At 41.4% G+C, this 288,358-nt stretch overlaps 4 protein-coding genes and 2 long non-coding RNA genes across 9 annotated transcripts; 3 read left to right on the top strand and 3 right to left on the bottom strand.

The window, feature by feature from the left end:
- Positions 1–22,970: 22,970 nt before the first annotated feature.
- LOC119144979 lies at positions 22,971–25,665 on the top strand. Its single transcript, XR_005103265.1, has 2 exons — positions 22,971–24,255; positions 25,204–25,665. It is a non-coding gene; the product is annotated as an uncharacterized LOC119144979 (long non-coding RNA).
- A 1,330-nt stretch (positions 25,666–26,995) lies between these two features.
- TRIB1 (tribbles pseudokinase 1) lies at positions 26,996–32,692 on the bottom strand. Its single transcript, XM_037380964.1, has 3 exons — positions 32,256–32,692; positions 31,278–31,570; positions 26,996–29,247 (listed from the first exon to the last, which is right to left on the bottom strand). The coding sequence occupies exons 1-3, from the start codon at positions 32,556–32,558 to the stop codon at positions 28,779–28,781; spliced, it is 1,065 nt and encodes a 354-aa protein (XP_037236861.1). The 5' UTR covers positions 32,559–32,692; the 3' UTR covers positions 26,996–28,778.
- A 69-nt stretch (positions 32,693–32,761) lies between these two features.
- Positions 32,762–45,990, top strand: LOC119144011. Its single transcript, XR_005102926.1, has 8 exons — positions 32,762–33,690; positions 34,347–34,490; positions 36,721–37,846; positions 39,542–39,642; positions 39,809–39,881; positions 40,018–40,419; positions 43,209–43,424; positions 44,046–45,990. It is a non-coding gene; the product is annotated as an uncharacterized LOC119144011 (long non-coding RNA).
- Positions 42,683–178,793, bottom strand: NSMCE2 (NSE2 (MMS21) homolog, SMC5-SMC6 complex SUMO ligase). Of its 4 annotated transcripts, none has more exons than XM_037378741.1 (9): positions 178,682–178,763; positions 177,900–178,149; positions 175,530–175,677; positions 165,131–165,181; positions 148,343–148,449; positions 114,903–115,056; positions 46,724–46,824; positions 46,296–46,402; positions 42,683–43,066 (listed from the first exon to the last, which is right to left on the bottom strand). In XM_037378741.1, exons 3-9 carry the CDS (start codon positions 175,660–175,662, stop codon positions 42,907–42,909), a joined length of 813 nt encoding a protein of 270 aa, XP_037234638.1. In that variant the 5' UTR covers positions 175,663–175,677; positions 177,900–178,149; positions 178,682–178,763; the 3' UTR covers positions 42,683–42,906. The 4 variants fall into 4 exon arrangements, with proteins under 4 accessions (XP_037234638.1, XP_037234639.1, XP_037234637.1 ...); XM_037378742.1 differs by lacking the exon at positions 177,900–178,149 and adding an exon at positions 177,642–177,700 and having other exon boundaries at positions 178,682–178,754; XM_037378740.1 differs by lacking the exon at positions 177,900–178,149 and having other exon boundaries at positions 178,682–178,793.
- Positions 178,794–178,846: 53 nt separating this feature from the next.
- On the top strand, positions 178,847–207,513 carry WASHC5 (WASH complex subunit 5). Its single transcript, XM_037378739.1, has 29 exons — positions 178,847–178,961; positions 179,871–180,168; positions 182,380–182,525; positions 183,612–183,696; positions 183,961–184,061; positions 184,999–185,191; positions 187,142–187,294; positions 189,828–189,941; positions 191,065–191,236; positions 192,439–192,566; positions 193,436–193,565; positions 194,571–194,683; positions 195,334–195,500; positions 196,132–196,207; positions 196,877–196,987; positions 197,101–197,241; positions 198,600–198,680; positions 199,335–199,436; positions 200,296–200,475; positions 201,176–201,300; positions 201,766–201,928; positions 202,674–202,776; positions 202,888–202,967; positions 203,914–204,017; positions 204,489–204,618; positions 204,740–204,836; positions 205,261–205,414; positions 205,700–205,787; positions 207,086–207,513. Exons 2-29 carry the CDS (start codon positions 179,983–179,985, stop codon positions 207,140–207,142), a joined length of 3,480 nt encoding a protein of 1,159 aa, XP_037234636.1. The 5' UTR covers positions 178,847–178,961; positions 179,871–179,982; the 3' UTR covers positions 207,143–207,513.
- A 9,955-nt stretch (positions 207,514–217,468) lies between these two features.
- Positions 217,469–237,071, bottom strand: SQLE (squalene epoxidase). The gene is made up of 12 exons (XM_037381805.1): positions 236,863–237,071; positions 235,988–236,403; positions 233,629–233,881; positions 233,171–233,351; positions 230,573–230,669; positions 227,235–227,348; positions 225,489–225,660; positions 225,110–225,205; positions 224,389–224,531; positions 223,220–223,316; positions 222,601–222,688; positions 217,469–221,311 (listed from the first exon to the last, which is right to left on the bottom strand). Exons 2-12 carry the CDS (start codon positions 236,279–236,281, stop codon positions 221,119–221,121), a joined length of 1,728 nt encoding a protein of 575 aa, XP_037237702.1. The 5' UTR covers positions 236,282–236,403; positions 236,863–237,071; the 3' UTR covers positions 217,469–221,118.
- Positions 237,072–288,358: the final 51,287 nt, after the last annotated feature.

The raw sequence follows: 288,358 nt of genomic DNA on the forward strand, positions 1-288,358 counted from the left end.
AAGCTTACACATCTGGTTGAGGCAGACAGGGAAGAGAGCTACACAGCTGCATAACTGCAAACCTTACGTGATGGGAGACGCGTGACTACTGTGCACAGGCTTAGTGGCATGGAGGCACAGACAGATCTTCCTCGTCCAGACCCTTCCTCTTTCCTCTCCTGCCTTCAACCTTCTGCAGCTGGAGACAGGGGGTAGAACAACCCAAAGAAATTACAGGACTTAACTGAAGGTATATTCTAGGTCAGTGCTGGAGGGATGACTTGAATCAGCCTTCGGGATCCCAGGGTAATGTTCTACACACAGGAAAATTTTCTTGTCCAGCTTTTTTTTTTTTTTCTTTTTACCTTCTTTTTGCCTTTTCTCCCTTACTCATGCCTTTTCCAATCCCCATCCTCACCACTTCACCAGACACCTTATCTCCCTTCATAGCCCCAAAAGAAGTTTCTAATAATTCTCTTTGCCTGGTCCAGATGGATAGAGGATTTTGGGAAAGGTGAGTCAAATTGACTGTAGTGGACTGGACTCAAAAGCCTAACACAGACGCCTGCCCAACCCTTAGCTGCTTTTCTGCCAGACAGAAAAATGAATCCAGAGGTAACTCCTGTTCTGATGCAGTGGCAGATGTGTGTGATAGACAGATGGGCTGAAAATAAAGAGATCCATACCCTAATTCTCTATTTTTTTTCAGACCACAGTCAGGAAATTAATCTGATTACTGAACTTCCCACCTGGCAATTTTTTTCTTCCCCACACACTGACACACCTTTATTCAGTGACAGACTTCATGCTTACAAACTAGGAAAGACTGATCTGGGATATGAAGGTCAGGGGCAGTCTTGACTGCAGGGACCATAAGGTGGTAGAGGAAAGGATCCTGAAAGGAGGGAGCAGGGCGAAAAGGACCACAACCTGGACTTCAGGGTTTCTATAGGTATATCAGCAGCAAAAGGAAGACTAAGGAAAATGTAGGTGTGGTGCTGAATGGGGTGGGAGACCTGGTGAAAAGAGCATGGAAAGAGCCAAGATACTTCATGTCCTCCTCACCTCACTCTTTACTGGTAAGACCTGCCTTCAGGAATCCCAGGGACCTGAGATCAGCAGGAAAGTCTGGAGCATGGAATACTTACCTCATTGGTAGGTGAGGACCAAGTTAGGGAATTTAAAGTGAACATACAGAAGTCCATGAGACCTGATGGTATGCACCCACAAGTGCTGAGGTAAGTGGCCAATGTCACTGTGAAGCCTCTTTTAGCTGTCTTTGAAAGGTCATAGTGATCAGGGAGGCTCCTGTGGACTGGAATAAAGCAAATGTTACTGCTGTCTTCAACAAGGACAAGATAGAGGAACTGGGGAGCTACAACCTAGTGAGCCTCACTTCAGTCCCTGGGAAGGTGATGGTGCAAATAATTCTGGAAACCGTTGCCAAACATATGAAGGCAAGAAGGTGGCTAGCAGTATTCAGCGTGGATTTGTGAAGGGGAAATTGTGCTTAACCAACCCAACAGACCTCTACAATGAGATACCTGGCTTGGTGGATGAGAGTAATGGATGTTGTTTATCTCGACTTTAGCAAGGCTCTTGACAGTGTCTCCCATAAAATCCTCATAGATGAACCTATGAAGTACAGGCTAGATAACAGATAGTGAAGTGGGCTGACAACTGGCTAAATTGCCGAGTTTAAAAGGTTGTGGTCACTGACACAAATCCAGCTGGAGGCCAGTCATTTAGTGGTCTACCCCAGGGCTTGATAATGGGGCCAATACTCCAAGATCTTCACTGATGACCTGGATGATGGACTGTCATCAAGAGTTGATCCTACCCCACTGTTCAACCCTAGTGAGACATATCTGGAACATTATGCCCAGTGTTGGGTGCACTAGCCATACTGAAGTGAATCCAGAGACAGGTCATGAGGTTGACTAAGGGATTGGAGCATCTGTCATATGAGGAGAGGCTGAGAGAACTGGGATTGTTCAGCCTGGAGAAGAGAAGGCTCAGGGGCACCTCATCCATGTGAATAACCACCTGATGGGGGAGTTAAGAAGATGGAGCCAAACTTTTCTCAGTGGCACTCAGTGACATAACAGGAGGCAGTGGGCACAAATTAAAATGCAGCAAATTCCATTAAATTAAAAAAATATGAATATGAGGGTGGTCAAACACTGGAGCAGGTTGCACAGAGACATTGTGAAGTCTAAATCCCTGGAGATATTTAAAACATGACTGGACATGGCACTGAGCCACCACCTCTAGTTGCTCCCACTTTGAGCAGTGGGCTGAGCTAGGCCATCTCTAGAGGCGCCCTCCAACCTCAGCTACGATGTGATGCTGTGATACAGCGTTACCTAAAATATGCTGTCCAACTTCTCAAGTAAACTGAAGGGGAAGAATCTCTAATCGTCCTTCTTTTTTCCAAACAAGATCCTTTAATAACAATGAACTATACCTATGTAATTCCTGTTATGTTTGCCTAGCTTGTCCTTCAAGCTCTGCTATTGATTCTAGTTTTTCATTATCTTTGATTATTAAGGTGGTTGGTTTTGGGTTTGTTTTTTTTCCAGTGGCTAATCTGAATCTTCTCTAATGCAATTTAAGCCACTCTTACAGTGCACTATACATTTAAAAAAGATTAAGTACTCTTTTGTACTTGGAGAATGCTGTTGTGTTCTCCTACAGTTTTCTCTAAGCTGACCGCAATTTCTTCTGTCTCACCATGACAAAGTAACTCTTTCCAGAACTCTGATCATTCCTGTTTCCCCCCTCTGGGCTCTCCCCAGTTGACCCACATCTTTACTGAAGTGCCCCAGACTCAACATAATAACCCAGCCAAGGCCTTCCCAATGATAAGTAGAGCAGAAGGATGACTTCATCTGTCTCACAAGCTGCATTCCTCTTACCAGAACCCAATACAATGTCTGTCTTTTTTGCAATCCCATGACACAGCTGATTCATGTTCAGCATGTGATCTACTATAACCCTAGAGTCTTCTCGAAAGAGAACTGCCAGCTAAACAATTGCTCCCTGTCCCAAACTGGTCTAGTTACTCTATTCCTGCTCTCATGTAGCATTTTGCACCTGCACCACTGAACTTTTCCTTTTTCAGCCCATTTCTGCAACTTGACCCTAAATTTTTTAATTCTGACCATGGTTTCTAGCATACATACAGCTTTGTCATCACCCAGGTTGTTACAGAAGAGGGTGACCCAGGGAAGACCCTTACAGAACTCCACCAGCTACAGTTTTCCATACTGATGGTGATTAACTCGTAGTTAAACTAACTGTGCTTTCCAAACACAAGCCATTTTTCTAGCCATTACATAGTGATTTATTCTACAGTGTGTTTGCCTGTCATGTGGGACTACATCAAGATAAACATCAAGATGGAAGACTCTTACCTTGTCCCCATCTGCTAAACCTTTTACCCTACTATAAAAGGAAAGATCTGTTTTATATTACTTGCTTTTAAGAAATCCATGTTGACTGCTGCCCATCTCTTGGGCTTGCAAGCAGTTTGTTTGATACTTTTTCCAGAGTTTTCCAGGATTTGGAGAGTTGCCATCCTTCCACCTCTTCCTTCTCCTCTCCTCTGTTCCCCATTTTATAGCCAATCTTAATATTGGCCTAGGGATGCCTACTTCATGGAAGAGTCTAGAGGGAAATGATGCAGGGGGATGTGTCAGAGCTTCGAACTGGAACCTCAGGACTGGCCAGGCCTGTGAGACTTTCGTCGCAGCTCCAAGTCTCTGATGCACGGGTTGGTTTTCCTGTCTGGCAGAAGACAGGGGACATAGACCTACTAATGCACAGGCAAATTTGACTAACATTTTCAAAATGTTCTACTTAAAGTGTCAGCAATTGGAAAATTATGTCTGACTAGCAGAAATTGACGGCTCCTGTTCCAAAACCTGGCAAGACCAAGAAGTTTAATATGCAGGTATCTTAGACTTCCATTACTGGAGAGTAATTGGTTTCAGTATAATATATCTACATCCTGGCATTTTGTTATGAATCTTTTCCTGATTACCGCTCTGCTTTATGGCTTTCTTGAGATAAACTGGTATATTATATCATGACTTTCATTTATCAGATGTAGTTTTAAAAGTAAATTGTGCATGCTCTTGCAGAACGTGTACTTCCAGGCCAGACTGCCTTGAGCAGTCAAATCAAATCAAACTGCTCCAGGCTTTGTGCTGTAAAGGATCTAATCAGTCACAGAAAAGGGCAAAATGTCCCACTAAACCTTTTCCCTCTCTCACCTTTCCCCTGACTGGCAGGTTTTCCCTCCAGTATTACACTAGCTGGCTCCCTGTCAGGCTTTATTTTCCAGCAGTCCGTCTGTCACCAGTCCTGTTTTCCCAGAGATAACATTTCTGTACATCAATGTTCACTATCTATCCATGGCATATTTAGCTTTAATCCTTTCTTAGACTTTTGTGCGAGGCCTTTGCAGTCAGTACCTGTTGCAATGGAGGTCTTGTAACATTTGCTTGCAAACTTAGTTAGGCAACCTGATTGTGTTTGATGGAAGTATCTTGAGTAAACAGCTTGTTATGTACATGGCCACTTGCTCAAGAGGTTGAACGTTGCATTACTCATTTACACATGGGATGTTTTGAAAATAAAACCCAAAACACTGCCTTCTTATCTGATAGTGTTTGCAAAGGATGATTCTGAAATCCCCTTTCTATAGTTCCTTTCCTCTTATGACTGTTTATAAAAGGTGACCAAGCTTATGACTACCTCAGGGAGGTAGCTGTAATTAATCAAAGCACAAATAAGGTACTTACATCACGCCTATCTGAAATCTCCCTCTAGTTTCAATTGAACAAGGCTTTCCTTTCCACTTCCTAGCCTAAATTGTTGTTCTGGAATGTTAAATATTTGCCACAGATCGTTCCAAAGCTGGCTGTACTTCAGCAGGAGATAAAGTGACCTCTGCGAACTATTTGTGACATTTTCAAGAGGTTCTGAAATCCTACAAGGAGGGAATAAAAGGATCTATGTACAGAATAAAATTCTTTTCCAGGATTAATTAACTAGCATTATATTCACTTTGCAAACAAATAAACTGGATCAGAAAACCCTCAACCTCATCTGCACACCTAAACTAGAGCCAACTGGAACTAAAAATTGTATTCTAACGCTGTGATTCCCAATAGGAGGGCTCAAAGGCCCAACTGGAATGTCTGCATCTACAAGCAGGGTCACGAGTCTGACAGAAACTCACTGTAATCCAGGATTTATCCTAGTCCTGGGATTGTGCTGAATGACCAGCACAGCAGGAAAGAGTTTGAGGAATGCAGTCCCCAAGTAACCAGGCTGATCAAGAGACAACATGTTAAAACACATCAAGTTGCATTTGAAATATTCCTTGCTATTAAACTAATATGAATTAAAGGGCAGTAAGTAATGTAAAAAGCTGTAGAAATATGAAAAATATGTATTTTCATAATAGAAAAACATTCTATTTTGATCCTCAGTGGAAAAGAACTAAGTTTCTAATTAACACTATTTAAATAATCAGTTTAAATCACTTGCTGCCATGATTCTAGTGCTGTGGACCAGCTCTCCAGCAGCCAGAGCTCATGATGCTCCCATAGCCCCAGGCTTCCATTTTTAACTATTCCTGTTCTTTTTCCCTCCTGGACTCTCAAGGATTCCACTTTCTAGCTTGGCAATTTTTTCTCTGAAAAATGTTGAGTAGCCAGTTTTCTTTACTCTCACATCCATCTGGCCAGCCACAATAAGCCACAAATTTCAGAAACTACAATAAAGATAAACCAACCAAACAAAAAGCCCCAACCCAAACTGCCATGGAAATGGCAAACTCAACTCCTTACTCCTATTGAATTCTGCCAGCCTTACACAGACCCCTGGAGCCAGGTTTTCAAGTGTTTATTACACACAATTACTGCTTCTTGGTTTTGTTTTTTTTTTTTTAAAAAAAGGTGCACATTGGGTGCTGAGCACCCATCCTCTTTTAAAGATCTGGCATACAAAATCCAAGCAACAATTGTGCAATCCTAATTACCTGTTTACACACACTTAAATAAGTGGTCACAACCAAAGGCTATGTCTGTACTGGTAAAATAAATGTGCTTGGGACTATTTCTGGCCCTGAGGCCAACTGGCATGGAACAGCATGACCGTACAGTTAAATTCCCTCACCCATCAAAACAGGGTAGCCATATCCAACCTGCTCATTGGCAGCTGAATACCCTGTATTGACTCCCAAACAACAGTGCCTGGGAATTGTTTGGAAGCCTGCTAGTTAACACCAGCCAGCACTGCATAATGGAACGTTTTAACTATTCAATAGCACAGATGATTGTGTATCAGGGCCCAGGAATGCGTGCTGCTTAATATACTAATATGGACATAGCCTGAGAGTCAACTATGACCTGAAAACTTTTTGTTAGAGGGTAACTATTTTTTTTGTTCAGAACAAAAATAAATGTCCCACTGTAAAACCAGTGAAGGCTGTCTATGCCTCTCTATGGACTTCATTCAGTTTTGGCTCAGCTGCTAGAAAATATATATTTATAGTGCATATTGTTAGTATTTACGTTGTAGTATTGCCAAGGAATGCCTGTCAAGGACAGGGACTCTTGCACAAGCTGCAAACACAAAACAAGATGTGTCTACTTCAAAGGTTTTGGGAGATAAGGGTTCTGGCAAATCCAGGATATATTATCAACATCTACAGGACTGACTGCATTGGCTGTTGCAGATAGATAGGAGTTTTCTCTGCCCATGCTAATCCCAGGGTTGGACGAGTGGGAAGCACGGTGCTGAGAGATTCATTCGAGCTGGCCAGGAGCCAGCTCGAGTCCAGATGTAGTCTAGACAAATGAGGCTATAGCTGCCAAGAGCCAGGGCTTGGGAGCTCGTAGGCAGCACTGTGTAAATACAGCCTGGCTTCTCCAACCTGGAGCTAGCCAGACCCTTGCTGTGCTCCAGGGGTGCTCCAGCTGGGTCTCAGCTACTTCAGGCAGCCCCATGCCAAACCTGGTTCATGGTGTAGATGTGCTTTTGTCCCACACCGATCTCCTGGTGCAGCTCCAGGCCACTGCGGTCTGAATATGTCCATGTTAGAGTGACTGGGTCAGTGTGAGACCACCTGCCTTCAGCCTGATCTCGGTGCAGGCTGCAAAACTTGCCTGTGGAGCTCTCCCAGCTATTTCTGTGCTATGGGCAGCACCACCAGACTGACCACAGCGTGGAGGCATGTGTCACTATTGGGGAGAGCCCATAGTTAATGCATGTGTCTGAGGCAGTGAGTGACAAGTTTGCAGCTGCACAAACCTAAATTAATGTTGCCGCTTGGCCATAAGTGAGGTTGAATTGTGCCTGACCCATGAATGAATGAGAATGATATTTTGCCATAAGCATTAGATTTCTTTTAATATTGCAAAATATATATTTTATACAAAAATAGGGAGGGTCTTTGCCCTTTTTCATGCCCTATGAAAATAATTGTTGGGGTCTTTTTCTCTCAGTGATAAACAAAAAAAGCAGCACCAAAAATTACACATCCTGGTCGCAGCAGAAACGGAGCCTCCTGCATTCAGCATCACAGCCTTAAGCTGTTTCTGGCCTACTCACAGCTTCACAGGGCACTGATTACATCCTCAGTATCAATTAATGGATTTCATGGGTGTACTGCTCCTCACAAATGCCTGATCTCATATATCAGCTGTGGAGCCCACATCCACACAAGCCCTATGGCTGCAGCCGGTGGGGCTGCTGTTGGCCCCAGGGCAGCATATCCCACAGCCTCCCCAGCAGCCTCTGCTTCATGGGAAAAAGCCTTTACATCTTAACTCCTCAGCTGAGCTCAGAACTGAGCCTTTTGATGTCCTCCCCTACTGCTGAGGAGTTTTAGGGAGGTCTGAGCCCTGGTGAGGGCTGCCAGTTCTGCCCCACCAGCGCGGCTGCATTTCATCTTTGGGGCTTTGCAGCACCACTGCAGCTGCTGAGTTTTCTGTGCTCAGTAACACCGTCTGATTAACCCAGACTTGCAACACCTCAGAACAAGAGCTTTGGAGTTTTCTCATTATTCCTTCTAATTCCAGTGCTTCTGAAGGAGCTCAGAGTAATTAGTATTATTTACAAATATGTCAGGAGATGTCTTAGCATGCAGCGTACTGGGGTGTCTGTGCACCAGATGGAGACAGGGAAATGCCGCCGCTCCAGGACTCTCCCATGAGTCTTGAAATTTGTGTTGAGCTCTGCCTAGAGGAAAAATATTGGAGTCAGGACCCCCTACCCACTCCCCCAGTGAATTATCTCAATAAGCAGCCAGCCCTCAGACACACATTGATTTTGTTTAAATTTCATTTCAGCTACAGTAACGTGCCAGGGGCTATAGCGCAGTGCTTCCAGGAAAAGGCGATTCCCACTGAAACTCGTACCTGAGAGGAGGGAGGAGGAGTGGCTGTCAGTTTGTGAAGGGCAGTATGTGAGCGCTCATCTGACAGTGACAAAGCCGAGCCCCGAGGAGGTGAAGAGGGGCTTAATTCAACCAAGAGCTATCAGCCCATCCCCTGGAAAAGGAAGAAATCAAGTAGTTTCTGGGAAAACAGGTGAATGCTGCCACGCCTTCTTAGTAGATATCCAGGGGCAGGCAGGCTCTGAAACTACCCCAATCCACCCGGGAGGCAGATGTTCTTTCCAGGGTGCCCCAGGGGTGTAAGAGCCATGGAAGGATGGCAGCCTCTGCACGTCCCCATCAGGAGAGGCAGCGCACATTGGTGATGTCCAGGGCAACTTCTGCAGCTTCATCCTGATGTAAGCAGATAAGGACTGGGGGTCTCCACCTCCACCCTTTAGAAATGAGTCCCAGTAATTTTTTTTCCACTGTGCATCGCTGCTTTTGTCTGCGTCTCATGTCAGACTGGCTGGCATTGCAGGTGATTTTGAGATACTGGGAACAATAAGGCTTTCCTCACCCAAGGGTATGGTGAGTGAACAAACAGGGGTATTAGGACACCTCAGCCAGCACCCTGGTCCCCAACAGACTACCAGCAAGGCCTCCTTGCCCAGCCATCCCACCTCCACAGAAGTGTCTCCGATGACCAGGGGAAGAGTCTCACCATGCTGCAGCTGTGCCCGAGCCCTGAGGCTCCCCCCAGGAGGCTCTCCCAGCCTTGCCACGGCTCTTGTGGTTATTACCAAGACTGTGCTCTCAGCCTTCACTGACAGGATCTGGTCAGGTGCATGTCAGGGTCTCCAGAAAAAGATAGTCATTGCTACGCTGATGAGATGGAGGGGGGTTCAGTCCTGTGTGGGGACTTCAGGAGGTGGCAGCAGGGTGTGCCAGCTGCATACCTGGGTTTTGTTGCACTTGTACCGCTGGAGGGGTTAGAGTTCCTGCTGATTTTCCTGTGTGATTGGCTGTAATTACAGCATGGAGAGTGCCGTTACTGATAAAAACAACTGCCAGGACATATTGTTACAGGGCTGCAGCCAGGCAGGGCTTGCTGGTTGCCCTCTGAGCTCAGCACCCCAGCTGCCACGCAGGCAAATGCTGAGTTTCAGCTCCCCTGCCCTTGGGGACCCCTGCACCCAGAGGGGATTTCTAGCCACGTCTTAACTGCCACTGCTCCTGCCACTGTCCCCAATGCCATCGGTAACTGCCCTGGCCTCAAAGGGACCTGCCTTCCTCAGGGGTGGGAAACGACTTATTCAGGGGGCAGGGGCAGGAGCACCCCTCAGAGCACCCCCAGTATGATGCTTTCTACCCTGTGTTTTGCTTATTAATCATAGAGGGGAGTTGTTGTTTGGGTGGTTTTTTTTCATGAAAGGCCCAAACGGGTCCAGCTGTCGGTTATTCCTGCTCTCTGGGTTGTCAATCCTAGGGGTAGATGTCATAGCTGGCAGCTCTCCTATGTCAAGCAGAGGCACTGCAGAGGAAGTAAAATGAATCTTGCTGGTTTCCAACAGATAATAAAATATTTGCAAGCCAGTTATTTTACCTCATTTCCAACTTCTGGGTTTTTACAGACTATTTCGCCCTTACCTTCAGAGCAGCTATTGCTTCTCTCCCTGCCACGCACAAGCCTGGCAGGGAGCAGCACTTGGAGGGAGGGTGCAGGGCAGCTCTGCTGTAAGCGCCGCATCCCCAGGGGGTTTCCCATTCTCCAGCCTTCCCAGGACAGAACACGGCTCCACTTGCAGCCTCGCTGCCAGCCTCCAGCATTAAACCAGGTACCAGCTGCTGCTGACGGGATACTGGCAAACTTTGAGACACAAGCTCTTCTCTCTTCCAGCTGTGGAAACAAAAAATGAATGCACATACTAAAGTGTACCTTACCTGGCTTCTTCCTACAACCGTGTTTAAGAGTCACGTCAGCCTATGGGGTACCCTGCAAGCTGACATTTCCTGTGAATAGTCAAGTTGTCAGGGGAGACAACAAAGCAAGTGAAGTGATAAATTAGGAACTAATACTTGATGAGCACATCAGCGTACAAGAACTTGTTTCTTTAATCTTCTATCAAACATTTAGTAATGGAGAAGGGCCAGGGTGGGGGTGGGGTGGAGTGGTGGGGTGGTGATGTTTTAAATGAAGTGCTGCTCCAGTTATTTGATGGTGGAAGTTGATGCGTGTGCTGGGAAGAGAGCAAACAGTCAGTGTTGGCCAGCGGGAGAAGATCTTTTGGGCTCTGCTGATGTCAATGCCTGCTCCTTGCATGGAAAAGATGCAACATGTGTAAGATAAGTGAGTCATCTTGGGCCAGGCCCAGAGCCAGCAACTGCTGAGCTCTCTTCCCAACTCTGCTACTGATTTGCTTGATGGCCTTGGTGGGTTGGTCAGGCCAGAAATTTGATGCTGCCTGCCCAAACCGCCCCTTAAGAAAGTAGGTGGTTTCTCGGCATCCACTGTTTCTTACAGCTTCCTAAAATAGCAGCCCATCTCTGTTACCTCCTTGCTTTTCTACCTGGACAATGGAGGTAATTCCTCAGATGTATCATAGTGCTGTGCAAACAGACAAGATCTTGCCAAGACAAATGTGCAACTTTAGTCTCCCTAACCCTTTACTGGAGGATGGAGATGTTTGGTTACCCAGACTGAAGCTACAGAAACACTGAGGTCCTTGCGGTTGACTTTACCCCCTCAACCATCCCTAGCCCATTGCTTCCCCATTAGTTACCCATTAATAATTACTTTTTTAAATCTGTCACTCAGCCAACTTTTAATCCAGGTAGTGTGTGCCCTATTCATCCCATATAATTCGAGCTCGTTAATCAACCTGTCAGGTGGTGGAGCAAGCCAAGAATACTGTGTCAACCAGATCCCTAATCTTGTCTGAAGGAAAAGACAACAGGTTTCTTTGACAAGACTTACCTTCCACAAGACCCTGCTGATTAGCATGGGTTTTATTTTTAGCCTCTAATGCCTTGTTGTCAGAGGCCTGAATTAACTTTTGGTGGTTGTGTCGAGGGATGCTGTCCCACTACCTAGCCTATTGCTTCCCAGAGTGTCCCTTTTATGCCTATTAAGTCCAAGAGCTACCCTGGAAGTCTCCCATGTCTTTGGAATTTCCCCAGATTTGTAAATATATAACTTCACTGAGCGTTTTAGCTGGCTGCTCTAAGACACAAAGATATCCAGGCCAGATGATGTGAAAAATGTTTAATTTTAGCAGCTGCTGCCTCACATCCTCCGTTGTTCCAGATGGTAAATGCTGTACTCCATCCACAACATCATATGGGATGAATATCCCGCTCCTTCCCAAACTCAGAGCAGAAATAGCTATTGAACATTTCTGCCTTTTTTTTCTTTTTTTTTTTCACCACTGTTATGATTTTACCATCTGCATTTAGCAATTGATCTATACTGCCATGGGAATGGGTTTGAGAGAGGGTAACAATGTTCCCGACGATTTTTTAAATGTTTTCTGCAGTTTTTTCACTTTGCTGGCTGTGGTAGCCTATTAATCCTCTGGTTTCCTTTTATCAATCACTTACATTGTTTTAACTTGCAACTTATAATCACCGTCATTCTATTTCCTGCGGGGGTTTGCCTGCTTTATACATCATTTCTTCATGGTACATTGCTCTTTCTACATCCCTTTTTAAACAGGCTGTTTCTTACCCCACATATCTGTTTTCCATCCCCATGATATCATGGATTTTTGAACATCCAGTAGAATAGTCTTGGATAATTTCCAGTTTTCATTAACACTTCACATTTTACATTTACGTTCCCAGTCAACTGTGCCAGCAACTGCTTTTAATATGCGCAGACACACACACACACACACATATAAACACAGCACAACCTTGAAAACTGAGACACAAGGGGACCACAAAAAAAATGGTCCCGTTAGCAATAATTTGTATGAAGTGGGAACACCAAAGAACAGACTTGGCAATGTGTTATAATGACACCGAAGTGAGAGAGTGTGTTTAACCCACCTTGGATATGGTGAACAGGCCTTCAGTCATGTCATTACTAAAAAAAAGTCAGTGATCTTTGTCTCCAGGATGGTGCTCTCTGCTGCTCTGCAGAGATCTCAGTTCCATCAGTCACAGTGAAGTAATGTGATGTACCAGCCTGTGTCTCCAAGAAGTGACGAAGTTTGTCAGTGTGTGCTTGGGCTTCTGACAATGATACATGTTCTTCAGGTCTGCTGACTTCAGCAAGGGCACCAGCAACACTTGGATTTTCTCCTGAAGAGGCTACAGCTAGAAATTTGACCATAAGGTCACAAGGGCTTAACTTGCCCCATGGCTACTAGTGCTTCATTGGCAGAAACCCAATCTTTGTTACAATCTCCTCCAGTCGTACCAGGACATACACCCATTTATGGCTTAACTGTTGTTCCACCACCACCACAAGCTTTGCCAAATCCTCCACCTCCAAGATACCATCTTTATGAACAAGCCCAGATGTCTGAAGCATCAAAAGCCATTGATGAAGTGGAGATTGTCCAGCACTACAGATGTGGAGATCCTCCTCCCCACACAAGGCAGCAATAACCTTCACTTGAGTTTTGGGTTCAACCTTGTGTGTATTTCTGAATATAGAATCATATGGGTGTTTACATTCATAGATGTGCGTGCACACTGCATACGCAGGCTGATAATTAATGCTCTAATCCACTTGCATGAGATAAATCTAATTTGATTGTGATCTGTGGTACGAAAACAGCTTCTAATTTTTAGATTGAGTGATTAGTCCTTCCATTTCCATCAGAAGGAGGCTCTCTTTTGCATTAGCCAGAGCTGTCTGAAGTTTAAGAAATAAACCCCTAATTTTTTAAACTCTGGGGAAGTGCTGTTGGCTGGATGAAGTAACGCAACTAACAGTGCATTAAAATCCTGGTGGGGTTTCTTCCTCTGAGCTGTGAAGAGGTGACTGGAGGACTGAATGCCCTGTTCTCTTGTGCAGTGAGGTGGTCTTTTCACAGCCACCCATCAGTATCTCATTTCCAGTTTTATTAAGTAGAACTTCACTCCATAAATCACATTCACTACTTGCAGTACCAGAAGGCAGACATTTCCTGCTGGTACTGGGCACAAATGCCATGCAGGCTTTTAAAACTTGGCAGCTGTGCAGAGCCCAGTCCTCGTGCAGAAGCACAGAGGTCCTGGGTTTCCCAGGGCATCAGAAGGAGTCTGACCCTGCACGTCTGCATCCGATCTGAATAGAAAGCATGAGTCAGTCCGGATGCTGTTCAATTGACTCAAATCAAGAAGGTAGGGCAAGCTAATACCAGTACGAGAGGAGGACAAGCTTTTCTGACATGCCTCAGCTGTGCACTTGCCCCAGTGCCCAGAACACCTATGTACGGTTTGGGGTTGAGCTGCTGTACACTTTTCAGGTTGAACATTTACCTGTGCTTAGCAACCATGTAACAGTAGCTGCTGCATTCCCCAGTACAGTGTCCCAGGCAGCCCCCTCAACAGTACAGTAAACAGTTGCTTTGTCTTTTGTCTTTATTAGTCCCACAGGAGACAATATTGCCTTTGCTTATGACCCTGTGCTCTCGCTGGTACAGCTGTCTTCCTGCCAGAGCACGTATTAGTTCCTGAGCTCAGGGTGCGTACAATGTGTTTTGTTATGTGTTGACACAGACACACACACACACTGGTTTACCCTAATGACGCGGGTGTCTCTGAAAACTGAGAACTAAGTTCCAGGTGGCCATGGGGGTTATGCAGGATCCAAAATATTACAGGATGTCACCCTACATGTCAGAGCTGAATTTGGAGGGACAGGGAGGCCAGAGCAGGGACAATAAAGGAAAGGGGGGTGTGGGGGTTGGGGGGGGGGGAGGGAGGGGGGAGATATACAGGCCTAAACAGTCTTCTGGCATTGGTGGTCATGATCGAGCTTTCCCTTCCCAAAGGATGGACTTTGCCTAACGGAGCTGCCCATCCTGAGAGCACGAGGGTATGTGAGCTGCTCTCGGATCCTGCTCCAAATCCCTGGGTCGCGGCAACACGACCCCTGCACTCCGCTAGCTTCAGTTTCGTCATTCCACACATCTCCTGGCGCAGGCAGGCATGGGCAAGCAATTCTTGGCAGCTGCCTCTGGAACCGCATTAGTACTGTAGTATAGGAGCTACTGCCATCGAGATGTCCTCGTCTTCATCTGGCCCTGCCAAAGGGCACTGCTGCCCTTCCTCCAGGGGGAACTGCGGCGCTGGGCGGGCAGCGCAGCAGGTATAGAAAGCGAAGCCTAGTATCCAAAGGGGTGATAGACATCTGCTTCAGCCGGGAAGCCTGGCTGCCTACAAAGCAGCTTAAAAGGTTATCCTAGGTAAAAGAAGGCAAACAAAGCAAACTTGTGGGCTTGTTTCCGTGGATACTTGCCTGGAAGTGGAGGCATCCTTCAGAAGTCTTCATAGCCTCAGTGCCACGGATTGTTATGAATCACTTGGGACAAATACATCCTCAAAGCAACAATGACTTTTTAGTCCATTGTAAGTAGCTCATGTGTTGATGTTTTAGAGAATAACATTGCTTAATGTGTTTATACTTTCTGAAGGGTGACGCAACAACATCTCTTTATAAGGTAACCAGCTCTTGTAGAAAGACCCATATGGCAGGTACAGCACCACCAGTACTATCATCCAGACCATACTGTTGTCATTTGCACAGTTTTTCTTTCGGGTCTTTGGACATACATTTTTCTGCCTGTTACTTTTTTTACTCCAGGAGATACGTGCATGGCACCCGTTTATAGCCCATCGCAATTTGCTTGCCGTAGGGGCAAAACTTTTTTCAGAACCTCCAAAAAAATTTAGTAAACTCCCTTATGTGTATTTATGTAGCCTTTCATCAAAGACTATAGAAAAGAGGCCATGTGGTCTTGTGGCTAGATCAAAGCTAGAAAGCTCCTGAGATCTAATCTGGGCTGAGCCAATGACTCACTGGGTGGTTTTGGCAGGTCACATGATCTCAGTTTGCTTAAGTCTATCCAGCTGAAAAAAGCAGGCGAGAAATACATGCTGAATCCAATCTGAGCTTTCCAGCACAGATGTATTTACAGGAAAGAATCTAAATTGATATACCACACATGCAGGCTTGAGTTAATACTCCGTAACAAAGATGCCAGGCTCTCGGTAATATGTATTGACTTTGAACCTGTGGCTCGCTCTTTGCATTTGCAGCTCTCCAGCAACCTCAACATATGCAGGATTACATGAACAAAAGGCTGTATATATGCATGAATCCCTGGGCTCTTCCTCTGTAGTCATGTTTTTCACTCCACTCTTTAACTCACCTCCAATGGTGGGTATGATATGTTGTTCGTTTTGCTGGCAAAGGAGTGTGTTCAGTTCTTTTTTCCATTATTTTATTGCCATTTTACCAGTCTCTGAGGATGCAGAGTGTGAGTGCACATGCAATTACCATCACGCATGCATGCAACGGCATTTTTGCTTTGCACGGGCCTGCAGCCCGTAACACTGCTCTCAGACTACCTCCGAGTGGGAAAAGCCCAACTCAGCAGCTGCCTGATCCCAATCTCCAGTTAGTATTTATCCAACAATTCCTCCTGGAGACATCCTCCACTGGTAAATAATTTCCCTCACGTGTTTTCCCCTTACACCTGTTTTGAGGCTGAGAATATTAGGAAGGCAATCCTGATCCTAATCTATATTGTAATCCTTTCAGCCAAGCATGGGATGGAGTGAGCAATCCATTTGCCTGACAGTCATAATATCTGGAGGATGATGGTGTGTCTGGAGTTACACAGCCGTGCGGCAACAACATTGAGTCACAGGCAGGGCAGCGGAGGGAAAGTAAAAGGCTAAAAGTAAAAAGTTCCTACACAAATCTGAGATTTTCACTATTACTAAAACCCTCCCATCCTCTGCTCACACTTGCAAGCCCAGCGAGTGAGTCGAAGGGCACTTCTTGGCTTTCAGTAGGCTGGGTGCAACCTTGGAGTCATCTGAACACGTGCCCCACCACTCCCTTTTCTCCCCTCCCCAGCCTGGAGGCTGAGCTGCAGCCTCTTACCGAGGCCAGGGACAGCGGGAACAAAGCAGCCAGTGGCCTGGCATTACCCACACAATTATAAAACACGACCAGCATCCCGTGCAATCCAGCATCACCTGCAAAATTCCTACCCTCAGTTGTTCCAGTCCCCAACCTCTCCTCCACATCCACACTCTTCCTCCCCCTGCCAAAGCACGGGTGGGCTCCTGCAGCATCGCTCCTGCTAACACACACACACACAAACACACACACGGTACGTTTCCAGAGCCAAAATTTCTCACAGTGCTGAGACTGCGTGTCCTCATGCCTCTTAAACTTCTGTGGGCTGGTTTTACTTCCAAAAAACATATTTTTTCTCTTATTTTCACAGTCCTTTGCAAGCGAAGCTGCAGCTGAAAAGCCCAGAGGGATGTCCCATAGCTGGAAGTGTTAAAAATCTGGAGCCAAGCTTTGAAGAGGTTTTTGGGGGCAAAAAGAGCCTCAGACCCTATGTCTAAATCTCAGAAACTGTTCTGAAGCAGTACAGAAATACGCAGATTTATCTGCAGTGAAGGGAAGGGAGTTTTGAACCAAAACTAAGCAAAGCACTTAAACATGGATTAAAACCCGCTCCAATTTAACACCCTGTGACTGGTCATCACACCAATTTTATTCTAAACCTGAAATAAATGATGCATGTATTTGCCCCAGGGGAAATAGAACCAGTTTTCCCTGAAAAGACATTTGGTTTTGCCTAACGGGCACAACAGGGCTGCGAGTGACTTCTAAGTGCTGGGCTTGTCCTTCCCATGGCAGCAGCTGCCACTGCAGCCGGTCACCCATCCCTGGCAGCTGCCTGCCCAGTGCAGGGTTGCAAGTCAGGATCTGAGGTGAAAAAAAATGTCAGCAGGCTCCAATGGTGTTGGCATCCCCTGCGCTCTATTAAGTATATTAACAAGTAGTGGCATAGTAAATTCCAAGATGCAGTGGAGTAATTAAAACAATAAAATCTTTAAGGCTGAAATGATGCCTTTTGTTGTGGGTGGAAGGTGAGCAAAAAATAAACAAAAAAAAAGGAGCTTTATATCTGCATCAGCTCTTTGAAAGAGATTCCTGAAAACAGCCTGGGAAGCAGTACCTTTTCCCTGCCCAGAAACAAGAAGGGACAGAGAGGTTGTGAGTCCCCAAAGTAAAGCGCACCCCTCTGCAAGGGCGTAAACATGTCCTGCTTCTTCCCTTCTTATTATCCCACCCCTCAGTCCCCGCCAAAGCCTCCCCAATAAACCTTCAACACTGGGGCTCAACAAATCTGAGCAATGAGCAGTCCTCGCATTTTGCACGTGGCTGAATATCACTCCAGTGAGTAACAGAAAAAAAAAAAAAAAAAAAAGCCCCAACAGCTGAATTTGGTAAAAGGAACTACCGCGATTTTGTGTCAAATATGGGACGAGTCACAACTTCTGCCCCAGGCTTATGCAGCTCTGCCCTGGATGGAGAGCCCAGAGCAGCGCTTTACTTTGCACAAAGTGCTGACACCAACAAATACCATAATAGTGGAAGTAACTTTAACAAAACACTGCTGGCTAGCACAGCACTTCTGAACCCCAGCCGCTTTTTTTTTTTTTTTTTTAAATGCTGTTTTGAAAGTTAATTGTTGAGCCTCACAAAAAAAAAAAAAAAAAAAAAAAAAAAAAAAAGTTGGAGTTGGGCAACTATTTATGCCAAGGTTAAATTGGGTCAAATCCTGAAATCTTGACTTCAGGCCAGACTCTACAGTTCCCATTGATTTACACAGGAATGTTGCATGCACTGGAGAATTTCTCCCTGGGTTGCTCCTCAGGCTTCGCTGGGTGAGCACTGAGTTAGGATCTCTAGGTTTGACCCAGCATGCAGCAAGCAGGATGGCAATACAGTGGACTGCTGGGCAGGCCAAGCCTGACTTTGCTCCAGATTACAGTGGTTGCACTATAATTTATGCCAGAGCAAAACTTCTGAGTATATTCTGAATATACTTGCATTAGAGTTCATGTCAGAGCAAAACTTCTGGACATACCCTTATGATCCAGCTGGGGATTTTCTGCATGTGGGATCTGTGGGACCAGATACCCCATGCATGGAAACTGGCTCATCCCTGCAGAAGACACGGTGGTGCTGCCAGGGTTTAATTGCAGCTCTCTGCTTGCTCAGAGGCATCTGGTTTGAGTGAAGCCTTTCTAAGTTGCAGCAATGGGGTAAGACCCACAAGGGCTCACAGCAGACAACTCAGCGACGTGCTGGTCATTCTCATCCTTGGTTGTCTTTGCCTCTGTAACTCTGTAACTGTGGGTTTTGACACTTTGCTAGCAGAAGAAGCACAACTGGGACATGAGATGGCTCCATTGATATCATGCTGTGTGTCCTTGTCACTGGGAGCATCTTCAGCTGGCCCATAAAGGAAGGCTCCAGCTCCCTTAGGCTGCCCAGCATAGCAAGCAGGTATGAGATGAGAAGCTTTTTCTTGCATGTTTTCACAGCATGCATCTTCTATACACACATAGAGTGATTTATTTCCCCTTACTTTGAACTGCAGCAGCAGCCTGCATCATGGCTGCATCCTTATCCACATACTTCTTTTGTTTTGGTTGATTGCTTCCTAAGTCAACTCCTAGTTATTAGGTCTTTAACTGAAGAACTTCTCCCTTTGCTTTTGAGGGCTGCACGCATCCTTTGGCAGTTGCAAACATACCTAAGGCAAGTGCATTATCCAGCACTCTGGTGCTTTACCCTGTTGGATGTTTATGTGATGGTCACTGGAAGAACCTCAGTGCTGAACTGTACTTTGTCTATGTTTGGCATGTGCTGAGAGACTAAATGATCCTGTTTGTTACAAAGTCACTCCTGCTAGTTGTTTCCAAATGAATCAATAACCCTTTTAAAGCCACAGCTGTGAGACCATGATCCATCTACCGCTGGCTTTTGAACTGCCTACAGTCATACCCGGCATTTGTTACTCTATGCAAGTCATCCCATTGACTCCGAGAAGGGCTGTGGATCTTCAGGGATTTAAGTGCCAAACCATGAACACACTTCTACTCACCCGGTGCTGGGAGTCCATCGCAGCTGGAGTGATTTCCAAAATGATTCATCCTGACCTTTCGTTCAGACACGCAACAGCTTCCTAGCAAAGACGAACCCAATTTCTGGAAGAATCACTCTAAGACCATAGTGGAAAATTTCCAGAAATATTAAATGCAATCATTTGCAGGGGTCAAAAGATCTGGACACCTGTTTCCTGGCAAGGCGTCGAGGGGCGGGGGGCAGCTATACTATCGCTCAGCTGTCCCAATGCCTAAGTGAGATTAGCACCTGGGTAAAGAGCAGCTGACAGGAGCTGAAGATAGCAAGACCAAGGTCAAGCCAATGGGAAGGAAGAAAAGAGGCAAAGAATGCATTGCTTTTCCAGAGGCCTCTGCCCAGCATAGAATCATAGAACGATTTCGGTTGGAAGGGACTTTAAAAATCATCTCATTCCAACCCCCCTGCCATGGGCAGGGACACCTTCCACCAGACCAGGTTGCTCAGAGCCCCATCCAGCCTGGCCTTGAACACTGCCAGGGATGGGGCATCCACAGCTTCTCTGGGCAACCTCTACCAGTGTCTCACCACCCTCACAGTAAAGGCTTTCTTCCTAATATCTACTCTAAGTCTTCCCTCTTTCAGTTTAAAATCGATACCCCTTATCTTATCACTACACTCCCTGATAAAGAGTCCCTCCCCATCTTTCCTGTAAGGCCCCCTTTAGGTCCTGGAAGGCTGCTATGAGGTCTCCCTGGTGCCTTCTATCCTCCAGGCTGAACAACCCCAACTCTCCCAGCCTGTCCTCAGGAAAGGGGCTCCAGCCCCCTGAAGATCTTTGCAGCCCTCCTCTGGACTTGCTCCAACAGGTCCCTGTCCTTCTCATGTTGGGGGCCCCAGAGCTGGTCAAGGTACTCCAGATGTCATGAGAGCAAGTAGAAGGGGATGGATGTGGATCTGCTCAGCCTTGCTGTGCCTTCTCACTGCAGAAGACAGGCAGCAGCCTGGGCTGCAAGTGCTGGGATGTCCCAGCCAACTCCTTCATCTCTAAGGTATGCAGATGCCAAAAGGTAGGCTCTGAGCTGCCTCCACAAATCCATCCCGTAGCATTTGCCTTGAATCTCTGACAAAGTGGTGGGAGACCTCATTAGCTCCAAACCCCCTTCCCCACGCCGCAGGTGCAGGGACCTTGCCAAGGGAGGCTGTCAGCAGTAATAAGCAATGTCCTCCATCAGCACACAGCCTGAGCTCCCTGCGCCGCTCTGCCTGCCGCTGGGTGAGGCCTCTTCCTCTCGGGCTCTGACTCATGCCCACATGCGTGAGCAGGATGTGTATCACGGGCCAGCCCCGGGTCACCAGCTCAGCTCCCCAGCGCTCAGCGGGAGCAGCCCTGCCTGCATCCAGCAGCCAAAGCCCTGCCAGCAACACCGAGCCATACCCAGCACTGGGGACTGAAGCTAGATGTGACCCCAGCATCTTCCCTCCAGCACAGCAAGACGTCCCAGGATGGACCTTCTCCTGGCCATAGCTATTAATGGTGGTGCTTTCTCCAGCAAGCATGACTTGCCCAACAAGCCTGCAGGCAGGGGGATTCCTCATGGCTGGAGTCCAGGTCCCATCCTGATGTGCCAGAAACACTCTCCCTGCAAAACCGCTCTTGCCCCATGGTGGAGAGAGATTTCTCGGGGCTTTCGCTGCAGTTGGGACACACACAAGTGCCTGGGCCACAGCATGGCACAAAAAGGTGCTCCCCCTCCGGCCGAACCACAAATCCTGCTTTTTACCACAAGCAAGAGAAAAAGAAGAGGAGATTGAGAAAAATGTTACCAAGTCAGGAAATAATTCTGGAGGAGGGGGAGTAGTTCCTCTAACCTTGCACATGGGGAAAGAAAACTATTTGCTGACTTTGCCTTACTTTTTAATTTATTGTTTTGCCAGCTGCTTAGATAAAAGGACAAAGCTCTGCCTGCTGTAATGAGGCCGCCAGTCAAGCATGTCTTTGCAGCATGGAGCATCTGGTCGGGACACCAGTGACGAGTGGGGAACAGTCCAAAGAGTTCACAGGACACAACCTTTAAAATCCCTTTTTGCAACAGTGAGGACTGGACACTTGCTTGTTCTTCCTCACATGAAAGCTTGGAATTGCCTGGAGATCATTAACTTCAGCAGACAGGGCACTGACATATTAAGCATCACAAGACCCGTGATAAAAAAAATCTCATGAGTTCGCTGATTAAGCCTTTCTGCCCGCTGGGCTTGAGTCGCCATTGCCCTGGGTGCCACGGCTACCTCCGACGGCTACTGCCCTGCACAGAGCCTGGCTGCTCTACATCTCCTCTGGTCCCCACGAGGAGCAAGGGCAGCACAAAGTCACTCCAAAACTGGGCTAATCAGTCCTCTTCAGCGGTTCCAGTCACATTGTGTTTTGGAGCATATCCCCTTTTCAAGCAAGGTAATTTAATGGAGCAGCACCAAGCTATGCTTTGGAATTCACTGCCATGGGACTTTGAGACCCTCAAACTACACATAGGGTCAAAGGCAGCCAAGCACCTGATTGATGAGAAGATCCTTGGAGAATGGTTAACACGATGGTTAAAGGTGGGCATCAGTGGGCCACAGTGTCATAAAATCATAGAACAGTTTGTGTTGGAAGGGACCTTATAAATCATCTCATTCCAACCCCCCTCAGGGACACCTTCCACCAGACCAGGTTGCTCAGAGCCCCATCCAGCCTGGCCTTGAGCACTGCCAGGGATGGGGCATCCACAGCCTCTCTGGGCAACCTGGTCCTGTGCCTCACCACTCTGAGAGTAAAAACTTTCTTCCTGATATCTACTCCAGAACTACCCTCTTTCAGTTTAAAGCTGAAACCTGTCACCTTACCATGACACTCCCTGGTAAAGAGTCCTTCCCCATCTTTCCTGTGGGCCCCTTTAAGTACTGTGTCCCTGTGCTGCAGTGTTGGGACATCACAGGAGTAGCCCGACTGGCATCTGCCCTGCTCCCATGCACATCTGTAGGCATCTGCTGGTGCTTCTGCTGCGGCTGAGTGGACCTGTTGGCCTGACAGCATCCTGCTTTCTCCCAGATCCAGGCAGCTTGGGCACAGGTATGAGGGTGGGGAGGAGCAAGGTTCACCACCGTGCTTGTCAGCTGACAATTTCACACAAGCGCCGGGGTGGGTTTTACCCTTTCACCTGGGGTTTGAGGGCTGTTGCCCCCCTGCTTTGCAGTAAAGGCTGCTGGCTGAGATTTCTGAGCCTTATTCTGCCACCTTTACTCACCAGGGGAAACACTTACTCACACCAGGCGTCCCACTGCCCATCTGCAAAGCCATTGTCATCGGGCATGAGAGTCTTGCGCAGCCTCCTGCCGCAAATTATGTTGATACTTTGCCCCCGGTTGCTAGCATGGCAAAGAAAACTCGCAGTATTTGAACCTCAGCGAGACTATGAATCTGACAAGTCGGGACTTGACGGGGATGTTATCACAAGGCCCAACAATGGCTTTACACTCAATTACATTTATGGTTTCTCTGATTCATCTGAATGTTTATGGCTTTGTCACTACCTGGAAGCTAAGAAAAGAAAAAATAAAAATTTAAAAGGAAAAAAACCCCACCAAAACGCCCTGTAATGAACAATTTGCTGGTGCAAGATGCTGGGTGACACAGGAGACACTGAGCAACTACTTTAGGTGGTGGGGAAGAGTCATTTTCTGTGGTGACCAGAGCTATATTTGATTTCTTAGGCAATGTCAGCTTTTGCATGCTACATTCTTTGGCTAATCGCCAGCGTGATGTGTAATACTTTAGCCACACTGTTGTTACTTAATCCTTTCCTAATCTGCAATTTGCGCAAGAGGAGTAAAATCTAAGCAAAGCCACTGAGAACATCTCCACTAATAATTTATCAAACTCAACTTTTGTTGTTGGCAGGAGACGGTAGTCAGTGGAGGTGAATGTTTTCCCACAACAGCACTGTGTGATAAACACAGGGCAGCTGATTCATGCCGCACTTATTTTCTGTCATCCACCCTTCGTGTCACCCTGATATTTCTTCGAACGATAAGCCCATGTGTGCGCTCACAACACACCGCCGAGGTCCCAGTTTCATCTCTTTCTGCAAATTACACATTAATTAACCATTAATAACAGTGGGAGTTGCATGCAGAAATCCACGCCCGCCGTGATGAGACCGTGCCCTTGGTGAGCAAGTGCCTTATTAATCACCTGCATTTCAGCGCTGGAGCTGCCTCCGCAGCCCTGCGAGACAAACGTTTGTCCCTGGAGAGGGAAGTGCACGGGCACTCGCCAGCCCTAATCCTGCTGTAAAGAAAAGCGTTACCTCTTGCTCTATGAATTTTATTTATTTTGGTCCTCTGGGCAGTGCTTGCTGTTGTTAGAAACATGATTGCTTCATACAGTTATGTTAATGTTTGCATTTGACAGAATGTAATTGATACTTCGGCTGCTCCGGCTTCAAAGCCAAATTAGGAAATAAAGTGCTGCACATTAGCTTGTTTAGCTGGTTAAATACTGTAAATAAATACATACAGGGCAATGAAAACTAATGAGTTTTCTTTAAGGCATTTTCTAAATAGCTGGCTTCATAAAAAAAAAACAACAACCAAAAACCTATTCCTACTGTGAACTCATATCCTGAAGGATTTGTCATTTTGCTGCAACAAAATTTGATCCTGGCTGAAATCTGAACTCTGGATTTCACTTGGAGAACAGGATTTTGCAAGTTATGGAGGAATCACGGTAAGAACTGTTGCAAATTTCACAGTACTTTTACCAACAATAGTTCAGAGAGATGTTGCATTTAACAAAGCCACTTCTTGCAAGGGTTTAATTCAGACCGTGGTTACACGGCAAGCTATTCTTCTCAGCGCTCGCTAGGAAAACATTACATTTGTAAGAAGCATTTGCATAGGATATTTCTTCCTTTGTGCTGCTAAATCTGTGCAGTGCCATAATGCTAAACATTGGGGTTTTTTTTCCCCTGACAGAATGCAATAGCATGAAAAAAAGGAGAGGGGGGGGGAGGGGAAATCTGCTGTTGTATAAAGAGATAATCTGAAGAGATTTGCTTGACAGAATGCACTCAGCCCTAATAGAAAAAAATGTGTTTTTCAAGTTCTCTCTCAGGCCTACCCCCCGTGCATTAAAGCAGAGATAGAGAAGAGCATTGCACCAGCTTTGCCACCCAGCCAAGTGCAATAAATCTTCATCTTTTACATCTGTATAAAAAATTGTTCTTCCCACACCCCACCCCACCCCCCGTTCTTTCATAAATAATACATTGATGCAGAAGTGCCTTTGACTGACTGGAAGGTGTTCTAAAATCGGGGCACTTTTTAGCATAGGTAGAACTGAACCTCTACCAGTCCTTCTTAATTAACTGCAAATAACCTCAGCAGTATCACCTGCTTGGCAAAGAGATGCTGACCTTAAACTTGAGCTTGCTGAGCTGGCTGTTTTACCTGGCATTTTAAGTGGAAGCTGTTTTATAAATTCTGCTGTGCTACTTTAAAAGAGAATTACTGAACTGATGCCTAAAATGTAGCCAAAGTATCAAGAGGTAATAAAAAAAAATAATATATATATATATAGGATGTAAGATCTATCCTGACTAGGAGGCGGTTTGATGCCATTTTAGGATGGAGCTCAGGATGATGTGAAAAACCTCAAATTTTCTGGTGTTTTCAGCAGCAAACGGACGAGGACTGAAGGCTCCCAGCACTTTTCAGAGAGGCCAGCTATATCTTGCGACTTCAAGATGAAAATGGTGACCAGGTCTGAGAAATACATAAAAGATTCGTACAGTCCTATTCTAAAAGGACCATTTAAAAATAGACAAATTATGACTCTCTCGAAAAGAATTTATGTAAAAGAAATTATGCATTGCATAAATCAAAGTTCTCACACCCACCATCAAAGTTTAATCACTTAATATGCTGGTTCTTTCAACATGCTCTGAAACTTTGTATACAATAATACAAACGATGGGGTAACGAAGCAATAGCAATTTATTCTGCTGTACAAACGGATGTTGCATTATAATCCCTAAAGCAACACAGAGGCTGTTTGCAGATGTTACTACAATTTGACGTTTATTTTAATTGCTCTGCAGAGTAGCTCATGTGAAATAAAGTCATGGGATGACCTACACATTCACCTACTAAGGGTGACTTAACTGCAAGGGTAAAAAAAAAAAAAAAAAAAAGGTGTTTTGAAAGTTTTCAAGGTTCCATCAAAACACGTACCTCCTGCAGTTGTTTTAAAAGGATGCATCAGGGCTTCTGTCCAAGCCTGAAAGCACGGTAGGGCAGGGGGTAATTTAATCAGGCAGGCTATGTGGCGCATGTATTTTTACAGGTCTTGCAAGAATAACATCAGTAAAGTAACTTGAGATATTTCGGTGTCTGACATTCACTCAGCAAGTGCTAAGAAAATATGCTTACTGCACAGATTGCTGGTTTCTCAGAGTGGGAGTCAAGGTGCCTAATTAAAGTCAGTGCACTTTGCTTCATCACTGACCAGGTCCCTACTCCCTCCTTTTCTCTTTCCACTCGCCTTCTAAAAGCAAAATCCTGTTTTAAAGTTGCTCCTGCTCGAATAGCTGCCTGGCAGCAGTTGCTCCAGTGAACAGATTTCAAGCAAAAGGACAAAGTTAAACATGAGGCAAAGTATAAATAAAAATCAAGACTCTCTTCCTCCTCCTCTCTACTTGTGAGCGATGATCTCACCGCTCCGGGTGGATTGCAAGGGTGGCTTGATCTCTTTCAGGAAAGCACATTCTCTAACCTTGATACTGCTGCTATTTATACTCCTCTCTCCTCACCACAAAGAAAAGCAGCCCTAATAATCTTTCCCTTCGTTTTCAATGGGAGCACTGGGCGGCCTCTGCGCTGCCTCCGGGCAGCGGGGTCAACCCCTGCCCACTGGCTTCAGCTCCCCGTTTAAGCCAATGCTCTTGACTCCTGCCTCTGCTTCGGGCTTTTCTGGCTGCTCACTTTTAAACGCCTGAGATCTGACTTTCCACTGGCTTGAGCATCACATTGCCACGCACACAGGTGCAGGATGACAGCCTTGCGGTGCCATAGCATGCTCTGCTCACGGGGCGCAGATGGAAATGAATGCACGTGCTGAAAGGCAATAGGGCTTCTAAAGTTCAGAGCCAGAGCTGTAACTCCTCTCCCCCCTTGTTTATGAGATGAATAGGATACCCCATTTCACATGGCTCTGGGGACATCTCAGGCCCTTTCCAGCCTGCAAGAAGCAGGAGCCAGCCCGTCCCCCCTCATCTCCATGGGGACTCAACCCCAGGCAGAGCTGGGGGAGTCAGGGCTCAGACCCCCACGCCTTGGGCATGATGGAGCACGCACAGGGACCATCAACGAGCTGATTCTCTTTGAGGCCAAACCCCATTTTTTCGGATTAAACCAAATATACTCCAGCCGCATTCTCCTTGAGCCGCTTCAAGAAATGGGGACAAACATTATGAAACGAAGTTTATTAAAACTTTCTACAAGTCAGACTTTATCATCCAGGTTTCCACATACATATACATATTTACAAGTTGGACATAGTGTTTTTAGCTTTTCTGGCAGAGTTTTCTACCAATATATACAAAGGTACTGTTTTTCATAGAAGGGTTAAACTGTATCACAGATACAAATGTCAAGCAATCATGAGAGGTTTAGTGCAACGGAGAGCTGTAGCGCCCTGCTCTTAATGCTCATGATTCTGTCAAGTTAGTATTGCCAACAATAATTCACATTAAATTGCTCTTCGACACCTCTTATTAGGACAAAGTACAACAAAAAAAAAAAAAACCAACAAACAACCCCGAACAGTAAGGTATGTACAAAGTACACAGTCCATGAGGTATACATGGTATTCTCGCAAAGCGTGGTGGGACTGCAGCTTGCTGGGGGTTAACCCTTAAATTGACTTCACTCGAACTGTGTCATGTCGGGGACACATGTTGCCCACCTCACGGCTGTTTCAGAAGCCGTGTTCTCGCCTGAAGCGAATGGACATCTCTTTGTATAAGCCACTGGACACAAATGTGAAACGAAGCAGAAATTTTAGGCAGGACTAAGCTTTACTTACCCCCCAACCCAGGAAGCTAATGATTTCGATATATCCATTATCCACGCACATTGGAAAGTCTATGAATAATCATGCAAAAGGAAAAAAAAAATAAGGGGAAAAAAATGTAGCTGGAGGCAAACAACATACCTGAATGATCAACTAAGGGCGTATGGAGATTTTACTCTTAAGACTAATTTTTTAGGGAATGGAGGGGGGAAGAGGAGAAAGGATATGATGTTTTTAAGAGTTGAGCCTGTAGGAAAACACAACTGTGTTTACATGTACTGTACAAGATACCCCTTATCATTTTCCAAGGGAAGGCGCTCCAGCTGATAGTGTTACGGTTTGGTAAACGGATATGTTTTGGCACTCGGAGCTAACGAGACCTGCTACTTGACAAGCTCGCTGAGGGCATAAAGTTATATAGGCTACACCATGGTAACGCGAGGCTTGAGTCTATTTAAAATGCTTTCCTGGTCAGCGAATGGAATCGGAGGGGATCCAGCTGGGAGATCCACCGATTTCTGCTTCAGAAAGAGCCACAGCAGTGATTTGTCTTATGGGTGGATCTAAGAGCTTCGTGCCTCTGAAAGTAAGACCAGCTGGAGGAGCAGCAGCGAGCAGGCAGCTGGCCGTGGCAGGTGAAGACCTCCTTCCCTCATTAAAGTGTGCTTACAGTCAGAAAGCTACTTTGCAAGCCGGCCGGTGCGGCGCGCTGAGTTGATTCCCCTTTTTGCCATTTCTGTCAGATTTGCTCAGTTAGAAGCGTGCGTGGTGCTCCCCACCCACTCCGCATGGCGGCCGGGGCTCCGCACCCCTGTAGCCACCATGGGAAAGCAGAAGGGGCTGCCTCTTCACACCTCGCCAGCCGTAAGACTCTGCAGCCAAGACGCAACCGGTTACACCAGTGGAGGATGCGCAAGGTGGGAGAAAAGCCAGGCGGCTCTCGCAAAGCTGCACAGGTCCTCCAGGGCTGGCGGGATGGACCTGCCAGCAGAGCAAGAGGATGAAACTCTGAGTACGCTCAGGGAGAATAGATCTATGAGTTGGTGTTTACTTTAAAGAAGGTCACTTTTCTGACCATACTGGCACTTTAAGATGCTGTTGAGTTTGCAAACGTGGAAAAATGAAACCCTACGAAGATGCCGGAGGTGAGAACCGCCGAGGTTTTTGAGATTTCGGGGTTAACAGAAGAAGGAACTAATATCATCACTGTCTCCGTGGTATTCTGGAACAATCTGATCCGAAGTTCCCGTCTCCTGGTCTGTATATCCAGGCTCCAAGACCGCCTCGAACCAAGGGTGGAGCAAGATCTCCGGAGCAGTGAGTCTTTCAGAGGGCTCCCGCCGCAGGAGGCTGCGGATGAGGCATCGGGCTTTGGGGGAGACGTGGTCAGGAATGCAGAACTGTCCACGCCGGATTTTGGAAAACAGGGTGCTAGGATCCGAGTCATGGAAGGGATAGCGTCCCACCAGCAAGGTATAAAGCATCACTCCCAAACTCCACACGTCAGCCGATTTTCCAGAGTAAGTTCCAGTCGTGTTTAGGATCTCAGGGCTGACATACGCCGGGCAGCCGTGCTTGTCTGAGAGCGCATCGTCTTCGCCTTTGATGATGTGTGTATCTTCCAGGCTCTCCAGCCGCAGCTGAGTCCTAGGGAGGGCAGGAAAGGAAGCCAGGGTTAGAAATACCAACCCAGGCACAAGCGAGCCCAGCGAGCCCCCGACCATGGCAAACCCCCCTCCCCTTCTCACATCGGCATAAAGAAAAGGAGAGGAAATGCTTTTTAGTTTGCAGCAGACTTTGCCTGGACTCCTGGATCCGTGTAATAGCGGCTCAGCTACGTGCGTTGGGTAGGTGCTCGGCTATGCCTACTGATTTTATTTGCTGGGGATTTTAACACCAGAGAGGGCTCTCGAGGAACACCAGCAAGTCACCTTCGATCTACGCAGGTTGCACTGCTACTGCAGGGGCTTCATCAGCTACAACACATCACACGCACCGCTATTTGCGTCTCAAGGCTTTGAGCAAACAGCCTCCAGCTGCGTGATTTTGCCAAGTCCAGCTCCCTTCCACGCTTGCGGTTATCACCTGCTCTCCTGAGTTTTGTATTTTATTTTGTAATTTTTTTTTTTCCTTTTTTGGCCTTTCCAGAGGGCACCACCACACCTGCCACCTTCCCAGTGGAGGTGGTCCACCCCGACATCCCATTTTGGGGGGAAAGGGGAGCATTGCATCAGCAAGGAAGGCACCGGCTGGCCCTGGAAGGGCTCTGCACTGCCTGGCAGCCTGCTGGGGTGTAGATGCGTTGGCTGCAGCCTGTCCTCAGCGTGACCTCGCCAAATACCCAATGGTTCTGCAAACGGAAAATATGACTCAACGCCAACCGTGGGCCCAGGATTGGCTGCAGGAGCCCTGAAACTGCACCTGTGCTGGAGAGCCCGAGTCCGCCTGCCATTGCTTAACCCTCTTCTTGCCAAATGTGATGCACATGACACTCGCCTGTGCAACGCATTATTTCCAAATGAGCGAGACTGTGTGCAATGTAACATTTCAACAAATGTTTCATCTTCTTATGGGCGGGAAAAGCTGCAATAGTTTCCTTCAAAGGAATTACTTTATTTGTATGTCAACATATGGTTGTTTCTGTTTAAGAGGGGCAGTGCTGGTTAATTTTCTTATCACATTTATAAACAATATCCTGAAGAAACGTTAGCCCAGTTAAAAAAAAAATTAAAAAATCATGTTTTCTTCTGCTTCAGTAATATCTCCAGTTTCATCAGATTAAGCACAACTCCATTATGGATTTTACTTATTTTATTTTTTTTAGCTTTCTACAGGATAAGCAGCTAGTCGGAGTCAGTTATGCTGATTTAAAATGTATTTCTGGCTCTGCCATGTGCGGTGCAGCACTACAAGGGCAACAAACAATCCAGGGAAATAGTGAATTATTTCCCTAATCTAAATTTAACTACTGGATTCTGGATCTCCTCTCTATAAACCTAGGCTTTAGGCTAAGTTTTACTGAAGCGCTTTTCTTTGATGTAGGCTTCCCAAAGCAATATTTAACCACGTCCCACCTTCCCTGTACATCCACGGGCACAGGGGGCAACAGAAAGCACCGCCACCGGTCGCAGAGGAGGGATCAAAGCCTCGAAGGACACAGCCGGTGTTTGGTTGGCAGCACAGCCCTGATCAGCAGGGGATTTCAGCAAGGAGACCCCTCCTGGGGATCGCTGCCCCTGCTCGCACGTCCCGGTCCCCCAACCCGGCCACTTCCCCTCCCCAGCACAACGCCTCAGCCTCCCTCCTCTCCTTCTCTCTGCTTTTATTCATTTTCCGCTGAATGAGTGGCACACATGACATCTTCTGGCACTAGCGAGGAGCTGAACTATCATCCCTTTGTCTAACAGCGGGTTTCACTGAACTTCTGCTGAATGAGAGGAAGCTCCCAGCGAGTTTCCTCCCTTTCATCAGTCGAGATCTAACTAAGAGTACGTGTGTACCAGTAAGAGCCGTGACCTACTACACACATGTGACAGGGAGCTACTCGGATCGGTCACAGGTGCTGCCCAGCTGGCACGCCGTGCCAGCTCCCGCTCCCTGGGACGCTGTTTGCATCTCTAGATGTGGCACTCCTCCCTCACCACTCACCCTAGGGCTGGCCGGTGACAACCACTTACCTCTCTTCATTCGAGAAGACAAATTTCCTGAGCTTGAGGTCACCAAGTACGATGGCCGACTGGTGGCAGTGAGCTACAGCAGAGACGATCTGCTTGAACAGCCGGGCAGCCTCCTCTTCCCTCAGCCTCTTGCAGCTCCTCACGTAGGAGTGCATGTCCCCAAAGTCCTTTTCAAAGAACACATAGGCCTTGGTGTCCCCGAGGATGACTTCAACGACCCCAGTGATGTTTCTGTGTGACGGCAGCTGAATGTAAGGCCGAATCTTGTCCTGGTAGTGTTTGAGGGGGAACACCTGTAAAGAGGACATCAAAGCAAAATTCATTTTCGAGGGTGTTGAAAGCAGCCGCTCGCGTAGCAACTCTCCCCAAACAATGACGAGGGAGCTGGAGGGGAGCCAGGGCTCGGCAAGAGCGCAGTGCACAGCGCTTACCGAGACCCTTCCTGTCCGTTTGATAGTGAAAGCGGGGAGAAAGGGGGGAGAGGAATAGAACAAACCACCATCCGAGACCCTTCCTGTTCACTTGATATTGAAAGAGGGGAGAAAGGGGGGAGAGGAATAGAACAAATCACCATCCGAGACCCTTCCTCTTCACTTGATATTGAAAGAGGGGAGAAGGGGGGGAGAGGAATAAAACAAATCACCATCCGAGACCCTTCCTGTTCACTTGATATTGAAGCAGGGGAGAAGGGGGGAGGGGGAGAGGAATAAAACAAATCACCATCCAAGACCCTTCCTGTTCACTTGATATTGAAAGAGGGGAGAAAGGGGGGAGAGGCATCCCCAAAGCCTTTTGGGGAAGGTACTCCGAGGCTAAGCCGGAGTTGCGGCTTACTCCCAGCGCGTGTAAAACCCCACCGGCGGCTGAGCGGGGAGCAGCCCGTTTGCCCAGGCTTCCCCCCCGGGTGGTGCGGGTCCACAAGCAGGGAGGGATCCCCCGCCCCGCTCCCCATCCGCGCCCGCGGAGCTCCGCGCTCACCTTGCAGCGCAGCTCCCGTCCGGAGCTGACGCTCAGCGCCCGGGACACCTGCTCCCGCTCGGCCAGCGGCAGCAGCAGGTAGGAGGCGATCAGGCTGGGACCCGCCGCCCCTCCGCCGGCGGGAGAAGCGGGGGAACAAGGAGACCCGGGTGCGCTGAGGCAGTCCGGGGGTCCGCAGTCAGCCAGGCGAGGGCACTTGGCGGCCGGAGCTTCTTCGGAGGGGCCGTCGTGGAGAGGCTGGAGCCGCTTGGCCGGAGCGCTGCGGCAGCGGGCGGCCGGCAGGAGGGACGCGGGGCGGCTCATGGAGGGGAGCGGGAGCGGGCGCGGAGCTAGAGGCGGGCGCTGCGCGCTTGGCGCATCCCTTCGTTCTCCCCGCCGAAACCTCGGGTCGTGTCCACCATCTGCTGCCGACTCCGCGCTAAAGTAGTTGGAGGCTTTTAAAAAAAAAAAAAAAAAAAAAAAAACTCCGGGCAAAAAAAAAAAAAAAAAAAAAAAAAAAGGGCAATTCTCCTCCTCCCAGCCCTGACGCACGGGGAAATAGGAGGAGGAAGGTTTGGACACGCCTGCTCCGCTCCTCCCGCGGCTTTCCGCGTCCCCGGCTCCAGCGGGACACGCAGCCAGGCGGGGCGGCGGGGTCCCCCGCCGCCCCGCCTGGCTGCGTGTCCCGCTGGAGCCGGGGACGCGCCGTGGACCCCCTCCCGTGGTCCCCCAGCCGGTGTGGAGCAAAGCCATCTCATGCCCAACCCAGCCTCCTGAGGATGGCAGCGCTCGGGGGTCACCCCTCGCTTTGAGGAGTCCCCCCCCCCCCCCCCCCCCCCCCCCCGCCTTGGCTTTTAGGGTTCCCCCTGCCCGCAAAACCCTCACGCCTCTAGTGTCCCCTGGGTAAGCACAAAGGCTGGCAGCGTTTTCTAGCAAAAACTCGGGAATAAGAAGGTCACCGGCACCAAAGGATGAGCGGTTTCTTCTGCACAGGGCAGCCCTGGAAATGGCAGCAGCGGGTGGATTCACAACCGGCGTGTGCGGCTGGGAAACGGTGCCAGGAATTGCAAACGCTGCTGGCGAGACGGCATCGCCTCCTGCGATGTCTGAAAAGTTAAGCCAGGCTTATTCTAGGGGGAAAGCGAGACTGTCTCCATCCTCGGGAGCTTCTCCTTTGGCTTCTCCCCAGCCCCACCTCTTGCTTTTCCCTACAGAACCATCCTTCCCAAGGTTTGCACCAGGTTCGTGTCAGGCAGCTGCTGGGCGTTGACCACCGTTTGCTCACCACCACAGGCTTAACGTGCACCAGCAGAAATACTTGGCGCTGGGTGTTTCCCATGTCAACAAGTACCTGCTCCCCGAAAGCATCGGGGATAGCATCGGGCGCAAGCCGCAGCCAGCAGCAGCAGCAACCTGCGAGGAGCTGAGCCAGCTGAGTTCCGGAGGGCTCCAAAGTGTGGGTTTAGAGGAATAGTAAATAGATTTCCAGCCGGGGCTGTTAGTAAATGGAAGAAAAATGAGAGAAAACCAGGCAGCAAATGATCCCTGGAAAAAATGCAGATAGCTGTAGTTTTGACGAGTGCTTCAGAAGGAAACTCTCCAGCTTTTCATTTACATATATGCAAATTTCCTGCAATTCAGTGCTGAGGCTTCCCTAATAACACAGGGAGCCTGCATTTTTTTATTCTGTAGGATCAGTTCCTATTCCATTTTGGTTTCCCCAACCCTGGTCTGTTTAAGCAGCAGAGAGGGCCCAGGTTGCCCCCCCCCCCCCCCCCAGCTCTGAAGCCTGTGATGCCACATGTGCAGGTATTTGCTCAGATTCCTGGTAGATAACTGCACGGCAAACCCATGCATGCCTTCAGCTACTTCTAGTGTATTTTAAGAAACACATGAAACTGTTGTGCAGGATGACTCATAGCATAGCAGTCCCATTAATGCATTTAAACATAAAATGCATATGCCATAAAGGGATATCCCAGGGCCTGCATTTTCCTTTTCTTCTTTTTTTTTTCTTCCCAGAAATACAGTTCCGTTAATGTCTGCAGATTGTTTCTGAGTGATTCACCACAAGTCTCAAAGCAACACTATTTTATTTCATTCCTCTCATAGGTAAAAGACATGCGGGTATCCATCAGACCTTTGTTTTACTTTTCCTTTCCTGGAAGTTTTATGATTGGGATGCCGCTGCCGGGTGAATTTAGCTGGTAGGATGCTGCATGTGTGGGCTGCTTCCTACATCCAAGATAGCACGAGGTGGGTGTGCGTCAGTGATTTTGGGGACAGGGGAAGGGTGTAGACACATCAAAACAACAATGAACCTCCATAAATGTACTGTATTATTAGTGTATAACAGCATCCCCCATAGCGCTCTCGCTACACTGAGTAGTGAGATGCAGAGTGAAGATGTTGGTGTGAAAACCAAGTGGAGCACCTGGGGTGAGTATGTGCCTTTAGTCCTCACCCTCTCAAAGATCTCCCTCCCTCAGCTTCTGTGCCAGCTCACTGTCCCTGTTGAGGAGAAGTGCCATATCGAGGATCCGTTTGCACTCTTTGTTGGAAGCCGCATCCTTCACCTTCCCAGCCTCCTGCCCATTTAAAGCCTCTTGGAGTCCACAGCTGGTCACCTCATGCTGGCTGTATGCCACCAGGACCAGCACAGGTGCTTGGCTCAGGCTACCAAATGGTAGATGGCACCCACTGGTCCTTCAGAAGGGCAAAAAAAGCCCCTCTTCATCATCCTATCCCCCCAAAAATCTATCTGGGGTGTGAGAAGAGAGCAGAGCATGGAAGTACACACAGCATTGCACCCCATGGTCCTGCCACAGGTTCCTGGTGCCTGGGCAGCCTCTCCTCACAGGGCTTCCCCAGATTTCACGCTCTGTGTGGGCATCCCTGCTAACTGGAGCACAGAAACTGGACGTGCAGTCCCCAGCGGCCAGGAAAAGATAACCCCTGGGCAATTCATCCCAGAATACAGGTGAGTGCCCTCTCCCAGCTGACTGTATAGACCAAACTTCAGTTGTCTGCATGTGGCTGGGATGAACGCAAGCTTAAATCTCCCAGGTGTCGGGTCTTTGCAAAATGGGAGCAGGAAATGACAGCAGGAAACCATCACTGCTTCTTTAAAATGCCTGGCATGCTTTTAGGTACTCAAAGCATTAATGTCATGAATGAATATGTAGTAGCAATTATTAACCAAATTAATAATGCTTACTGCCCTAGTCTCAGTCTTATGTTTTGGGTACAGGTCATAAGAAAAGGTCCACATCTAAACTCTCCATCCCCACTGAATTCATTTCAACATGCAGAGCAGAGAAGCAATTCCCACCTTGGCTTTTCTGTTTTTTCTAATTTTGGCTGATCCCCAAAATGCAAAAAAATCCATGAGGGATGCCAAGGATGGTGTCTGATGACCTGTATGGCACTCAGAGGGTTGAAACTTGTCTTCCTTACCCATCTCCAGCAGTGCTTGCATGCAAGCCTGGTTTGGTTATGAACCTGTGCAGAGAACAGGGGAAACTCCAGGGAGAGGTTTGTGAAGAACAGAACTGCTGCAGCATTTCAGTATTAGAAGATTTTTGCAGAATATGGGGCTACCACTTTTGCCATAGCAGTCTTTTGTTCAGTGTAAGTCACACTAGAGGTTTTTAAGCATCCAGGCAGATCTCCTGCATTAGTCTCCTTCTGAAATCTAAAGCCATTGGGGGTCTTGCTTCTATTTCCTGCACAAGCTTCCATCATTTCATCTCCCCCTCCCCCCCCAAGTTTTTTGGGGGGCTACCTGCTTAGCATACATGAGATGAACACTACAACGGCAATCCTCAGCTGTGCCTGTGCTGAATTTGAGTGAATGGCTTTACAGCCCTTCCAAACGGACAAGGCAGTGTTGCGCATCTCTGGTGGACGGCACTGTAAATCGTGGAGCACAGACCAGTGCAGAATTACTCTTACAGACCTAACTTCAGGATAACACACTGACTCTGTGGGTGAGTCTTGCAACCCCAGCGGCAGAAAAATGAACCGCTGTCAGCCAGCAAGACTCCAAGGAACCAAACACCCAGCCCTGGATGCTCTGACAGGGGCCCGGTACCAGTGAGGTGGGGCAGGGATGGCCTTTGGGAGTACAGATCAGGAGTCTTTGTGCCTGGCAAAGAACCACAGTGTGCAACAGGCACCTTCCAAATGCTAAGCAAGTCTGAGATGCTCCCAGTCAAAGGACATGACAAAATCATTGCAAAGAGTAGATCCTGCCTTGGAAAAGGATGGTCATAGCAAGCAGGACTGCTTGGTGTTCCCTCTCTTCCAGAGGTCCCAGCTGCTAGGTGAGGACTGAAGCAGAAACAAGACGCTGTGGGATGTGTATCACACATCTGGCGCATCCCACCAGAGGGAAGGGTCTTGCCCAGCACAGATCTGCCTGAGCTGTGACAAGCTGAATGTCGCTCTTCATATATATTTTTTTCTTTTTTTTTTTTTTAAACAGACAAGCAGCACTATTGCATCTGCTAGATGAAGATTTAAGAATCCAGAATGTGTGGTGGTCAGTCATCGACATTCCCTTTTCCTGGCACGTTATTTTATTTAAGGGGATTTTTGCTACGTGGTATTCATGCATCTACCTGTCTCGCCCTCAGCCAGTGCCTACACTCACCTGATCAGCTGCTTTTCCTTAGATGCTCACAAAATTATCTCCGCTGCTCCAGTTCTCTGACCCTTTATCTTTTTAACTGGAACAGCCAGAGGCAATGAGAATTGTGTAACCATCTCCCCACTTCCCAAGTGCTTTGGACACATCTGGTAACTTTGATAATATGTCTCATGGGATACAGAGAGTAAATCTCTATTAGATTAGGCCACTTATAAATAAAGTGGCTGCTTGCTATAGGAAGAAATTAAAAAGTCATTATTTTAGTTATCGGACGAGAGAGGCATAACACAAATACTTCAGCTAACATTAAATTATCAGGCAAATGATGAAAAATCAATATCTTTATTTTGCAAGTTCTCTCAAGCCACGTGGTCAAACTTAAACTACTGCTAGATTGAAAGCCAGCAATTTTAAACCAGCAGGTTGGCCATAATCTACTAGTATACAGAATCACCCTGCACAGACAAGGGCTCAAAGAGTAGTTGTGTGGCGCTTAAAAGTTATGGGTTTTTATAGCAGGAATGGCATCTGTGATAAACCCACAACTGTCCTTAGACAGTGTGAACTCAGCAGCAGATCCACTGTTACTAAACACATGACAAGCATGTAGTGACATCAAAAGAAGTGCAATGTAATGGCCCCTCACATCCGCACAGAAGCTGCTCTGAGGGATGCTATTGCTAGGAACTCTAAATAATTCCCTTTTGATAAGCCAGTTGTTATCAAATCCAAGGAGTCTTATGAGCAGCACCTCCTGACTTTGTTCCTTTGCAGACTAAAGAGCATGAAGGCTTTTTCTGTTGCTTGAAAGACGTGTAGGGGTTCAGGTTTTAAACCTCAAATCCTGTTTCTACTTCAGAAGTGGATTGCACAAGCGGACAGTGAATGAGCGTCTCTCCATTTCCCTTGCGGTCAGAGAAGATCCTATTCATACTGAGCTTACAAGCAAACACTTCCTTTGGTAAGCTTCCCATGCAATTCAATTCATCTGCATGCTTTCAAGCTCTGTCTTCAGGTTTGACTAGCATCGGAATAAGCAAGTGAGGCAGGCTCTCCTCTCAGTCCACCACAGCATTTTCTGCAGCATTTTGAAATGATGAAACGCACTGTGTTTTCTGTACCTTGCTGCAGTCCTGTTAAGTCACTGAGATTACTCATGCATCAACAGGCTAAGCACACACATGGGTATCTACTGTACGATGTACACCCATCCCAGAATTTGACTTGCTTAACAATCAGTCTGATGATTTTACTTCTTATAGTTACTGGCTGGCAGCCTAGAATCTGCTGGCACCTACACGTAGGATTCTCCTCCGAGCATTGCTGTGACCACCTTGTGTGTCTGAAATAACATGTATTAACAGTAAGTACTTTAGGACCACATAATAAATCATTATTTATGAAAGACCCGGAATTTGCAGTCAGTACTAGTCTGTATTTGTAGTGAGGAGCCATCAGCCTAAGGCTTTGGCTGTAGCAAGAGAAAGGAAGACCTGTCGTTGGGATATTTTAACATTTTCCACTCCAGGAACCCCCTTTCCTAGGTGCAACTTCTTCACTGTATAACACAGCACTATCCACTATGAAAATGTTCAGTTAATGGACCACACAGTACCTCAGGGTCCATACGTGGAGATTTTTAGGGAAGGTAGAGATTAACATTCATTTGAAACAGCACTGGGAATTAATCAAGTGGCACAGTGAATTCTAAGCTAGTTTTGGCCAAAATACTAGAGCTATTCTTGAGAAAAACGTCATGAGGTACTTGTAACCACAGGTAGGTAAGACCTTTGTCATCAGCCACTCATGAGGAAACATGAGTATGGCAAAAAGGACATGGTCTAAAATAAGGCAGTGTGTTGGCCTTGGCTGTTGAGTCACTGGTATCACTTCCTGCAGCCCCTGCTCTTGCTTCGGGTATTTCTCAAGGGAGCACTGACTTAGCCTTGTCTTTTTGATTCTTCTAGAATGAATAAGATCACAGCTCCAGAGCAGTAATGATGAATATGTCCTTGATTCAGAGGAATGTGCACTCCTTTTAGCACAAGTGTTCTAAATCTTCCATGAGATGCCTGCCTGATTAGTTTTTATCTTTACAAGTCATGGCTCCACTGATTTGAAAATTTCAGAGTCTCTAGTTGTAAAATCGAGAATTCTGCATTATGGGGAGAATCTGTTCAAGTGAGAGCTGTGTTAATGGCTTGTGCCTCAGGGTACCACTGAAAGCTGCCGCATATGGATCTCTCTTGCCTTTTCTTTATTTTAATGTTTGATTAGACATTTCTTAATCCCTCAAAATACTATGTGGAACTTCAGTTCTCTGGCAGAGACAGATTCCCAGCAGGTTTCAGGGACAGACCCTGATCAGCTACGCCGAGGTTTGCTGCATTTGTGAAGCACACCTTAAGGAAAAGAAAAGAAAAAAAACCTCTTCGGCTCTTTCTTTCCTTAAATCTTGTTGCAAAATTTCTGACGTCAAACAATGAGACACAAATTACCCTGTGAACTGTTAACATATGCCTGTTTACATATGATATCTTATAGCCAAAACAGATTAAGTTTGAAGGTTTAACTGCTGTTGAGTTTCCACTTTGTGAATCATACAGATCAGCTTATGCATCACGGACACTTACTGTTATTCTTTAACTCTTTCCAGCTACCTCTGTCCAGAGCCAAGTTCACGGGGGACATGGGAACAGAGAGCTCACAACTGCATAACAAACCCCAGACTGCAAATGAAAGACCAAGGAGCTGCCGGTAACTACAGCCACCCCAATGAATCAGTAGCAGTTTATAACTCCCATCAGGTCAGCTGACAGGCACAGAACCTTCCCCAGCTGCCAAGGCTAGTCTGTCCTTCCACCTAGTAAAGTGCCAGCTGCAATTCATGCTGATGACCAAGCCTGTGACCTCTCCTTTTCAGAAGGAAAATTACTTGTAAGAACCAACAAGAGAGAACCAGCCATGAAAAATGAACATGATGGCTCAAATTCCAGGTTAGAAAAAAACCAAAAACCCACCACTTTTCATACTAGGATTCCTGCAATGTTATCATATAGTTTAAATTCAGAAATGCCAAACATTTTGGAGACACTGTCATTGATTTCAGTTAATACAGGTAGTTTTCTCTAGCAGGTGAATCTGTGCAGTGCATCACTGATTTTGATGGGACTCAAGTACTCTCATCAGCAATCCTGACATAAGTGCATGAGTATTTGTCTTTTTCTGGATAATATGGCTGTGGCCATAGTTGAAAAGAGGTAACGCTGACGATAAAAGAAAGAAGCCTACCTCTATTTAAATATACATGCCTCTTCACCTCATATGTGATTGTTATTAAAGCTAAGCAGGTAAGTGATGCCAAAAATCAGTCCATTTCTTTCAGCTGGAGACTGGGAAGGATTTCAGAATTTCGGGCTCTCTGAGTCACCGATGCTGCCTGGCTGAGGGTAGCAAAGGAGAGAAGGAAGATCATGTATTCTGAGGCAGGAATATGAAGGTTCAAAAATACCTTTCCACTTACAGTGGCAACAAGTGAGTGCTTGACTATGGGTTCTCTTCATTTAAAGCAGGGGTCCTCAAACTTTTTAACCAGGGGGCCGGCGAGCCGATGCAGTGGCAGGCAGCCATCTGCGGCTGCTTGGTTTCCCCCCCAAACCCCCGGCGCGGGGGGGGTCTGTAAATACCGGGGGCCGGATTGAGGACCCTGGGGGCCGTATCCAGCCCGCAGGCCGTAGTTTGAGGACCCCTGATTTAAAGTGTTGCTTCAGGTTTGTTTTTTCTCCCAGCTGGATCGGCTTAAGCAGGCAGCTCACATTATGACCAGGGGATTAGCTAACCCAGAGGACAGGCTGAGTGCAGCTTCTACTAGGGCCACCAGCACTGCTATGGGTCACTTTAACAAACAAAACCAAGGTGTAACCAAGACAACAATCTCCCTTACAGCACTACTCATCGGAACATGAGGGTTCCTTATCAGCTATCTTAGGCTATACTGGTACAAACACCACAGGTAGCAAACCAAACCTACTGCCACTGGTTTGTCGGTACGAATTAATCAGAGTGTAATTTAGCATTTACAATGTTATGTGCTATTGGAAGGCACACTCAAGCATCCGGACACCTACACGAACTAAGTTTGAGGTGCAACCCTACAGCCATGGAAAATGTATGTAGATCTTTGCATCGGAAAACTTGGGAGACTTTTTACCACCAGGGACTAATTTAGGACAACGTTAATGCACCCCTGTCAGAAACTGCAGAGACTGTTCAACCAACTGAAGTTTCTGTTTCTGAGTGTTCTGCTTGTAAATGGTGCTGGAGTAAATTTAACTACAAACTTAAAGATGAAACAAAAACTATGAACAATTTAGGTCATTCCCCCCAACCCCCCCTTTTTTTTTTTCTTTTTTTTTTTGAGAAATGCTGTAGTTAACATCCTCCCTTGTGGTATTCAACTGAAAATCGGTGACCCATCTTAAAGAATGTAGGTTTGAGACCTGAGATGTCTTAAAAGGGATCTGATTTTTACACATAAAAATACAAACAAGTGTATACTGTTCAACCGCCCCCAGTCTCTCGGCTGTTTCAGCTGGGCTTCCACAGACAGAAGCACTCACGGTCACTGCTGAGTTTTAAAAAGATAGACCTTTGGGGTTTGACCACATTATGAAAATTACCCAGGTAATTCCCATGAAGTGTTTTGAACACAAAAGCACAGTGCCAATAATAACGATGCAGTTCCCTTTTTTAGCTATGAAATCAGCTTGCAGACTGATATCCTTCAACTACAAAATAACAATTTCAGTTTGAAGTGGTTTGCATTCCGAAGTGCAACTGGGGTTAATAACGTTCTACGAAAAAGGAAAGCTGTTAGCAAACACTAACCCAGAGTGAAAAGCTTAGCATTTAGGTATTCTAGCTACATTTTATACTAAATGTCAAATTGTAAATTCAGAAAAATTACTTAGGAAAATTCCGTCTAGCTCGCTAAGGATCCCAAAGTTCAAAGAAACCTCTATTTTCTGCTTCATATATGCCAAGAGATAATTGCCATCTGACCACCAAGGCAGCTCCTTTTACGAACGGCTATTTCTAATTCATATATGTATTGCCTTATCTTCTAGATGTGTGCAGATTAATTTAGGTAAGAAATATGGAGTGTCACAAAATTAAGTCCTTTTTTTGGCTCTGTGCCCAAATGCATAGGTATCTGAAGCTTACATAAAATGAGATTAACTGCTTTTCAATATGGTATATGGTTACAATATATTTGTATTATCTAGAAACTAGTTATTAGAAATTTTTCAAATATATTTTTAAATGTTTGTAAATTATTTTAGTCTCCTAACTTACAGTGTTAAGGTAAAGCCTACTGGGACCTTCAAACGCAAAAAGCGTGAAATAAAAGCTTCTGAATCTCAAAAGAAAAGCCTAAGTTAGGGCAGAGTGTTGAAAAATTATAAGAACAAGGCCACGATCCTCAAAGCTGCATGGTAATTTTGTGTGTCCACGCGCAAAGTCTAGATGTGCAGCACTTCCTGCAAATTAATCTGTTAAGGTTTCCTGAGGCTTGTATTAAAACACGGGGTTTTTTAAACCGTGTATTATTGTATTATTGTATTAAAACCCCAAGCAGGGTAAATCCCTGGTCAGAGTGCCCTACTCCAGGTGTTCCCAGTAGTTACAGAGGCAGTAACAGAAATATCGGCAATACTGACCAAAGCAGTCACTACTACATGCCTGCAGAATCTGCATCTCTAATATGCTGAAAAAATTAGCACACTGACAAGGAAGGTTAAATGCTGCAAAACATGTTTTATTTATCAAATGCAAGCTTTTAGAACTTCAGGAAGGTTAAAAAAAGACCAACCAAGTTAAAATGGAATTTCTCATATTTGGCAGTTTAAAAAACGCTTTCAGTTACAGCTGAGACCTTCAACTTTGCCTATAAATGAAACACTTTAAATAACAATCAGTTACACAACCTACTTACAATCAGCAGCTTATCTCACAAGCCCACTAACAACAAATTTCCTTTGTGGCAGCATCATATCCAGCTGACTTCTCCAGTGTTGACCAGCTTTGTTTATTCTGACTGTCAATCGCTCTTTTAAGTGCTTCATCTGGCACAAGATCTGATCCTTTTACATCAGCATGGCTACAGCCAATTTTAGGGCATCTGTTAAAAAGAAAAGAGAGACTCCATTAAATCGGAAGAATTGTATTTGTCAGATATTGGCTTTTACATAACATCTGCTAGTTTATTGTATTTATCTGGGATTCACTCTCCCTGTCAGTTCCTCATTACCTCTCTTCACCAGCTCTCTGTGGGGGGAAAATAAATCCATTTATCTAAACTGGGGGAAATCAACAGCTGAAGGAAAGAAGGAAGGAACACAGCAAGATATGGAACCTCTCACCTGAATATCACTAACTTGCTTCACATACACAAGCTGCCTGCATCAGTAATGACACTGGAATTGCATGGACACCTTTCTGTGCTGATTTCTCTCTTTACAATCCTCGACAAACTGCAGGTAACTACCTCTTACCTTATTAATCTGCAGTGGAGAAGTATAATCGTAACTGACAGATAAATAGGGAAATTGATTTCTAGGGAAACAGATAGAATAAGACTTGCAAAGGCTGACTGGTGAATCAGTGGTCTATCTAGTCGGTGCAAAAATTTACCTGTCCTTTTACGAACTGAGAAAGCACAGAGAGATGGGGTCAAATTATACAGCCTCTAAATTATAATCAAATACAAAATGTCTTATAACTACTTGAAACAGCCAGATAGTGTCAGCAGGGTGAAAGATATTCAGGGACCAAAGGTCATTTTCCTTTGGCAGCGGCCCAAACCTGCACAGATGCTACCTGTAGTCAGAAATAATACTTTTCCTGATTTTTTTCACTCTATTAGGAATAACTTTTGTCTGAGGCACTGAACTTATTTACACTCAGTACTCATAGCTTTTGCTCCAGATTTGTCCACAGCTTACTTTGTTTGTCATGGATAAATCACTTAATTGCTCTGTGCCTAAGTTTTCCCATTTATCACCTTATTAGAGCAATAGCTTACCAGATTAATGAATAACAAGTGCTCAGAAAGCTTCCCATATTTCCTGTAAGCATAACGCATTAGTATGTCCTTCCAGGCAGTGGAAAACCGTAAGCAAGCTGAGACACGTAGGAGTTGCCTAAAGGAGCCCATGACAAGTCTATCAGCACAAAACCGGTGGCTGCGCGTACATCAGCGGCGGAGCTCACATCCAGCTACTGCGCTGCCAAGCGCACCAAAGGGATCCTGTGGATTCAAACTGGGAAGTACTCGGGATGAAACAGCCACTTCCGTAGCTCCAGAGCAAGCAACAGCTTTGATTTCAGAGTCAGGATGGAGGAGATACCCCTAACAGCAACTCTGCTCTATCAAGACACCTGCTTCCAGTTGAATATTGCTGCCAGGAGCACAGTGGAGCAGCACCACCATGAGAACGGGGTGCTCAAATGGGGAACTTGCTGCATCAGTTGGCCTGCCTTCCCACCACAGCAGACTACGGTTTTTCAAAACTGACTGCATTTTCATGAGAAAGGTTAAAATTACACCAAGTCAGTGAGACAGGAGAGAAAAAAACAAGTAGTCTTTCTTAATTTAATTACAGTACAACTGAGTTATTGCTCTGTGTGTTCTTCTCTAGCATACTGGAATAAATGCTGCAGAAATGGTAAGGTTGCAAGCTAAAAGCTCAAAATTAAGAACTGCCGGTATTCAGACTGCACAAAGAGCTTCAGTCTGGGTATGAGGTAGCTTTTAAAGCTGGGTGTTGTACAGCTCACATGATTTTTTTTCACTCCAGAATTTCTCCAAGTCTTTAATTTCTTAAAAGGTAAAATAAAATTCAATTATGTGATTCTATTAGCTTTTCAGCAGTGCTTAAGCTTTTGATCCACCACAGCAATCTCTATTACCATGACATTTTCCTGATGGATTTAACAGCACAGAGAAATATTTAGATATCAACATCCTAAATTCAGTTCTGTATCACAGAAGGTATTCTTGTTGTGGTTTTGGGCTGTTGAGCACATGCTGCCTAGCCTGTCCCTATCCTCCAGAACACTCACTTTCTTGTCTCCAACTGCGAGCTATTTCCCAACTCCCATTCATTTTTCCAGCCAAGTTTCTGTCCATCAGTGTTGCTGGTTTTGTTGTTATTCCTAGGATATTGCAACCACTCCACTTGCTCTCCCTAGACCTCATAACACAGGCAAGGTACTTCCAGCTTGTTCTTCAAGCTGTCTTGACACTAAGGTAGCGGCTGGACATCCCAACTGATACTTGATTTTATAGCAGTGCTTTCCTGTAGCCAAGAAGGAGCATGGAATAAAATGTTCTGCTCCACCTTTGTATCCCCTGTGGCAGAGTATGTAGAGTCTAACAGAAATGCAAGAGCAACGGACGGAGGAAGTAAGCCGCCTGTGGCATTATCTTTGGGGAAATCAGGTTGCTAGTCTCTGACACACCTTCCTGAGCATGTGCAAACTGCACATTTATTAAAAAGTCCACAACTGGTAAGTTTCCATGAGGTCACCAACCCCAAAGCATACATGGGGTAAAAACAAATGTGAAATTAACGATGAAATGGTATGTCCCCTAAACTTGCTCTAAAAAGTGTTTGAGCCCCTTTTCTTACATGTATATATATTAATCAAAACCATCCTAAATTTGAAACTTACTAGGGAGAATTTAATGTTTAAAAATTCAACTGTTACATCTTTTCATTCAGAAAAACATGTTCTGTGTGGAAAGTGGCGGGCTGCTTTGATGATCTAAAGTAAGAAATATTTAACTGCATTGTAGTAGGAACTGCACAATCTTGTCTGAACATTCTTAAAGCTCTGTCTGATCATTCTTAAACTCTGTAGTACCTAAAAAGTTGTGGTTTAATATTTCTCACTTTAACACTCATTTAGGTGTTTTAATATTTCTCAGTTGTCCTGGAATATAACTGCAAAAGAGGGTGCACAGAGGAGATGTTTATTTTTTTCATTAACTTCAAGACTTGCTAAATAGGCAGAGGGAATAAAATGAGCAACTAAATTTTAGGAAGCTGAAGTTTCTCTTTGTTGTTCATGGCTACATGAAATCTCTTTACTTCTGTTGTGCAGGTAGCACAAGTAGCTGTAACTTCCCCACACGCTTCCTGAATATTTCCTTACACATTGTTTTCATTAAGAAGAAAAGCTCCTTCATGTGCACGGTACTAATGAGGAGACTGTGACTTGGGCAGACACTGAGGTATTACTTCCTGCGTCCTTGCCAATCCAAATACATTTCCTAGAACAAGTGGAGTAAAATTCCACTTAGACAGCAAAGCAAATAGCTTTTCCACACATTCTTGTTAGCTTACCGGACTTTTTTCTTTTGCTGCTTTCGAGTCTGGATAATTTTCAGAATGGCGTCTTCTTCATAAGTATGTCCACAGACTTTGTTTCGAACTGGCCTCTTCATTTCCATCTGTAATCAATAAGGCTTGATTTAAAGGAACTGATAATGCTCATGGAAATGCTTCTTGCAAGATTTTATGTAAAACAGCGGGAAGTGTGTTTGCCATTCATACGAGGCATTCTACCCAAATTACAGGGTCAGGTCCTGCATGTTTACCATGCATTCCTACTTGCATGGGGTATCTTCCCAAGCACTGTTGCTCTTCTCTGATAACGTTTGTAATTTACACTGCCTGATTTTTAACAAGTATTGCAGATTTGTAAGAGACAACCCAATGAAGAATACGAAATAACTATTTCCCAATCGATTACAGTAGCTGTGATAGCATACCTGTGTAATGGGACAAATAAAGTTCATCTGACTCTGAGTCACAACTATATCTTCATCAATTTGTTCAATGGCCTCATTATCATCACCTGATTGATGACGAACTATAATGGGAAACAAGATAATTTTAATTTAATATTTAATATAGATCGCCATACTTAAAATAAGCAAATAGAACCCAGCATTAGCCAAGCATTATCTCACAGTGATATCTAAGATGCCACAACATATTTCTGTACAACTCCCTGAGCAAGATACTGCAAAAAATACTGTGCTACAGTCTCTGTTAAAAAATACGAATATTTAAATGGGAAATACTTCGTGTGTGTGTGTGTCTATTTATAGCCAATGCTAGAAAGGAGGGCTGGGAAGGAAAGCAAGCTGGCCTGAATATATGCAAAGCCTTTGGTATTCTCTGTTCAAGTTCACCAAAAAACAGTAACATGCAGAGGAGTCCCCAGATTCTAACAAAGGATGAGGTGGAGCTTTTGCAGATTTGGCAGTTCTACCCTCAGGATCAGTTTGTGTTTGAATGTCATAAATGGGCTTGCTCTATAGCCTGTATACACAGTATATACTTTAAAAGGAAATTGTACTATTTATCATAACACATGATTTGTGAAGTGATGCTGCTGTATATATAAATAGTGAAAAACAAAAGCCAAGAAAGTGTTGTTTGAGATGGGCAATAGAAACGTTACTGAAGTAACCTTAAGAAGGAGGGGTAGAATGAAATACTGAAATCTCCCAGAAAACACCTGATGGCCCAGTGTCAGGGAATGAGAGCCAGACAAACAAGAAATCCACCTGGAGCTAGAGAAGATGGAGGTCCCCGCCTTTACCAGAAGAAGAGGTAAGTTATAAGCAACTCTGCATACTCATGGCCACACCAGCCCAGGGTTCCATGCAGAAACTAATTGGCAAGAGTCAAAAGCAGAGACACAGGAGCAGCTAAGGCAGATATATATTGCTAAGTATAACCTCAATAAATGTTTATGTTTTATCTTTCCCTAACTTTGTTACTGTGAGTCTAGGCTTTCAGTTGAATAGATTTATCTTTAAATCTTATCCGGCAATAATAGTAAATTTAACACCTGCCATAATTTTCCATTCCTTTGGGGTAGTTCTGCAATGTCTTTGCAGCAGTGCCCTACGGTGTGCTCCTCAAGGTGTCCCAAGCTGAACAGAATATTTTTCTCTCCAGCTACACAACCTAGTTTGCAATGTAGCAACACAGGGTTCAGAGAGGACAAAAGCCTTCAGTGGCCTGCATTGGCTTTGACTGCCATGGGGGCAGTGAGAAACACAAGTGAACACAGAGGGTTTAAAGTTACTTCATGATTTGCCTTCTACAAAGTCTCAGCCTCGGTTCTCTTTGGTGCTATTGCACAGTATCAACCCATCTTTGCATCCCTGGTATTCAGTCTTCCACGTCTGTTAAGGACCAGTGTTTCCTAACTTACGGTCAGTCCTGCATGCCTGTATAACACCATCACCTTCTGGATGATAACAGCAATCACTCTTGGAGCAACCACAATCTCTCACACCCGGTCTAGACCGAGCACACTGCTATGTAAGCCAGCACATCTCTGGTTGAGGTACTCTTGGCATCGGTATTGCAGCCATCACTCCAGCACAGCACCTCTCATTATGCCAGTTTTATTTGCATATTTTTCCTTCCTCCTTAACAAAGCTTGCCCTTCTCTCCATTCCAATATACCAAGAGTTTTCCAAGTATTCAGGAATGTTTCTGACCCAGGTACTCCTGCAAATATTTAGGCAAGCATCAATGGTATTTCTGTTTCTGTTACTAAGGCCTCATTCAATCAGCAGGGTGTGGATGCAGGGGGAAAAGGAGCTCAAATGTCCACTGTCAATAATCTTAAGGCTTTTATCTCCAAGAATATTAACATACCTTTACCAGATACTGACCCCCTAACAAAAGTAAACACTTGCAAATCAGAAGAAAAAAGTGGGTGCAATTTAACTGTAAATATCAAAACTGCAATGGTATAGACATCAGAAAAAGACTTGCATCAGTTACCAGTTTTCAGAAAAGAAAACATGTCACATGTTATTCTTAGACTGCTTATATAGAGGGTTTATTCTGTCATAAACCCATAGTATTTTGAAGAAATCACAACTTTTTTTGTGAAAAAAGTGGTGGTGGTGGGGGGGGTTAATGAAGCTTTTGAAATACAAAGCAATGGGCAAAATCCCACTGAGACAGAAAAAACAATATTGCAGTTTTGGTAGGTGCCAGCTTTGGCATGGGCTGCTTTATTTAAATACCGTACTGATGTTTTTCCTATGAGTAATGCCAACAAAGAACAAGAGATTCATGCTTAAATTCATATATATGCAATTTTTGACAAACTGCAGCTCTAATCTTTCCTGCTGAAAACATCTGGAAACTCACATTTTCCTGTTTTACTTCATTTCAACACATGAACTTGGCATGTAGTTCCAGTGTACCAGCACATGACACCAGTCAATGGGAGTAAAACGCAGCAGTACTAGCAAGATCTAGGGCAGGTGATTGTTTACAAAGGAGGATTATTTTTGTAGTGATATGTAGAGGCCTAGGAAGGTCGGTAAAGTTCTAAAATTTGGGGCTTGTGCCTGTGATTTTACTTTGAATGCTCAGCACTCCAAGTTAGGCACGGAAGTGGCCTCTTCTGGAAAAGTGTTCACCTCACGCAGCACCTTCTGACTTTGTTAGGAGTCACCACTTCACTCATGACTTCTGTGTGTGCTTACTTTGGTACTGACAGAATAATTCAGGAGACTATGTTGAAGCATCCAAGTTTGAAAATAGGCGCTCAAGTTTGGGTACTGGTGCTTGAGTCTCCCCTGAAGGCCTCAGGTCTCTAAATTATGTGATCTAAATCACAGGCTGGGCTTACTTCTTTCTCATACTGGCTCTGGAGGTGTTTTAGATGCCTCATGTTTAATGGCTGAAATTCCACAAGCTGAGACCCACTCCTTGTAGGTGGTATATATCGGTCTTTCTGGATTCAAATCACCTTCTTGTTGCAAGCTTATCTTGAACGCTTCAGGTTGCACTTCATTTGCAATGATTTTGTATACGAGCTGCCAGAGTGGGGCCCTGGTTTCAAGAGGTTATCACTAACAAATGAATAATTATTTAAAATATTTCCTTTTAATAAGCAGCTAATATTTTTAATAATAAATATGCAAGACTGGGATGATGCAAGTGATACCTCAAACATGTCAAGTGCAAATTAGCATAAATCAAATAAACCACCCACAGATTTGTTGTTATAGCTCGATGTTGTAGATTACAAGAGGAGAGAAGAAAATAACCTTTTTCACATACAGTAAATTTTTCAGAGATTACACAAGACATACATACATCCCACACCGGTCAGTAAGATGCTCTAAACCGTAGAACTATACCTGTAAACTCACACTGGAATACTTTTTATTAAGGTCAAAGAGATCTTTTACCAAATGAAATGTATAAATGTTTGGAGGATCTAAATTGCAAGTCTGACTGTTCTATAGAAAGAAGAAATAAAAACTCCGGATCATGCATATTTCAGCTAAGTTGGGTTAGGTTTTTAGAAAATAGAGTTTTCCTTGCAAATGAAAACCAGGTGCAGAAAACACTAAGTTATTGTTCCTGAAATTTGGATGTTGCCTTAAGTAATAGAAGTACGTACACCTATTTTGGTAGTCTAAGAGATTACATTTTAAGAGCTTTAACAGTTTCTCGTTTTCCATTCCAGCCAACTGAAACCTGTTATGAGTATTAGTAACACATTTTCTATCTGGCTATCTCAGCAATGATGTTTACAGCTGATTAGTGCCCACTGTTGTAATAAAACTGTATTCTCATAATGGTATCTATTTTTGGTAACACATCATAATGAAATTTGCAACTGCCAACTGTTTTTTACTTATTTAATTTTAATTAAAAGCTGGTAGTACTTTATATCTCTATCACTTTCATCTCTTGATAAAAATGTGACTAATATGCCTTAGCTCAGTTTTCACCTACTCTGCTGAGACTGAGAACTTTTAAGCCAACTTTTAAAAATAAGAAAACCATAGTGCAGAGACAGTAACTGCTATATTAAGCACTGATAGTATACATACTAAAAAAAACATTAGAGGAAAGATTCTCTCCGTTGTCATTGTCACTCCTGTCTGCTTGCTGCTTCCAGCGCCAACAACGTCCTCTACCCAACGGTTTCTCTAACGTGGCCCTGAGTGAGTACATGTTGCCATGTAAACTTAATTGATTTCTTTCCTTTTATGCTGGGCTGTTCTGCCTTCTCACCTGCCATCAGTCAGACGCTAATCCCAGAAATCAAAGGGTAATGTTAAGCATGCAGGACTGAGTCTTTGTAAGCCTGAGCCACTAGACAGACAAGGTCTTGGCTCCCAAGAGGGTCTATTGTACTGCTGACTCTATAGAAATAACAGCAACTCATCCAGGCTGGGAAAAATCCTATCTGTGAGAGCTCCAAGAAAAACATGAATGTTATGAGGGCAAGTCAAATGCCAAGTGTTCCTGCCAGCAGGACAGAAAATAACGAAAGGTGGGGGTGGTGAAGGACACCGTCACATCCAAGAGTTGTATTCTAAGAGTCAGAAGGAGTCTGGGGCACTGCTAGCATGGCGTGCAGAAGCCCCAAGGACAAGTCTAAAGAACGGAATAAGCCCAGACGCTGTTTTCCATGAAACACACTGCTAAGACCACCATGGGCAATGCTTAAGAGTGGGTCAGCATGCCCATCAGTGCTCTGAATTTGGGTTAGACTTCAGATCCGGAGAAACAGACCAGAACAACTGTCCAGCATCCTGCCCCCAGGACGGATCCAGAGTAAATGCTGTAGGAGGAGTGAAAGAAGAGGGGAAGCAAAGAGTAATACCTTCCTGGAAAACTTGCCCAGTCTCTAGCAATTTGTGGCCAAGGACTTCCTGAGTCAGAGGTAATATCTTTGTACTTAATGAGCCCTGGAGTTTTCCTCCAATGAATTTGTCTAAACTTGGAGAGGGGAATTTGGGCCTCGACTCTTCGGCTTGATTAGAGACAGTTATCTTTGCTAGAAAGGTTAGCAACAGTTTAATTTTCCTTGAAACTTACCGCAGAGGCTGCAGGTTACAGTTTAATTTGATTTTTAAGAGGGAAAATAAGGTGTGCAAGCTACAGCTGCAGTCAAACAGTTCAAAGGCTTTTTGCTTTTGCCAGAGGCATGCGATAGTTTAATTTGCCAACCAAGCCAAACTAGGCTTTGCATTAAAGTACATTACAATTTGATTACTTGCTGGTGTTGCAATACACAAGTTGATCTAAGGAAGGTGGCCTCTAACATGCTGCTCCAGATTGCAATTGCAAATTTACTTGCTCCTGCCCAGGCCAAGCAATTTGCTGGTAATTTACTGGCAAGCCCCTTGCATGTGCTTTACACATACTTTTTATGTGTATTACACATAAATGTGTAATTATATGTTTTACACATACTTTTGTAAGAAGTATATAGACTTGCATTTGGTCAATCCAAAATAAAATTACAAACCTGTCAATATAAGCCATTCTGATTTTCCTGGAGTGTGAAAGAAATTCAATGAACAAATAGCAAATTGTTAGGTCCTTTACATAGTAAGCATAGGGAAGGAAAGGACAGTATTCTGTACAAAGCAGCAACCCTCTAAAAACTCCTTTAATGCCGTTAAATTCCCAGCACTTGCATATTTTACAATATTTTCTCCCACTAGGCTACAGGCCTTTTAAAATACACTATTCCAAATGGAAATACTGTTCCCATTTTATCCTTTCATTACAGCGTAGAGCTGTTCGATGCCAGTTTTCCAGAATGACCTTAAAATGAAGAGAGATTAAGATTTGATGGAAATTTTATGGGACACTCATTACAGAAACGTAAGTGAAGGAGACAGAAAGACACTTGAAGCTAGGTACAATTTGTTGTTTAATGTATTAATAAATAAAATGTGACTACAAATCCCACTTAGAAAAAAACCACACTCCAGAGGTGCCCTGTGAAACCCTCAACTCATATACTACTTGAAGTGAGAAGACATAATCTTTACTTCTAGATTTTGGGAAAGTCAGACTGTTGTGTAGTGGGAGCTGTATTCCTAGAAATGTGAACAGAAAGGGTATCTTTGATTATAAACTGCTCAACTCAAACAGCGTGGTAGGCAAACACACAGAGGCAACTTTCTTGCTCCCTCTGTGATTGCAAACAAACATGAGAAATCCACACTTCAAAGTCCGTGGATGATATTTCAAACAGCAGTTTCCTCATCACTGCAGTCTGGACTCAGCCTGAAGAAGCTCCTGGGGGAGATGAAGATTACCTAAAAAGATGTCATGAAGGCTCATCAGTCAGCTCAGAGGAGCCACTATTTCTAGAAAATCTAAGATCATATTCTTCCATCTTAACTACCATCACAATGGCAAGTAAACTTAATAAGCAAGTTAAACACCAAAGGCTGGCTGAAAATAAACCTAACTCATAAACAGGCTACTTAAATGATCAGGAAACTCCAGGTCTACATGAAAGTGTGCCAGGCATGTGACAATAGAGAAAAAGTGTTAGAGTTGCCACAGTACGAGCAGAGCAAGACAAAAAAAGTATCTTATAAGGAAAAAAACATATCAGGCACAAGCCATTAAATTGCAAATGTATGCAAATAACGTTTTTATTACTTGGGTTTTCTCCTGCTCTTCAGAAGAAAAAAGGCTGAACAATCACTGCTTCATACAGTATACTGTATGAAGGCAACTTCCATGGTTAGAGAGCATCAGTTCATATCAGAAATTAGAAAAGTATCACACACATTTACAAAACGAAGAAATTCACTCCAGACACATGAAAGAAAAAGTTGCAAAAGATGCAACCAGAAAAAAAAAAAAAAAAAAAAAAAAGCCTACCAGCCTACCATTTCATTACAAGATGAACCACTTTCCATTACTAACATTGTGGTCAGAGTCTGGAATGTCACTGATGCAATGCTAACCATCAAATGACATGAACATGTAGGCCTTGCCTACACAGGGAAGCTGTTGCAAAATAAGTGAGGGTGTGAATGTAGAATGTATTAGCTACTTGGCATTAAACTCACTGTGTGGATGCTCTTATTCTGCTCTGGAGTGTCTTTTGACTGTTTAGCCTAATCCACTTCCACAGTGGACTTGAGAAAGGCACTGTTAATGCAGGACAGAAGTAGTGAGAGGAAAGATGTGGGTATTGAGAGCAGTTTGGCACTACATCCATTTATGAGTAAGTCTTTAGCGTCTTTGGATGGTCTGTTCTGTAAATTTAATTCAAGTTTTCTCATAACAATCCATGACAAGTATCTTCTACATACTCTCTCACAAGCAGAAACTACGTCTATGTCATCTCTGAACAAAAATTAATGTCATGTATCTTGTAACCTACATGGTTGGAGGTCACTTTGCCCATTTCAGTATGTCATTTGTGCACTCTTGTAGTCATTCACTTCTGAAAAGCTCAACTGGTGACATATCTTCAGGTGGAAACAAGCTTCTGCTAAAAACCACTCCTGGACAGAACTGCTCCAGGGTAACAGAGGGACAGAAAAGAAAAAGAGCAGGATCAGGCAAGCAGACCAGGTACCATAGCATCCTAGCAGTCCATCCAGCAGGCTGCTATGGAACCAGCGAGCAGAAAAGCCCCCAGCTAGCTCAAATGATCACACCCTTAGAAGATTATCGTTCCAATTATTGTTCCAATCTGCTTCTTCATTCTCTCCTCACAAAACTTTTTGACAAAGACCTCACTGTATTTCTATCATAAATAGCTCTGTTGAAAAACACATTTTAAAAGCCACCAAACTAACGCCCCCAGCCCTGGTGTCAGGACAGTGGTGAATACAGACAGACACACGTACTCTGTCATGTGTTGGGGCACAGGCAGGAATATTTCAGAGGTATACGGTGAGAGGGCAGGAAGCTATAATACCTGAACATTAACCTGTTGATTTTGTGATTGGCGAGGATGGCAGCAACTCAGCAGCTGTCTGAAACTGTGGGGAGAGCCCAGGAAAGGGCCATCTGTCACCTTTGGGAATCGGCAAGTTTGTAGTACAGGAACCCGGCTCTGCTGCCTCCTTCACCCGAAGGAAGCTGGAGAGACAGATCTGTCTCTATTTATCAGGAAAAGACAGATGTACTATACCACTTTTGAATAAAGACATGAGTACACAAAAGAAAAAGTGAAACTGAAATGGTGGGGACAAAATAGCCTTTTCTCCACTCCCTAAAGCCCACTGTTGAAATGCTTGAACAAAACTTTTAGGCAAGATACTTTATTCCAAAATTAAAATTAATGAAGAGAGCAACATTTGCAATTCTGTTCTTAGTGATGCATTTCAATCCTTCAGAGCGCTTTCTAAAACTCTTAATTACTTAAAAAATGAATTTACTTAATTTAGAAATATATAACATCAAGTGATTACAATTCAGTGTGCAGTGAAGCACTATATACATCCACATATTATTATGTGTTACATTATTAAGATGTCTAAAGACAGAATTTTGTTCATTTCCCAAGCTTTTGCAACAGAAAATAATTTCTTCTGTATTTTACATATAAATTTTACCACTCCAGTTATTCAGAATTCTGCAGTTTTGCACTGCCTGAAGTGCCTCTGCTGAAATGGCCTCTGGGATGGGCAAGAAGACTCAGCTGTCTGCATGTCATGTTCATTACTCCAGCACCATCTCGGACCTTGTCCCTTCCGCAGTCACTGCTCTGGGCACCTGCTCAGGGCTGCATCTCCTGCTCTGCTCCTGCCTTTGGTCACCAGCCCACGGCCCCAAAAATCTCCTCAGAACAGGAATTTTCCTAAAGCAATGAATCATTTGTGGAAGTAATAATACCCAATTCCTTCTTCTCTTGAATACAAAGCACTATCAAAAAGGTCAGTTTTACTACCATGACCATTTTGCTGGTGGAAAACTGAGGCAGAGGGCAGGAACACATCCAGAGCCACCAGCACATTTTCCGTGCTAGACTGCTGTCTTTCCCATTAGACCACACTGCTTTCCCCCGAGTAACTAAGGCTATGAACAGTTTCCAAATACATTCTTAGTGAATGCATCAGTTCTATGCTAAAAGCAAAAAAATACAATACACAAATCAGTATCTTCTAGTTATTGCACAATATCTGGTTGTTTATTTTGAGAAAACTAACACTTGTACTGAAGATCATTTTCTGGTAAGTCATATTTATAAAATAATGCTTCTTTGCTAAACTACATAAGGAAAAAAAATCAACATTTAATATCACATAAAAAAATTTATAAAGAAATAAAATTCACAGTTGTGTGGGTTTTTTTTAAGAGGAACTTACAGATTTGCCATTGCTCTATTGTAAAGCTGCAAGGTTTTCATTTAGGTTAAGGCAGAGCGACATACTGCATGTACGTATACTAAGACAATCTGCATAAACTACGCTGTGCCCACTGAACAGATCTTCACCGTAATAATCCTTGGTAAACTGCTCCCTACATGAAATAAAAAATGTTGCTAATCCCAATTTATACAGCATCCTCCAAAACAATGTCACAGTGGGCTTATGCAGCTAAACATAACACTATCATCAGTTAGGAACAGCTGAAGAGTTATTTTTCTCAACCTGTCCTGTGATGTAAGATTAGGCTTCTTGAATAGCAGTCAATAGAAAAAATCTATCGCTAAAGCCCTGAGCTATAAATACTCATAGATTATAACTGCAGCAGCCTAGTACTTCTGATGGTAATTAGTAGTTAATTTTAAATATGTTCGGTATTTATTTTAAATCTCTTTCTGCAGATTCTCATTCACCAGGAGTGTAGCTGGCAGAGTGCATCTTCATTAATGCTGCATGCATCAGAAAACCATTACCATTCTATAGGTGTCATTTATATGGCAATACACACATTTCAGACTTCACCTTGAAATTTTTACACGGTGCAGATAATAGACAATCTGGAAATGACTGTGCTTTATGGCAAATGTGCTGGCAAGACTGTGAGGAGCTTAACGAAGGCCAAGCATGAGGCAAAGTCTTTTAAACCCTCAAGGTCTCTCTATGTCTACACTTTCCTCTCCAGATCAGGTTTAATCGGGTAGTGAAGTGGGCCAGAGAAAGGACTTGAACACCCTCAGCACAGGTGCACACAGCAGCAGGAACAAGAACAGCTAAGCAGGACAAGCAGAACAAGGGAAGGTAATGTTGCATTGATGGGACAGCAGTTGCAGTGTCACTTGCGCTTCATAATAAGGGTAACGAGCACATAGCTAAATCACATGACATTGTACACAGTCTTCACCTTTCTAGCAAAGCAGTTAACGTTATGCTCGCTATTTCAATCATATAATCATTACCAGAATGGAGTAACATAGTTGTCCTCTTAAAGCACTATTAACTTCCTTTGCACTCTTTGGCTGGCACATCAGCGCTTGCAGAAACACATACAATTCCTACATGTATGCTGAGAAAGATCAAGATTTTATATCTCAAAATAAATAGCTTAATAAAAGTGAAGCAATCGAACTGCACTAATTAAGGAAGGAAAAGAAAACTAACTATAACAGAGCTACACCAAGGAATCACCATTTCAAAACAATGAAGGTAAGGTACAGCTTGTTTTTGTTGAAATCAAGCACAGCCCTGCAATCCAGAATTTAGGTCAGTGTCACTGAGACTCTCCAGTTTGTACAGGTAATTAAGAGTCCTTCTTTTCTACACATTTGGCTATAGTTAGTAAAAAGATGTGAAAATTGGGTTCAGTGACTGGAAGGAGTAGAAAACCTTTAGGGACAGAATCAATATATAAAGTGGGATCATAAGAAAGACAGAGAGAGACTTTTTACCAGCGTCTGCAGTGATAGGACAAGGGGGGGATGGTTTTAAACTGAAAGAAGGTAGATTTAGATTGGGTGTGAGGAAGACATTCCTTACTATGAGGGTGGTGAGACACTGCAACAGTGAAGTTGAGGATGCTCCACCCCTGACAGTGTTCAAGGCCAGGCTGGTCGGGGCTTTGAGCAACCTGGTCTAGTGCAGATGTCCCTGCCCATGGCAGGGGGGTTGGATGAGATGATTTCTAAGGCTCCCTTGAACTCAAACCATTCTATAATATTTCCCTGATTCCAAGCTTTTATTTGCAGATACCAGCACTGGCAGTTGCAGCTCTTAGGGACCAACTACTACCTTGATATGGCATGCACACTAACACTAGAAGATGTAACACAGTTTAGGAAATTTTTAGATCAAGAAGGTGAAAAGCACTTTTAGTGAAGACCATAAAGGGACTCTATCCTTAAAAAAATGGAATAGAAAATGCTAATCACAGCAAATGACACAGTTAAGCTCTCCCCATGACAAAACACGCTCAGCCTTAGCTGAAAAACTACTGCAACCATACACTTCCTACAGGTGTCCTGTTAGTTTTTTTCATTGCAAAGCTGATCATGGTACAGCATTCCATTTCATATAAAGGAAAATGTATAAAATATCAAAAGGACCTTTCAGAGGGCATAATAATAATAAATAACAACAGATAATTCTGTCCAAGTGAATACAGGGGAATCTGGAAAACAGCAGCAAGTTGTTTGTCTATTTTGTAAACATAGGAAATGATCGCTTCAAAACTTTCAGCTGCTTGAGGTGCTGTCCACCCATATATGACAAACCTAACAGGGAAGAGTCACCGTGTTAGTGACACCCACAGGTATGTGGAAAGGGCAGTCATTTAGCAGTAAGCAGAGTTCCTTGGGAAGTGACAGTCTTTGCAATCATGCATTCCTGGGTTACTACATTTAGCCTCTGGCTTGTACAGCCCAGAGCTTGAAACCAGGAGCTCGATTATCACTGACAATGCTGATCTGGAATTTCAGGAATGGGTTGTAGTGGGTCCCGGGAAGCAAACAGCATTTATGAAGCAAAGAAGCACTCTATACCTTTGCCAACAGAGAATGTTATGTTGCTCCGAGATGTTGCAAGAGCATGCAAGCAGTGTGGGAAAAGTGCAAACAGAGCTGGTGCTGTAGGAACTACAAATGGCACCACATTATTTACCACGGGGGGCAGGAAGGTGTATGGAACTCCAGACCACTCAGCATCTGAAAATATCATCCAGTGAATTATTAAACAATTTGACTGTAAGCAGCTAAAGGATAACAAGGTAGTAAGAGGCAGTCAATATGTTTCTTGCCAGACCAAATCATGCCAAACCGATCTAACCTGCTTCTCTGATAGATTAACTGTCCATACTGGATGGCAGAATATAGTTAACACATATATGTTGATTTTAAATACAGCTTTTGATGTTCTGCAGATGACATTCTCCCAAGAAAACTAAAGAAATTAGTATAGATCTTCACCCAAATCTGAGAAACAACACACTAATTCAGCTTTCTTCTGATTACAGTTTCTTTTTTTCTAAAACACATCACTGGTGTAACAACCATTACAGTAATGCCTAAAAACTGTAATAGAGATCAAACAAGATTGTACAAGACACTATACACATTCATGAAAAGACAATTTCTGGCACTGCAGAGCTACAGTCTAACAATCAGGACAGACAAGGAACATATCTTACCAGCACTGTCAGAGTTGGGAAACTGAGGCAGAAAAAGATTAAGAGCCTGATTTTCAAATGAGCTCAGCATATGTATTGCTAAGCTCGCTTGAAATTCTGGCCATAATCAACATCATGGGAATCACTAGATATTGAGCTCCTTTGAAAATCAAACTTCAATATGAAAATTTGGCCCAGAGGTCTTTTGAAAATCTACATCAAGAGGCTTACCCAAGGTCACCCAGGAAGTTGGTGGCAGGGCTGGGAACTGAACTTACATCTTCTGACTCCCACTCTGGTGCATAACTAATGTCATTCTGTGTTCTGTTTTAATTAGCTATGGGGAGATCTCAAACCAGAGAATGCTTTTGAAATGAAAGAAAACCCTCGCAAGTGCTTTCAGTTCCTTTCAGAAGCATCAGCACAATGGGCTACCAGCGACTCACAAGCAGTAGAGATCTCTAGCTTCCTTAACAAGCTTCTGTTTTCCTTGGAGAACACAAATTGTTTGCTGTTTACTTCTCATATATAAAGGGATTCATTGGAGAACTGTTCATTTTTTCTCAAATAGTTTTGTTTTTTGACTTGCACTATGCCTCTGACCCATACAAATATTTTTCCAGTGACAAATGAGGATAGAAAAAGGAAGCCTGCAGAGCGCAAAGGCTCCTGAGGATTAGTAGACAACCTCTGGGGCAAGGAGTGGAGACTTATGCTATTGCTTATTATTACTACATTTTTCCCTAGGTAGAGAGAGTTGTTTGAAGTGGTTTCCTTGCTAATGCAGTAGCAGAGCAAACTATTTACTTTGCATGTATATGTGTTTGCTTCAGTACCTCTCTTGCTGTTCCTGTGGAACACCTAAGATGCACTGTTTTCAGTAGTCCACAAGTTCTTTCTGTAACATCTAGTTTCTCATATCTTCCCTGGCTTTGGCAGCATCCATAGGTCTCTAAGAATCTTCCCTGACAAGTCTTTGTTGGAGAACTACTGCAGCCGTCTCAAGAACAGCATAGAGAAAATTATAACGAAGGTGCAAAACAAGCCAAAGCTAGAGTAGGTGTCTGTAGCAGCTTCTTTTAGTCCAACACACTTTGCTAAATCCTAAATGTGGCATTATTTTGTCAAAGACAGAACAATGGGTTAGTATTTCTATTCATATTTTTGCCATCAAAAGCTTTAGCCTACCTTCTTGTAAAAGACTATGCAGGTTGATATATCGGAAGAGCTCTTCAAAAGGAGGAGCAGGTCATTTCCTCAGCTCTCTGACCCTGACACACTGTCTGTGATCACAGGTGACTTCTGAATTCACTTTGTTGTACACTGGGAATCTCACTGATAAAAGCCGATGAGAATTTTGCCCAGTGTTTCTCAGACAGAAAGCCACTTGGTGGATAGAAATGGAAATTCTGGCTCATGCCGATGGCTGGAGATTTCATAAAAGAGAAGCTGCTGGCTTCGTTATTCCCAGATTTCTGTCAAAAGTAGAAAAATTGCTTTCTTTACTCTTTCCAACTTTCAGTCTTCTTGTATGTCTTTAGTGTTATTTCCAAATCTGCTGCCTACTTTGGGGTATGTTTCTCTCGGGCTCAGAACAGTATCTCACTTTTCTGCCAAAAGCACCTTCCACTTTTCTCCTTCATCATTTTCACTGCTACGAGTCTATGTGTCCAGCTGCAAAGCTGCATAAGTTTAAATACAACTTTCTCTAAAAAAGCCAAGAACTGCTTCACTAAAGACAAAACAACAGGTATGTGAAGCAAACAGATGGTGGAGCGAGAGAGATGGAGTACAACAGCGCATTTGTTTCTGCAGATTAGCTGGGCATACAGTTTCTGCTTACAGAGCGTTTTCAGTTTCTTTTAATAAGTAAAAAGATATCATTAGCTTTAGTTTAGCACTTGTTCAGAGTTTACTAGTGTTTCTACAATGGAAGTCATTAAAAGGGGTGGGGGGTGTTTGAGGGAAGGCGAATTTATTTTAAAGGGCTCCTTTCCTTCTGGAGAGTGTTTCTTGTGTAAGGGCTGGCACAAGAGAAAGCAAAGGGATGCTGAGGGGAAAATAATCGAAGGTGACAATCAAGGTCAGCAGCACTGCTGAAGCAGAGGGGCAGCGGGTGCCTCCAAGTCACACAGTTCACATCCAGGTGTGGCAGGAGTCTGAAGGTCTGCATGGGTAAAGCATTCTCGGAGCCTGCTCCTGCAAGAGACCTATCTGTCTGGTTCTTTTTTTCCATCTTATCTGTCTCTTGTTTCACTCCACACCCTCCTTTTCTTGTATGGCTTTCTCACTGTCTTGTCTCACAGATCCTGGATCACAAGGGAATGCTTCTTTATATAGTAAAGGGGGAGTGCTTTTATGGCACTATACACATAATTAAAAATAATTTGTTCAGTATACAAAGTGAAACTTCTCAGGCAAGCATTAAAAATCAGTTGTCTTCTTAGAAGAGGGGATCTCTTCAGTTAATGAAATACATTACTGAAAAACTTGGGGTTAATTTTAAAGTGTATGCTTAAAACAAACCTCGACCACTGCTAAACACGCAGGTTGCACATGTTCTGGAATGCTGATTGAGCAGGCTTATGCAGGATCATCCAAAACCTTTGCAAGCTGATGAATCTGAATAATTAAGCTCTCCCTCATTACAGGTCTCCAAAGCACATTAATCAGGTCTCCACAAGACTAAAGTTCACTCCAGAGACAAGAATACGTCTTTGACTAACTGGGTGTTTTGATCAGCTGGATTTGGTAAACTGAGGCTGCATTTGAGATATCAGGATTGACAATATACAGAATTATATGCTGCCATGGAAGTTATGCATTCTGCTGTCTGCAGACTGACCCAGCAACAGATCTTACAATGTACATTATACTCCATCTCTTTTCATTTTTGACAAGAGTGAATATCTAAGGACTTTACAAAATACCTTCTTCTCTTCCAATAAAAAAACCCCCACAAATACAGTGGGTTTGTTTTGGTTTGTTTTTTTAACTAGAGAATTTGACTCTATATTATGATCCTGACCATGAAATACGCTCCACAAAGGCAGTACCAGCAGTCTTGTTAATTGTGTATAACAGTCATCTTGTCGTTCTTAAACTCCCTGATGGATGGAAATCCCCCTTTACATATGCTGCTGTGATGGCTAACATCCTGAGAAGAATTTTGTCTAGTCTGTTGATCACAGAAAATTTAGAATTTAAGTAACAATTTGACAAAGCATATCCATGCATGAAAAATCAAATACAATTACAAATATCAAATAATACAAAAATGCTTTTGAAGATGCAGGGCAAATTTTCTTTGGCAGAACGTAATTAGAATCCTGCTCACAATGATCTAACACCCTGAAAAAGGTACAGAAAACAGGCAGTGCTAACATACTAAAACTGGTATAAACCAGAAGTGTTAACACCACCCCACTACACTCTTGCTTTAATTCTGCAAACTTGTCTGGCACAGGTAGCCTCAGGCATCTTTTCTAATATACAACATCGTAAAGATCTAGTTATTGGGTGCTTGAACATTTGAAGTGGGTTGAGCATTATAATACTGTAAAAACAAGTTTCTAACTGAAATCTTGGTTAGCAGTACAACATCACACATTTCTTTCCAAAAGAAATTGAGATAATGCACAGCTCTAATGCTATATGTAAATTTTTTTTGAGATTAAGAACTTAGTATTAGCAGCTTACACTCAAATACGATATGAAATGATGAAAACTTCCTTATCAGAGGCCAACATCACATTTAATCTGTTGAGCAATACTTGTGATCAGTACACAAATAGATGGGTGGAAATGTGGAGAGTTATTAACATTTGTGAAATTAGGAAGCCTTATAAGCAAAAGATTACTTTACAAATTTATTTAAATACACAAGAGGAATATGTTTAGGCAGCTCTTCTATTGCAGACATTTTATTTCCCTTTGAAACTTAAAAAAAGAAGAACCAAAAGAAGACGACAGACATGTCAATGGCTGAATGGGTGGGTGGGTCTTTCCGTGAAATGAATCATACTTTTCATTCAGTTTTATGAAAGTCTTGCTTCAAGCATGCCTATAATTACTATTTGTTGCGATGGCACACCAGTCTGCCATGCAGCACAGTTTACAAGGTTTTGCTAGTTTTCTGAGGGTGTCAATTTATCTGGGGGACATAGATGACAATGTGGGTCCCTTCTTCAGCAGGCACACATGGGCTGGGGGAGCTGGTAAAGACATTTTGGTATAGGACGTTCAGGAAGGTTCCATGTTACAATAGGCCAAATCGCTAACTGAAGATGTATAGTAATCATCAGTATAGACTGAGATAACTACTTAAATCCTGTGGCCAAAGTTAGCTCTGCCTCAGATGCTGTTACTACCGGGACACACAAACCAACCCAGATTATGGCTCATCTTTGTCAGTCTTGATGTTTTATATAACTTTCTAATAATGCCTTGCTTGGGTACCTACTATGTAAAATTACAAGTGATTCTTTTACGAGTGATTCCTCCACTGTGTTGGCACCAAGTTAAGTGCTGAAGAGTCTTACATAGCACTTCAGGGAAGTCAGATAACTAGCAAAGGGATCTGCAACTACCACTGACCTTGAAACTGCTAAAGATGTCACACAGCATGTGCTGATGACAGCACTTCAGACCTCTCATATGTGGGAGTCTGGTGCTTTATTCTGCAAAAGCCGTCTACCACCAGAGACTTAAGTGTTCTAAGGATTTTCTGGATTTCCAAGTTCTTTCTTTCAAAACAACAGGAGACAATATTGTTTCTTTCAAAATGTCAAGGAGAGAAAGAAATAGCACCATTCTTTACCTTTCTTTCAATAACTAAGACAATAGGAAAAAGTTCAGTTATTCTTGGGTAGCTTGCAGCCCTACTAAGGAAAAAGTAGGGGCCCACTCTGACATCTTCTGCTGAAGCTGGACCCCTATGCAGGTGGAGCAACAGGTTGAAAACAAGAGCCAAGAATCCAGAGCGTGATTTTGCAGCTCCAGGAGCCTTAGGGCATTCAGCTGGGAGGGAGAAAGTTTTGAGCTTCTCCCTTAGTTCCATGGGTTATTTCTAGTATCTGCGCACATGCTGCCTGATGTAAAATGCAGTCCTCAGTATTTTGAGAGCAGTACCAGTGCCAACACCTAGATGTATGCCCCAACCACTAAAAAGGAAAACCTCTACTTTTTGTTTGGTCTCCTCCTGCCACCCCTGCTCTCCTTGAAGAGAAGAGGAAGACAGGGGTCTACACCCAAATAAAGATATGCAGCGTCTCAGTTCAGGCTTTTGGATTGCTCACTGGAGACGTGGAAGTGTCTCTCATGGGAAGAGTACACAGCACAACATCCTAGCTGCATCCCTGAACAAGGTACCTGTGTCTAAAGGACAGACACTGCTTCATCGCCATGTCCAGATCACCTAGGTGTTCTAAGTAAGTATTCTGCTGCTGAAACTTATTAAGTGTTGTAAATCATGTCCTTAAAGATCTGTTTCCTCGTACAGAACATGTAGGCACCTAACTCAGCATTAGGCATTCTGCTACATGACTTGGTCTTCTGATGCTGTTAAGAAACATGTATTTAAATATACAAGTGTCTCCCCAACTACTTTTTCTTTTTAGTCTGACTCTTTCAGGATCTAAATCCTTAATTGACTTCATGGAGTCTACCTCATATCTCTCTTTTAGCAGAGAATTGTGTATTCTATAGCAATCTCATTTGAAGTGCAGATTTCCAGTGCTCATTACAATGAAAAAACAGAATGAGGGGGAAAATAATAACAAAAACCCCCTTCCCATTCAAAACTATACTTGCTTAGAAAGTAGTTGTGGGAAATGCCCAACAGCTGAGCTATAGTGAACATTTTTTACTGTGTTGACCAATTCATTCAATTAGTTTTTTTCCCTTCTGCAACAACAAATACTGGAACATACTTATTAAAGAAGATGTTACCCTTTTCCAGGTTATCTGTTTTCCATATATTCAAAATATATAAGCCATTTAATGTAAAACTTTAATCACTGTCTCCTTTTAGGCTGCTTCACTAGTATGCACAAATGATAGACCCTTTAGAGGTAGCCTGAAAAAAAAAACCCTAAACCTTTCATACACTGTATTTACAGAATTCTGCTAATTTAACATTTCTGTGTCATAGACACAATTCACATCCTTTATTTTGTCACTACACTTTTATTAGTGAATGACCTCAACCACTCACATAGCTTCAGCTACTATCTGCAGTTCATACATCTGTCTTTTCTAACCTCCCTTTTTTCTTTTGGTCCTGTATTTGGTATTTCAACCCATAGGAGCTGGGCAGACAACGGATTGACAGTAAACCTGAAGAGAAAGACTTGTGGGTGTTGGTGAATGAGAAGCTCAGCATGGCCAAGCAATGCGCACTTGCAGCCCAGAAAGCCAACCATAGCCTGGGCTGCAGCAAAACCAGCGTGGCCAGCAGGTCAAGGGACGTGATTCTGCCCCTCTGCTCCGGTCTGGTGAGACCCCACCTGGAGCACTGCGACCAGCTATGGGGTCCCCAACATAAGAAGGCCATGGATCTATTGGAACAAGTCCAGAGGAGGGCTGCAAAGATCTTCAGGGGGCTGGAGCACCTCTCCTATGAGGACATGCTGAGAGAGCTGGGGTTATTCAGCCTGGAGGACAGAAGGCTCCAGGGACACCTTATAGCAGCCTCCTAGGACCTAAAGAAGGCTTACAAGCAAGCTGGAGAGGGACTTTTTACAAGGGCATGTAATGACAGGACAAGAGGGAATGGCTTTAAGCTGAAAGGATAGATTTAGATTAAATGTTAGGAAGAAAGCCTTTACTGTGAGGGTGGGGAGACACTGGTAGAGGTTGCCCAGAGAAGTTGTGGATGCCCCAACCCTGGCAGTGTTCAAGGCCAGGCTGGATGGGGCTCTGAGCAACCTGGTCTGGTGGAAGGTGTCCCTGCCCATGGCAGGGGGGTTGGAATGGGATGATTTTTAAGGTTCATTCCAACCTAAACCATTCCACGATTCTTTCCCTTTCACATACCTCTGTCTGATCAGAGATCACTGAACTGTGAGGTCAACATAGAAAGGGCTGAAATACAATTTTTAGGCCAGAATCTACTGTTCAGACAGATGTGCACAATAGCCTATGAAATAAGGAATAAGAAAGTAAAAAATATCTAGGTTCTTGGGAGTTCAACAGCAAACGCAAATTACAGAAACCACCTTGTCTGTCTCATCTTGAAGAGGGCCACAGTGACAGTGATACCAAGGGGTTATTCTGGAGCCTGGTGATGACAAGAAGACAGGGGTGCCTTTCCAGTGATGGCCCCTTACTTCTAAGAAAGTCACAGATGCAAATGTTACACTCCTTAGAACTGGGAGTCTAGTGTGTGAATACTGGTTTTACACCACTAGAGAGAGAGATCATCCCTCGCATTTTCCTCTCAGATCCCTGTACTTCTTCCACTACTTGCCCCTAGTCACATCTACATTAGTGTTGACTTTGACAGCTGTTTTTCCATGGGCATATTAGCCTGAGCTGGGCTAAAAATTCTGTTACCAGTATTTGCACTACCCAGTTTAACAACCTGCTTCTGCCCCTTTTGTGATCACAGCATACACATACTTGCTCCCAAAAAGCCAGCATCTGCCTTTTTCAACTTTTTCTCTCAGCTGATGACAAAACTAATAGGAAAAGGGAAATCAAAGATGAGAGATACTATTCAACAAGCAATTATAGAACATAAACTCATTAAAGTCAGAAGATAAAGAAAAGCATATAAATAGAAAATCTGTAAGAAAAAGAAAAGCATCTGTATAAATAGAAAACCTATGGAAGAAAGACCAACACCTTGAAATTTGTCTAACACTTTATTTGCAAACTGATTTTTAGGCACCTGAACAAAAATTTCCTGATTCTTGAGGTGCTCATTATGTATAATTTCTTTCACTTGGACCTCAGTGTTTCCAAGAAATCAGGACACCTATTCACTTGTCTAAACACTGGGTCAGTTTATGCCAGTAAATGCCACAACAGTGAATCGACATCTATTCTAAGAAATGGTTTTGCTAGTTACTTTTGCACTGAATTAAACCTTATGTTAAAACTGGCCTTCAGATTAGAACACTAGTTATGTACAAGCTCAGAACTATCTACCCATACATTACTTTCCTGTCTTTACAGAAAATGTTCCAACAAAAGTAATTCTTTATCCACATATGAATGCAATTATTTGCACAGCTCCCTTCTGCAGGCTTCTGTTACTGAGAATAAAACAAAATCTTTAAAAGCAAACAGTTACAGTTACCTAAGTATTTTTGCAGGGCAAGAGCACATTAACAGAAACTACTGATCTCAGAGGGCTTAAAGTCATTCCTAAAGTTAAAGGGAAAACGGCAAAGTTAAGTATTCCTGGCATATTTCCAAAAGCACAGTTAAAAATGTTTGAACTTCTTCCTAGCTTTTAAATATTTTTGTTCACAACACAAAAATGAACTTTTCTCAGAGGATCTGCTCTCTGCATCCTGCCAATCGTTGCCAGTGGAGCTCTGCAAGGCCATAGAACAATCTTTCTTTGCCATGTGTGGAGGCCAGAAAAAGCCAAACAGGAGTTAAAGACAGTCTCAGTTTCCATACAGCATCCTGATCGGCTCCTTTGCCCAGTTACCACCATAAATTATATGAGAGAATTATGCTCTGGGGTGGACAATGTGAGAGAATGGGAGGAGGGAAGATTCACTATGTATTTTACCTGGTAGATACATAACGAAAGATTTTAAGTGCAGGAATAAAAGTGAATTAATTTGTCCTGCTTAGATTGTGAAAGGCCACTTTTCTATCATTCCAGCAAATACAAAGACCCTCTAAAACTCTCTGCCCGTCTAAACTCTCTGCCCTTCTAAAACTATTCAAGTAATATATGAATTTTTAAGGATTCCTGGACCTCCCTTAGACCACAATAACTTTCATGAATGATGCTTCATCTGAATTAATTAAACCTCACGTGATCACTGTAAATCAGCTACCTTTCTTCCTAATTTATGTTTTCAAAATTTCATACCTTTAATCCTTCACATCACTTCCCAGCAGACTCATAATGTGAATTTACTAACAGAAATTATGGGCAGAATTATGGCAATTTTCAGCAGATATAATCCTGTTACACTGTAAGGGTTCAAACAGAAATTTTCCAAGCCAGCTGCCCGACTCTGGCTGAGAAGTATGTTTTGATACCAAATCCAGCAAACAAGTGTGTTCTGAGATTAAATTAGACCAAGACACACAGGAAGAATTGCGAAGATTAGCAAAACTGTGTTGTAAATGATGACTTCCAAGAATCTCCAGTATCAGATATTTATCAATGAAAGACACACCATCATGCCATGGATTGGACGCTTGGCATCCCCACAAAAGTGGGATGTTAAAAGCTTGAGGAAAAAAAAATAATGAGCATATCTTACTATATTATTACTTTGGAAGTTGAAGTTTTCAAGGATTTCCTCACATGCTGGAGCTAAGGTGTAGAAGGTTCCACTTCAGAGATCATTAAAGAAATTCTGTTTCTGCAGGACTAAAGGAAGATGCTTTTACATACTGAAAGTTGGAGAAGAGTCAGCAGTAGGATCAGTGATCCCTTCTAGGGATCCCTGCTGGAATGAATTTTATTCAACGTTTTTGCTAATGACCCAGATAAATGAGAAGGTGGTAAAATCTCCAAGTGTGAGGATGCTATTAAACTCTTTCAGGTTGTCAAGTGCTGCTTTGATAATGAGGAACTACACTAAGACTCTACAGAAGTGGTCAAAAAGGTGACAGAAAATCTTAAATGTCGTCAAACGTAAGGTGATTGATTAATCTAGGGAAAATAAACTAAACCATATCTGCACAGTGTTGAACCCAAACCTTGTAGTTACAAATCATGGAAGAGATCTTGGAGTTGCCGCTGCCAATCCCAAAGCAGCTCAATGTGCAGGACAAGTCAAGGACACCAAGAAGCTGCTGGGCATCACCAGGAATGGCATTAAGAACATGACATGGAGTGCCCTCCTGCCGGTACACGAAACACTGGTGCACACATGTTTAGAGTACTATGTGCAGTTCTGGCTTTTTGCAACTCAAGGGCAGAGTGGAGTTACAAAAGGTATGGACAGGGGTAACCAGAATGATTAAGGAGAGCGACAAACTGCTTTACATGGAGAGACTAAAAATGCTGAAACTCTTCTGTAGCTGAATCTGAGTCTGCAGACTACTAATGAAAACAGATAACTAGGAACAGAAGAAGGAAGGGGAAGGGAGGCAGATTTGGGTAACAAGTAAGGTAAGTGGCAGGAATGCACAATGCGGATGAATTGGGCAAGAATTAGGATGGTAAGATGAAAAATATAGTAGCAGCTGCATTGCAGAAGAAGAGGAGGGAGTGACAGGCACAAGCAGGGGATGGGCTGAAGAATATCAGGAAAATCTGGAAAGGGCAGCAGGGAGACATTATCCAAGGCTGCAGTAAGGGTTTCTACAAATACAACGTTTTTCCCTTGAGTCTGAAAGTAAACTTGAAATTCCATAACCTCAGCACTGGGAAAATCTCTTACTAGTGGCTGGTCAGAAAACAGAACTATAAGCTGCTGCTCCTGCTGGTATTCCTTTGCCTTAGTGGCAGGGGATACCACATACCCACCCCAATGTTCCAAATCAGCTGATAACATGCAGCTCAATACAATTTTATCTTTTCATCTTTTCTGTATGGTTCCATGTGAACTAAATGGCCTGTAGTAACACAGTGAAAGGGCATTTCTTTGACAGTTCTTGATCCCCTCCCCAGCAGGTTTGGGTGCCATCTGCACCATTCTACATTATTGCTTATAATGGAATACAATTATTCAAACATTTCTGGCATTTCAGTTCATCCCCCCACCCCCGTGAAAATAAATCAAATTTGCTCGTTTTCATTCTGAGTCAGAATAAAATTTGGAGTTTTTTGCTCAATCAATTCTAATGTTAATATATCTGACATGAGATTAAAACCAACACACACACACAAAACCCCAACCAAAACCCCCAAACAATAAAAGCAAAAAAAGACCCAATTGAAAAACAAGGCTAGCTCTTGTATTTCCTAAGTTTAAGTGCTAAAATTTTCATCTTGCAAGTCTTGTAAGAGTTTTGTCATTTTCTGGCATGACAATACATATGAAGTGGGGTAGTGGGCTAGCAGAAGGTTGGTAGGTGGAAAAGAAGGGAAGAGTAAGGCATAACAATGAGACATATTTCTGAAGTTTTATAAGGCTATTTCTGTGACATTTCAATGAATCATTTTCCAGCATCAATAAAACTTACAAAATACTCAAGCCTGTTTATAAGCTGTTGCAATAATGGATAATAAACTAACAAGGGATTCCTTACATCCCTAAGAGGGAGTTGTCTAACTCCACATATGCTACTCAGTATAGTGTCTTCATGGAAACACAATAGCTTTTGTTTCATTTAAAAAAATTCAAATATTAAGATTAAAAAAAAAAAAAAGAACCAAACCAAAAACCAAACCAAAATTCAAACAACTCTTTTTGGAAGTATCTCCTTTTTCCAGTTGAAATACTAGTACCATTTGTGGTAAGCACTCCTTAACCCCCGTAAAAAGTGGGAAGCTCTGTATAATTCTGATAAGATCAGTTTTACAGAAAAGTATGTCTAAACACTGCTTACATGAAAGATTTCAGTTTACAGGAAAGAAAGGGAAATCCCCGCTGAAGGAATTGCACAAGATATACCCATTACAAGGTATAACGTTATGACATAAGGATATGTTTTTGTTTTGGTTTCTGATGACCATATGAACCACAAAGACAAGACCTCAACAGGTTGCACTCTGCACATGCAACTGGTGTCAGGAGGCAATAAACTCACTACAGCCACCTTATACAGACAGGTATATTTAGCATTGGTATGAAAAATAATGGGTATTGAAAAAGAGGAGGAACACTAGTAAATATAAAATACAAACTACCAGACATATAATTACAGAATTGATCGCTTCTTTTCTCATCAGAAAAAAAGATGAAAACTGTGACAAATCTAGTTCTATGAGCTGCTCATGTACTCTTTAATAAAAAATATTCCTAAACAGAAAATAACACTTTTTCTATAACATATAGCTGAGAATTTCACTGAAAGCAAAATCAAAAAGGCATAGAAATTAAAAATGTTGAGCTATGTAAATATATTTGTGGTTTCTCTATGTATTTAGAATTTACCCTTTTGACTTGATGTCTAAGTAAATAAATGTCTTTATTCAACATATTATCAAACTAAAAATCTCCTAAGATGATTAGCCACATCCAAATATAATTCCATTCATATTTCTTCATATCTATAGTTTTGACTTGAACAATAAAATATTTCATAACAGCAAGTGTGATTAAATACTTCCATACTGAAGTGCTGGCATTGTGCAATATTCTTCTGAAACATCTTGCTAGAATACTCCTTGACGCCACTTGTGTCTTGTCCTTCACTTTAAATTGCAATTAAAGAATTATTCATATACAACTTCTTCGAGTCCTAAGTGCCTCTTATGTTCACGTAGAAAGACATTATCCACCCCAAGCAGCCAACATAAACTCCTTTCTGTATATATGTCTTGCAACATTATGATTCATTATACTGCCTATCTTTACATTGTGTTACATTTTTGTAAGTCTTGGAATCCAAGGAAGAAAGTAGGAGATATCATAGCAAGAACATCTGTCAACAGGATAACTGTCTAAAGTACCTCATTTCTTTGTTAACAGGGTTTCTACATATCATAAAACTCTCAGGCAGCAAGAGAAATCTATTCTGATGCTACAAAGAGAACTATAAACTCAATTAACTTTTTCTTCCTGTACTTTTAATGACTACTCATCTAAAATTCAGTGATGTAACTCATCAAATACATCTTAATAATAGCTGCACTGTATTCACTACATGAGAGTCCTCCAGTCCTCTGTTCCCATTACCGTCCAAATATTTCACAATCATTTTGAATACATGAATGGGAAGAGCTATCTAACTTTGACAAAGCTATCATCTCCTACCAGAATAGCTTAAGATCTCTTTAATAGTTTTGATGTCCTAAATGCCTTAGACATAACTTCATGCATCAGTTGTTTCACAACTATCCTCCCAGGTTTTGTTTTGGTTTGGCTTTTTCATATTAAAAGCTTCTATGTAAGCTTGTATTTTTTCTTAGTAAGTCAGTAATTTAACTTTTAGCCTCATTTTCTGCCTTATTTTAGCTTATTCCACTTATTTTAACCTTATTTTACATTTCTTATTTATATTTTCAGAAAAAAACTATTTGGGTTGTTCTTCCTGTAGTGCATATTTTTTCTCTTTCCTGCAGTGAGTTTTTTTGTAAAAATAAAGCACAACATTAGACTATTTCAACATGATAAAAAAAAGAAACTCATTTATTTATTTGCCGAATCTAAATTTGGGAGACTAGTACTCCTCCACAAATTCTCCAAGAAGTTATAAAAAGAAAGCTAAAGAATCTCTAATAGACATAATTTATGGTTTTGCTTTTAAAAATTAAGTGCATTTGACCTTTGAACTTGAAGCTAAATGATTTTTTAATATTTGTTCTACAAATTTTGAATTGGTTTACTTGCATCTTCTGAAGGATCACAGTGGAGCACATCAAGAGTTACACATCCATTTTTCTAAAGTATTTCAAAAACACCACTCTTCCCTGAAGATAAGCTGTCACATGCATTACAAAACAGTCCTTTAATTATATAGTTTCATACTTAAAAAAACCCAAATACATGAGGTCTGTGTTATTGACAGCACAAGATAGCTGCAGAGCAATAAATAGATCAGTCTTTAACATTTCATTCTATCATCGTGACTCAGTGTGTGGTTCAATGTCTCATTCACTAGAGGCATCAAAACCAGAAATATAGAAAGATCCATTTCTTCCTAGGCTTTTCCACACCATTCCCCTGTATTCCTGACGCTGCACTGATTTCTGAAGGGTGACCTTCAGAAAACCACTTTCCCTTTCAGTGTCTGAATTTCCTCATTTGAGATGCTTTTGTTGGTAAAACACATCAAGACTAGTGATTAAAAACAAGGTATATGTGCAGTAGTAATTAAGTAAAAGGCCATTATCTTGGACTTGCAGTGCACGGGCCTGTAAAGTCATCAGCACACCCACCAGTCTTGACAAAATGGTAGCCATGATAATGACTATTGTTATTGTTAATACATGAATATCAAAGAAACTATTTGCAGTATAGATGCTGACGAAGACTAGATTAGAGTGAGGAAATTCAACATCAGGTAAAGGAGGATACTAAAAGCAATGGACTTCTGCAGGGTCACTCATCATCTGTTATGTGCTCTCAGTGCATCTGCTGCCAAGGAAATAATTTTGCTCATTTTCGTCCAGTTTCCCGCCTTTTAAAGTAACTCCCAAATGTAATCAAATATACTTAATGAAGTTGTATGTACAATGAAAAGAAAAAAACCCACTAACAGTAGCAGTGAAAGAAAATAACCAAGTAATGGGGTTTATTGCTAGTTCTCCTGAAAAGCCCATCAGTGCATGGAATCTCATAGAGGCAATAGTGATGGATAAAGGTGCAAGACAGAATAGAAGAGCAGTAACTTGCCCTGTTGCCACCCAGGAAAGATTTTACAGATGCCATCCATTACACACCTATAAAAAATGATCTTTTTGCATTAAAATATGTTCTGTAATGCTAATACTTTCTGTACTGTAAATGACAAAATTGCTGCTAGAAAAAGGGACCGCTGGATACTTATGCATATCAAAGAGAGTTTATATTACAAAAGACTCAGGCTGTGAAACCTTACTTCCAAGTACTTACGAAATAAAGTACGCTTAATGAAACTTCTGCTGAAAATGAGTAAATAGCATGATTATGCTTTGCTTCTCTATTTTAATATAAACTGTGACCCGTAGTGTTCTGCCTTACAGTTTCTTACAGGGTACTTTTGCTTAGTTAATTTAGATTTGGACCTTCCATTCACCTTTGTCTACCTTGTTTTCAGAATATTACTTCCAAATAGGACTCAAAGTGTGTAATACTAACTACTTACAAAACCAAACAAATCCCCTTTTCATTGCCCTCTTCTCCACCAATCATTACAAAGTAATAATAATGAAGGAAAAAAAAAAACCCCAATACCAAAACAAACAAAAAAAATATTAGTAGAGGCCGTCAATAATTCTCTCAAGAAACATCCCAAAGCAGGAGTCAGTCTTATTGCAAAGCAATAGCTCAGAACTCTGATCTACACATTATCACATTTAATCTCTGGGATTTTGCTTTTCAGAAATGAGGAATAGTACTGAATTTCTCACTGTCTCTCGTGCATCTAGACTATAATCTCTTCAGAGGAGGGATTATTTCTTATTATGCGTATGTGCAGCACCCAGTCTGATGGGATCCACATCTTAATTGAGATGAATAGAATTTATTCCTGTGAAAATTGTGTGTGCATACATAAATATGAACAGTACAGCTCTGGGAACAGATTGGTGGGTGGGGAGGAACTTGAAAATAGACGCAATAGGAACAACAAAGCAATCACTTGAGAAAATCCTCTAAACAATACTCAAGATTTGCCTAATAGCTATGCAGACTGCAAAACACAGGTAGGTGGCCTTAGCTTCCACAAAGTGGAAATACAAATACGCACGTGAAGTGCAGTACACAGTGCTACTGACATTGCTCGCAGTACTTCTACAGCACAAATGTATGCACTATTTGCAGATTTCACAGTAGAAATCAAGATATTGAATTATTTTCCCTTGGGTTTAATTTGTTACATCCAGTTTTTCAAAAGTACAGTGTTGGTTTTTTCTCTTTGTAACCCTCCAACGGCTCTTATTGCAGCAAACACCTACAAATGTCAGTTAAAAGGTTCACTTATTTCCTTGCTGATTTCCTGTAAAACTTGTGACTCAGCATGACATCGGAGCCTGTTACTCTGTGTACTGAGAGGACATCGAACACTTTTGCAACCACGCTCCAGCCACACACTTGCTACCTCCCTTTCTGTGAGCAATGCAGAAGTCATCACTGAACTTGGGGTGATCATTACCCTGATACTAACTTCAGCCCTGCATACACGAATGCGTGCACACACACCTTGCTAACTGTGCCGGGACTATTGGTCATCTTTATTGATGTGCAGATGAAAATACTCTTTTCTCTATCCATTACAGAAGAATACTTTTATTTATCTCAGTAGTTCTGATGTTAACTAGTTTTGAGTAATTCCCTTGCATCGCTGTCCTCCGGTAATTCTTTCTGAATGAGATCTACTGATAAAAATGTAGCTATTTTTCAAACTCAACCCAGAATCATTTATGTGTTCATTTTTAAGTATTTACTAGAAATATTTGTAAGACGCTCCTTTTCACATATTTATGATTAAGTCTTTCAGTCTGAATAGCTGGCTATTTAGCATCATAGACTTAGGACTAAAATCATTACGCCCTTAAAAAAAAACCCTTCTCACATGACTTCTCTCTAACTGGTCTTTGAATTTCTGTAAAGGTTTGGCTTCTGGATTTTCAGAATATCATTTGCTTCCTAATGTAACTACACCAGCTTCTGGAAGCTGCTTACAAAGGGTTTTTTTGGTTTTATTTGAGGAGGTATTCAAAATACATACTTTAATTATTTTTAAAAAAAGATTTAATTACTCTAAGCTTCTGCATTTAAAATGAAGAGTGCTTCGCTCTGCAGGTTTAAACAGAACCTACTTGAATAGCGTAAAGCGTATCTCTATCTGAAATAAGGAGTAAATTGTACTCTCTAATTTGTTTTCTTGGCATGAATCATCACTTTTTGGGCCTCTCTTCTGTCATTTCATTTCCAGTCTAGATTTCTTCATACAAGAAAGTTTTTTTTTGTGCCTCTAATAGTTTTTCCTGCCTCTCTCTGAACTTTACCTTAACTGCCTTCTCTTTGAAGATAAGATCCCTGCAGATGAATACAGCATTCACGGTGAGGATACATAATTTGTATACAATCTCTCAGCTTTCTCTGTTCATTTTTAATATGATCCTTTTCCTCTTGCTGTACTGTGATGGGCTGGTTTTGGGCACTCAGCAAAGAAAGCACACATTGTTTTGGGCCCTTCTTGTTGATTTGTTAGTAACAAAACAAGACAGCATCTAGCTGGAGAGGTTTAAGATGAAATTACTTCTGCTTTTAAAGAGCTTGGGAGGAAAAGCCTGTGATCAAGAAGGCTTTATACAAGGAAAATAGTGTGTGCTGGCATTAGTTCTTGGGAAAGTCAAAGCTCTCCTCCACAAAATTATTTTAGAATACACAAGTACAGAACAACAAAGTCATCTGACTGTAACATCTACTTGACCTCATGAGCTGAGTTTGTGTTTTGAAGTGTATTTTATACTGACTTAAATAAGAAAATCTCTTACAGAAAAGTACTTAATTTCTCCTTCTGAAATGCCTTGCTTTTCTGTATCAGGTCCTTTGGAAGAGAAGATTGCTGGCTGTCAAGCAGAAACACCTCATTCCACTCCTTGTGCTTGTGCCAAGCCGTGGGACCCGGGCTGACACTTCCCAGCTGTCCTTCGGGCAGACAGAAGGTTGTGAATCTAATCACACACATGCAGACTTGAAGTTCTCTTTTTCTTAGGCACTGTCCCTAAACTTATCTGTGCTAGCTTGAATTAATCCAAGGTAATGCTTACTACAGTTCACACAGTTTTTCTGGTCTGGTCTAAGTTAATTTTTTATTTTAAATTTACTCAATAACGTAAGTTATTGTATTACAATATTTTTTTTTCTGAATGGACCCCTAATGCACCTCAGATTGACTCTCCTTCATGACAAAATGTGCTACTTATTCCTGTTCTTTTATTTTATCCTCTGCTGGTCCATATTTAATTGCTTTTTGAAATAAAAGGCTTCTCGTATGCCATAGAAAGGGACTTAATTTTTCCAAATCTGATAAAGACTTTATTATCCACAACAATTTCAGATTTTGTGCCATGGGTCAGGAGACCAGACTAATACCATAGTTCAATAGTACTCTATTGAAATTATCCTCATGCTTAGAAAATTCAACAATGTTAACTTGTTCACCACCTGAACAGAAATACTTTAAAGGCTTTCTGAAAGCTTTATGGGTACTGGCATTCTAATTCTGAAAATTATGTCTTAGGGATAAGTTTAATTTGCACAGCTTTACTTTTCACAAGCAGGCATTTTGCTAGGGCTCCCTGTGGCTCAAGATACCATGCAGCAAGTACTCTCCAGGTATATGTTCTGCTTTAAGGTGTGTAACAGAGAGAGACTGACAGGGAAAATAGGAAAGATATGGTTGAGAAAGGAAGATCTGGAAGAAAAAGTATCAGTCTGTGACAGAAGTGGATTCAATACTCTGTTCTGATATACTTTCTGAAAGCTGCTGTACAAATCACTTCAACCCAGACCCACAAAGAGAACGACACACCTAACTTCCACTGAAACCTCAGAGAGTTAAAACCCCAAAAATATTTTTGTGGAAGTCAGTCTTGTTTTTCTGGGTCTCCAGTATCCATTCACAAAATAGGTATTACTGCAAAACAGCAGTAATTCCGAAAACAGCTTATATAGTCCCCATAAGTATCCACAGTATAGATGGATTTAGAGACAGTACTGGCTGTGTGGGATATTGCAGAAATAGACAGGAGAAAGAGAGACATAAAAAAATACATCTCAGTCCCAAAGCTGTACTCATCTTTCAAACAAACAGTCCCAGTGTCTCAGAGTCACAGTTTCTCTGACAGAAGTTGCTACACTAGGAAGATTCCAGAAAAGCAAAAACTTCAGTGGCTCTACTAGTATGGGGAAAAGAAAGATAAATCAGCATGGGTATAGCAACCTACCCTTCCTTTCAAAAATTAATAGAAAGAGGAAACATTTCTACATTTGAAACAGAATCAAAGATTATCTGCCAAAATATTGTTGTCATTAAGTTTCACGCATTTGATTTATTGCCATTTCCTGCTGTTCCTATTTAAACTCTCCTTTCCAGCAGGCATGTAATCAAAATCACATTAAGTGTTCCAACAGCTTGCTTGCAGTGTCTATTTATAGTAAATAATTACTGATAGATACTTTAAGAGAAAAATAAAGTCCTACACATGACAATTATTTGGAAAATACTGATCAAATCCAGTTGGGTAACACTTCACCATAGGATCTGAGGTTCAAGGTATAATTAAATTGAGTCACATTTTGCTTATTTTTAGCACCTATTTCATATTGCCTCACTATGAATCTACAGTGCAGTTGCATTCTAGCATGTCACACAGATGTGAAGCTAAGAGATATATTTTTGCTACATCGAGTTATTTCATTAGGTATGAAAAGTTTTGTCAGTATTCTCTCTCACATTGGTGAGAGCAATTGTCATTTGCTCAACTTATTTACGATCTATTATAATAAACAGTGTAGAATGGGTCTTGAGTTCAATCACAGCAAAAGGTTTTGAAAAACCATACTTTGGAGTTTGGAGAGTTTGGAAATTGTATGTCCTGCTAGAAAATAAAATATGTGTGTGTGTGTGTGTGTGTGTGGCTGCAGGACTGTAAATTAAAGAGCACCCAAGTAATTTTTCAAAGAAACACATTAATACAGCAAGATTGTGTCAGTGCCAAAGTCCCTTATTTTAGCGCTTTTCAGGACTTAACGCTTCACATTTCATGATTAAATTGTCAATTGAATTTATTTCATGATAACTGTCTCAATACACCAAAGTTGTGATCAAGCTGATGATTTAAGAAGGCACCACAACAGACTGCCTCCACAGATGAAGCTAACGAAGGTTTCATGTATTAGATAAACTAACGTGAGGGTAACAGATACCAGTACAAAGAGCTCAAAAGAAACAAATAATCTGCCAGAACCTGCTTCGTTAAAAAGAAACGGTACAACTTTGCAATTAATCTGTTACTCTGGTAACAGTTAGTATAGAGAATCCAATAACAAGTCATACATGTAAAGGTGCATGCAAACTGGTGAGCAGCTGTGTTGGTGAATCAACAGAAAAGCCCATCTGTGAGCATGATGCATACAGTATATGCTGCTATTCTGATAACAAATACAAGCAAAATAAACCACAGAAAGCACAAACTGGGTATTGAGAAAAAATACATCCTAACAATGCAACACAGAAGATTTTCTGTGAAAAGGGCATGGTCCTAAGAGACTTGTGAGATCTTTAGCTTGGCTTTGTTACTTGTGAACACATAGCCTGGATAAACAGGGAGACAAAGGTAGAATAAACCTCCTTATATCAATGACCTTTACTCAGCAGCAGCACTTGAGTTTTTTCAGGCTTTAACACAGCCAGCTGGCAATATCATCCAAGCATTACTTCACGAGAGATGCTGAACTTTCAAGTTCTTCTGAGTAGAGAGAGACACATCTGTATTTCACCAGCATACTGATGAGTCTCCTTGCTAAATTCTGAAGTGGTGCTCTACAAGACATCGTATTAAACTACCTGGGAGGCAGAATATGGCCTTAAGGGCTGCTGCATTTCAAAAGAGTTGATGATGACATACAGTTGTCTGCCAGTACCTGTTAAGCCCTTTCTCAGAAGTGCAGTGAACAGCAAGAAGAATAGCCTCCAACGTATCAGCAATGTCCCTCATTCACCAAAGCAATAAAACCACAATCAAACATTCTCTTAGACATTCAGCAAAAATGTGATGCTGAGGCAGTCTAGGTCTGAGTGAAGAAATTAACGCACAACCAACACACCTAGTACAAAACACAGTGGAAAGCCAAACTGGGTCCAGAACCTTTCCAAATGCCACTGACAGGCAAATGCAAACTGTTCGCTATGCTTTTTTTCCAAATGGATGAAACCTTGGGTGTTACTGAAGTCAAAAGCAAAACTTTCAGTTTAACAGTGCTGGTAATTCATCTGCAGGAAATTAACTGTCAGGCTTTTGAGCTTTTTTCCTCTTGGGTAATACCTGAAGCATTCATCAACTGTGTAGTAGGATCCCAGCATCTCTGTGTAGTTTTTCTCTTGGTAGATAAAGATTGCAGCAGTTTCCATGTTGCTGCATATCTACATTTTTAATAACAGAATAATAATCCTTCTACTTCGCCTATCAGAATGGCCTTTTTGCAGTCTGAGCCCTTCACATTTCCTCTTCTGCAGCTGTTAGTAAGGGAGAAGCCGCTTTGGACCGTTTGAGTGTTCTACCACTTTCTGCTTAAGAGATGTGATTCTAGGAACAGACAGGTCAGTTGTCAAAAGGATATTTCACAGATGCACTTGGCATCATGTGAAGCCATTTTCAGCTGGCAATAGCTTGAATAAACATGATTCCACCACTGAAAAAAGCAGGCTTAGGAAAAAGCAATGATGAAATCAAGAGTAAGCAACATGTGCTGCTGCTGAACTGTTCTTTGATGTTCAGCACATTCTTCCAGAACTCAACGCGTATCTCACTTCAGTTTAGCCCTACAAGTCTGCACTCCCTTTCATGGGGCACCAAGCACAAAGGCAAAAGGAGACTGAACAGATCAAGGCAGGGAATTACATAAGGGTATCAACAAGTGTGCAAGTGGCACAGTGAGCTATGTAGGTTTAGTGCCACGTATCACCTATCAAACTCCATGTTTTATAGTGCAATAAAAATATTTCCTTGATTACACCACAGATGGACATTCAGTTTTGCTGCTTACATCAGGAATATGCTTACACTCTGATTTCTGTTGTGTTAACAACTACCAGACTCACAAGCCTAGTAAATGTAGAGAACACAGACTATTTGATGTTGAACTGTCTATTATCCTGCCAACCACCGTCTACACTAAGATCAAGTTGAATTACAGACCGGTAACATTTCTCACAAGTATGTTTTATGCGCTGAAATATTTTCTGATCACTCTGTGTAGCTGGATGACAACAAGCAAGTTTATTATTTGTTACTTTCCAGGTTTAATTTTATTCAGGTAGCACCCAAACTGTGCAAGGTGTTTTCCCTGAAATTTTTCCTTCCATTCTCCCAAAGGAAACTCAATAGAAGAAAGATTCAGCTTACAGAAAATAGAAAATGCAATTAAGCAGTTTTGCTGCAAAGAAGGGGCTTATTCACAGTGCTGTAAGAAAAGACTGAAAATGCACACAACACTGTGGATACCGAATCCATAGCTAATCCTATATAAATGCACCAAAAAGAATATTCCAGAATTAACAAACAATGTGCATTTTCACTTGCAATCACATTCCATAAAGTATTTCTACTGTAAGATGCTTGGAGCATAGACCTGTCACTGTTAATTAGTCCATAAGAACTATGTACATTAGAGACCACACTTAAGATTTTTAATTATTTTCAAAGTTCCAATGAAATTGGAGGCTAAGGAAATGAAAGCAAAATCCCATTTATATAACTGCTGATTACCTGAGGTTTATTTTGATTATTAGGGGTTTTATTTGTTCATGACATACATTAATGTAAATGATAAGTCAGTAGGTTTTGGTGCTTGGGTTTAATTTTTAAACAGGTATGAACACCAAAAAACTCCAGCTTCCTCCAGCTAGACTACCTGCATAATACCTGGAAGAAACTCTGAGAATCACATGTTCAGAACACATCCTGAGCTGTATCTTACATTCACAATTTCCACAGTCATTAAGGGGTAAAACATCTCTTAGATAAAAAGACTTCATTAAATCAAATACTTGGTTGGGGACTACAGAAACAATAATTACTGGAAGTCCACATTCTGGTGAACTTTGGGCTATATATTTTTTTCCTTAGAAAGAGAAGACAATGTAAGTGCAAACTTCCTTAAAAGTTAGGAAGAGGAAGTTCAAATCTTCCAGATGCCCAGATTTATACCAACTTGAAAAATGATCGTTGAGAACAAATATAACAGTCATTAAAACATCAACAAAATCTTTTATGCCTTTATTGTCCCTCCCATACTGCTGACCACACTGACTTTTTCATTCTGCAACTCTGAAGGAGCCAATCCAAAAGGAAAATATTTCTGAAATGCACTTCAAAAAAAAAAAAAAAAAAAAAGAGGAACCAGACAGGGCACACGTTTCAAAAAATCTGACCTTGCGTATAAGTTTTTGAACCAAAATCTGTTGTTCAATAGGTTTCACATTAGTTACTTCCATATCCAGAGTAGAAAACCCAACCAAAATGATCAAACTACAATGTGCTTCCCCCAGATATTTTCTTCTGAGATTGCTAAGAGGATAAATCAGCATGTACCAAATGCAGAGTTCACTGATGTATAGGTAAATCCATGTTTGCTTCTCTTATGAAATTAGACTCTCATGTAAATGTAAGTCTCTGTATGGACATAGTTACAGCAAATCAGACTGTTCTAATTTATGCAAAGAAAGTGTTCCCACTTCTGCAGCTTTAACCACACTCCCTTTACACTTTCCAATCCATTCCTTCTCAAGCAATTCCAGCAGTCATCTCTCCCCTCATACCATTTGTTTGCCAGAATTGCAGCATTTAAGATTCAAACCCAAACACTCCCCAAGAGACCTAAATACCCTTAATTCCTATGCATATATATAGTTATGAAACCTTTATCCAAAAGGTTTTGGGACAATACTATCATGAGCAAAGGCATTTTTTAAGAATGAGCTCAATTTGAGTGTTAAGCTAGAGTGTCGCTAAAGCTATTGCAAAAGCAAATATTTTGAACAATAGGTGTCTGTACGCTGGGAAGCTGACAACCAGACCTCAGGCAATTAGTAAGTACGGAATGTAACTTTCCTTTAAAAATCTCAAACTACTAATTTGGATATTTAATCTTAAATATAATGGTCTTTTTTTTTCTATTTCTCTGGTTATGCTGTGTAAAGCACTTGTGAATTTTAAAATTCTGAATGTTCCCTCTGTGGTTTAGTACCATTTATAATACAGGTCCTGAAAAGCCACTAACTATTGAGGTACTTTGTGCATCCACGCAATTTAAAAATATTTGAAAAATTACCACTTCTGCCTTGAAGGATTTGCAAGGTAAGGCTCCAGTCATTAATGAGCTTTAGGTCAACAGTTTTCTGTCTGTAGTCTGTGAGACTGTAGGGTTTAAGAGAAGCAAATTAATCTTCATAGGACTTAGGCTTGTCTTCTAAGAACCAACACTTTCATTGTGTGAAGTCAGCATTTGAAATTGGGAACTACTGCATTAGCAAGAGACAAATCACACTGAAGTAAGTAGGACCAGGATCTATAGACCAGCCCTCCCACTAACAGGAAACTGCTTATGAGATTCCAAGTGTCCTGGATTTCCCCTAATACTTTCTTCATTATTTAGTCCATACAATCTACTGGATTTGCCAAGTCATCACGTTGTCTTTGGGGATGGGTCTAGACTTCTGCTTGTCAAAAAATTTGACTACCTTCTCTTGTTCTGCTTCCAAAAATGGGAAAAGATCTCTGTTCTTACAGCTATCAGTCATCACTCTGAATTTGCCTTAAACCTATGTGTGCTGTCTTTTCATTTTGGCTTTGGTTAGAAAAGTGGACAACCACTTTTCTAGTAAATTTTGTTAATCTCATTATCTTTTTCATCCAGCACAAACAAAACCCGTGATAGCAATTCAGCCCACAAAATCAGAAGCTATGAATTGCTACACAGTAAGCCTGTTTACAGTACTGTCAGATCAACAAGCCATTTGTTACAGATGAAATTTGCTTTCTTTCTGGTCTCGCCAGACCTGATGCCCAAGAAGAACGTAATTTCTGCCACTTAGAATATATTCTGTTAAGATATGAGGGCATCACACAGAATCCCCCAGTATTTCTGCTGACCTGCCAATATTGTCAGTGCTAATATCTGGATGGAATAATTGCACAGATGAGCAAATTGAGATGGGACTAAATATAACATTCTTTACTATTACAATACAGATAAACTCTGACCTGTAATCTTTCCAAAATTTGCTGCTAGACTCTTGCAAGTGCTACAAGGGGACCAACCCTACAACACACCATCACAGATGATAACCATATTCTGTATCAGCCCCAAGACTTTGGCTTTCCTGTGGATACTCAGATTTTTCTGCCACTTTTCTGTTGCATGTGTGAAGAAGAAGCTAGAACAGTCTGAGGTATATAGTGCAATAACATAGCAGCAATTTAATCGAAGATTAATTACTAAAGAGAGAGCTACACTGTTCTTTCATATCCCAATGTAAAGCCATCTGACCAAGCTAGTATCGAATAAGTGAAATCAATGATACTTTGTTCTCAAACTTAAAACAAACACATCACGTTCAGCAGTTTTATTAGAAAGAGTAGTGTTAGTAATACAGCAATATAGGGCTTGTAATTTTGCTAAACAGTACCCACTTAGACTAAACCTGACTGAATTTCAGTCAAAAAAGTGCACCCAGAGCACCAAAATCACAAAGCTAAGTAAAATTATGCAGTTTTACCTCCGTGATTCCGACAATTTATTCTTTGGACAGCTCCAAAGTCCCTTTGTCGTGAAGCAGAGACCTGAAGTTAAGCTCATGTCTGTGTTGGAAATTTTGTTTTTGCCTTTTCCTATAAGAATCTCACCATTTTGCCCCACACTCACTTTCTGAGAAGTTGAAATCTGCACATCGTCTTCTGAGCTTCTGGGCTCAGAAATCTTGAGATTTCATCTAGACTGGGCACGAACCAGAAAGAAGAAAGGAAGATGATCATTCCCATGCCTAAAGTAAGGGGACTAACTGGGGGAAGTGGCTTTCTGATCAAAACAGGGTAAGACACAAGTCTTGGGGAGTTAAGAGGACAATTGGGGGTGTGTCGGAGGAGCAGTGTGTGTGTGTGTGGTACAGAACAAATAGAAGATTGGTAGGGAAAGGTAAAGGGAAGCTAGGAAGGGACTTTCCAATTTTAGCAAAGGAGTGATTTGAGATGACCTATGAAATCTGATGTAAAGCTGCAGTTGGCTTTGCAAAAATGCTGAAGTCAGTGGGAACTGTGTGCCATGTAACAACTCTGATAAACTAAGCCTTAGGCTTCTCAAAAGCTACCAAAAACATTTATGTTAATCTCTCTGAATTTCAGTTTCCCATCTGTCAAATGGGAATAATAATAATCCTCTCATATGGGTAATGTAAAAACAAATTCATTATTGCTTGCAGATACCGTAGTAATGAGTATCATAAAAAAAAGCACAGCAGAAATACTAACTCTGCATTAAGAACAGGGTTTCATTAGTCTGCAGTAAACAATGAATGGCCCTTTTGTTCTCTATGTTTACACCTTAACAGAATCAAGTCTTGCTATTTAATAACTCACGGTCTTTAAGCAATAGCTGGAACAGCAGTAAGAAAAAGGCACTGACCATATAGCCAGCACGGTAGAAAATAAAAAATACTAAATCAGAATTGAGAGGAAAAAGTAAACTGTGACTGTGTAACTTAAAGGCCATCCGACTGCTTATGTGTGGGGGAAGGAGGAGGGGATAAAATAATAATTTTAATTCAGGCACATAAGTTTGTAAGGTTGCCTTTGCAACCTTCATAATTTCCCTTTAATTCCACATGATATGTATGTGTACATATTGATGTTCATGAAGGCACTCAAAAATCTTCCACGCTGATGCTGCGTGTACACCCATATCTATATATTAATTTTCAGTTAAACCAATAAAGTACATCTAGAAGTAATACGTTAGTGTTACTGCATAACAATATTAATACATTCACTTATAGCATCAATTATTCAGGTACAATAGCAGCTTGAAAATACATTTTTCAATCCTTTTGAACTTAGACTAATCTTAAAACAACAAATGATGAAAGTTCAAACAAAAGCTAATTTTGTTTAATGAACTAACCAAGGAGGTATTGTGAAAGTATTGTGCAACCAAATGCTAAGCTAATTATTGTGAGATCAAATAACTGTTGCCATAGTTACTGGACAGTGTTTTCCATAACCACTTTTATCTCTTCAATAAATCTTTGTGACGCAACAAATATAAAAAGTTGACTGTAAAATGACTGTTATGTTTTGAACAGCATTTAGTTATGACTGATCTGTCATTGTGCCTGTGTTCCCATGTTTGTCAGAGGATAATAAAAGACAAGTATCAGCTCAAGTTAACAGAGAAACAGTTATAGCCATACCTTGGCTTGGGGACTGCAGTTCAGGTTGTTGATTTTAGCATAAAACATTTTCTTTTGTGTATCAATCAAACACATTTGTGTTAATTTATTTGTCTTTAGGCTGTAAAGTATCAAGAAGGCCTGCCTGTCTTCACTTTTTCTTCCCTTAGTATATTATTCTTTTATGTTAGTTCCCATGAGATGATGCAGTGAACCCTACAGTAACTGAAAGCTAAAACCAAAATTGTAACTGAAAGCTAAAACCAAAATTCGGGTTATAAACTATGGAATATGAAAGTCAACATCAAAAGCATATACCACCACATAATGAAACAAAACCTGCTGCTCTGATTGAATGCCCCTGTAAGGAAGACTAGTCTGTATCGTGTCATAGACTCAACAGCTGGCTTCTACAAAAAATTTCCTAAACAATTAAATATTTTACATTATCTACATTTTTATGTATATCATTATACCAGGGGACTCAGGACTAAATCCAATGCTTGGAATGATTCTAAATTTGAAAGGTCTTGAGAAAATACTGGTTTTAACTGGTGAACTCCAGAAAATAAAGACAAAGATGGATACTGAAGAATAGGCTATCTCAGCCTCTCAGTGGAATTTTCTAAATTCAGCATTTGAGTACAGATGTTGAAATGAAATCCCCAGCAGCAGAAATGAAATGTCTTCTAGACATTTGTATTCAATGACAGTTCTCTGCTTCTCTGATACCCTGCAATTTCATGGAACTCCTGCCAGCTTACACAGGATGCTGCAGAACGTTCCACAAACCAGATGTGGCTCCAAATATGCTTCTGTCTTAAAATTCATGAGCAACTGATTATCAACTAAAGCCAGCCACAAATTCTACAATGAAAAACACAAAAACGACCAAATTCACATGTTCCAAGAAAACATTGTGGATTTATACACCTTTTTTCCTGTTTTGGATTTTCTGATGAGTTCCTGAGGGAAAAGGAGCATGTCCAAACACAAACCAGTCCCATTGTATTAGATGTCCAAAATTTCCTGCCACAGACTCCAGAAAAAAAGGCCATTGCAAAGCCCACAAGATCCTACTCTTGCCAGAATTTGCAGTAGTAAGAGGCAAGGAAGCCCAAAAACCTGATTCAAAGCCATGTGGTACAGGAGAGGCTCTACTGCCCTCATAGTTCTCTGACTGTCCCAACAAGGGATTGTAGGTGCTCAAGACTTGGAACATGGCAGGCCAGAGAAGCAGGAGGCAGGTCTTGCAAGGAGAGGTTGTGTTAGAGCACTCTTAGCGTTCCTGAATCTGGAAGTGCCATTCCTGCCAGTTACACAAACAAGAACACCACAGTTGAAGTCAACACTGGGATATTCCATATCATTTCAGAGCAACAACTTGTGCATTTTTCCCCAGAAAGCATTTTCACACTTTTCAATACATAGGAAATTTTCTGTTTTAATGAGTTCAGGAAATAAAAATCCTATTTTCAGCTATTTTCAATGTATCTGTCAAGCACAAAGACAAGAGAAATTAGATGGAATTTATCACCCAAAGAAATGCCAGTTCTAAAACAAGCTCTAAAGAAAAAAAGTTGCACAGGTTTCTATCAAGCTTAGATCCGTGCAGTCTCCAAAATGTTTTTTAAACTTTGCTGCTCAGCTATTAAAGCTCAAAACACCACCATTCCTCTCTGAGGCACTTCCATGGCTCACAGAGGAGACTCATGTGGCATGGGCCATCTATGCAGTCCAGTGATTTTTGCTGTTCCTATGCCCCCCCAACAGCCTCACGGCATAGGGGCAATTTAGACCTGAGCCTAGAACTGGGAATCAAACCCCTGTGCCATTTATCTTCCTGCTTCTCAGCTGAATCACAATCTAATGCATTGTGTTAAACAAGAAAACAGATGCATAATAAAGCATCTGATCTGATGGTTAAGAGAGGAATCAGGTATTCAAGAAGGCACAGCATAGAAAATAATAGCTTACAAAATAAGATTTGAAAACAGCAAAGAACAAAGAGGAAATCAGTTCTACAGAACTACAGCAGAGATTTTCATAACGCTGCAAGGGACTCCAATGCTGCGTTTTGGATCACAAGCCAACGATTCATGCATTGCTAAGTATTTTTTTCCTCCTTTCTCATTTTCCTAGCTCAGTAATAAGCTTCATTATTAATTTACCTAAGTTTGAATGCTCAATTTAAACTAACCTTTAGCATGCTTTTAAATGTTTCTGTAACAAAGGTGCCATCTCAGTATCACATGCCTGCAACATAAACTGTCACTTACTAAAAGGCTTTTTCAGGTAGAAAATAAAATGCTACATCTTTTCCAAGGATAACTGTTTAAAGAAAGAGACATACTGGTTAGTTACATTCATGTCACCTTAAAATGATGAAATTTTAGAAAGTTAAAAAGCCTTGAACAAATAAACAGAAATACACCCTGTCAGTAGCCTAAATTCCCACAGTTCTTACTCAGGTAAACTGTATGTTTTATTAGAGAAAGGATAAAGTTGCAATATTTATATTCATAGGAATTACAGTATCAGCTAATTTTACAGCAATTCTATATAGTGGTTGAGAACATTCATATTGGTAAGTCAAGGTATGCTGGAGATGGAGATACTTATTGTAACCCCAAAAAATTTTTTTTTAAAAAAAGTATTCTTCAAATGTTCATTTGACTAGAAGACTGTGCAGATCTTGTGCTTGTGTTACGGATTTTTGATTTGCTGAAATTAAACTGCAAAATATTCAGTGTCTTACACAGAAATTTCACAAGGTGAAAAAATTTAGTTTGCAATCCCTTGTTCATGGAAGCGCATTTTGCATTGTGAGCTGTGCTGTAATTTTGAAGATATTTCTGTGCTTTTTGCTTCTTACAACACTCAAAAGCACAAAGTTACACAGACTTACACAGCACATCTCAGAGACAGCACCTCTTTCTCTGTACATCACAAAGACCTTGATTAAACTGTGATCACCAGCTTATACTGCATTTTGGAACTTATTTCTCCAACAACTTCACAGAACAAACCCCTTATGAAACCAAATGATAAGACTGTATATCTCTGAGAATACAAGTCAATCCATGATGCCAAACAGCCCTAGAAAGCAGACAGCCTGTTTCAGAGAGCAAAAGAGGTGAACTGAGGAAGAAAAGTTGAATAGTAGTTGAAAGAAGGAATTCAGACTTCAGTGGTTGGGGAGATTACTACATTTAGGTCAACAGCCCCACTGCAGTGACTCCTAAGCATTTCTTTTATAACCTCACTTCTAGGATGACAACCCTATTTTCACTGCAACTTTCTGTAGTGTCCATGCTTGTGAATCACTTTGCCTAATAGTAATTTTGAAGGTTTTATAAAAATGCATTAAGTTATTCCAAAGCATTGGACACAAGAGAAAGAAAATACACAACTCCTAACTGCACACACTTGCATCACTTGTATAGTGGAGTTTCCCTTGAATTCTAGCAGTGTAAATGAAGAGAGGGACAAGGTTCTGCATCTGTTACAAAAAAAAAAAACCAACATTTTTTTCTATCACTACATAAAACTCATTTTGAAAAAAGCTTTTTCTAAAGCTTTTATACTATTTTACTTATTTCCTTGCCTGATTAGCTTTTAACCAAATGTAGATGTTTTCCCTGACCTATTTTCAAAGCTAACTAATCCCTAAATCCCCCAGTTATGCAATCTTGAAGGATTAAACGTTTGTCATGAAAGAGTCTGGATTTGTTTAGACTGAATAAATTTCAGTGGTTTAAATACAGTTCATTGATTAAATTACATTCATAGAATGCTGGCTGTTGTCACAGGGAGTCTGCCAAAGTAGCTCTATTTAAATGTATATGATATAAGCTTTTGCTCATAGTTAAGCCCACAAAGTATTTGCATTTGGTGCATCTTGGAAGAGATAGAGGCTCTTTTTATATAAAACACTTGTTCCACCTCTGCAGAAGTATTACAATTATATAATATCTATACTGCAGTAACACCTCAATGCCAGTCTGGTAGAGCAGCATTATACTAGGTAAAATGAGAATCTCTGCTCCAAAGCATGCAGCCTAGAAGGCAAGACAAACCAGGTGGAGGAGACAAACAAGTGGGTTGGTCTGGGGGTGGTAGCAAAGACAGAGTAGCAAATAATAGGATGCGCAGGATTTGCAGCCAATGAGGAAGAACAATCACAACACGCCATCTGCCCACCCATAATTAAAGTTCTCTTTACACAGTTTTGAAGAGACACTTGGAGGAGGACAGGGCTTTGTCTTGGAGCTTCTTCTACGCTTAGTAAAGTGTCATGAGAGAAATGATACAGATGCTCAAGGAGAAGTGGAAGACTGAGACCAGCAACAAAGGCAGGTGTCAAGGACGTAGCAAGATAACAGGTCACAGACAGAAAGGGCTAAATGGTCAGAAAGGTATATTCTGTTCATTTCAATTTTGCTCACACAGTCAGAACATTCTTTAGAAGTCACCTTCATGGTGGTTTAAGCTAACTGGTTTTACTTCTCATTTACAATGGACTGGAAACTGCTATTTCCAGTTACACTATCTTAGTTGAAAGGTTATAACCTCAACTTGTTGGTGTTGAACGGTTGCTTTGGACTTCTTAGAATGGACTGAGATTATTTGCAGAGAAATGAAGACATCTTTATTGGAAGTGAGAACACCAAGAGAGTGATTTAAAAGAACTGAAAACTTATTTCTTCAGGGTTATACATGAACGTCTCTAAATGAGGAAGTAAAAAATATTTTTTTTTTCCTTAGACATGATGATCCCTGCTTGGGTTTCTGTCCTTTCTTCCAAAGCAGTATGTCTATCTCTCTCAGGACTGGAAACCAGAATACATGACTTGCTTTCAAGAACTGCTGCTTTCACCTACTCTAGCAATTGCCGTTTCAAACAGTTGAAATAACATGGTCATACACAATACACCTTCAAACCTTATAAATCTGTAGATGCAACACGGTCATGCACAATTCACCTTCAAACCTTATAAATCTGTAGATGCAGAACTTACTCCATGTATCTAGATTTATGCCCTTCAGTTCTGAAGAACGTAGGATTTCATTTTCAATTCATTCTGATAAATGACTCCATTATGTGAACAGGGACAAAATAATAGTCATGAAATTCAGGTTTGGCAAAAACAGTTATTATAGCATTGCAACATATCTACTGACTATAAAGATGCAAAAATAATACCTTCTATGTTTCATGACATTTTCTGTAAATACAGTCTTTCACACAATTACATGATCCCTTCTTTCTGGAAATGTAAGTAATTTTCAGTTTCTACTAGGACAGGAAAAACAGCTCACTGAACTTGAGGCCTCAGTATTGCAAAATTCTGTACGGATAAGCCAGTTCCTAAAAAGAAAGTCAGACTACTTGCTCACGTTATGGGTGGATACCCTCAGTGGCTGAAAATACGACTGCAACCATTACCCTGTAGCAAGAAACAGATAACCACAGCTTTCCAATAGGTACTGACAGCAGCAGATTTGCTGTATTTAAAACAAAACCTGGGGAAAATTCACAGCTGTCACAGCTGTTCATCTGTGTTTGTAGCATCCCTAAACAAAAGTACTGATCAAGGATGAAAAATAACTGAGTAAAACTGAAAGTACAAAAATAAGACTACTCTTGAAAATAATGGAAATTAAGGAAAACTTAAGTTGCAGCGAAGCACAGGCAAGGACATCTAAGGCCTTGAGAAATAAAAGGAACTATGCTAGTACGTATGCCTCATGCTGGGCAGCCTAACCAATCTCTGAACAGCTAATACTCATCACAATATGGCTTAATCTAAACAAGTTAAAAAAAAAATCAGAAGTGGTGGTGAGCAAGAAATTTAATACAAAATCTATTTCCAGGAAAATTAGTTCACAGAAGAAAATCAAGACCACAAGGTTAATAAAAATAGCAGCAAAGCCTTTTTTTTTCCTCTCTGTTTTATTTTCCTAACTTTTAAAGTGGGTTTTTTTCCCAAACTGGTGCAGTCACAATACATTGTCAAAGCAGTTTGATTTATTTACTACTACACAAGCTAGACTGCATAATAAACAGCTTTTACTGTAGGCTTCATACAGAAGAGTTAAAAACTCTTGCTGGATTATCAGCTGAATTAGCAGAAATCACCCGGAGCGCACCTCCTGTTATTCTTTCTTCAACAGCTGATGGGGTTTAAGAGCAAGGTTATGGGACCTGTCTTTAGAGATCTCTCAACGTAACTCAACGCTGATCCGTATGACCCTCCACGTACCCTGTGACACACCACGAGGGCAGTAGACATCTAGATCCTCAGTGAGGACAAACCAGATTGAACATCTAGAGAGGGCTCTGGTTTCTCATGGAAAGGACCTTCTAGGAAGATCTGCTCAAGTTCAGATCTGGCTAGATGGTACTGTCACTGTGAGAGCAAAACTGACAAACACATCCATCAGCCACTGAACAGGAAAGGAAAGGCCACAGGGTTGTAAAGCAGAGATCTGAGATACAGGCACTGCAAGGAAGGAGTGTGATAGGGCTCAAACCAGTGGAACCCCCACGGCTGGCACCATGCTCAACAGCAGTAGGTAGCAGGCACAGTTATAGAAGAAAATGTACACACTGCATGGAACATATACACGGTATCTTAAAAACATTAGTAAAAGGGGAAAATTCCTGTTTAAATTAATCACGCTGATAACTATAATAGACCATTAAACACAAGTTTTAAGAATAATGGTGCTGGGTCAAGTCCCGCAGTGACCAAGGGTACAGGCTTAGTTCATACATTCTCTTCAGTGTTTCTGCACAGACTTTAAATTAGTTGCTAGTATGTTCAACCTTATTACACGCATTTCCAACAGTGCTTCAAGTACGTCAATATTTCCTTTGTTGTGTTCTTAAAATACTTATTTCTGAACATAAAATTCATACTTCTCACCCAGGAACAGCCAGCCATTTGTATATTTACTCTCAAACCTCAGCAGAATACTGTCCTTTTGCTAGATTTTGGACAAAGAGCAGTCAAATAGCTTTTGAGTTCAGCCCTTGAAGAAAAGCTAACTGAGAAGCAAAAAGACTGTCAATGTCAATGGTTACAACAGGATCTGGGGAAACGACATTGTCAATGGTTGCAAAAGGATCCCTGCGTGCAACGCCTGACCAGTTCGAAGATGCAATTTCTCAATAAAAAAAAAAAAAAAGGTAAAAAAAAAGTGCCCTAACTTCTCTTTGCCATGCTTTCAGTCAGCAGATGTCACTTAGATATTAATTTTCACCTGAAATAATGTTGAAACCAAACATTAAACCAAATGTGTATGGAACTTTTGGGAAAAGTTCACCGTAGAGTAGGGATGACATTTGTCTCAATGCAGATGACCTGTATAAAATCTAGGCAAATTTTATGATGGTGTGAAGTGCTTGCTGTGGCACGTATTTCCTGTAGTGTCTCCTAAGCCTTAGTCCATGCAATATGCAAATTTTTCCAGATTAAACTCTAGTGCTTCATATATGAAACATCCCTTATTATTTAATTATTGTTTATAAATTAATTTCTATAAGGGAATTACACATTGGTGTTACAACACTACATCAACTTAAAGAGAACTGCCTAGAAAAAGGACAGAATCAAAAGCATTATTTCAAGGTAGATCTTTTGTTCAAGTCTTTGGTTGCTTATTTTAAAGAAAGTATCTTAAAATAATTTTTTTGCCTAAAGACTGCTTTTCTATTTTAAGTCTGAAACAATCTGTTCCATGAACCACCTGGAAAAAATGTGTTGAAAAATAGCTGAAAAACATCCTTTCATTATAATTCCTGGAAAAACTGTGACAGTCATTATCTATGAAGAGAATTTTGTATTTACAAAGAGTTAATTTAGACCTCATGTTGATCTCTCCTTCCCCCTTCAAGCAATACTGAACAATCAGAATTCATTGTTGCCTATTATAGATCAAATGCCATTATTTCTTGTTATAATGAAGACAATATAAAAACCACACCGGAGTAGAAAATACCACTTGGTAAAACTGAAATGACATTGTACATAAAAAACCTCTTTTCTATTCTCAGACTTAGATCAGACCTGCACTACAGAGTACTGGATAAATAATGCACCGCAGTTTTCATGATCCATTCTCCAAGGTTGACTGATCCAAAGAGATAGTATCAGGGGTTATATTACTCAGCCACACATCCTAATGAGAAACTTTCCCATTCCTGTACCCGCAACCACTGAGAGTCTGGCTCACAGACACACCTTTCTATGCATCATCCAGGCAGGTCAATGGATTGTACAGATGGTCTGAGAATACCAATGTAGAGAAGCCAGGGAATGCTGCAGTGCCTTACATTACAACATGGACATGTTCTGTGCTTTTATGCAACTGCTTCTAAGGAGGTTAAGGAGCTGTAATTAGCATACATCACCTCTATGTCAGCGGAGCTAATCAGGCTGAAAAACCCCAAGCGTCTCCACTCCCGAGCAGTCCTGCTTCTTTCGATGGAATTTTCAGACTCTTCTTGCTAATTGCTTACATTGCTTTCAGACTCACTGGCACCACAGAAAGCTTCCTTCTGGTGTAAGAATTGGCAGGAGACTTTTGCTATGGAAGTGACCTTTTCTCTCTGTTAGGAACCTCATTAAAGCCACAGACTCTTCTGAAGACATCTATTGATACTAACACAACAGACCATTTTGAAGCTAGCGTTATACATTTAATTCAATTCTCACTGAATTTCTGTCTACACTGTAATGTCAACAGCTGTTTGAAAGTATTCTAGGTGTCACAGCTGGTACCATGCTGCCAGCACAGCTACAGCTCAGGCTCAAAGCATCCAAATTACGATTACAAACAGCAGAGGTTATATGATCTGCTGGTGAGTTGTGGTTGTCAAGTGCTCAAATCTACTTGCACCTGATCAGATCAGACCACATGATTGACAGCTTGGGGTCAGGCTGGCAGCCTCAAGCTTTCCTCACTGAGAGCATCTCCCAGAGTCAGACTTCAGTCTGCACCCAAGCACACACCCAACATATGCAATGGGGATGATGGGCAAGTCTATAGCTGAGAATAAGCTTAATAGTTCCTATTCACTCATCTTGAATAGCCATTTACTCAAATTTCAGAATTTATATGCTATACCCTTAATGCCTGCTCAGGTCTAAATCTGATGTTCACACATCACAGACATGGATAATCTAAGACACAGCTGTTGTAAAAAACTATCTCACCAGCTGCTCTTTCCTGGTTATGCCTAGTGCCTGCTGGGCTTCTCTCTACTTTTTGTCCCCAAGACCAACAGTAAAATATTTTTCATTGCAGGTCTGGCCTTTTCAGCTTGCTCTCTTAGGTTGTTGGATACTGTCTTCATTTTTCAGCTTCAGAGTAATTTTTCTCTGAAGTTATTTTGAAAATTACATAACTCACACTGTGAAGTAAGAGCGTACTTGTAGCAGAATGCTTCATATTTTTAAAGTTCAAACTCCAAAATAAGTCACTATGTAGGGAATATCATAAGCACAAAATAAATTGTAGCAGCCAAGAACTAAATAATATTTAGATGACTTTTTATATCCTTCTTATATCATGTTAACATGATTTTGGTTTTGCTTTGTAGCTATTTTTTCATCCAAATAATTTTTAGAAATCAGGGCTTCATGAGTTCACCTTAAAAAAACCCCCACATATAAACTAAACAATAAATAATTTTGTGGTGTTGATATGACAGAAGGATGATATATAAGCTATATATACACCAGGAAAACATACTTTCAATGTCACTCTCTCAATATCAGAAATATTTTTTTACAGTTAACCACATTGCCAACATAAATGCAAACCTTAAGTTGATGTACACATTGTAAGATTAATAAAAAGCTAGAAAACAGAAAAGCTTCTGAATATTTTACTAGAGGACATAGTTTATAAATGTCAAGGACAAAACTTGCGGTGTAGAAGTAGGGCACTGCACTATATCCTCATTCAATTTTTAAGTTAAAAAAAAAAAAAAACACCAAAAAAACAAACCAGCAATCTCCCTTCTTCATTGAAAGGTCACTGTAATGCAATAGGACACAGTAAGCAGTTGTGAAATTAAGCCCTCCAGAACCTGGTTGCAGCTTTGGAATGTGACCATTGTTGTGCAATGGAGTTTGTCACTATCATATGAAAAACCCATTGGGAAATAAATCTTCTGTTTACCTGCCTGTCACAGATAACCATCAACTGATTCACATTCTGTAGTATTTTACTAAGGCCTAAAACAATACCTGAACTGCAAGCACTATCTTTTTCTTTAAACAATTCTATTCAAGCAATTTTGGAATAAGCTTCATAGATCCTACACATAGAATGTTTTCTTTTTTTTTTGTTTCTCTTTAAAGAGAAGGTATGTCAATAGGTTCACTTCTCAGTTCTTGCTACCTATTTTTGCCTGCTTAAAAAAATACAATAATGATGCTGTGCTAGATATCCAGTGTAATATAATCACGCTGATGTCTCCAGCAGAGGCTTGACCTCTGCTCAGGAGGAACAAGCAGTAAAAGCAAATTAACCCACATGTAGAGACATCTGTAAAAGCAGAAGTATGAGCACATTGTTCTAATTACAATCTTCTTTCCCCGGAATTTTGGAGAATCTGAAGGCACATCTACATAGGTAGGTGTAAACAGATCTCCTTTGCCCATTCCCTTGGGTGAACTGATGGAGACTAGTGCTGATTCAGAATCTGTATAGCCACATTTGCATGGCGCTGAACTGGCTAGATGTAAAGACAACGCAGGCAGAGGAACTCAATATGTCTGCACATGTCTGTAGAGACTCACCCTGAGCTGCAGACTTTCCCCGATATACAGAGGGCAACATAATACAGACAATAATCAAAGTTCTCAATCAGGGAGCTAAAGAGATCCTCCAAGTTTATATACAAACTAAAAATATGGCTCCAGATTTAGATTCCCAAATGTGGATTTAAGAAATTAACTTTGTAACGTGCAGTGTTGATGCAAAAAGTTAACTTTCTGTATCTTAAGTTTCTCAGCTGGCACAGCTGATCTGAAATACACATGCTAGTCATGCCTTTAAAGTAGGAGTTTCTAACTTGCTTAGTGAAAAGCATGTCTCTTCACTCCCGTTGTCTTTGGTGACTTGACTTCCCCAAGACTAAGGATTCTCATGATTTGGAAGATCTTTCCAATTGCAAACATTTGTTTGCAGTTTTTGGTCTGTAGTTAATTTTGGGGCAAATTCATCTACTAATATTTCACAAATACACCTGCCACCATAAGTCTAAAAGGCTTGCCGTAGATTTTAAGTGTGGAAAAACCAAAAAACAGAAGCAATAAAATCTGCTAGACTAATGGTTTTTGGAAAAAATAAAAATAATAATAAAAAAATAATTTGGCAGCTGTTTAAAAATAAGCAACTTAAGATTCAGTCTCTTCTTCTCAATAGGTGACAGTGATTAACAGTCAGTTCAGTGATGCTACTGGATCTTTTATGACTATCTTTATGAATCAATCTCAGACAAACTGCAGCAAAAAGGGCTATTTTTAAGATTAAAAGCTCACAGGACAAACTTAGTAAGGTTGGTTCTTTAAGGGCACAGCCAGATAAAAAAATAGTGCAACAGACAAAGAACAGCTTCTTCTGCCCATCTGTAGTTCATGCTATGCAACTACTACATTTAATGGCAAATTTGCTTAGTAATAATTATATTATTCATGACTCATGGGGAATAAGGAATTACATCCCAAGCATTCCATCCATTATATATGCAAAAGAGTTCCTCAGGATAGATGTACCTGATAAAATCAGTTTGAAGGGAGGGGAAAAAAAGCACCATTCTGCAGCTGAAAGCAATTGCTGATGCTGAATATATCCATAGAACATGATTAGTCCAAAATTCCTATCACTTTTCTATTGAAAACTCAGAGACATACTGGTTCCTATACTGTACCTCAAACACACTTCAAGACCCATGAGAGGAATGCAACAAGATGGATATCCTCACAGCCTGTAGTGGTTAAGCGGACATGAATTCTTTCAGCACTGTGCATGTGTTCTGTTTGTTCTATCAGATGAAAATATTAAAAAAAAAATCATCTTGGATTCATAACTGGAACAGAAAGTTATTTGAGAACTGAGAGTTTCCATCATGTCATTTTAGGATGCACATGTAACAGGATGTTGGTTTCGGTTCAGCAGAGTATTTCTTATGTATTTATGGAAAACAGTTAATACTTTGTACAGTGCTAGACCGTCATGCTCCTGTGTGCTTAATCTAGAGCTCTGCACATGGTCTTCTGATACGCCCTAAAGAGAAAGACTCCACATCCCTGCCCTACCCATACTCTCAGTGTCAATACGTGTGAATGTGTACACAGAAACACACGCATATGTGAGGGGAATAATTTGCTCTAGCTTAACAGAGGCATTACTTACACGACATGTATAGAGATGCCCAAGAGATATCATGCCTTAGGCAGCTCCGATCTTTCTGATGATCCTCAGAGCAGAAAAACCTCCTACACAGAGCTGTCTTTTAAAAGGTGCAGTCTTACTCCTAACATAAATTCTCATGTCTATATTCTGCATAACATGTCTGGAGGTGTGGCTGAGGTACAGCCTATTCAGTAGCTATGAAGACATTGCTAAAGAGCATATACCATGAGTAACTACTGAAACCATTTTAATAACAGTGATTTGGGGGTCACTGTCAAAGAGACAACACAAAACCCTGTCCCACTTTATACTATTTGATATAACACAATCACTTTTTTATTCTAGGTTTAGGAAAATAACATTTTATCATTAGTATGATTGTTAGTCAGGAAAACAAAACTAACCTTATTTGAGTTATGTTTACTGAACAATTTCAAGTTTTAAACAGAAGTCTCTTCAGTGCAGTTATATCTGTAGTTTTATTCACATATCCATGTTGAAATAAGGTAGAATAGTGCACATCAGGGCAATGCATAGGATGCCACTGTTAAGCTTAATTAATCATTCTTATTTTTCTCTTGAGTCATCATAATGAGTTTTTTTATAGTCAAACCACTTCAAGAGATTTTTTTTAAGCTGGTGTTCTAACAGATTACATAGAGAAAATGCTTTAGCTTACAAAGATCCCGCAACAGCACATATTACTAAATGTACAGATGAACATAGTCCATCATCTGTAGCTAAAGGAAGAGATATACAGTGAGCTTTTAAACCAGGTATGTGGGATCTCACTTATGCAGATGTTTTGAACTTACACTGTTAGTATTTTAACTTGATTTATGATACCTCCTTTAAACACATGCAGAAGGTTGTATGCTAATAGCTTAAGATCTTTCTTCAATTATCATGATTTTTTTTTAAGTAGAAAAGATTGTGGAAAACATTAAAGAATTTTGTTATCTATTATTCTAAGAAGTAGCTTTTAGTTAGAAATGACATTTTGGTGGAACCAAAATTTTAGCATACCGAGGAGCGCTATTGGGCCCCACCAATGTATTTCAGGGTATCATCACATGGTTACCTCAGCAAGTTGCTTTTGGTTTCAGCCCTCTCTCATTACCCCTTCCCATCTGACTGAAATCAGCTGATCTTTTATAGGCATTCCCACAGTCAGCCAACAAGCTCCTCGCTGTCAGATACCAAGCACCATATTTAGGGTGTGCCTTTTAAATACTGAGGCCAATAGCACTACACTTGTCTCGTTTTGTCTGCCCCTCAAGAGCTGACTGCCTTCCCATCACGAAACCTTTGCCAACCAAAGGGAAAACATTCCCAACCTACAGGCTTAGCTGTCTGATTCTATGTATGCCTTTGCCGAAAATGCAAATAAATAAATTAAAAAAGTTTTACAATGTTTAAAATATATCTTACATAATCTGGCTAAAATGTAATTAACTTTTAACATCCATGCAATCATTTTGTTATTGCAACTAAAAAATAATTCTCAGAATCCAGCTCTTCCAGAATCTCCAAGAAAAATACTCTTTGTTTCACCATTTTCTGATTCATTCGACTTTGGAAGCAAAATAAACACATTGCTGTGTTTAATATTGTTGCACAAGAGAATTCACAAGAATGAAATGTGTTCAAAGTTCCTAGAAAAAAATGTAGCAATGCAGGCTGCCAACTTGTTCAATGTCAAGCTCTAGGCAGTATAGCAGGACTAGCAGTAAATGACTCATAGTGAGTCACGCTTTAGCTATTTTTGCTTTTAAAGTAATGCCAGGCACTGTGTTAATATTCAACCCAGAGTAAATTTAGCAATGCAAGAAAACAAGTGTTTCCATGGTTGCTCCTTCACAATGTTTATGGTATATACACAGCCATTAGGCACAGGAATTAAGGCAAATTAAGAATATGGAAATGTTCCTCTTTCATTTACAACTGAATTTTGCTACATTGGGTTTCATGACTCACTCAGCTACTAGTTTTTCCAACTCTAACAAAAATGTAAAGCCATAGCTAGCACACCACCAACTGTACTGTTAGAGGTCAATAGCCACCACTTTCCTCTAAATTATGGCTTGTGCTGTGTACACAACTGAGCTGGAAGCACGCTGACGTATCAGTAACTGCAGTCAACAGCAAGCGTAAATGAACCAAACAGTTTATCATGATAATGAAGTTACGCGTATTTTTTCCAGGACAAAACAAGACTGACATGAAGGCCCCGCTAGTGAAATGGAGTACATTGGTCATGGGTAAATGTTCTGTGACATTTCTGAGGAGGAGCTGGCAGGGAGGAAAGCCAAAAAGGAGCACTGAAGGGAGGAAGGGGGTTGTGGCATCATGTGAAAAGGGAAAGCAGCTGCAGAAAAGGAAGGATGCTGATTCAGGCTGGGGAGCAGTTGGGTAAAATGAGAGAAGTAGTAAAGACAACGCGACAGAACTGGAAAATATCTTTCCATGACATAACTCTGATGTGACAAAATCCATAGCACGTGCAATTGCAATGGAGCTATCTACACAGCCGTGTTTTCTTAGGTGAGCAGTTATTTGTGGAATTGTGGAATATGAGCCCAATTAACGTAGACACCTGACATGGCATAACAAAACTGTTGGAGAACAGGAAGGGAGAATTTAATCTGGGTTGTAGGGAAAAAAGAAAAACACCAAAAAGCCCAAAGCAATGGCTGCTGCAGCAAAAGTTAGGTGAATGGCTTGCTTTGCCCACTCTAATAACAGAGCTGCCAAATGACTACATATGATTGCCTGTTAAACTTTTTTGTTCACATTTTAATACAGCAATTTATTCATTAGTGTTAAATTGTGGTAATTACTATTTTTACTCTAGAGGCTGATAAAGCAATCAGGAAGCTTTTACATTTTTTCCCCTCAAAGAAAACTCTTCAGCTTTTCCTTCAGTCTTCCTTCAGTCTTTTTCCTATCTGATTACAAACTAGCCACTTAGTTTATACTGGAAGTTTATAGATAGATCCTGATGAGCTGCCTTCCTGGAAAGACTTCTTTTGATTTCATTAAGTCTTGGATTGACCCATAAACTTTCAAACAGGGAGTGAGGGACAATACTTACGTCTGGGCCATATCCAAAGAACTGAAACAAACTAGAGACACTAAAGTCAAAATAACAAAAAATCCTGTTCAGTGGCCTCCTAACCCCTAAGGCATCTAACTCTGGTAAGTCCCTCCCAGGTTCTCCAAGGATCTGACCTTCTGACTTCTATGCTTGCCCAGAGTTGCCCCAGCCTGAGTAACAAGGAATATGTTTGTCCTGTGACCTCTTTGGCTCTTGAAAGTAGGCACAGCTCCATCCAAGTGGAAGAAGAGAAGGTGGTGATGGAGATGTAGAGAACCCAGTTTCCCATTCCTTGCTGAGTGAGTTAACTACTGGAGTACACAGTCATGCACCCTCTCCACATCCTTCCTAGCCCGCAGATTCTGCTCCAACTGAAGGGCTGAAGAGTGCCCTCTACGGACTAGCCTACAGCTGAGGCGCTGTTTAAAAACCTACGACCAACTGTACAATGTCAGAGGTAAGGTCCATCCCATCCAGCAGTCTCACTCTGATGATGAATAATAGCAAATACCTACAGAGGGCACGAGGCAGGGAAAGCAGATGTTTTCCTGGTATTCTTGTCCAGCCTCTAGTAATCTGGTCAGGTGCATCTGGAGGATCCAGCGAGGAGCCAGAAGTGGCATCTCCCCCATAATGAATTTTTCATAGGTGCTTATTTATGAGTTTATTTGCATCACTTCCTGGGCAACTGCTGTAGAGAGAATGCTATGATGTAAAACATAAGCACTCTCACCATCACTCCACTAACTGCTTCTCTCCCTCATGAAGTACTTCTGGTGCCTGCTGGAACACCTCTTAAGCAACCAGCCTTTAATCCTGAAATCATTCAGTGCAAGTCTGGTAACACAACAAATCTACATCCATATTTCAGATGATAAGACGTGATAAACCTATCCCTACCTGTAAAGTCAGATGCTGTCTCTCAAATGAGAGCTAGTAACAGCTGAAAGATGACAACTTAAAACTACTCCTCAGTTCTGGCAGAACATCTGAATGCTCCAAGCCTGTTTTAGAGTAAGTGTAAATGCCAATAAAGGTGTTTGACTTCTTTGACCTTGTATTAACGGTGACCAAAAGCAACATATCTTAGGTTACCCCTGAGAGACAGTACACACAATTACCACTTCAGCTCCCTGATAACATCAGTAATTGTCTGAGTGCCTAAAATTCCCAAATCCACAGATCAGAGCCATGGTCCATTTCCTCTCCAGCTACATAATAGCAGCATGCCTGCTCAGCCTCACAGTAAAAGACCCGATTCATTCCCTTCACGTTACTTTCTAGTTGGCACACTTTTAGTCATCTTACGCAATACTGTGATTGACGTACCAATGTAAAGCACACTATACTGACAGAACAGACTTGCCACTGAACAAAGTTGTTCATGCAGATGTGCCATAACCTTCCTTGTGGGAGCCAAAGCACTTAACTCTGGCTTCTGGCATCAGGTCTGAGGTCCACAAACCTAAAAGATGGGTGTTTCAGTCCTTCAGTGCTTCTCCAGCTTTCTTCCTCCATTTCAGCCCAACTTATTTAACAGGTTTGGGGTAGTGTAAAGAAGATCTCCAGTACATTTAATGGCATAAAATTCAAGTTGGAAAGAAATCATGCTTTACTGTGAGGTCACTGCTGCCTGCGGCTTTCAAGAGGGAAATGAAACAATATGGATTTAAAAAATTTCAGTAAGCAGCCAATGCACGTGAACTTCTGATAAGGAATTAGAGGATGTTTATTAATCTTGCTGTACATTATTACTTTGCACATTACTGTATGTTGCAAGTATAGATTAGGGAAATTACATTGATTTCAGAAGCTACATTGACGCTTACCAAAGCAAGACCTAGCTCAGCCTGCAGCTCTACTGAAGGACACACCAAAGAGCTATATGACAGATAGTTTCAGGCACCATGAAAACACCAAGTGTTTTCCTTTCTCTGAACTGGAGTACTCTGAAGTTACCATGAAGTATGATAAGCAATAATGGATTATTATTTAGTCAGCATTATCTCAGATCTACTTCCCTGTTCTTCTTCAAATGCTTTCTTGCTGGCAGTCAGTCCAAATGCACTACTTGCAGTACAGCTCTACTTGAAGTAGTATTTCCTTTGATCCCTGTGCATACTGGTGGCACAAAGTCCCACATATAAATGATGAAAGTAAAAATATAGGAAGGGTAAAAAAAACTACTGTCCCTCCATAAGTAAGATACTCAAGTAACAGAAAATGAGTAAATAAAACAAAGCTCCCTAAGTTTAAAGCTCCACTGAGCTTTATTTTCCTCCTTGATATCCTAACTTCAAAATGAAAACATCTCAATTAAAAAACACTGAGATGCTCTCCCTTTCCTCTTTATTTGCCACCTTCTCCTTGGACTGTTCTTCACCTGTTTCCCTGTGATCGCACTTGAAGTTTAAGCTGTAAGCTCATGGCACAAGAATGCAATTCCTCCACCCTCTACCTTTTGAATTTGTCTGAATAGCATGCAAAAGACATAATGGCAATTAAGATTGTACTGAGCTCGCAGAGGCAGTCCTTGCATTTTTACTGCTCAGATTTTTACAAGCAAAATAGTATGCTTTATTACAACATCAAAGAAGTGAGGGAAAACTCTTAGTGAAATTGCTTATGTTTTAATACCAAAAAACCCCAAATTTTCCATAGGGTATAGTCCGTCTGTTTAGGTTTTCAGAATTTCAGATACAGGCAAGATTTAGCATCTCTCTCTATGCTTCTCACTCATCTGAAACATATAAAACATTCCTGATGAGCTCAAATATGGTCACAAGACACGAGATTTTATAAGTTTCCACATTGCACAACAGGATTAGCGTAGAGTCAAGAAATACAGGAACTGACTGAATTGAACTAAATGCCATTGAGGGAGAATATCTAGAAAAGATAGGGTGTATTGCTGGCACAAAAACAAATGAGCAAAAACTTGGTCACAGACCGGGTTTGCCTGAAAATTTCTCACTGTCTGAGCAAGGTTCTAAGGTTTTTCATCACTCTTTCAACAGAAGCAAAGGGGGGGAAATGAATATATTTTAAGATGGCATTTTATTAGATAACGTGATTGAAAGCAACATCAAGGGAATGGAATCAGCATCCAGAAGCTCGCTTCCTGACCTATATGTTCTTACAAACAGTAAAAATGCCATGCTGGTAGCCATCAGTGTGCTCACTTAAGAGAGAATTATCCCATGACAGTAAAAATAAATTACCCAGAGTATTACCCCTAAGTGTATAATAATAATAAAAAATTATTTCTATGCAACACCCCATTTCCTTTCTAGATTTGATCTACTCAGTGCTGATCTGAAAGCCAGGCTGATATAAAAGCAAGAATTATAGGTTGCAAAGACTTCTGCACAGGAATAAAATGTAGATCTTTTAAAAATATATTTATACATCAGATGACAGACACAGAAAGAGATAAGACGAGTTTACCCTCAAGTATTCACTGATTGGAAGGGCAGATATTTATAACAGGAGAGACCTACATCTGATGCTCTTTCTGATTTAGATAACTCCCTCAGCTGAGTGCCTTCACCATAGGGCTAAAGGGTCAGTGTCTCTCAGTATTTCCTTCCGCAGGTGTTTTTCATTTTTGTGTATAGTTCAATACACACTGCACAGAGTGAGGGAGACTGATTCCAGAGCTACAGGTTAATCCCCTAATAGGCCAAGAATATGTCAAGTTCTGATTTTAAATCTCTGAGACCGAAACCCCAGTCACCTATACTGCAGGTTACTCACAGTGGAGAAGGGCTGTTTGAGGGGGTGGGTTGATTACTCTTTCAGTTTAACTACGAATTCCGTGTCAGAGTTCTAAATGACAAAGCAAGAAACTTTGTATTTTGATCAATCATATTAGAAAGGCAATCATTTCCTCAAAGAAACCCTCACAAGATCCTTTGGCTGCTATTGTTAATGCAAGCCTCTGCCTGCTATCCTATCAACATAGCTAATTTTTGACCCAGAAAAATTGTCCCAGATTACAAAAGAAAAATTCTGATGTTTTCATTCATTCTAAAGTCAGTCCTTCTTTGCAAACTAGCAAGGACACTAGTTGTGATGGCAATTTTGCACTACTGTATAGCTCCCATTGCCATCATATTTGAGTATCCCCTTGTTTGTTTCTCTACCTTGTTTCTCTTTCCAATAATTCTGTGAAACAGAGGGTTTGTACGTCAGGCACAATCACCATCACTTTAACTCATTCTTTTTCATTCCCAGACCCTGAACTCCTAATCCTTCAAACTACAAGTGGACTAGCTCACTGCTGAGCAAGCCAACCAGTTCCTTCCAGAAAATATACAGTCAGGACAGTCCCAAAAGTACAAAACCATGCCAAGTTTCTCTCTCAGGGCAGTTGTTTAACCCTACCCAAAAGTCAGATCTCATTCATACAAATGCCTTTAAACATATTTATGTCACTCCTCAGGGGCTGCAATTTGCTCCCTCAGCATTATGCCATGAAAACATTACTCTGGCAGACTAAAACACAGTTATGTTATTATTTCCAGCTCTTTGAACTGAAAACATCACAAAAAAATAGTAATGATGTTTTAATGCCACAAGAGAAGCAAGGCAATTGAGTGTTTTGCACTCCAAACTGGACACAGCTACTTTGCTCCATAGGGTACCAGCCCAGAGCAGCACGGATGTGAGCCTATCCACTTTCATTAGTGTCTCCTTGCACAGTCCACAAACACAGACCCACAAAGATTTTAGGCACCTAACTCCCAGTGATCTGTTTTGAACCTAAATGACTTGATCTAATACAAGAAGGCTGTAACAAAGCAAAGAACTAAACCGAGGTCTCGGTCTCCTCCACTTCAAGTGACTTTCCTAAATGCTATTATCATCTTTCATTTCTTTACTAGTCAAAGAGCTGTCTATAAGGAAATTCACATAAATGAAAAGTGCATATCCCACACACACCACTGAACTATCATAACACCAATCCCACTTCCAGTTACAAATTTTCAATTTTTGTGCTGAATTTGTTTCCCCCTAATTAGTTTGTAACGGGACTTAAAATTAGTATTCTAAATTAAAAATACAATGAAAATCACATTAATGTAATTTTTCAGCTGATCCTCTGCCAACACAGGTAAGTATAAAGATGAAAACAGATCAGCTAAGAAGTCGGGTACAACTGAAGAGAAATCCAGATCTGCAAATCAGTTATGTGACTCCACACAGGTTAACTTCAGCCTCTTACTCAAGTTTCACCTCTGTTATATGGTGAGGAATAAAATTAACTTGCCTACTTCAGTGTGATGTTGTGAGGACTAATTGGATGAAACTTATCAAGCATTTTACTACACAGTGTCTTGTTGCAGCCTGTTTTCTTATCCTACTAAAAGCAAAGACTTCAGTCTTTCCTAGAATCTCCAGATAGACTGTTTTATGAATTTAAAGATAATTCCTTTCACAGTGTCATTTTTCTCTACCCCATACTGCATCTAAAATAATAGCTTTTTGCATCATTATTTCTCAGCATATGCATGGCTTAAAATACATGTATCAAAAGGGTATAATGGCATGTACTTGAACATTAGATATTAAATTTAAAATCTTCTCCTTTCAAAACATTTGCTTATTTATAATGACTATAAATGTGTCCCAGCAAAATATTAAATCATGATACATACTTTTATCCTTTCAAAACCTTGGAGATTTTTTTTCTTCAGTGGAGAGAGGGCAAAGAAGAGCTTTACAACTGCACTGCTGCTGCTACTTTCCAAAATACATTACAATGACTGGTTTCCTATGACGAAAAGTTGCCTAAACTAGTATTGCATCTCCAAATTATTTGTTCACCATCAAAAAAACCCTATCTTTCCTACATCCGCTAGATTTACCTCTTAAATTTTTTGGCATAACCAGCAATATTGTCATTCACTCAAATCTCAGCACTTTCTATAAAATGACTACCAAAGTGTGCATCTGTTGGGTGTTCGTACAGACTGCAGTTATCAAGAATTCCAAAGTGCATGTTATCAGCTGCTATAAAAGGGCTATGAAACCTGTCATCCTTTGTGCACTGAATGTGAAACTAAATAACTTTCAGCAAATAGAGCAGCGGCAGTTAGGGTCACAGGAGTTGAGATTACACTTTCTGATTAGCTCTTTTTCACAGAGTATCAGAAATTTAAACTGATACATAGAGATTAAAGACAGATCTTACTTTCATTTTGTGAAGGCAAAATTCTCATACTCCGTGCCAAAGATGCCTTTGATATATATATATATACACACTGGCATAAAATAAAAAGACTTGGTAATACAACTTTAAACATAAGGTGGAATTTTAAATTTACACAAGATACAAAATGCAAAATTACAATTCCTGCAGTAATCATGACTTAGTTCCTATGGGCTCAGTCCTGCAAGGTTCTGTACTGTGATTACACTCCAACAAGGAAGTTAAACATGACAGCAATCTCACTCATTTCAAAGGATCTACTCATGCAATTTAATTTAAGCAACTTGTTTAAGCATTTCACTTAATGAAAAGGAGATCACTAAGCACTCTGAAGATTCAGGACCCTTATGCATAAGGACAGCATCAGTCATGTAGGGTTACGGTCACAAAAAATTTTCCTTACAATCCACACATGCAATTGTTTAGAACTTCCTATTCTATTATTTCTATTATTTCATTCACTAAATCTGGTATTACCAGATTTAGTGAATATCCCTCCAAGTGCTCAATTACTTAGAAAAGATAATGTAGCCATTTTGGGTTACAAGAATTACAAGAATAAAAATCTGGGTTAGATTTCAGGTTAAAAAATAATAATAATTAAAAAAAATTAATCAACACTTCTTATATAGTGCTTTGTGCTGGTTTATCTCAACCCATGAGTTTCCTCACTTTTACCCTTCTGATTCTCACCCCAGTCCCACCACAGGGGAAGTGAGCAAGTGGCTGTGTAGTGCTTAGTTGCTGGCTGGGGTTAAACCATGACAGTCTTTTATGGTGCCCAACGCGGGGCTTGAAGGGTTCAGGATAACAACAGATATTACTGGAATGTGCTAGATCAAATTTATAGCTATTGCTGTTTAGCTAGTAATTGACAGGCTCCTGTGCTTGCCATGGGGCTTGCTTGCCTTACTGTATAGTACAGTCTAGTGCTCGTTAGTGGCTGCTTTTTGCTTTTGTTGCTTGCTGTACTGCTGTCCTGCCTACCATCTCATTGTGCCGTGCCTGGGAACATTCTGATAACAGCAATGGCAACACACTGGGGCTGGCAGACGGCCGGGGCATCGCTGCTGCTGCTGCAGTGCTGCTGTACTGGACAGGCTGGAACTCCAGTGTGAACTCGAGTCAAAGGGACTGTGACTGTGGCTGAGTCCTTGTAGGAGCAAGACACCCTGAAGCATCTGTGGCCATGGATAAGTCCACACCAAAGCAGTCTTAAAGCTTCTGTAGCCGTGGTTATGTCTGTGCCGCAGCAGTTATGCCTCTGAAGGGACTGTGGCCAAAGGGTAAGTCCACACTGGAGAAGGTACTGCAGCAGGTACACCTTGAAGCATCAGTGGCTGTGCATGAGGTCATGCTAGGTAACCTCAAAACATGTGGCCATGGATAAACCCATGAAAGAGCAGGTACACCCCGGAAGGGTCTGCAGCCACAAGTAAGGCCGTTTTGGAGCAGGTGTACTTCTGACAGGATGTTGCTGTGGGTAAGGCCACGCTGGAGCAGGTCTATCTCTGAAGGCATTGTGGCCCGTGGATAAGGCCACGTTGGAACAGGTGCACCTCGAAGTGACTGTGGCTGTGGGTAAGTTGATGCCGCAGCAGGTGCAGCCCTGGAGAGACTGTGGCTCATAGATAAGTCTCCACTCGGAGCACGTACAACCCCTATGAACTGCAGTCTGTGGGTAAATTCAAGCCAGAGCAGGGGCAAAGGTAGGAATTAATTGCAGTGTTAAACCATACGATGTGGTCCAAAGGGACCAGAAGTGGAGACTGTAATGGAAATACCTTTAAATTGTTGTAACCCACGACCTTGATTTGCATGTCATAGGAATTCCTATAGCAGGAACCACCTGAATCAGTGTAGGGCAAGCCACACAAGAAGTAACACAAGTGCAGCAGTAACCTGACCTTGAGCTGGCTTTGGTGCCCAATAATTCCATGCCACACACCACCTCTCCTTGTCCTGAGCAACCACCACAACAGATGGAGCCCAAAGTCATGGACTAAATGAACTCAGTGGACATTTTGTGGTAATTTCTGGAAATTTTAAAGACATTTCATACGGGTGGTCCATAGGCTAAGGGAACAATATTTGCTCATTATACCAAAGGATGGGAATGGGGGTGGTGGTTAATGACATATTGCATATTGTGGGACCTGAGCATGATATAAATGGTATGGAATAAGGGGTGAAAATGTGCTGGGTTTGGCTGGGATAGAGGTGATGTTCTCCATAGTAGCTAGTACAGGGCTACTATGTGCTGGAAATTTTTTATGTGCCAGATCTGTGCTGGAAACAGTATTGATGATAACACAGGGATGTTCTGGTTATTGCTGAGCAGCGCTTACACAGCGCCAAGGGCCTTTCTGCTTCTCACCCCACCCCACCCTACCAGTGGGTAGCTGGGGGGGCACAAGAAGCTGGGAGGGGACACAGCCAGGACAGCTGACCCCAACTGACCAAAAGGATATTCTATACCACAGACCATCAAGCTCAGCATATAAAGATGGGGGAAGAAGGAGGCAGGGAGGGCATTCAGAGTGATGGCTTTTGTCTTCCCAAGTAACCATTATGCATGATGGAGCCCTGCTTCCCTGGGGATGGCTGAACACCTGCCTGCCTGTGGGAAGTGGTGAATTAATTCCTTGCTTTGCTTTGCTTGTGCACATGGCTTTTTGCTTTACCTATTAAACTGTCTTTATCTCAACCCATGAGTTTTCTCACTTTTACCTTTCTGATTCTCTCCCCCATCCCACTGTGAGGGGAGTGAGTGAACACCTGTGTGGGGCTTAGTTGCCAGCTGGGGTTAAACCATGACATGCTTACATTCTAAGCAGGTTTAAGTAGAAAAATGAAAACATTTTTCATTAAAAATAAGAAGTGGGAATTCAGGAATGTAAGATAGTTCTGAAAACAGACTTCAGAAAAATCACTTGCTGTTCACATAAAACCTGTCTGACAGTGTTTTGACACATATCATCAGAGGTGGAGATTTTGCATCATTTTGCACAAATTCCAGCTAAAGTATCTGCATAATAAAGGCTCACAGATTGAGGGAAAATGCCTGCAAACTGTCTGAAAAATGAGAACAGAAACTGCTCTAAGGTATGATATCATCCTTACTGCCACAGAGATGCACTTTCCCAGTTTCATTTCTGCACCTTACCTACTGCTAAAGTTCAAAGCTATGGAGGTCTCCTTCCTGCGGAATTGCCTAGAGAAGAGGACAATCTGAAGGTGATACAGCACCATTCTCCACCCTGAGTATTAGAGATACCTGCTGTATTGCATGTCACCTATTAGGTGTCAGGGAACAACCATGCAGCTCCCTTTCATCACTGTGGCAGCAAATATCAAGAGAGAAAATGTATTAGCTTTCTTAATTTTCTGTTAAAATAAGGTTATATTTAACTACTTCACACTCTGCACCACTCCTAAAAAGTGTGTCGAGAAAGTTTTTCTCCTTCAAATCCTAGTGAATTTCTAAGTAGCAAGACAATGTGAGAATATAACATTTTCTTTTTCAGCTTTTCTAGAACACAAATGTCAAACTCTGCATAAAAGATATGTAATAATGGTAACTCATCATGGAAGGCAAATAATTGTAGCACGTATCTCATCTGCTCCTTTGAGATAGAAAAGGCTGGCACAAAAGAGAACTCCAGGAAAGCCCCTCTGAGAAAACTTGGCTGGAATTTTTATATTTTATCTGATTTAGGAATAAAACCAAATCCCAGGAAAGAGCTAAAAATTGGAACTCACTGTATATGTGTGCTTGAAACCGGTCAGGAGTTATGCACCAGGTTGTGCCCAAACCTGGCAAGACTAATAGTTCAAACCAAAAAACTAACTAGGTAACGGTTGATGAAGTTATTGATACATGTAACTGACATCAAGTAGTTTTAAACTGTGTCCCAAAATTGCAATGTTATATAATCTGCTGTGTTCTGGGGGCAGTATCGTAGGACTCATGCTTCACAACTCATACAGGAGAAGCTTAAGAACACAGAGATGTCTTGCCTTAAGCATGGCTATTGAATATTTAACAGGGTGACCCTAATGTTCTTCTTACAAAAGAAAAAAAAATATACATATGGTGTGCTATAGGGTAAATCATCCTTGTTTATCAAAACAAGTAGATGTCTTTTTCAGATTTTATGAATCTTCAGCTCAGGTGGTAATGCAACCCAGAAATTCCTGCCTTTGAGCCCACTCTTTCTCTACAGCAACACTACTTTCTATATGGCATATGTGGTGTTTCAGATAATATTGACAGTGCTCAATTATACATCTCAGCACTGTAATTTACTACGTAGAACCCAACAATGAGAAGAGGCTTTTCATACCAGATGGAGTACACTGTCAGTTTAGCCTCTCACAAAGATGTTACGACCAGAGGCCCTGATCCTATAAGAATGTGTGTGTCTGTCATTTTTAAGCTTGTGGATAAATTGATGTTAATCAATTCCATGGGTCTTTTTTAAGGCTAGGTATGAGTGACAAAAACACACAAAAGGATAGAGGGAGGATAAGGGTAATGGCAAGAAGATCATATAACTACAATAAATAGAGAAACTGGACAGTCTTACTAGTTCCAGGTCACTGTATCATACAGAAGCAAATTTACATATGTGAACATAAACGGACTCCACTGATCTTCATTCACCTATTATTAAGAATTTCTGTGAGCCTTCCTGGTAAAAGAGCCTTTTAAAGAGGAAAGTAAAGTTGGAAAGTGACTTTCTGCTGGAACAACAGATTATTCAGGCAGAAAGCACAACACTGATGCAAGTTTAAGGCAGCAGAATTGTGCTTGCTTTGAAAACTTTCAGTTTTCTAGCTGTAGCTTGAGGTGGCATTTAGTTATCCATTTCAAAAGAAGGTGCGCAGCACCAGACTGTGTATTTGAATACACGTTCATTATATTTCATCCAAGACTGTTTGTGAAAGCTAACAAACAATTTTCCATTCAACCTTTTAAACTGCATTAAATGCTTCAATAGGGAAAAACATGATGGATTTACCTCATCAAAAACAGGATTAATTCTACAAAATCCAAGCTGAGCCAGCTGATCAATAGTCCCTGTACTGAACATAGCAGTTCATACAACATCATCATGTATTTTGGTTTGGGCACAATCTGACCACTGTGTGCAACCAAAAGAGAAGTCCAAGTGGCTAAAAAGACAAATCTGGATTTCAGGCAGTAGTGGCAGAATGATGTCCTAGGTTTTTTTTATTTTTTTTTTTAAAGAAAAACTATAACTGTGCTTATTTTACTTGGTTTTGTTTTTTTTTTTCAGCAGGTCTGCCATCTAGAACTCAATCCCATAGCCTGAGCTGAATATATTACTAGGGCATACACCCCTTCCTCAGGCAATTACAGGGTGGAAAGTAAATCCAAAGTCAGTTATCAAGATTTTATCTTCTCAGTTACTAACACCTGGAAATTAGGAATTACAACATAATGGTGGGGCAGTAATAATTTTATGGTTATGTAGGGAGTGAAAATTACAGTTTTGTGGTCTGCAGCCTGGTATGTTCATTCTTAAAATAGTGCCAAGAGCTCTATTAAACTCAGAGATCAGTGTTAATACTCAAATCCAAAATCTTAAAAACCATAAAGATGGGAAACATATATTAAGCCCTCAAGCTCTAATCCTAGGGAGCCTTGAGATATCAGATCTGAAATTTGCCTTGTCAAGCATGTCCTCACACTTCATAAATCTCTATAGGGAAGTAATCCAAAGTCCAGTGAAGTCAGCAGGAAAATTCTTTCTGCTAGTTTCCGTGGGTTTTGGACAGAGCTCCATAAAAACAAAACTCAAGGAAATCTACAGGATAACATCCAGAATATCATTTTCAGAGGGTATAAATCATTAATCTATGACTCCTGAAGTTCCTGAGATACCAGTTTATGTTGAAATCAAAATGTAGGGTGGGAGGAAATAGGTACAGGGGTCAAGGGACAGCAAGCAGAATAATATCATTTCAAAACGTAATCAAGACTGAGGAAGAACACCACAAATAGTGTTAGAGCCCACGAACTTTCCCAGCAACAGTAATCAGAGTGATTTTAATGGCTGCTATAGGTGCAGGGCAATAAAAGCATACAATTTTGTTCTGTTGCATAAATACTAGAACTGTTCACTCTCTAAGTTTTCTGGTAATTTAAGCACAAATAAACTTCTAACACTTGATAAATCACGTGAATTAAGAAAAACAGATTTTAATAAGTTGCAGTGTTACATGGTGCGTGCATAGAAGCTGTAAACCTGAGAACAGACAGAGTAAGCGTTTTCCAACAATATAGTTCTACGATTAAAGCAAAGGTCTTCTTAGAGTTGCAACATATCCTAAGTTGTGAAACAGGAGCAATTTGTTTAAGTGACAAACGAAAACAGCTTACCTAATCCTTTTAGAAGATCCTATCAATTAAGGAAAAAAAAAGAAAAAAATCTCCAAATGAAAAAGCCCACCTTAGGAAAAAAAGATGTGAAGCTAGTTTCATGGTATTTGTATTCAAACACAGCAGGAACTGTGGGAGTCTAAATAAAATTACCAAGGTAATTACATTAGCTTTTTTCTATACAGATATCAATTTGAACAAAACCACTCACCTCAGTTTGAGCCATAGCTGGCAGTTCTATATCTTAGAGCAGTTAGTCACATCTTAACACTTGGCATTCAAAGAATCTATTTTTTAAAAAATAATACTTACATTGTTTTCTCATCTCTTTAAGTTGATCCTGAAAATACAAATATTTTTCATTCCTTTGCAAATCTGAGTCACTGTTCTTGCTTTCCAGTGCAGTAAATTTTTCTTTTACTAAATATTTTAAATCTGGCATATTTTCCGGTTTTTCTCGTTTTATCTGTAAGGAACAAGAAATAGAATGTTATTTATTATGACACATTTTAATACAAAGCAAATATGTCAAGCAGAAATTCATGAACGTAATCTCGAGTTTCTTTTGACTATAGTTAGGTTTCCTGCTCTGAAACCATAACCTCCACGCAACTATTTATTTCAACAACAGTAACTATGAAATGCAGAGATTAACTTCTTAGTACCATTTAACTCAGTTGCTGTATACTGTGTATTTCTCACAGTAACAGGGAAAACTGATCAAATTTACTTCCATGAGTCATAAAGGTCAACATGTTAACAAGAACCAGTATAACACTGAATGTGAATGAAACCAAAGAATACGACTCTGTCCAAAAAGTGGGAAGATGACTGAAAAACAGAAATAACTTTTTAAAGTTATGTTCCACTCTCTCACCATCTTTGAATGAGCTTTACAGAAGCTTATAATCTACATGCGTGATTAGTGTGATAATACCAGCAAAAGCAGTACAGACAGCTAATGTAAAAGGAAACCAATTTATTTGTGCTGTCTGGACAAGCAGCATTATGCCATATAGACAGGCAAAAACAGTTTCTTCAAAAGCACTTGCTTACAGTAACTTCATCTGGAATGATCTGAAGAATAAATGACTAGAAACAAAAGGGAAGTCATCACATAGGCATATTAAGATATTCCAAGAATGCAAAAAGCACTTTGGGAACCCCCATAACCCAATAATTTATAGAGTTTTCCCTTCTGTTTCTCTAGCCAACATTAAATTCTAGGGAACTGTACCTTTGACAGATCTTCATAAGAACTAGTTTACAGGTGGTGGGAACTGTGCTATGATGAGCAACAGCACAAACTCTGAAAGAAGGTGGACATCTGTCAAATCCTTAATGCTAAGCATTTTCTGAACCAGACAAAGGCTATTTCTATCTCAAACATATGGCAAAACATGCCAGTCTGAAAAAAAAAAAAAAAGAGGTAAGCACCATTTCTGCTGAGCTGCTCTCCCCCTACCAGACACATTAAATTCCGCCCCTCACCAGACCACAGTACTATTCATTGGGAAAGACAGGAAAAGAGCCTACTGAGAAAAAAAAATCACTTCATCAAATTGTTTACAGGTTCCAGAGTTTACAGAGACCCTGGAAATCCTATGGAATATGTTTTATTTCAGGAGCCAAAAAAATAATAAATGTTCACATAAAAATGAGCTTTGCAGGTATATAAAATGCTACATAGCCAAGAAAACTTCACTTTGTTTTTAATCAAAGCAAAGCAATCCATAGAACTATTATTTCTTCCAAAAGTAAAGCCAGTTTGGCACACTTACTTTCGGCAGATGCAAGTTGTGGCAAAAAGAAAAATAAGAAAAAAACAGGCACTGCCAGGCGATAGCATGCAGTTTTTAAAGGCACCTGGAGATAAAAGATCACCTACTACAACATCTAACTGTGGACGGGAAAGACTCAGGAATACCTTGGTACCAAAGGCGCACCGTGACTATGAAAGACCAACAGCATGTCACCACAGATGCACAGGCTGCTGCATAAACCCAAGCAGCAGAGTGCAGTCCATATCATATGAAACTTATCAAAAGGAGCAAAGTAAAACAGAACATTCTGCTCCCAGGGCAATGGAGGGCAATCATAGCACTAAAATGATTTGCCTGTGTCAGCATCACAGCAAACTGCTGCAAAAGAAGGCCTATCACAACCAAAACAACCGTTCTTCACCATTCAGCTGAAGAAGGAACTCGGCCATCAAGTGCATGCAAGCACAAGAAAGCAATTACTAAATCAAAATACATCTAAAACACAACATATTATAAAATAATTATTTGATTTAGACAACATGTAGTGCAAACATACTCCTTTCTGCAAAAACTCAGGCTGTTTTTACAGACATTCTCTTGTTAACAGAAACAAATGTACAAATACAGGACCACACTCACAAGCATAGTCCAAATAACAACCTGTCACTAAGACCTGCCTTCATCATGAACAAGAGCACTAAGGATAGATACCACAGAATAGATCCAGTCGTGTATACTAAAAAAACCACCAAAGTGCTTCTAACTTGCTGATACTCACACAAAGAGTAAAATAAATGATGTGGATGTTCATCACAGACATCCATCTGCAGCAAAAACAATGTCAATAATCTTTTCCTCTCCACAAGGACTATGTTCAACACTGATATAGTTACATCAGGCTCTTTTTAAGCTTTCTCTTGACTCATGGAAGATTTGAGCACAGAAATTCACCCTCAGTGCGAGAGGTGAAGAGAAGGGCACAGTCAGTGTTAGTTCAAACAGTCATTCTCTCAGCCCCAACTTCCAGAATTAAAGGACTTTACCCATATGAGCAGAAAAAGAGCAGGAACTGTAACCTACACTGTTATGTTAGCAAAAAGGCAGATGTTTGAGAAGCTGCATTATATGCACATGAATAAGTTTTGTCCCTGCTACTGTGGAGCTACTAAAATTTGCATGTAGACATCTGTACTAACCTCAAGAGAACAATTACACAAACCCCTCCTTGGCTACGTAACTATAATCCCACAGCTTGCTGCCATATATCCAACAAAGTAAGAGATAGCATGCTATTTGCTAAAGGCAACATGAACAATTCCACCAGTTATCAATAAAAAAAAAAGGCTTTCACGCCAGCTATATTTCCAGTAGCAATACATTATGTTGTGAGGATAGTCCAGCAATGCAGCACATATGACATAGGCTCACACAATCATCTACAATGGAAACTTAAAGAGTCAGATGACAGAGTTGCTCAAAGAATGCTCTTTCCTGTACTTTAACATCTTTCACGTTTATAATTTGAATTCAGTTTCTGTTTACCTCCAGACGATTGCATTAAAATGATGAGTAGACACATCATTCCTGACCACACTCAATACTGTACCATCACGTACGCTATTACTGAAATGCCAGGTAGACCTTCTGGAAGGTCAACGCATCACAGGTGAATAATAAGGCCTGTCCACCCACTATAATAACAAATAAATACGTTTGCTGTGCTCAAGCAATTTCTCTTTGGTGCTGCATATCCTATCCCAAGAAAAGAGTTGAGAACATAAACTCAACAACATAAATGAAAACAAATGAAAGAAACTGTGACATCAGTCCCAGTTCCTCACAGTGGGACAGAATTGCAACATCTTATACACTGCATCAGCACAACACCCTTACAGGTACATTAGAGTTTTCTTTAGTTCTCACCACCCACTCCTATTCTACACATTCATGATGGAAGTAATGATGATGAGATCAGCGTAACAAAATGTATAAGGACAATACATACATAGGGCATGGCTAAGGAACAGGGCAAAATTATCAATATTCAGGACAAGTTGGGGTCATACACCTTGTTGGTCTCAGCAGCATGTCAGATAAATGCTTACCAGCAAAACTGAAGCCATCGGCATGTTCAATTTCTCTGTGAAAGTTACTTCAGGTGGGAACCATGACAGACACCTTAAGCAAACAACTGTTCATTTAGTAGCACTGTCAGCCAAAACCAGCATGCTAAGTAACACCTTGCAGTCATTAGTCAATCCATTGAGAGTTACAATGATTTTGAAATGGGGTGGAGGCATACACACCCTGCAAAGCATCCTGGAAATGACATGTAACCATGAACTGGGAGTGTTCAGGACATATGGTGAAAAGAAGTATCAGTCACAACAGCTTGTTTACAGCAACAGAAAAAACAGCTGCTGTGACAGTCCCATAGCAGCAAAGAACCACATGGGTATTTGCATGGGGCTCAGCAGTAAGAGGGAGAACAGACATGTTATACATGATAATTAATGATACTCCATACATGATCTACCAGCAGTGCTGATAGGAAAACACATTTAGAAACACTGAAAAAGTAATTGTTTAGAAAAACATAGCTGTGGTTTACCTATCCAAAGATTCATTTGCTCATGGCAACACACCATACCACCTGGTCACAGCTAGTATGTACAAAGAGGTTACTGCGTTTGATGGGAAATGCTTATGAAGTGAGCCAGGTCTTTGACTTCTGCCAATATCTACCTGTAAGGATGAGCCTTGCTTTTTCAGATTCTTTCACTGGTAGTGTGTCTATTCCATGCATAAGCTGTTAGACTATGCCTCCGAATATCAGACTTTTTGAAAGGCTAGCTTGCACAGCTTCAGACAACGGTAAACACAAGGTATTCCAAGGAGCAGTCTGGGGAATTTTTATTTCATCAATTACCATAACCACCCAATGAGAAATGAATTATTCTGTTCCAGACCGGTCCCAGAACCAGTGAGGTTAAAAGTACAATAGAGTAAAATTGGACCAGCTTGCAGCATTAGTTACATACAGTAAGGGACCAGTGTCCAAAACCCCACCAATTAGCATAATTCTGCATGGAACATTGCAGCATTTAGTGATTTGTCCTTCCCAGTATTATGTCCCAAAACACTTTACAAACATTAAAGAATTTAGCCTCAACCAACCACTGTGACATATGTACCACCAACTGTATTTTACAAACGGGGAGACTGTGGCATGAAGAGATGAATAACTTGCCCTAAGGCTGCACAAGGAGACTGTGGCAGAACCAAGAATAACTAAATCCTGGTTCTGTGCTTTGAGCACAAAGCCATCCTTTTACCTTCTTTAGCTGAGGGAAAGTTCAAAGTAACATGAGCATTTCGTTCACTCTTTACAAGGAGGCCCGAAACATCTTGTGGCTGCTTGGCAAACTGTGATAGAAGCGTGGCATTCTGCACACTGCAAAAATGCTCCACTGGACTTTGCATTGCAGTGGTTCAGCATGTGACACTCCACAGTTAATCTTTCAGCCTTTTCTTTCTTCTCTCTCTAGTACAGAATTCCTTTAGCTGCATATTTTTAATCCTGTCACTGTTCCTAGGTACCTTTTTTCAGCTATTGTTTATGCCCCTTGGTTTTTGGGACTTTGCCAGTACCATCCATTTTATTTCTCAGAAATTTCTTGCCATACCTGAACTATGCTGAGGTTTCCTCAAACCAATGATGCAATCTGCAAAAGAATGATCTTTCCGACGAATTCAGAATTCTCACCTTAATCTTTCAAACCACACACTATCTGTTCCCTGTAATTTAATCTCTACAAAATACAGACTTACAAAGTTTAATTTACAGATATTATTGACATTTGGTATTTGTGAGGTAAAGAAACATTCCTGCTTGCTAATGACCTTTTTAATGACCAAGTCAGCTGACGTGGCAGAACTTCTTCATTTTCCAGATTCTTTGTTGTTTCATTTATGAAAGGGAGAGTGATTAGTCACTTAGTGCTGAGAAGCTCAGAGGTATGTAGTTACCTAGATACTTCTATCATTTTGGGACACTCTGAAAAAGGATACACTGATGTCTCCAGCTAACTCCAAACTCACGAGTTTTAGATTGCATTTACACTACAGCCATGTGCCTGTGTGTATGCTTATGGAACACTGAGAGCAGCTGCATCTTTTGAAGAAAAACTTAGTATGTTATAGCTCCTGTTGGGACAATTTCTCACCTCTGTGAATTTGATGTTGTAAAGGAACTCAGTCAAGATTTTTCAGACAACTTCAGTTACTTCAGGACTTGGGGTGACTAGCCTAAGACATCCTACAAAGACCCAGTTTTCAGAACCTAGGTATCTCATGCTTTCTGAATTGGCTTGACTTTAAAATATCTGACCCAGACAACAGACATATCTAAAACTACCTGTTTCAGAGAACAAATACCAAGAATTGGCTGGCTATAACAGTAAGTACAGACACCGTCAAAACAGCCTCTCTGAGCATGTCCATCAGATAAAAATAACTTTTCTTCCTTTATTTACATCTGCTATGCAGCAACATCAGCCAAAAATGCATGTCACCTTTCTTTAACAATTCCTACGTCCTATTATTTCATCCTTACCTCACTAAATAATTTATTATTACAAATACGCAGCCTTTCAACACACACATTTATTTTACCTCAGGGTAAGTCAAAGTTTGCTGTGATTATTTATTATAACTAATTTTTTTCACTGAGAGGGAAAATAACATGGGAGCTAAGTAAATTTGTGGGTTGAGTCACCCAATACGCTTTGTGAATCATGTGAGAACCAACTCTAAGTGAGTCACCACTGTAACTGAATCAGGCTGCAAAATTTCAACTCAACCTAAACAGTCATTTATTATTCTTCAATGGCTGGATTCAAAACCTTAGCAAATATCAGATCATTTGTTGATGCACAAATAAAACCCAGCTCTTGGAAACATCTGCAAGGGCAGTCAAAAAGGATATCATCATTCGGCAGTAGGAGCTGCGCTAGTTTGAACACAGTTCTGCTGCAGTCAGAACTGCCTAAGGGCCCATGTCTGATTCAGGAGATTCAACACCTCTATACATCATGGCTGCAGGGCTGGGACTCTGGTTGAGCAACACCTTCGCAGACAATTGTGAAATGCCAAGAGAGGCATATTTATAAGGGCTGACCCATACTTATGACACATACTGCCTATTAAACCCGGCCAGCACAACAGAAAATGACTGTCAGCACGTTTTAAAATATCGCAAAACCTTGCCAGAGTAACAGTCTAAAGGTGAGGCAGGGTTGCCATGGTTCAAAAGCAGCACGTCAATACGGTGGCTGTAGCTAAGGCGTCCCCCATAATGAAATTGCTACCACCTTCCAGTTTCTTTTCCCTACTTCCAACACAGCTGAAGATGTTTTACCTTTATCAAGAAAGTAAGCACAGAGGGGCACACACTGCTTCCATGTATCCTGGGGGTATATCCAAACAACCTCCCCCTCCCCGGCAAGTCACAGCACGTGTGAGTCAGTTTGGTAAGGCTAGAAATTTGAGTTTGGCCCACCCTGTTTGCTTTCTTTCTCCTGTTTAGAAAGGAACTGTATATACAGAGTGAGATTAAAGTAAATTAGCACCAGGTGAGGAAACAAATCACCTGGGTGCAAATGCAAAGTTTACAGCTTGAAAGCATTTCTTGGTGTTTCTATCTGTTAGAAGTGCCACCTTAAGCAAAATGCTTTACTCTGCACGTGTTTTAACAGAAAAAAAAATAAATGTTTTTTGTATTTTCCCCAGTTGCCCACTACGGTAGAGACAAGAGTGTGAAAATCTTCTTGTTTCTCTCCAAGACCCCTTGCACACTGCCTTGCAAAGTGCAAAGGGGTAAAAAGAAGCAATGAAGGAAGATCTTATTGAAATACCAGTATTGAAACTACTTGCTTCCAATAGTGTAAAACTGGCTCATACAGACAGCAATAAATATGAGCATTAGAGATGATGTTTTCCCAACAAACCAAAGTGAAGACAGTTAATGGATATTTAGCACCTTAATCCCTTCAGCATTTCTGAAAGCCCAACTGCCTGTGGTTTGCCATGAGGGCTGGACTGCATTTTCTTAATGATCTCAACAAAACAGAAGTCTCTTCATCTTGTTTCTCTGTAGTTTTTCAATATATGAAGTATGAATACAACAAAGCAAAAAATCATACAGTATTTGGGAGACATTTATGAAAACACCTAAAAAATACGGTTTAAGACACAGTAGAGGAGCAAGTACATAAATTTACTAATCCTTTCTTTATGTATTTTAAAGTTCTGCCACAAACAGATTTTATGCAAGCTAATTTTGGTACACTAGAGATATACTGCATTTTGTTCTGAGTAGTTTTGCCTGAGCACAGATTAAGGCTTATAAGAGCAAAAATAACTATTCTTATAAAAATGTTGCTTTGTTTTAACAGCATGTTAGAAACTGTGAGGCAGATGGTGCATCTGTTTTAGCAAGGTTGATTCAGCAAATGCATTAGGCTGTTGAACCAGTTTACCAAGCTGCTGATTAATTCACATATTTAGAAAATACATTAACATGGATATTAGAGCTTGCTTTTTTTTTTTTCTTTAATATTCCACTCAAACTGATGGAAATTTATACATTGATTTCAGTGGGAGCAGAAGGCCCTAAGGTGATTTCAGATTAACAACCTGTTTACTCTTGTATGGCTCTGCTTGGTTGACTGAGATCGCTAAATCTCATGTTTTCCATAGTGTGGAAAATAAAGGGCTAAATCCTAAAACAAGTACAATTCAGTGTTATCTCCAGCAGCTCCTACAAAACGCTGTTGACTTATGCCAGCTGTGAAGCTGATCCCAGTTTAAACACAAAGTGTGACTTATTCTTTCAAGACCTGCATACAGCATGTATTGTTAAAATCAGCTGTTTTTCCAGAGGGATGTTTTCCATATTCCTTGGATATACCCTCCAGCAAAAATTAAGCAGACTTCTTCAATTTTTACTCCTCTGTGGTTTTTTTTTTTATTCATCTGATGAAATTCTTGTCCTTAAAAAGTTCTTCAGCACTGACAGCATTTCTTCTTCATATTCTCCAAAACAGCAATGTGAGTCATATTGTCATTTTTCATTAAGACTAAAGGCAACCTTTACACTTTTGAGAAAGAGCAATAAGATTCCTTAAGTATAGACTCATGCTTTATTTGAATTGACATTAGTTGAAAAACATATATTCTGGCTGACACTTTGAGCCTAGGCTCATCAAGTTAATATATCTGTATTAATATATGGATCAAGATGGAAATACTTCCATCAGGGTCAGCTCCACCTTTAACACAGAACAGTGAATTCAGTGATGGTGCCAAGCTACACCAAGCAGAAAAAAAAAAAAAAAAAAAAAAAAGTGCAACTGCAGTGTGGGCCCAGAATTTTCTTATAAACTGGGAGCACCTGCCTTCCTTACACCGCAGTAGGTACCAAAGACCTCACCTGTATGGCAGTCCCAGTCTGCGTCCTGTGGCAGAACTGCCTTTTATTTTGCACTTTCCTGCAAATGCCTTAGAGACAAGTCTCTCCCTTGAGCCTCTCCACGTATCACAGTCTTCAATCACTATTAGTGATGTTTTCTTATCCAGCTTCCTATTGGGACAGCCCTCAATAGAGTTATTAGCCACTAAATGCCAGGTCTTCCTTCCTTCCATTCTTATCCTTCTTGATTTACCAGTTCTGGCTGACAGCTTGCACCTCTTCCCTTGTCTTGGCAAACACTACGTGCTTTCCTAGTACTTGCACAAGTAATTCTTTCCTGCTGCATGGGACACTCTGGAATGCTAACATACCCTTTTTGCTGTATAGGTGTACCAGGGTATCTCAATTCCCTAGATTTTATAGGCTCCCTGCAGGCAGTATATTGTCTGACAGAGAAGGATATTTTCAACTGCGATTCTTTTCCTCTTCTTTGCCTATAGGTCCCATCTTTGTTATTAATGCAGTTTCAGCAAAGCCTCAGAAACAGAACTGTATCACAAAAAAAAGCATTCAAAAGGCCTTTGCTCCTAGTATGCTAGATTAGCTACTTATATGTTCCTCTATAGCCACCAGTTTTTACAAAGACTCCATGTGTAACAGGCTAGATTAATCCTGTCTACATTACCACCCAACACATCCTTTCCACCAACTTTCCAAAATCCTTGGAGTCTATCCACACCTTTTCTGTTACCTATCACAGCATCAAGAAGCTGGTTCTTGCCAGCAGGTAACCGACGATGCCAGTTCCTGCCACTCTACCTGTTTGATTTTCGAAACAAATGGCATTTGCACTGTCTGTCTCTTGGTCCTCCTGCTGTGGGAAAAGTCATAAACATTTGTGAATACATCTTTAAATCCTTCTTCAAAATGCTCGTTTAAAGCTATCTTTCTTTATTACGATGCCCACAAACCTCTTCACAACTGACTGTTTCTGGCTATGACAGTTGTCTGTCCTGTGTGACTGAGCCCAGCCTCCTGATTCCAGAGCATCCCTTTTTATACAGAGCCTCGCAAAACTGGGTCCCGAGAAATTTGATGGAACCTGAACAGCTTTCTTATTATGGGTCATTACATTAACTTCCACATCTTAACTCAAAACCAGCTTGCTTCATACTTTCCACATTAAAGGAAACCCGGAAAACTGTGAACAATATAATAAGCTGTAATTAAACACAATACTAGTAATAGTGATACCTAACTGTAAGGTGGATACCGGATGCAATCTGATAGATGACTGTATAATAGAAAGCACACAAGAAGAGTTTTTAAAAATTCAGAGACATTTGTTTTGCAACTCTCTTGCAATTTATATGTAAAGCCTTTTTATAAAATCTGAATGTAAATTACCAATCCAGGTTTAAAATTATGACTAAAAATGAAATCATATTCCAACTCTCCAGCCCATATAGACTCCCCCATTATACATAAGCCCTTGATTTTTACATGCTGTTGGAAGTAATTAAAATCAAACTTTAATTTAAAAAGGTTTTTAAATAGTTCACAGTTAAAATAACAATTTCTGTAACCGAGACTAGTGTGCGACAGCAGTATTAGTTTGCTCATGCCTGCAAAATGTGACAGCAGGGTGAGAAGAAACAGGAAAAACTGAGTCTTCAACTGCATTTATAACACTGAAGGAGATGGTCCTACCTGAGAGTTTGTCTGCATGGCAGACATGAAAAAAAGGAGCACGAAACAGGATTCCTAAATAGAATACTCTTCACATATACTGCTGAAATACCATTTGTAAAAGCAAAATAAAAAGCTTAGCCTCAAATTTAAATACACTTTTCTTAATATTGCCTCAGCTGACAAAAAACGGTTATGGAGTAGAAATTTTGTTTTTCTCCATAAGAACTTACTCACCCAGGAAGGCAAACCAGTATGAGTTTGGCCACTTTAAGGTTGCTGAAAAAAACCTCAGTACTTTTTTGACTATAAAAACCATTCCCATTATGCAGGCTGACAATCCCAGAAATTTGATGTCATCCATGACTACAAACTGTCACTTACCACTAAGATTTAAAAGCACAAAAAAGAATTCATCATCTTCTAAACTTATAACTCTATGCATGCAAGTATCTCCTTTCTGTTATTTTCAGACTCAATAGATACTTTTTTTTTTTCTTGTTCCTCAGTTTCCGCAATGCTATGAAATCTGTCTCCCCAAATTCTTTCAGGCTTCTAGCATAAACCCTATGCCAGCCAACTCTCTTGATCACACCTCCCCTGCCACTTAAACTTCTCCCTACATCTTTCTGAATTCACAGACCTAGCTCTTATATTTAGTACTGGTTTTGAACTTGTCCTTCCTCTTTCTCATATTACTTTGCTTTCCCTTTTTTAGCTTCTTTCGAAGCTCATCTCATCATTCATCGCAATTTTTCAGTACTGCACATTCCTTCTTATAACTCTATCAAACTCGCTTTTCCATCATTTCTCTGACTCATTCACTGTATATCATGTGCTAGACTGATTCCTCTCTTATTACTAGCCCTAATTATGGGATGCCTCCATTATTCCTTTATATATTACAGTCTCACCAAACACCAGCTCCTGAGTCACTTGGAAAGGATGGAGGGAGCAGACAGAGGGAGTGACTGCCGACCCTCCACGCACGGGTCAGCAGACTGAGGAACAGCAAGTTATGCTGACCTCTTATGGGTTATGGTAGTACATGCTTTCAGAAGTGCACCCACTGGTACCTAGGAATATTTTGTCCTGAGAGTGCTGCTGCGGCACACCTTCCTCTACTGTCGCTGACCTCCTTAAGTCACCTCATTATAAAGTGAAAATACACCTTCCAAAGTGGAACACTGAAACTCACCGTAAGTAACTAAACCTCGTAACTGCATCTCACGCTTCAGCACGGATCTTCTGAGTACGTCACAGCAAAGTATTTAAATTTGACTTGACACTACTCTGTAGTTATTCAAAATCAGATGAAATTTCAGCTGTTTCTCAGCCAATCACTTGCTACTTTGGCCAGTTCTGTAGATTGACTGTTATCAATCCCTATCATGATTGTTCCCCTTTGTTTTTGTCTTCTGCCATGCAATATATATTCACATGATAATATTTCTTGCTTCCTGAGTTTCTCTTCTCCACCAGCCTTCACCAGCATATTCTCTTGTCCAAGGGACTTAAGTTTTGACAGCAGACACAGCTCATGTCTACAAAATATAGGACAGTTGATATCTGTCCTTGTTTCTCAAGTTCATGACAGACTCCTATTCTGAGTGATGAGGAATCTCATCTTGTTATATAAAATACTAGACAGAAAAGAACCCAAGAACAGGACAAAAAACTTTCTAAAGACGTTATGGATTACAATCAGTAAACACATGGATCGATAGCTGGTCAGCCATTTCACTGTTCGCATGACAGAATGAGACATGCCTACAGCAAAGCTGGGTAACAGAACTGAAAAAAAAAGAACACCCAAATCACTGGCAGAAGAAAAAACCTCTTTTGCAGAGTCACTAATTCAAAATGGAATAATTAAAATTCCCACTTCAGAAGCTGTTGCTTTGAAGTGGAACTGCAGATCTTGGTTTGCATATTAGGAATGCTTGTGTCAATTTCCATGCTCCATCTGGGCAAGAGATTGCAGATGAGGATGACAAGGCTCTGAATTAGGACAAATCAAATGGACATGGATTCATGAAATCCTGTAGAGATAATTCTGAGTCTCTCAAGATGATGTAATTAGTATATTAGCATGGTTTCCTCCTGTAACAGTAAATGTATTTTAACAATAGGTAATGTCTTTATATCTGCTATTCAATGTGACAGCCTTGTTAAAAGTCCTTTGCACCTTCTGTTTTGTCTGTCAGCACCACTGTAAGTCCCTACTTTGTAGCAAAGAACTGGATGCACAAGAAGACTACCAAGTTGTAGCAAAGATGCAAACTGTAGCACTTCAAAGATCCTATTACCTAATGCAATCCCCTGACTGAATTAGCCAGTCAAGGCTTTTTATAAAATGGATGGAGAAACCCAATATCAAAAAACAGGAATCAGAAAAACCAGCTATCTAAGCAAGGATTGTCTAACAGACAGGGAGCACTGTTCCTCTAATGGCAATGGGTGCCTCCACCACAAACCCTTTCCTTGAGTCAGTTGCTTAAGCCAGGCAAATCCTTCCTCATAAGCAATGATGAGAGAAATCCACATACTATCAGATTTAATATCTCAGCGGTTAAAATAGTCATCAGTAAGGTGAGTGACCTGTTCTCAGATCTCTGCTCATCCCATATTAGTTGCCCTAGCCCATAGGCTATTGGGTATTCAGGGGTAAGGCATCTCGATCTCTCCCGTTTGAAGTTGTTCCACTTTGTATAACTAATTAAGAGATAATTGGAGCAAGTACTTGAACTTGACTCTCCCACATCCCAGGTTATTGCCTAACCATTCAGCTATGGATTGTCTTTCATTTTGTTTCTGCAAGGTTCTTACATCATGTAGGTGCTTTTGAAAATCCCCTTCCCTGTATTTAACATACAAATATTCACAGAACAGAAAGGCACATTCATTTCAGAATTACCACTACAAATATCTCCCGTTCTTCTCATATATAGTATGAGCTCTATCGCTCAATGGTGAAAGCTAGGTGTTTGTTTGTTTGTTTGTTTGTTGGGGATGTGCGTGTGTCTTTTTCAAACCCTTTGTCACAATACAACCCATTTGTGCAAGTACTAACCCAAGATTTTTTTGTGGTTCCTAATTTAGATTCCTTGCTTGAAGAAGGCACGAGAAGCCTCCAACAGTATTCATAGATAGCAGAGTAAAGGGATATTGGTCTTTCACGATGACTGATGATCATTCTTTGGATTCTAAAAATATGGTATGGGCTTCAGAAAGCACATGATGTGATGAACAGCTCTCTGCACTAAAAAGCTCACAAAGTAAATGACGAACCTGGCACACAAGCAAAGACGCAATATAAACCACACATTGGGAGAAACACAGATTACAAATCCAGGATAATGAAGCACAAGTGAAAGCTTGCAAGGTATTTCAAAATAAGGACAGCCTGGTACAACAGGCATTTGTTCGAGGTCTATAAGGGTATCGTGAGCTGATAAAAGGTAGGTAGCAGACTAGGGAAAAAATAGTTCAAGAAGTAGTACACATGACAAAGTAATTTAAGGAAGGCTGTTGGACTGGTCTAAACAAGCAATAAATGTTTACACTTATTTTACAGTTATCCTGGTATAAAACTTGCAGATGCTTTTATTTCATTTCATCTTACGTATCCTACATGAGTTTAACAAAATAAAACAAAATAAAAGAAAGCCCCACCAAAAAAAACCACAAGTAAGAATGTAAGTAACACCAATATAACTATTTTAGTTCTGTCACTAGCAAAACCTTCCCCATAAACAAAGCCTTAGTTTCAAAATGTGAAGTAACTATAGTCTGAGAAGAGATGGGGGGAAAATTTAGAAATGTTGGTGAACAGTGGCTTAGGAAAAATTAGGAGTCCAACAACAGTATTGTGAAATGTTAAATGCAACAACATTACACAGCAAGCAGAAGATCTGATTTGAAAAACCAAAATTTTGGCTGTGCATAAACACACTGGCTCATTTGTGGTTTCCAGAAATGTCTTTGCGATGCAGCATTCTCTGAGTCTTCAGCTTACAGGAGTTTTTCCCCATAGCAGAGGCTTGTGGTGATATAACAGAGGCACAAACCAACCACCAGAACAAAAGGTTAAAGTCTTTTACAAGGTTTAATTTCTGTAGAGATTTAAACATTTAAATATGTCATTACAAAATGAAATGACTCAGTATAGATGTAATTCAGATGTACCAAAATGCATTAGTCATTCAATAAAACAGGCACTGAAGACTTACTAAAAATACTTCACAGAAAAAAATAACAACATATATTTACTTTACTGAATGGTTGTCGTGGAAAGCACATAAAACCAAATCCTGTATAAATCACTCTAATTTGCCTATCCTGAAACTAGGACGGCTATTCCTTATCCTAAAGCAGCGTGTCTAACTCACATCCACTTTCCAGCCCTTGTTTTGAACAGCAGTGCAAGGGGAAGCAATGCGTGATGTGATCACAAGGCAAGCAAACTGGGCAGAGAACCAACTAACTGGCAGCATGAGGACCTCCCTGCCAGGTGGGAGTCTCACTAGGGGTGGAGTTAACTTGCATCAGCTTCCTACTCATCTAGAGATGAGATGGTGTTCCTCAGGGAACACCAGCAACATGAAGCCCTGCCATCAGGACACACAACCAGAAGCAAGGCGGTTAATACGGCAGCTGGATTGCAGGGAGCGTAAAGAAATCCAACAGAAGCTGCTCCCAAATGGAGATAACGCAGCACAGGTCACCAGTGCAGCCTTCCTGGTACTTTGGCATTCTCAGCCTCCATGGAAGTGCTGAGGATACATTCTGCCATCCAGGGCTTGGATACTTAGATGCCCAGTGCTGGGGCATGGAGCTGGGGACGTGCATTCTGATCAAGTCACTGCTATGCTCAGTGAGGAGCTGCTAAGAGAGGTCAGCAAGCTTCACCACATCAGGGGTTCTGCACAGGAGATCAGTAAGATCTTTGAAGAAATTTCTCCAAGACAAAATCTTGAGCCCCATGGGGGTAAGAATTACCAGATGTCTGCTGGAAATACAATACAACAGAGAGGAAATAGTCCAGCAGGATCCTAGAGTGCATGGAAGCTACCTTCCTGACACAGCTGCTGATGGAGCCAGCTGGGGAAGGCTCCCATTGGACCTGTTGTTTGTGAACAGAGAAGGATTTGTGGGTGATGTGATGGCTACAGGCAGTCTTGGGCACAGTGATCTCAAAATGATAAAGAGTTTTTGATTCTTGGAGAAGTGGGGGGGGGGGGGGGTGGGGGTGTCAGCAGAACTGCCACCTTGGACTTCCAGAGGGCAGGCTTTGGCCTATTTAAGAGACTGGTTGACAGAGTCCCTGGGGACACAGTCCTGAAGGGCCAAGGAGTCCAGCAGGGCTGGACATTCTTAAAGAAGGAAACTTTAAAGACACAGGAGCAGGTCATCCCCATGTGCTGAAAGATGAGTCAGTAGGGAAGAAGATTGGCCTGGCTAAAGAGAGAACTTTGGCCAGAACTCAGGGAAAGAGAGAGCGTTTACGGCCTTTGGAAGAAGGGGCAGGCAACTCAGGAGGACTACAAGGATCTCACGAGGTTATGCAGGGTGAAAACTAGGTGGCCAAAGCCCACCTAGAACTCCAATTGGTTTTGCCATAAAAGACAATAAAAACCATTTCTATAACTATATTAGAAACAAAAGGAGAGCTAAGGAGAATCTCCACCCTTTTTTGGATGCGGGGGGAAATACAGCTACAAAGGATGAGGAAAAGGCTGAGGTACTTAATCCCGTCTTTGCCTCAGTCTTTAATAGCAAGACCAGTTACCTTCAGAGTACTCAGTCCCCTGAGCTGGATGACAGGGACAAGGAGCAGAATGAAGACCCATAATTCAAGGGAAATGGTTAGTGACCTGCCACACCACTTAAGACACACACAAAACCATGAGGCCATATAGGATCCACCCACGGGTACTAAGGGAGCTGGCAGAGGTGCACGCCAAACCACTTCCAATGGGAGGTCCCAGTTGACTGGAGGTCAGCCAATGTGATGTCCATCTGCAAGAAGGGCAGGAAGGAGGACGCAGGGAACTACAGGCCTGTCAGCCTGACCTCGGTGCCAGGGAAGGTTATCGAGCAGAGCATCTTGAGCACCATCACACGGTATGTGCAGGTATGATCAGGCCCAGCCAGCATGGGGTTATGAAAGGCAAGTCCTGCTTGACGAACCTGATCTCCTCCTATGATAAGATGACCCGCCTAGTGAGTGAAGGAAAGGCTGTGGATTTTGTCTACCTGGACCTTAGTAAAGCCTTTGACACCATCTCCCACAGCATTCTCCTGGAGAAACTCATAGTTTGGACGGGTATGCTCTATGCTGAAGCCCAAAGAGCGGTAGTGAATGGAGTTACATCCAGCTGGCAGCTGGTCACAAGTGACGTTCCCTGGGGCTCAGTACTAGGGCCAGTCCTCTTTAGTATCTTTATCAACAATCTGGGCAAGGGAACTGAGTGCACCCTCAGCAAGTTTGCAGATGACACCAAGCCCGGGGGGAGTGTTGATCAGCTGGAGGACAGGAAGGCTCCAACAGAGGGACCTGGACAGGCTGGATCAATGAGCCAAGGCCAATTGTGTGAAGTTCAACAAGGAGAAGTGCCAGGTCCCACACTTGGGTCACACCAGCCCCACACAGCGCTACAGGCTGGGGCAGAGCGGCTGGGAAGCTGCCTGGGGGAAAAGGACCTGGGGGTGTTGGTCGACAGCCGGCTGGGCATGAGCCAGCTGTGTGCCCCAGTGGGCAAGGGGGACAACAGCATCCTGGCTTGTATTAGAATCAGTGTGGCCAGCAGGACAAGGGCAGCAATCATCCCCCTGTACTTGGCACTGGTGAGGCCACACCTCCAATACTATCTTTGGGTTTGGGCCCCTCACTTCATGAGGGAAGTAGAGCACGTTCAGAGAAGGGTCTAGCGAACCAGCCTCATGAGACACAGCTGAAGGAACTGGGTTTGTTTAGCCTGGAGAAAGGAGGCTGAGGAACCTTATTGCTCTCTACAACTACCTGAAAGGAGGTTGTAGCAAGGTGGTTCCCAAGTAGCAAGTAATAGGACAAGAAGAAATGGCCTCAAGTTGCTCCAGGGAAGGTTTAGGTTAGATAGTAGGAAAAATCTATTTACCAAAAGTATGGTCAAGCATTGGAATAGGCTGCCCAGGGAAGTGGTTGAGTCATCATCCCTGGAGGTATTTAAAAGACATGTAGATGTGGCACCTAGGGACATGGCTTAGTGGTGGGCTTAGCAAGGTAAGGTTTACAGTTGGACCCAATGATCTTAAAGGTCTTTTCCATATTCTATAATTCTAAGAAGAACAGCTACAACCAAAAGACCAGCAAGAGGGTACAAACTTGCAGAGGGTAGAAGCTGCTAGCTTGTGACTTCAGGTAACAAGAATAAAACTCTTTTTCCTCCTCCAGCTGTGCCAAGCTACGATTTTCAGGAACAGTAGTGGGTGTTTGAGAAAATTCTGAGTGCATATCTCAAGTCTTTGGATTAGCACCAGTACTAAAGAAAACATCGGTATTAGTCCCTGATGATGCTCCCCTGTTTGAAACAGAATAATCCACCCCTATTATCCAGGTGAGTCTGTTGCTTGCCCAGAACCAGCTCACTGATGTTACAGAGAAATTGCCAGCACTCACCCAGCCTTCCAAATTCTACCTCTTGCCCCTAACCTTTGTGGGACAGAAGTAACACAGTCAAGTGAAACCCCGAGTAGCTCAAATGGAACAGAGAACTCGGAGCAAACATGAGAAGACAGAAGTGCCAGCAATGCTCTTTTCTAGTCCTTCCAGTCAATGGAGTGGCCTGGCTAGCAGATGTAACCAGCAGACTGATGCCTGGCTGTACAGCTGCTGTCACCAGCAAGACTTGGGTCTCTTTGATTGCAATGCCACATTCAATAAAGATGGGCAGCTACGAAGACACGGAAGCCACCTGCCAAAAACATCTCTGTGAAGAGACTCACTGTTCTGGTGAGGATGGCTTTAAACCACATTCACTGAGGAATGGGTACTTGGCCCAGTGGTAAGAGAAGGGAAGGGAGGAGAAAGTATGTGTGAGAAAAGGCCACAAGTTACACATTTCGACTTGGAGGGAGGGCATGCAGAGGCTTACCTCAGGCGTCTGGATACTAATGCACAGAGCTTGGCCAACAAACAAGAAGAACGGGAAGTCTACGCACAGTCAGAGAGTTCTGATGTGATCAGGATCACGAAGATTAAATGTGATAGCATCCATGACGGGAACAGTGTCATGGAGGCTCTTCAAGGAGAACAAGCAATGAACAAACAACAAGAAGGGCAGTTGCACTTCATTACAAAGCACCTCCTTGTCTATGCAGAGGTCCAGTGTGAATCCAGAGATGTAACTGACAGGAATCTTCTAGTGAAAAGCAAAGGCAAAAGCAACATTGGCCATACAGCAGTGGGAGCCTGTTACATACCACCTGCCCAAGGGGATGAAGTGGATAAGACTGTCTACAAACAACTACTTAAAGCAACATGACTACCAGCCTTCGTCTTTATTAGAGATTTCCACCACGTGGGCAACATGGCATTGCACAAGCAATCGAGGATATTTCTAGACTGCGTTGGTGATAACTTTCTAATGTAAATGCTAGAGAGACCAAACAAAGGTAATACTCTGTGTGACCTCTGTGCATGAACAAGGAAGGAGTAGTGGCAAATGTGGTCAGATAGTAGCTTGGGAGCAGTGACCACAAGGTGATTGCATTCAGGATGCAGAAGAAGATTGGGAAGATAAGCAGAAGAATTAGGACTCATGATTTTATGCAGGTGGACTTCGGGTTATTCAGGATATGGCTCAGCAGAATCGCCTGGGAAGCTGACACGAAAGGTGCCTAGGATAGCTAGTAAATTTTTTGTAGAAAACTTACTGAGAGCTCGGGAACAAATAATCCTGTTGTACAAGAAGACTGGAAATTTCAGTAGGAGTCACTTTGACTAAGCAAGGAGCTTCTTAGTGAACTGTAATGCAAAAAGACAGCATACAACAAACAAGAAATAGCAAGAAAAAAATGAGCACAAAAGCACTACTTTGGCTTTGGCTTTAGCACTAGTTAGGAACAAAATTGGGAAACCCAAACCACAGTTAGAATTGAAACAAGTAAGGGATAGAAAGAACGACGAGAGGGAATTGTGTAAGTTCAGAGGAAATGTGGGGATGTTACTGAATGGGGGAGACAACCTAGTAGCGGCTGTGCAAATGGAAAAGGCTGAAGTACTCAATACATTTGTGCCTCAGTCCTCACAGGCAAAGATTACTCCTAGATTTCCAGGTGTACCAGGATGGTTTGGGAAGGAACAGGTCAGGGACAACAAGTCAGGAATGAGTGAGAGCAGCTCCATGTATTCAAATCTATGAGGACAGACAAGATTAATCTGAAAGTGCTGAAAGAGTTGGCTGATGTGACTCCAAGAGTCCTGCCTGTCATCTCCAAAAAAAGCATGATCATTGTGGGAGGCCCCTGAAAACTGGAAAAAGGCTAGCACTATGCCTGTCTTTAAAAAGGGCACGAGAGAAAGAACTCGGGCAACTACAGGCTGGTTAGCCTCACCTCAGCCCCTGGAAAGATTGCAAACCACATCCTTTTGGAATCCACCTCCAAACATGCAGAGAACAAAAAGGTAATCAGCAACAATCAACATGGACTTACAAAGGGCAGTCCATGCTTGATCCAACTGATTGCCTTATGTGATGAACTGACCTGAAAAGCAGATGTGGGGAGAGTGGTGGATGTAATTAAATGGTCTGGAAGGTAGTTTGAAAATTACCAGAACAGCTGGGCTCCAAGGGTAGCACTCACAGTAAACATTAGTTTGATATCCAATTGGTAGCAAGTACCAAGCAGAGTATTATAGTGGTGAACAGTAGGGCTGAAAATGTTCAAGAACCTCACCAACAACCTGGATGATGAAACCAAATGCACCCTCAGCAATCTTCTAGACCATACTAACCTAGTGGCTTTTGACACATCAAGCAGTAGAGCTTTAATCAAGAAGGACCTTGAGGAAATTCAGGACTGGAAATGCTAAGTTCAACAACAAAAGTTCTGCAGCTTTTCTAGGGGCAGGGTAACCTCACACATCAGTGCATGCTAGGAACCGCCTGGCTTTGCAGCAGCTCTGCTGAAAAGGACAGACAACACCAAGTGAAATGTGAGGAAACATTCTCACTGCTAATAAGGCTACATTAGGGGCAGCGTGGCCACCAGGACAAAGGAATTAACTTTCCCCTCTTATGAAGTATTCATTAGGCAATAGATTAAAAATTGCATCCAGTCTCATACCCCCCAGTTCAAGAGGTATGTGGAGAAACTGGAGTCTGGGGAGGGGCCATGGGCTCACAACTGATAGAAGTTGAAGCAGCTGGGGTTTTTTTAATCTGATACACAGGAGGCTAAGAGAGGCAAAAACTACTTGAAGAGTTACAAAAATGGTGGAGCCAAGCTTTCCTCAAGTAATGAAAGTGCATATAAAATCACAATTATTTTCTGACAGTGCTATCAACTTAATGTGTTCTTTTTTAAAAAATAAGACATGCTTTGTTGTCTCTTATTCAGTATCTCCTGTAATAAGAAACCTATAGTCACAACTTAGTTGACCATATGTATGATCCCAGTTGTACCACCCTTCTAGTTTATAACCCTGCTGATGGGGATAGAAAAGGCATTTTTGTGTTCACCCACCCAGGAATCACAAGGACTGATATTAAAACTTTCAGATTCTGATCTATTAAAATAAATAAAAAACCTAGATCATATGGTACCTAACAATGCAGGAAAACATTTCATCCCATTTGATGTGGCTGAAATCAGAGCAGGTACTTAAGATGGAATTTCATCAAATTTATAAGGGGTCCCAGCAGATACTCACCCAGAGCTATAGTCTACCTCCTTCCGTCAATATTACAAGCAAGACGTGTTGTTTAGAACAAGTAATTAAGTTTTTCTTGGGTATTAAGGGTGAAAACTGGCTACAAGACAAGGATCTAGCTGAAGATTCCTCCCTTTGGTCCAAGTGGGTGTAGCTGTGCTAACTTCAAGCTGGATTTTATCGGCTAGTACCTAATTATTAAATGGTTTGTGTGGTTTTATATTATATAGATTTGAAGTTAGCTTTGAGATTAAGAATTTTTCAATTATGTAATAATGCCCAGAGCAGGAGCTGTTCATTTACTTATTTTTTTTAAATCATCAAATATATGAGTAAGAATACAAAGATAAATTATTAGATACCCTGAAGACTTTCCAAATATTAAAATTATGGAGGCGAAAGGTAATTTTAGATAGAACTATGTTCCAAAATAGGTTTGAATCACAGTATAAATGTTATTCATCTAAAGCTACATAGCCAGTCAACATAAATTTCAGGATGCAGTACTGGTTGTAGACTCTGTATTTTCTATGTAGTTTGTTTTCTGCTAAAGGTGTGAGTACTGTATCAGACCAACTGATCCATCCAGTGCACTCTCTTGTCCCTGACAGTGGCAGACGCAAAAAGCTGGATCAGTAGTATAACAAAGGAGCTGAATAGAAAGACCTTCCCCTGTTTCCTACCATATACTTTCCCTACTTCTAGCAACTTGCAGTTTAGAGATTTCCCAAGACAGTGATTGTATTTGAATCTTTACATCTAATAGCTGTCAATGAGTTTTTCTTCCATGAATTTGTCTAGTAGCCTCTTGAACTCGTTAATGCTTCTGGTCTCCATAACATCCTGTGGCAATTAATTCCACAATGTAATTATTCACTGTATAAAAAGTTACCTCCTTTTGTTGGTTTAAAACCTGCTGCTGGACAATTCCATTAAATGGCTCTTTGTTTTTATGTGACACATTGTGAACAAGCACTTCTGTTCCCTCCATGCTTGTACACACTGCTATTATAGTCACCTCTTATCTGAATTACCTGACAGTTTCTCCTTGACCAGAAGTAAAGCCACATCTGTGATCCTCTGTGGGTGCTTTTCGGTTTAGCTGGATTTTCTCCTTACCATAAAACACTGTCCTATTAAAAATTTAACAGACAAATAAGTACTGCAAAGGGGGGACTAATATAAGGAGTTTGGGGTTGAGTTTTGTGGGGTTTTGAAATGGCTGAGTGTAAACTCACTTTGAGCTGTAATACATGTTACAGCTATAGTTATCTATGCTTTGCATATAAACCTGCTTGAAGGGATTTGTCTGATACATGTTTGTAAGCCTGACTGATGGAGGAGGCCAGGCATATGCAAACCTAACTGGTAGATTAGGGAGGATGACTAGCTATACTAAGGTCTAATTAGCTCATGGAGCATTAGTACAGACATAGGTCATTATAACTGATAGGGCAGCTCTGTGCAAATCTGACTAATGGGCCAGATTCTCTTAAGCCATTGTTCAACAGGATCTTCACTGTTCTGTTCAGATTTTGTCTGCCGAGCGATACAATGCACTGCTGTGGGTGGGAGAAAAGTCAATGCTTCTGTAAGTCGTTTCCCAGTGCATGCCACCAACTAACTACAGCCAACTCTGGTTTTGGTCAAAAAAATACAAGAAAGGGACTCTGAAGCCTACGTAGGTGGCAATAGGGGAAGCAAGGGAGGAGGCAGAGGAGCTACCCACCAAACTGAACATAATCAACCTGACTCTGGGGAGAAGAGGTGCTAATGAGGGTCAGGGCTCCAGTAGTTAGTGGAATTTAACAGAGAACAGCGGGATGAGGTGGGGCTATTCTGCACTCTGTGGAGTAAGGGGTTGTTAACAGGCAAGCCCAGAAACTCCCTGTTTCAATAGACTGTTCTACTGAACTAGACCAAACTGCTTTAAGTGCAGTCCAGCCTTTACCTCTATCCCTTGATCGCCTCCAACTAAGAAGAAAAAAATCCATGGAGAAACATTTCATCTACAGCCCACACTTCATCATTACAGTTATCAAACACTACAAAACCACAGTCCCTAAGTTTTGCCTACTAGAGTTGTCATCTTCCCAGCAAGCCTTTTAAACTCAACATTGCACCCAAGCCCTTACTATCCTATCCTGTCCCCACACAACAGACTGCTGGGGAAAAAGTAGCATAACAACAGCTTGGAACAGAGGATGAGTACCTAGTTGAATAAACACTGTGAATTGTTAACACAGGAGCAGTGGCAATGCAGTAAGGCACCAACACTTCAAGAGTCAGAAGAGTTAACATCAGCAACATTACTGAGCTTTTAATTTCTCTGGTTTTGTGGAATTTATCAGGTGTAGTATGTGTGAGTATATTTTAACATGGGAACTTTACATTTAACAAGGAAGTTTTGAGTTTATCTGGTGTACACAGGGTTTTCTTCAGTATTTTAAAATACTTTTCATGCACTGTCAGTGTCAACACACAAGTCTAAGGATAAAAAAAAATACCTGAGCTGGTTAAATCAGCTTACTCAGGCTATGCACTTAGCTCAGTTAAATAAGATGAGAGCCCAGAAATTAGCCCAACTTGCTAACCCTTATTATCAAGCACAGTGTTTGTTACTCACAGTAGGTTATCAACAATGGGGCCACATTTGGGAGATACCGTGACATCTGGTATTGATTTCTGGCAGGATTTAGGTATTTTTTGAAACCTTTACCTCAAGTTGGAAAGATAATAAAATGTATACATACTATTAAGCAGATTTTTTTATTATTATTTTAGTAGGCATTAAAAAACAGGCATAGCTATATACTGCCGCAAATCACAAACACAAAGAAGTCATGCTGCTTCTTTTAAATCAAAGCACTACCTCCTATCAACAGGAACAATGTGAAAGGTGAGAAAGACAGACAATTCAACATTTGCAGAACAGGTTGAGTGCATGTGTTAAGAAAACATGAGAAAACCATTATATTATTTAATGAAATAAAGGTCAAAAAGCTGCATTTAACTCCAAATATCAAGAAATGAAAAAAAGATATGCTCCACAAACCTTCCGTTCTTTCCATTTTAACAAAGGCCCTAAACATGCAGTCCTGTAAAAGTTAAAATATTCAAAACAATTCATACTATGAAGTTGCAAGGATTTGGTACACTCTAAACTACATGGAACATGTGGCAAGCACACTCCTGCTTACGCCCAGTATTGGACAGCTCAATGAAAAAAAGTCCAAAATAATGCAATTTATGAGGAAGCTAGGAATGAGAGTATTGACTTCTACCAACTCCTTCTTAACTAAAATGCTTTAAAAAACACAAATTCATGGTAGTAGCAGCCACAAAAAAATGTAATCTAATTAATGCTGTAAGCAACATTTTATACGCAATTCATTATAAAGCTGCTAAGAATTCTGCAGAGGGAAAATCTGTGTAGCTGAATGTTTTTATTGATAAGGTCAGTTAAAAAACATACTAGCAGAAAGAGTAAATGTTTTTAAACGAGTGACCTAACATTTAAAGTTTTGAGGGAAGACTATTAAAATACCCAACATACACACACAATTTCTTGGAACAATTACAGTAATTAAAACAACACTGAACATTTGGAGAGAGACATTTTATGGAAGGCATTCCAAAACTGCCTCCCCGAAGACACTGATCAACTTGGGTGTGTTCAATTAACAGGATAAATTAATTTCAAGTCAAAAACCCCTGCTGCCGAGAATCATTCAGCTTTCAGCATTCACCCCCTACCACAGCCCCCTCATTTAAATCCTCGGACTGTCAGCAGGAGCTGATGAGATGGTTAATTTGAAAGACTATTTTCACTACTGATCAACTGAAACTACAACTCCAGTGTTTCCAGTAATAAGTTTCATTAAAAAAAAACAAAACAAACAAAAAAAAAAAAAAACCAAAACCCACCAAACACCAAAAATAACAACCACCATGATTTGAGATTAAGATGGCCTTTTAATTTGCACTGGCTATCTACCTCAACACCTACTAATTTCCTTACATTTCATAATTTTATCTTCCTTCTCTAGGCTAGGCTAAGCCAGACAGAGTTAATTCATGCTGACTCTAAAATGGAGACGCTACCTAGAAAAGCAGGGATCCAAACCACAGAGACTTTCAGTTACTCTCTGTTGTGACCTTCTGGAATTGCAGAAACAGTTAAGACTGCCTATTACAATCCTTAATATCAAAATAAAATCACTACACAACTGAATTAAAATTGCTTTGAAATCTTCAGGTAGGAAAAAATCTCTTTATGGACAGAGATACGGGATGCTACCCACATGACTGAGATCGTGGTTGAACTAGATAGTAAATTCAGTTTCAGTATGTCTAGTACGACATCAAAACCACCACAGCTGCATGACGCACTGATTAAGTGCAAACCACTCTGCCAATTCTAATTTTGCACAGTTATGCTCCATCAGGTAGCGTCTGTCCTTCTGCAACCGGCATACAGCCAGCATCAACATGGTATCATGTGATCTGGCTTATTTGACGAGAATATGCTACCAGGTGATTTGGTACTGCACAGAAGTGGTATTAATGAACACGGGACCACAGCCCAAGGCACAGAGTGAAACAATTTGTCAAGGTCAACCACGCTGGCTGCCAGTAGACCCGAAAACAGTATCCAGTCCTCCTTAATCCCAGGCTAGTTTGCTACCTACTGGGCAGCACTGCTGTCCAACATAACAAACACAGTTTTGAAATTACAATGGGGTTCTGAGGATTTCTTTGGCATATTTGTTCTAAATACTATCCCTGCTGTCACCCTGTCTACAGAGCTCCCAGTTCCATGTGATGGTCCTAGGTCCAGAACATTTCTTTTCACCCAAAGCTCTGCTAACCAGCTGTGGCCCCTGCTGCCCCACTCCTACCCACACAAGCCAATGGCCATTTCAGCAACTCCAGTGTTTACACTGCAAATATTTAGGAAAATGTTTAGCTTGACAAATGTAAGTAACCACAGTGAAGTCAAATAAACCTATGTTCGTGTGCAAAGGTTTCCAGGGTTTAGTCTTCAAAAAGCACAACACATTTTTATGCTTGCTAGAAGACACACAGACAGATTACTGAGGATGTGCTATATAACCCACATAAAATAAAACACTACTCCTACTTCTTTATATACTACTCACTAAAAAAATATTTTTAATGCAGCTCATCAAATGTGGACTCTAAGATATTATTGTAGTGAACTATACACATAGCTTACTAATTCTGGGAAAGTAAAAAAGCAGTTTCCATCAAATGCTTAGCCCAACATATACAGAGACAGACACAAAAAAGTAAAGTAAACATTATAAAGTAAGTATTAGAAATGTATCCTTGTCCCAGTTTCTGCAGGAAACTGAGTACATGCCTACCCCAGTGCAATATTGTTTGAATTACTGTTTGGAGATGGCAGGACAGAACAAGCATTACACTATTGATTATGAATTATATCAAAGAAATTGCACTGAAGAAACTGTAATATGTTAAAGAACTCCATAGCTAGTAAATGCCAGACTTAACTTTGCCTGTAAAAGTTCTAATAAGCCCTTTGGCATTACATACACACAGAGGCATAACTACAGGGTCACATATTATTTTCCTCTACTAATCCTGCCCAAGTCAGGATAAAGATTTCATCCAATGTCCGTATTTTGCTTATTCTGTAAGATGAATTACTAGTCTGAAGTGTCTTCATTAATATATAGCAAGTAAACAAGAAATAAAGTTGGCAGTGAAGATACCAAAATAATGCCCAAGGAGACATCCATTGTTAACAAAAACTTTCAAGGTGAAGCAAGCTCTCCAGAAACCTATTTACTATTTGATGGGAGGGAAGACACTGCACAGGTACAATGTCTTTCACCAGGGGACTGACTTGCTGCTGCTGGTTCACTTCAGTAAACTGTAAGTGAACTTCAAGATAGATTAACTAGCTTCTACAACTATAGAGTCAGAATAAATGCAGTGAAAGACTGAAAGAGCTCTTTTATGTTTCCCACCAGCCCAAGAAAATACATATAATTTCACTAAACCCATTTTCATGGTAGCAGACTTCATAAACATCTTCCTGAGCCATTTCTGTATAGCAGAGGACTTTTTTTGATGAAAAGAAGGTATCAGAATTTTCAGGGCTAACATACAGGATTTCAGAACCAAGAAACACTGATGCACTGCACGTATCAGAGAAAATGCTCTGAACTCAGCTGGAACAGTAAAGGTCACAGTTGCAGATATGGATATCATCAGTGGATTTTGCCCCAAAACATGCTGTCATGACAGTGCTGCAAGAAGAAAAAGAGCAAAGTGCTCATTAGGAAAGCATCAGCACTAAACAAGGCTTTTTGTTCCATGAAACTAGCAATTTCCATGTCAAAAATTATTTCACTGACAACACTGTAATGGCTATCACAGTGCCAGTCACTGGCAGTGAGTTCTGAATCAACTAAAACACATGAGTCCCATAGGATTCATAGTCTTGCTGTTATCAGCTCAACAGAAAACCAAGTGACAATCTGATTTTGAAGCACAGCCCTGTCTCTTAAGAGGCAGCAGCGGTCATCGATGACACTGTCAGTGCCTGCCGCACAGAGTGGACTTGGGCATCACGTTAGTTCTGTTGCCACAGCTGTGCCAAGGAGAATGGGAACTGGATGGAACCACACCCCCTGGTTGACCTTGCTAGTCCTCCAAAACCCACACTACAGGTGGAGCTACCACTACAGAAAATGTTTTTCTGGTTCGGTTTGCTTTGTCAAAAATGACTTGGATATATTGGCAGAACCTTCTCCAATAGGAACCGCGGCCAACACACCTATGCTGGCCAAGCCCAGGTAACAAAGATGTTATCTTTAAGTCCTTTTCATTTTCTGAGGCCAAGGAAGACTGTCCATGACACTACAGCACTATATTATAAGTTTTAAGTGAAGAAACCAGAATTCTTCTAAATAGTTTGCAAGTCAAACCTAGCCCATGGACGTTCTTGTTTTAACTAGGATTCTTCCCTTTTCCACAGACCCTCCTTAGATCACTCACAGGCTGCGCACTTGGAATGACTATGACCTACATCACTGAAGGGAATTACTCCTCTGTGGGATTAAAACCTACACATTTGGCCATGAAGATAACAGATCCCAATACTAAGTAAGCTGCTCTAAATTAATGACAAAGTGAACAAACACCTCCTCCTATCCCATGCCCAATGAACTTACTAGTCTAAGGCGAACTATTATCGAAAATACAAAACAAAAGTAACGATAGTTCCTGTACATTCTGTAGAGACAAAACAGCCCTTGTATAAGGAACATGGTGCACTCCTCACCTTTGCCAAAGGAAGAATGAACACTTGACAAGGTGTGAAGCCACATAGGCATGAATGACCGACATATCCAGACTTCAAGCCTATCAAGACACACACCTACATCAGTTGTATGTAGTTTTAGAGATAAAAACAAAAAAAAGAACATGTTTAATTTCACTTCCTGTGTTCAAACTGTAATTATCTTTGATCTGATTTACAGTTATAATTGCTCAAATCAGTTTCCATGCAGAACAATAAGAAAACAAAGATGTCAGCAGCCACTGACATGATAATAGAAATGACTCACCCAGAGCAACATGGGGAAGCTGGAGCAGAAGCTGGGATAAAATCCAAGCACAAACGCAACTTCCAATATTTCTATATTTTTCTTCCAGCTCAACACGATCTCCTTCCTAGCACTCGTTCAAACAGTCTCTTCCCTACCTGTCTATATGACCTCATGACTTCCCAGGCCCACGTCCTTTACCTTTCTGTCTGTCTCTTCCCACTCTCAGTGTCCTTCCTTAACATGGTTCTTAAATTTTTTCCGAAACACATCTCCTATGGTTTTTTTCCACCTCACTCAGGTTCAGATTTTATCCTCCTTCACAGTGCTCAGGCTTAGCAAAAGGTAGGCACAATTCAAGCAAGATAAATTGATGTTTGGCAGAGCAGTAACTTATAAGAGGAAGTACTAAGCAATCTTTGTCAGAGATGCCACTACCACATTCGCCCTCATCTGCAAAAGAAACAAAACAGCCCAGGTTCTCTTTCCCTGCAGGAGAAGAAAAGAGAAGTGGGAATAATGCAGCGTTAGGAAGTCAGTTATGTCTTTCTTGTTCTCTAGATCGATCTGCAATACATTGTGATTCATTTTATTTAAAGAAGTGTGGGGACTTCAGAAAATTTACCCCAGCTTTTACCGTCCCAAACAAGCCACATGCTTGAAAAGCTGAGATAGCAGAGTCCACCACCAACACCCCTGCTAATCTAGAGAGCAGAGTGGGAGTGAGAGCAGGCACAATATGGTGGTACTCTGGCCACTTGAGAGCCCTCCTAGAGTAGGGATAGCTGAACTGGCTAACTCAGCCTGGGTCCCAATCACTTGGATCCACTTCAAGAGTATAAAGAAGTCTGGAAGAGGTACTTCAGCTCTGTTAGTTTTTTGTTATACTTAAAATAAGAGTGCTGTCCAGACTTTGCATGGAAAGAACCCGAATATTGGCTAATTTATTTTAAGAATACCCATTAAAAATGAAAAAAGAAGCAGCAGCAGGAGTCCAGTCATTACACAGGTACAAGAAAATCCAGCAGCACAGGGAGTTTCCACAGACAAAGGATTTCCCACAGCCTATTGTTGGAAACACTGTGATTGAATTGCTCATTTCTTGCTCAACAGGCTGCTGATTCAAGCAGAAGAGGATGCTGGTTATGTTTCACCTTCTGCATTCCACCTACTGCAGCTTAAATCAACAAAAAACATGGCTTTTAAAAACATGTGACTATATCTCATGCTAGTTCCTTATTATTTACATCACATACTTTTATTGTACAATATCAACTTTTTGTCAATGTCATTTAAAGGTACACATAATGAAATAATTAATCAGGAATTTTAACTGCTGCTGTCTCCTTATCTTGCTAACTTCCAGTTGGACATTTCACTACATGCAGGTGGTTAGAAGGTGAAACAGAATATAACACATTCAGATTCACTGCTGTATGAAGAAACCACAGCCCAGAAGATGACAACATACAAACTCACAAAATAATCAGCTAAAATGTGTTTTGCAGCTTGAGACAAATACTTTTAACACTGTGTATGAAAAACAGTTTGCTTGTGAAAACAAATGACCTGGTGCAATTCCCCAGAGAAAGCCCTTAGGTAAGGAATTCAGATGGAACCGGGGAGCAAGCCAGTGGAGGATATTTTAAACCTGAGCCTTTCTAATAGCTACCTCCAGATGCAGTCCTAAATCCAGTAACAGTATCTGTTTCCCAGAAGCTGAGTTTAAGCTGTCTCTGACAGGTAACTGGAGATATGCTGTGCAATTCTAGAAGCATGGCACGTAGCTATCCTCCAAAACAAAGCATTAGCTGTAATTTTTTAGAGAACAGATGGTATCTCTGATCCACTGCAGAGGCTTATATACGTTTCTTTCTCAGAAAGGTTTGCTCAGGATGCTGGCAGTGCAAAGTACAGAAAATTCCCTAGAGCGAGGTAGGAAACAGAGATAGAAGTGTGGCTAGAGGCTAACAGATCAGCCATTACTGACTTCATAATCCATGTAGACTCTTAATGTGTTAAATGTCTTGGAGCTGCGTTTTTAAAATCTTAGGAATGAAACAGGGAAGGAGCTTGTTTTAGCAAAGCAAGAAGGAGTTTCTGACACAACATAAAAGAGCTACACTAGAGGAAAAAAAGGGGAAAAAATGAAAACCAACCCTTCCAGGACTTTCTATTTTTTGCACATAAGCATAGATATGCACACAACAGATGTTGCTGAATCCAATCCTAAAAATCATGAATTTATCATCGCCCTACCTAAACCCACAAAATATTTTCACTTCAGCCAAGCATTGAATCCTGAGCTTCAAAGATCAGGAGTGAATGCATCTGAAGTAAACAGGATTTGAGTGCTTTGCTGGTAAAGGCGTAGGCTTACTCTTTATATTCCTAAGGATGAAGAAAGCGTTTTGCTGATACACAGGAATAACGAAAGAAATTACATTGTTGAAAATTACTTGAAATTGCTATTATAACAATAACAGATCAATCAGTTAATAGCTTACCATCAAAATATAAACCTACTATGTTTCACTCAAGTCTGGATATACATCATTAATCTCTAATGAGGAGAGATGCCTGTGAGGGCTATGTTATGTTTTACTAGGAAAGCTTTAAAAATCATGACTATTCCAAATAAAGGAAAAACTTCTGATCCTTCCAGTTTCTGACAAATATAAACTAGAAGGTCTGCAATTATGGTGACATCTGAGTTGAAATGTATATTTAAAGACCGCACGGGGAACAGTGACTGTATTTAATGCTGTCCAACATTTGCTGACGTAGACATAGTTTTAAACTCATTTTAAACATGTAATATTTAATTATTTGAACGAAGATTTTTTCAGTTAAGCATCTCACTCAAGATGACTTTAAAAATTCATTAAAGGAAAACATTTCTACAAAATAAAAACCATGCGGGCGTTTCTCCAAATAGAATTGGTGGAAAATGCATCGCTTTGCTCTCCTGCTTTTGTTTTAAAAATAGCAAAAAACAACAGCAAGATAACAGCTAGACATGTTTAAAGGAAAAGCTCCACTACCTTCATGCTTTGAAACACAGATTTCACAACTTGAAGGGAAATCAGGGATGTGCTCTTGCCTCTTCTAGAGAAATCTGTACAAAACTGACACCAAAAAGTCTATTTGCAGACACTAAAATAGGTTACTTCAGAAGCTGAGTTCTGCAAGCATGATGTGGCCCAAAAATGAAGTGGTCGGGTACAGGGTGCCCCGAAATGGGCTGTTTCAGTGCCCGCCTCAGCCGTGGAGCCCCCGCTCCCAACACCTGGCTTGGGATGGTCAGACAGGACGAGGGACCTGTCCTGAGAGCGGCCAGGGACAGCCCGCAGCGCTGGAATCGGGGTAACGAGGTCACCGAGCTGAGGGGATTACGCAGAGTCCAAGAGCCAGGGACAGAGAATCACAGCGGGCTGACGGGCCGATAACCGTGAGGAAATACGAGATAATGGCGGAGCGGCCCGGGCAGGCGCGGGCGGGCGGCGGGGAACGCAACCGCGGCGCCCCCTGGCGGCCAGCGCCGCCGCCGCGCCCGGCCCCGCCCGGTGCCGGCCGTTCCCCCCCGCCCCGCCTCGGGGGGCCGCAGGGACCGACAAGGGATTGTGTCGCAGGCCGGCGACAAGCAGAGAGGGAGAAGCCCTCTGCAAGCTGGCGCTCAGCCGCCGCGCCCGGCTGGCTAGTGCAAAGGGGCTTACGCAGCCCGTGCTGTGGGCGGTTCACCCCGACAGCCCGACACCTGCCCGTGCTACCGCAGCGGCAGCCGGCGCCCAGCTGGGACCCCCGCCCCGGCCTCTCGCAAAGATGCGCGGTCAGGCAACGAACGAGACCCCACTTAATGGGCCAAACAATTAACAAGCTCGCCCCTTATGAAGCACGAGCAAATTCATGTGGCAGGAAGGCACTGGGAACCCCGCTCCATCAGTTCCCCGCTGCCACAACCATTCGTTTATTCCTGCCTCATTCATTATGCGTCTTCCATCTTCCGCAAAACGCCAAGCAGGTATCATCTGGGACTACGGTATCTTAACCACACAGTCCTCAGTCATTCCCAAAGCAGTATTCATCCCATATTCCAACCGGCACAAGGGTTTAGTGGGGAGGAATTGGAGTAAGACGCTGCATGCCAGCCAGGAAAGAAAAACAATAGTTGTACTGGCAACTGCAGTATTTTATACCCATCAAAGGCCTATCTTTCCAACTATGTACTGTTTTAATATAACATTTGTATCTATTAAAAGGTAATCTTTAAATAAGGATATGTTTTCATAACTTCAATAGAAGTGGCTGTTTACCTGATTTACTGTTTCTTCAATTGCTTCCACATAATGATTAAGTTCTCTGTCCATTGCAGCATACTCTAACATGACATTTTCAATGCTCTTAACATCCTCTGCATCATCTGAAAAACAAAATATTTTTGTACACAGGTGATCAGTTGTATTATTTTCAGTTTGCATTTCTTCTTTACAAGTATAAAGACAAGTATTAATGTTAGAATATCTAAAGCCTCTGTAAGGCACAGCAGGTGTTTTCAAGTTCCTCAAATAGAAGACTTTTTTCCAATTTTGCAACTGTAAACCTTGACATTTCTTGGGTAACTTGAACAAACAGCTTACTCAGGAAGACACTTCCCTTGTTTCATGTGAACGGGAGAGTGTGTGTAATTTCGTCTACCAACACCTAGTCATTAGACAATCAGGGTATTTTCTGCAAAAGTTGTATTTCATGACTCATCACATTGCCTCAGAAATAGTCAGAAAAAACTTAAATGCCCTCTCAGTACAAATGGTTCACAGCTATAATTAGACCCCTTAACCCCAATAAACATAGCTACCAAAAAATGAAAACAGAGCTAGCATTTTATAACCCAGGAAATAATGGAAAACCGAATAGCATTAGTGAAACAAGCAGTAAAACTTCAATTACCAGTGAAAATCAATGGATACAGGACATGTGCTTGGAAATTCACACCCCTTTTTACTCTCTTCTGCATTCCCCCTAATTTCACTCCTTTCATCTCTTACTACACTGCTGTTTTCCTGTCCTAACGTTGTCATGCATCTGCTTAGCTGGAGAAGGACCCTTTGTAGATGCTACAGGCATAACAGCCATGGCTGCATCTCCTGACACAGGTGCATATACCATACCAAATACTGCCAGCTGTGGGAGGACAGCCAGCTACCAGCTCCTAACCCATTTAGGAAATTAATAAATTAGGAAACATAAGTTTCCACTTTTCCTACTCCCATTTTTTCCTACCCTGCACTTTCCCAGTATAAAGAAAACAGCTGGAAGCAGTGGAAGAGCCCCGTCTGCTGTGCAGCATTAGGGGTTGTTATTTGATGGAGTATTCTTTACAAGCAGTTTAAGTAGCTAATCTGTGCTGGTGCTGTTATTTTTAGGAAGAAAATTGTGGTACAGCTTTTGAAATTACTTTTATTTTGAAGAAAGGAAAATGTCTTCTGATCTGGCAAGCTAGTGCCCTTCCTAAATTGCTAACTGTACTAGTACGTTAAGAGCACAAAAAATCTTTCTCGGCAGAAAACTAACATAAAGCATTTTATATGGCCATCTTAGCTTGAGAGCAGAATCTGAAACTGCTGCTGAAACACATCACTCTGAGATAGGAGCTTCATACCATATGAAACAGTGACAGATCCAGGAGACAGAGGGAAAAGCACTAAGATATATTTACACAAAAAAGTTACATAATAAGCCATACTATTTTGTGAACATGGCAATTACAGTCATGATGTTTCCCTTAATTATATACAGGCTTGGTATGTATCCATTTTTCATTAAGTAGATGAATGGATAATGCAGACAGAATCTTGGCATTCCTGCAACTTTCTTCTGAATAATCAGCATTTCCCTCTCCCCTTTCCCTTCCCTCCCACCCTATTTCCATATCCTATCTGGTAACTATGATCATGCTCTTTTTCCTTCCTGCTAGGAAGCATATGAAGTGTCTCCTTCAAGGCTGACACAAATGGCACTCCATGAATCACAGGAAAGGTTTGTGTAGCAAGTAACTGTCATTCTCCTCCCCTGGCCAAAATGAATCATATCCATGACATAAAGAAACTACAGTGGCCTAAATCTTTTTTTTTTTTTTTTTTTTTTTTTTAGGGGAAAAGAAGTGCATTGTTAAACACCAAGACAGCTCTATTAACACCATCTTTCGTAAAAGTTAAAAAGCTTTAGGTAAAGAATAATAATGTTGCAACTTGAGAGATGCACTAAAATACTAAAATAGAAGATCAGAAGATCAAAGAGGTAGAACACAGCTCAGGCAAGAGGGACATGTATCTGTAACTACATCCTGCCGTACATTCTTCACGTATTGACCGTTCCACCCATCCACCAGCATGTCTTAAATCTCAGTGATGTTCACCATTTTCCTTGTTGCTGTTTTTTCATGTACATGAAGTATGTTATATATACTGGGAATCTGCTGAATGCGTCACTAACACATGATTTTAGCTTGCCCCTGAAGGCACTATGGACATAAAGACAGATCTGAAGGACTATATGCAGGTCAGTTGTTGTCCATCCCCCATTTCTGCTGTTTGACAGATACTAGAGTCCATCTTCTATCTGCAATTCCATCCATAGTCCAAGGTACTGAAAGCTAAGAGGAAATCTCCCATGTTGTTCCCAGCCATTCATCTCCCCATCTCTTACACAAGATTTATAAGAAAACTTACATTACAGGCTATTTGATTTGCCATCTTGCCATCCCACAAAAAAACCTCTCCCTTCCCCTGATGAGCGGAGAACACTTCTGCCCTTCCCTGGTAAGGGGCAGATGCAGAGCAGAGCTTTGGTGCACATGATGAGAAGCTGTGGGTGACTATATGGGGATGTAAAGTTTTACAGCTCACCAAGGCAGGGATCCCAGCACCTTCAATGTTTCCTTACACCAGACTCCGCCACAGACTAATCAGAACACACCAGTTGACCTCATCTTACTAGGGAACAAGAAATTAGAAAAGACTTTTCTCTCCTCACCACCATCCCACAACTCACTCTCCCAAATCCCACCAACCCATTAATTTAACAGCATTATATCACAAAGAACCAAAATTTAATAATCATATCCAACTTTTGAAAGATGCAAAAGGCACTGTCCATTATCCACTCTGCAAGCCCTGCTGCTACTCTTATTTCAGTTGCGAGGAAGGCAGTGGGGATTCATGGTAAAGAGACTCAGGGCACTTTCTCTCTTCCAGCAGGCTGTGACCACATTATCTGCTGAACACCCTCCAGCCAGACTCCCGCTACAAAGCCAGCTAACTCTCCAAAGTACTCAAACCTTGCACTCTGCAGGCTAACAACCTAGCTCAACACCAAAATCAAACGCTTTGCAAGTGCTGGATCAGTGCCTTTCTGTTATCTAATCAAAAATTATCCTAATCTTGTTCCTAATTCATATCTAAGGAATGCATTCCAAACTCTCTGCATATGCTTTTAGCTATTGCCACAAAATACCATTGAAGTTGCATACTGTAGTTAAGTCTCCTTGTTATCTAAACTAAATATGTTGAGTTTAGTAAGCATTTCTCCACAAGTCCTTACCCTCACCACCCAGAGATTATACATTTTGCAATATTACATCTTTTACTCACAGAAAGCCCAGTTCAAGGCCATAATTTTCATTTTCAAAGCCCCATGTGCATCGTTAAAATTAGCTGGCTGAATATGCATACTTCATGACTGTGAATTCCAGCTTGCGTGACTTTATGATCTCTTTTTGTAATGGAAATGTGGATACTATTCTGAAGTCTCCCTAAATATTTACAGAACAAAGTCACATAAAGACACTAGCAGGAGTTCAATTTCTCATTTCTATTAAGAAACCAAACTGATCATGCACGTGGTCCTTACTGCTGATTCAAACTGTAATCAATCGGGACTGGGTTACGTATCACAAACCCCACAGCATTAAAACAGAAGTTGCAATAACAGGATAAAGTCAGCACTGGTTTAATACTTCCTATATTAACACTCATCCAAAATGCCACCCACTTATCTAAAACTTGCATTTCCTTCTAACATCTGAGTTCACATCTACTTTAGTTCCCCGTATACATCCACAAGTTAGCAAAATATCTAAAGATTTTACACAACTACCTCTTTTTCTGTGCAAAAGTTACAACATCAGTACTTGCTTATTTAGGCTGTTCTGCAGCCAATATGCAGCAATTAAAAAAAAGCATTCACTTCCACTGAGGACTGTCTCAAACACAGAACATTCTGGAATCCCATGAAATCACAGGAAGGCTCTAAGCCTACAAATATAACAGTACTTAAAATGAATGCTTAAGCACAGACAACACGTATTAACATAGAGATATATATACTTTTATATCTTTATAATATTGGCTAACAGAAGTCAAACTTTCAATTTAAAGAAAACGGGATATTGTCAGTTCTACCTCTTGCAGTATATGTTGAGTTGCTTTGAATTTCAAGGCTATGCACTGTTGCTTCTATCAGGCTCTTCCATCATTTAAGGCAGAAGAGGAATTGTCAGTTCTACCTCTTGCAGTATATGTTGAGTTGCTTTGAATTTCAAGGCTATGCACTGTTGCTTCTATCAGGCTCTTCCATCATTTAAGGCAGAAGAGGAATGGTATACCATTGCCCACAAATTTTGACAGTAGATTTCAGACTTTTAAAACACACGTAACACAAACATCTGTCACTTGAGCCAATAGCAACAGCAGTAGTAGGCAGTTGTCTTCATATGCACCAGCAGCAGATAAAATACACACTTTGCCAGCAGGTTTCAAGTTACTGCTGACAGCAGAGGAACACAGGCTCCCCGACTCCTTGATTTAGTTCCATCTTGTGGAGAAGAACATACATTCTCAATTCAGGATACAGCTAAGCATTTTTGTTGTTGTTTTTAGCAAGTACTTAATTTACAAAACCAAAAGTGCTAGCTAAGACACACTCCTCTGTGCCCCCAGTTCTGGTCTACTCAAAACTGTTGGTATTTCAAGTTGGACAATAAATCTTGAAAAAAACTATCAATTGACACACACTTTTAAAGAATAGATTCACAAAACACTTGGAGAAGACAGTAACAAGACGTCCCTCTACTGTCTAGATGTTCAGTTGTGAGAGGATACAGACATATTTAGGAGATGCTGTCTTATTTTCCTCCTCTGTCTAGATATAGCTGGACCCTGCCATGATACCCCAGACTATACAGACCAAGAGGAACTAAAACAGGAGACTGGCTGCCTCTGCAGCACTGAGGGTTCATCTTCACTTTTTCTCCAGCAGGTACATGGACAGCTCCTCAGAAAACTCTCACCGAAGGAGAATTCTTTCAAAATATCATCTCGCTGACCTGTAGCATATTTTATCTATTAGGCTGCAAAAAAAGCAGAAAGCCAGTACAGAAAATTCTGAACTAAAAGAAATTAGTAGCAATACAAAGGACCAGCAGAAGAATGGAGAAAACCAGTTTCATCTCCTGAATGCAGGTGTCCTCATATTAAAACCAGAAAAATGGTTAAAAGTAAAATACCCCAAAATCTCCATCGAGCCCTTTGGATGGGGAACTAACCTTTGCAACTCATAAGAGAAGAAAAACTATAGCTCATTAGAGGGCCATCAACCATGCTGGGAATGGCAATTGGTGGAGTAAAGGGGAACTCAGGGCAGTAATTGCAAAATTTCCCTCCATGCAATAGTCAGAAGCTACTTACTGCTGAGGCTAGTCCTAAAGAAACGTCCAGCTTCTCAGGAAATGCCTTAACTGGGCTGTTTCCAGCCATTTCAAGCTGGATTACCCTCACTGTCCTGTAACAAAGCCATTCTGCTTGCATAGAAAGTTTTCATATACGCAGTTAGAGACTGAGCATGAGTGACTTTACAGGCCAACACCTTCACCTAGATGCTAGCACTCCAGTGAAAAGTGGGTATATCTTACCAAATGACATTATATCCATGAGAGAAACAGAAATCTACTCTCGGTGACCCTGCCTGAGCAGGGGGGTTGGACAAGTTGACCTCCAGAGGTCCCTTCCAATCTCAATCATTCTGTGATTCTGATACTCCTCAATATCCAACAACCTCTTCTCTAAACCATTCTTCTGGAAGATGGTTGAAAGTAAATTAATGTTCAAGTCCTCTCAAGCGATGAAGGAAGCTGAAGCTGAGTTTCCTATATTCTACCAAAGAAAAAAATCTAAACAGAAGGAATAAAAGTGAGAGGAGTGTTGGAGACAGGACTAATAGAACTCATAAAGCAAAGACCAGCACAGAAGAACACCATAAGCTGTGCCCTCAGTTGCACGAGAACTATTGCTTGTGAATGATTTCTGAAGTTTCACCTTATTTTCTATTCAGCTTCTGTTAAGAAATTGCAAATCAAACTACAACACTTGGATTCAGGTCAAGCATTTTGCTGTACCTGAGTGAAGTCTTCTGAGGTTTTATTTTGGAAAGGGCAGTGCTTTTCAGTCTGGATTTAAACATTTGTTTTATTCAGCAAATAACTGAAAAAAAAAATCTCCATTTCTCCCTGCTTCATTTTTTTTTTTTTTTAAGTAGGGTGAGCCAAGAGTGTCTGTTAGATTACAGACTACTCCTGGCAAAAAAACCCCTCATCTTGTGTTACCAGCCATTTCCCTGTAGGCTATGACAGTCTGAAATGGGAAGAGATAAGACTCAGTGACCTGGGAAGCTCCTGCCAAGCCCACGAAAGTGAAACGCAAGTGCATGATATTGTAGAAAGAATCAGAATTTCAACAGAAACAGACCGTGCAGGGTCTGAATGCCCAGTTTGAAACATCTCAGTTGCTGAATGCCCAGTTTGAAACATCTCAAGGGGCCAGCATTTCCAGTGAGTGGGTGTTGCGCACTTTCTGAAAACAGTCATCTCAGAGTGGGCACAGAGAAGCTGAAGCACCCAGTATTACTAACCACTTTTGAAAATAACTTACTATATTATTCTATAATAATCATGAAACTTTTGCTCAACCTGAAACTCCCTTAAACTCCCTTGCCAGCAGAACTAGGCCAACAGTGCTTCTAAAAGCAACTTCTTTACAGTTGGGTTTTTTTTTTTTTTTTTCCTTCAAGACCACCAGGGGAAGGCTAAAAAGTCATAACGATCCCAGCTTAGACTTGAGAGGAGTAACAAAGATCTATCTTACCAGATATTTCTGCCACAGTATCCATAGACCGCAAACTAAAGGAGGATAATACCTCCAAACACCTATTGACACTGTAGTAACACCTAATGAAATAAACAGGGTTCTCACAGACAGTTTGATTTAGCAAAACACTCCAACATGTGCTGACGTGCTTTGCTGTACAAAATCCAAAGTAAAATATTATTCAACACTAATAGAGATTTTTTAATTTAGGCTGAGGCACACAATAAAAAGACATCAACTAATCTCTTATACAAGTAAAGAGAGTTTGCTTATGGAACACAAAGGGAAAATTTTTTTTATATCATATCTACATATTTTTTGCTACTGTAACCTCTGTATTTGATGCCACATATACAACACCAAGACATGAAGACAGGTAGTATGTACGCAGTTCCCCAAATAAAAATGGATGTTTGCTTGACTAAATATTAAGGCCTGTACAATTTGCGGGCTGCTTCCCTCCTTTCAGATGAGAGACCAGCACATGACCAGCACCTTTTTTCTCCTTACTAAATTCCAAGGTTGCAGTGAGGTTAATCTTTATTTCACCAATTAACACCTACTTAATTTTGCAGAAAGACCAATTTAAAGTTAACAAAGACACTGTAACTAGTAAGCAGAAGCATGAAAGATGGATAAAGCATTTACAAGATGCAACAGTTTTAAGAAGCAGCTCAAGCTCTCCTCTGTCATAATTCTGTATCAGTTTCCTGGCATTACGGTAGTATCGATGTAGAACTACCATGCTCTGTTCAGCAAATGAGTAAAACAGCATTCCTTAACACTATCTATATCCACGAGCCCAAGAAGAACAAAACCACAAGTTATGTTGACAGACAAGCAGCAAGAAAACACCAAGGCTGAGGTTCGTGTACCTTTTCTTTGGTAGCAAAAGGAGTTTCACAGGTCATTTCCCCAGACTCTCTGCTGCCCCTCAGCTAGGATAATATGACTTTTCACAGGGTCATATTATAAATTTGAAACAATCCAAGCTAAAAATAGCATTCCATCCTCCAAAACCAAACCAAACAACCCCAAAACCATGGTATTCCAGCAATTGAATCTGAAGTACAGATATACACACAGTTGTACCAGTACAATTGAGGGGGTGGCAAACTGTAGCAGGGTGGAGTTGGGGGGAAATAACTACCTCAGCCAGCTTGTTTGCCAAGAAAAAGTTAGAGGAACCACACCTGTTTTCTAAGTACAAGGCATATGCTATCTTCACAGAGAAATCTGACCAATCTCTTGCAAAAAAACCCCCACCTCTATTCTCCTAAAAGCATGCATATATATATATATATAATATATATATATATATAATATATATATATATATCTCTCCCTCTTTTCTCAGTGGATTTCAACATACGGTGAAATTAAGGCTGAAAACAACATTCACGAATAATTTTAATGGGAAAGGATTTTCCTATGACTAACAAGTTTCTTGCCTGTGGAGGCGTGGGCATGTCTACACCACACAATAGAGCATGGTTCAGAGCCCCAAGCTGCTGCTGACCTTGCCTTCCTCAGAACAAGAGATGGGAGGTCTGGGAATATTTAAAAGCAAGGGGTCTGCTGCTGTCCTCCTACCTATTTTCTCCTCTCAGAACTTGATATGATAACATTAGAACTCAGGCAAAAATTTTCCTGACATATTTTCCCTCACAAGGAACAGTGAAATATTTGTTAAGGTCTTGTAATTGCTACTCTTTTATCCCTCAGAACACTTTCTAAAACTGCTGTTTCACATGAAGTATTTTATTTCAAGACTGTTAATTAGCATTTACAATTTCCATAAAAGGTTCATAGGCTGCTTTATCTATGATTTCCACTGGAAAGGAATCCCATCAAAATCATATTTTTATGATTTTTTTATGAATCCAACAAGTTCATTTCCAACTTGTCAGATTTTTTCTAAAGCAGCACAATTTCTGCTCTATTACACAAGATCTCTACTTGCATATTATGAATTCTACAGAGATAATCCACCCCTTTTTTGTTTACAAGTCAACTGTGTTAATGCTTTCTCTTGTCAATAACTAATTCTTATCTTATTTTAAATTGCATTGACAGGTGGGAAATAAATATTTTAGTGTGAAGTTCAATTCTTTCTCTAATAAAAGGCATGATTGTTATTATCCAGCAGTAAACAATACCATGAGGTTTGCCCAAAAAAACCCTTTGCTTGTGTTAATGAACCTATTATATTTCTCATCTCAGAGAAGCTCATTCAAAGTGCCCCTTCATTGAACTAAATGCAGTGGTTACTTAGATTTTCCTGTTTGAGGGAAGCAGAAAATGGATTGGGAAGACATTTCATTGAAAAAAAACCCAACAAAACCCAATGGTAAAGATAGGCAAATAAACTCTTTTTGCACAAGACCATCAAAATTCTCAGAAACATTACTTCGCTGTCCAGAACTGGAGACAGCCTAACACAGACACCTGGCTAACAAGCTCTCATCAGAGCTTACTTAATCAGCTATAATGTTTTAGTAAATGCAACTATCTTGGTTCTGGGCTCAAGCTACCATAATACCCGAGTCTGGTGCAGATATATCCAACTCAAAACCTAATTGCGCAGACTAGAGATGCTGCATGTGGCACCACAAGAAATAGGAGGCACATGGTGGGTGCATCATCAGTGGCCTGGGCCACAGAAAACAGGGCCATGAGGCAGGACAGAAGCATGGGAGAATCGCCTCGCTAAGTGAATGAGTGTGCAGTTTCAGTATGGAGACAGTCTCACTCTCTCCCTCACTGCAGACTCCCTTCGTACTTCACAGGTGTCAGTATTAGTGCTTCTGCCTGAGCTGCTCAACAAACTGGTCCAACTAAAACTTGAGCAAGCTGTTCTTCTTAATGCAAACAAAGCCCCATTGGCAGACTGCAGTGTGAGGCACACAACAGGGCCAGTTCGGTTCAACATCTGTATCGATGATCTGGGCAAGGGGACTGAGTACACCCTCAGAAAGTTTGCAAGTCGACACCAAGTTGGATGGGAGTGTTGATCTGCTTGAGTGCAGGAAGGCTCTGCAGTGGGATCTGGGCAGGATGGATCGATGGGCCAAGGCCAATTGCATGAGGCTCAACAAGGCTCAGTGCTGGGTCCCACACTTGGGTCACACCAAACCCCAGGCAGTGCTACAGGCTGGGGCAGAGCGGCTGGGAAGCTGCCTGGGGGAAAAGGACCTGGGGGTGCTGGTTGACAGCCGGCTGGGCATGAGCCAGCTGTGTGCCCAGGTGGCCAAGGCAGCCAATAGCATCCCAGCTTGTATCCAAAACTGTGACCAGCAGGACCAGGCCAGTGACCGTCCCCCTGTACTCATCCCCCTGCACTGGGCACTGGTGAGGCGGCACCTGGAACCCTGTGTTCGGTTCTGGGCCCCTCACTGCAGGGGGGACACGGAGGGGCTGGAGCGTGTCCAGAGACGGGCAACGGGGCTGGGGAAGGGGCTGGGGCACAAGTCTGATGGGGAGCGGCTGAGGGAGCTGGGGGTGTTCAGCCTGGAGAAAAGGAGGCTGAGGGGGGACCTTGTCGCTCTCTGCAGCTCCCTGACAGGGGGCTGTAGGCAGGGGGGGGTCGGTCTCTTCTCCCAGGGAACAAGCGACAGGACAAGAGGAAACGGCCTCAAGTTGCACCAGGGGACGTTTAGACTGGATATTGGGAAAAAATTCTTCACTGCAAGGGTGGTCAAGCATTGGAACAGGCTGCCCATGGAGTCACCATCCCTGGAGGTGTTTAAAAAACATGTAGATGTGGCGCTTAGGGACATGGTTTAGTGGTGGACTTGGCAGTCCTGAGTTAATGGCTGGACTTGATGATCTTAAAGATCTTTTCCAACCTAAATGATTCTATGAGCTCTAATACAAGTTAAAGCAGTAGAACAAGTATCAAACAGGAAGGTAAAACCAAGATAATCCTTCACTTCAAGACAGTCCAACACAACTTATTTCAGCTCTGTTCAGTGTTCCCACACAAAAAAACCGCACAGAATCTAAACTAAGTTTCCACAACCAACACCAACAGATTCGTGAAGACACAAATGAATACTCTTCCAGATCACAAATTTTAACATTATTGACCTAAAATTAAACAGCTGGGGGAGGAAACATGCCAAAAAATTCTGGGTTTTAATCGTCAAATATTTTGATTAGAAACTTCCAAACATAACTTCGTTGGTTTTTTGTTGGGTTGTTTTTTTTTTTTTTAACCCACAGTCTCCCATTTCGTTTTTATATTTCTCCTTCTACAACCTTTGGCACTACTGAGTTCAGAATTTAGAGAAGCTGATCAGTAGTCCCAGACAGAGCAAGGCTAGACTTCAGCTAACTAGCCGGGGCACTGGCTGTACTGCAACTGAAGCAGCAAGCATCTCAGGGTGGGAAAACAATCCAGTTGTATATTCAGCCTTTTAGACAAATCTGGCTGGCAGGCAACTCCCAATTCTACAGCACTGTGAACAGAGCAGTGACATGTCTTACAACAGAGCTGACACTGGTACACATGCATAAAGGAATAAACAAAAGATAAATCAGATTCGTAATACACAGCTAACAATGGAAAGTTTGGGGGTTTAAAATCAGAAACACTGATTTGTTAGATTATCAGAAATGGGAATGTTAGTAGAATAGATATGAGTATCACCTTGAAAGTTAATTGTTAAAAATGAAGATATTTCCATATGCTTTGGAAATTTTCCAGTTTCTGTTGAAGAGAGCTAACAGACAGAACACAAGCAAGGTTAAACTACAGGAGTCTAGAAAACCAATCTCCCATGCAAGCAAAGGTCAAGTGATGTTCCACACACAAAGCATCCAATTCAGCATGAATCACGTATTGATATAGTACTTGAAGTGCTAACCATGCAGCAATACTAAAGCTAGGACTTTCAGAGCCCATAATTTCTCAATATGACAAAAAAAACCCAAAACAAAAAACCCCAACTAACCCAAAAAAACCAACCCACAACCTAATCTTCTTACACAGACAAGGCAAAGGCAAAGACTGCACACAAACTGCAAGCATAATGAAAACCAGCAATTCATTCTGCCTCCAGCAGGCCTCCTTTGCATAAAACCTCTTCTGTGAATTGGCAGATCTCCCCTTTTTGGCATGAATTGCTGGTATGTGGCATTCATTCTGTTGCTTGCATACTGGTAAGTGACGGAGCTAAATCTTTCCATTGCTGGAATTTCATTTCCCGCAAACTTCATACAAAAATTACTCCTACTATGAGGAGCTGCTACTTTGTTGCCATGTGGAAAATGCACATTGCTGTGCAAAAAAGGGCAATGCAATTCTGTATAGCCTGGATCTCTCACATGTGCACAAATATTTATGATTTTGAGGGGAAACAGGAATTTGTTTGATGGCTTACAGTACACCACAGATGATGGTCTCTCAGACTGTTTTTTAGATAACACTGTTATCTTTGTCCACAGTAGAAAAGAAGTAGCTTTGTGGGGGCCTCGTGGCATTTAAAGGGGCAGTTTTGAGAAAACAGGAATGTCAATTGAAACCTAGTGTGGAAATGTTCTGTAACTAGATAGGAAGAAGTAGAAGGCTCCCTCTGTTCAGTACTTAAACAGAACTGGTAAACGATCACATAGCTCTTGGACATTGTTTTATTAAAATAAATTCAGAACCATATGACTATGCTTGAGATTTGTGTAGTTGAGATATATTAGTTGAGAGAATTTTCTACCCTTTATAATGATATGCCTTTGAATTTTGTTCCATCTAAAATCTGGTTTTCTATAAAAGTGACTGGGCCAAATCTGTGCACTAAAGTATGTTCAGTGGAGGAGAACTCTTGATTACCTTGAGATTACCTTGACATACCAGGACAGACTACACACCTCCAACAAGGCATGGTTAAAAGATTAATCTAAAAATACTGAAGAAATACAGAATTTGAATGAGTTATGGCATACCTAATTTACTCAAAAAACATCTGTGAATTAGATCCACACCCACAAGTAATAAACTTTAAAAAAAAAAAAAAGTCTTGTGAAAATGTCACATTAATCTGTCCGTACAGTAAAAAGTCTACTCACCCACTGCTTACTAAGATGATTAGTAAGGAAATCACAAGTTAAACTTTATTCATCTGCTTAAGAAAAATAGGAAAGAGTTTGCAAGGTTGATTTAACTCAGAAGATATTATTGTCACTTGACATTTACATGCAATGTATAATTCCATTCCCACTTGCAGTCTGGGGAAAGCCTGTTAAAATACTTCCTTAATGTGTGAACACTTCTTGGAATTGTGCTCTTTTCATCTGCCACCTTCTCCTTAAGCCAGCTGGCTCCTTTTGTTAAGTCTTTTTTAATAAGAAAGTTCATTATATGTTCATTATAAAGCTGTTTGAGATTGTCACCTTCTATCGAGTGCTAATGCACATGCTTATTTCAGAGCACTCTATAGCATTTGTTGATAATGTCAAAAAAGCAGGTTCACACACACATACATCCTGAGTAATTCTAGTGTGAGACTAATCAGAAAGACCTCATCTCTCTTCTCACTTTCAGCCACATGAACCAGTCCTCCTTTGATTTATATGCCAGACTACTCTTCCCATTTGCAAAAGCTAACACCTTTATGGAAACTATGGAAGTTGCTTACATGGGAAACATCATTAGGAAGGCATTTAAATATCTTTTGTGATCCAGAGCATAATCAGTGTACTGTCCTGCTTAATCTTTTTGCTGTGGCTTTCGTATTTCTTACCTCTCCTCCTTCATTACATATGATTCTTTACCACTTGCTTCTCTCCCCTTCTCTTCCTCCTCAACCAGTTCCCCCATTCCTGCTCTTTTTTTCTGAGCACTTGCTAACCTGCTTTTTGATTCTTTCTCTATAAGCAAGTGATATTTTCCCAGTGATCACAGTCTCTTAACTTTCTCCCATCCTTTTATATAATTGCAGCTCTAACAGACTCATGGCTGTTGACTTTCTTTTATTGGCATAAAGGTCCATTAACACACACACAAAAAAAACCCCCACACTGAAGCAACAATAACAAAAAATACATAAACTCACCAGTCATTAATAGTAACTGCTATGTAGTGCACCATTTGGTAACTAACCTAATTGCGAACAATGCCTGAAAGGGTGACTGAGGCAGCAATACGAGCGATGGCAGGTTATCTGGCTAGTACATGTACGTCCTACACAGAAGGTTGTGCTGTATAATGCTCGTGATGAATGCCAGACTCTTGCTCCGTGTTCAGAGAGGGGTACAGGGATTGTTTGGGTTTTTTTATTAAAAAAAGAGGCTGATTGTATGCTGACAATTTTTCAGATGTATCTCTATCTTTATATGGCACATAGTGCATAATTTGAGCAAAAGCTCTTTCTAGACCAACAAGCATGAGACTAAATCTTGCTAACTGCATTTTCTTTCAGTAAGATCTTTCAGTATTTCAAAGAAAAAGCAACATAAATCACTCAATGCCTGGAAAGTGTAACTTACATCAAGACTCGCTAAAGCAACTCAACTTGCAAAGTTTAAGTAGGAGATGCTAAAGGTCACTTCCTCATGATCTACCACTACCATCCTGAAGATTTCTGAACATATTGGGCTCTTTGATTATCAGACAGAAACATAAGACCCAGTGTCTGAAAACTGGAATAAAGAAAACACAAGGTTGAACTTTTTATTCAGAGATGGGATAGATTCTCTGTCACTTCAGTTGACCTTTCACTGGACTGTGAGTTTCACTGTAAATTTTCTTTCCCTAAACAGTTTTAGAAGCACATTTTTTGAATCAGTGTAATATTTTCTCTCTTCACATAGTATTATATATTGACCCATTACTAAACATCAGACCACCCTCCTGTAGACGTGGCTGCAGGATCCACTCATAAATTTCATTTAAGTGCAAATCTTCACTTAGTGCCTTGTATATATTTTAGTAGTTTGAATCATTTCATACCACCTATAATAGTTCTTAGAGATGAGATATTTCTTATTTGTTAATTCACAAAAGATAAAGATGATATCTTTGCTAGGCTGTTTTTTTCTGCTGCCTTTTATTTCCCCTGCACACATATTTCTCCTGACTACCTATCTCCTACCTTTTCCAGTCACTTACTGCCACTACAGACAACTCACATTATTTCTAAACTCTTGCAATGTAATTTCCACAAGCATAGAAGATGCAAGGAACAACAGAAGTTGAGTATCCGCACAGGAGTTTTGAGATCTTTAGATGTTCCTGACATCTCTTTTTATAGAAGGGAAACTGATGTCTAGTGAACTTCAACGACTTGCCCAAGGCCACATGGTGCAATGCCAGTTTGAAAGCACAGTTATTCCTAGCCTTAAGGCCTCAGCAAAATCAGACTTGGAGCATCTCAGTTCTTTTCTCTCTTTCATATAATGCTATTATGAGTTCCTTGTTCTTTTTGAGAGAAAATGGGAAAGAAAATGAGAAGGGAAGAAAAAAAATCTATTAAAATTATAATAAAAAATAGTCTAGATGTACAATTCCGACACCCAACCTCTGCCTGTACTCCAAAGGATGACATTTTTCATAGGTGTCAGTGTCAGTAATCATAAGGAACACAGAAGTCTTACATGTGATTCTGACCGATAAAGCAAATATTCCTACTTAAATTCTTGGAATTTAATCAGTGCATATTAAAATCTTCATTCTTCACTAGAGCGTCAGTGTGCTATATAATACTGGTGTAAATGGAAACATATAAAACCTGGATTTGGGTCAGATGCATTGTAAATTTTCTTCTTTAAATTATTTTTATCTGAAAGTACTAAAAACCTCTTAGAATTCATTCTATGTGCACTGACAGGAAGTTAATTGAGTATCAAAAAAAAAAAGAGAAATAAAAACACAGTTGCAAGTTCTTGAATTCTTGAAGAGAAGAACAAAGAAGAGATAGAAAAAGACAGGAAAAAAAGAAAAAAATATATGAGTGCCCTGCATCTATTGGTAGGGGATCAGGATGAAGTTTTCAGAATGATAATGTCTGCATAAAGGCTTCTTTCATGTTTTGACCAAACACTGAGAACATGTCAGCACAATGCTTACTTTTAACCGAGATAAATCTTCCCCTAACAGAAAGAATTAAGAAAAGAAATACAATTGCTTTATATTCTTAATCTTTCTGAATGCTGCCAATTTTTTTTACTTTTGTGGGTTCCTCCTCCCTCCCTAGTTATTCAGGCACACAATTAGATCACTGAAAGCTAAATACTGATCTACTTAATTTGATAAAAATTAAAGCCTTCACAGTGGGTTCTTCAAAGCCCACACTACTTTCTATATATATTGTATGCCTCTACGTTTAAACAGGAGTTAGCAGTATTTTCTTATATTGCCAGATTTCTGTGGCAGAAATACGACGATAAGAAAATGACAGATTAATATACTACAGAGAATATTTTCATACAGTAAATTACTCAGATAAAATATTCCTCTCTGGCTTTTGTTCAAAGAGGTTGATTTATCTTTGTGCTAAAGAGCCCACACAAGACCTCTGCAGTACTTCATAGTATTTTGAAGCTGGAACAGACCATTAGGATCATCTATTCTGATCTCATGCATGGTAGAGGCCAAAGAACCTCACCCAGCAATTTCAAGCTTATAACTTACAGCTGTAAGCTCACTCATTCTCTCAAGGTTAACATCACTAGTGTGCAGAGGGTCTGCAAAAAGGTCTACATAGCATTTAAATCGCACTTATGATCTATTTTGAAGACTGCTGAGAATTTATGAGGTCTAGGGCACAGAGAAATTTATAGTGACTATGGGTACATGAGGTAACCCACCAGGTGACTGTAAGCCTCCCTAACTCATAATGACCTTTGGGGGAGAAAATTACCTGCTGCTTAGGAAAATACATAAGAAAACAGTATAAATATGCACACGTACCTATGTATGTCTTTGAAATTAAGACATCACATGAATACCACATACCGAAACCTGAGAAATAAAAATTGTGCAGTTTTCATCTGAGTACTCACAAGAGTTCTGACAAAAACCAAGACAGTCCGGAGTATGACCTTCTGTTCAGCTGCAAGCTGTCCGTACATTTCCATGAGAATGCACTAAAGACAGTTATTCAGCAAGCTAGCTTGAAATCAAGACTGGATTTCACTCTGAATGATACTCTCTAGATCAACCACAACATACCAGCTTCACGCAAAAATAACTGTATGAAATGCAATGATCTGTATTATGCAGGAAGTCGAACTAGCAGATCATGCTGGTCCCAAACAGCCTTGAAAATCTGTGATCTGATAACACGCATTCTCTTTCTCCACTATTATTCTTATCCTCCATTTATACTTTAGTGTTACTAAATGCAAGAGTATGGTGAATCCGCACCAACACCGCTAAAGCTGTTCTAGGAGTGAGTTGCTGTAGTGCCCCGGCAGCGCGGGCACACACTGCAGGAAAGCCTGTGCTGCCAGCCCATGGGTTTCTCTTCCCTTCGAGAACTGCGACAGCTGAGAACAAAGACACTTCAATGCACTTAGCTTGCCGAGTACCCACAAGGAAAAAAAAAGCCAGCAGAACAAAAGCATGCTGCTTAATATAGCTCCCTTCCCCTTGCTGCACAAAATTCCAGCTAGGAAATAATAACCACCCCACATATTTGTTTCTTCCCACTTTGTGAGATTACAGACTATGGCCAGGGTGGGTTTTGGATAAATATAAAAGAACACAAATCCTTCATTACAAGTCATATTTTTTCCAGATTTTGAAACAAGGCACATTTCCAAATTCTCCTTTTCCAGACAGCTTCTTTGAAGAACAGCCTTCAGAACCAACCAGCGTATTCCAGCAATGGGGTCATCAGTGCTAACTCTAAATGTTACAAGTAATTTTTACACTGTAATTACTGAAGCACAGAGGTAGGACAAAAAATCAATCCAGCCCTCTTCTCAAAATTTGGGTGTTGACTGAAGAGCATAATGCACAAAATGTAGTTTTTTTGTCTTCAGAAAAGCATTCCACAAGAACTCAACTGGTCCTTTTTGTTTCAAAAAATAAAACTACTTGAAGAAGAAATACTTGAAGTGTGACACCATTTACTTACCTACCTACTTCAAAAAACCATACATATCCTCCTCACTGTTAGTTGAAAGGTTAAATACCTATAAAGTAATCCAATGTAATAGAGGACAAGCGTAAGTTCAGATAAAAAAAGAACATCTTTCCTAAAAGGATGAATTGTATGCAAGGGATTTGAAGGAAAGCAAAATCAGTACTTTTGAGAAAGAAAAATCTGAAACATTTTCTCTCACATACCCCAAAACATACATTTACTTTAAACAACAGGAAAAGAATCTTCCCAAGAAGAAAGATGTAATTTTGGTGCCTTCACTGAGTTTGTGCATGGCACCAATTAGTACCACAGACACTGGTGTAGCAACAAAGCAGACCAGTTAACAAACAGCTTCTAGCAGATAAATGCCTGGGGTTAGAAAGAAACTTCCTTTGTGACAGCTTGGTATCATCAGGGAATTCTTGCAGCTTCACAGGAAGCATCTGGTAGAGGCTAACACAGAAGGGTTACTGAACTTCACGGATCACTGGTCTCTCTTCATTTTCTAAAGTAACTTCTCTCATAGCTAGAAAATATTTTTGTACACCAAGTGTCAGTGAAAAGCCGTTTATCTCCAAGATGGACTTTGACATTCTACACATACTCTTCAACAAGAAAAAAGAAAAGTAATCCTGCAGCCCCTGCTTGGAATTTACTCTAACCTAAAGACTAGGTAAATTCTGAGGGACTAAGGCACACTCTTAGGGATTTTCAAATCCAGGTAAGATTGTTCCCTCGTGTCCATGAAGAAGTAATGGATTGCACAATTCTAATGCTATTCCTGCTATATAAAACTGTTCACTGTTTGCTTCCCATGAGCACCTTCACAGATTTGTGGGCTTGCAACGGGAAAACAAAGTCTTAATTCCTCATGCAGGGTCCCTACAACACAGATCACAGCTTTGTTCTTTATGAGGCCACTATGAGGTAGAGAGCGACCTAACAAAACCACAATTGGATTGTGGAGGAAGGTAGGACGTGCAAGAAAACATCTTGACACAGTTTATCTTCCCTGGACAAGAACAGGATAGCAAGTCAAACCTTAGTCCTGCTCATTTCCTCAGTCAGCAGACCTTCACGCTACCTCTTACTCAAGCAGGTTGTGAAGTGCCGTTCTAGCCTATATATTATCTCCTGTTCTCAGGTCAAATACCTTACATCTTGGTTAATTTTATGAAGCACAATAATTTCAAACACTATGGAAACTTTGAACAGAGCTTGAGAATTTTAGAAGCACAGATGTCAGCAGGTTTACCTCTGGATCCCTAAACAGTCACATCATGGTCATTTCATGCACAAGAACTTTGCCAATGTTAAGATTCGTGTTACATTATGGTACTGCCATTTTGAATTTTCAATAAAAAGTAACAAGAAAAAAAACTTACAAAGGAAAAAAAATTAACCAAACCATTTCATATTCAAACACAGCTAGAGAGTCCATCCCTATACTGGAGTTTGCACCATTCCAACTAGGAGAAGTTTTAGGTCAATGACAGAGAAACTTCCATGGAAAGGTCCCCTGCTCTCAGTGATGAACAGACTTCAGATGTTCAAGTCTGACTGTTGGTCATAGGTTGCTGTGATGCATTTAGAATGCCACTCCATGTAGGAATAGTGGATATTCCACAGAAACTCATGAACCAACTGTCTATTAAAAAGCTGCCAATAACTTCTTAAAACTAAGCTAACTGACATGTCTATACTCGTTATGCTCCTTCCTATGTCAACAAGGGTCAGCAACATTTAGAGTGATTCCTGTTTAACACTACCTTAAGAGAGCAGTGAGGGAAATCAAAGTGATGTAGGTAATCTCAAAGAGCTAAATACACATTGAAAAAAAATCCTACCTTACTAACTACTGTTTAGCTAGCATTTAACAGGCATCATGACGCAAGTGGATCCCAAGCAATCTGGAGAACAGAAAACGGTCAGTAAAGGGAAGACACTGCACGTGTGAGATGCAGTGCAGCACACATGAAGGGAAGTGCAGACACAGCTCTGGGGCAAGGGGAACAGACAAATGGGATAAGCAGCCGGAATTGAGGTAAGCTCTGCTGGCAGAGAGAGCAGGTTATGCAATGGGAAACGAGCAGACAAGCAGGAAAAGCCAGAGCTGTAAAGGGCTAAGTAAACCTGGGGCACATGCCAAGGAACTGTATCACTAACATTCTGTAGGACCCATGGCCTGCCCTGTACCTACTGGTAAGCAAAAAAATCCTTCAAAGCGTGGAGAGATAGAGGAGGAACTCTCACACAGACCCCGATACTGCTATGGGAAGATCACTGCTATGTAATACAGATGACAAGCAGCCATGGCTAACAGCTGACCATGACATTTTAGGGCTAGTTTTTCAAGAAAAAGAAAAGCAGCTCATTTTTCCCCCCTAAATAAGATTATAGAGTTCAGGTGCAGTCACTGCTTCCCACCCAGCTATTCTACATGCCAGGGCATCTACATTTCACAGTGGGAATGTGATGTGTGGTTTGAAAAAAGCCCCAGACATCCAGAAAGCATCTTGCTCTCTACTAGAAAACCTGTGCAGCTAATTAGACAATACCCTATCTCCTAATGCTTTAAAATTTTTTTCAGAAGTTTTATGCTAAGAAATTCTTATCATCTTGTCTGTAGTTAGCATACTTTCCAGCCCTTCCAATTATTTCCCATTTGTACTGGATATTCCCCCCAGTCCCACCTAGCTTTGGGTCTAGCCCAAACAAAAGCAATGACCCCTCTAAAAAGCAATCTGCTGGGCTGGAAGCCTGGAGATGACCATGAGTTAATTCTTCTTTCTGGTATCTACAGCTCTCCATACTTCACAGTCGCATGTTCTTGAAAAAGTTCTGCTGCTTTTTCCTGAGGAGTCAGATAAAACTGCCATTCTTAGCAAGCAGAGAGAAGTCACATCTGAAAACTCTGAGCAGAGCTGGGGGAAAGGATGCCTGTCTTGGATATGGCAAACCTATACTGGGCCAGCATATCATTATCAGCACATCAGTCAACACACATAGCAGGTTACACTAATTCCAAACCGGAATACCCTTCAAGTATTTCACATGGATGTCCAGCAGAACACTTTAAGAATACAGAACTACTTTAAGTAGTTTAAGTAAAAACAGCTCAGCAACTAAGGGAAGTTAAATTAGTAGTGCGAACAGCCGTTTCTTAGTGTGCAGAGGTGGCAATATGGGGCTTAAAGTTCAATACGAAGAGCATCGCAACTGAGAGACATTGACAAACAAGTACTGACTTAGTGAATTCTTTTTTCAATCACACTACTAAAGCTTAAAAACAGATTGAGGCTAAATTCAGTAAGATGCAAATTATAGTAGAATTTAGACAATTTACTTGCTTTATAACTGATTGCAAACAGCGTCACCATCAAATTCACCTATCAATTAGGACTCAAATTCAGCAAAGGATAGAAGCATGTCCTTAAGCTTTAAAAAATACAGACCACTCTGAAAGTTGGTGGATGGCTCAAGAATTTCAATGTGTCATTTCCCTCAGTGTTGTGCTAGGCTGGGCCACAGAACATCCAAGACTGTTTTGAGCACAGGGAGGAATACTGAAACCAACTGTGCGCAGCCTGTTTTTCTGCTTACGTGTTTTTTATATAGTAACATTTTAAGATGTTTCTATACCACAGTAGTATTCTTGAAAGAACAAAAAAGTACGACCTCTAGACAATGTCAGTATCTAAAGATAATCAGCAGAAAAACTGAGCTGGACATAAAACTTACCTTTCTTTTTAACTCATTAAGTAAAATGAGCTTTTAAATTGGCCATTTCCCTTTGACATTCAGTGTGTTGAAACTAGTTTTTGCCATTAGATACTGATTCTTAATCCCTTACAGGATCTTTTAAAATTTTGGCTCTTTGCCAGCACATGCTCACAACACAACGCCATAAAGATGCTCAGTGCTGTAAATCTGTAGATTGTCAATAGACAGGGAGGTCTTAAATGACAATTTAATTTCATGGACATCAACAAAGTTACCTGAAAAATAAAAGCTTTTCAGGATCAGATGCATTAAAATTATTCTTCACCTAAATTAACAGTTGTTAACAGAAACTGCCTTATTTTGCTAGAAATCATATCTGAGCATTGCCTGACCTGAGTATTTAACACTAGTAATTTATTTTCATAAATCTATACAGGACTAGAACAAAATGGACATAAATGTATTAGTAGACTAAGCAATAGAATCACTGTTGAAATTAAGACTCGGTTAAGTGCAATTTTTGCAATGAACCTTACAGTATCTCATCCTCACGGCACACTGTGAACAGTGGATTCCTTAGAGGAAAGAGACTTGGGAATCACTGTGGTTAGAGCTAACTTAAGATTTATCTCCAGAGTGCAGCAGCAGTGAACAAGATGCTAGAAGGCACAAAAGAAAGGGGAGGTAGTACAAAGCTGGCAACAGATTCTGAGTCTTTATATCATTAAAGGCCTCACAGACATTTCAGAATGTTATAATTCTACTGTGAAATATTTTCCTTTTGACTTCTTCATGTGAGGTCTGTTGTTATTTACAATTTCATATAAAAAAATCTATACCTCCATATTATCTCTCACTAGGATTCCCAAAATATCTCACAGCATTAAATAAAGCTTAAATGGACAGGAATAATTTTAAATTTACTGTTGAGGACTGCAAACAGATATCATGAGAACTGTATGCGTAAGTAGAGATGAATGGGAGTCTGCCTAGAAATATTGGGTATTAACTCTTTTCATTATTCATTTGAAATAGGGAAGCATTGTTTTTATTAGTATTATTATTTTGCAGAAAGTAGTAAAATGAACTCATTCAAGGTCATGGGGAATTAAATTAACTGGTACATTCTGTCCTACATTTCACAATGCAGGACCATGTGATGAGAAGCTATAAATCTTTAGATCTTCAAAGTCATCTGAATCGCGATTTATATTCCCAAAACTCATTCCCCCACTTTTCTAGATTTCTCTGAACACTATTTATTGCAGACCTACAATGTTTAATTATTTAATTGAACCCTTCTTTCCCTGTCAATTTCTCTAACAGTTGTTTATACTCCTCAGAATAGCTGTGTCCAGTGAGATTACTTTATCTTTCCAGAATAGAAAGTCAAAAGCTATAGGGAAAAATACCAAGTTAATGGGAAGTTCTGAGCACAATTAATGTGTAGGAGAAAAAAAAAAACATCCCCCAAACCTGACAACAGTATTCAAACTAAAAGTCTCTGCCATTATTGCCAGAAAGCAATGGCCTCATGTAAGTTAACTATGAAAAACAAGTGTTCATTTTCCCAAATATAATGAATAGATGCACACAGGGCTCTTAAAACAGAATAAATTTAACTACAGCAGTACAGCAATGAACAGTAGGCACAGTAATCAATGATAGAATCAGTATGTGCACTGGCTTGCAGCCATGCTGCCTTTACCCAGAAACAGATAAATTCTACTTAGGCAGGACTGAAGCAAGCCAGTAGGTAGATGGTAGCTTCCTAAAAGGAGTTAAGCTGTGGAGAGAAAGGATAGTCTCCATTCAATAGGCGGCATTCTCCATATGAAATTACAGTTGAAATATAAACCCAGTGTTTGACTTAGTCTGAAACTTTCAAGCATAATATCAAAATAAAGGCATGAAAGATCTATTGTTGTATTTATTCATGAGTAAGCAATTTAATCTGTTGTTCCTGCCATTGAACTCAAAAACCTCTATCCATCTTCTCTAATGAAGTTTTCTCAGTTGTTTCAGTCAGTTGGAAGAAATTTTATTTTTCTGTTTTGGATTATGAGCAGTTACCATACTTCTATATGGCAACTATTATTACTTAAAAGAGTTTCATTCCAGTGGTAGTGAAGTACGTAATCCCTGTAACTATTATTTACCTCCCAGAGAGTTGAGGGGCTTAGCCAGTGTTTGCAAAGCATCTGAGATACCTGAAGAAAAGTAACTATAGGTTATGAGGTTCCTATAGATCATGGAATATCCTGATCCAATACCTGCCCACAAGTCTGGCACATCTTCCTATCGGCAGCCCTCTGGTTTCACAACCAGCCAAGTAATTTTATTCCCTCTTCCACATACCACTACCACCATCTGTTTACAAAGCTTAAATTCAAAATCATTCTGAGAGGATCTTATAGCTTCTATATAACCGGCGTAAGAGTTCTTTGTTCTCCGTATGGTGTACCTGGGGAGGACTTTAGGCTACTCAGGGATCATGGCCAGATCAACCGACAGGTAAAGAGGCCAGTTTCCAGAACGTCAATGCTTTTTGTAACTGAAGTGGCAGCCCTGCTTGCTTCCTATCTTCTTCTGCCCCCTAGTGAGCTTTGATTTTCACTTCACCCGAACAATCCTGCGGCTGTTCCGTAACTGACGTGAATACAAAAAGCGCTGAAAACACCAAACCGTTTTCTTTTTACATCCTTTAGAAGCGTTCTTCATATCGTTCTCCACATCTGAAAGCGAAAAGCGTGTTCTAGCCCTAAAGGACTAATTATGCAGGCAGTGATTTTCACTGAACCAAGAAACACCCACACAATTGGCTTACCGTAACAACCCTTTACACGTGTCAAAAAAACCTTAAATGTATGAATTCGTATTTCTCTGCTTTACTAGAGCTCTGAAGTGATAAAAATCACACACAAGTTCTTTCACAAATCGCTGTTTAATTGTTAAAAAAAACCAAACAACCAAACACAAAAACCACACAACAAAAACACACTGGCATGCCTAAGAAAGTAGGGAAAAGTGATCCCAATAGATCTTTTGGTCTAACTTACTATCAGATATGTTTACAGGAAGTCCCTCCATGATACTGCATTAAACAGTACCCAGTCCAGCAACCACTGCTCTGTACTATTTGATAAACATGATTATCAGTAAATGTTTTCAGGATTGGGCTTGTGGAGAACAGCAATTAAGAGAAGAAACAGACATTGCTTACTGCCCTAACTTTGCCTGTGATTTCCGTTACTTATCTTCAGATGTAAACGTAACTTTTCTTGTGCACTTACTATGAAAATTTTTGGTACTACTTCCCAAAACCAGCACTGTCCAAAAAGAAAGCCCAAAGGAACAAACACCTTCACAGAAAGAGTGCTTGTAAAATAACAGCCACAATAGAATTCTTTCTTCTACGAAGCCTGGCAATGAAACCTACCAGAAGCTGGACAGTTAAGTTTTGTAAAGGAAATTTAAACAAATTGCAAATGGGACAGGAACAAGAATGCAGAAACACATTATCTAACAGTGGCTCAAAATTAAATTGATATTTTGCTTCGGAACATGAAGGCAAAGTAGGACAGATGAGTAACAATTCTAGAAATAGAAATTGCCGCGTATGAATTGGAGGCAAGAGCTGAACAATCAAGTATGGCAGATCAGATAATGCTAATTCTAAAACACCAAAAGTATTTGTTTACCAGAAGTATGTCATGCCACAGAAACCCTGTATCTTTCCCAATGGCATTGTGTAAGGAACATTAGAACCTGAAGTGTAGTAGTCAGGGGAGTGAAAACAAAACCCTGTAAAAGTGAGGAACTTCACTCATTTGTTTGTTCCATGTACAGATGTACATACCTCTGCAAGGAAAAATGTAGGAGCAAAGACGACAACTATTATAAGTAAAAAGGTAACACTGTAGTATCAGATGCAAAAGGTATAAACTACAAATGCAAGTCTGGAATACCTTTTCCATAGAGCAATGAGATGGACTATGTTAAAAGGCTGTCCTTGATAATTCTACGACTCTACAGGAAAGCTGCCCCTGCTAAACTAAAATGAGTGTTATGGTCTAGGAGCTCTTTCCCAGCCACATGACATAACTTGACTGTAACAACGACCATGGGTATCCCATGAAGAATACCCTCCTCATCTCAGAACAGAATGCTAAATATGGTCCTTCGGTTACTGAAGGGAATGGACAAAAAAACTTCAAGGTTGCAATTAAAGATTAATGTGTCAGAAGCAGGTAAGCAAGTAGGATAACAACATTTACTAGGAGTTGCACAGACTCACAGATGCAGACCTGCACAGTGGAGCTTAAGTTGCCTTTCACCTCTCCAAATGGGAATGCAGCAGGGGCTTCTACTGAAAGGTGAAATTAATCAAAGCTTTCAACTTTTGTACAAATAACTAATTTCTGTGGATCATTCTGCAATCTTGGGACTGAAAGAATTCAGTACATTCAGTGTATTTCCATGTATTACTTATAGCAAAGTAGGAGAGATGATGAGTGCAAAAGCAGAGGAAACAGAACTGGTTATACCACTTTACCTCAAACAGAATCCCCAGTTGACCGTTCAGACAAGCTTTCCATTTCCTCTGCCCTGCTAGAAATGACATGTCAATTGTGTCTGATGGCAGTATGGAAAAAGGGTCAAAGGACAGAAAATCATCACAATAGACAGAGAAAAGCATTAATCTTGATTGTACATAAGCCCTTGGCTTAGTTGAGTACAAGATTTATAATGAACAGTAAAACTTGTTTCAGAGGATTCTCATTCTCCACTCATGAAAACTACCAGGGTTTTGGAGCTTTGAAGTTTTTCTTTTTTCCTAGTGAAAAAATTATCACAGATCTAAGATCACAGAAATGGGATGCCTCATGTTTGTCTTTGAAAAGCAGCTTTGCAGTGCACCTGTTTGTGAAATAACAATGACAAAACTGTTAGAAGCAATTACAGATTTAAGGTAAACCATTTTGCAAACGTCCAAACTGAAGGACCGTAGAAGGGCCTGATTTTCAGCAGAGAAGAGGCAGCATTTAAAAAAACTGCATCCCCTAACAGGCAGCTCAAGCTTTGTACTCAAAATCATTAGCATTATTTCAATATATCTTGCCCTAACCATCAAATAAAGCACACACAAAGAAGCAGTATTAGAATGAAAAATCATTTTATTCACCCACTTAAGAGGCCTTCTCCATCTCACTCAGCAACCTTAAAAGTTTTCACAAAGCTGTAGGGTAACAACCACTGGAATGCAATTAGTCTTGAGTGTTACAAAAGCCAGGACAATGTTCACCTGGTATTCACATTTTCACTGAATTTATCATTTAAGACAATGAAGTGACTGGAGTAAAAACACCTTGGTCTAGCCAGAAGAGCTACAGTTCCTACAATGAAGATAGATATTGCCAGTAACTAAGTCAAAATAGGTAGGCCTAGGACTCATCTGTCAAATTCAAGATGTAATAGAAGAGAGAATATACTTACTGAAATTTTCCACAAGGTCAAGGGCAACATGAGTAGCAATATCCATTCCAGTATTTATGTAAGACTGGCAGTTTTTCAAAGATGAAAGAGAGGAATCCATAAAGTTCAATGAGATTCTTGCACCACCTGGCATCTTGAAATCGTTGCTCTAGAAGTAACAGACACAACATTCTGAATGCAGTTTACACACAAAGAATTTGGGAGAGAAAACAGAAGTATAGCTAGCTAACCACTAGTCAACAGAACCACTGAAACACCAGAAAGCAAAGATGAAATCTTAGCTCCCAGGATGTCAGTCATTTCAGTTGAACTGCAATTCACCAGAGGTTTTCAATTCACCTCTTACTCAATATTAAGCAAAACTGCAGCACAAAAAGCAACTTGCAGCTTTCATCTGCTTATTCTTATTGCTAAACCACAATGAGGTTCAAATTCAATGATTATGTTCGCTTGAAAATTACTGCTCTATTTGAGATCTAAAGAAGTCCACATGCGCAAAAACTTGTCTGTGTTTTCTAGGCGTATTACCAATTAGGCTAGAAAGAAATGTGACTTCTCGCATCCAATTCAGCCTCACCAGCTACAACCCTGTCTCAACAGCGGGCCCTTGGGAAAAAAAATAATCTAATCTAACAAAGGGCCACTCTTCTACGAATGTCCTTAACAGTATAACATCTAGAACCACTTTTAAACAAAAGCCCACCTTACAAATGCTGCCTACTTCCCCCAAAGATGCTACAGACTTTTAGTACCAATGCTCCATTAGTAGAACAAGAGTGGCACAGGCATCACATTGTTCTTTACCACCATCTTCCTTTCCGCTACAGACCCACAACCTACAGCCTTGCAGGGATTAACTGCTTCTCCTTTGTCATTAATACAACCTTCAAGTGAGTTTGCTTATGCTGTGCCTATCCACACTGTTCACATCAGCTGGTTCCTTCTCAGAAATTCAAACTTCTGCTCTTCCTTCTTCATGCTTTACCACAATTCACTCGGACAACGTGTAGCTATTATAACAAACACGAACTTCATACAGAATTTTTAACTTCAAGTTGCAGAAGATAAGAAGAATTCCACTCTGCTTTAGATACACAGTTGTTCACACACAAAAAAATCCTAACAAAAGTCTTGGATAAACAAAAATACTGCATTAGTCCATGTAAAGAATAACTGGTATGTTCAAGGACTATACTGAGATCATTTTGGGGGAGGTAGAGAATGGAATCCCCAACCAAATGTGGAGTATACCAGTTTTATCTGAATCATACAGAAAATAACAAGGAGATGACTTCTATCAACAACAGCCTCTGACAAGCTATAATCCCACAGAAGTCTGGAAAATATCTAAATAGAAAGGATAAAGCTTTGCCCAAGCTTTGCATACTTAAGGCTGTATCTCCCTCTACTACTTTTCCGGGGATTCCAGAACTACATCTTGTGTGCACCCAAACCTGATCATTGCCACATTCCTCATGAATATTGTGCAGGCTATAAGACATGAATGTCTGCTGTCACACTCTCTTCTGTTCTAATGTTTTATTTTGTTATCTTTTTTTTTTTCCATCCAAAAAATGTGCTTGGCCTCTCAAGACCAACTTTTATGACACCATTCCAACATTTTAACAACAGCTCAAGTTCACTGCAATTTGAACTTCTGAATTACATACAAACTGCCTTCCTCTCTATCCCCTTCTAAAGGTGCGTCTTGCCACAGAGGCGGCAGTGGCCTTCAAAAACGGTCCAGTTATGTCAGCTCGTGCTCTCCCTGCCAAAAGAAGTGTTTCTATCTTGAAAGATCTTTAGAGGCTGTCAGACTGACAACAGAAGACAAGGAAAAAGCTCCTTACAAAACTCCCTGAAAGGAAAAGGATGCTCTTGAAGATTTAGTAACAAATGCTGTCACCTGTTACACTATTTAACTTTTTTTTTAAAGCACCTGTTTGCCATCTTAGCAAGACTGTTTGTATAGAACCTCTTTGATCCAGATGTACCCTATTAAATATCCACATAAAATTATTTTAGCAGCTCTATCTTTCTGGGCCCATTTAATGTATCAGAGTTTACACGGAGAACCTAATTCCCTTCTTGAACACGGCAAATCTCACTCACTGAGAAAGCCTGCTGTTCTTTTGGAAATTTCACAGATACACACTGTGAAAGGCAGGAATCTGAAAAAAATAGAGAAAAGTTAAAAAGGCTTCTTCGTTCTCTTGACGTTTATGGAAGCAGTGAGCAAACTATACAGGAACAGAAGTTACTGTTTACAATAGTAAATCATACTATCATGTTGGTAGTTTAATCTCAATCTGTCTTTTGAAAAGTAATTTAAGTACTTTGGGATAAATATTTAAAAAAAAAAACCAAAACCACCAAAAGATTATTTTTTCTTTAGAAACTGTTTATGATCCCAAGCAAAGATTTCACTCTTGTATTTTCCAACTGAATTCTTCAACTTCATCTAGCAGCTGTCCATTCTGCCTTAAGAGGAAAAGCAACATTCCTCACTGGAACTGGTTTTACAGCAGTGGTTTTAAGGTGCGATTTCTTGTGAGGAAGGTCTCCAATGGGTGCATCAATGAAGGACTTCACATTTTTGCAACTCCCACCCCCCTCACGTCTGGAAAATACAACCAGCAAAATCAGAGTTGAAAAGAAGAGCAAGCGTGACTGCCAAGACAGGGGTTTTTCTTACAATCCAAGTGATCGAGTAGTCCAGGCAGGTTTGCTAACCAGCAAATGCAAATCAGTTTGTATTCTGCCGCTCGTTTTAAAGATTTGAGCAACTGACGCGATTTCTCTATGCTTCAACACCCCAAACTATGAGACAAGTAACTTTTTTCAGTTCCTTTGTAACTTGTAACACAAGACCCACAGGTGACAAGCGCCCACTGAGTGCCAGGATTAGTGCCCACCCTCTAGATACACTCGGTGACCACCTATGACGGGGAGATGCCCCTTCCCTGCTCCAAAGCTTGGGGGCAGAGCCCCCCACGCTGCAAGTGCCGCTCTCCCAGCCCCCCACCTTACCCCCCACCGCGCCCCCGCTCAGCCACGCACGGAGGGCAACGGCCTCGCACCCCTCCCTCCGCTCCCTCGGCCGGGAGAGCGCTGCCCTCACCCCGCCGGCAGGGAAGGGGACAGCCGCTCACCTAGTGCCAGCCACCGCGGCCCGGAGGCGGCCCCACGCCGGCGGCCTCGGCAGCAGGAGCGGGCTGGGCGCGGGGCGGGCGGAACGGCCTCATCAGCCGGCGCCGCGCCACGTGACGCCGCTGTCACGTGACGGGAGGGCTCGGCCTCCCTCCCGGCCTCCCGCCGCCTGCGCCTCGCCTGCCGCCGCGGCTCGCTGCGGCCGCCCGCCCCGCCCGCCGGCGCTTGGCGGGAGCCGACCACCCCCTCGCCGCCCCCACCGCGCTCCGTGGCGGGGCAGAGGTGAGCGCGGCCGAGCGGGGGTGGCGGAGAGGCCGCTGGCCGGGGGGAGCGGGGCGGCGGGCGCCCCGAGGCGGCGCTGGGAGCGGGAGGGAGGGCGGGCGCTGGCGGGGAGCGGGGCGGCAGCGTCCGCACGGCCCGGTGGCTGGCGGGGGTGGGACGCGGTTCAGAGTCCGCTGCGGGTGCCCGCTGGGCCCTGCGGGGGACAGCCTGTCGCCCCGCACCTCGCCTGGCGGCCGGGCCGGGCTCCCGGCCCCGTCAGGGGGCAGCTTTCCTCCTGAATTTACCTCAGTGGTTTGGAAGGGGATTTGGTGAAAAGTCGAGCCAGCTCATAACTTTCCATAAGTGGTTTCTAAACGTCAGAGCTTATTTTTCGCGGTGCTGCCCTCCGAACCTTGCAGGAAACGCGTCCATAAATGCAACTATGACCAGGAAATGCAGCCACAAGCCACAGCACAAAAGCAAACCCTTCAGCAATAAAGAAAGGAACAGAGCTCTATCATTTCCCCTTGCCACAAAGATTTTCCTTGTAGCTAAAACCTGTTACAATCACTTTGTATTTTTAAAGACGCTATTATAAACACATCTTGTAACATGTTTTTGCTTTCTTTGCTGCCATGTCTTTGTATGGGTTCAATTGCTTCCGTATTTGTGATAATTCCATTCTTCAGTAGTTCTGAATTTTTCTGGTGCAAAAGGTCATGCTTTCCTTGCCTGGTCACACAGGTGACCGAGTTAAACCCAGTGTATGTGCTGGAGATTAATTCAGTGCATTTTTTAATTTTACAAAGCTGTACATAATTTAGATTTCATAAACTGAAACATGTGAGAACGTGCTTAAAGACACACATAGGTTACACTATCAAAAATGTGAATATGTAGCACTCAATGTGTGTGGTTTTGTTTTTACAGGTTATTAATGGCACAGCTAGTTTTCTCATCAGAGTTTCTTCTTCAAATAACCTAAAGACTGATGATCAGAATCTGACGGCAGGTCTGCTGCTCTGTCACATCCAGCTCCACAATGGTGGATTTTCTAGCTGAAAACAATCTCTGTGGTCAGGCAATTCTTCGGATTGTCTCCTGTGGAAATGCCATCATTGCAGAACTTTTGAGACTTTCTGAATTTATTCCTGGTGTTTTCAGGCTAAAGGACAAGGCTGATCAACAGAAGTACGGGGATATTATATTTGATTTCAGTTATTTTAAGGTAAATAGTTCTGTTGTTAAACTTCTCCTTAAAGGCTTGCTGTGCTGCATGAGGATGCTTCAGGTTATGAAACAGCCATTCCTGAGTATTGTGCTTATTACTACCATTCGTCAGAATTGACTTCCATGACTTCTTACTTGTTTAGTGTTTACCAGAAATTCACCAAACTAAGCTAGCAATTGAGATACACTTGCATGCTAACGTTCTGCTTCTGGGCTGTCTCGTGTTTTATATGCTACTGATGATCATACTCAGCCTCACCTTACTCATTTCAGTGAGCCTGAGCAGAAACAGTGTAGGGAACATCCTGTGCTTCAACCCCTAGGCAGAAGTATAAACAGTACCTGCGCTGAGGGTATCAGGGCAAGAAGGGGGTGGCAGTTCTAAGTGCGTTCAAGAGCGATCTGGGCTACATCTTTCAAAATGTTTGATGAGTCATCTGGCCTGTGAACTTTGATGGATACTGATTATATAAAACTTGAGTATTGGATTCTGTGGGCCGTTGTTTATTATTATTACTACTACTATAATTTCCTGCAGGAACATTAAATTATACTTTCACCAGCAAGTTCTGAGCCTGTGCAGCTGGTTGTTTTCCATTGGAGCAGTACTGTGGGCAGTATGCCCATCTTCCTTTGGTTATCTGTAGCTTATTCTTTGCAGCCATGAAAACTGCTTTCTGCTTTCCTGTTTGACAGTACTGTCATTGTTCATTCACTGGGCTTGTCATGTGCTGAATAAACAATTAAAGAATAGTGCCCTTATTTCCCTTACAAAATTAAGCTTCTTGCAGTACCTATTTCCCTCTCTCATTCTTTAGCATGATTAAGAAGGAACTACAGAGACTACCTAATCTGACTTTATCTGGATTGTACAATACAAGAAGTGTTAATAGTAAAGCAGGGGACGGGGAGTGGGGGGTGTAGTAAGAGTTGTAAATTTCAAGCAGCAGCTGTGAGCCTTGGACACTGAAAACCCTAAGCACAAATGATTTCCCAGATACATTGAGATCTAAGTGCTTGTTAGAAGTCCTTTTCTACACAGATTACTTGAAAACTTAAAATTTAAAAGCAAGCAAATAGGTATAATTGGTGAGAAATACAATTATCCTTAAAACTGTAAGATTTTGGAATGTTAAGCATCACAGTGTTGCTGCTTTCCAGAGTAATCACCCCAAAACCCATAAAAGACATACTTATAAAGCAGAGATTAGTGAATTTACAGTTATTTTCACTGCGAATGCAGCATTTCTGTATTTATGATTCTTACTGAATGAGAAGAGATTTGAGCTTTTGAAAATTCAGGCTCTTTATGCATTTAAACTTCATAGGCACTTTGGTGATGGATGAAGCAGCCTGCTTTCATCCTTTGTTTTATGTAGGTATTTTGTACAAAGAGAAGCAGAAGAGCATTTTCAAAACCACACAAAACTAGCTTAATATTTTATTTTAACTTTAAGCTATTTTTATCTTAACTAAATCTATTTAAGCCATGATCTCATGCTGTCATAAGTGATCTGTGGAATGACGCTAACAGTGTTTTCAATTAAACATTAACGGCTTTTTCATTTAGATGGTGATGGTAAGACTAAATTATGAGTTATGAGAAATGTTGACAGTGGAAAATGGTTAGAAATGTTTAACTTTGCTTTAAAGGAATTTGAGCTCTTTATCCCAACCTTTTTTCCCTTATGGTTGAGGGAAATGACATAGTTTCTGCATTAATTTGGGGGACTAGTGCTGAGCTAGATCCAGAGTCTAAACAAAACCAGGTCTAATACTTTCAAGTAGTTTAAATGTATGAGAGAGTACTAAGCTTTCTGAGGCCTCAATGTTATGATTTCTGTCTCAGAAATCAATCAGATCAAATGTGTAAAGGAAAAAATTCCAGCAGGGAGACAGCACTACAAAAAGCACACAGTGGCTTCAGGTGCATTGGGGCTTTACTGAAAGCATTAACTAATATTTTCCATTGGTTACATAGGATAAATCATATTTAAAATCATTGCAGATTCTAACAAAGTCTAAAACTCATCTTTAGGTAATGAGTGTTCATCATAAAGTAGACTGGAAAACTACAGATCCTTGTTTTAGTAAGAAATGTTAATTCTGGTGTTGTGCGCATGGTGGGGGTTGTACATGTTCTGTGTCCTACTGATGTCCTAGACATCAAAGTCAAATACTGTCTCTAAAGATGAAATTCTTTTCTTAGGGGCCTGAGACATGTGAAGGCAAACTGGAAGCCAAACCTGAGTTACTGGATTTAGATGAAGAATTTCGTGAAAACAACATTGAAATTTTGACGAGATTTTATCTAGCTTTTCAGAGTGTACACAAATATATTGTAGATTTAAACAGGTATGGTATCTTAAATACATGTGGATTTTCTTAAAGAGTGGGTTACTGTTTAGTCTTAACAATGAGAAGCTTTTTTCTTAGAGGCCCAATACACTTGCTATTGAAGCATATTCATGTGCACTTGGAAACTTGGATTGCTGGAGTGAACACTTTTACGCCTACTGTTGCTTACCAGCTTAGTATGTGACTTGAAAACATTTAACCTCTCAATTTCATTTCCTCAATTGCAAGCTAGAGCCAGTTTTCCTTCTTCATCTTGGAGATTGTCTCAAAGATTATTTTTTTTTAATAAAAGGAGGCTCCATGTTATTAAACAAAGTTTTTTGTGGTCTTGCAAAACAGAATATCAGGTAGGGTTTTTTTTCTTTAACTTTGATGGGCATTGTTTTCCTGAACTTGATTTTTCAGTGGAGTTGCCATATTCTCAAGTTTGCTACTCTTACCTGTAAAAAACAATTAAAAGGTTCATAAAATACTCTTAAGAAAAAGTTCCAGAGAATCTTGAGCATAAGAATTGGTTTTGTTATTGATCTTATATGAACAGATTAATGAAAAAAAATACGTTTAACATTACTTATTAAGAAGCAGTGTTACCGGAAAATACTTTAATAGGAAGAAATTGTCTGTTAATCAAGATAAACACTGTTTCTAGCTCTGCCTTCCAAATTGCAGTAGACATCAATTTATGGTACTTCCAGTAGATGTTTTTGAGGTAATTTGAAAATATGACAGTTTTACTAAATTCTGGAGTGGAAGCCTTCTCGGTACTCTCAGGCTGTTATCCATCCATAAGAAGATTAAGAGCGTGTTAGCTGTAAGTTACAAAGTATCTTCTAGTTGCTTTTGCAAAGGCCATCAAGATATGGAAGAAGGCTTTTGCCAGCTGGTTGGCTTTAGCTAGGATTTCCAGCCTCGGGTTTCATAGTAGAGCATCTCTTCTTTGTCTGAAAAGCTCCATGCTACTTGTACTAGGGAAGTGTTCTAATGTTTCTGTTGACTTTCAGAGAAAATTGACGAATTGAGTTCTGAGGACAGATGATTAGAGAGCAAAATAGTCAGTGACCAACTCTTTGTTATGATTCCTAGATACTTAGATGACCTCAATGAAGGAATTTACATTCAGCAAACGTTAGAAACGGTCCTCCTTAATGAAGATGGAAAACAGCTTCTAGTAAGTATTGAAAAGTTTTGTAACAGAAAATGAACCAACTAGTTTAGTGCCAAACTAGACAAAGATTTAAGTTTACCAAATGCATGGAAATGCTATGACTCGCTTGCAGGAGGACAAAGACCAGGATTCTACAGCCTGGCACGTTTCATATTGTATTGACTATACAGTTGATATTGGATTAGTTTGCCAACACATTTGTCTTTAAATGTTACTACAAAGTTGTGTTTATGTCATTTCCTTCCTTCATTCTTTCTTTCCAAACAGTGTGAAGCACTCTATTTATATGGAGTCATGCTATTGGTCATTGACCAAAAGATTGAAGGAGAAGTCAGAGAAAGAATGTTGGTTTCCTACTACAGATATAGGTAATGTATATTGATATGCAGAAGCACTCAAGGCTGAAAGGATGTAACAGGCAGTTTATTCAGTTAACTAGGTTATTGAATTAAGGTAAAAGACAATATTGACACCTTTTTGATCAACTGACTATATACGGATAGACGCATTTCAGCAGAGCTCTCAATATCAGTAGAACTCCTTGCTTTAGCTGTGTTTGCAGGTCTAGCTGAAAAACTGAAGCAATAGATTTCTCATGCTGTCACAACAGAAATTTGAAGTCCGCTGGCAAGCTTTCAGCTAAAGCTTTAATCGTGCAAAGCCAGCTATGAGACTATCACAGGTTTCCCAATGTGCAAGCAAGGTCCTGAGTATCTAGATGACAAATACGTTGCAAGTTAGACCTCTAGTAGTTACACTGCTTGATTAGTCAAATCAATAGTGAGTTTTCCAGGGTAGGTTAACAGCATCATTGTATGACAGTTGGAGTCTTAAAGGGTATCAGTGCAAATCCTTTCACACATATAAAAAAGGAGGGTATCTGGTTCCTGTGCTGCTTTGGCTATGTTTATGCCTCTCAGTGTATAACGAGAGAGGATTCCTTAACTCTGGAATGCAGAAGTGGATCAACAAAAGGAATTCAGAATGGAGAGGAAAAAAAACAACAACCCAGAACAAAACTCCCCCTCTGAATATAGTCATTTTTTTCTGTTTCTCTTCCTGAGTGAAGTTCATTTTTCTGTTTGTGCTTTGTGTGCTTATCTGGGATTCCAGTATGGACACTTATCCATGTCCTCCTGTAATATGGTGAACATTATATTCATGGAGTAAACAACAAAAAAATCTTCCAGACATTAGTATCTGATCATTTTCCTGGAAGAAAGGCATGGTTACAAGGGCAAGGAGAAGAGGAAATGGTTAGGTCATACAGTTCAATGGTGTGTTTTCCTGTCTTTTGTAAAACAGTGCAGCCCGGTCCTCTGCTGATTCCAATTTAGATGATATCTGTAAATTGCTTCGAAGCACTGGATACTCGAGCCAACCTGGAGCTAAAAGACCTCCAAACTACCCTGAGAGTTACTTCAGCAGGGTACCCATAAGTGAAACATTCATTAGCATGGTTATTGGCCGTTTACGGTCTGATGACATTTATAACCAGGTAAGTTACTGTGAGATAAAAGGGGGACCTAAATGTGAATGTGAAATGGTTTCACAGCTTAGTTATTCAACCATGCAGTCCAGAAAAAAATAAATCACAAAATCAGAGGTTGGAAAGGACTTCTTGAGACACCTACCCACAGCCCAACCCTCTGGCTCAGGCAGAGGCAGCTGGAGCAGGTTGCCCAGGACTGAGTCCAGCTGAGTTTTGAGTATCTCCAGAGGTGCAGACTGCAGAACCTCTCTGGGCAACCTGCTCCAGTGTTTGGCCAACCTTGCATTAAAAAAAAAAAATGTTTGATGTCTTTAAATCATTAATGATTGGCCACTTGTAATAACTTAATTTCTTCGGAGTTTCCCATTCTTTTAGTTACAGCAAAGAGTTTTATCATCGCTTGGTAGACAATGTGTTTGAAAAGGAACACTAATATCACAGCTATTAACTATGAGAATTGTGTTAATAAAGGAAAAGAAAAATGGAAGCAAAGTATGAGTTATGGCTACTATATTTACAGTCTCTTCTAATATGACTGCTTTGAGAGATCTTTAACAAAGCATTTGCTTTTGAGCAGGTTTCCATCTTTAGCATGGACAAGCAATCATTTCTGTAATTACTGGCGCTCTTTCAGTAAGTCCTGGCTAACTGAAACAATTTATAGATGCAGGAAACCAGAATTCCACATTTAATGAATGATAATATGAAATAAAGGCTTAAATTCTTTAGGCAGGAGTAGTACTTTAAAGACTAGGGACCTTACAAAAAACACTTTCATATTATGGACAGACATAATGACTTTCAAGAGGGAAAATAAGCCTTCTCAGGTACTTTACTGTAGGAATTTTTTTAAGCTGTGTAAAATTCTAGACACTGACAAAAGATAACTTAGTAAGTTATGAAGGGAACCCATTTTATGACATAATTTGTCTCTCATAGGAAATGGAAGTGTTTGTGAGACTGCTCTTGTGAAATACTTAATCTAGAAATCTTACTAAAATCAGCTGATACTTTGTATCAAAATTACTTGTCCTCTTTTATACATTGGTTTATTGCCTTTGCATTAAAATAATATTGCAAATTTAGTCTCTATTTTGTAGTAATCATTTGATAATGAAAAGCATTAATGTTTCTATACAAAGCATGTTTGTAACCAATGTACTTTCTCCAAATGTAGTACGAAAAGTAGGGTAGAAATTTTTAGCTCAACCCAAACTGAATACAGCTTGTTTTACTAAATCATGTCATATCTGAGGTGTTATCTCCTTTGATAATTGCAGCTTATTCGTCATGGTAGCGGGCAGAAACCTGAATTTTCATACTAGTCTGAAAATTTAACCTAATAAAATAACCAATCAAAATTAAAGAAAAATAGGATGTTACTAAATAAAAAGAGAACTGTTTTCCTTTAGCAATGTTGAGATTGTATGATACCAATGTATGATTTTGATGCCAGTGTTTTTGTTAGTATGGAGGTCTTTTAATACATTATCATGTATTTTTAAAATGAAAATTCAGTTGATAATTTAAATTTTTTTTATCTTTCTGGTACATGGAATTGGTGAATAATTATCTGCATCCTAATTCCCTTTTACTTTGATTAAATTAATCCTTGTTTCTATCGGAGATGAACTAAACATACCTAGTCCTTATAAAATACTTATTTAGCTCTTCTCCTTTGAGCTCATCTGAAGCTCTTTGGTTCATTCTTCCTTTGACTATTTACAGCAGAGTAAAATCTTACTATAGCCTGTTAAAGTTTTAGCAGACATCTACATGGTCAACTTTATATTCCAGGAAGTGTGTCTGGTAAATATGCTGCATGTGTAAGCATGTCCAGCTTATCTAAATATACTCCTTGCCTCCTGGTTTCTATATTCTGTACTTTCTGTAATATTTTCAGGTGGGTTATGTTGCATTATATTATGTTCAGTTTTGGTTTTTCCCTTTTTCTAGGTTTCAGCATATCCATTACCAGAACACCGCAGCACTGCCCTGGCTACTCAGGCTGCTATGCTCTATGTGATACTGTATTTTGACCCTTCTATTCTTCACACTCAGCAAGCAAAAATGAGAGAGATAGTGGATAAATACTTTCCAGACAATTGGGTAAAAATTAATTCTGTTTTAAAACTGTTCCCTGGATTTAATGTTACAGGAACAATTTAGCTTATTTTTACAGTATGCATTATGTCTTAAAACTAGAATAGATTCTTCTCTGTGGAAATTTTTATTTGTTCAGAGTGAAGCAAACCTTCTGGATAAGCATGGAAGACTATCCTTTGAAAGTATCAATTATCATCTTAAATGTTTAAATCAACTACACTCTAATACCGTCATGGTAAAGTGACTCATAGGAGAATGTAGGCTGGAAGGTATTACAGGCATCTTCTAGTCCAGCCTTCTCCTCAAAGCAGGGCCAACTTCAAAGTTCAATCAGGCTGCTCAGGCCTTGTCCAGTTACTTTTTAAAGTATTTAAAATGAAGAATCTACAGTCTCTGTGGACACCGGTGTCTGTGCTTAATCATTCTGATGGTGAAGAATTTCTTTCTTCTATACAACCAGAATTTTCCTTGTAGCTTGTGACTGTTGCCTCTTGTCTTTTCCCTGTGCACCTCTGAGATGGGTTGGCTCTGTCTTATTCATAACTTCCTTTTAGGTAGCAGAAGACCACAGTCAGATCCCTTAGTCATCTTTCTTCCAGCTTAAGTAAACCCAGCTGTCAGAGCCTCTGCTTCCATAGTGAGTCCCCATAAGTGTCTTAGTGACTATTAGATTCATTCCAGTTTGTCTGTGTCTGTCTCCTACTGAGAAGCCTAAATCTGGACACATTACTCATAAGACCTCATGAGGGCTGACTAGATGGAAGTAATCACTTTCCTCAGTCTGCTGGTGACAATCTGGCTGGCGTAGCCCACTGGATGGTTACTCTTTGTTGTTATAAGGCTGCATGTCTGGTTCCTGTTCAGTTTGTCCACTGGGACACTTAGGTCCCTTTCTGGAGAATTGTTACACAGGCAGTGAGATTGTGCTATTCCAAGGGTTTGGTTTTGTTCCGCATAAAGGACTTGTATTTATCATTCTTGAACTTCATGTGATTTCTGCTGGTGAATTCTAACAGCTGGTCGGGAATGCTCTGGATGACAGTCTTGCTCTCCAGCAAATCCTCCCCCGTTGTTTGGAAACTTGTTTAAGGATTCATTCTATGCCATTGTCCAAGTAACTTAGAAGCAAAACCTATCACTGTGCAATTCTACAGACCTTTTCAGATGCAGTGATCAAAATGGAATTACTACATGTCTCAGTACTGAGATTTAGGATTTCCTTCCAGAAGTCGTAGTATTCAAAAAAAATGCTACAGAAATAGGCTGTCATGTAACAATACAGTTCCCAGCTAGGCTATACCAAAGGGAAACAAACTTAACAAAGAAACTATAAATTAATTCATGTATCTCTCTTGGTTTCAAATTGTATTCTTCTGTACCATAAGTGGAACAGTGAAGAAGGGAGGGAAGAGACTGTAACAGCTGGCTATTTTAATAGATACTAGAACCCTTCAGTTTCTGAAAAACTGCAAGCTTATTTTAGAAATGAGAACTTGGCATTGTGATTTTTTTTTTATTATTTATGCTAGCATTTTTATTCATTTGACTTTGTAGTACAAACTGATATTTTAAGACAATACCTGTCGTCTTGTGATCAGGTATGGATGAGTTAGCTGCATTATACAGAATACTTGACCCTTAGGCTGGTTTCAAATGATTGTTAGCAGTTGAAGCATAGCCTTTGAGGAACTGACATAATGAGCTTCACTTCAACAATATGAGGGGGATCCTAATATCAGCAGACCGGTGTCCCATTCGCCTTTACTGGCTTCCTTTTTGAGACTGTCAGAAGAGCTCAAAGGCTGACAGTGTTCTTTTAGATGTGATCACTCCTCGATGGAGGAATATTGGGTTAATAGTGATGAAGCTCATAATACCACAGCTCTGTATATCCTTCAACTGTCAGTAACCCAAGGCTTCCATTTTTAATAAAGTGTCTTTAAAACACCAGTAAGTCAACCGCAATTCTGTATTTTTAATCACACTTAAACTTGGCTAAGAGTCTGAAGTCAGTTTCTCTTTGGTCCTTAAAAATCGCAGCTTGGAATCATAATTTTCTTCTGTGTTCACCACAGAAGATGGATGACATTTTAGTTTGGTCCTTTGGGCATTCTTGGGAGTAGGATTTATTAAAATAATTTCCTCCTTCCCCCGCCCCGCCTCCCCCAGTCATTTCCCAAGTTGCTTTTTTGTCCATGTTCTGCATAGCATCATGGAAATGAAAAAGAAGTCTTGCGTTCATGAGGAAAAAAAATAGAGGCCAAGGACATAGTGACTGAAAGAACTGTCAGCTGGTTTTCAGAACTAAGCCTCTGATTAACTGTGTGGCTTTTATTTCAAAGTCGTCTTACACCTTGATTTCCAAAGATGGTGGAGTAAGAAGTACAGCTACAAAAAAAGTTTTGTTACCTCATATTTATACCCTATATATCTCATCTACATAGAAAGCATATCACTTTGTACTCCTATTGCTAAGTATGTCTTTTTCTTAAGAGAAATATAAATGCAACTTCTTGTTTTCTGTTTCCAATCCTAGGTTATTAGCATTTACATGGGTATCACTGTAAATCTAGCAGAAGCATGGGAACCCTACAAAGCTGCTAAAACTGCCCTGAACTACACACTGGATCTTTCAAATGTCAAAGAGCAGGTACATAAGCCAGAGTTAAGTATTTTTAGCAAGATTCAGCTGTGTGGGCATCTCAAGTGTATTCTATGACATCAGTAATACAAGGGTCTGTTTTCTCCTGCATACAATTATTTGCATTCTATTCAAGTACAATACTTTTGAGTACATAACTTTGTACACAACTTTGAGTTAATGATACTTCCAAGTTTCAGAATCTGGTTTTCGCAGCACTGCTTGTTTCACTTCCTTTTATGGTGTTTGTTTCCCCTAAAGGTTTCAGAGTTGTGACTTTACTGGGTAAATGCTAGCACTCTTCATCATGTTGTGCGGTACTGGCATGTCTTAGGCTGACTGTAGTGTTTGTCTTTCATAGATAACAATTTTAGAAGTTACACGTTTATGCCGACAGTGTGGCACTCAGTTTTAAATGAAGCCTCCCAAATTATATAAACAATAATCTGGAAACAGTATCTGATTTAAAAGACTGATACCAGAATGTTGTATGAGGCAATGCAGTTAGTTCATTTTATGTGAAATAATTTTTTTCCATGCCTGAAAAACAGTGAGTAATATCAGGTTGTTGATTGTTTGCCCAATCAACAAATCCGTTGACTGATGATCTCTGAATGCCTCCTTAGAATCTGACCCTTGTGCTCAGGAAAGGACACACAGAAGGGTCTGATTAGGAGACCTGTACTATGTATTGTCTAGTAAACTTGGGGAATATGAGCAGAAATCTTTTCCTTAGTCTTTAGGGAAGAAGTTTGCTAGGTAGAACTGACATCTGATTCATAAGAAGTATTTCCATTCTGGAATAGATTTCTGTTGTTCTCTCTCATTAGGCAATAACATATTAGTACTATTTTAAAGAATAATTTCTAGAGAGTACATAGGTGAATATAGGAAGTTTACAAGTCTGCATTTTTGGAATTGTTTTAAAATTTAAAAACATTTTAAAATTTAGCCTTCATCCTTTGTCATGCAGTTGTAGTGTATGATATTGCCTAATAATAATAATGATAATTTTTATAGCACTTCTTTGATCTGTGTGCCCTTTAAGTTCTCAGGAAGCCACAGTCACATTGTAATGATGTATTCCATTTGAGGCAAGGATTATATTGATGCGAGCTTTGTATATTCTAAGGCAAGCAGGTATGCTGCAGTCACTGAGCGAGTGCACACTCAGGTGCAGCAGTTTCTCAAAGAGGGCTGTCTAAGGGAAGAGTTGGTGCTGGACAATATTCCCAAGCTGCTGAACTGCCTACGAGACTGCAATGTAGCAATCCGCTGGCTGATGCTTCATACTGCTGACACAGGTAAGATTTCATGCTAGATTTCTTTTACAGAGTGTCAATCCTGCTGTACTGGTGCTTCATGTTAGGACCCAAGGGAAGTTCACTGTGGGCTGCTGTTGAAGTCAGCAGAGTTTCATCTCCTGTTTTCAATAGATTGTTGAGCTGTCACTTTGCTAACAGTCTCCTGAAGTCTTTGGCTGAAACAGCACATGTGCTTTTCCTTAACTTTCACAAGCTAGACACAGGTATAAAAAATAGTAGGAGAAGTCATGATCCTGTTGAATAATGCTCTGCAGAAAAAGTCTGGGTACTTTACATTTTTCTGCCTTAGCACTTAAAGTATCATTCTGAAAGTTTTACTGTTGCTGCACTCTCCAAACTATCAGCTGCAACAAGGTCTTTTACCATCACATACCAACATACTCTTCATGCCAGTCCCTCTGCTGCCTTCTCCTTGTCTCTCCTCATCCAGAGCGCAAGCTCACTCGCTTGCTCTCTCTCTCTCTCTCTCTCTGCTTCTTCCTCCTCTCTCTTCCTCAGCTGCCCAGCCACTTAACAGAACCAGCCACACCTGCACCTTGTCTACATGAGCCAACCCGCCAACCCACCGCCCCTGAAGCCAGCCCACAGCTGTGTTATCAATGTTAATTAACCCAGCTTCATTCCTCTACATTTTACCTAGTGCCAAAAGGAAAGCAGTAGCCAACTTCTTAATATCTTAGTAATCAACAATTTAAGCCCAAGTGTTTTGTTCTCTTGAACTGAAATTTAACCAGCACTGTTGAATGATGTCTCTGACATGAGTTTGGGTCTGTAAATTTACCTATTTAGACATTCTCTTAGGTTGAATGCTTGTTCTGCCTTTGAGGCTTCTTGATAGTGAGAAAGCTTCTGTTACACCTCCATGCATTTTCTGTAATGGTTTTACAAACTTCAGTCTTTGGGCTTCTCAGTCATGTGAACTAAATTCACATTTAGTTTGCAGAAGCTCACAAAAGAGTTTGAAGAAGGCTGAAGCACCACAGAAGCCTTAATTTTTATATTGCGAGGAAGGGTTTTAGAAGGGTTTGGAGACCCATATAAATGGAGAGCAAGGGGGGACTTATCAGAGCAAAATGTTTTTGCTTTCAAGCTATTAAAAAAAAGAAAAAGTCTATTTAAAAGGATTGAAAAGCTTGGTCAAATTCTGTAACAGTGGAGAAATGTTGTCTTTCCATTTTCAGCTTGTGATCCAAATAACAAACGTCTCCGCCAGATAAAGGATCAAATTCTAGCAGACTCAAGGTACAAACCCAGGATCCTTTTCCAGCTCCTTCTGGATACAGCTCAATTTGAATTCATTTTGAAAGAGGTAATATGCTGCTGCTTTCTTCAGTGTTTTCCCCTGAATGGCAGAACAGAGCTGAAGACTTTAGTAGTAGTATGTTTACCACACAGTCCACTTACATAAAGAATGATTATTTTGATTTGTTATTTATGAGTTTTCTGTCAAAGATTACAAAATACTGTTGCTTGGAGGTGACTTTTGCAGCCTTCTCGATAATTGGCCTTTTAAAATTTAATTTAATTCTTAACACAATGTGTTTATATTTACTCAGAATTTTGCATGAACATCCTGGTAACAAGCATAATAAAATCTGTTGAGGAAGCTGTGTAACTTTTTAGCCTGCCATACTTCTCTTTTTCAGGCTTTCTTTTAAACAGAGACAAAAGCCTATGTATCTTGAGTATAAGCTCCTAAGAAAACTCTTATACCTATGTGCGTTCTGCCGTTTCTAAAAGATTGCCCATTAAAGCTCTGGTACTAACCTAGTAGAATATTTCTAATTATGCTTAACTTCACGTACATGCTTTTTTTAAATTGGGTTTCTTTGTATAGGCTGAGATGACTGTGTGAAGTATAAGTCAACATTAGCCCAGGGTCTTCTAGCAACTATAAGCTAAAAAAGTTACTGGATATTTTTATAAGTGACTAAAAATCAACAGTATCTGCATCATACTGGTTTTTTTAAAATTCAGTTAATTTCTATCACTGTATGTCTATCACACTGGCGCTGTATTTCTTAATGTTTTTAATTTTGTATTTAATATTTTGGCAAGATCTTGAAGTTATATAGCAATCGCTGTAAGTCAGTTCCATCTGCTTTCAGTATTTTATTTAATCCATTGTAGTATGTCTTCTTGCCAGTTTTGTAAACCAAATGCTTCGTTTTTCAATAGATGTTCAAGCAGATGCTGTCAGAAAAACAAACAAAATGGGAAAACTATAAAAAAGAAGGATCTGAAAGGATGACTGAGCTTGCTGATGTCTTCTCAGGAGTTAAACCTCTTACTAGAGTGGAGAAAAATGGTAATTATTAAAAACTGATCTGGGGCGAAAAAAGTAATTTTGCTTTTTATTTCTAAGCTAATACCAAAAGAAAATACATTAGGCTAATACTGGTAATAATAAAAATTTTCATGTCCCTCAGCTGCCACAGAGGTCTCTTACATGCTGTCCTGTTTACAAATGTTGCATATATTCCATATGTAAGCCATATTTAGACAACCATATTTTAAAAAATATTTTTTATCACTTTATTTAGATATGCCAGCTAAGACTATGAAATGTCCATTCGCTTTTCTATGTACAACGCAGTTCACATCACTGTGTTTTATGTACACAGGAGTGCAAAGATCATGCCCATTAAATATGGGGATGGTTTAACCTCCCCTCATTCTTTCCCAAGTTGTAGTCTGGATTTCTGTTGTATCAGCATTTTTTCAAAACTTCTTTTACTACTTGTCTGCACTGAGGGGTATTCTCCCCCTTGAACTGGTGTAAGAATAAGAGTTGTAAATCACTCTCAGGAATACTGCAAAAACTGTCAATGTAAGGGCAGTGTTTGTGATCAATCCAAAGCAACAAAATTTAGAATACAGGAAATTTTCTCGCTCGCTTCCATTTAAAAGCGGAATTACCTTACTGAAGTATTTCCTTTTATCTTTTAGATGTCAACAAACTTGTAGCTAAAACATAGAAATTGCAACTGAGAAGGCAATTAACATCATAAACCAGTTCATAAAACACAAATTTATGATTTGAAGGGCTTTATCATCTTAGTATAGATTTTATAATGCCCATTTGTGCTGTTAGTTGGGTTTTTTTAATATTGTATGTGAAACTTACCTGAGCATTTGCCACTTCTCAGGTCTACATGTTGGAAGACTAGAAATGTAAGAGAAAAATGAAAATTTTTTAAATCATCTCCTATGTGTATAGCTTGTTTGTTTGTTTTGACTAGCAAGTTCCCTGTGTTTTTGTTGCTTATGATACATGCAAAGATTTGACTAAATTTTTCATGTTCTTACACAGAAAATCTTCAGGCTTGGTTCAGAGAAATCTCCAAGCAAATAATGTCTCTAAACTACGATGATTCCACTGCAGCTGGCAGAAAAACTGTGCAGCTAATACAGGCATTGGAGGAGGTATGGCAAAGAAATTTTGAGATAAATGAGCTCATCCTTTTGAAATATATCATTTAATACACATGCACTGACTTCCAATAGATGAGTTACAAAGCAGATCTGCATTTTAACACTTGTTGTAAGTCTTTAGATCTTTGCAGTTTTACACATAAGCATGACTTGCTTATAGACATCATGATTGTGAAATAAGGGATAGAGCATGAAAAACCATGCCACCTGAAGCTGAGGGTTAGTAGGATGTTTCAAAGAAATTAATTCAGTATTAAACATTAGTTGGTAAATCACTCATTTTATTAGACATTCTGAAAATAAATTCATTTGAAGCTGGAGAGAGCAATTTGAAAGGTAAAATAAAAATAACCATGTTTGTTTTGTACGTATTTCTTCTACTCCCAGGGTATGAAAGAGAATTCAGTGTGGTGTGGTGTTTCACAGTACACCTCCTCAAGTAACTTTGTGAAATTTATTATTTAACACACTCTGAAATAGGCCAGGATTTGTTAACTGTCTTACTGTAGTAGCATCCTGAAGAAATGTGTCAGTTTACTGATTCTATTTGTATTGCTGTCCTTAAAGATGAACAGAAAAAAAAAAAAAATGGGGGTGTTGTTTCATGGGGTTGGTTTGGTTTTTTTGTTTCTTAAATACAGGTCCAAGAGTTTCACCAGCTGGAAACTAACCTGCAAGTTTGCCAGTTTTTGGCTGACACCCGCAAATTCCTCCATCAGATGATCCGAACTATCAACATCAAAGAAGAGGTCTTGATCTCCATGCAGATAGTTGGTGATCTTTCTTATGCTTGGCAATTAATTGACAGGTATCTTAGCAGGAACTTCTTCCAAGTCAGTTGTTATTTTCAAAACTTGTGGGAAATAGCATGCATAAATATTATTAATGCTATAAACTTTCCAATTTAAAAAGAGTTTTGAGGCCTTGTTCTGTAAGTTGTTGACTGTATTTAACTCTCATCAACTTGAATAAGAATTAACAGCCATCCTTGTCATGTTGGTAGCTGCAGGTTAAGTGATACTGTAACTTTTTACTGTCTATCCTGTTCTACCTGTAACAATTTTAAGCTTTTATGTCAAGCCTTTAGTCTAGTTAAGTGTTCTTCAAAGTACTGGAGTTCCTATTTCAGCCAAAAACAAACAAGGAAAGACAAACGTTAGAGAACTCCTCTTCTGATGAGTGTTTTTTCTGAGCTGCTACTTCACTACTTTGGCTGTTAATGCTCCCCGATGCCCTCTTTTGCCTTGCCTACCCCTTTATCATACAGATTTTTTCTAATCAATATGCATTCAGACCAGAATCCTCCTTCAGTGAAGTTCTCTAGTGATCTCCTGTGTCATTTCTAGATTACACTGGTGCTGATGACATATGATTTAACAGTTGAAAGTAAAGAGTTTCAGGGGAAGAAGCTAATTTTTTTTGTTTGTCTCCTACCCCAGCTTTACATCTATTATGCAGGAAAGCATAAGAGTCAGTCCATCTATGGTAACAAAACTCAGAGCCACTTTCTTAAAGGTAAGTATAAACAACAGTGGATGTACTTGAACACTGCAGGTCAACCAAAGCGTTTGTTAAATAGGCTTAACAGGTCAAAGGCTGTGAAGTCACCAGAGTCAAAACTTTACCAAAATTTTAGCTTTAAAGAATATAAAACCAAATTATGCATGTTTTTTTAATGCAACCAGTTATATTGCTGCTGTTAGGCAAGTAAGTCTCATAACCCAGCCTCTACTCATTACAGTTATTTGCTGAAGACATTGGTGCATAGATGGGGTCCTCTGCACGTGTATCAGAGGAGACTGAAGGAATTACAAAAGTTATGTTGGCTATGCCCTTTGTGTGTCACGATGAAGATCTGGCATCAGATGAAAATACTTTCCATAGAAGTAAGAACAGGAAATAGTATGAGGGAGAATGTAGAATTACAACGGAAAAATATCTCATGCAACTGTTAAGATTTAAAAAAAAATTAGTAAGGGGAATGTAGCCTTATAGACTGTTGGACTTTTTTGTCTTTTAACAATTTTTTTTTTCTGTTGGCAAATCTGATGTTCTAATACTGGTCTTCAGGGAAGAATCTAGTGCTTTGAGTTGTATGTCAAGAGTCTGAGCAAGAGAATTCAAGCACGTAATTTGTAATAGAAAAACAGACATCTGAAGTTAAAATATTAATTTTATTTCCAGCTTGCTTCTGCTCTTGACTTGCCACTTCTCCGCATCAATCAAGCAAACAGTCCTGATCTTCTCAGTGTATCACAGTATTATTCTGGCGAGTTGGTTTCCTATGTAAGAAAGGTAGGCATTTGAAGAGGCGTAATTGTCTTGTTCTCTTACGATTTTTTCTGAAGAATTATTTCATTTTAATGAGAATATGCTGACTGCATTTCTTTATTCTCTCATTTACAAAGGTTCTACAGATAATTCCAGAAAGCATGTTTACATCTCTCTTAAAAATTATAAAGCTTCAGACTCATGATATTATTGAAGTGCCTACTCGCCTTGATAAGGACAAGCTACGGGATTATGCTCAGCTTGGACCACGATACGAGGTGCAGTTAAAACAGGGTATTCTGAAAACCCATACCTTATAGGTGGCCAACTTCAACCTGAGTTTAAATCGGTACAGTTCCACGGAGTTATACTTTAACAGTGAAGTAAGAATTGAGTAAGAATTGAAATTGACTAGTGTTATTGTGAGTATACCTTAGCTTTCCTGAGGACAGATGAATAACTTTCACTCTCCTATTTGTAAAAGTGTAAACTTTTGATCTCATTAAAAAAAAAAAAAAGGGAGAGAGAAAAACTAAATATGTTTATAAATGAACATAAAGATTTTGGGGTTTTTTTTTTTGAGGCGGGGGAACCCTAAAAACCCAAGTCTGAAATGAAGCCCTCCACATTTGAAATGTTTGTTCCAAGAGAAATTTGAAGACTGAATAAGCCATCAGGGTAAGCTTTTTGCTGCCCTCGAATGTGAAGACAGGATGGAGAGACACTGATTTGATTAGATGAAGCTGCTATTGCTCATTGGCTTTCTTTCTAGGGGTTTTTTCCTGCACTGTTATCAATCTGGAAGAGTGAGCAAACATTAAACTTACTTGGTTTTATTTTTAGTAGAGGAAGATGAGGAACAAAAACGTAACCAGACCAGTCACTCTTTCCCTCAGACAGCATATCTCCAATCATCAGTTAAGATGCCAGCTTTTTCCAGCAGGTTTAGACTCCCCCATTAAACTTGATGGAGTCAGTTTATTTTGTGTGGAGTAAGAAACAGATACGGAGGCAGCATGCAGTAATATTCCTTTTATTTGGGGGAGGTAAAAGGGAAACATCTTACACAAAAGTTTTTCATGTTTGATTTGCGTACAATTGTAAGTCTAAACTGTTGTCTCAAATGTGTATCATAAATGTCTTGAAGGCAAAAGACTGGCTTGTCTGAATTCTGAGCATAAGGATACTCAACTAATAATTTAAAACTTAAGAGAATGTGCTAGTGTATTAAACCAGTGGAAATACTGAAGTGGACTCATTGACAGCAGGCTTTATTATGGAATAACTACTTCAGGCTATGTTCCTAGCCTGCTCAAAGGTATCAGCTTAGTTTTGTCCATGATGTTTTGTACACGCATGATACAGCTGGCTAGGTCTTTCCTCCAATAATCTCTGTGAAGGCTCTGACACGTACCTGTTCTTTCCTCCTGGTAACACACCCATATTTATCTAATTTAAAAAAAGACAATTATTTTACTATAAGTAAGCCTAGAACAAGCTGTAAAATTGGAAGTATATCAGTGCAAATGAATCTAAAATAGGAAGCTACCATTGGGAAATATGTATATCTTTTTAGACTAATTATTTGAATCTGTTGAATCACTTCAATAAATTGTATTTTCTCTTTCTATTAAAGGTTGCCAAGCTAACTCACGCAATTTCAATCTTCACTGAAGGTATCCTCATGATGAAAACTACTTTAGTTGGTATCATCAAGGTAATGTTCTATTTTTTCAGTAGGAAAAACTAAATTGGTAGCAATTTGCACTTTAGCACAGATATTTCAGCACATTAAGCAAGACCTTGAGGAAAGATAAAGACAACAAAAAATAAGTTTACATATAATTTTCAAACAGTGGTTCCTAACTTGGCATCCAGGTAAGAACTGAATTATTTAAGGTTGTGAAGAACCCACAGTTCTCATTGTAAATAGATTAATCAACCTTAATTAATGATCTTTGGGGCTCTTCACTGCTGATAAGCTTTTCTGAAGAGTTGTTTCTTCCATTGGCAAAGACTGCTATTTCTACATTAAAATACCTCTTTCAGCGCCAGGAGCAAGTATTGAAGAAATACACACTTCTTAATGCCTACTGGCTGCTTATAATTGTACAACATTCTTAATGGATCATGAACAAATGTTGAATATGGGAACTACAAACCTTTGCCATTCATCTTAAATAACGTATTATCTAGTAGAAATATTTCGGTATTTGTTCTTTGGACAAGCACTTTTGAGAAAGTACATCTGTTAGCAGTGGTTTCCAGTTTATCATAAGTACTTGATATCTGTCTTGGTACAAAATAAATCTTTCATATTTTTTTTTCTACCTTTCTGACTTGAAAAAAACACAATCTTTCTTATACTTAGGTGGACCCAAAACAGCTACTAGAGGATGGAATAAGGAAGGAGCTGGTAAAACGGGTTGCCCTAGCTCTTCACAGGGGGCTCATCTTTAATCCTAGAGCCAAGGTGTGTAACAACTTGATTTTATTTTAATTTTTTATGTATTTTGGATTTGCTGGGACCTCTTTTTATTATATTACCTTCCAGAAAATAGTTCATACTTTTCTGTGCAGATTTCCTTCTTGTAAAACACTACACTTTTTGAGCTTCTTAAAGGTTATTTGGAATGCCTTATTTGATGTTAAAATGAGTTTATAAACTGCTAAGAGTATATAGAATTCAAAACCATATTTTTATTCTATTGCCAAGTGTCCTGTCAATTCTGAGTTCACAGTTCTTTGTCTGTGATGATTGATGACAGCACACACATGATACGTATAAGCCGGGTAAACACAGAAAAGCAATGATAGACTAAGGAGTATGACTTATTGTTTTGATCCTGCCCAAATTCTTGAATCTCCCAGATCAATCAATAGTACCAATGAAGCCTAAAAGAAACTTTAAAAGCAGGAGGAAAAAATATTTAGTGGTAATTATTTCAGATAGCATACAACCTTTGGTAACTTTCTCGGCGCTTTTCAGTTCTACCTGGAGCATAGTGAAATCCTCTAGAACAGGGGTCCTCAAACTACGGCCCATGGGCCGGATATGGCCCCCCAAGGTCCTCAATCCGGCCCCCGGTATTTACAGACCCCCACGCACACACACCCCCGCTGGGGGCTGGGGGGGAAACCAAGCAGCCGCAGATGACTGCCTGCCCCTGCATCTGCGCACTGGCCCCCTGGTTAAAAAGTTTGAGGACCCTTGCTCTAGAGGTTGCTGTGTAAAGGCATTTAGAAGCCCTTTACATTTGTTTTTTTGTATTCGACATGTTCAAAGTTTTGGGTTTATCTTTTTTTTTTTTTTTTTTTTTTCTCATCTGTAGCCAAGCGAGCTGATGCCCAAACTGAAAGAAATGGCAGCTACAATGGATGGGTTCCATCGATCCTTCGAATATATCCAGGATTATGTCAACATATATGGTTTAAAAATTTGGCAAGAGGAAGTGTCTCGTATTATTAACTACAATGTGGAACAGGAGTGCAATAACTTCTTAAGAACAAAGGTGCTAGTCAAAAGCAAGTAAAAAGTTGATAAAAGTCTTGATTATTGGATGTTAAAGCTTGTGACTGATGTAGCATGTGAACCCTGTTGCACACAGTCCATACTGTTGTGACTTCAACTAAATGCGACAACTACTGTATAAAACAACTGCCCCCAACTTTTTCTGAATTATTTCAGTATCACCACTGTATTAGTTGTACATAAGAGCAAAATACCCCCAAAACAGTATTTTAGTATCTCTTGCCAGTGAAGAATATCCTTTCTCTTTCTCAAAGAAAACAGAAAATAATTACTGAATCACAGGAGTCCTCTCTGTATCTGTTGTTAGCCACAAGAATGCAGGCTTAGCAAGACTGCAGTACTTACAGTTTGTTGATATTTCAGAAGTGGTGGAGTGAAAAGATCTGAAGTTTAGTTAACAAAATGGTGGCTAGTCTTACTGCAGAAAGGAGTAGATGGATTTCTCACCAGGAGTACTGGTAGTTCTCTCAACCTCCACACTTACATTCTGCTTGTATTTGTTTTAAGATTCATTCTTCCCTTTGCTTTATTTTGTTTTTCTATAGTGTTCTGCTGTGTGTATTTACAATATTGTTTTACAGTGTACTAGTTTTACCTTAAACAAAAGGAATAAAATTTCTATAGTGAATTAAAAACATGCAGTTGTAACACTGCAGATTACTCTAAAACTTATTTTTCAGGTTCAAGACTGGCAAAGCATATACCAATCTACTCATATTCCTATACCAAAATTCACACCTGTGGATGAATCTGTAACATTTATCGGTCGGCTTTGTAGAGAAATCCTGAGGATCACAGACCCAAAGTAAGTATAGTAAGTTACTGTAAGTAAGTACTGTACTGTACATGTATTACATATATACATGTAAAATGTGGTATTACATACTGTTGTATGTAATAAAACAAGCTTGTATTACAGCACCATGCATTGGATTGTTCCAGTTCCCAACATATACAACAAATAGTTTTCCCTCCGCTGTCATGTCACCCTCTTTAAAACCAGATTTACCCAGTCCATCCTGTACAATTTAATGTTAGTCTAGAAAAGCTGTGGGTTTAGTCTAAGAAGGAACACTGTATGTTACACACATAGAAGAGAGATAAAAGCGAAGGGTGACAGAACCCTTGAGGAGAGAGAAGTGACTAAACACCTGAGATACTCAGAGAGTCTTTCTAATTTCTGCATCATTAAGGTAACTCATTGCTCACGTTATCACAGGAACTGTCTGCAGCTTATTCTGAAGTGGTTGTTTATTTAATTTTTCCTCAGAATCACATGTTACATTGACCAAATGAACACCTGGTATGATGTCAAAACTCATCAGGAAGTAACCAATAGTCGTCTCTTCTCAGAGATCCAAGATACTTTAGGTACCTTTGGTCTCAATGGTTTAGACAGGCTGCTGTGTTTCATGATTGTGAAGGAGCTGCAGGTAATTTTTGAATTTCAGTTTCCCGAGATCATAATGCTTTTATTGTTTAATAACTTCTAGAGAAATTAAAAAAAAAACTGTTAATGTTTGAAATGGTAAATTGAAATCAAAAGCATTTGAAAAATGTGTGTTCAAACCCAAAAGTAAGAATTTCAGTTATGGATATAATTATGAAAGTTGGTACTCTTGAATAAATGGTGCTGTGTAACACCAAATTATGTGTTAGATTAAACAGTGGTTTGCAAAGAATGCCTTTTGAAGGTAAGCATTGTGTATGCTTAAAAGTTGATCCCAGGTCAACTTCTATTTTTCTGTCTAGACATGAACAAATTAGATTGTTTGGGTCTACCACGATATAAATAAGGTATCAGTTCTATGAAATTACTTTTTCCCTAATACCTCCAAGTGAAACCACATTTTTTTGTTTTCTGAGAAGAATCCAGTCCTAGCCTGGTTAAAGATTTAAGGAAAATAAGTATTGATGAAGACAGTTCTTCCTCAAAAATCAAACTAATAGTTGTCTACAGTGGGTATTACATATTGATGAGGGGGATCTGCTAATTGTCCTTACGCTGATTAACATAACTCGGAAAAGCACGAAGTCTAATTTAGAGGATCCTTCAACTCTTCATCTGTAGAAATATTCTTTCACTGCTGTTAAAAAATGTGGCTCTTGTTACCACCAAGATTAAGCACGGACTACATATATGAGGATTTTACTTACTTATTTCTTTCTTTTATTTAGAATTTCCTCAGTATGTTTCAGAAAAATATACTGCGTGACAGGACGGTACAGGATACTTTAAAAGCACTTATGAATGCTGTCAGTCCTCTCAAAGGAATTATAAGTAAGTGCATACTGGTTAAGATGGAAGAAAGCCGTTGTCTTTGTACACTTGCATTTATTTCTCTTCTTACTTTTTCTGGGTTTTAATGCCTCACCCTTTTTGTTTTCTCAGCAAATTCAAATAAGGTTTATTCTGCAGCAATTGCAAAAACTCAGAAGATCTGGACAGCATATTTAGACTCCATAATGAAGGTAGGTTTATGTGACTTAGCGATACACAGAATTCACTCTTAGGCTCTTTGGTTATGTACTTGAATCTGCTTATTTTACGATGTTGTATTATGTTGACCTGGAATTCTGTAACGTCACAAGTGAAGCAGGCATGGATTTGCAAGAGCTCCAGAGCTTTGTCTGTATGGACAGCTCACACTCCACAAAGTACTTAGCACAAAGATTCATATGTAATAGTTTGCCAAAAATGGAATCTGGCACTGGAGATCTGATCTGGGAAGACCGAGTTGTTGCTCAGTATCAGGAGCTCTGAGACTCCCCACAGCGCCTTGGGAACGTAGTGTACCTAAGGCTGAAGGCCGGAGCCGGAGCCGTGCTGAAAGCTTAAACAAGCTGTCCCATTAACATGTCTCTTTATCTTGTCTCTGTAATGGTAATTTGTGACCAGTGGTTTTCAGAGTGCTGTGAAGAGGAAAGGTCGGGGAAGGAAGGAGGAGGGTGGCTGCAACAAGCCCCCTCTGATGGTTTTTATGCCCACCATTGCTGACCCTAAGGTCTAGGGAGAGGTGGGCAAAAGAGTTAGAAGCATTTCCACTTACCGGTGAAAAACAAGCAAGCAACTGGGATTTTATACCTGTTACCTATTCAGTGCCCTTTTCACACTGCCTGTATTTGCTACCAGAAACTACTCCTCTCTTTTGACTGCACTGCACAGTTTGAGTCCGTCAGTTCTGGCTGCAGGCAGTCTGAATCAGTGCCCTCCTAACCAAAATGAGGAAGTAGCTCCAAACCACTATGTACGTCCCTGCTTTGAGCAGCCCTACAAAGGCTGTTAGGTGAAGTGAGGACTTTGTGCAATCTATTTCACTGTAAACTGATACTCATGAAGCTTTTCCTTAGTTTGACTTTTCCTTCTTTGCATTCAGTATAACACCCCGTCCATTTTTTTGTCCGTTTGTTTCAACAGGTTGGTCAGATGCAGATTTTAAGACGACAGATGACCAATGAATTAAATTTTTCCTGCAGGTTTGACTCCAAGCATTTGGCTGCTGCTTTGGAAAATCTCAATAAGTAAGAAGCAAAATGTGCTGAAGAGCTGCATGTATCACTGATGTAATTGTTATTGACTCATCAATCCTTAAAATCTAAATTACGGTAAAATATGGAGTCTGATTGTATTCAGGTTTTTATTGATGAGTATTTGAATCCAAACAAAAACCTTAAATATAAATAACTTGGCAAGTAATTTGTATGAACATCCTAGTGGACAGCGCAGCTTCTAATTGCATGTGGGTATACTTGGATTTGAGCTTATATTTGGATGAGAAGAAAGAACAGTGAAAATGTGTGGTGCTGATTTTGAAGCAGACATGTTGTTTGTAAAAAGATATTCAAAAAAAGGTGGTTTACTCTTGCTTGTAACTATTTAATGTAAAAAATCCAAAGACACAAAACCTGTAATGTGACATGTAGTATCGTGTAAGGTTTACTTGGGGATGATTTAAATATTTATTTAATATAATCAATTTATTTTCCTTTTAGAGCAATACTAGCTGACATTGAAGCACATTATCAGAACCCATCACTACCTTATCCCAAAGAAGACAACACACTTTTATATGAAATCACAGCTTATCTGGAAGCAGCTGGCATTCACAATCCATTAAATAAGGTCAGGTTTACATTCCAGTGCCTGGTACAGTTTGCTTTTTCTAACGTATCGATTATTAACTGAGAAAAAAAAATCAGTATGTGGAAGAACTGTGTTCCTTTTTTTCTTTTTTTTCACACAGATCTACATAACGACAAAACGCCTGCCATATTTTCCCACTGTCAACTTCCTATTTCTCATTTCCCAGTTTCCGAAACTTCAGTACAACAGAAATTTAGGTATTGTATAAGTTGTTGTTATATATCTATATATATTAGTGTGTAAATCTAATTAAAACCTATGTGAAATTATCTGTAGAGAAAACAGTCTAATGATTTGCATAGAAAATACTCAGTTTCTGACTTTAGTCCATCATGGCCCAGCAGGTTCGTTGTACTACTGAAGCCAAATACAACACGGTAGGAAAGAGAATCCGAACTCCTGACTTTCTTGTTCTATCCTATGCCTTAGTTAATATCATTAAACCATTTGCTATGGAAGAAAGGCAGTTCTTTTTCTAGTTTTTAATTTTTATGTGTGGGCGAGCGGAAGGGGAGGCACCACAAAAAAACTCATGAGAGTATATTATATAAATTTGCCTCTGCTATGAAGAATATGTTCTGTTTTATAAACGTGTTGTTTTGTGGGTTTTTTGCTGTGCAGGAGTGGTGTGCAAGCGGCCAGCTGATCAAATTGACTGGCTTCCGTTAGTTCTGGGACTCCTTACCCTGTTGAAGCAGTTTCACTCAAGATACACAGAACAATTTCTGGCTCTGATTGGTCAGTTTATTCGTTCAATGATGGAACAGTGCACCAGGTATCCACGTTTTGCTTTTTCCCTGAGTACCACCTCTGTGAAGAGGGCTTCAGTAGAAGTATCACTGCTGTTTCAGTATGTGTTTCTAGTAGAGTATATTTTGACATAATAATAACAAAAATATATTTGACTGAATATAAAATTAAAATACTGTTTCTTTCTTTAATGGAACCACATGGTATCTAGTGGAAACTGTGTCATTTGAAGGCAGGCGTTTTCATGTAATTTTATCTAAATAACTGATGGGCTAGTAAGAGTATGATCTTCATGGTGGTTTAATTTTAGCCAAAAGATACCAGAAATGCCTGCTGATGTCGTGGGTGCCCTCATGTTCCTGGAAGATTACATTCGCTACACAAAGTTACCAAGAAAGGTAAGAAAGAATTCCATGTCTCCTGTATGTAGTACTGAGCAGGAGTCCTGTGTAGATGAGCTAAATCTTGGTTTATGCTGTGGTTATGTACTAGCAGTCTGATCACACGTACCTGCTCTGGAACATGGCAGCATCTGTAAACAAATATCCCAAATAATGGACTCGTTAACCTTGTCCAAAAAGCAGTATTAACCCTCTTCAGATGTTCTGTTGAAGACTGCGAAAAAGAAATACAGATGAAAAATCTGTTACCTGATAGGAATGAATGAACACTGTTAAGAGGTCATAAGGAATTTTTACCCTGTACAAACTACAAATCGTGTTATTTGTGTAGTTTGTGTAATTATTCCTATATTAGTCATAATATCCTTACGGAAAAAAATATTTTCCAGAAAATACAGAGAGGAATATGAAATACAGAAAGGATTTCAACTTTGGGCAGATTCAAGAAGAATCTGTTCCATTTAATCTTCAAAGAATGTCTATGTTGCTGGGGGGCTTTGGGAAGGGAAGAAATAAAATAGAAGTTCTGAGATGTTGCAGAATTAAGTAACAATAAACTTAGCAGTGTTCTAAATGCAAGGCAAAAAGTTGATTAGCAAGCCTAAATTTTAGTGAAACACCATCTCCAGTCCTTGACATCCTTCCCTTTCTGCCAAAGCATGGCTTCCCAGGCAGCTGCTTTATTTCCTATGCAAGGGAAATTCTGAAAGTCTGGGCATGGAGAGAGACTTTATTTTAGGGTTAAATGCCACTACCTGCATTTGAAGATGATATATTATTCATATGTGGTATTATTAATAAGTCATAATCCCACTTGCTATAGGCTGTACCTCAATAATTCTTGAATAAGTCATTTCCCAGCTAATACTCACAACAGAGAGAGAGAGCGAGATTCTTCTAGTTTCTTTTTCGCGGCCCACAGTGCGATGTAGTAGCAAGTCCAGGTGTCAGTCTTGCAGCTGATACACCTGGTCCCTGTGCCAGCTTCCAGGTCAGCCCGGCGCTGTGTGGAGAGACAGCAGAGAGGGCCTCAGCGTTCCTCCAGTCTCACACAGTACCTGTGGGCCCAGCGATTCCTCCCAGCCCCGGGCTTGCCTGAGCTGCCTGGCATGGTGTTCCTTCCTTGCTTGGCGCACCAAGCGAGAGCACGTCCGGGAGCACATCCTGAAGGCGGGGTGGCTCAGGACATTAGCGCCGTGTGCTTGATTCGTAGGTCAGACGTGCTTGTTGATGGATGAATAGAGCATGCGAATGAACAATGAAAATCCCTAACCACGCCTTCCTGTTTACTTCAGGTTGTTGAAGCACACGTGCCTAGCTTCATTTTTGATGAATTCAGAACTGTTCTATGAATATGGAGAAGGACCAAGTCTTTCCCCCAAACCTGAGAGGAGGAGTGGGGGACTGGGGATGAGATGAGTACAGCTTTTCAGAACTGTATCTTTTCTGTGCTTTAAGGCAGTACCTACAACTGCCGCTATGAAACGTAACCATCAGCGCTAGTCTACATAATTAACACTTGTTGAAATCTTGGCATGATACGCAATCTGTATCTCATCCGAACACTGTACATTTTGTACTGCACATTATAAATGCTGTATGTAATTGTTTATGTATAAATCATGTAGGTTTTTGTTCTGAAGAACTATTTGTGGAAGTTTGACTTTTGTATCGCAGATGAACGAAGAAACTGGAAATAAAGGTGTTGGATAGTTTGCCAGGACTGATGATTCCAAAGTGTCAATTTTCCTGTTAAAAGAACACTTTGTGAGGATATATGTACAGTGAAAGAAGGTTTGATGTCTGCCTCTGTACTACACAAAGTTAATTTTCCTCTGTAGAGGACAGAAAAATAATTAAATAGCCACAGTTGAAAAGTTCTGTCATGGTATTCAAAGGCAAAATATTTCTTCCAGTGCAACTGTAACATGATTAATGGTGGGGGCAAGGTGTTTATTCGTACAACTCTCAGTCCTGGTACGGAACCTTTTACACCTGGCATAATTTTCTTCCTAGGGGCTGCTGTGGGAAAGTCAGTAGGGGATGTTATTGTGTCACTGGTGGTATAATCAGCTTGGTGATTATCAGACTGGAAAAGAGGAAGCAAATGCAGCAGCAGAAGGAAGGTTTACTCCGAAAGAGGCATTTATAGCGCAGCTAAGGCAGGCTGGAGGGGCTAGGCAGCAAATTGACTCCTTGTTTAAGAAAGGAAGAACAAAGGAGGAGGGACAAAGGGAAGTGCAAAGCCTCAGGAACGCTGGTCCCATCTGTGTTACCCCTCTCTGCAGTGAAGATACATCTTCTTCACCCGCCCCTAAGGACCCCAACCTTTTTCCCTGGCAGCAAGAACAGGGGAGGTGCAGTCCCACTCCACTACAGCTGATGAAGGGGTCTGGCCAGGGAGATGGCTGTCCATGGCTTCCATTTGTACCACCCTGGAGCCAGCATAATAAATAACAGGTCAGGGCCCCACTGGTTACCGGTACAGAAGCAGCCCTAGTTCACAGAAATCGAGCCTATTACTACGAGAATAAATAGATGAATATTAATTAATTTGGGAGGGGAGGTGACTTGGATCAAGAAAACTTTGTAGTCTTACAACTAACAGGGTACCCACAGTTTTGGGATCAAGCAAATGAAGTCCAGTTTTTAGGCATCATCTGGCAAGGAGCCTGCAGGATTATGGAAACAAACAAAACTTCATACAGCTGAGCCCCAAAATCAAGGTTCATGTGCAATGCTGTGTACGATTACTGGGGTACTGCTGCCGGTTTGTCCCTACACTAAGCACAGGTTTTTAAGGTTGAATACAGCAAGAAAGAGGGACCGGTTTGTATGGGGAAAGATGAAAAAAGAGCTTTCGCACAAGCCCAGCACACTGCCTGCCCTGCGGCTGTGCTGGGACCTAGGCAGCCTTGCAAACCTTTTGAGCTGGGCATCCTCGTTTCTGGAGATGACCTTGCACATCAGAGTTTTGGGCTAAAAGGTGAAGGAAGGCTGCAACCCCCTGCCCTACCCACACACACGTACCCAGCCACCTCCCCACAGCAAAGTACGTCAGGGGACGAGGCGGTGGCTGACAGGTGCTGCCTGTGGTCCTGCCGAGCGAAGCCTGCTCAGCAAGGTGGGGTAGAAGCCAGTATGCGGAATTAAGAGCCATGCTCTTGCTATTAGAAGAGACCCCCACCACCACTCCCGAGTTACACGCTGCCTGCCGGGTGGTACGTTATCCATTAACTGCCCAGGTTAGTAGCAAGTGGACAGCTGGACAATACACAGGAAACCAAGGTGTGGGGCCAGGATTTATGGAAGCCCTTAACCCAGAAATACCTGGATTTACACCTGTGAGTTTGATGTGCTGATGCTTGTGTTGCCCGGGGTGTTGGGGAAGTGAGGAGCACAATGACGCCACAGCTGATCGATCAGGTCAAATTTGTAAATTAAATTCTAGAATAATATGAGCAGACTGGCACAGCCAACACTCCTCCTATTTCTCAGCGCTTTAAGGTGAGAGATTGAAAGCCTCGGGAGAAAAGCTGCTAGAAAAAGGAAGAGGACTGAACTCTCTGATGGTTCCTGTTCACCTGATCCCTGCCTACTCTTCACAGCACTGGGCTGCTCCCTTCTCGTCTCCGCTGGTTTGTAATTAGTTCAGAAGCTCACTGTCAGGACTGTCCAGCACACCCTCCTGCTCAGAGCGGGGCAGCTGGTGCTGGGGGCCACGGCCAGTTGGGTTTTGAGTATCCCCAGGATGGAGATGCCACAGCTTCTCTGGGTGACCTGCTCAGTTGTTTGACCACATGAACAGTGAAAAAAAGTTTTTTCTTAGAGTTAAATGGAGTTTCCTGTGTCTCAGTTTGTGCCTGTGGCCTCTTGTCCTGTCACTGGGCTCCATCTTCATTACTCCCTCCATCCACTGCATATTTATCTACATGAATAAGACCCCCCTGAACCTTCTCCAGGCTGACCAGTCCCAGCTGTCTCAGCCTCTCCTTGCCTGGCACATGCTCTGAACTCTCAGTCCTCATCATGGCCCTTCAGTACATCCCTGTCTCTCTTGTACTGAGGAGCCCAGGACCGGACACAGCACCCAGACATGTCTCACCGGGGCTGAGCAGAGGGCAGCATCACCTCCCACAGCCCGCTGGCAACGCTTGCCTGGTGCAGCCCAGGAGGCTGGTGGCCACCACTGCAGGAGTGGACTGATGTTCCCCAAGAGCCCAGGGCTTTTTCTGCCAGGTTGTTCTCTAGCAGTTGTCCCTGTGCCTGGGGTCATCCCTCCCCAGGTGCTGGACTTCACGCTTCCCTTTGCTGTTCATGAACTTTCTGTCAGCCCTTTTCTCCTGCCTGTCCAAGTCTCCCTCCGCTGCGTCTAGCCACTCCTCGTGGTTTTGTATCACCTGCAAACAGGCTCAGGGTCCACTGCCCAGGTCATTAATGAAGACATTAAACAGTGCTTGCCCATGGGGTGCACCACTAGTGACGGGCCTCCAGCCGGACGCTGTGCTGCTGAGCACAGCCGTTTAGCCAGCTGGTTAAGTTGGTTTTTCCCTTTGTAAATCAATGCTGTCTGCTCCAAGTCACCTTCTTGCCCTTTGTATGTTTGGCAATGGTTTCTAGGCCTACTTGCTCCATCCCCTCACCAGGGATCACGGTGAGGCTGGCCGTCCTGCAGCTTCCCTGCTCCTCCTTGCTGTTCCTGAAGACAGGAGCGGTTGGCTGCCATCCAGGCCCCAGGATCACCACCACTGCTCACAGGGCATTGACAGCAGCCTCACGCTGACACCTGCCAGCTCTCCTTGCACCCAGGGGTACATCCCACCAACTCCCACAGACTTCTGTATATCCACAATGTTTAAATACGTTCCCCAACCTGGTCCTCCTCTGCCAAAAGATCAAGTACCGATCTGTGGGGTTCAGCGCCGCTGCAGGTGTGTTTCACCTGACCCCAGTTCACTCTTTGCGAAAGCAGAACCTGTGTCCCAGTAACTTGGCTTGCAGGGGGAAGGGTTTTAACGTGCCAGCAACCAGCTCCGTTCAGGAGTGCAGCCCTTCCCTCCCCAGCAGGCAGAGGCTTGCCCAGCGCCCGCCTCCCTGCCCATGCAAGGGCTTTGGCATGTCCCTGCCTGCGGCAAATGAAGAGACGGGACGCAGCTTGATGCAAGCAAATGTCAATTTATTGTACAGAAGCACGCGTTTTTATACACTTTCAGAAGCTGCACGTTTTAAACTAATTGGTTCTTGAAGCTAAGCATTGCCTACTAGGCAATCCCTGATTGGTGGTTAACTACCAGCAATTAACCGCAAGGTGTTGCCTTTCCTTGGCGCCAACCTTGGCGCCATCCGTCCCCCACTCCCCTGTGCTCTGTAAACATGCCCCATCATGTTAATTGTTGTCTAGACAAGCTCGAGCACATTCCCCTCAGCTAACTGATTGCCACGCGTGGTCCTAGTTTCCAGACCACTCCTGCACCTGCCGGCCAAGACACAGGTGGGCTTCCCTGCCACAGCCTGTCCGGCCCCCACATCGCCCTCCAGGTGGGCACCACCAAGGAGAAGGCCTAGCTGAGGTCAGCCCCATGGTGTAAACCTCAAGAACCGCACTGGGCTCCATCTTCTCAGCAGCTAAGGAGTCCAGGCCACACGTTACCAGGGGCTCAGGGTATCAGCCCCAGCAGAGACCAGATGTAGTGCAAACTGCTACAGCTGCACTCCTGCACCTATGGCAAAGAGAGTTTGGCTTGGAGCTGATCACTTTATGCTATAAAAAGCTGTAGCCCCCCTGCCTCAAACCCACCAAGCACAGCAATGATCTCCCCCTTGAGCGGGGACCCCTCTCCAGGTTACTCCTCGAGGCTGAGGGACCCCTTACCCTGTATCTGATATCTATAACAAGGTAAGGACATTTTACATTAGGTCTACAGGTATATTGTATACTAGCAACATTTATACAGCCAGCTTTTATTACAAGTGTAGTAAATAGTAGGCAATAGTAAAGAGATTACTGCCTAACCACCATCTAAATCATCATTTAAGCCATTGTCAAATCACTCTTTAACTACCATTCAATTACCGTATAATCACCACTTGATTACATGTGATTTTCATTCTGTCATCAGTTAATTACCATTTGATCATCATCCCATCATTAATAAAACCATTTTAGTTAACGCCGTAACACGGACTTCTCTTAATAATTCACCTGTGAGACCAGACAAGCAAAGGGAGATATACAGCAGCAGGAAGGGGGAACGCAATGGTAAGATCGCAGGGAAAAAAAAAGAGGTAGGGGGAAACAGGGGAGGAGGGGAGCGGGCATCACCCAGTATTAACCTCCCACCCATGCTAGGAACACGTACTCTTACTTTAACAGGTAGGAAAGCAAAGAGCAACAGAGGAAGAACACAAACGGGTGTCAAACTATTTTTTCCCTATTTGAATTTATTTTTAAGCTTTTACTTTAGAAAACTTTAAACTTTCCCCAAAGCAAATACAAATATCCTGTCCCCACCACAGAAGTACAGCTTCCTGAAAATGGTTACGATAAGTTAAACCACACAGTTTACACATTAAGCTAATGCATTAGGGCTTTTGTTATTAATGCAATTATTTATGACTACACTTCAAATTTTAGCTCCTCTGAGTCACGCTGAGCCCTGTTGTGAAAGCAGATTACGAGGGGCTGTTCCATAGCAGTGTAAATTACTGCTGTGACTCAGCAAGCAGAAAAATCAATAATGATACTATTAAGGAAAACGAGGGTTCCCAGGCAGACTAGAAAAAAGCTCTGGAATATTTGTAATTAGTTTCTGCAGTTGAAGTAGCTTGTGAACATCGGCAGGCATCTTTCCTGTGCTCTATTTCATCACAGTATTCCTCAGCAGGGAATGTATCCCTGCATTTCTTCTTTAAAACATGATACGACACTAAAATTCTCAATAATGCTTTATGAAAACCTGACTCTGAACTAATCTGCTTTGGGATATAGCCACGATGCCAGAGTGAACCAGCATTCCTCCCTGGAAATTACCCTCTCACGCTTTATTTGGGTAGAGCCCACCAGTGCAGGCATTCCCTTTCACTTCAAGCAGGAACAAACCAACCAGTACGTAGCATGCCACAGGAGTCAAAATGCAATTTATGCCATTTTTAATTAAGATGCTTAACTTTAACTCCTGTGGCTCTTCAGGTAAAACCAGGAAAAAATTATATTCAGAATAATGATAGAGGTATGACACTTTCTCATCCTTCCATAACCAAAATAACTAGAAATCCACAGAAAGCAAGGCTTCCAGCTTTCACATTTTGTATTTTTTAAAAAGTAACAATAAATAAGGCAATGAAAATCCAGTTATATACAAATGAAGTAACATCACACAACACTCTCCATCTTAAAATCCTCCAGCTATAAAATTTTTGTCGTGCAAGAATTAAGTATCAGACATGAATTAAAAAGCTAAGTCCTTGTCTCGCAAGAAACCTTGCTGAGGCTGGGGCTCGAGAACAAGCTGGCCATGTTGTGTCGCTGAAGCTGCTGCAATCGCCACTGCGAACCCTGTTCCCACCCGGCAGCAGCAGCGGGATTCTGCCTCCCGATAGGGGGTCACATCCCACCACTGCCCGCAAACCAGAGCTGCCACGGCTGTAGCTCACCCTGCAGCCAGTTCCACCGCAACCTGTTTGGTTCCCACTAGCATCGGTGGGAATTAAGTTAGTAGTAGTACATTGGAAACAGAATTCTCGCTTCACGTTCTAGTGCGAAACAAAAGACCCAATCTATTGCACTTACTCAAGTTTGGCAGCTGCTGACAGTGCTGCCTCCCAGCACCATTATCCATTGCGTAATTGGTTAACCAGACCCAGGAAAGCTCATTAGCTGGCTTGAGACAAGCTTGACTACAAGACTCGCACCCAGATACACCCAGGGGATGCTCGCATTTACTCAGCCTGCACCTTAAGAGGGCATTTGTAACGCCTTCCCGGGGAGTGGAGCCATCTATCACTTGCACCTCCACCCAGGACAAGAATTTCCATCAGGACTTTTCTAGCATTAAAAAAGAACCGTGCCCTGGTGCAGGACTCCCTCCCGGCCATGCTCCCCAGCGCTGCAATGGCTGTACAAGGACAAGATTGTGAAGCCTCAAGCATCTTACTGGCTGAATCACACAGGGCTTTTGAAACTGCTTTTATACACCAGGCTAACACGGATACAATCTCATTTCTGCATGCTTGTGTCTTTTAAACCTTTGAATGCTGTGTTCCTCCTTATTTTGAAAATAAGCGCTTTCATTTACTTGCCCAAATATAACCAAATAAAATCAAGATGATCCTTTCTACAGGCATGTCGGTCCTTAAAAGCAGGTTTGAAGGATATTTTTAATGTGTGCAGCTCCCCAGAATATTGTACCAGAGTATCAAAAGAATCATCTTGGCAGCATCGGGCAGTGGATGACTGGCAGTGCAGACATCTGAGAGGAGAAAGGCCTTACTGTTACACGCTTTAATTTATCTGATTATAAAGATGGTATGTGATAGGTACCTGTGTAGGCACTATATGGAGCAAGCAGAATGACGCTGGGTCATGGTGATGCGATCAGGCACATGAAAACAAGAGACCTCCGATTTAAATGCCCCCAAGCATTTAATGCCCCAATAACATCTATATGCACTATCTGTTTCCAGATGTCATCAGCAGGAGAAATTAGCTCTGGCAAGATAAAAATGCAGACACCAAATACATTATTGAGAGACAGAGCGGCTCCACGTATGCTCTATAGCAATTAGCAAGGGCACTCTGGGTACAAAGGAAACCATGGTAAGTCAGCATCCAGCTTCTACCACCATGTAATTACCTGTGGTTACCAAGTTACCGTATGGCGAAACCTGAGCCACAGCAGTGTTGCTGTGCAACTCACAGTTGGCAGAGATAAAGGCAACTGGAGTAGAAAACACGGGTACTCGATCTGATTCCTGCCTGGTGATGGCAGGAGAGATAGAGACTGTGAAGAAAACTGCAGTGTAGGCAGCAATCATTAGTCAGCAAAGCTCTCTGGCATGGGGCAAGGTTGCAGGGAGCACAAGTGACCCCCAGTGTCCCACGGCAGCCTGTGGCAGAAGCTTCTCCCACCTCCTGTTGATTCTCAGTTGGAAGAGGAAACTCGCCTAGAAAAAGCAGTATAAGGCTCAAGGTTAACAGAATCGCCTGTGACCACTCCAGGTGGTAATAAGGACTCAAGAGAAGATGAAGGCAGGGACACCTGAGAAGGTTTCCTCCACTTGATGGTGTATCTGAAATGCTTATGGGGTTTATGTGCCTGCAACAGGATGTGCGTCAGAATGTGATCATTGTCAACAAAATGCATTTCAATCCACCATCTCAACCCACATTTCCAAAAGCAAAGCAAAAATTAGCCAAGGTCAAAGCACATCCACCACATTCTCAAAATAGCAACCCATTCCTTGCTACCAGTGTCCTCTTCCACAAGTTTCCTCCGGAAGACACAAGGACAAAGCACTTGATAAAATGACCGCTGTCCTAGGATGGAAAACTGAGGCAGAAAATATATCTGGTTGTAGGGAAGGTGGTAACGCTTCATAACATAAAACCTAAATAGTAGGGTTTTATTTATGCTGAAATATAGGTGAGGGACACGTTTATGCTGTACTTTCCACACAAAAAGTATACGAAGCAGTTGTTGCTGGGCTCAGCCCTGTGCCCAGGAAGCCCCATGCAGATACCTGGGTCCAGGATCTCAGCATTCACTCCACAACTTCATAAAACATGTCAGGACCCACCCTGTGGTGCAGGAACCACCTGGCACAAGCACGGCTCACACCTCAAACACGACAACCTGATCCACACAGGGCTGGCAACGATCCCTACTCCATGCTAATCCCCTTCCCCTCCAAATGACACCCAGGAGGTGCCTGGGAGGTCACAAGGTGGCCTGTGCCAAGAGCATTATGGACAGAGCGCTACCAGTGAAGAGGGACAGCCAGCTGTGGTCCTGCTGTGCCCCCCAGTAGAGATGAAGCCTCCGTGCCCACAACCCACAGCTGGGACCATGGTCCTGCACCCCTCTCCAAGCCCCCCCTTCCTCTCCTGCCATTAGAGAATCCAGTCTTGTAGCCTAGAAGAACCCATAACGTCAAACCCATACCTACGGTACTGCTGTAAGTACGGAGACAGCAGTTAGGAGAAGTTGATATCTGTACATACACTTCTGTATACTTTTACTGGACAATACAAATTTTCAGGACCATATAGATATCAGCCTCTACGTTAGGGCTGTCAAACAGCCATACCTGGGAAGACAGCGTTAGGATGCCCGTTGCCTGAAAAATGTGCATCTCCTCCGAAGGAAGCTAGCTGCATCACAGAAACCTGCAAAGTAATCGTGTACGAGTGACCTACGGGTAAACAGGGTGCGGAGCTAAAGAAACCCCAAATGTTCCCATGGAAAAAAAAAAAATAGCCACTGCAATAGCATAGGTGGAACCGCTTAAAATCCCGTATGAGAAATGCAACGCACCCCACTAAATTGTCTGGGTGCATCCCCAGAAGCGGTCGCTACACAAGTACCTATTGCCTGTGCCAGTATTCCAGTATTGGACCTACGGTTCTGCTGTTTCTGTTTGGCTGGCCTGGTAACCCCTGCTTGAAGACCAGCTCTAAAACCTGGCTGTGGCACCAGAAGCCCCTTCTTCCATGGCTCCTCACTAGCTCTGCCTTCAGAAAACACCACTGGCAAAGGCTCAGCGCTCCACCGCGCAGCTCCTCTCGCCTCCGCCCGAGGCACGACTAGCTCCTGCTCTGCCACACCTCAGCCGGTGCAAAGGCTCGTTTCCTGCAGAATTGTGGCGGGTTTCTTGCTGTAGCCCTTCGCTGACAATTCCCAACATGCTCTTTGACTGCAAACTGCATGGGAGCTTGGAGAGGACCAGTCACGGTGCTTCCAGGACACTCACCGTTGGGTTCTGCTATCACGATGATTTTTCTTATTTATGCTGCTTTGCTTATATTAACATTGGATTTCAGTTACTATTTAAAATTCCCTGTCAACTTCTATTTTCAGTACCCCAAATAACTGTATCTCAGCAAACTCTGCCGTGCTGCTGTTCACTATGCACAGCACAGGAGGTTGCCCAGCTCTTTGGAGCTCCACAGGGACTCCAGGAGCTCAGGAACTGCTGACGCTATTTTCCATGTAGTACTGTCATGCTGAGCAAGCCAGAATTTCAGGACGCATAATTTATCAGCTGCCTCTATTTATTCTGAATTGAACGGATTTTGCTTTTGTCCAGAACACACTAGCTGGTTCCAGAGAACAATACGCAAAAGCCCCATGAGCCCACCATAAATTACTGCCCTACCGACACAAAACCACCGGCGTGTATCAACGGCATGACAGTAAATACCAACAAGCAGGTTTTTGGAGATGAGACCGGCCTTTGAAGGAGCACAGGTCACAGCTTCCACATGGGAAACCACTATGGGCAACATGCTCCACCTGCCTTACCTTACCTAACCTTTCTGCAGCGCAGCAACCACGTCCTGGATTGCTGCACACTTCTGGCTGCAAACATGGAGCAAGGACCAGAAGACCGAGTGGGAGGAAGCAGAGACCAGGCGTACAACACGGGCACGAGGCAAAAAGACAACACAGAAACTGGCATTATGAAGGAGGGAGCAATATATTTTAATCATCCCCTTTTTTCAGATTTCCACAGACATTTGGAAACCCTGGTAACAGCGCTGCTGTTGCATGTACTTTGGAACAGCTTGATTACAACCAAACTCGTGTGGCTCTTCGGAACCAAATCATTGTTCAACTGAAACAAAGCTTGGGCAATACAGATGAGGAATAGCACATCTTCCTTGTTACCGGTCGTCGTTTTTCCCTGAGCGTACTCCAGACATCAGCGAGGTTTTAAGCGTAAAGTCTTCCAAGTGCTATTCAGACATCACCAACTAACCGTTTACACCTGCGGAAAAGGATGTGCTCCTCTTCAGCTGCAGAACAGACTACTTAAGCCTCCATTCAGACGCTTCCCCAGAGGAGCACTGTAATTATGCTGGAGATCTGTAACATCACGCTACACTACTGCTGTTGTCTCAGAAGCACAATCAAATAATACATTACAAAATACAGGCAGCTGATTCCAGGACTGCTCAAGTGCTTTCTCTTTGTTCCAGGTGATTAGAGTGAAGGTGGGAGGAAAACTACCGCTGCTACTCTGCCTTTCACTTGCTTGTAGTGGAGCAGTGGAGCTAGAGGCACAGGACACAGGCACAGCCCAAATGGGTACCACTCATCAAAAATCCAATATTGCATGCCTGCGCTAGCAGGCATTTTAAAGCTGTAATAAAAACCCTTCTCATTGCCCCATATATTTTCCAGTAAAGGGTTTGTTCAAAACAAGGCAAACCCCCAAAACCAGAAGACCAAGAACACTTTGCCTACACGACACAAATTTCTCAAGCAAGCTTCAAATGTGATATTTGCATGCATGAATTAACTCCCCACCTATGAACAAGCCTCTAGACCACTTACCAGCACAGAAGGCAGCTACTGTTCCCTCTTTCCTTCTCACCACTAGCAAGTTTTCATACTCCTGAACCATGTCACCAGCTACAACCTCACCACTACACACCTGCTTCTCTTGCTCCTTCTGCTGCGTTAGCTGCAGCTGCACCAGTCCTGGAACACAGGGATAACCACACGTGCACAACGCACATCTCATGTGCCCACTCTTCCCTAGGTGCCCTGCTAAGGGCACGGGATGGTATTAAATTTTGCAGCCTACAAATCCTTAGAACTAACCTCTTTCCAGTTTGCACATAGACAACTCACAAGTTGCAACAAATACGTGTGCATTGTGTTCCTCTCCAATTCTGAGTCACACCTGTGACGCATCTTTCCTGGCATATCACTTCACTTTGCTGCATATAGGTGTAGAAAACGAAACCCAGGATTCTTAAAGACTTGTCTGCTGCGTACGATGGCTAGCATTAGCTCAAACAGCCGGATTCCATTTTTGGCCATTTTACCTATGGACATTGCCCGCTCACTGCCAGCTTTACCTTTCTTACTCTCATTTGGCTCAAGTACTGCTTCTTTCATGACTTCTCTCCCACCCTTCAGCCTCCCTCTGCGTCCCCGAGAAAGCCACTGCAGCCAGAGACTACAGGACGTGGCTTGAAATTCTGCCCCAGGACTTTTCATCGTGAGGGCAAAGCACTGCTGCGTGCCACTGCCCGGCTGGGACAGGAGCCCAGCCAAGGCTGTCAAACCCTACCGGAGACCAGCTCATCAGGAACTTCAGTTAGAAGCCCACACCCTGTGCTGCCCTGTGTCCAGATGGTCCCGGGTTGTTCGATACTTCAAAGTCCTTCATCGTGTCCTGAGGACAAGGCACGTAACCATTTCACGAGTCACATGTTCAGGCTACTCTTCCTTACACATACATGCAACATTTTTCTCTCCCCCACGGTAATTTCAAACAAGCGATCATTGTCCCAATCATCAAGACACTTAACCAGGCACTGACTTCAAGAAAAGAAAAGAAGTGCTTAAACATGTATGTAAATTTAAGCACACTGGTATTTCCAGATAAATCAGGACCTAACAAAACTCACTAACCAGAGATACACATCAACAGAAAAAAAAAATATATCTACAGATATGGTAACTTTTTATTTAAGCTGAACATGTGTATTTGGCTCAGGACTTTTTATCTTTGATTTTAAAGAGACTGACTGCAAATAATATAAAAAAATAGAAAATGTAAAATTAATCAATATTTTCAAAATTGTGACAAATTTTGAAAACACTTGTATAAATTCTGCAAACTTTGTGTACCCTTAAAGGGGCATCATTTAGTCACCATATATAATGATATTTGAAAATATTAGTACTCTACCCTAAAGTTTAAACATAGAGATATTCATGATGCGTGTAATTTCAAGAGGGTATCAAAAGTGATAATGGTTAGAAAAATATACATACTTTTGCTTCTGGAAAAGAACAGCTCATTTGAAATATCCATCAAACAAAATATTAAAAAAGCCTCTCCACAGATTTTTTTTTCCCCACAGTCCAACATAAAATGTATGGTTATATACAACTTACGCAATCTGTCATTTTCAAGATATAGTCAAAGTTTCACCAGCACAGAAAAACATAATTTCTTACTGCTCTCTGAACTGTTGGTTGCACTGATGCGGGATTTCCTTTTCAGGCAATCCAAAATAGTAGAGCCATGCAGCGACAACATAAAGAAATCATAAGAAAGGTAAAGAAAAATTAAAATACACAAGAACAAAGGAAAGCATACTGATAAAGAGATATCGAGAAGGAATAGTGACCAACAGCAAGAGATGTGAACTCTTTAGTAGCATGCAGTAATTTCTATAGGAACAAAACCAAACCATGCTCCAAGTATTAAAAGGACACTCCTGCGGTACTTCTCATGAGTTTTTAGCAGTGATATCAAAGATTACTTTACTGTCTACTGGAAATAGCCTGGACTGATTTTTTTTCAGTGGATTCCGTTTTGTTGCTGTGCTTCAGTTCGTGGCAGTGTTAAACTTCAGCTGCACACACACCAAGCAAAAGAAAAAAAAAACAAACCCTAAGGGTTTAAAAGGAAGTGAGATAGGAAGAAAATTTCAAAACCATGTGCTTTCAGTACCCAAGTGCAATGCAGTAGCCAACTTAACTATGGCTTGATTATTATTTGTTATCTCAGAAGAGCAACATGGCACTTGCAACAGTGACTAAAGTGACGCTTCAATATCGGAAACCCTTTACAGTGTCCTTTTAAGTGTCAGTAAACTAGTGTCTTAGCTGCAACTGAAAAAGAACAGGCAAATCCTAATGAAACAACCCAAATCAAGAATGTTACAATACTTCACAGTAATCAAGAAACAGTCTATGGAACTACCGAACAGAAAAAAGCATGAAGGATAATAGCAGCTTATGGTTTACAGTTTTCACTTTTCAGTTTATTAATATTAGTGGTGCACTCGGCAATGGATAAAGCAAGGATGAAATTCTGACAAAACTGGCAATTATCTACCACATGTCAACACTTATTTATGGTCCTTGTAAACAGCTAACTCCTTTTTGAACTTTAATTGCAAAGAAAAGAGTATTTACATATAATATATATGTATATAACCACAAAACCAAAGTTAAATCCTTATCAAGGAAAACACATTTTGAAGAGAAGAAAAGATAATACAATATTAAATAGTACATATCCAAAGATTTTGAAGGCATTGTGATTTTCATGTTTTCTTCCTCCAGTCACTTCCCCCTGGATTTTAATAGACTAAATACTTCATTTCAGAGTAAATAAGTGGAAATATTATAGAGCAACTCCGGTAAAGAATAACCCCACTACTGACAAATGCTCGAGGAATGGTGATCCAGGACTCTGACTTAAAGCAAAAATAAACAGCGTATAACGCCACAGCAAAGAAGTGGCCAATCAGTACCATTGGTTTAGGAGATAACCTGTATTAAAAATAAATAGATAAAACACGTAAATAAACAGAATCAGAATAACAATTTTTTATTTTATCATTAGAGATCCCCACTCGAGACTACACACACCCCCTTCTGATTTAGGCAGCTCTAGTCTTGCTGTCTCAACTAAATAAACAAACTTTGGTGTCTTCAAGCTACTATACAGTCTGCGTTCCCTTCTACAGCACAGCCAGCATATACGGCTGCTTTCTCTTAATTTCCAGTAGTCTGTGTCTGCCTTTATCAACTCCCAGGGGATTATTCTCAACAGGCTCTATCAGTTTCAGCTCTTACTCCAAAACGGGAGAAATATAAATGCACACATTCTCACATGTCAGTACTGCATTGATCACAGGTGTTCACACACAGGCTCTTAACTATGTAGGAAATACCAGTTTTCCTTCTTTACCTCTTTGTCAAGAATATCAGCTATACAGGTAGATTTTTTCAACTGTGTTTTGCATTCCACAAAATGCTGTACTCCGATCAGTAAACTCAGCAACATTTAGTTCGATCTAACCCTTCTTTGTCTGCATAAGGTGAGTAGGAACTGCAACTTCAGTATACTCTTTTTTTTTTTTTTTTTTTTTAAGAAGATGCACATACAACCCTAGCTTGGCATGCAGCTATACTCAGTACCCTGTCAGTATTCATACATCTGAGCTAAGACAAAACCAAATGTTTTTAGAAAAAAGTACTGAGGTTTAAGAAAAGGTAGGTTTGTTTGCCTTTAATGGAGTTGGACCTGATGATCCTTACGGGTCCCTTCCAACTCAAGATATTCTCTGATGCTATGACTCTGTTCAAAGTAGTGTGATTTATTGTGCATTCACTAGTTTCTGTGGTGTCACTCAAAACACCCTGATAGTTACCAGTAACCCTGTTCCTTGTGTTCTTTTTGGGGAGACCTCATCCTTCGCTACTCTCACTCTCAGCTTGTCAGGCATGAAAGGCCTCCACCAGCTCCTCTGCTAGTCTGGACCCCTCTACCTCATTCAAACTGCCGTGACACCTGCATTAACTTCTCTCTAGATTTTAGTGGCATTTTTTACAAAGAAAGAAAAAAAAAAAAAAAAAGGAAAAAAAAAAAAAAAGCCAGCATTTAAAGGCATAGCTTCTAAAAGAGCTCCGAATTTTAGTATAACCCTAAAAGTATAGGTTCATATGGACCATTCTCCCTGTGCAGAGCTGACCGATTGGGAGCAAAGCAGATCTTGACAGAGGCTCACAGTGCTCAACCCCGTTCACATTAACTATTACCAGCATGGTGAACTTACACAGATAGCAATCCAACTGGACCCGAGACACATTCTCCACCAAGTCTGAAGTAATGGAAACAGGCTTTCTTTAGCTGATGCAAGGAATCTACAAAATTAATTAAAATGACTCAACAAATATATTCAACACATATAAAAAACTTTTCCAATAATACACAACAGTGATATTAACTCCAGGACTTTGGTAGCTGTCGTTCTGTTAAATTCAGCTGGATTCTGAGCTAGTTTTATTTAAATAAAGCATAGTCTTATAGAATCCCTACATATTCTTGAATTAGCTGGCACAAGAACAAGTGTCTTCTGTTTTGTTCTTTGTGTTGTTTTTTTTCCCCAATGGTTTTGTGTTTTTTTTAAAAACAAACTCCAGACTTGTCTTCACATCACTAAAGCTCAGTTTACATAACGCTAGAACTAAACAACTAGGCAGAGAATGCAAGCTAACTCATTAAAATCCTTTGATTGCTATATTTTTAATATATATCAATATACATACACACACACACAAACACATGGACATATGCTCATACACATACACGTCTGTCCCCGTCCCCATCCCCCCCCCAGACGTATTTATTTACTAAGTTGTAATTAGTCAGAGTTATCTTTAAAATACATTTACCATCTGTGGCAGCAAAGAGTTCATAAAGTGCCTGGGCAAGAATATTCACTACAAAAGAGTGAGATTTTTTTCTTGACCAGTAAAACGTTCTTTTTGCCTGAAAAAGGGGGAAAAAAAAAAAAAAGTACTCCTGTAAGTAAATACACAAGAACAATCACAAGATTCCCAAAGAGATGGTAAGAGTCATACTCATGAAAATGTAGAGCGAATTTAGTGATACGCTAGATCAGTTCCAAGCTAAGTCATTAAGGAATTTTGGAAACTTGTTGAACCAGTTATCAAGCCTCCTCTCACAATAAATACAGGAAAAAAACCCAAACAACAAAAGTAGTTCCAGGGTGCGCTTCATCTCATCCTATAGTAGGTGGCTGGGGTAGGTCAGAAATTTGAAGGATAACACCTAGTTCTCTCTGTTGACTAAGTAGGAAATAACTGAAAGTCTGAGGTGACTAGCTGAGATCTAAGCATCTGCATTTGGTCAGGTATGTCCTGTATTCTCCTGACACTCAGGGTCCCTCTAAGTGCTTCTCAATTTTCAAATACACTTTTTGAGTCATCTACTTACAGTCTATAATTACTCTGGCTATAATTTATCCAAGACAACATGCCTAACTCACTTAAAAGAAGTAAACAAATAAGTAAGAAATTTTATTATCTACTCATCAAAATTTTGGATCTAAAGCTCACTGAAAAAAATAATGCATCAACACTGATGATGCCAATTCCTGGGAAAGAAGGACATGTTCTGACTTACTACTGTGAGGTTAATGCAGCAGTCAACAGGCCAGCTGTTATTCTCTGAGTAGCGCTCACACATGTGTAATGGTCAAACCCCACCGCATTTAAGATCAATTTACATTACAAATACACCACTAATATGGGACTATCAGGTTATGCTAGCAAAGCAGGCTGTCTAGACACAGCACTCCAGTCTTCTCAAGCAAAACACAACAGGTCAGCAAGCAGAGTTTTGAATATGCCTTTTGCTATAGCACACATGGCAGCCTCGCTTACTGGCGAATGCCTAATGCATGATTTATCTACCCAAAGCTTTGAAAACCCCTGTGCCTCACTAATAACTTACATGTCTCTGGGTTGCATAAAACTGAAAAGCGTGTCACTACGTTGCCGCAAAAGCTGCCTAAAATAAGCCCAAAATAAAGCTTTACCTTGAGAATGTCAGAATCTTCATAAAGGTCTGGAATATCCTGGAGTAAACTTCTCCATATTTTAACATCATTTAAAATTACACTCATTCCTCCACCAGTTAGAGGGTGTCTTATATTATATGCATCTCCTAAAAGAAGAACACCTAGGTAGAAGACAAAAATTAATGGGATACTGCATGACCACTACATAATCTTAGAATTCAAACCCTCTATTTTTTAAAAACAAAACTTACTAAGAATTCATTCCCACCAGAAAATGAGTAACAACTACAAAATTTTTTTTAAAAAAAAAAAAAAAAAAAAAAGGAAAAAGGGTGGTGGGGGGTGGGGGTGTTTTTAAATTAACAAGCTTAAAAAGGCTTTAAGATGATCAAGGTCAAAATATTTTTTCCCTATAGGTATGAACATGTCTGTGTCAAAGAACACAAATACAAACACTTTTTAAGGTAATTTCTTTCCTTTTTTAAATCAAGTTTTCCTTAAAAAGACCACACTTGTATAAGCTTGAGCAACCGAGTGATTTAAACTTAAAAAAGCAGGCACTGATATCAAGTGTGGTGTTAATATAAACATTCCCATTAAACTACGCCCAAGGTACACATTTTCAAAATATTATTTTTCATTGAAGAATTATGGGACAGTTGTATTGAACAACAAAGGCCTAAGCCCTAGGAGAAGTTTATAATGCCTTTTCCCCTCCTTTTAATTTCATAATACACACCTTTTTTGTTTACAGCTGAAGGAGGCAAGAAGCTGGCTGGCATAGTCCTTAAACGATCATTCTGAACCGCTATTAAGAATGGTTCCTTTAAGTGGTCTGCAATAACCAAAATACTTCAGTTACACTACTTGGAGTCTAGAATAATTTGCATACAACCCATTTTAACCTCTTCTTAGAGATGTAATCCTTCTGAATTGCTAACCTCACAGATGTGAGCTGAACGAACTGCTATGTGATGTAGAATTGAAGGGTGAATCATTACTGAAAGAGTAACTGTGCACATGGAAAAAGCCCACATAGTTCAATGGATTCAATGAAATGTGCCTTTTTTAGCACATTTAATTGAGATGATTACGAATGGAAATCTTTCTAGACTTACCAGGTAGTTGTGGATGAATGGTCTCAATCATATATTCTTTTAAATTTTTTGGCATTTCCCCTCGAATATCAACAAGGACCCGAGTCTCAGTTGAAGAAATCCGATAGATTAGCACTGGGCTAGTTTTAGCTAAAACAAGTTCAGCATAATTAGCTTTAAACTGTGACGCATCCTTCAAAAGAAAAGAAGGGGGAGAAAGATTGAGACTAATCAATGAAAGGATATTAAAGTTCAGATTAAAAAAAAATAATAATTTTCTGAAATACTTTGAAATAAAATCCCATATCACACTAAGTTTCTATTCTTTTTCTCTTTAAATGAACAAGAGAAGTGTTTTCAAAAAGCAAGTTCTGAATTTCAGAATTGTAGTTACAATTCTTCTGGCAATACATTTTTATATTTAGTAGAATAAGTAATACATTTCATGTGAATAACTCACAAATATTTAATACATGCTATTGAAAACCTGTAATGTAATCAATGTAATAGTTTTTGATAAGATAATTTTGTTTTCTTATCATAAAGAAAGTGGTGGGAGGGAAAGAAATACACTAATCTGTATACAACTACATGGAGACACCAACTGAGGAAGAATCATAGGGTCCTATCTAACTAGGTGTTAACCAAGTTTCCAAAAGCACAGAAACAGGAGGAGTTAGAGAGACAAAAAGTGCTGAAGCTCCTCCAAGTCAGTGTTCCCAGCCCAGGGAAAGTTCTCTAGTTTTGGTTCCTTTTCCCTCAATTATTTTTGCTGTTAATGCAATAGTTAACGCAGCAGCCACAAGGGACAAGACCCAGCCAGGATTTCTACATGGGTTCTCCAACCACCCAGCTACCAACCTTGATTCCTACCTTCTCTCTTGAAGTTTATAGGTCTTGAAGGTATACATGTACCTGGTTACAAGGTACCCCACCTTCAGGCAGCAGCACAGTTTGAGTATTCTTCCAGAGCATATAACACAGCACAGCTGCTAGGATGATCTAAAAATCAAGACTTCTACTCCCTGCACCGTAAGTATTGTGGAAAAAATCCATGTCACCATCTTAGCTACCAGTATCTTAACACAAACCAGTCAAAGCACCTATATCCACAGTAGTAATTTTACAAATTGGATTCCAGCTTTACAATGGTGCCTACTTTTAATGCAGAGATTAGAGCTATGTAAGATACAGCACTAATAGCGCACGTAGCACTACCTTATATGAGATGCTGAAACTTTTTTTTCTTAAAAGTATTTTCTATGAACTGGTGTGGTGAGTCCAGTGCTCAGTTTAAATTAGCTATGTTGAATGCTAATCCATTTTTTTTAAACCCTCCCTTGTTGAACTATGTGCTTAAAATTAACACTATACTCCACTCTTAAAACCAGAAATCTTAACTTTTAACAATATCCACTTTAAAAAAAAGAGGAAAGAAACCCACCCCAAACTGGCTCACAGTTACTAAAAAGTGTTCTAAGAGTTGAAAACCTGACCTGTTAACTGTACTGAGTATGTTAAGTCTGACGTAGAAAGTTCAGCTATCCTAGAGCTGGGATGGAGTATGAATCAGTAAAACACTGACCAAAATACCCAAACACTCCTCAAAGGGACACAGAAACTGACAGAACGGCTGGATAAATATCTAAAAGCATAGTCCTAATTGATACTGTTGGAAAGATAATGAACAACATATTCAGTGAAATTCAGACCCACATTAAGAAGCAGCAGCACACTGTCTTACATAGCGTTATACAGAAAAGTTACCTTCAAAATGCAACCAACAAAATGGGATGAAACTGTAACTTTGCTGGAGACCAAGTTTTTTCTAAACTTGGAGAAAAGTCCATCAGCCACAACAGTTAGGGGTGCATGAAGTTCCTGCAGCATGAAGAAAAAAATAAAGACATTTTCAATTTTCCTTCAGAACAGTGGAAAACTTCTCCCAGGCTCTCACTTTCAATTGTACATTAGATGTTCCACAAAACAATAAACATATAAGATGATCACGGACCATATTTATAAGATATACAGTGGTTTTTGCCTTCCTCATTCACACTTCATTTCCTCTAAAAATTGATCTAACAGTATACTCCAGCTTTTACAGACATGCATTCAGATAACATAGTTATAGGGACCATGTAGAAACTTGTATATAAAAAACCCCAAAAAAGTGAAGCAATTGCTCCCTTCAGCCTGTAATGCTCTTCAGGGAAAAAAAAAAAAAAAGCAAGCAAAGAAGAAATTTTATATTAAAGAAACATGCATAAGCAACTAAACAAAACCAAACTGAAGTCTAACAAACTGAAATGCAGTAAGCATACAAGGTCTGCTTTAAAAGACCAAGCAGTGAACTCTGAGCAGCTCCTAGTATACTTAGGAAGTATAAGAACACATAATGCATATAGACAAAATACAAAACAAGATCTGAGTAAACTGATCAGGTTCAGCCTGAATGTATGCATAAATTTCTAATTTTTAACACTTATATTGTTCTCTAACATAAGCAAATTACTCCAGTTACTAAAATATACTTTTAAGCATTTCACTGTTATGGCAATATGACAACATTATTATACTAAAAAGCATTTTGAGGGAGATGTTACCTTCTACCTATAGCTTTCTCAATATATCTCAGAACATTCAGTGATTTCACTGCACACGACTATAGATTTATATTGAGCATTAGTCCTTGGCCTTCCAATAATCTCATACACTTGGCACAAGCGAAAAAAAAAAAGTTTTTCTTTTAAGCTTTCAGGATGTACTAACAAGGCAAAAAAAGCAGGCTGTGTTTCATTAGTACTCCTGAAAAATGTAATACTACTGGATGGAAGCGTCTGGGGAGCCAGTATGTGAATGGGTTCCTCCATGAGCAGTTCTCTCCTGCACAGGAATGGACTCGGTCACTTGTCTCACACAATCCTGACATCCTTTGCCATGTGATGGGAAATCAGGAAAAATCAGATGACAGTAGAGCTGAGTAACATAATACACGTTCATGGTGTCTGAGCTTGTGGAAGTGAGCTCATGAAAACTCTTTCCTACAGATTATGGTCTCAGATGATTGCAAACTCTAATTACTCCTGCAATTAGAGCAAAGCCACCTGCCCATATGGGTTCCCTTGTGTCTATGATCCGAGCATTCATGCTACAATTTTTCCACAGTCAACATACTAAGACCGTTACTCTATTCAGTTGCTTGGTTTTGATAAATTTTCTACATTGACTTTTAGCATACTGGGTAATTTGAACCTCATTTAAGACAATAAAAATCTCAACGGTAACGTGGTGGACAACAGGGATGGAGAGAACAGAAAAACAGAGACACAACATTGATCAGCCTCCTTTCTTTATCAAAGCAGGCTAAGAAATGTAAACAGGCTTTGCTTTGGTTTTGGTTTGGGTTTTTTTCCCCCCTAAGTAGCTTCCCAGCAGCTAAAAGTCACAGATAGCAAAACACAGTTCAGAAGAAATTTTTACTGGAAATTTCTTACGCTAGATTTCTAAAATCAAAGGAGACCTAAGCTAGCAAATGAAACAGCTCTTTCCAGCTACAGAACTTCAGCATTCAGAGCAAAACATGAAGTTGTTTATCACCTTTATACAGATAGGAAACTCAAAGCCTTAAGAACAACATCCACGCTCTTAGGAAAGATGCAGGCTAAAACACTTGTCACACTACTGCTGGTCAAGTCAGTCACACTTAAAATTACAACAACAACATCCATAAATGTGTAAAGCCTAAAAACAAATCTCAAAGCAGAGTAAGTACTATCCCCCACCACCCTCCAAACAAAACAACCAGCCGTCTACATTGCTGGATGGTAAAGCAAATTACATTCAGGGGGAAAAAAAAAAGACCACAGATCACATCCCTCACCCCCAGACTTCCTCCTCTCCAAATTCCCTGTCTTTCCATCACCCACGTGTGATTCAATGGCTTGTTCTACTAGAGTGGATTTCCTGATATAGTTTTATTCATTTTACATGATACATGAGGCAGACCAAGAAACAGGACTTGGAACTCCCTCTTCTTCCAGCTACCTGAAGAAGGATCAAGGATGTTGTTTCCACTCAGCTCTCCTAGAGCTTCCTACTTAACAGCACTTTGCCATCACGTGGGCTGAAGTGCCATTTGCCTGAAGAGCTACAACCAGCTAGTTCTCCTACTTCTTGGGCAAGTACTTTTTAAAAGGCTCTCTTACTTATGGTTTTATACCGCCATTCCCATTTCTAAATGACCTAAAGATGAGAGATTTTGTTAGTAATGCTCAGAAAAGGATCTTCTAACCACTTGGGAACTTCCTCAGTCTTTTATGGAAGGCAGCAGAGCATAGGCGGAAGATTCCCATCTTCCCCATCAGAGCACATCTGAGCACACTGGCTACATAACTTTAGGCAGCAAAAAAAATTTAAAGTAACAAAGGAGATTACAAATTTGGCTTTTCTAGAGAATAGGCAGTACATCCAGAACTTCAGCACATTGGTTCTACTGAGACTGGTCTTCCCCAAACTTTTTACTGTAAGTTCACACAGTTCCATAGCATTTAGCCAGCAGTTTATCACTAGCTGAGGCCAGGAACACGAATCAAATCAGTCACACATTTAGAACAGGCCAGAACTGTCTTTCTGTGATCCAAGAAATGACTGGACAGAGCTACCTCTATAAATAGGCACCTATTTTCTTATGTTCAGACACCTCAGTTAATGGTGGAAGTATACGTGGAAATGTAGACCATTACATGCAGGCAAAGCACAAAATACATTGGTTTTTTCCATCAGTAACTCTCAAAAGATTTTACACTCCAGACATATGAACATTAAAATAAGCAATGAACTCCATTCTCCAGAAACACTGAAAGCAGAAGCTGAACCAGAAATTACAATAAGAATCCCCATATGCTAGGACTGTATCCACTAGAATGCAGTCTCCTTTCATTAAAGCTTTCACTTTCTTGGTAACTGCACTATTTCTGTACCAGTGAACTGGAACAGACATTTAAAAAGATTATTTATATGTATATATATATATATATATATGTATGAACCAACCCTTGATTTTCTCAATAGTTAGCAAAGATTGTAACAGAAAACTGTCCTACCTTAGTGTCTCCAGTTTCTTTGTCCTTGTACTGAACACCCACAACACAGTCATCTTCCTCAAGCAATTGTAACACGGTCCCCTCTATGAATTTTGCACTGAAATAAAATTGAGGGGTTAGAACAGAATGGAAGATGATTAATGATACCAACATTTCAAGGCACTTGACACAGAAGGAAAACCAGATTTTCACTAATTTTGTCTCTGCTGACACTGTTTGTTTAGATTTTACAAAGATGTGCTCTGGACCACTTTCAGAAGCCACATTAAACATCAAAAAGTGCTCATCACGAATTTCAGTTCAGCACTGCCATTTGGTGTGATACCTGAGAATATTCTAAAACTGTAGCGCTTATCCTAAACACCCTACCACTTTGCAGAATCCCCAGTTATGCTTCAGGTGCTCCACGGCCACATGAGAGATGCAAAGAGCAGTTTGACATGGTCAGAAATAAGCGGCTGACCGAGTCATCCCTGCTAAATGGTGGCAAATGCTGACAGTGCAGTTGAGACCTAACTCCAAGCAGAACTCAGGAGCAAGATCTGAAGCAGCACTTCAACATGTACACTAGATAAAAGTGAGGTACCCAACTCTCCGAATAGTCCAGAATAATCTAACCTGATTAGGACACAGATATTCAGCTTTTGACCTCAGGACACACTTTTTCTTTTTGGGGGTTCACAAATTAAATCCCTGTAATCTTATATCCTTTATTGGATCTGAGCTGTTAGACCTCATCCCAGCATTTCAGACTTAGCAGCTTGAAACGGACACTCTCTCTCCCTCACACATACTTCTGTATCCAGATGGAATTCCACAGCTTGGGAGAAATGAGTCCATTTGAGAGTACAACAGCTTGGTATTTTAGGTTCTCAGAGGGAACATGAGCAATCGATTTCATGTCTTTTCTACATGTCAGTGAGCACAGAAATTTCAGAGCAGATTGTGACTGGCTTAATTTGCCAGGCAATAGGCAGGTTGGCTGTATCAAAGTATCTATGGTTTTTATGTGTGAACACATGGACGGAAACTTCAACAGCAAGGGAGTGCAGCAGCATGTCAGGTTAACAGCAGGTGAACCAGAGTTCGAATAGGATCCAGAGCTTTAAACTTCTTTTATAGCTGTCATTTCAGCTACATAAGTGCTCATTTCTTTTTCTGGTTTCACCCACCGTAAGAATAATTAACTAGTATACCCTACCTGTTTTCTCTGCAAAATTACTTTTCTGAAATAAGTTCATATTGCCTAGTAGTTATAAAGAGGATATCTTAACCAGTAGTAATTATCCCCTATATTTTCACGAGCTCTGAGATAAAAAACAAAGCCTCATGGTACTGTTAAAGAGTTCTTGACCTCTCCCGCACCTTAATTTAACATGTTTTCAATGCTAAAATTAAAATGGAAAGCAAGCACACACAAAATGAAACTGTGTGGATACAAAGGGAAAGAACTGAACTCAAGTCACATGAACATTAGCTTTTGTAAGTTTCTGCTTCAAAGACTGTGTACAGCTGCTGGAGTTTTCCCTGAAAGTTGAGCAAACAGGTGCCCAAGTTTCACCGAGCTTGAAACCTCAACAAGACTGCTTTAGCTTTTATAGCTAGTAAACACAGTGGCTATTAATTTTAACTGTAGTACAAAGCTGCTATCTTTCAGTGCTACTTTTAGTAATTCATATGATATAACAGATATGATAGGAGAAAGAAATTTCAGAATAAAGACACGTAAGGTAGAAAGATGATAGCATCAAGTTTCCTTTGTAAGCATTATTTAGGGGGGGGAAAAAAAGACAACACAAAAAACACCTCACAGAAAACAGCACCTAGAATCTATTCTGTTTCAATAAAAGTTTTTATCTCATATCTTGTATAAAAGAAAGAAATCAGTTAAAGAGAAAATACGAACTAATATTTATTTCATCAGAAGAGAAGGCATCTTCCAAGATTCTGAAAAACAGATGTTAGTAACTGGAAAGAGGTACTTCCATTCAGTGCTCCCTTCTAGTTATTTGGCTTGACTTCTTGTCATCAGAAAAAGCAGAATATGCAAATGTAAAAGCAGCCTGATTTCTGGCATCACATATAACATCAGTGGAAGAAATACACATCCCTGCTCATCACAGGAGGCTTTGACTAGATGACTTTTAAAGGTCCCTTCCAACCCAAACCATTCTACAATTCTAAGAAATGATACCAGATCTGTCACTTGTTTCTTGACCAAAGAAGTTCTACACATTGCTCACTGAGAAGAGGTCTCTTCTTCTGGTAAAGTACAAAACCCAAGAATCAGCAGAAGAGAATCACCCCTTAACCCCTGAACTGTTCTCTCACATGGATGAACCAGTACCTTGCCTAATATTTGAAGCCTATATTCCCAAAGTTTAAAGATTAATTTTCCCAAAGGGTAACATTTGATGTACATGCAAGTCATTAATAGAAAACAGAACGTGTAACTACAGCTGTTACTTTCTCTCAGTCTTGTTTATTGCAGCCCTCTTGTGTTGGGAAAGAGTGAAATAGTTAAGGGATCTCACAGATGCTGGGAACAGTGCTTCTGAGCCTCTGGATCCCAGCTGCATTGCTCACAAGGTGACTCACTTGGGCTCTGCCATAGCTGCCCTTCGGAGACCCATGATGAACTGGCCATGATGAAAAGATCTTCCACTGGCCACGTGGCCATCTTCAGATGTTGGATAAGGAATTTCAACCTCCGACTTGCTCTCTAGGTCATGAATTATGTAACCATTTACTATTTGTGAATCAATACCTTCTACTGTATCTGCAAAATATAAGCCAATAGATGAGTTTTTAAAAGTCTTTAAGAAAGCTTAGTTAAGTATTCTTTTACACAGAGTCCAGTTTTCTTAATCAAAACACACATGTTGAAGGATATTTTCAAAATGGCAGACTAGACATACACAAGCAGTTTTCGTTCAAATATTAAGCACAGACAATGTCTTTCTTCGTTTTCCCTGTAGGCATGCATTGTATAAAAACATAACTGAGCGTACTAACTGTTGTGTTATAGATTTATTGACAATTTGAAATGCACTCACCTTCAAGACCCAAGTCTCCAAGGGCTTTAAAACCTCCAGGCTGCAACAATTCTCCAACTATCCTGTCAGGTTCTTTCAGATCCCTCTCTATTACAGTCACCTTTCTTCCATCCCTTGAGAGCACCGTGGCCAAAGAAGAACCAAGGACACCTGATCCCACAATGATAATTTCTGGATCGTATTGGTGTGATAATATTGTATTTGGAGCTGTCTCTGTCAGATATACATCTGAGAAGTTTACTTCTCTTTTACCCTTCAGAAAACAAAGCAAACAAAGTTACATGTGCTGATGTATCTGTACCATAACCCTGTCAGAGCACTGACTTTGGACTAGTTCTACTTTGACCCAGGGGACTGAGCGCGTATCAGTAGCTGGAGAGTGTTTTCCCGTTTAGTTTTGTCCAAAATTGAATCAGTCGTACTCTACAATGCAAGAAAACCACAAAGAACAAAGAAAAATCAACATCCCCCCAAAATAAAAACAAGATACTTGCTTTTTTTTGCCCTGCTGATCAAAGACAAACCACTAACATAGTCTCAGAGAGACTGAAAGTAAAGTTCCTATAAAATGCAGTAAGCCAAGGCTGTCCCATATTCTTGGTCTAGAAAGTAACAAAACAATGCCTTCATGCCAGTGAGCCACTACTACCCGAAGGCTTTAGCAGTTTGCAATGAAAAAGTTATCAGATTCACTGGAAAATGTATTTCTCTTTAATTTTACTGTAAGGGAACCTACCTACCGAAATAGCATCTTATGATAATACTCAGCATGAAAAAGTGTCAACAGAAGCTGCTACCTGGGAAACGTTTTAAAGAAGTGTCCTGAAATTAAAACTCATCAGACAGTCAAAAGTATAGGTAAAATTACCATTCGCCTACATTTAAAACTGTTAAGAATTGACATACATCAGATTACGTATCAGTTAACATATAAACTGGTACCTGAAGACTAGTTGTGTTACAGTACCTTCCCAACAGCATCTAATCACATACACCTGAAAAAAACGTTGTAAGGCCAATTCCAGTGCAAACCTTGAAGTCATTTCTCTAGCTGGTAGAATAGAGTCCAATTTACTCTTTCACAAATGCCTCAGTGCTGACGGGGGTAAAAACACGATTACATCAGTGAAACAAATGCCCAGAACAACACTGGCACCAGAATTTCTAGTGGCATTGTGTCATGCTTGTATCTACAACACAGCAAGGGAGTGCAAAACTATCTGAATTCAGATATTACAAGAAATGGGGGTAAAGGCAGACTTTACCAGGAAAAACAAAATAAAAATCCAGAGCCTTTGACCTGCAGCCAAAAAGTTTGAAGTTCTTTTGCACAAGGGGTCAGCGCTCAGCTGAAAATGCTCAGAACTACACAAGAAAGTAGCCAGACAGTACCAGCCCACAGATGTACTGAATATGCATTTCTATTTGTAGTCTTAGATGGCAGGATGCCAGCTCAGCTCTAGCCACGAACTACAGCTCTCCTCTCTCACAGCAAGTCTCACACTGAGCTCAGCGGAACAGACTATCTGAGCTCTGGTCCTGTAGCTATTGTACAAGCAATAGTTTAGCAATAATTTCCAAATAACTGTACCTGCCGTTGTCTAGACAAATGTGTTTTCTCCACAAGTATTAGGAAGCTGATCACAGAGCCACAGAACGGCAGAGGCTGGGAAGGACCTTTGGAGGTCACCTGGTCCAAAGCCCCCTGTTCAAGCAGGGCCACAGCAGATTGGCCTGGACCATGTCCAGCTGGGTTTTGAATACCTGCAAGGATGGAGGCCCTACCACCTCTCTGGGCAACGTATTTCAGTGCTCAGCCACCCTCAGTAAAAAAAAATGTTTCCTGATGTTCAGAGCAAACCTCCTGTGTTTCAGACTGTGCCCACTGCCTCTTGTCATGTCACTGGACATTACTGAGAACCTGACTCCATCCTCTTTGCAACTTCCCTTCAGGTATTTATATACATTGATGAGACCCTCCTGAGCCTTCTCCTCTCCAGGCTGAACAGTCACAGCTCTCTCAGCCTTTCCTCATAGGAGAGATGCTCCAGTCCTTCACCTCTACAACAGGCTGGCAACTGAAGGTATTTTCCTGCTAGTATAATAATCCTTCACCGAAAATGTTTCTTCACTTATATTTGATTTGACTCTACAAAACACCTGGTCTATCACTTAAGTAAGTTTCACTGTTTCTTTTGCCATCCAAAACTAACACAATGACAAATCAGACATCCAGCATCTAAAAACAAATTCTCTCCAACCCCTTCTTAGCTGCTTTCCCGAAGCTGGACAGAGGGTCAGTGGCCTGAGGGCACAGCAGGACACTGCACCCTATGTGCCACGTCTGAATTGAACCTACCTTTCTGGATTTGGGCTGTTCAACTTGTTGAGATCCTGGGGTGGGTTTGGCCCAGAAGAAGCCAACAAGCGGTAAAGCTGAGAGAACATCAGAGAGCATCCCCAGGTGGGCTTTGCGCTGCTGCTGCTGCTGCTGCTGCTTGGGCCCCCTGAAGTGGTACCTGTAGGACAGCAGCAAGCCGAGGGAGAAGAACACTAACGCAGAGAGCAGCACCTCCTTATTGGCGTAAGTCATCAGGTCTCCGCACTTTTTATACACGTAGATGAAGGAGGCGATACCCAGAAAGGTCCACATCGTGAGGGGACTGGTCACTGGTCCCGGCTGCTTCCTCCAAAACTGTCCCGTCGACAAGCGCTGCCCAAAATGCGGTTTTGTGCGGGGTGTGAGAAATGTCCGTATAGGAATGCAAAGCCTTCCTGTGCGATGGGAGGGAGGGAGATCCCGATGAAAAAACAAGATGCTCCACAGAACCCCGTAGAGGACCGAGCCCCACCTCGCTGGGCTGCCACAGGAGCCCAGAGAGCAGTTCCAAAACCACCCCCCAAAAAATAAAATCAATATAAAACGTCTTAAAAATCACCAGCTCCGCACAGCGCCTTACGGAGACGCGCGACGACTCCCACCACACGCGACGGCTGCGGAGCCGGCGCCCGTCCCCGCCGCGGGCGGGAGTCTCCTTCCCCACCGCCTCCCGAGCTCACTCCTCCGCCGTGCCCAGCCCCGTCTCGGCTGCCGGGACGGATGGATGCGGCCGAGCCTCCACGCCGGGGGAGTGAGGCGGCGGCGCTGCGAGGGGGCCGCCCCAGCCGCCCGTGACGCACCCGGGCGGGCGGCTCAAGGCTCACGCCCCGGGGGGGGCGCGGCTGATGCGCTACCTGTCGTGTCAGGGCCCCTCGCAGCCGCCTCACGGAGGAAGGGAGGACGCGACGCTGCTGCTAATGCTGCTGCTGCCGCCGCTGTCTCCTCCTCTTCTTCTCCCTCTAACCCCTCAGCCCGGTTTCCCGCCTGGCTGCCAGGTATACCCGTGCCCGGTGCCTCCCGGCGAGCACACCCCGACCGCACGGAGGCGGGCGGGCGGGCCGGCCGCCGGGCAGGCGGGACTATGCTAATGAGAAACTGCCTCCGCCTCCTTGTAGGTACCGCGCGCCCCGTGCCTCAGCGGCTTCTGGCCAATCGGCGGTGCTATGCCGAGATGGCGCTATGGCCAGACAACCAATCCGAGCGGGAGGTAGGAGGGGCTAGCGTCCGCCGGGCTCCTAGGGCGATGTGACGACGCGTGGATGGGCGGGGCGGGAGCGCCGGGGTTGCCATGGTTACGGGATGAGGGGCTGCTGCTGTGCTGCCGCTGCCGCTGCTGTGCTGCTGCTGCCGCCGCGGCGGACCCGGCCCCGCCGCTCCCCCGTTCCCGCGCGGCTGCCGAGCGGGGCCTACGCATGCGCGTGGCGAGGCGCGGGCGGGGGACGGCCGGCACCCGGCGGGGTGGCAGCGGCGGGCACCGCCGTCTCCCGCGCTCGGTTCGGCACCTGGCCGGCAGCGGGGGACGGGGAACTAAGGGCGAACAGCTCAAAGGACGCGGGGGCGGCAGCGTTGGTTCCCGCGCTGCTCAGTCCTGAGGGACCGCACCGTCCTGCAGCCTGAAGAGATTTTGAAACGTTTTCTAAGAGAAAAGGTGTCAGGGTGCGGCTGCGGAGGGGCAGGGGCTGGCTGGCAGCCCCTCAGCCGCAAACCGGGCCCAGAAATGCAAAATCCGTGGGAGAAGTGGGGGTAAGGTGAAAGATAAGAAAGACCCCCTGTGCCCCAGCTTTGTGAGCGGGAAGGGGAATTTGGAGATTTGCTCCTGGGGTTATTTGTGTGGCTGGACAGAACAAAAATAAGCTTTATCTTTCACATTGAGCTTCTCAGGGGCACACACCAGTGGTCCTCCCTTTTCTCTGTGAGAGGGACCTTTCCTGGGCTACGTACTTGCACAGCACAACAACATTGAACATGTCTCTCTATCGCAGTATAACAATCCTTAAAAATAGTGAAGCCATGAAAATGTCAGGACCCCACTCCAGGCAGTAAAAAAACCTAGTAAAAGAATGAGCAAAACCTGTCACATGCAAATGGAGTGAAAGGAGACAAGATCCATGCAGTGGTAAAATAGCGCCTTTTGAAGAGGAGAGAAAATGTTTAGTAGTTTCTCATGCAGTAAAAAGACTGCAAACAATTTGGTAGACTCGAATACAGGCAAAAACAGGAACTAGTAAGAAAAGGGGCTTTGGTTCATTCATCAGGTCAATCAGTTCAGGCAGAAACGAAAGATCCTGTGAGCTGAAAGATCAAGCACAGGTTTTTCTATATGGTGAAGACACAGGTCTCATCAACAATAATGATTATCCCCTCAATAACGAAATGAGTGCAGCAGAGGCATGCGTAATCATAGGAATCTACCTGTAAAAACGTGTTCACAAGAAGGAGCTCCTTTTCCACAGTTTAAATGAGGGTTATTACACCTGTCAGCAAGTTTTATATTTAAACCACCTGACAGCGAAGCTCTTAAATACATCTGCACTTGATTTCCTATGTTCCATTTACTAATGTTCCTTGTGTTTACTAAAAATGCCCTTTTTTATGGACTGATCTCCACAGAATCACTCAGTGCATTGTAAGACCAAATTAAAGCATGTGTAACTCTTCTGGGCAGTTGTGCTAGAGACCAAACACAAGAAGAACCATAGCCTTTAAGTTACTGGAACCAACACAGACCTTCTAAAGACTAAGAAACGTCAGTTGGCATACGTGAACCAACAGCTACTGAAAATAATACCAGTGTAATGCAAGTGCACAGTCAGAACTGTGTCAAGGTCCAAAACAACCTGAAGTGACTAACAGAAGAATGGTGTTTGAGAAAGCAGACTGAAGGAGATTTATGTTAATGAAGATAATAGTATGAGGATTTTAAGATTAGAGTAGAATTTTATCTTCCGTTTTACTGCAAACTGGCCCAAAGCCCTCTTCATCCCCTGTGGATTGTTCTTTATGCAGCTGTAAGGTTACTTGTGTAGACTCGGTGACAATATGTAAATGTAACCCACCACAGAACATCAGCTTTCTTGCTTGTCCAGGTCACCCCGTAGCCCCTGCACCTCAGCCAGAGGAGAGGGCAGTAATACAGAGCTGTCACACGAAGGAGTGTGGGTGTCCCTTTGGCTACAGGCTGTAATTAGATTTTATGAGGTGACCAACAAAACTGCAGGCTTGTTCTTCCACCCGAAGAAATCATCCAATGTTCATGAATCACTCATGTAAAATGTATTTCAGGATTATGTAATTCGTGACTCATTTTTCTTGATACTTAAATTTGGAGTGGTTAGAGAATTGCAGAATTCTGGTTCTGAATGCAACACTCACAGATGCATCTGTTTGAGGCTCAGATGTTATCAAAACATTTCCATACTGGCAGCCAAGAGATCAATAGCGGGTGGCTTCCCACTGCCTCTCATTCACTCTCACGTCCTGGCTATGGTGAAGAGTTTGACACACTAGCATTTCTTTGTTCACTGTAAGAGCTATATTTTGTGGCTTACATTACTGTAAATAAGAAGATATTTCTCAAGATTGGTAGAGCTACTGATTTTTTGTTATGGCCTTATTGTCCTACTTCACAAAATAACCAATTTTTTTCGGGTTTGTATTTATGTGCATTCTTGAATTTTGTTAAGAATTTTGTTTCTACGTTAAGAAACTTCCTGCTTCACTTGTGAAGCACTGTCAAGATGATTACTATGAAACATCTTTTAACAATTTAAATATCACAGTGGCAAATATGAACAGGCTCAAACAAGAATTTCTAAAATTCCATAACAACTTCACAACCAGGATAAAGGCATCCAAGAAGAGGTTGGAGCTGAGCAGACTTTTCTCTCAGCCCTTCTCCAGAAGCAGCAGCACTTAGCGAAATGCTGTTTTCGGACTTGGACAGCCAGCAGTCAGCAGGGCAGCAGAGTGATGGTGGAATAACCAGAAATGGTTGGCTGAACTCCAGGGTATAAAAAATAAATCACTTGATGAGGACTTTGCTGGTTGTGCAGAAGCAGTCATCATGTGTATGCCATCTTAAGATGCAGACTAATAAAATGCAAGGCATGCCTCTAGTTCTGGTTACAACTACCCTGGCAGCGCACGCATCAGGACCAATATCTGAAGTATCAGAACTATTGCTTATATGTCACATAATTGACCAGCATGTGCTGCATGGACTGACCCTTGCTGTCCACAGACATGCTACACGTGGTGTAGAGCCTGGTCTCGCTGCACATCCAATTAATGGTCATCAACCTGCACTGGTAAGTGGATGTAGAAAGTCTGGTGTATGGACAAAAATATGAAAGAAAAATATCTATCCTTATGTTTCAATAATTATGAGAAGAAGCAGAGCCTGGTAAATGTTTACAAGAGGAAGGTGGTAGGGCTCCTCAAAAAATGAGAACGATGATTATATGAAACTGCAATTATTAAGAGTTAGAGCTTTGAAGCAAGAGGCCACTTGCATAAAAAGCTGTAATTGTTGCGTGTGTATCGGTGGGTGTGTGGAGGAATACAAAGCTGTTACCATGTGAAACTGCATGTATATCCTTCATGTGGAACTACTTCCCTTCTGAAAAACAACAGGCCTGTCAGCCTGACCTCAGTGCCAGGGAAGGTTATGGAGCAGAGCATCCTGAGCACACTCATGCAGCACATGCAAGACAATCGGGGGATCAGGCCCAGCCAGCATAGGTATGAAAGGCAGGTCCTGCTGGATGAACCTGATCTCCTCCTACGACAAAATGACCTGCCTAGTGGATGAGGGAAAAGCTGTGGATGGTGCCTGCCTGGACCTTAGTAACGCCTTTGACACCGTCTCCCACAGCATTCTCCTGGAGAAACTGGCTGCTCATGGCTCAGACGCGTGTGCTCTGTGCTGGGGAAAAAGCTGGCTGGATGGCCGAGCCCAAAGAGCGGTGGTGAGGCTGAACATGAGCCAGCTGTGTGCCCAGGTGGCCCAGAAGGCCAACAGCATCCTGGCCCGTATCCAAAACAGTGTGACCAGCAGGACCAGGCCAGTGACCGTCCCCCTGTACTCGGCACTGGTGAGGCGGCACCTGGAACCCTGTGTTCAGTGTTGGGCCCCTCACTGCAGGGGGGACACGGAGGGGCTGGAGCGTGTCCAGAGACGGGCAACGGGGCTGGGGACGGGGCTGGGGCACAAGTCTGATGGGGAGCGGCTGAGGGAGCTGGGGGTGTTCAGCCTGGAGAAAAGGAGGCTGAGGGGGCACCTTGTCGCTCTCTGCAGCTCCCTGACAGGGGGCTGTAGGCAGGGGGGGGTCGTTCTCTTCTCCCAGGGAACAAGCGACAGGACAAGAGGAGACGGCCTCAAGTTGCACCAGGGGACGTTTAGACTGGATATTGGGAAAAAATTCTTCACTGCAAGGGTGGTCAAGCAATGGAACAGGCTGCCCAAGGAGGTGGTGGAATAACCATTCCTGGAGGTGTTTAAAAAATGCATAGATGTGGTGCTTAGGGACATGGTTTAGTGATGGACTTGGCAGTCCTGGGTTAACAGTTGGACTTGATGATCTTGAAGATCTTTTCCAACCTTAAATGATTCTGTGATTCTGTATGGGAATATTATTGTATTGAGAAGTTGGGTGGTTTAATTAATTTTTCTAACAACGTAGTTCAGTGCAGTTGGATATTTTCAAAACTGATCACAATGAAGAACTCTGCACGTTTTCAGTATGTTTTTAATAAATGTCAAAAAAAACCAGCTTAATGTCTGAGCAACAGCAGAAACATTATCAAATATATATGTAATGCATGAATTGGAATTCCACTAAAGTATTACACAGCACATCTTGAAAGTTAATCCTGATGACATACTGTATTTATACCGTGTTCAAAGGGATGTTTGGCAATATTTCCTCTCTATCCCAGCAGGAAGACCGTAAAATAATTTGTCTCTTATTAATGCATAATTAGGGAATTAAAGCCAGCAGCTATTATGATATTTGCAGTCTGATAGCACAGAATGTTTAAGAGGGCACCTCTTTAGGGGGTAAAGCTTTAATGCCTGGGGAGTCCAGGCTGTGATTTAAAGTTATTTGGGCTTGAGGAATACAGGCAACATACAGGCTGTGGTATAGCCAGTGGCCACGTGCCCTGTGTCAGCCCCAACAGCTTCGTCTATAAGCACTTGCCCCCTTCTTGGTTCTGTTTTCCCTGTAAGGTTGGAATTACTGTGCGCTTTTTTCTATAATTTTTCTCTGAGATTGCACATTGTGATTTTTTAATGTATTATCAATATGTTTACCTCTTTTTTTACTATATAGAGTGGGTGAATGTTTGGTCAATGATATCCATAATCACAAGTCAGCTGACTGAGACGGAAGCAAGGAAAGGGAAAGGCTAACTTATTTTAAAAGTTACAGTCCTTACACCAGAAATGACAGAGTTTTGTGTTTTTCTCTGATTTTGAAGATCCGTTCTGTAGACATTTCCTAGTCATGTCTTGCTGAAGACAGCAAAATGTTTTCACAAAGGCATACACAGTCCTGATTGCAGACAGGCTACAGATACTGAGAAGGGAAGAAAAGACTGAAGAATCAGAAGGCAGAGGTAGGGTAGAGAGGTGTATCAATGTTGCAGTGGCATGCATTAAAAAAGTCTTTCCTTTTGTGCAATTACGCAGCATTGATCAGGAATGCAGCCTCTGTATTGTCTCATTGAACAGAAATACAGCCTCTGTAGTGTCTATCTTCACATGCAACCCAAACAGTTCCTTCTCTTTATGGCAGACCTGTCATGGATCCCAGAGGCCAGTTCCCTCCGTTGTTTGCTCAGTGAACAGTTTGTTTCTACATAGCTGAAGTGCACATTCACCCAGATGATGATCAAGTCTTCAAGTTCAGTATGGAGCAATGCTGAAGCAAGAGGTGCACCAGCTCTATAAACAGGAAAGCAGCTCATATTTGTGCATTCCTGTGAGGTGGAGTTCAAAATTGCACATCAACAATAATCCATCCATGCACTAGCATTTCAGAACAGGTGAGCTCGCGAGGGGAGATAGAAAGGGCAAGCCAGACAACCAGGAGGGAACAGCAGAGAGAGCTTAGCAAATACAACAACAAAATCTTACGAGACAGGAATTAATTCACATCTGCTTTGCTGTGCATGAACTTTTCCTGCTGCTGAACAAACTTGCTTCCCAAGAGGGTTAATTGCCACATATTAAATTCCACATGACTTCATAACAAATAATATTGTTTGCCAATAAAAGTGTTTTACATATAAATAATTTGACATCTATGAATGTCAGGGATGGGTAAAGTTTATGACTGAAAATTATGGGTTGGAAATGTCAGTAAAAATGGAGACAGCCTGTGATTACAGGCTCTGGAGAGTCACATTACAGGAAGATGCCTGACCTACAAAACTTGGAGAGAATCCACATAGCTGGCAAATTCAATTTAGCAGGTTTTTTGGTTGGTTACTTGCTTGCTTTGTAACCCAAAGATTGCCTCTTCAGACTGTAAGAACATGTGATAAAAATTTCTGAAAATTCAACTTCTCAAGGTGCAGACAAGTTCTTCTACTGAGTTCTGTATGTTTTCCCTGCCATCTTTCCTGTTTCTTTTCAGTCTTTTCTGCATCTACTCTAATTTTTATTAGGAAGTGGCATTGCTTCCCAATCTTTAAAAGCTGGAAAAAGTACTCCTAGAAAAAATACTGTTTCGGATCAGAGAACTGAATATTTTCCTCTGAAGTCCAAGCTTAATTTAATGGCACTTCTCATCTCTTATTTCACTTCCTTGAGGATACCAATCTTTATAGTGATTCACTCTGACTAGATGAGGGTATCAGAGGCCACTTTGTTCAGGTATCTTTTACTGTCTAAGCAAAAGCTCTTCAGGCAGGATAAATACAATTGAAGAGCAAAATGAAAAAATTTGCTGGCCAGAATACGGAACAAATCCAGAGCTAGAACTAATGAGCTACTGAGCTAAGCATATGATCACTGCCCTAGGTAAAATGCCCTGTGGCTCTTTGCTTTTCAGAACATCAGTCACGTGGCAAGAGGCTGACCTCCATTGCTTTGTGGAGCAGAGACATCCTCAGTGTTTCTGGGTTGCTGTTGTCTGATGTCCTGTTTTGTTTTCCAGAATTTTATACCTTTCATATCAGAATTCTCCTCTAATCCTTATGCTGCTGACTGTTACAATTTCAACAGCTTCCCTTCTGGTTTTTTTTTTATTTTTCTTGTCTGGTGAGGCTTTAGTTCATGTATTTTTTCACATCTTAACAATTTTCTCACTAAAAGTGACTGAAATTCACTCAGCTGTGCTACGTCAAACTTGGTCTTGGATGAGAGACGTAGGAACCCCTAGACAAAAGGTTGCACTGCCTTCTACCTTACTGCTCCTCCACAAGAAGGGTGTTACCTGTACCTCAGAGGAAGCTCACTAAGTAGTCCCTCTATGATGGGACTATTCGGGTACCCACAACCATGCCTCAAGCCTGCTTCACTGCTACAATTATAAATGGACAGCTGCTGAAACTGCTGCTGACACTGCTGGCTATTTCCACCCTTCTTGGTCTGCCTCACCATCTCTAAATGGTGACTGCTGAATGTCCTGCTGTAGCTCTACCTCTCCTCTAGCTTCTTCCACATGTCTTTGTCAATGCCAGGTCCATGTCCCATGGATTCTATCTCCCTTAGCTTAGGGCAGGTCCCTGGCTCCCACATTTGTTCTACATATAAGACCAGGCTGGTTTTCAAGAGCGCCAGACTCTTTCAGCTTAGTCAAGGCTGATGAGCAGAATCAGGCTCACTGATACTCCTTCCTGGCCTGTTTCTTCCTCCAGAGAGATGTTGGGTCCCTCAGAAATGATATGTGGGGCAGGTGATGGACATCCTCCATGTAGCCACTGAGGAGGTCAGGCTTTGTAGAGCTGCTGTCCATATCCTAGTTGCCCACTACAGCCAGCCACAAACACAGGCACTGGGGACTGGTGGAAGGCCAAGAGGACTCACAGTCTAGTTGGGTAACCTCCCTTCCCTGACTCATTCACTGAGAGTGAGGAGAAAAACATGGTATGCAGCAAGGACTCATGGGATAAGCAGTGTTTCCAAGGGTGCTCTACTCATGGTAGAGTGTGGTCACTCTCTAGATGCTCTAGAGCCCCACTGTCAAAGTGTGGATGAATATTCCTGCATGAAAACCTGTGGGAAGCACTTTAACAGAATTTATGGCCGCCTACAAGACTCTCTTCTTGCATGTAATGAGCTGGTAGTCACCTCTACTGGGACAAGAGCCCATCCTTCAGCAGGGGTTTAGGCTATAGTTACTGCCTTTCCCACTGCAATCTCTTGTAATAGGTCCAAGTTACAACAGCTGCCAGTTGGCTTATTCTCCAGGACAACAACAGAGGTAACCAACAATTATCTACCTCTCAAAAGGAGAAAGGAGTGCTTGGGGATCAAGGTAATCACAAGCACAAATACAGGTTGGGCGGAGAAGGGATTGAGAGCAGCCCTGCGGAGAAAGACTTGCGGGTGCTGGTGAGTGAGAAGCTCAGCATGGCCCAGCAATGCACACTTGCAGCCCAGAAAGCCAACCATAGCCTGGGCTGCAGCAAAACCAGCGTGGCCAGCAGGTCAAGGGAGGTGATTCTGCCCCTCTGCTCCGCTCTCGTGAGATCCCACCTGCAGTATTGCATCCAGCTGTGGGGTCCCCAACATAAGAAGGCCATGGACGTGTTGGAACAAGTCCACAGGAGGGCTGCAAAGATGATCAGGGGGCTGGAGCACCTCTCCTATGAAGACAGGCTGAGAAAGTTGGGGTTATTCAACCTGGAGGACAGAAGGCACCAGGGACACCTTGTAGCAGCCTCCCAGGACCTAAAGGGGGCTTACAAGAAAGTTGGAGGAGGGACTTTTCATAAGGGTGTGTAGCGATAGGACAAGGGGGAATGGCTTTAAGCTGAAAGAGGGTAGATTTAGATGGGATATTAGGAAGAAATTCTTTACTGTGAGGGTGGCGAGGCACTGGACCAGGTTGCCCGGAGAAGTTGTGGATGCCCCATCCCTGGCAGTGTTCAAGGCCAGGCTGGATGGGGCTCTGAGCAACCTGGTCTAGTGGAAGGTTCCCTGCTTGTGGCTGGGGGTTTGGAACGACGTTATCTTTAAGGTCCCTTCCAGCCCAAACCATTCTATAATTCTATGATTCTGTAATGAGTACACAGGGGAAATATAAACATCAAGAAACAAACACACTGAATTTACCTGAAATTGCACACGTTTCCCTAAAGGTACAATCTCCAGTTTGTTTTTCCTAGTTAAAACTGGTATGATTTTCAAGAACACCGGTTGCTTTCAGCTTTCATCAGTGCTGGAGAAATTGGTACATGCTGGATTGTTCAAGAATGATCCCAAGGTTGACCCAAAGGTTGAGCTTTTTATTCTGCAGATACACAGCTGTCAGTGTCCTGATTACAGAAGTACTTCTTTACTAAGCGTTCAGCATTGAGAAAAAGAGAAGGGATCTGCGCTGAAAATCAACGTGTGAAATAGATTTCACAAGACTCAAGCTTTAGACTTTCTTGTTTCAAACTCTTGGGTTTGGAAAAAAACCCACAAAATATCTAAAGCTAAAAGGTTAGAAAAGGGGTTAAATACGGATTTAAGTACTGCTCTGTATGGTGCAGTCATAGATGAACAGTGCCGGCTTAAGTGAGATCTGTAGTTTTGACTCAGTAATGTTCCCTGTAAAAATGGGATATCTTATTTTTTCCTTTCTTAATAAAGGCAATGGGAACAAATTTGACTGTTAGGTGCTGCTGTATTTCTCTTTAGGGTCAGATTTAGTTTCCAATTGTCTCAAAAGCTGAAGTGACCAACAGGATATTTTCAATCCACGTTTACTTCAATACTTGTAATTATCAACTATTTTTATATAGCAAGTATTTTTCAGCTACTTTAGAATCCTAAAAACAGCTGAGGTAGGGCTGTCTAAGCAGCAGCCACAGTGGGGCTGGATCTCCCGTCTCCATCTCCAAAGAGCCCCCAGAAGCGCTGCCAGGTCGAGTTAAGCCTCGCTGCAGAACCGTCTGCAGCCCAGCCCAGTTAGATCCCGTTGACATTCCCCGAGCAGACTTTGCCGGTGGCTAGTACCCCCCTCTTGTGGACTTCTGCTAAATCACATGCCACAAGTCCCATATTTTGTCTCCCAAGAGTCCGATTCACAGCCACGCTGCTGCCTTTATCTGCTGCTTTGCAATATAAATGGGACAAAGCTCGACGGGAGGTGATTTCAGTAGAGAAATTTTACTTATTTCCAATTTAATCACTGGTTTCTGTTTATTGGGACTTCTCTGTGTCTTTAGCTTTTCCTGCTTCTTAGTTTTAACTGCTTGGTGCAGATTTTTTTAAAAAAACTAATGAGTACTTATGTGCTTTATGTATTTTTAGAGCCACGGGTCTTTGGAGCATTCTTAACACTTCAGTCAATATCTGATGAGGGACTGTGTCATGGAAAGAAGCAACTGTGAAAATCACTAAACATGCATATCCATGGCAGTGCTGTAGCAAGAGGTATTAAAGTCATAATCTTTGGATGTATAAATGAGCAGGATAAGTAGGAAAAGTGAGATGATTTTACTGTGGTATATGGCATTGCTGACAATAACACCAGAATGGCCTGGGGGAATTTGTGTTCCGAAGAGCAAAAATCAACCTTAAAAACTGAAAAAAATGGCAAAAGAGCACCACACCTGACTTTTTAGACTGGAGAAAATGCATTTCACTAGGATATTTAAGAAATTCATTGTATTGAGTTTGTCAAGTACACATGCGAGAAGTAACTGGGTTATAGCAGAGAAACACCTTTGAGTAAGAAATATCCCGTGCGCCAATGGGTTCGTTAATCAAGCAGCAGTGACTCAAAAGCAGTGGCTGCCAACTGATCCAGAGTCATTGAAATGAGGAATAAAGGCCCAAATGTTCAATGCGGAGTGTGATTAATGCCTGGCACCAACTCTCAGGAGAGATGATAAAGCCATCACTTTATGTCTGTAAATCAGGTGTCACATTGTACATATTTTAGCCTACCACAAGCTGTGCTTTTATTCAACATAAGTAATTGGGTTAAATGCAGAGGTAAGTGGTCGACACAAGATGGTTTGTATTACGTGTGACAGTTTAAATGACCGTGTCCCCTCCTGGAACTTAATTCTATGAATTTGTATTCTTTCATGGTTTCAAAACAGGCTGTTTACCAGTATGAGAGGGAAGTAGAGTTAATGAAGGAATGGGTTCTCCTCATGCTCCTGAGATACCCTGTGAGCATCTATAAAATGCTTACATTTTATAGATGTTACTATAAATAACTAAGGGTTACTAATTAAGTGAAATATTAGGAAAAATCCAAAATACAAAACCTAAGTACTTGACTGTAGCAGAGACATCTGTAATTGTCATATTTGATGGTACAAGCAGAGTAGCAGGTGAGTGTTAAAACACCGTATTTGAAAATTCTAGCTGGCAACCTTAAAGCAAAATGCAGCTTTGCCTCTCAGAAGGAAAAATGAGTTTGTTACTTCTCGAAAGATGACATAAAAAAATGAATCTGAGTATGACTCTACCAGTGGAATGACTGGGAAAAGGGAGGGACTGCTTCCTCCCTGAGCAAGTAGCTGAGCTGAGCCTGTAAAGAGAGCTCCCAAACGTACAGTAACTGCAGGAAGATGAGGAAAACCAAGGCAAGTCTGAAGCAAATGCATCAGAGGGACAAAGAAGAGCCGAGAAAAAGGGGACCTCTTTCATTATTGTCTACAGCAGTTGCCTTTTACTAACATCCCTTTTCCATCTACTCTCTGTTCTTACAGGTTGGGCTTGGATGTGAAGAATCATAGAGTCATAGAATGATTTGGGTTGGAAGGGACCTCTAAAGATCTAGTCCATAGGCAGGGGCATTGGACTAGATGACCTTTAAAGGTCCCTTCCACCCAAATCCCTGACATAGGCAGGGACATCTTTCACTGGATCAGGTTGATCAAAGCCCCATCCATCCTGACTTTGATGGTGCATCCACAACTTCTCTGTTCCAGTGTCTCACCATCCTCATTATAAAAAATGTCTTCCTTATGTCTAATCTAAATTTACCCTCTCTTAGTATAAAACCATTGCCCCTTGTCCTGTCACTAAAGCTCTAGTAAAAAGCCTTTCTCCATCTTTCTTATAAGCCCACTTTAAGACTGCAGCAAGGCCTCCCAGAGCCTTCTCCAGGCTGAACAACCCTAACTCTCTCAGCCTGTCCTCATAGCAGAGGTGTTCCATCCCTCCGACCATTTTTGTGTCCCTCCTCTGGACCCACTTCAACAGGTCCATGTCTTTGCTGTGCTGATGACTGCAGAGCTAGTTGCAGTACTCCAGGTGGGGTCTCACCAGGGTGGAGTAGAGGGAGACAATCACCTCCCTCAATCTGCTGGCCATGCTTTTTTTGATGCAGTCCAGGATGTGATTGGCTTTCTGGACTACAAGTGCACATTGCCAACTCACGTTCAAATTTTCATCTACCAGTGTCCCTAAGTCCTTCTCTGCAGGGCTTCTCTCAATCCTTTCGTCCTCCAGTCTGTGTTGATGTTGGGGGTTGCCCCAGCCTGAGTGCAGGACCTTGCACTTGGCCTTGCTGAACTTCATGAGGTTTGCATGGGCCCACTGCTCAAGCCTGCCAAAGTTAAGCTGCTACTCAGACTCATTCGGACTAGGTGATCGTTGTAGGTCCTTTCCAACTGATTTATTATTTACTTTTTTTCAGTATTTTGTTATCCACACCGCCTCTGGTCTTGTTGGCTGGAATGTTTCAGGAGCGAAAGCAAGTGATGTGTTGCTGGACAGCAGCTTCTGTGCCAAAGCTGAAGTGCTTCTACTGAAAGTAGGTATCAGTGACATGAGCCTCATCCTTGGCTGTTTACCAAAGGGCCAAACACAGGCATCACGAGGGACTGAGAGAGGGGCTCAGGGTGCTCTGACAGGAGACCCAGCGATAGTAAGAGTGGAGAAGTAGGGATCATGGAGCATGCCCCTCGGGGAAACGGATGCAGGATGCTCCCTGCCGCCCAAGCAGCCCATCTTCCTATGCAGAGTCCCTACTGTGCTGCTGACTAAGCTTTCCCTGTGGTCTTGGTTGTTGCTCAGTCTTGCCAGGCTTTGCTAAGCTGATTTACTCACAGCCTGAACACAGACCATGTTCTGGCATTTGAGGAATCCTGGTCTATAATTACCTAATGGGCTGTAGCAATGCAAATATTCTTGGGAGATCTGGTCTGAGAAAACAGTGCTGGGACTTTACTGAGAGAGTAGGAAAGACAAAACATGGTCATTAGAGTCAAGTCAAGTGAGGTCTGCCCATTAACTTCTCCTGTGTGGGACACCAGCAGGCATTCTTGTTATTTGGAGCCAGAGCCAAAGACAAGGTCCTGGAGAAGTCCTGATTTCACATTAAAAACCATGCAAGGGGTTGTCATGACAAGCAGACTGTGCGGGGAGTGTCTGAATCAGCGGGCAGTTCTGCTGTGAAAGAAGTCATTAGCTGAGGTCAAAATGGTTTTGGCCACATTCAAGTCACTGTGCTATAAAGAAAGTGTCAGCTACATTAATAAGGGTATTTCTTAGCTCCTTTACATCTTGTTCCCAAATAAAGGTGATGGGCTAAATATTTAAATATTAATCAATACCTTTTACGGAACTGATCTCACCCACAAACTGCTGCTTCTCTGGCTCATGTTTTCAGTATGTTTTTCCTCACAGATCAGACTGAACATTTCTTTTCAAGTTTGTATTGTCCAATGACATTTCTTGGCTGAAGTTTCCTCTTCTCTGGCAGCAGCAGAACTATACTTAATGCTTGAACACAATGTGATGTCAGATTAAAATTGATGGCAGATTCCCTGCTGTGGGATAAGTAAATGGCAAGTGAAGCAGCTTTTGAACCACCATGGTTTTAAGGCTGCCGCGGTAAGGGAAGTTGTGTTTAGGGTTAGTTTGCTTTTGGATTTTAGATTTAAAATACTGTGGCGTTAGCTCTGCCTTAAAGGTTTGGCAGACAGCCAGACACAGAAAAATTACAGCCAACCAGATTTAATATGTCACTGTGTATGTGTTAGAGACCTAAAGGTGAATCAGCAGCTGCACAAGTGTCAAGTATTTGTAAATGTCAAGAATTCAGAAATTTGTTTTCCTAAAATTTTCTTTTGCATTTCCAATTAGCTCTGTAGAAGTTCCCATTACATAAAGTCCTACCTTTGCTGTAGCAGTACCAAATGTGTCTGAGAGTTCTAGTCCATTTTGAGACTTCCTGCTGATTCTTATTGATTTCTTTCCCAAACCTTTTCATTTTCTTTGCCTGTCTGCTTTGTCCAGATTTGCCTGCTTTGAAGATCGGTTTGAGCAATTCTCCTTTCAGTCTTGTATTACTGTGCATAATCACACACATTGTTCTTCAGTATTTGAGAGAAACCAGAAATGTAATTTGGTGTTTTAGTGTGCTTTGTGACCGTCACAGAGCTAAATGCTAAGTAAAAGTCAATTCTCCAAAGCATTTAAAGGTCTACTGAAGAGTTTTGCATTTGGGATGTTGTTGGCTAGTGTTGCACTTTTTGTTCAAATGGATCATCAAACTGCAAGGCCTTGCAAGGATTTTTTTTCCTACTTGAGTAAAAATGGCTGATGCAAATTAGATATGTTCTTAATATAATCTTGTTTATTTGCAAAAAATGTGCATAAATTCTGTTTCTGTTTAGGCAGAAGCAGCAAACATTGGTAGGAAGTTTCATTGCCCATAGAAATATGTGTGTGTGACTCCAGGACTTGGATCCAGAAAGACTTCCTCTCAAGGTACACGCATAAATATTTCCTCTGGCTTTCTGTTGTTAATGTTCATAGCTTACAGGCCATACCCCATACTTTTTTTTCTTTTTTTTTCAGCCACTAAAACCTTTCTGAATTTATCTTCCTTAGCTCTGGCTATGCACATTCCTGCTCAATTGAAAACAGATCTGGACTGGGGGGCTGTTCAAGCTGATCTTCTCAGGAAGGTAGTCTGGAACTGCTGATGCTTTAAATTCAAAACAGCATGGAAAAGACACTATTTGAGATTAATTTTGTAATTTTATAATCATAAATTAATATTATTCAGAATCTTCCCTTTGTACCCACAGTAGTCTTAATAAAATTCGTGTTGATGAGGTCACATTACAAAAATTCTCATTGTATGTTTTGGTAAACATTTCAGAAAGGACAAAAAAATCAGTTTCTGCTTCTTAAGTAAATCCAAAAGCTACCGCTGGGAAGAGAAAACCTTTTAATAAGCATTTTACATGCTTTTCTGACTGGCAGTCTTTTTAATCCTTCATTGCAAAATTGAAGCAAGTATTACGGCACTTCATGAGACAATAGAATATCTGGCAGATCCCAAAAATTTCATCACCAATACATCAGACCTGAATAATGAAACATGCACAGTCGGTAACACTGTGCTGGCATGGGTAGTTCAAAACAGAGGCCAAACAATGGGGAGAAAAATAAGAAGCAAATCTAAGGCATTCATAAAATCTCAAATAAGTTAGTAAGTTTCATGACCTTTTAATTTTGGGGCTTTCAAAAAATTGTAGACGATACAAAGAAAAAATCCAAGTTGTTCCATAAAAATCCTTATCTTTTTTTTTTTTTTTTTCCAGCTGTCAAATGATCCTAGTCTCAGTTGCAAAAATGGCAGCATTAGTGTGGAAATAGTAGAAATCAAAATCCAACTTTTAAAGTTCCTGGAACATATAGAGTACCTTTTTTGCATCATAACAACCAAGTCAGTCAGCCTTTTCTTGCTGTATAGAGGCAATTTGAAAATTGTCTGAAGATGGCAGAGCTCTGCTGGAAAAGGTCAGCTCCCACAAAAACCTCACCTGCCTTTGATTCTCACTCAACGCGAGTCAGATAAACAGCAGTGGTGGGCAGAGCTATAACAAGGTTGAATGCATCCTTGATAAAAACCTCAGGGTGGTGACCCTTCCCAGGAGTGGGAATAAACTAACATCTCTGACTGTAATATACGCGATGGAGAGCAGCGTAAGTATGCACCAAGAGGTGTGCATGTGAGCAGGAAGTGCTGCACTTCGTTAAGCGGTGATGTTTGTGCATGCAGGGCTGCTGCTCATCACACATCAGGTCTCAGGAAGACACTGGTAGAGCTCGGGCACTCTCCCTACACATCTGTGCTGTGAAGCTCTCTTCTCATCACTGGAGACCTGAGGCAGGTGTCTCCTGCGAGCCACTGCTGCAGTGGTCCTTCAGTAGGTGATGCAGAGTTTTTGGGGATGCTGAGTATTCAGTTAAATTATTAGATAAGGCCCAGCTGCTACTTAGTACATTCATGGCTGTCCTGAATCACTGTTGGTTTTCTAGGAAGTCTGAGGTTTATTTTAGCAAAAACTGGGAGACCTTCCCTTACAATCAGGATTAAAGCACTCAGATAAGGTTTCAGCCTTTTATCTTGCCCACTTTTAACACTTCCTGGCCAAACAGGTTTTTGATAACTTCAAAAAACATTTTTCCCTGGATGAAACTCCAAAGAACCACCCTTAACTATGCCCCTCACACCTAATTATACCTTCCTTTGCTCAAGCAGTTCCCGTTTCATGGTTTGTTAACACTGCAGTGCCCCCTGCAGGCCCTGAGGAATATAACTTTGAGTTTGGTCCAGCTTTGACGGGGGAGTTGGACCAACCTACCTCCAGAGGTCCTTCCAAACTAAATTATCATATGACTCTCTGATTCTTACCTGCTGAAAAATCACTTCGTTCCATTTGTATCACTTTTACCTCAGCAGTTATTATCTCACCACTGTGATTATCCTCTTATTCCATCTTAACCTTGTACTTGCTCATTGACACAAATTTTAGTCAACAAGGTGAACTCCGGAAAAATATCATGTCAGTGTTTTCTTTGCTAATCAGCAAATAAGATCACTATGACTTTCCCAGATAATTGGGTCCCTTATGAATATTAATATATGTTCAATAATTAATTTATGTCAAGCAGTCCTCTCAGACTGAAACGTTCCAGCTTGTATTTCTGCAAAGCTTTTAAAGCACCATGAGAAATACTCTCCAGTTGAGCAACAGAAGCAACAACACAGTTCCCACTAAACTGAACAGGCTTTGGATTATATTATGAACAAAAACTGTGTAAGAAGAAGAAGCAAGACAGAACAAGTCATAGGTAACTTCACAGCTAAATACTATTCTTGAGCTGTTGCTGGAGGAATCAATGAATTTTTATATCTGCCAAATTTACTACATAAAATTAACGTAACTTGCGTTTTTAAGTATCCCCTGTGAAAGTTTTTGCTGGATAGTTCTAAGGAGCTCAAAGGAGCAGGTGTTCTCTGCAGCTTAATAATAAGGTTTTCATGAACAAAAAAGGACTAGGAGGCAAGAAAAAAGGGAGCCCTTTTTTACAGTCATTCGTAAAAGATGAATTATCTAGTTACAAGACTTTATCAATAAAAGCTTTACTCTACCTCCTGCTTTCTAACCATTTGCACTTGGGGTTCTGATTCTGCACACACTGAGGTGTAAATTCTCCTCTTGGGAAAAACTCCTTTGAGACAGAATGAAGGTCATCAGCCCTTTCAAAGGATAACCAGGAACTGACCATTTACCTAAGTGCTCAGGGTAATTATCTAGCTGCCCAGGTAAGGCACCCAGGATGTGGGACATCAAAGTCCAGGTGCCATTATTCTGGAGAAGGTTTAAATCCAGAGCTCCCTCCTCTTTGCTGTCACTATACTCATCTGCTGCAGGATATTCTGGTCCCCTGTGCAAGTTCTGCTTTGTGTGGCATACCTGAATATTCAGCAGGACAAGGAAAGCAAATGGGTATGATAAGACAATATGGTCATTAGAGCATTCAAGAAGTGAGTGTTGTGCCCAACTCTTATTAGTATTTAAGCATTTTATGGAAAACAGAGTTTAGAATTTTTCCCTGAATAGCTGGGTGATTATAGCCCTTATGCAGCCCCTTCCAGTGTCCTGGAATAAAAACTAGGTCTAGGTGAATGCCTCAGTTCTAAGATATTACGGAAAAAAGGCAGACTCTTTCAGCCATGACCGTATGGTATTGCATGTCAGCATATACATTATATCAAATCCTGCAGGTGAAATAGGAGGGGCAAAAAATGTGTCCCCTGAAACTCAGTGGGGTTTCTGTCTAAATTCAAAGTATCTAGGTGCTGTAATGGCATAGATGTTGTTAACAAGGCATGATAAACATCTTCAAATTTTGGCAACATCTAAGTAACTGTCACTAATTTTCTCTGTTTTAAAATATCATTTATTTATTCCAACGAATAGCACCTATATTTTGGTCAAAACCACCTAAAATTACATAGAATCACTTGAATCCTGGTTGTGTAACTTTAGCATTCTGTAATGCTTAAACATTTATAGAATTGAGTCCTAATAAACCAAGAGTAATAATTTCTCAGACCCTCAATTTCTCAAAAAAGAAATTAGGAACCTCAATGAAGAAGAATTCATAAGCTAAGAAATACATGAAGGTAATACTTGCGCAACTCTGAAGTCTTGAAGTTTCCTACACCCCACCCCGCCTCCCAAAAACAACTGAAAGAATCTTACTGAGCCTAGCTGTCAGGTAACAGGTTTTTTTCTCTTCTTAAATGAAGACATTCAACATGTGAAAAGCTTTAGTCTAATCTGCACTACCTTGCACAACTAGCGTCGAGTCTGAGACCTAGAAGTACAGCATCCTCAGGCAGATAATCCATCTGCCTCTGATACCACATTTCAGCATTGCAGCTGTATAGTCATACTGTTGTGTTACTGAAATACTTTTTTTCTTCCTTGTGATTCTATGAAAGAACATCACAAAGACACATTATGAACAATTGAAGACAGTCCTTGGCTAGAAGGAAAGATTTGATACAGCATACAAACATATAAAGAGCAGAAAGAAGAGAGTGAAAACCAAGAAAATCATCCCTTTAGCCAATTAGGATAGCACTGATAGTTTGCTCATCCCTATATTTTTTAATTCACAGAACTGAATTCCTGGGAAGGTTTGAGTGTAGCAAAGAGATGCCTGGTGAATAGCTTTGGGAATAATATTGTAGGTACATCTTCTGCCAAATGGTATCAGCCGTAAGAGAGAGCTAAATTTAAATATCAAAGACATTAAAATTGACACACACACTGGCTGCTGGCCAGAGAGCTAGGGAAAGCTGTGTTGTTGGGTTTTTTTAATGAATTCCTTTTTAGGATCTCAGTGGGCAGGGTAGCAAGCTGTCTGTCAGGATGTAGCACTAGGGAGGCAGTGAGATATGAAACTGATGTGCAGAGATCAGCAGTAGATAAGTATTTTAAAGGTAGTTGGCATAGAGGTAATAATTACAGCCCCATCAGCAAGAAGAGGTCACCCAAGGACAGAGAAATGAGAGTGGGGGGGAAAAGACACCAGGAAGTTTTGAGGGGGCTACACTTTCAGGTGGGAGGAAAAGCTCTGGGGAGAGATGCTTGAGAGAAAGTCTAGACTGAGAGAAAAAGAGCAAAGAAAAGTTACGATGTCCAATGTGACAAGGTATCAAAGGACAAGCATTCAGTAGTAGTGTCAAGGGCAACAGATATATCAGAGAGTATGAGGATGATGTGCAGGCTTGAATCTTGGTTTGGAAGTAGACTTTCAGTGATATTACTAGCAGGGTAACTGCAGAGGAGAGCTGGAAGGAAGAGACTGAAACTGGTCTGAGACTTCAGATCACAGCCATCTTTTAAATTTCCTTATTGTCACCACAGCCATTGTGTTCATCCACTTCTTTTCTGTAAGTCTTAAAGAGACCTCTAGGACAAGGTGTTCTAGTATTATTCATTTGGATAGCATCAGAAGCCAGAGAATGAAGGGATGCGTAATGGGCCAGGAAAATGATTTTTTCCTAAGAAAAATTAAATCCATGGTGCAACTGAAGGGTTAATGCACTGAGCAGGGGGATAGGGAAGAAACAGCACAGTCAGCAACACAGGAAGGAAAAAAACAAAAGATGTTGATTATCATTAAATTGAGGTTAGTAGGCCCAATTAACATTTGTTACCTTTGCTGGGTTTGTTTATGAAACCTGTAACATTACTACAGAAAGCTGCATGTTAATTTAAAAGAAATCAAGAAGCACAGATAATATCTTTTATTGCTAAAATCAAAGCAGAAACTTACTGGCTTATCTTGATAAGGCCTTGCTGAAGCAGGATGGCATCTTATCCACAGACAGCAAGCTGAAGAAACCTCTCAAGAACCACTCCCTTAAGCATGCTTTCCTATGCCTTATTTTATTTAGTTTGCATATCATTTTCTAAGCACTTCTTAATTGATTAACATCTTTTAAAATACATTAGGATATAGCTAATACAGTTGATGCAAATTCATTTAATCAAAGTACAACCCACAGCTCATATACAATACATTGAATTTATGTCAGGTAAAGGCCTGCCTTTCCCTGCTTGTACTCTGGCAAAGCTAAATTCAGCAGTAGGGAAGGACAGAGGGTGAAATGATTTCTAGGGACTCCTCATACACTTCCTAACAGGGTGCAGCACACCTTATCTCCCAGCCACTACTTCCTCCAGGTCAGCATCTCAAGAAACACCAGCAAGTATCAAACTGTGTAGGCAAGAATGGTCAGACAAGAGCCCATACCAATAATGCTGCTGAGAGACCTTGAATCTTCATCTGACTTCTCAGTACTCTCTGCTGTGAAATGAGCATAATTATACTAATCTGCTTTGCAAAACTGCAATGTTTTCATTACCTAATATACACTAAGTGACTGGAAGTAACCCTCAGCTCACATGAAAGAAGGAGGGAATGCAGATAAAAAGAACACAAAAGCAACAAAGATCTCAAAAGATCTGGTCAAAAAGAGAAGTTGCTCTCAAATTACACAGGTGAGGTTTGTTTAAAAAGGCATTGGTGGTACAAAAGATTGACAACCAATCTTCTCATTGTGCCTTGCAGGAGCTAGTGCAGAAACCTTTGGGATGCAGGAACAAGCCAGGAGGTGGCTATAGATGCCAGCAGCTGCCCCGGAACTGTCAGGCTGCCAGGATGCCTTCCACCTTGCCAGAGGAAACCTGGAGTAGACTCACAGAGGTGATGAACACAAGGTATCTTTACAAGCAGCCTTATGGCAGAGTCCAGTCCTTAATTATCCATGCCTCAGATAGGCTGAGGCAAAACAAATTTCCCTTGTTCCCACTCCATGCAGCATTTTGAAATCCAATCCACTCACACCAGGGAATTTCTGCTTCAGAAGTGCCTGCTACCAAGTAAATGGTTGCTTTGTACCAGCTGAAAGGCTGTGGCAAATCATACATGCGGTTATGAAATCCATTCCCAACTCAACAAGCTGGTGTACGTAAATTCCTAGCTAACCTGAACTCATTCACTTACACCACCCTTGAATACTCTAATCTTGGCAGGCTCTGAATCAGAAACCTGGATCCTGCAGTCAGCCAGCCACACTCCCCTCGTTACGGTGAGTGTGATTTCAAGGAGAAGGGAAGTGGCTTGCAAAGCATTTTCTCCAGCCTCGATGAGTGGGTATCAAAAGGCAGGAATCGCACAGATTTTTCTTAGAAAGTGATTGGGCAAGATTTTGCATCGGTCTTACTCCCGTGCACTGGGATTTCACAACAAAGTAGTGCTTTTGGGGGTCTGTCTGCTGGGACACTCCCACATCAAGGGATGAAGAAAGCACCAGGACCAGCAGAAGCATTAGAGAAGGGAACAGACTGGAGCCTTTCATAGCTGCACAAACCAACAGTAAACCAAGAGAATTACACAAGCATTGCACAAGGGAGGCTTCACTGGAAGTGTTGCCTCTGGCTCACATTCCATTTAAGCTGTTATAAAACTTTAAATATAATTAATAAATAACCAAGCCTCTCAAGCAGAGATGAGTCCAAAGCTCTGCCCCCTGCATGAACCGAGTTTGTTATTTCACCTCTTGATATGAAAGTACAGCATATCACCGTGAGCTACAATGAGCCTCTCAGCTGCAGGCTTGCCAATTGGTCAGCCAGACTGGCCAGTCTGCATTACTGCTGCAGAGGAAACATAAACGGGGGCGGCTTCAGTAGGTAGGGTAGGCTAAATCAGAGACTTAATTCGAAGGCAGGATGAAGGTCTCTCCTGCAACCTGCTGTTTGGATCCAAGGTGAAGGCGGCTATTTCTTCCCTGACACTGGGGTGCTTTCCTCCTCCTCCCCTCCCTTCCCCTTGCAACATCAGCAGTGGCTGATAGCTCCATGCTCACAGGCTGGGGCATCAGTGTGGTACCTGCAGCCTTCATCTTGGTGTCCTGCAGGGTGGCAGGAAAGGCCAAGGAGTCACTTCAGTGAAGGAAGAAACCTCCACCTCCTACCTGCCTGACAGGGAGTCTTCACCTCTCCCATCATGTCCTCCAGGCAATTATCTAGGGGAAAACTCTTTGACAAGAGTCTTCCCCCTCTTTCTTTTGTTTATCACTCATTACAAAGCTATTGGCTGGCTCTAGGATTAAAACATTCTCAAATTCTTTTTTCGAGCCATGTTAAAGTTTGGTATTTTTATCCACTCAAATTCATTCCTAAACTGTTAGACATCTGTTCACTGAGACACCGTTTGCAATTCGTTTGTTGGTATGACCTGGATTATGGTGGCCCGTTGGCCGCTGCTGTGAAATAACTCATCTCAGGTTTAAGAACCGCTTTTCTAATGTAAGAGGCTGTCTAATGGGAGCATCTGGGCCAAACTGGTCCTGGTAAAAGAAGTATGACTACACACAAATACATGAGAGTCAATACAGACTATTGTTTCTATTTGCTAATTAGGAATGCTAATAATTACTCTTCATTGATTTCAGTTGGGAATTTATTGGGGTTTTTATGTTTCTAAAAATCAGATCACTTTAAGGGTGCAGCTTCTGACAGCTTTGAACTATAGTTGCTGGTCTGTAGCTGGGACAGCATGGACACAATAACTCTCACAGCTGGGAAGATCTCTGTGTCAAATACCACACAGAATATTAAAGAATGAATATAATAACTGCATGCTTTATATTGTAGTATTTTTCCTAGTAAGTACAGACTAACAAATTCAAAGTATGAGACAAAAAAAGTACCAAGTACCAAATACTCAGCAGCCAGACACTTACAGGTAGAGATGAAGAACAGGAATATTACTATAGCTTTATAAAATATTTGGCTGCTACGAAGTAATCATTAAAATCAGGTCTTGTTCAGACTTGAAATTAATGATGCATGCCAAATTGCAGCTCAAAATTGAATGGAGTGCATTAAAATTAACTGTAAAACATTTCCCAGGATTACCACAGAAGATAAAGCCCACAGAGTACATTAGATGGCTAATTTGTGACCTCTGGTTGGTGATCCGTGATTTCAAGACCAACTCCTTTAGCAATATTTTCTTATAGTTAATTTAATATTTTATCATGTGTAAAAAGGTGAAAAGCACCTTATAATCTCCTAAGAACCTACTTTCAAACTTTGGCTTTGAACTTGGAAATATGAATACACTAAAAGAATCCATTAAATTTCAGATTTTACCTAAGAATAAGACACCTAAGTAAAAGTCAGGAAGGCTAGATAAAGAAGAGTCAGGAACAGTAAGCGTGATTTATACCAAAGATGATGGTGTAGTTAGTCAGCAAATGCATTTACGTATCATGAGACAATAGACTTACTGGTTGTTGCAGATTTTCCTTGTCTTCAGCACAGATAGGATATAAGTGTCATTGTTGGCTCATATCCTGGGGCACCTAAGAAGAACTGAGATGGAGGCTGTAATAGGAACAAAGAGAGGATGCTGGTTTAGGAGCTTCATGTACTTCTTAAAACAAAACTCTTTTAAAATCTGTCTATATCTGTAGCATCCAATATAGAACACTTTTCAAAAAAACATTGTGCTGTGTAGCTATGTCCTATGGATGATATGAAATTGCCTTCTCTGCTCTTCTCTCTGTTTAATAAGAAGCTCTGTGAAGCCTGGATAACCACAGAGGAAATTTCAGAAACACTCTATGCAGGTGCTGTAACACTGCTGATAAATCCCTATTGTGTCCAGGAAGGATGAGAAAAATTCAAATAGAGATATTGTCCTGCTCTTTCTAAAAAGGAAGAAAGAAATGACTGCTTTTGCAACCAAGCTTAAAAAAAAAAAAAAAAAAAAAAAAGGGGAAAAAAAAAGGAAAAAAGAAGAGACCCTTAAGGCCATATACAGCAATTCTTTATCAACAATATTCTTTGTGGGAATATGCCAATGTGCTTCTGAGGAGACACAAAAAGGTTGCCCTTTCTTCTTCTTCTTGTCTGTTAGCAACCCCTGGCTGTCCTTCCCTGAGATAAGCTCTGGAAGGTTTCCAAACAAAAGTGGCAGTTTTCATAGGAGGAAAAGGATGTTATAGGTGTTCATTAAGTGGGCACAGCAATGGGTTCAGGACCTTCAGATGATATACATAGCTGGATGACCTGACTGTAGAGCTTGACTGGTGTTTCTGAGCAGGCCCAGAAGCAGAATTATAAGTTGCTGGGAAAATTTATGAGTGAAAGTTTAGATGTCTACAGACTTCATGTGTCCGCAGTACTAAGTGAAATTTTTAAGATTTGCATATTTTGAAGTTAGTACCTAAACACTGCCTAAGTCTAACTTCAGGCATTCAAAGCCCTTCACAGAAAAACCCCAATGGGCTCAAACAGAGGGTTTTAGGGGGAAGATCATATACCAGGTAAACATCAATACCTGTAATACAGATATTGTATATGTAAAAAATGTTTGAGAAGCTCAATCTTTCCAATTCTAGATCAGTTAACCTCACATCTTCACAACAGATTTTATTGTGGCCTGTCTGCAAAGGGCAGGAGACTGAATACATTTCTATGGGCTTTTTAACATTTTCATCCATTAGACTGTCAGCTCCTGATTAAATGATCCATTACAGAGAGAGGAGGAGGCGGCAGTAAACCATTACGTTCAGTTTCACAGAAGGCCGAAAAGTAAATGAAAACACAGCAGCAATGTTTTTCCAGCATTTCTTAACAATGACTTGTATAGAAGAAGACAATATATATTTTACACTTCTCCAAAATACCAGAACATACTCCTGATAATTCTTCCTGAAGGTGGTTATGTGCTAGAGTTGCTGTAAAAACATTTACAGTATACATTTTCTTTCAGATATTATTTGAACATCATAAAACATTGTTCTCCTGTGTGTTCCTGGAAGTCTGAACTGGTGATGTGGAGGATGTTGGGTTTCAGTGGACAAACTCCCATTATAGTATTGTAATGATTTGAAAGGACAGTTGTGCAGGTTTTGGCTGGGGTAGAGTTAATTTTCTCCATAGTAGCAACTGCGGGGCTGTGTTTTGGATTTGTGCTGGAAACAGGGATGATGATAACACAGGGATGTTTTGGTTATTGCTGAGCAGAGCCAAGGCCTTTTCTGCTTCTCACCCCATCCCACCAGCAAGCAGGATGGGGAGCTCAAGCAGTTGAGAAGGGACACAACTGGGACAGCTGGCCCCAGCTGACCAAAGGATATCCCATACCATAGGACATCATGCTCAGCAATAAAGCTGAGGGAAAAAGAAGGAAGGGGGGACATTTGGAGTGATGACATTTGTCTGCCCAAGTAATCATTATGCATGATGGAGCCCTGCTTCCCTGGGGATGGCTGAACACCTGCCTGCCCATGGAAAGTAGTGAATTAATTCCTTGTTTTGCTTTGCTTGTGCACATGGCTTTTGCTTTACTTATTAAACTGTTGGTTTCTCAACCCATGACTTTTCTCATTTTTACTGTTACCATTCTCACCCCCTTCCCACAGTGAGGGGAGAGAATAAGCAGCTGTGTGGGACTCAGTTACTGGCTGGGGTTAAACACAACAATGGTCTACAAGGATTACTTTTTTCTTGGTGTTTTTGCACTAATCTCTATAATGTTATTTCTTTAAAAAAAAAAACCAACATTAAACAACAGCAGTCTGCAGGGAATCAGCAGGGGGTCAGCAGAACAGCCACCTCGACTTCCAGAGGGCAGGCTTTGGCCTGTTTAGGATCCTGACTGACAGAGAGTTCCCTGGGAAGCAGCCCTGAAGGGCCAAGGAGTCCAGGAGGGCTGGACATTCTTCAAGAAGGAAATATTAAAGGTGCAGGACCAGGACGTCCCCATGTGCTGAAAGATGACCCAGCAGGGAAGAAGACCAGCCTGGCTGAAGAGAGAACTTTGGCTGGAACTTGGGGGAAAAGTAGAGTTTACCGCCTTGGAAGGAAGGGGCAGGCAGCACGGGAGGACTACAAGGATGTCACGAGGCTGTGCAGGGGCAAAATTAGAGAGGTGAAAGCCCAGCTAGAGCTCAGGCTGGCCACTGCCGTAAAAGATAACAAAAAATGTTTTTACAAATGCATTAGAAACAAAAGGAGGGCCAAGGACAATCTGCATCCTTTATTGGATGTGGCAGTGAACATTGCCACGGAGGATGAGGTGCTTAGTGCCACCTTTGCTTCAGTCTTTAACAGGAAGACCAGTGACCCTCAGGGTACACAGCCCCCGAGCTGGATGACAGGGACAAGGAGCAGAATGAAGCCCCCACAGTCCAGGAGGAAACGGTCAGTGACCTGCTGCTCCACTTAGACACGCACAAGTCTATGGGGCTGGATGGGACCCACCTGAGGGCACTGAGGGAGCTGGGGGAGGGGCTCGCCAAGCTGCTCTCCATCATTTATCAGCAGCCCTGGCTAACGGGGGGTCCCAGAAGACAGTAGGTCAGCCAGCGTGACACCCATCTGCAAGAAGGGCCGGAAGGAGGATGCAGGGAACTACAGGCCTGTCAGCCTGACCTCGGTGCCAGGGAAGGTTCTGGAGCAGAGCATCCTGAGCGCCATCACGGCATGTGCAGGACAGCTGGGAGATCAGGCCCAGCCAGCATGGGGTTATGAAAGGCAGGTCCTGCTGGACGAACCTGATCTCCTCCTGTGACAAGATGACCTGCCTAGTGGGTGAGGGAAAAGCTGTGGATGGTGCCTGCCTGGACCTTAGTAACGCCTTTGACACCGTCTCCCACAGCATTCTCCTGGAGAAACTGGCTGCTCGTGGCTCAGACGGGTGTGCTCTATGCTGGGGAAAAAGCTGGCTGGATGGCTGAGCCCAAAGAGCGGTGGTGAACAGAGATACATCCCACTGGCAGCTGGTCACAAGTGGTGTTCCCCAGGGCTCAGTGCTGGGGCCAGTCCTGTTCAGTATCTTTAATGATGATTGGGATGAGGGGACTGAGGGCACCCTCAGAAAGTTTGCAGATGACACCAAACTGGGGGGGTTAATCGCCTTGAGTGCAGGAAGGCTCTGCAGTGGGATCTGGGCAGGCTGGATCGATGGGCCGAGGCCAATTGCATGAGGTTCGACCAGGCTCAGCTCCGGGTCCCGCACTTGGGTCACACCAGCCCCACACAGCGCTACAGGCTGGGGCAGAGCGGCTGGAAGCTGCCTGGGGGAAAAGGACCCGGGGCAGGTGGTTGACGGCCGGCTGGGCATGAGCCAGCTGTGTGCCCAGGTGGCCCAGAAGGCCAACAGCATCCTGGCTTGTATCAGCAGTCGTGTGGCCAGCAGGGCAAGGGCAGTGACCGTCCCCCTGCACTGGGCACTGGTGAGGCGGCACCTGGAACCCTGTGTTCAGTGTTGGGCCCCTCACTGCAGGGGGGACACGGAGGGGCTGGAGCGTGTCCAGAGACGGGCAACGGGGCTGGGGACGGGGCTGGGGCACAAGTCTGATGGGGAGCGGCTGAGGGAGCTGGGGGTGTTCAGCCTGGAGAGCAGGAGGCTGAGGGGGGACCTTGTCGCTCTCTGCAGCTCCCTGACAGGGGGCTGTAGGCGGGGGGGGGGTCGGTCTGTTCTCCCAGGGAACAAGCGACAGGACAAGAGGAGACGGCCTCAAGTTGCACCAGGGGACGTTTAGACTGGATATTGGGAAAAAATTCTTCACTGCAAGGGTGGTCAAGCAATGGAACAGGCTGCCCAAGGGGGTGGTGGAATAACCATTCCTGGAAGCTTTTAAAAAACACATAGATGCAGTCAGTGCATAGGGATGTGGTTTAACAGTGGACTTGGAAGTCATGGGTTAACGGTTGGACTTGATGATCTTAAAGGTCTTTTCCAACCTTAAATGATTCTATGAATTGAGTCTCATAAGGAAATTGAAGCACAAGGATTTTCTTCCTACTAACGTCTTAGCTGGCAGAGTATTTCCTTCGCTTCTCTGTCTACCAGCTTCCCGTTGTTTTACCATAGTATTGATTTCCACTGAAGCGTGGTTTATGATCTCAGTTTAACAGTGAAAAACACTTCATAAGAGCAAGATCTTATCACTTGACAACTTGTGATATCATTCATGTGTTTTAACTTTAGTCTGTATCAAAGCAGGTGTTACATCTTACGAACAACATTTGTTATTAGAATTAATTCACTATTTGTACATCACTAGTAACAAAAAGCCCCCTTTCCTACTTAATAATTAGTTACTTTTCAGTACGGAAGAAGTATTCTTCTTGATACTGCTACTAAATCAACAAAGGCTTTTTTTTTTTTTTTCTTTTAAATCATCACGAACATTGAAACTGAGTTCTACTACAGATATTCTGGCTGCTTAGACGTAGAAATGTATTGAATGACAAGACTTCCCTCCTCAATTTACAAAGAAGAAATGATATAATAAAACAGGAGGAGAAAAAGTTTATCTATCTTATGTGATATGTGGTATCAAAAAAGCAGATGATGTAACCTCAGGCATTTTCACTCACACCTCAGCTGTTGATCACTATGAAACACAGAAAACTGACTTTGATACAGCAAGAAGCTGAGCCAACACTGCAGTCTTTTGCGAGAGCACCTAATCTCACTGGCTAATTAGAGACACTTGAAATTGATTCTGTCGGAAGGCCAGCAACAGCTGGTATATTCAAACCTGCTTGAAGCAGCCCTTGCATACATAATTGTCACAACTGAGAGCTGATAAACTCCCTAGAAAAATGAATCTGTAAGATATCAATGCTTTTTGAGCTGAGGCAGTAATGTGCTGTCTTAGTAGAGTCTCTTATTTTTACTGGGAATAATGAAAAATATTCATGCAGGTAAAAAGCACGGCTACTGTGATGGGATAGATGAGTGTGTTTCTCTCTGTAGCTACTCAGCACAGCTATTTCTCTTCTGTGTTACCTTGCACCTTTTAGGTTGGGGTAAATTGCCAGCCTGCTCTTGATATAAGAATGTATTCAAGAAGAGAGAAAACTTTTTTTTGTTTTTTCTTCTCCAGCCTTCTTCTGCGTCTGTAAAGCCTGTACTGTGTTACCCACTACTAGTTATTCAGGTAATGTAGATATTTGCAGTTTGTCATTACAGAGGTGTGAGATTAGATATTGTAAAGACCTAACTTTTCTTACACTGATTTGTAGCAGCCTTATTATTTTCCACTGCTGTTTAGCCTTTGATGCGATCTGGTGGTAGTGTTAGTTTACATAACCTACTTGAACCCTCTTGCTTTTGATTTGAGATTTGTCTGTGTTGTTGAAAGCAGAATTAAGCCTGTTTTTTATTAGTTCTCTAAGTACAGTGTAACTTCTCATGTCTTAGAACTGAAAGAAGCAGCACAAGAAGATGCGAGATCTCTAAATCATTACAATTTGCTCAAAGGCAAATAAATCCCTTTTAATTTTGGCTTGGGTTACTACTAGCTCTTTTTGTCTGTATCAGCCCAAAACACTGACTACTCCTGTGATACCACATCTCTGTAAATGAAAAGGCTAAAAATTCAGCACTGTAACTGCTTGTAGTTAAGGGCATGTGTAAAATTATTTATCTCAAAATATCTTTAGCCACTTTTTCATTTACATCTGTCTTAGAATGTAGTTGTTGTAACTATTAAGATGCATGTATGAGTTCATAGTGAAGAATTGTGTGAAGAGTATAATTATCTGTTCATCATTAACCCAGATCTTAACTCTATGGAAAAAAGATTCCTTATATAAGAAATAGAGGAACAAAAAAGACTATTTGGTCTATTCTATTAAAGCTCAATCCATTCAGAAAACATTTCCCTGCAGTCAGAATCTAATTGCTTTCTGAATAACCATTATGTATTCGCCTTTGCCCACTGGGCCATTCCAAACGTGACATTCCTTAGAGGGGAAAAAATGACATCCAGCTGTCTGGTTTGAATTTCTTTTTTGCTAGTGTATACTAATATTTCATCCAAGAAGTATAGTAGAAGAAAATTGAGTTACAAATGTAGTAACTCTGAACATAAGTGTAAGAATTAACATCTGTCATGTTACCTTAGTTCATACCTATTCTATGTGTCACAATACAGGTTTTCATTGCATGACTACATGCTATATTTTCTGTATGATGCTTGCTTTATTCAGTGCAAAAAAGGGATGATGTCTGCTGAATGATCAGCTCTAACATTTTCACTGTGCTGCTTCAGACCACGTTCCAGTGAGTTCTGTTTAATACTACACTGAAGTCACAAATGTTACATTTCCTCACAGGCTCCCCTGTGGTTCTCGGAACTATCGTTAATATGAATGAATTCATTTTCATACCTTTCTAGAGATGAGTATAATTCCTTGTTTTACTAAGGCAGAGCTGAAGCCCAGATAAGTAAAAATCAAAAATATCCAGTTGTTTTAGATTTCCATTTTGAGGCCACAAGAAGACTAAGTTTTTTCGGATTACTTTACGTGTGCTGTAGATAAGAACATATTACCATGGAGAGAAACTGGAGATGAGCTGAAAAGTGGTAAATTGTCTTTCCAATATGGCCTCATCACAACTTCTTTTTTTAACATAGTCCCATTCTGTCTGAACCCTTCCATCTGCTGGTCCTAGTCACCTAAACACTTTTCCTTGACTGTCAAGGTCAAGTTGCCCCACTGCTGTTCTGGTCTTCATTCTGCTCTGTCTCCTCCAATTCAACATCACAGGATATGCCCGCAGTAATCGCCAGGAAAAGCCGTGCTGCTAACAGTATGGGGAAGGGAAGTATCCCAGTATCAGGACTGCAGTTGTGGCGGTCTTCAAAAACACTGATTTTTTGATGGTAGCTGGTATTGTTTGTATGGGAGGCATGAAAGGGACATGAATCACCAGCAGATACAGAGTGAAGAGGTGACAGCTGGAGGAGTCACACCAGGAGTGGTGCTGGAAGAAAGCAAGAACTGTAGTGTTTGGGTTTGGTTTTGTACTAGCAGTCTAGGGCTTAATGAAATAGCAGCAATAGAGGAAGCAGGTAGGCAGGTGATAACAGCAGCAATCTCCATGGTGAGCAGGTATAGCTAAGACAGCAGCAACTGTGTTGCAACCCTTGAACCACAAGTGGTTTTCCAGAAGTTTCTGTGTAACTCCTGTTAGGCAGTGTCTGGGGCCAGCACGGCCTTGCTGCTGATCGTAGACCTCTTCTGCGGGAGGAAGCAAGTCTTCAGCTTCTGAGGTTAGTATCATCAGATCATCCAGAAGCCAGCTGGGTACCTGAGGCAGGTGTGTCCAGCAAGGAAGGGGTGAGGTCCTTGGAACCACTGTTTTGTTTTCCAGGCAAAATCTACTAGAGTTCCCCATCCTTTATCTCTCTGTAGCATCTTCATATTGCCAATGGAGACAATTTCTCAACAGATACCTGAGTAAGGTTGAGAAATTGGGTTCCCTGGAACTGGAAGACAGACAGTGGTGGAGGCAGCTGGAGTTCTCTTAGAGAACTAATCTGTGTGTCAAGCTCAACTGTTGTCTTCCAACAAATCCTGCAATCTGAGGTGGAACACACTCGTGAGATGAAGGGCTGTGTTTTGGCATTTTTACTCCTGAATTTCTAACCGTTGTATCCATTCTGATAGCCGCAGGGATCCTTTGGTTTTCATCTCAATGTATCTTCTAAGGCTGTGGTTCCCCACTGGCAAGTAGAAGCTGTGTCCTGTTGGATGAGACTTGTGCGCAGGCTATGAGCATACTTCTGTTCAACTCACAAAGGCTCTCAAGATGAGGTTTGTGCTGGTTTTGGCCAGCTACAGGAGAACAGATAGCATGCAATTCAGCATACTGGTTACCCTTGCTGCATTAACCTAAAAAAAATCTTTTTGATAAGAGAGAACTAGCAAATTGAGAGAGATTTATTGAAATAGTGCTTGTCACGTGTGCATGATGTTTGAGATAAGGTGCTAGGACCTTGAACACAGACTTCAGCATCTCATCAAATTGTAGTCTGCGTGGTACTAAAGCAGTTGCGCTGAGCTTAGCCTGAGAAGTACAGGCAAATAAGTCTGCCATTTTATGATAGAATTTAGCGACCTCTTTTTCCTTCTCTTGAAACAGATGATATGTTTCTTTATAACGTACAAATTTTTCATCTGAAATGTAAGCAGCTACAAAAATAAGGTATGTAAAAATGTCAGCAGGGGATCGACCTTTTTGAAGCTTCTAAATAAGTATTCTAACTTTAAATCTATTTTTTCTGAAAATATAGGTCTAAGTTTAAATGTTGGCTCCAGGCAAACTGTTTGAATTGTTCAACTATCTAAAAATATACTTAAAAGCTGCATATGAGGAGACAAGAAGCTGATGTAGAAGCAAAGGAAGAGACAGAATGTCAGGGCCTTCGGGAAGCTGTAGGACAAAGACTTCACAGATGTTCCTTTCAAAGACTCCCTCATCTCCCTGTTCTTAATGCAGATATTCGTGTGGAAGGAGCATGCCAAATTCTTCTGTGGAAGTTACATAAAGAGAAGTAAGCTAAAAATAAAACTTTATGACCAGGAGACCTGGAGGCAATGAAGACCAGAAAGATACAAAATATTAGAATTAGAGAAGGTATTTTTTGCTTCAGACATTCTTTCTAGTAAGCAACTAGGGGCAAAAAAACCCCAGTGCTGTTTGACATAGCCCCTAAACACAGAAGACCTTGCAAGCTCCTTAGATTTCCCCTTGCAAACATGAGATAGCAGACAGTAGCAAGACTTGTTTTCTTGGGTGCTGGGTCTGCCAGGTCAGGAACTGAGGAAGATAAAAGCAGAAGATTGCAGCAGTGACCGAAGGGGCAAGGCTGATGAAATGGGCTCTTGGATTTTGTTCTCCGAGGCGAAGAAGATTTTGCAGGGCAGATCACCTGATTCCTTGCTCCATGCAATCTCTTTTCATTCAGTCACCGATGGATGGAGATAGTTTGTTTCTTTATAAATGGCTTTGAAAGATTTCTGATCTGCCTTTAATTGGGTTACCATCCTGTCTTTCCCTGCTGTTCTGAGTGAAACGTTGCTTTGTGACATACATTTCCTCTTCCTTTCTGTACAAAAGCAAAAGATGAAGATCAAGTTATTTCTGAATAACAATGTCTAGACTCTATCACTGGACTCCATCCAAAAATGTTTAAACAGGTCATAGCTTAAGCTGGTGTGAACTGGCACAGCTGCGCTGGCTTTGTTCTAGTTATTCTGACTGAGGCAGGTGAGGATGTAGCACATGTTAACCGGTGCCTTTCTCTGCCCTGTGCTCTGACAAAGACTTTTCTGAGGTTTACTCAGACTTACTCATTTTGGGGTAGACCAAGTGATGGTCTAATGGGAGAAATTATGGGCTTTAATGTGCATGACCCAATGTCTAGAATATTGCTTGCACTTAACTTGCTGCCTTCCATGTAGGTATTGCTTTTGTACTTTTTTAAAAAAATGTTTTACTCCTGTTCCTACCTGTGTGCTGAACTGCATCCTCATTTGTACGTGCAGCTTAAGGAGTGCATGTAGGGGTGGCTCAGGATTGCAGAGATTGCTGCCAGTGCACCGTATTAGTACTTGATGCCTTCTCTTTTCTTCCTTCTTCCTCCTCTCACCACCCTCAACAACCTTTGGTTTGGAGACAATGGCATCAACATGGAGTTATGAATCATCCAATCTGGGAAGAAATACTTCAGTTACTTTTCATAATCACCTGTTCTGTCATTAACTACAGAAGAAACAAAATACTGTCAGGATTTAGCTCCACACTCTTGTAAATAATCTGGTCTTGCTGTTTGTCTGCTGTTGAAATAAAGAGGTACACATCAGGTTGTAGAGAGATGGGCCCAACCCCTTTGCCCAAAGTTTTACGGTGACTCCTCTCATCTTAATATGTGTTCATTGCTGGCATCATACAGGTCTCGGCATGCAGTGCTTTGTCACAACCTGGCTAACTCCACTTCAATCAGAGGAAGAAATCCTTTCCTTGTTAGCTTTGGAAAGATTTGGGTTCTGTTTGAATGCATTTCATATTAAAAAAAAAAAAAAAAAAGAAGGGGGTGAGACAAAATTGTTGCTGACACAGAGCTGAAAATGAATGTATTACTTCAAGATACCTGAAGGCACTTTATTCAGAAATACACAAAACGCAGATTTCTTAATCTCGATTGTGATCCAGATGATGGCCTGGGTTAAGCAATTGAGTATATTTTGGCTCTGTAAACTTCTGAAAATGCAGACAATAAAGAGAAAAACTGACGTGGGCCAGCAGTTGCCTTGTTGCGTGGGGTGTAAAGAGGGAAGGAAGGACCCACCTGTGGCCTTACTGCTTGGGATCTAACAGCGTAATGCTGCAGGGGGGCACATGCAGGGTGGTACGTACAGGCTGTGCGGGGGCGGCAGGAGTGGGCTGTGCTGCCTGTTTGGTGGGGGTGCACCGCTGCTGGGCAGCACAGACAGGAGGCAGTGAAAGAGATGACCTGGGTACCATTGCCTGTGCAGTTTTGGTTACGCAGATTTATCTTTTTTTTTTTTTTTTTAATGTCTAAATTGGCAAAACAGCTTTTGAGGCACCCCCAGAAAAGCTTGCCTCTATATTAGTGGATTTAGGAGTGTTGCCATTTGGCTACCTAACTCCTTTAACGGAAGGAGAGGTGTTGTTTGGGAGTCAATGATCATTTAGTTTGAGTTAATACTTCTGATCACAGAGGAGCCTTGTGCAGGCAGGGAAACAATAGGTCCCCCTCTCTGTGCTTACTTATAGCCTAATAGATAATGTGATGGCATTTGAGGGTGATTATTTTTTTTTTTAAATGTCTATGAATGATGGAAATATGAATCTGGTACACGGTCTGTAATTTAACTGATATTTTCATGGCAAGGTATAAAAAAAAGATTTTGAGCCCACTTTGTTCCACATCAACCACCCCATTGCCAGATCAGCTCCTCCTTGTCAAAGCACTAACTTTTAGAAGGTATTTGCTCACAGGCCATGTTCCTGACTTGGATTTTCTCTCTCGGCTGTGTCTTGGGAGGCTTTATGCTTTCCTGGTGCCACCATGCAGTGTGTACGGGAGGCCAGAACCTGCACCTTGCTGTGCGTCACCCTGCTTGAACTTCATACCCTTGCTGCAGCTGGGCTTGCCCAGTCTTGCTGCTGGCAGCCTACTCTCCTTGCCTTTGTCCCAGTCCTCTCCACCCCCACCTCTGAGCTGCCTTCTCCTGTCACGCATACACCTACTCGGGTGTGCTGCCTGCCTCGGTCTGTATTTTATAGTCAGGAGGTTGCGGCTTCAGTTTCTTCAAGGCTTTCCTGTCTCACAAAGGGGACAGGGAAAAAGATTGCATGGGACTTCCCAGTGATGTGGGAGAAGCAGGAAGAAGTGCCCGGAGTTTCTCCAGAAGGCTCTGCATCCTGGCTTTCAGGGGAGGGCAACTCGTGTGGCTCCAGTTCAGTGGATGCTGCATGTTCCTTTGAGCCCATCAGCCTAGAGCTGGACAGGAAAAAAAAGCCAAAAACCTTTAAATTGCTCTGTTTGCTCCTGAAGGCTTTTTTTCATGACAGTACAGCTCAACTCTATCGACAGAGCACCCCCTTGTCTTCTGGTATTAAAGGGAGTGTTTTGCTCTAGCTGGGAAAAAAATCAAGCATTTGAGGGCATCTGTGGCATAATTCAAGCAAAGGCTTCTGTCAAACTTTTTACAGAGTAACTTTATTACTCGTTAAGTTGTTCATGAATAGATTACATTTTTCTGCATTTTTTTGTTTGGGTTTTTTTTACATTTTTATTAAATGTTTTCTATCAATTCTCTCCTTGATGTTTGCGAAGAATTGATTACAAGCATTTGGCTATCAGCATTTGAGCTGCTGCTGTTGAATAAGTAGAGCTACACTAGACTTAAATTCCACCTCATCATGACTTGAGACACTTAATTTGAGTCTTTATTCAGGCTCTTCATGCGCCCTCAAAAGTTAAGTGAACCTTAAAATTGATTGATGCTTGAAAACGGAGGCATTAAGTTGCCTGGGAGCCGAGGTCAGTGCTCCTGTTCATTCCCAGAGGTATTGACAGGAAATCAAATATGCTCAAATCTACATCTAATGTACCTGGGCAGCAGTGTGATTTGGGGGAGAAGAGGAAGATCCTCTCCTTTAGCCTAATGGAAACCTCAGAGGGTACGAGCCCAGAGCTCCCACTTTCTTGAAGAGTATATACGCTGAGAACACTGTTTTCCAGGTGTTTGCTTTGGCAGGATGCTGGGTTTCGATTTTGTAGCGCTCTGCAATATGTACAGAAAACTCTCTGTGGATGTTCCCAACAACAACAATAAAAAAAGTAAATCCATGTGCAAGAATATCCTTAGCCAGCAAAAACATCTGGTGAGGGGACTGGGTGTTCAAAATGTGTTCAGAAATGCCAGCATTTATACTGAAATGGTTTTAAATAAGCTTATATACGGTCTATAGATAGGTCAAGCAATGAGCTTCAAAGTGGTGTAATGAGCTATTGGACCATGTTTGTAATTGAAGATCAGCTGCTGGATTTATTTTGGAAAAACAGCTCTTTCTCCTGTGTTTTTAGTATTTGTCTATTACCTATGCAGGCATTCCTTCACAGTATTTTGTGGTAATTTAAGGATGTTTGTAAGCAGGAATTAGCATGAATGCTTTAACTGGTCACACGTTTAAAGACTGAGGAGGATGCTTGATTTGCATGTATGGTAGCTGTTTGTGCTTACACTGGCTTTTGGAAATATGCTTACCTTTGAAAAACTCTCTTTAGAGAAGGGCAGCTACCAGTGGCAGTCGGTATCATGGAGAAAGGATGTGAAGCAAGTCCCTCCACTGCTTTTTTTTTTTTCTCCCTATCTCCTTCCAGGACTGGAAAGAGGTCACTTTCAACCTAACTGCAAAGCAATCATAAAAGCACCATGTGCTCTGACTCCCTCCCTTCAAGGGCCCTCCCGGGTTGCTCTCCAGTTCATTCTACTCTGTGCAGCTCCTGGCGTAATGGTGTGTGGGGCTGTAGTCAATGCTCCAGGTCAGTATGACACTACGTGTGTAGCAAAGATGTATCTTCCCATCATCCTGTAGCAGGAATAGCAGCTTGTTTCTGCACTGACACACTGTGTGTGTGTTAAAGAAACAGAGAGCTGGGTCTGGGAAATAGAATTCTGTTGGGTGTTAGATGAAATTGTAAAGTCTATAAAGTATAGGAAAAAAAACAAAAACATCTAGTTGCCTGACCACTGTATTGTCAGGATTTTTATATGTTTTATATAGAATTCTACACAGTGGGTTCAAAGTATAATTCTTTTCACTTCAGTTTCTCAAGCTTCATTTCTCCCTGTACTTTCTCAGAAAAGTAATTCCTCAACCCTCTTACACCCACCCACCCACACCCCCCCCAGAAAATGTGGTTTTATAGGCACTGTCCATTGCTAGCTAAAAGCCAGGGTGTGAGAGTGGTGCTTACTGGGATTTTTGAAAGGTGACTAACACCTAATTGCCACGAAAATCAATGGGATTTAAACAATTGAAAAAATCTCTCCCCACGATCTATCTACCTTTGCAGTGAGCTCAATGCTTCCTAAAGCCTGTCCCCTCACCTCTGTGCAGTGGCATCATATTCTTCCATAAGGGTATTTCATGGTGCAATGAGGGTTTCTGGCCTCATCAGAAGAGCACCGCAGTAAGAGGGAGATGTCCTATAACATGTGCACTGGATTGTGTTATTTCCAAGCTTCCAGTTGGGAGACACGGGCAGGATAAAAGGCACCGAAACCTCTCCCTGGTGCTTACTCCCTGGTTGCCATGATAAGGTTTCAGATTGTGAGGGAAGCGGGATGGTTTCTCAGGGGGAAATTGCAGTATTTAAGATGCCTCCCACCCCTCTGCTCTCTGCAAGTTTGGGACTTCCTACAATAGGAAGAGGATGATCACATTCCCTCCAAGATAAGCCATCACGGTGGGCAGCACGTGGGAGTAGGAGGTGCAGGTGGAGGTGCAGTTTTGCCTGGTGTCTTTTAGCAAGCCCCTCTAGGAGACCACCCACTGCAGCAGGCAAAGGCTGGAAACAACTCATTAGCCCCTTGCTTGTGTTTCCACTCCTGCTGGAGCGCAAATTCCTTCTGCCCTGACCCAGGATAAACACACCTGCATTGTCTTCGTGCCTTAGCCTTTCATTTTGCCCCAGTGAATAACAGCAAAACAGAAGAGAGAGCTTTGCGGTGCAGGAAGCTGACAGTTATTAAAAGTAAATTTTACAAGGCGGCAAGACAGAGGAAGGGGAATTCTGATGAATCCCTGATATGTATGGAATGTTTTTTTATATGGGAATAAAGCAGAGTTCAGTGTTTCTTTAATTATAGTTTACGAGTTTTGTTATTTGAAAATAATTGTTTGTAGTTGCTTTATTTTTCCTGAGCCAGGGCACTTTTGATTGATGTAACTGGAACAAACAGGATTGCATAAATCTGCAGAGGTTTCCTGATATGCTGGCCAGCTACAGGCTTTGTACTGATTTTTATCGTAACCGTGAAATTCTCACCTGACATCTGTACTAGCACATTGTGTCATTTGCAGTAATGCTAACATGAGGCATGCACACAGAATGATCTCCAGCACATCGCTGTGGAAGGGCAGCATGCAGCTACCATGAGCTTCTGCTGGCAAATGGATGTGGCAACAAGAAAAACACCGCCTCTGATTTAGCAAAAAAACCCACAAAGGCCAGGTCAGCCTCAGGTCTACAGATGAAATTTCTTTTATAACACTTTCGAAATTAATTCTACAGTCTTTTATACGGAAGCAGTGTGGGCAGTTGTGAGTGAATGAAAATAACAGCTTCATGGGTTTTCTCCTAGTTTTGTTGTTGGTTGTATTTATAACTAAGTAAAAAACCCTTCTGTTCTTATTTTCACTGCTTTTGGATTACTTTGGGGTTTCATATCAGAACTCTTTGGAGGAGAAAACACAGAATTCTACTGGAGACAAGTTTAATACTTGAAATGTTTGTATGTGAGAGAAAGCTTTTCTCCAAACCAGGTTTATAGAAGCACATGATAAATTTACATCCTGAACGTTGGCAGTACGAATAGAAAGGATGTCTGTGCTTAAGATGTCCTGTGACTGTTACAGCAATAATACATTACAAATGATTTAGAGCTGCAGAATATCTTCTAAGGAGGACCGTTCACGGTGACACAAATCTCCTGACATTGACTCTGGAGTGGTCCCCTTGCAGGTAATATAAAAGCCTTTTGGGACACCAACTTGCATTTACAAGACAGATTTACAAGAGCCTAGAAGGCTGTTTTTCAGCCTCCATCTGGCATTCGAATGATATCTAATGCTGGTCACATAGTAATGGGGAAGGGAGAGACCGCACAGTTTTGCAGGACTGCCTCTGTGTGACGTTACTTCATACAAATTCCTAGCAAAGCGCCCTTCTGACCTGCTGGAAGAATCTAGCCACCATGTGTGTCGATATCAAGATAATTTGCAAGGTGTAACTGACAGCAGATCCTCTTCAAGAATGGTTGGGCTTCTGGACAGGTGGACAAGTAGCTATAGATTTGGGGTAAACTTTTCAAAACCAACAGACAGACACAAAAAAATGTTCTTATCTGTGTAATTACAAGGGGTGCTTTGGCCCTACTGATGTGTTTCACAATGCCGTATTAAGACAGCAAAGTACGCTTAAAAAAAAAAATAAAATAGCACTTTGGAGTCCTTGTTCCATCTCTTATTGGTGAAACTCAAGCTCTTGGCCCAAATTTTCAAAAGTAATTGGGCATGTTGGATCCTATGGATCCCTGTGATCAGGTAACTCGGCTGCAGCATTGTTGGAGACTTGAGCTCAAGGGCTTCATGTCACTTTTGAAAAAGATTGGTGCTTTTAAGATTTTTACCTGTGATTTATGGAAACAAAGAACCCTTTCAAGAAAGGAGCTTCTAATTCCTCAGCATGGGGCCAGCTGTGCCATCATTCCCTGGGGTGAGGGCTGCTCCTGCTGTGCTGGGAGCAGCTCTGAGCTCTGCTCAGCAGGACACTGATGAAAAGCACTCCTTCCACGACCAACCTGCAGCAATCCCAAATTGGGGTCGGACTTTGGCACTAGAGTAGATGTGTTGGAGGAGATGATACCTGCCTGAGGTAAACAACTGATGTTTTTGTTCCTCATTCCTGCTCATTTAGAAAGCAGGCAAATGGTGATAAGCTTTAAAACAATTCCAAGAAGTTCGTATTCACAAACAGGCTTGGGAACTCTGATTTAAATCCAATTTTCTTTTCACAGAACATATGGCTGTTTACACAAGGAAACTAATAAACATATTGTCAACAACAGCCAGCAGAATAATTCTTCAGGATTTGAAGGGCAGTTTGTAACTTTAGCCAGGGACTGGATTCATTCCCTCTTCCTCTTGTGTAAATCTGAGAGATGAGGGGCTCTGAAACAGCTGGTGGGAGCCGTTCGGAGCTTTGGAGTCTTAGGTGGGGGGTATTTTGTTCTTCTCTATAAGCTTGGTATAAGCATGTCACCGGCCTTCAGTAAAGAACAAACAAATGGTAATAGCTTGTGTGGTGCTGTGTTCTGCTCTGGGGCCCCCAACATAAGAAGGACATGGAAGTGCTGGAGTGAGTCCGGAGCCAGGGGGGACAAATATGATCAGAGGGCTGGAGCACTTCTCCTGTGAAGACAGGCTGAGAAAGTTGGGGTTATTCAGCCTGGAGGACAGAAGGCACCAGGGACACCTTGTAGCAGCCTCCCAGGACCTAAAGGGGGCTTACAAGAAAGTTGGAGGAGGGACTTTTCACAAGGGTGTGTAGTGATAGGACAAGGGGGAATGGCTTTAAGCTGAAAGAGGGTAGATTTAGATGGGATATTAGGAAGAAATTCTTTACTGTGAGGGTGGCGAGGCACAGGACGAAGTTGCCCAGAGAAGCTGTGGATGCCCCATCCCTGGCAGTGTTCAAGGCCAGGCTGTACGGGGCTCTGAGCAACCTGGTCTAGTGGAAGGTGTCCCTGCTCGTGGCTGGGGGGTTGGAACTATGTGATCTTTAAGGTCCCTTCCAGCCCAAACCATTCTATGAAAACTATAAAAATGATTGGTATTAGTGGGAGCTTCCAGTGCTCATAGTTAGAAATGGGAGCCCCACATGTGTATGACCCTATGAATGATATTCATAATCTCTGATAGTACAAAATCCTGAAGTATATACCTTATTTGTAAGGAGCTGTAGCTCAGTTAAATTTTTTATGGAAAGTACAGGCAATAATAGGACTGGATAAAAACTTTATGATCTGAACTCCTGCTTTGTAAGGAACACCTCACATTTTTTCTTCAGTTCCCTTGGGATGTCCTGTGATGTAGCTGTTCCTTTCTCCTAAGAATGACATTCAGATTTTTTCTATTTTAGAAAGTCCAAATCCTCACAACGCTTCTATAAAAGACACAGAACTGCTTTGTACACAGTAGAAATAACGTAGTCTGACTTTCCCCTTTATTTGGGTCCCCATTTATTTGGGTCTTATAACTGGATTTCCAGTGTCTAAGAGGGGTTGAGTAGCTCCTGCATCCCACTGTCCTATCGTGGGTCCGTCCATCCACCCCTCTCCCCAGCTATGCAGATATGTTTCCATGAAAGACGTAATAGGAACTTCACATGCTTGAGATAGATATTTCTTTGAAATCGACTAGAAGATTCGGAAGTTGTGAGGGTGTGAGAGCTTCTTGTGAAAGAGGAGTGGGAGTGCATGTAGTTTTGTCTAGGGAGAGGAGATGAGCCAGCTGGGAGCTTATGGGTCAGGATTAAAGGGCAGACCAATGTGAGCAATGGTGGTGGGTGTCTGCTACGGATCACCTGATTGGGAAGAAGCAGAGGACAACTGGAAGAAGCCTTATGTTTGCAAGTCCTGGTTCTTGAACCACCCTGATATCTGCTGGGTGGACAACAGAGCAGGGCACAAGCAATCAAGGCTGTTTCTGGTGTGCATCGATGATAAGCCGCTTCCTGATGCAGGTGATGGAGGAGCCAGCAAAGGGAAGCGTTCTTCTCTATCTGACACTTACCAACAAGGAAGAACCAGTCAGCAGTGTGAAGGTCGGGGGTAGCCTTTGTTGCAGTGATGATGAGACAAAAATAGGGCTGCGAAACTGGTAACAAAGGACACAGAAAAGTTCAGAGTACTCGTTGCCTTCTTCCCCCCCTTTTTTTTTTTTTTTTTTTGTTGCGCTTTTTTTGCTACAGGAATCCCAGGTTGCTGAAACCAGTGGGAAAATCTGGAGCAAGGAAAGGAAGACTTTCCCTTGATGGATGGGGATTAATTTAAGGAACATTTAGCCAGACTAGACATATACAGATCCATGGAACCTGATGGTATGCACCCAAGAGTGCTGAGGGAGCTGGCCAATGTCTTTGTGAGGGTTGTGGTAACTTGGCAAAATTCCTGAGGCCTGGTAGAAAGTTAATGCTACTCCTGTGTTCCACATGGGCTAGAAGGAGAATCTGAGGAATTACAGGGTGGTCAGCCTCACCATGATCCCCAGGAAAGTGAGGGAGCCAATAATCCCAAGTGATTGGGAGTAGTCAGCATGAATTCACAAGAGTCTAATCACACTTGACCAACCCAATAGCTTTCCACAATGGGGTGACTGGTTCAGTGGATGAGAGGAGAGCAGTGGCTGTTGTTTATCTTGACTTTAGCAAGGCTGTAGGCATCGTCTCTCATAACATCCTCAACACGGAATGCTGAAGTACAGACCGGGTAAGCGGACAGTGAGGAGTGAAAACTGGCTGAATTGCTGAGCTCACAGGGCTGTCACTAGCTCAAAGTCCAGCTGGAAGCCAGTCACCACTGAGGTACCCTGGGGGCTGATAGCAGGGCCAGTACTGTTTAATCTCTTCACTAGTGACCAAAATAACGGGGCTAAACGCACCCTTAGCATGTTTGCAGATGATGAAAGACTGGGAGGAGTGACACATGAGCCAGCAATGTGCCCTTGTGAGAAAGGTGACCAACAGCCTCCGGGGATGCATTAGGCAGAGCTTTGCCATCAGGTCAAGGGAGGTGTTCCTTCCCCTCTGCTCAGCCCTTCCGAGACAGATCTGGAGTGCCGTGTCCAGATCTGGGCTCCCCAGTACAAGAGAGACATGGCATACTGGAATGAGTCCAGCAAAAGGCCACAAGGATGATTAAGGGTCACACAAGCAGAGGCTGGGAGCTGGGGTTATTCAGCCTGGAGGAAAGAAGGCTGCAGGGGACCTTATCAATGTGTATAAATACCTGACTGGAGGGGAGGGGGGGAGTAAGGAAGATAAGCCAGACGCTTCTCAGTGGTGGTGCCCAGTGACACCACCAGAGAAGCAATGGGCATAAATAGAAATACAGGAAACACTGTGTGAACATAAGAACTTCTTCATTCTTTAGCGGTCAAACACTGGAACAGGTTATCCAGAGAGGTCGTGGAGTCTCCATCCTTGGATATATTTTAAACCTGGCTGAATGCAGCCCTGAGCAAGTGCTTCTAATTGCACCTGCTTTGACCAGGGGTTGGACCAGATGGTCCCCAAAGACACCTTCCAGGCTCAACTGTTCTGTGAGTCTTTGGAATTGGCACATATGCACATATATACATGTGTGAACACACAGATAGTTTGACTGCATAAACTCTTCAGAAAATCAGGCTTACAGAGATAACAGAAATTCTGTGATGCTTGTTTCAGGGGGGAGTTAAAAAGTTTGGTGCTCGTATGCAGAGCATTTTTTTTTAAATCAGGCTATGTTTAGGTTTGAGTCTTCTGTGTAATACAGGCCACAGACCTCTTAGCCTATAATATCTAGAAGTGTGTTCAATGTATATTGGTGCAAATCCTTCAAAACTAGTAGAATTAAATGCACCACCTTGTATGTCAGATAAACCAGTCAGAGCTGGTTTTGGTTGCCTTACGGTGTCCCCCACAAGCTGTGGTGTTCTAGCTCTGTGGGATCTTGGGCCACCCAATCTGCCTAGGCTGTGTTTATTCAGTGTAAGGAACCGTGCTTCCATTTGAGACCACTCAAAACTGGCAGAGAAATACTGGAAAGAACCTTCCTGCTTAACGTCTATCCAGTGCTGTAATTTTATTTTGTTTTTTTTAAAAAACAGCAACTTCCATTTTTTGTTCCTTCCTCTGGTAACTGTGCGTGACCATCTGGCTTGCTTCCATTGCTGCTTCTCTCCGCTGACAGTTTTAAGCCCTTTTGAACAGCAGCCCACGGAAGGGGATGGGTGGACAGATTGTCTACTGAAACAGATAAGTCATTTATTGTGCAGTAAATAATTCAGCACAAATCATAAAGTCTAGCTAGTCTGTTACTTTGAATGTCTTCGAATCTACACATTCTATACCTTATTTTTCAATCAGATGTGAAGATGATGCACAAAGGCTGCATATTATTTCATCGTGTAAATCGGTAATGGAGATACAAAGGAAAACAAATTATCTTCTTCAGTCTGTCATGTCATGTTATGTCAGGTAGAGTAAATGAAGACTCCTCCCTGTTGCTAAGTAAAAGATTTAATAGGAAACCCTTGAGCTGAACACAAGGCAGAACTGGCCCTGGGATTGCCCGTTCTAGCAAGTGCTCTTGCTTTCCATCACCTGCCAGGGTCTGCAGGAGGAGCTTGGATCTTGAATCCAGTCTTGTTTTGGGACAGTCAGTGCAGCTGAGTCACATAAGCTTGGGCAGTCAGGAGAAACATGGATATTATAATTGTTTTCTTGAGGAGTTCCTATGACTCAGTTTTTATCATCTGTATTACGCTGGTTAGGGTCTGAGTCAAGGAAACATTTGACCCTGAGCTTTGTTCACTCCTATTCGGAAAGACATTTTACAACTTTGTGCACTTAAGCATTTTCTTGGAGCGTGGTGGTTTTCAGAGGTACTGTCTGTAGCCATCCCACTGGAGATAATGGAGAAAGATCCTGTTGACTCTTGGAGGCTTGGATTCAATTTTCTTTCTCTTTAGTCATGTTGATAATGCTGAAAAAATACCAGGGATCCTCTAACAAGCACCACCCATAGTATGCAGCCCTGGAAGGGGACAGGGTGAATTAAGCCACCCTGTTATTTTCACTTGGACTGTCCTGGAGCTGCAAAGATTGAAATCATTTGAATATTTTGGAGGAAGAACAGTGAAGAATCAGTGACAGTTCAGGCAGCTGTGAAGGAGGTAAAAATTTATTTCTCTCTGCTTTCTAGCTGCGAGCAAGCCAACATTACAGTAGACTGGGTGACTTTATGTGATGGTGGAGCCTAAAAAGATGAGACTGGAAGAGATGAGATCCAGAGCAAGTTGTTTCTTCACGCCCTTCTATTTCCCTCTACCTCACAACCTGCCAGAGCATAACAGAGCAAGCACTTTGCTGGTGAAAGGGAAGGCACCCTGAGCTGCAAGAAGAGGACCACTGCCATGGTACGGAGCCCACACAGGTAGCATTGTCACAGCTCTGGGCAGGAGCACACTGGGGAGAGAGGCTCAGCAAGGCCAGCCAACACAGACCTGCATCTAGAGCTGCAGCATTACCAGTAGAGCTTCCCACCAGCTCCTGGTGTCACTTCTGCAGTCCTAGGACCTACCTAAGGGGTGACAGTGCCAGCCACCAGGCTCTTTGCAGGAACAGTGTCCCTGCCACCAAGACATCCTATTTGTCAGAAAGCAGTTTTATAGAAGGTCCACAGCTGTCTTGCCCTAGCTAGGAACAAGACTCTAAATCCCCCACAACACCATGCTGGCCTTTCTACACCTTGTGAAGTTGTGTAACGAGTTCACCTTCTTGCCTGCGAGTGTATTTGCGCTCCAACCAAGAAACCCAGTCAGTAACACAGTGCCAGGACCAGCCGTGGTAACAGCGGATGTACAGTGACCTACTTTTAACACAGCTTATGTAGCCTTTCTTGCTGCTTTATGCTTGAATGGCAGAATTTGCAACAAAAGGTCAATTTATGGCAGCCTTTTATAGGACAGTTCTTTTGCTATAGTCCAGAGTTATAATGACAAAATGCTCCACTGAGTACAATAAGGACTGCAAAAATCAGCCCCACTTTTTATGTAAGGCTTTAAACTTCATCTGTTTTAAACAGATTTTGGTGCTAAGCTAATTTTTTGTTTGTTTGCTTGCTTGCTTATGAAGAGAGCTTTATTACTTGCAGGGAGAGCAATAGAGGAACACGTCTGAATACAAATAGAAGGGTTCGGCAATGGGGGCTTTAAGTAAAACCAGAGAAAATACTTCTGAAGCTCAGCAACCCCCCCCCCCCTGCATGGAGGGAGAAGAGTCTAAACTACAGTAGCCCAGAAAAGTGAAATCTGCTTAGCAAAAATGCAACGGGAACCTGTTCCCTGCTAAGGGAAGGCACAAAGTAAATCTGATGTGACCCAGCAACACAGGGTCATAAACAAGCCAAGATAAATGCAGGAGGAAGGACACTGTGACAATAGTTAGCCCAGAGGGCTGAGACACATGGCTGAGTTCTTACATGTCAGCTGTGCTGCAATAGCTGACTGATTCATATACTTTGCCGACGGCAGCCATGAGGTAAAACACATTATGTTAAGCCTCGGTGGAAGAGGGTTAGATGAATGCGCTTTCCTTGCTACTTGCAAAGGTGTGAGAACGTGTACATGAACAGTTACCACGGCTCAGCTAACGTGTGGGCATCCACCACTTCTCTGAGCATCCGCTGGGCTCATTCTGAAATGACCCCAACCGCTTTCTAACGAGGGTTAGCCTGTTGCAGATAGGAGCTGTGGAGTGCGTTAGTGTAAACCGTTTTTGCTGCCAGCTCAGGGTAAGCATATGACGAAGCAGAGGGTCCCCGATGCCATGCGGTGCCTCCTTAGGCTTTAGCAGCTCCCGTGCCTGCCTGAACCTTTAACGGGGCTGTGCCATTGGAAAATGTGCGTGGGGAGATGCCCTAAGCCTGTACAGAGCCTTGTTGAGCTGTAAAGGGTGGCCTGACATGAATCTTGGGTGATGGCAGCCTGTGTCAAGCTCTCCTAGCAGGATGCCAAGGACCATGCCCCCAGTATGGGCAGAGCCTTGTTTTCCTTTCTACTCAGCTTTCTTCCAGATAGCAAAAGCAGCCTTGCCAAGGTTGCTCTGCAGCTTCTACAGCTGCCAGTAATCTGGGTAATCTCTTATCTCACCTTATTTCGCTGTTTATAGCCATGACGGCCAAACCCTAGACAATGTGTAATGGGTGAGTTATGTTAGGTGTCGTCGAGCCAATAACAATCTGGAGCAAGGGCATTGCTAGCTGTCTACTTGAGTGCAAAGCACCAGGGGTCAAAATCAGCAATGGCAAGTGATTTGAGAAATCGCTGTGTCCCAGCTTCGGTTTACTCATTCACGGCACTGTCTGTCTTTGGGACTGATGGAGGGTTTTGCCTAGAGGCAGTTGAGTATTACTGGTTATGAGACAGCCACAATTTCAAGTGAAAAGCTTGTTAGTCATCTTTACTTTTATCTCATGTATCAACATGGCTAATAAACATCTTGCAGCTGTCTTCCATGATGCTGGGAAGTTAGACTCTTTTCTGTTTGAGCCTCCTGTATCTCTGTGTGTTCCCAGTGCCTTGTCTGGGTTTGTGCTGGTTAGGGCCCTGGCTGAAGCAGACCTCCAACAGCAGTTGGAAAAGATACAAAGAAATTATATCTTTCTTAGTTGGATTGACTCCTGAGTTTTGGCAGGACTAAGGAACTCTTCAGCCAGAATTGAGGCTGCTAATATAATCAGTTACTCCATGCAGAGCATCATCTTTTGCATGCAAGCATATTTGTACAGTCCCTTTCTGAGGCTTAATTACTGGGTCTAAAGATAAAGGCGATTAAAAAAATTCATCACTCAAGAACTGACATTATTTGCATCAAGGAAGTAGGTCCACATTTCTGTAACATCATGAAATCTTAACAGAAGCCATCAGTGTAAAACTGGCAATGCTGATCATATTTTTAAAAATAAATAGGGGGACAAAGATTCCTTTAAAGACCTGATCTTAATTTGGGCTGAACATCTCACAAGTCCTTTCCTGGAAAGTGCTCGGTACATTTCTGAATCAGCTGGTTGAAAGAACGATGAACTGCAAAGACAAATGCCTACATGTATGAGTTAGTTTTCTCAGATATAGTCATAACCACATCCTGAGTTAGGGCACCGTGTTTGCCATTTGTCTTATCAAACAGGGATCGCTGTTACCAGCCTAGTAGTGACAACAAGGCATGAGTGTTGAAAGAGAGAGAAGGGAAAGGAAAAATTCTTTGAGTGGCCAGTTGGAAAGACGGGTGATGTGGCCCTGCAGTTGGGTGTCCTCTCCGGTATAGCAGGGTGCCACCAATATAAGATGCCATAATAACTACATGGTCTTCATCAGGAACTGTCTGGGGGGAATTTGTACCTTTTTCCTGCTCATTGAGAGCACGCTTTGATCAGGGTGGGTGTTGCATGCCAGCTGGTTGTTAATCTTTGTGTATTGGTGGGTCACCTCATTGAAAGCTACCACCAAGGGAAAGGGAAAGTGTGGGTATGGGTCTCACCCTGGTGGCAATTGCTCCCTTTGAGAACCTGTTTGCAGGCTCAGGGCCATGAGAATAACAGCATGGGAACAACAGTGTGAGAACAACTCGGGAAAACAACTGATAACAGGAAAACAACTGCCCCAGAAGCTCTTGAAAACGCTCCTGTGGCAGCTTGGGAGAAAGGGTAAAAAGCTGCAAGTGAAAGACAGGCTACAGAATGGCAGCTGGAAGGCCCTTAGCATTACATGAGCTAAGGCACCTATGGCACTGACACGATGAAGAGAGCTGGCATCCCAGAACGGGGCCCGTGACATGGAGGGTGCTGAGCAGGACATTGCTAAGACAGTCTGAAACGTGTCTGAAATGTGAAGAAGAAGTCAATCTTGAAAGTTCCACCTTTCTCTTGGACTTAGGTATTTACCTGAAAGCCCAAATCTGGTGTCAGCTTGTACCTTGGGTCTGCCTCGCTGCAGAATACTGAAGATCCACAATTCACTTTTTAGTCCTCCCTACAATCAAGCCAGGACCTCACTGGGATGGGTCATGACTTCCGGCCTGTGCACCCGCATCTTCTTCCTGTGGAAGCTGGAGAGTGGAAGATTACTGCACACCTTGGCATCCCCTGGCCACACAGTCAGAAAGTGGCAAGGGCAATCATCCAGACTGGGGATCTGCAGAACACTCCCATACATAACTATAATCCTCCCCTTGGGAAGAGATTACCAGCTAGCTTTTTTTCTTCCTGAACATAACTGGAACAGATAATTCATTCTTTTTGTATAAAAACCTGCTAGTTCAAGCACTAGCCTAGAAATGGTGAGATTTGGCTCTCACACCCTCAGCTCAAGAGATTTCAAAACCACTGCTTCTCTTTCCACGTGAGCATCTTCACAGGTTTGCTGGAGGTTCGTGAGAGAAGGAAATGCTCTCCACCCTTCACATCCCTAATTGCAGTTGGGCTGTTGTGCAAAAAAAGAGGCTTTGCATCTGCAACAGAAGGCAAGCAAAAGAGATCCTGCCTCTGTGGTATGTTTGGGCTCTTCTGGGGTGGGGAATGAGGAGTGATGATTGATCCTTGCACCATGGACTTCTCTGGTCCTGCTTCATGGTATGAAATTTATAAATAGCACTAGGAGTGAGGAACAGAGCTCTGGGCTTGCTTCTCCAAGGGGGGGTGCCAGTGGCTACTTACCAGTGAGAAACCTTTTCCTTGGTCTTTCTTCATCTAGGGTTCAGCTTCAACAGAAAGGGTAAAGAAGAGTCCACCTTGTCATCAGCCTGTAGTTAGGTCACACCTGACCAAACACAGTTGGTAGCTGTGGACTTTCTATTCTAGTCTTCTCTCTTGAGCTCTAAACTTTTCTAGACAAAGCTTAGATTTTTGTGATGTGTCTACACACCAGCCAGAATAACACTGCCAAGCACCTTGCTATTATCTTGCTACTGTCATTAATTACTTAATTAAAGCTGGTCATGATATGTTAATGATAAACCTTAGCCTGATTTCTGAGAAGAACAGAAAATTGGCTTAGTTTTCCTAGCTCTGGTCTCATTAAAGCATCATGTCATTCTCATTATAATGTGCTTTTCATGACTTAATCGATTATTTACTGCAGGGGAAATCTGAAATGCACAGAATATATTTACACTGTGAAAAGGCTAGTGGATACTAGTCTTTGAACCAATGTTTTTTTATAGGGAATTGCTTCCCAAGTCCGTCTCATGGCTACTTTTAAAAATAATACTATTTAAAATAGATGCTTAAGGGATGAGTAACAAGTCCTGGTTTTGCAAATGCAGACATTAGATCACGGTGACCCTCTGCCTCCTGGGGACAACAACTTCCCTCTCATTTCCAAGCCATCAGATAATGTGTGCTGAGTAAAGTGAACTTAGGTCAGAGAGCTGTTCACATACACTGCTAATTGGTGAACTCCTCATTTAGTGTTTTAAGGGATCTGACAGCAGTTGATGTTTCAGTCTTACTCCCCACAGGGCTTCTTGATCCAGCAGAGCTCTTTCTTTTATTGTTTTTTATTTTAAAACAGCAATGTTTTCTCCCCAAAAGTTCTAATATCTGTGAATCCAAGGCGCATTTTTCTGTTTTGTTCAAAACATAGCACCTTGCTAAGCACTGTTTCCTCATCCATGGTGCAGCAGTGACTCAGAGTGAGACATGCTGAACAGTCAGCACCGCTCCCTGTGGTGTCTGGCCATTTAGAGTACTCCCTCACCACCCATACGTCTTTGTGGTTTGAGAGGTCTGACAAGATTGCCATCAAAAGTGGAAAATTCAGTAAAGCCTAACTCTATTTCAACATCGGCTGTTGGTTTAAAATGTCAAAGCACAGAGAAAGCAAAGCCATAACGATAAGGGAACTGCAACGCAACTGTTGTCAAGGTAAATGCAAACAACGTG

The sequence above is a fragment of the Falco rusticolus genome, chromosome 3, assembly GCF_015220075.1.
Source record: "Falco rusticolus isolate bFalRus1 chromosome 3, bFalRus1.pri, whole genome shotgun sequence".
Lineage (NCBI taxonomy): Eukaryota > Metazoa > Chordata > Aves > Falconiformes > Falconidae > Falco > Falco rusticolus.

Excerpts from the sequence above, each read along its gene's own strand:
- TRIB1 (XM_037380964.1), bottom strand. The coding sequence starts at position 32,558 with ATGAGCCGCCCCGCGTCCCTCCTGCCGGCCGCCCGCTGCCGCAGCGCT. Across the intron at positions 31,571-32,255 it reads GACGGGAGCTGCGCTGCAAG|GTGTTCCCCCTCAAACACTA; the intron begins GTGAGCGCGGAG and ends TCCTCTTTACAG. Across the intron at positions 29,248-31,277 it reads GTCTTCTCGAATGAAGAGAG|GACTCAGCTGCGGCTGGAGA; the intron begins GTAAGTGGTTGT and ends TGCCCTCCCTAG.
- NSMCE2 (XM_037378740.1), bottom strand. The coding sequence starts at position 175,662 with ATGCCAGGTGGTGCAAGAATCTCATTGAACTTTATGGATTCCTCTCTT. Across the intron at positions 115,057-148,342 it reads TTGAAGAAACAGTAAATCAG|ATAAAACGAGAAAAACCGGA; the intron begins GTAAACAGCCAC and ends TGTTCCTTACAG. Across the intron at positions 46,403-46,723 it reads TTATTTGTCCCATTACACAG|ATGGAAATGAAGAGGCCAGT; the intron begins GTATGCTATCAC and ends TATTGATTACAG.
- WASHC5 (XM_037378739.1), top strand. The coding sequence starts at position 179,983 with ATGGTGGATTTTCTAGCTGAAAACAATCTCTGTGGTCAGGCAATTCTT. Across the intron at positions 194,684-195,333 it reads TAATACAGGCATTGGAGGAG|GTCCAAGAGTTTCACCAGCT; the intron begins GTATGGCAAAGA and ends TCTTAAATACAG. Across the intron at positions 198,681-199,334 it reads CTTTAGTTGGTATCATCAAG|GTGGACCCAAAACAGCTACT; the intron begins GTAATGTTCTAT and ends TCTTATACTTAG.
- SQLE (XM_037381805.1), bottom strand. The coding sequence starts at position 236,281 with ATGTGGACCTTTCTGGGTATCGCCTCCTTCATCTACGTGTATAAAAAG. Across the intron at positions 233,882-235,987 it reads AACAGCCCAAATCCAGAAAG|GGTAAAAGAGAAGTAAACTT; the intron begins GTAGGTTCAATT and ends TGTTTTCTGAAG. Across the intron at positions 230,670-233,170 it reads GCAGCTATGGCAGAGCCCAA|TGCAAAATTCATAGAGGGGA; the intron begins GTGAGTCACCTT and ends ATTTTATTTCAG.